The sequence below is a fragment of the Procambarus clarkii genome, chromosome 38 (genome assembly GCF_040958095.1).
Source record: "Procambarus clarkii isolate CNS0578487 chromosome 38, FALCON_Pclarkii_2.0, whole genome shotgun sequence".
NCBI lineage: Eukaryota > Metazoa > Arthropoda > Malacostraca > Decapoda > Cambaridae > Procambarus > Procambarus clarkii.
Window position 1 is genome coordinate 20,674,309 of NC_091187.1, and position 228,537 is coordinate 20,902,845.

Genomic DNA, 228,537 nt, shown 5'->3' on the forward strand with positions numbered 1-228,537 from the left:
TTTTTTTGTTTTATTTTTTTTCAGTGATATTCTTGTGCTGGCCTTAAGCCTCTGGCTGGCCCACTAAGTGTTACTTGTTTCTGTTTTATTAGGCATTTTACTTTTGAGTATTTATGACTCGTATGGTCGCTTCAGTAAGATTTTGCCCCTGATACAGCTGATGTCAAAGAATCTGCCTTTACAGGAGAAGTTTGGTATAACCTTGGATTGTCGATAAGCAGTCTGAGAGCAGTAGTACACCAAGAATTTCAATATAATCTTGTAGATCTGAGGCAAAGTGAAATCGACACCAGTAATTCCATCTATCATCATACTATCATGCAAGAGGAGCCACACATCTATGAATCATCCAATAAAAGGAGCAGACTTCTAGATGTTACTACTGCTCGGCTTAGACTCGGTTACAAGTATCTCTGGGAATTAAATTATTCGCGCACCTTCCGTCACTATGTGATGGAGTGCGAAAAGATACGGTAATTCAGAGACAATTCTATAACCAAAGTTTCAAAGATGTCAATATTTTCATTCAAAATGATCTGCTACCAGAAATCGTAGCCAAATATCCCCAGTTTGCTAACTGTAGGTAGTAACTAAGTGATTGTAACCTATCCACCGCTGCCCACTGGATGGGGTTGGGGTGTGTGTACTCACCTAGTTGTGTTTGCGGGGGTTGAGCTCTGACTCTTTGGTCCCGCCTCTCAACGTGTGGGTGCAGGACAAACATATCAATTGTGACATTAGCTCTCCACACAGTTGCTTTATTTAGAAACTACTTGTGGTGCCCATTGTGCCCATTGATGATGTGAAGATGTGCATTGATTTTTGTAACTAGCTCATCAAGACTGTAACTTGCTTAGCTAAATGAATTGTGGGGTTCAGTCCCTGAGCCCATTATGAGCCTCTAACCTTTTCCACTGCCGTCCTCAAGATGGGTATGGGGTGCATAATAAATTAACTAAACTAACCCCTGAAGGATTCGAACCCGGTCAGTCAGGGTCTGATGAGCTGAATGGACAGGGCTTGGGCGTCGTATTCCTAATGGCCCGGGTGCGATTCCCAGCGGAGGCGGAAACATTTTTTTTTTATTTTTGACAGTTTCACCTAGCAGTAAATAGGTACCTGGGTGTTAGACAGCTGCTATGGGCTGCTTCCTGGGAATGTGTGTGTTTGTGTTTGAGAGAAATATATGTAGTAGATATATCATAGGAAAAATAGATTGGTTAGAAAGGCGGGGTCCAAGAGTTAACAGCTTGATTCTGCAGACACAGATGTAAAGACACACACACACACACATAAGAATAGGTTGTTAAACTACTATGTTTTGGGTCATTAAATGGTACATTCTTCATGGTCGCACAGGAATCCCATGTCAGTTTTATATGTATACTGACCTGCAAACTTTTCTGTGTATTGGCCTATGAAAGTGCAGAGTGTGAGATTGTTTATTAATAGTCTAAGCAGAGATGTTATGGTGGTGGAAGAGTGCGTAGTTGATATTCTTCACTCGCGTGTTACTGGTGATGTTGCACAGGGGATGTGTAACTCTTGGGTAGCTTAAGGCCGCGTGTTGCAATGCCCAGCCAGAGGAATATTTTTGTGTGCAGTTTGAACGCTCTCCTTTCTTCTAGTCTTGTAAGACAATTTATACGCAATATATATATTTATCTGTATCTCCTATGTACTGGAATGTGTGTGATAGGTTCCCGGCCATCGTGAAGGCGTAAGTCAAACATGACAACCGGGACTCGAGTCTGGTCTGCTTGGGGCTGTTACACCATGATGTCGGGACCATATGAAGGTAAGAGCAAGCCTCGCTGAAGCCAGTTGAAGAATGGACGGTATGGCTACAGGTTCGTGTCCAAGACTGGTGCTGGTGAGGAGGGGTGAGAGGATGTTGTCCATTGCAAGGGAGAGGATGTCGCCGAGGTGCTGGGAGAGAGAGGGCCCGGGAGCGTCGGCCATGCGGGGGCCATGCGGGCACAGGGCTGGTCGGTCAGGGGACGAACAGCTGCCTATCACAGCACGTCATTACTATTCTCTACCTCTACTTGACAACTCCTTCCCATACGTCACTTGTACAATGCTTAGGTGAACCTTAACAGACCATTGACTATATTTTATGGGTAATGTTTTCACATGTATTCTATCAATGTGCTATATTCTCGATTCGTTTAAAGGATTTCAGGGAATTTAAAATAGGAGTATCTGGCAGCTGTAGCCAGCTGGTATTGCGTGTTCTAGTATTGAACAGATAGGTCGTCTTCACGTACTGTACTTCTTCATGCTTAGTTATGGCTTGGCCGGTTTTGTTTAACTTGTTAGTGATGGATTGAAAGAATTTAGGGTTGTGAGAGTAGTTACAAAGTTTAAAAGGACTTGGGGATAACGAAAGCCAGCGGGCCACGCCGGTCATGGGGCCGAGCGCACCTTCCGCGACAAAGGATCGTCCCAAGCGACCTTGGTTAATTTTACAATGCTGAAGCATTTGATAAAGTACTTGGCTACCTTAAGTTAACCGCATTACTCCATATCAAATAGGCGATACGTGCGGCAAGTTTACTGGTGCTCGCGTTTATACAAAAAGAGTTCGCGAAAATTTTGTAACTTTAAACACAGCTGCAAGAGGACCACGTTTGTCCGTGTGTGGTGCAGACTGGTAATCTGGAATTGTACGATGCTTACATGTTTGTCACTCGTGTTTGTGGCTTCATACACGTTCCTGACTACACAAAGCCTGTATCATTACTTTGCAAGAGCCTATAGATAGCTCGGAAGCTATATCCATTCGCGATATTGCTTTGGTTTGTGTTAAGTGAATATAATGGTAGTGTGTGTTGGCGGGTGGGTGGAGGAAGGTGGGGGAGTGCGCATGCGCGTTGGGTGCGGCTGTGGCGGGAGATCAGCTGGGGTGCGAGGAGTTGTCGCGCGCCGGCTGGCCTCAACACAGTGGCGACCTGGGCTGCTCCCTCCTCCTCCATTACACTACCAGTGAGAGATATACACCTGTTTTAAAGGTAACATGGTGACAAATAAGGAAAGAGAAATAATCATTGATGCTATTCGGGTTCTGAGGTCACGACGCGTCAGCCGAGTGCTCGAAAAAATCGCCTGGTATGTGAGGCGTGAACATCTACTGTCGGAGTTGACGACGGAAGCGGTGCTAGATGAGCTGGTGGAAAGCGAGGACGTGCTGCGTGTGGAGTACAAGGGTGCGACTTCGTACCGGGTGGCAGCTTCCTGGTCCAAGGCTGCTCTGGTCCGCCGCCGGCCCACACGCACCAAGGTGAAATGTTATGAACAGTGAGTCAACATGTCGCGCCCTACGGATGGCTGTCGAGTCCTGCGGCCCCGGCGGAGCTAGCAAAGAACAAATCGAGGAGAAGCTGATGACCTGCGGCCAGAGCCGACTGGTCGACAAATTAGAAGTGCTACTTCACCGTGAAATTCGCGCGGGGACACTGCTACGGGTGGAAAACTACCCACCGGACCGCCACGCTTATTACTTACGTGGTTCCTGCGGATGCCCCGGCCCCGCCGCCCTCGCCACCCTCGCCTGTCCTCGAGGAGGACTATGCTGACGACACAGACGCTGCCGAGATGATGGAAGAGGCTGAAGAGGAGGAGCCTGCACAGGAGACACTGATGGCGCCAGTTAACTTCGTGGATGACATGAAGGAGGGAGTGGAGGAGGCGCTCCTGCCGTCGCCGTCGGTGAGGGAGCCCAACGCCCTCAAGCGTGGTCTGGCGGCCTCAAGCGTGGGCGGCGCGGGCGGCCGCCGCTTAAAGCTACGCCATCCCAACCAACTCATCTCGGGGCCGAGCACCGTCCCGGCGCAACAAGGTAATCATTGACTTGTGTGAGCATAGTTTAAACCTTTTAGACTATAAATATAGATGGCTATAATATCCCTTTATTTGATCCAAATTGAAGAGGTTCCCCCGGATGTATGGGTAGTAAAGTTAGTGATGGGGTTGAGCGTGACACCCTACTCGTCCATATGTCGCTGGTGCTCCAGGCAGCACTCGTCGCCAGTATAGTCGCAGCGTGTCTCGGGTTTCCTAATGTACATTGTGTGGTAGTTGCAGGGCAGCCGAGGCGAAGCCCCGCTCTACACTGGACTTTAAATGTCCGGAACAGACGTGTGTGACTAACTGACCCTTGCCATCACGACTGGCCAGAATATTTGGCTTCCGCAATGATATACGAGTTGTAAAATCTGGTCAGTAATGACGTAAAGCGGCTTAAAGTTTGGTGTTGAGCAAGGTGGGTGATGAGTGTGGGCGACCACAGCCTGCCAGTGTTGAGAATATCCCCCCCCCCCCCAGCCAGCTATTCTCCCCCAAGCCAGCCACAACACCAGTGCTGCCAACCCGTCCTCTCAACACTGGTGGCTCACTCAACTTGTTGACGCCACTGCCTCGCTTCCACCTCCTCGGACGCCTCTCATGTAAATTAATTGAACGCTTAAGCAACAAGTATATACACAGAGCTGCGAACCCGACAGTATTGCTTTCATTAAATTGGAACATAATTTTTTTTAACTTCAATAGAGCGCGTTCGACAGAAAAAAAGCTGCATGCACAGCCGTAGATTGATAAAGATTAAGCCACCCAAGAGGTGGCACGGGCATGAATAGCCCGTAAGCCTTACGGCATAGCCGTAAGCTTACTGCGAATTATATATGAGGCTTGTCAAAACTCGTTTGAATATGAACATGTTTAGTGACAAACATTAGTACAGTACATCTCGCACTTCCTATGTATAAAGAATTACTATAGATATCTTGTATACCTTAGAGACTAGAATCAATTTTGCTAGTGTTGCGTCCCATTTCTCAGATGCACATCCCCAGATGGCAGTGTTTTTAGTGCGCTTGAGAAAGTTGACAACCTGAATTAAGGCTAAGCTCGCGCATGCGCCCAAACGCCGAATACTTTAAAATGTGCGTTAGCCGGTCGCACGTAAGACGTATGAGTGTGAATACTAAGAGATGGCAGACACGGCACAAATATTATAAATATTTATATATTATTGGTTGTTAATGTGATGTACTTATGAATGCGACGTCCATCTGGTGAATCGTTTGGAGAAAGTACATGTGCTTCTTGGCGGTATACTTCACATACTTCGTCGAGGAGGAAATTTAAAATTACTTAAGTTTTCTGTCATATTCTTGATTGATTAGGTTCGTGTTTAATTTCGTGTATATAATATGGAAGGCATCATATCTGACTACACTATTAGGCGAGGTAATGAAATGTAATGATTAGATCAATATTTTTGGCGATACAATAGTGGAGATGGTAGGTGGTGACTGTGGTGGGGAGGGTGTGGTGGGAGCAACACACTCACAGCCTGTTCACGTGCCCAAAGTCAAGTGTGGCTGGCTCTTCTAGGTCAGACTAGAGACTGCTGCAACACTGATAATCTCACTGAATTGTTGCAGTGCAGCTTTTATACAATGTTGAGTAATAATCAGCTGTGGAATGACAGGTATTGTCCCATAGCACTGGTCTGTGTCCTCGGCTTACAACTAAGGGACCTGGGTTCAATTCACAGGCAGGGCAGAAACGGTTGGATACATTTACTTTCGCCTAGTGGGCCAGCCAAAGGCTTAAGGCCCGCATAAGAACATTTCTGAAAAAACTTAAGTCTGATGCCCCTGTTCACCTAGCAGTAAAATAGGTACCCAAGAGTTAGACAATTTAGATAATTTGTTGTGGGTTGCATCCCGGAGAGGTCAGTAGTTAGCCCTAGGTGGGACCTCGACCAGCCTAACTTAAGGCTTCCTGTCCCGACAGTGGGGAATTACATGTAAGGTGACATTCTTACAGTACTAGTAATGTCAGTTATAAACTCCGATGTGTTGGGTACTGGCATGATAGGTTAATTTTTCGGAAGCTCGTTCCTCAATATACTATATTGACGTAAAAATGCCTAACGTCAAGATACTGTGTACTATAAATCACAGCGGCTCTCAAAATTTACTGGCTGTTAGGGTTTGCAACTTATGGGTCCACGGTTAGGTTAGGGTTTGGGCAATTGTAGTATATCATTTAAGTAACATGACTACTCTAGAGGATAGAATGTGCGGACAGTTGTAGCCATTTAGCCTGGTACCATGTTATATGATAAGCGCTGCAGTTTTTTAATTGTCAGTATGCAATATGCTTTAATGTATAATGTGTACAATAGCCATCTTAATACAGTACTGTGGAGTTGTGGGTAGTAGTGGCAGAGACGGGTCTACTTTCTGAATTCCATTCATACCTTAAGTATTCGTTTAGCTAATAAATTAAATTGATAAACGACTAGGTACTAAATTTCATTACATACCTCAACAGGTTGTGCAAGTTTTTACAGGCTACAGTATTCATTGTGTGATATGATTAAATTTAGGTACTGGATCGAAGTGGGAAATTGGACGTGTTATATTCGTGTATTTCAAGGCATTCACTATCCAGCCCGTCCTCCTGAGGGTTTCCCAACGTCGTGAAATTGACGTACTAAAGTGCCTCTTAAAAGTCAATTCGCGAACCGCTGCCATTTTCTAGTACGATAACTTTTGGCCTTAGGTAGAGTATACGTCAAATATGCGACGCTCGATATTGGGAGGACGGGTTGCACTATCAGCGCTACGCCATCACTGGCTTGTGCTTGACGCTAGTGTTATCATGTAACCTAGTTAGATACATATATGCTAGAGTAACGCACTGGTGGCTGGCGTTATCCATTAAACTATTGATTTCGTATAAATTAAAATTAATTCAAAATGTTAAAATAAAAATATGTTAAATAAGGTAATATAAATTATTCACATACCTGTATATTATATTGAGAAGCCCTCCCATCTTCATATGGAGAATTTAAGGTCGTCTAACATCATTTTTTATAATTTATTTATACGCTTAGCATTTCAGTTCCAGGACATGAATAGGAACTCGCCGGCATTACAGTCCAGGATTTGCATAGGACTCGCTAGATATATATAGGATTCGTTAGCGTACGACAAATGGGCTGTGTTCTCATAGTTAAGAACAATATATATTCAATATAACGAAAACTAGGAATCTCACAGCCGTATTCAGTGTGAATAATAAGTATATACAGTAACACAGTATTCTGTATTCGTGTGAAGTGTTCTTAGGTTTTAAGGTCTATATTTTGCAATATGTAGCCTATCATAATGTTAGGCAAAACATTTGAATAGTCATATCAATGTCTCTACTTTGCTACTGATCGCTCTTTTCACATTATATAGATATATATGTTTGCTTATAATACTTGCCATACAAATCTTTTTTAGTATTATTACTATTATTTTGCAATTAACGTACAGTGTTCATATAATTTACAACGTTTTTGTAGCATAATGAAAACTGATTTTATAGTGGCACTTTTTGTTTTGTGTTTCAGGCTGTGATGATGGTAGGAGATACAGTATACGGAATCTTTGTAGTAAAGTTGTAGATAATAAATATTACTTAAGGCTTAACATAAGGACAGTTATTTAAGGGTCCCGTTAGTACAGTCGAGATCGTTTTCGACTCGCAATCTAGAATTCTGGGTTCGACTCCCAGACGGGACTAATTGTTTGGGAGCATTTTATATCACCTTATGCTCCTGTTCTACCTAGCAGTAAGTAGGAGTTAGTCGCTTGTAGGGTTGCATCCTGCTGGGGAGAGAAGGGGGGGGGTCAGTAGTTCGACCTTGGGGGAGAGGACGTTGATATTAAGCCTAACCCTGTATATATACACTGGACTGGCCTGTCCCTCGACACAATGATGAATTATGAAATTAGAATTATGTGAAAGTTTGCACAGTATTCCTTAAATCAAAATCTTATTACCTTAATTTATTTTCCTTTCATAGGACTATTATTAATGTTACGTTATTAATATAATTGTTGTTAATAGTAGGGACTATTTTTATATAATACAATTGTTATTAGATATCAAAACATCAGAGACCGACATTAGTTTAGTTGACTTCAAAATTTATATGCAATGGGACAATTGTTTTTTAAAGAATAGTTTCCTGTGGTGGTTTTTCAATTTTAAAAGCAGCCCAAAAATCATCTTAAGGTGTTTCCGAGGATCAGTGTGCCTGCGGCCCGGTCTCTGACCTGGCCTTGTCAACCTTGCTGTTAAACGCCACCCCTCGCAATCTGTCGTTAAATTGGCCCGGTAATTGGCCCAATCTGTCTCGGCTGATCAGGTATCCTTTGGAGGTGTTTATAAGATCATTGGTAACCTTGTTGCAACCATTGCAGTACAAATATGCCATGCTAGTAGTAAACAAGCTGTTAAGTGTATCTGCTGTATCTACACAGCTAGGGCTCTGCTGTAAGGGCGCTAGGGTTCTGCTGTAGTGGACCTAGTAGTGGCACTAGGGCTCTGTTGTAGTGGCACAAGGGTTCTGTAGTGGCACTAGGGCTCTGCTGTAGTGGTACAAGGTTTCTGCTGTAGAGTACCTGGAGTAGTGGCGGGGTCTGTACCAAGTCGACCCCCGGAGGGGCGAAGGGAAACCGTTTTTCTATGGTGATATCTTTTGGCAGTTATACTTTGCACACCGCTAGTTATGGGTGACTTTAACAAGTCATATTTCCTATTTATTTATTTATGTATAAAGGGGGTACCAACTCTGGTGCAATTGTAGGGACCCACAGCCTCAAAGAAGAGAACATAGAGCATTCAGATAAAAACTTGCCATTTAACTCTTGAATATGTATGAGTGTTCACTTCTCCTACCACCCTCTTTTTTGGTTGTACACTTTATTATACAAGGTTATACAGTTACATATATGATTGTTTACAAAAAATGAACATTAAGAGAACATAAGGGGAAGTTTGTTTCCTTGAGGCTGTAGATATATATATATATATATATATATATATATATATATATATATATATATATATATATATATATATATATATATATATATATATATATATTATATATATATATATATATATATATATATATATATATATATATATATATAATATATATATATATATATATATATATATATATATATATATATATATATATATATATATATATATAATATATATATATATTTTAATATATATATATATTTATATATATATATATATATATATATATATATATATATATATATATATATATATATTATAATACTATAAAAACAAGAAGACCGCCAACCTACTCATGAAGAACTCTCCAGGCACCAAACAGAACGCCTTAAAAGAGACCAACGTCTTCTATGCCTTCACATGCCCACTTGGGGGACTGTCAGCCCCAAAGATCACAGTATATAGGCAAGACAACAACGTATCTCTCTCTCTCTAGACGATTAACAATGCACTAGCAACAGGGCTCCATCAAGGAGGATATAATCTCCTCACACAACCAGACCATCACCAGAGACATCTTAACAAGTTACACTGAAATAATCGGCAGGTATAACGACAACAGAAGACTCGACATCAGCGAGGCCCTACACATCAAAAAGTCAAGACCAACAATCAACAACCAGTTAACATATAATTACATTCTAACAACTTCAAGACCCCGAGCCAACACAGAGACAGTAGAAGCAAGAACATAAGCTGCTTATGTTCATGAATTTATTTCCTTATTAATATCCATTATGTTTCATCCACTTGTTCATCTCAATCACGTCCTGCACGCATTGTCACCATACTTCCATCGTTACCGTGTCTCCGTCACCGTATCTCTACCTTTACTGTACAATCACTACCCCTCCACCGTACCTTCACCGTTACCGTGTCTCCAACGTCACTATACCTGGGCCTGGGGCCGGACAGCTGATGTGAACAGCGTTTCGGATTCGTAGTCCTGAGGTTTCGGGTTCGATCCCCGGTGGAGGCGGGAACAAATGGGCAGTTTCTTTCATCTTTATGCTCCTGTTCACCTAGCAGTAAATAGGTATCTGGGAGTTTGACAGCTGCTACGGGCTGCTTCCTGGGGGGGGGGGGTGTAACAGACAGGAGACCGTACTCGCACCGTCATCATGCCTCCACCGTCCCCGCACCGTCATCACGCCTCCACCGTCCCCGCACCGTCATCACGCCTCCACCGTCCCCGCACCGTCATCACGCCTCCACCGTCCCCGCACCGTCATCACGCCTCCACCGTCCCCGCACCGTCATCACGCCTCCACCGTCCCCGCACCGTCATCACGCCTCCACCGTACCCGCACCGTCATCACGCCTCCACCGTCCCCGCACCGTCATCACGCCTCCACCGTACCCGCACCGTCATCACGCCTCCACCGTCCCCGCACCGTCATCACGCCTCCACCGTACCCGCACCGTCATCACGCCTCCACCGTCCCCGCACCGTCATCACGCCTCCACCGTCCCCGCACCGTCATCACGCCTCCACCGTCCCCGCACCGTCATCACGCCTCCACCGTACCCGCACCGTCATCATGCCTCCACCGTACCCGCACCGTCATCATGCCTCCACCGTACCCGCACCGTCATCACGCCTCCACCGTCCCCGCACCGTCATCACGCCTCCACCGTCCCCGCACCGTCATCACGCCTCCACCGTCCCCGCACCGTCATCACGCCTCCACCGTACCCGCACCGTCATCACGCCTCCACCGTACCCGCACCGTCAATCACGCCTCCACCGTACCCGCACCGTCATCACGCCTCCACCGTCCCCGTCTCCGCTTCCGCTGTCACCTCTACCGTCATTCTACCTCCACCATCACCGTACTTCGACCGTCGCCATACTTCCTGTCACTATACTGCCACCTTACCTTCGTCACTGTACCTCCACCGTACCTGTCACTATACTATACACACATTTATCTGGAACCTTGAGGTAATGGTCCAGCCATTACTTGATTCACCGTTAATTTCACTGCTTACCACCTTGATGGTGAAAATTGTGTAACTAGGGGAGGGAATATGGTGCGATTTAGTAGAGGTAGTACTGGTGGTGATTGTGATGCAGATTGATGATGATGGTGAAGGTTGGTGGTGGTGGTGGGAGTAGTGGTGAAGGTTGGTGGTGGTGGTGGGAGTAGTGGTGAAGGTTGGTGGTGGTGGTGGTGGGAGTAGTGGTGAAGGTTGGTGGTGGTGGTGGGAGTAGTGGTGAAGGTTGGTGGTGGTGGTGGTGGGAGTAGTGGTGAAGGTTGGTGGTGGTGGAAGTAGTGGTGAAGGTTGGTGGTGGTGGTGGGAGTAGTGGTGAAGGTTGGTGGTGGTGGTGGTGGAAGTATTGGTGAAGGTTGGTGGTGGTGGTGGGAGTATTGGTGAAGGTTGGTGGTGGTGGGAGTAGTGGTGAAGGTTGGCGGTGGTGGGTGTAGTGGTGAAGGGTGGTGATGGGAGTAGTGGTGATAATATTTAATTTAGGTAATCATAGTTCAGTAGACTGAGGTTGGGGGCATCCAAAACTAGAAGTTTCACACATCAAAATAATGCCTTGTTATGGTGACGTTTCTCCGGGATGATGATGATGCTGATCTTTTGACCATCAAGATGCTGTGTTGTTCTCCCAGAAATGTCTCGACCCCCTGTCACCAACAGTGATGCATAGCACCTTGCACTGTTCTTCCTTATACCCAGTTATCTACACTTGTCAAGTTTTACACCTTTCTAATATCCACATAAATGCTGTACAGTATTTTGTTGGGGGGGAGGAAACCTATCTTTTAAAATGCAAAACTTAAAAATTATTGCTCCCAAACAATAAATTTAAACAATCTGGATATATATTGCATTTAAGCATTGTGGCTGCCAGCTTTGGGTATCTTGGGTATTGTATTATTTGGTATTATTATTTGGGTGTTGTATTGGGTGTTATTTGGGTATTGACATGAGCCTTCGGCTGAGTGGACAGAACACTGGACGCGTGATCCTGTGGTCCCAGGTTCAATCCCAGGCACCAGTGAGAAACAATGGGCAGAGTTTCTTTCACCCTGATGCCTCTGTTACCTAGCAGTAAATTGGTACCTGGGAGTTAGTCAGCTGTCACGGGCTGCTTCCTGGGGGGTGGAGGCCTGGTCAAGGACCAGGCCGCGGGGACACTAAGCCCCGAAATCATCTCAAGATAACCTCAAGGTAGATCTTGTTGTGGTGTCTGGTTAAAAGTATTGTGATGTCAGGTTATGGGGCAGATAGGCAGCTAGTGTTGGGTAGACATTATTGTTGATCATTTTTGGTTATTGTGCTAATGGTAAGAGGTGGTGGTGGAGTATAAGAAAGCTTCGCTCTTTGGTGGGATGTGAAGTTATGATCACTGCTAGCATTGCCTTGTGATGACCTATCACCACTTTATCCTTGCCAGTTTCCCATCTGTGCCAACTTCTTTGCAATTAAATGTTTCATAATAGAATTTAAAATCCATGTTTATCATTTAAACCAGCTTATATCAGTCATTTTATTTCATGGAAATGTAGGCCAGTAGAATGGTAAAAGTTGCTCAGTGTTGTCATGCTTATATAATACAGTATATGCAAAAAATTATTGAATGTTCAGTATGTTTCGGTAACTTATATGGTGTAGCCTAGACATGTAAAAGCACATGTGTGCATCTTAGCAGCACTGGCATTCCTGATATGATGATGGAGAGAGCCAGTCTGACATTGTTGTCAGTGCAGTCTTGTAATCTGGTATCCCTACTGGTTTCCATGCAATCTTTGGAAAATTCTTCTTTGTATTGACTGTCAGAAAATGTATAACCAGTTTAAACTTTAGGGGGGAAGGGTATGACTTAAAATAATACAGTGACAAGGAATAAGTATTACTGCACCCAACTTTCTATACATATATACTGTGATGCCAGGAAATGTTCCTAATAGTATCAGTTTGAATGTATAGTTGTAAGATTTTTATTAGCCATTTTATGGCATGTACAATAACTCAATTCCAGTGGAGAGACAACTTCCATGGAAAGTGAACACAGCATGTTGGCTCATGGATTGCACTATAAGTTTGCAGGGCGGTGTCCACCATTTTTTCATTTTCTCTGTTGTTTCTTGTACTGACATGATTCCATTTTTGGAATTTAAGATCTCAGTTTTCTTTTATTGCTTTTTCTTACTTTGTAATCTAAATTTCGTATTAAATGTTCATACTTCAGCTTGTTATTGGAGTACTGATATATTTGAAGAGCTCTGGTCAGTTTGTGATTTCATTCAATCCAACAGTGCAAGCAGTTCAGGTTATTTTATGCATTAATGGCTGGACAGTGGCAAGTGGCCAGAAATGGGCAACAGCAACTACTATTTTTCTGGAGGGAGACCCCGGTGTCTCCCTGAAGCTAACTCACCGAGATTGCCCCATGCAACTGGGTCACATCAGATGTGGGAGTTCAATTTGTCCTTCTGGGTACCAGAGCCAAAACCTGGCCTCTCTCACAAATGACAATGCACCACCAAACCAGGAACGCATCTAGAAAGTCAGCAAAGCTTTACAGACTTTTGGTGGGTTATCAATGACCAGGACCTCAAAATCTCCAAATAACTCTGCAAATGATTCATGCAAAACAAGAGAAGCATTCAAAATTAGCACAAAACTCAAGTACTGTATTGAATGCCACTATCGGTTCTTCCGCTGATGTCCTATGGACAATGTTCCAGCTCTTTTAGACGTGGTAAACTCCTCTGCTTTACGCTAAATGCCAGCCATCCTTGGATTTGTTACTTGAAGGACCATATGCTTTGTAGTTTGTTCTATATTTTTAAGTTTTTACATGACATGTGTGTTTTCTACCTGGCTTGTTGTGCTCCAGGCTACATGTGTTCAAATCTTCCCAGGGTACCTGCTATCATTGCCCCTGCACTGACACTTATCTTGTCTGGTGTGTTTGGAAGTTTACCCCTGAGAGGTCACGCCACCGGAGTGGAGAATGTTGTTTATGACTCATTATTCATGCGTCTTTGACTGTTTATGACTCATTATTCATGCGTCTTTGACTCCTCTGTTTGGCCCCTTTGCTGGGGGCTTGCGTGTTTGTTTAAAATGACATGCCTCAGATGCCAGTCATAGCCAACTTATTTTGACTGCACATGGCGTGTCTTCTGGCGAGCAGCTTCAATCACAAGTTGTCCTGCTTGGTTAATTGCCTTCAGGCCCTGACAATCCCTCCCACAGGTCTTTGGTATGGTTGGTTCAGCCCAACAAGCTCAAACTTACCATGTGTGAGTTTAAAGGGTGCTCATTGTCTTGGCTACTAGAAGATGGTCATTTGTTTTGCCTCCGCCATGATACATGTTGGGTCGGGGACACCTATGACCCGGGGTTCTGTGCAGTTTGTTCCCTCTGGGTTCCTGCATTGACTTATTCATCTTCCAATGTAGAAGCTTTGCAGGCAGTTGGTTTTTTGAGAGCTAGATTTGCTAGGGTTAAGCATTCATGGCATTATAATTGGTTGGATATCTAAACAGGAGAATGAGTTGGCCTCCTATGTATATGTTGAATCGTTTGGCTGCTCTTGGGTTGGGTTCCAGGTTCCATTCATTTCTTTGGTATCATCATATTTCCGGAAGTATCCATCTTTCCATATTTTTCCCTTGTTGGAATGTGCAAATTTGTTTCGGTACCTGCTGCAGAATTCAGGCCTACTTCCGTTGATGGATCCAGCCTCTTTTGAGTACAGGTCTGTCTCGGCTTATTGGTTGCAGTGTGAGGTTCCAGATTCATCTTGACTGGATGACATACCTCCCTCTTCCTTGAGGGCTTGGCAAGGGTTCTGTTGGACCTTGATCGGGGAAAGGTGTGTTCCATCTTTCAGGTCTTCTTGGGTAGTGCTTCTTTTGCTCCAGTCTGCTTGTTTGCTCTGGCACTCCCTAGGAATATAGGCAAGAAACTGCCTATATTGACTGGGCTCGTATTGTCTATGACCACAAGGCATGTTTGCACTTAATGACAATAATGTGGATTTGGGTCGTTATGGAGGGGTTCTCTGGGCAGCTGCATGAGGATGTGGCATCACTAGGCACTGCCTGGGAGTGGAGGCTCTGAACTCTGCAGCTCTTGCCTTGGCAACCTTGCCCAAGATGCTCACCCCACTCCTTCAGGAGGTGGTGGCAGCATTTTACTTACTCACCTAGTTGTGCTTGCAGGGGTTGAGCTTTGGCTCTTTGGTCCCACCTCTAAACTGTCAATCAACTGGTGTACCGATTCTGGAGCCTATTGGGCTCTCAAATCTACATTTGAAACTGTGTATGGAGTCTGCCTTTGCCACATCACTGCCTGATGCATTTTATTTATTAATTTCTTGTGACACTGAAAAAAAAAATTAATGTCTCTGTGGCTCGTTTGGGTACTAAGGTTCCACCTGTGTCCCCTTGTTCACGTTCCATCCGTGCTAAATAGTTTGTCTTTGTCCACCCTGTCAATTCCAATTCCAGTTGGATCACCTTGCATGTTGACAAGCCATGTTGGCCCATTCATTAAATTTGGCTTGGTCCCTTTCACCTTCCCTTTCATGCTTTCCTCCTTTCTGGAGCATGCAGTTTCATTACATTTAATGATGGGTTATTTAATAAAATGATGGAGGGAGGGTGTGGTGAACGGGAAGGAGAATTTGTATTGTAACATACGGTACATTTTCAGCCTTGTAGGTCTCCTGTTTAAAAGTTTTTTATATTTTAATTATTCTTTGCACATGTATTTTAGAATGCAAGTATTTAATAATATGTATTATTTATTTTGTAAAATATGTTTGAATAGGATATGGGGATACCCTTGTCAATCAGTTTCAAACAGTTGAACTACACTACATTTTTATATGAACTTCCGACAATCAAAATTTTCCCTAGTTATAGAGCACGCTCTTTCCAAAAATTTCGTCATTAGATACAAGTAGTACTGTACTGTACTGTACCTATACAGTAGTTGGATCTTGTGGTCCTAAAAAGTGTTCCTACTTTCAATCAAGTCGGATACTAAATTAGATTTAAAATATATTTTAACATCGACTCCTTTCCCAAATCCAGCCTAATCAAATTAGAAACTGAAATCATAGGGTAGCGTTACCAGTCTTCCTTTATATAACGTAGTACAGTATTCAGTTACTTGTAGCTAAGATCTCTTGTTCTCAGCATATAGCCTTGTTTTTATCAAACAATAAATTCCTACAGAACATAAACAAATCAGTATATCCCACGAATAAGTGTGAAACGCTATCAAATTGTGCATTGCGTAGAAGAGATCTATCAATAAGTAGATTAGTTAAATGGTTGATGTTAGATTCATAAAGTGCATAAATTATATTTTTGCTAACTACGTTCAAGAGTCAGTAGGTGACTTACCTGATACTGTATGGGGTAATGTAGGTGACCTGGCCTGGAATGAAGGTGTAAATCTACGAGTAGCGTGGCTAGTCAACAGTAAATCACATAAACAGTTTGTATTGTTTGTTAATTGTGTATATGGTCCGACCAGTCACAGAAGTGTAGACTACAGCACTTGCAATAGAACAAGTAAATTACATGGCAAAGGCTTAATTGCAGTGACTTTGATTGCAATGTGAATTGAATTGCAAAGGCTTGCATTGAACACTTTAACAATAGATATCATCGTGACATTGGCATATAAGTTTAGGGACTATGGTCAATATCATGTCTTGTTTTAAATTATTCTGCACCACAAGTTACTCAGAAATTAATTTGCCTAGTTGCCATTAGGACACCAATCATTGCTCTAGTACCCCTATAGTTACTTTGTAAGATATGCATGTGTTAGGTTACCAAACTATCCACCTTCATTGGAGTCAACCTCGTGTGGCCATCAGCTCCCAGTCAATTAAAATTATATATTGATGTTGATACTATATACAGAATGGTGACCAATTTCCAACACTATGAGCAGCAGGAAGGTAGAGACAGTACAAGATTTTGTACTGCAGGGGTTGCAGTACAAAATTTTATTTTGTATTTGCAGTACAAATACAGTAAGGTATTTTCCTTACTTTTGCATATAGAAAATTTATTTTAAATGGTTGGAAGTGAAGACTTACACCTAATTTGATTAAAAGCATTTTGTGATGTTGACCATTAGCCTAAACTTAACCTAGCCAAAACACAAAGGCCATTGAGCACTGTACTATGTGATTTGTTTATCGTGTGCATATAGGTCTACTATTTTATTACATTTTTATTTTCTGTGAATAGGCTTATGGTGACTGCTAAACCAGACATTAGTTGCAATTTAAATGTCAAGAAAAACAAGCAGTCAAACTTCCCAACACTAATATTTCTGGTCTGTCCCCCATGCAATATAACAAGTTCTGCAAGTAGAAATCTAAACATTTCACAATACAGTATCTGCTTAATATTTAGAAATCACTTACACTTCATTGTTTCCATGAGTTGAACCAGACCTCGAAAGTTTTCAGTTGCCATCATATGATTTTTGGTTAAGAAATAAGATAGGCTAAACCTTTAAACATTTCACCTTCAATTAATATCGCTGGGTCCCTATAAGTTCATAATAGTCTTACAAATCGATAGCTACAGTGTAAGAAACGATTTCTCAGATTATGTTTGCTTCTTCAGGGTGGTCACCAGGTGCAAGATGTGAATTTTCCAGATTGCGGGAATCAAGTACTGGCTACTGCCTTGCCGTGGGCAGATCTGGGGCCACCTTGCCATATACAGGTATAATGACGCTGTAATTTAATTATTCTATTTTACTTTGGATTTGACTAAATGTTATATTATTTATATTTGAAGAATTGTATAATACATTACCGTATTATACAGTAAGAGTAAAGTTTACAACAAACGAGTCAATTAAGGGATTTTCCTGCTCCCTTGTATAAAATATGGCAACTCTCGTTTTAATGGTGTATTGTTAGTTTACGTATTTGATTGTCATTGATAGCGGGTATGATTAAGCGTTGTGAGTAGGTATCAATGGTTGGGGGATACGTTGTGATTTCGTCATGATTCATTTCAATTTTTTTCTTTCTCAACGTTTCCATTCAATATCCCTTATTGTACTAACTAGAGACCCACAACACTTATCTGTGATCATAAAACTAACATTCTTTTCGTTATCGATAAGTTTAACACAATGAGAACTATTTTTGGGGTATCTGGTAGGGGATTCCTAATGGTCTTGTGCTTAATTTGTCTTCAGTTAGGTTTCCATTCATTATCTTGACCTCATCACCGTATTGATTTGAAACTTCAAAATGTTTAGGTCTGAGCAATACAAATTTTGCTACTATTGAATTTGAGTAATAATACAGTAAATGTCGTACATTGTAGTGTATTGTGTATCAAGACTGGTTTGGCGGATACTTATTGTGACCTTGTAAGAGATATCCTACCAGAACCCTTGAATGATTCAGCAGGAATACACGATCCTGCTTTTACTGAATGTTCAAATCAGTAGGATGCTCTTACACCCTCAGCACCCATCATAGATCCTACAAAAAAGCAGTCCAGCTGGGACCACCCACTAGAGGAAAAATTATCTGATGCCATGTTCAGCACCGCAGCATCAGATAAGGAGAAAGCCCGTCTCAAAGCAGTGTGTGTGTGTGTGTGTGTGTGTGTGTGTGTGTGTGTGTGTGTGTGTGTGTGTGTGTGTGTGTGTGTGTGTGTGTGTGTGTGTGTGTGTGTGTGCCCCCCCATGCAGGAGACTTCCTTCTGGCAGTACCCATCTCGGCAACAAGTACGCGTCTAGATCTGGAATCCCTTCGAGTAGCAGTGGCCCTCTGCCTTGATAAATACACTTGTATTCAGTGTGAATACAAGTGTATTTGTAACTGGGTGAAAGCAGACCAATATGGACTGCATGGGTTGCACTGCGGAAGCTCCAAGGGCTGGCATGCAAGGCACAACAAGGTTAATGACATCATCAAGAGGAGCCTTGTCTCCGCTCGATGCCCAGCAGGGAGAACCTCGCATCCTAGGGGAATAAAATCCGGATTACCCTGCACTTCTCCCAGATGGTATTGCAATATACCCCTGGAAAAGTACCAAACAGCTGGTGTGGGACTACACGTATGTATCCACCCTCACTGACACCTACACACACTTCGGTGCTGATCAAGCAAGAGGGGCGGCCAACCCCAGAGAAATAGCAAAATGAATCAAATATAGGTGACTGGAAGGTCAATACACCTTTGTTCCCATAAAGTCTGAGACTTATGACCCCTGGGGTAGGAGTGCCTTTGGATTTTTCAAGGAATTGGGTTCCAGGCTCATTGCCATCACCAGAGACCCAAGGGTTATCAGTTTCTTGTTTCAGCACCTCAGTGTGGCGATCCAGAGGGGTAACGCCTGCTGTGTCCTTGGTTCCTGTCTGGAAGCAAAGGAGCTTCAAGAGATCCAAAACCTTTAAACACTCATTGTATTAACTAATGTACATCTTGTAACCTTTAAATATCTAATAAAGATATATATATATATATATATATATATATATATATATATATATATATATATATATATATATATATATATATATATATATATATATATATATATATATATATATATATATATATATATATATATATATATATAATTATATATATATATATATATGTATGTATGTATGTATGTATGTATGTATGCCAAACACTTCAAATGCCCTCCAGAAACATTGAAACATGAAAGGTATCTAGTACTAACTTGTTAAAATAAATGTTAAAACATTATTTTTTCATAATCCAGTGCATGATTTTTATGAAAATCAGTTCTGTTTTGATGGTCAAATTTTAGAGATTATATTTTATTTATTTCTCTTTTTATTTTCATGCAGATTTACAGTTATTAAGCTGTAGGATGACATGGGTATACACCTAGAAAGGTGCAAATATGGGTAATACGATTAATATTTTGTCGAATGACTGCAACCAAAATCAGTCCACTTCTATTATCTAGACATCAAATCCAAATAGTGTTCCCAAACCCATTAAAAATGCCACCTACAGATACCAAACACCTCACACTGCCTTGTATATCAATATCAAATCTTAAGTCAGTGGTTCCCAAGGAACAAGCCATCAAACATAGGGGCTGGATTCATGGGCTCCAGACACAGCCCATGAAGGAGACCAAGAAATCACCAAATATGAAAATGTGATTCAATAGTACTGACAACTGCTAGTAATTCCAGTAATATCAGATCTTAACATTCACTGATTCTCAAGACAAGGTCCACGTGGCACTTTTGTCTAGGCACTCACTGAACTAAACATCCTAGAACCAGAAATGTTGCTATGGTATTGCCTAGTATTATGATATGAAGGGAAGTATAATACAGACAACAATGTTACAGTACAATGGTTACAATGGAGATATTCCTTTAACAATGGGGTGATATTGTATTTCTTTCCAGTCTAGATACAGTCACCAGGGTGTCCAGACTCTTGACACTTGACCTAATCTAGACACTTTTAGACTAATTTCGTGGATATTGCATATACAGTAGTGTCGATTTTAGTACAGTATCCTGTTTCTGTTCATATCTTAGGTTTTTTACAAAACTTGATACAGTTGTACAGTATGTGAACCTCCATTACTCTACCTGGAATTATGTATGAAATCTAGGGAATGTTCTTGTCAGATGGAAGAGTGGCAGCTACCACTTGAACCAGTGCAGGTTCAAGCAAAACCTAATGCTTGACCATACGTATGTAAATAATATTGACAGTATTAAATAAGGACTCTTGCAAGACAGTCTATACAGTTTGTGAAGCCATTACTAGAAAATATGAAGCACACAACTATATATTCTCCTTTACTACCACTATTTTGTCATCATCCACCACCACTCATCTCACCATCACCACTAGGGTGGCCATATAGGGTCTTATCCTATCTCTCCAGCTTATACCTCATCCCCAATTCTATTCAAATTCTTAATTTATACTCAGTATTCTAAACAAATCTATATCTAAGGTAAGCCAGGTAAAAGGAATAATTAGAATAAAGAAAAATATTCCTGTAAAATTTCTAAGTTTGTACAGTATTATTCAAAGTATTTTCAGCAGTACAGTATTGATGTATTTAAACACCTTTAAACATCTGAACACCTCTTAGCTGTTTCTTTTTAGGTATGCATCTTGAGGAACATACATACTACTGTACTTTATTGAGTGCATCTTTGTAGGTGCTTAGCCTGTCCTCAGGTGCGTTAGTTCATTAAGGAACTGAGTATACATAGTGCATTTTTTTTTAATTAAGATTAATAAGTCTTGTGGTCAACTGGCAAGTGAACCTTTGTCCTATATTCTCAACTTATAATTGTATAATATATGAAACTCAGGTTTTATAGTTGGCAATGTTTCTGTGGTGAACATTTTCTTTAATAAGCCATAACGAGAACATTTTCTGTAAATGTCACAGTAATAAGAATATGTTGCAGGCAAAAAATAAATTGGACTTTGGCTATCTTAGAAAGATTTTTGTGTTCAAATTGGATATAAAAATACAATTAATAAAAAAAAAATGACTAATAGAAAAAATACATTTATCTATAAAGTGACTAAACAATGTAATCTGTAGATGTAATACTGTACTTCGGTATTAATCCAAGTACAGTATGTACAGTCTATATTGAAGCATCTTTAGATGGTAAGTATAAACAGTATATATATATTGTAGCATCTTTGAATGGTAAAATTTATGGCATTCGTAAAGTGCTCAATCAACCGAGTGCCAGTGTTCAACCAGGTTATTATAATACCCATTTTGTAAAGAAATTTCATCGGTACAAACATGTATTCTATATTATGATAGATTATAAGACATTTTCCTTTGAACATTATTGCACAACATTCCTTTAATAACTTACAGCACTTGGTACTAACAGGTCCAAAATCCACATTGCATACCTTCAGCTTTGACCTTATATTGTGGGGACCACTGGGCATTTAAGACTTAATGTTACTATAAACGGTAGCTTAGTTAGTCTGTATTCTTTGGTGGTGGTTTCAGTGTTTAAGAATACTTCAAGATGCAGCTTCCCTTATGGCCAAGGACTGTCATTAGCCTTCCCTGTTGTTTGCTAGCACGTTTCTTGGGACCCATGTAGCATTAGGATATGGTATTAGTGTGCAGTGCAGCATAATGTTTTGGTGGGATTTAAAATTGATTTAGTTACTATACAGTACATACTTGGCTTTGCTTCATCAAACACGGGTGCACGAGCTCACATGGCTTCCATCATTGGCCACAGTAGTCTTCTGTTCATATGGTACCCTTCTAGGTGTCTAGCCCTCTATATTCTACAGTTTAAAGGCTGTGCATCCACTGCACATCCTAGGATAACCACATTTTTATTCCAACTTTTTAAAATCTTTCCTATTTAAACATATTACTGTAGTATATTTGAAGTATTGCTTCAAATATACTACAGTACATAGTATATTTGTATTATTACTGTAGACAATTTTACAATTTAGTTTGATGTAATGATGTAGGTGCTGGAGGTTTTATGTTACAGTCCGTGTCACAGAAAACTCAAAATCAGTGGCCACACCCTATTATTGTTTGTATTTAAGACATGTTGCTTACAGGGGTCCAAAGGATACTGCTCTCACTCAGCTGTAAAAAAATTTTTAGTTATGTACATTAGGTCATCGATGCATTTGTTTGAATGATGTGAATTTAGACTTGCACGATTTCGATTTTAATGCTAAGTTCTACTTGCATGAGGGTCAGTTTATTCCTACATAAGTTGGTGTGCAAGATTCATATATCCGAGACTTTATTTTTATTCAGTTCCCAGGTACCATGTGCAAGCCTTATGACTTGTCGCATCTAATTTGTTTTATGCTCTAATTTGCATTACTTTTTTGCACTAGTCACCTACCTAGTATTCTGCACATTATTATGTACTGTATTTGTGAACTGAAAATGGAGGAAATTCTGTACTGTACTTAGTCATAATGTTCAGTTAAATGTTTTGTTGGAGGTCTCAAGAATAAAAACCAATTTTTCTCATACAAAAGTTATGTTTGTTCTGTGAATTCACTTTGCATGAGGTTTTCCAGGAACACATCCCTTGAACAGATCCATGCCCCAATTGTGTATACTAATCTCAACAATGTTCCATCATCAAAGGTGGTAGTGAGCCGGATGGTGTGATTCCAGACAAAATACTCTTATTATTAGCATTGTGTTAATAATACCTTTGCTTCCTTGACAGAGAGCCAAGAAAGTGTTTGATCCAAGTGAGGGGGGACTTGCAGTAGTTGGACGCAAGAGAACTGTTTATCGGTGTGATGTGTGCTTCCAGACTGTCAATCAGCACAGTGTGCAAGAGGACCTGCTGGTGTGCCACCGGTGCTCAGCAAGAGGTAAGTCACACGACGGCCTAACTTAGCCAGAAATGGTACCAACATTTTGACTTTATAAAGCAGAGATAGTAATCATAACATCACTTGTAAGTTTACCAAAATGTTAACACACATGCATACAAATCTGATGCAAGTTCAGTAGTACAATATTTTGTTGTACTCGCATTATAATTTGCACCATTTCATACATTCGTGCATTCATTTTGTCTCAGCTCACCCAAGCTGCCTGGGATACAGCACCGAGTTAGCCGTGCGCAGTCGCCTGGCGCCATGGACTTGTATGGATTGCAAACATTGTGCCATCTGCAACATGGATCACAATATAGTAAGGAATTATGATTTATCATTTTTCATTTATATTAAAAGTAATTTTATTATTAAAATAGTTTGACTTGTTTGACAGGTATGTGTGTATTTGTGGAAAACTTCCACTTTTGAATAAATTAAGTTATTTTTCTTGGTTTCAGCAGTGCCCTGGAACATGTTAAACTTTACTGTTTTCTGTTCCTTATATGCAATATCTTTTGATTTCATTATCTATAGCAGTATAAAGATCAAAAGTAAAGCTATTTTTCCAAAGTACATAGAATATTACATTGCATTACCTATACCAGATTTATTTGCTATATATTTGTTATATATATTATAATTATAATAGGAAATAATAAGAAGTCTGAAAGTAAAGGAATTGGCAAAGTTTCAAACTGGAGCATTATCAAGTTGTGTGATGACAATAGTGTCCAGAACGGACAGGACTGTCGTCACTCCCTTTATTTTTACAGTTGTGGGTTGGACATCTAATTATCAGCTATGTTATTGTGACTTATTATCTGTATATATAGTACTAGAACATGAATAACAATTAGCACCTGAATATTACAGGGAACCCTAATATTCTGTGATGAATGTGACCGAGCCTATCACTTGACCTGCCACCAGCCACCACTGAATGAACAGCCCCAGGGGTCCTGGATATGCTATGCGTGCTCTCCTCAGTCCTCACAGAGTCGTAAGTGTCGGCTTAAACACCATTTGCAAGCATTTCTAGACATTTTGTATACATTAGTCTTGTGAAGTATTAAATACTTCAGGTTGCATTTATGTTTTGAGTTAGGAAATGCGAGTACAATAGAATTCAATTAATACTTGTAATGCTTTCAAAGTTTAGAATCTTTTTAATGTTTTGCATGTTTGTGTGCTCAAAATCATACTTTCATGCTGGGCTTTTTTAGAAGATAGGGCTGGGCTTTGTAAGATGGATGATACACCTGGGCTTTGAAAGAGTATATCCAAGCATGCAGGCAAGACTATTGACTAACACTTATTACAGAATCAGTTATAATTCAACGGAGTTGGGCATTATGGGGGATGATTTTGTAGAACAGAATTGATTAGTTGGGTGTATGCATGTCTGAGATGGTCCCACTATTAAAAGCCTTTTAGTGTTGACAAAATTATAAATTATGATTGCATCAGAAGAATAGGAGAATTATTTACACAATTATCCTTTGCAGCATATGACTGTTTACCTGGCCTGCCGACGCCCCGTGACTCTCCTGTACCTGACGATGAAAGCCGTGGCTCTAGTGGCTCGTGGGACAACAATATTTATGACCCAGAAATTCCAAATGTTACACACTGGACAGTGGAACAGATCATGGAGTACTTTGATAACAAAGGCTTCAAAATGGTCTCGGAAGTCTTCAAAGAACAGGTTAGTTGTATACACCATGTTTGGTTTAGCATTTAACGTAAAATGACAAAGAAAATGTAATAATTAATATATCTTGAGATATCTTTAGGTACAACTTTCACAGACTAACTGGATGGTTCACAGAAAATTAAAAAATAAAAGTAACATATTACTATTACATGTAATTACTGCACAAAATACAAGTATTTTGTGCAGTAGTTACATGGCACAAAATACTGCCAAGTAACTACTGCAAACAAATCACACTGAACAAGGGATTTACTCAAACGAGCCCAAAATTTTTTGACCGATTTACCACCACCAGGTGGCCTGGGCCCAGCTCCCGGCTCTCTATATATTGTTACACTTAATCTCATAATACCTTTACACACTAGTTTTGATGTGAAAGTAAACAAGATATGAGCAGCTATGTTTGATGCTATTGAAAGTAGATATGGAACTTTGTTTATTAGAGTTCTATATTCTGAACATTCAAACCTGTGTAATGAAGTATCCTTATTAATGTACTCAACTTTTGGTTATTCAGGACATTGATGGGACAGCCTTGCTCATGCTGACACGGTCTGACGTGTTGATGGGTCTCAACCTGAAGCTAGGTCCTGCTCTCAAGGTGTACAAGCAAGTGCGGATTCTCCAAACCAGACTCACAAATCCTCCCTTGCCTTGAAAGTTATTAATTCCTAGGGCTCCATAATACTCCCACATACATTCACACCATGTAAAACATTTTAACCATACAAAATGATTTTATTTCTCAATTTATATTTTTTATATCTTATATGTATTTAAGAACTTTGGTGAAACTTACATTTTAAGTGCAACTTTGTTGTATTTTTTTTCTTTTGAGGTTAATGTTGGATGTAGGTGGGTGTAGTAGCAGGTTTATGAAGTGAGTGCTGGGTTCATATGTAAGTTCCTCTTTTGTTTAGTTGATCTCTTCCTGTCAAATATTACATTATTTAATTTCTAACATTGCTCTTCTGTATTCTGTACTTCTCCAATTGTTTTTTATATAAATAAAAACAACTACAACATTACATAAATACAAATTATGGTTATTATGCTTTTATGAGAATTGTTCTACATTAATGGCAGCTTTTTGTGATACATTAAGTATTCCACCTAACAAAGTTTATCTGCTACACAACGTTGATCTTCGTAGCGAGGGGGATGTTTCTTTTCATGTTTTGTAATATGTTGGGTTAAGAATATAATTTCTGATCCTTTTATTTAAAGTGTATAAAGTGTAAATAGATCATCCTAGTTTAAGGTAAAAATATATCATTATTCTTGAATCTTCAGTAATGTAGAGAGAGAGAGAGAGTAATGTTTCACCATTACATGCTTCACCAACGCCGCTTACCTTCTCATTACTGCGTTGCCCTCCATTCAGTGTATGGTAGTTGTAGGCGAGACCTGCAAGATAAACATAGATGTGTTTTGAATTTTGTAAAAGTTTGATGTTACAGTTACAATGTAACTAAATTATTTTTGAATGTATAGTGCAGTTATTTAATATGTAAATATTTGTTGTTATTTGTTTTACAAAGCCTGTATGCTCGGAATTCATACAATGTGTTGAATTCGGTAATCATGAAATTAAACTTTTATAAGGAAACATGCATATTTTATTTAAACCCAATTACACATTATCATATGATACCCTAACCCAATTTCTCACATTCATTGGGAGGCATTAGTCCAAAGAAAAAAGGTGAGTAAAATGAGTAAAAAAATAAAAGTAAGTAAAATATTTAAAGTAAAAAATTTAATGTTACTGCTTTAAAATAATAAAACATTAAAATATCACTTGTCCATTCATTATATCACTGTAAATACAACATTCATCATCATCACAGATGAACAGACACCACCGCACTCTAGCAGTGATGCCGTATGTTACAAATGTTAATGATCTGTTCATATTTAATTTTGTACAAATAACTGCACCATATGTGTGTTTTTTTGGGGAATTTTTGTTTTATAATTTACAGTGTTTCCCTGTTGTTTGACGTGATTTATCTGAAACTAACTTATGGTTTGTGATGTAGCCTGATATATGTAGATGTAGCCCAACCATAATCATATGAAGTTGGAAGAAAATCAAGCAATATCTATCTTGCCTACTGGTGGTGCAATCATTGATTGCATTTTACTCAAAAGTATAATTGTATGTCCATAAAATTGAGTTTTGTAATTTATGAACCAATTTTCATGATTTTTACATATTCTTCATATACTATACTGTACATGAACTGTATAGTTCACCAATCTGGAAAGAACAAGATTTTAAATTTTGAATTATATATGGCTTCTCGTTTTCAAAAGGGCAGTTTTCGAGTACAATGATGGGTCTCTTTCAATAATTTATTTGCCAGCAACTAAACATTTTTATGTAATATCCTCTCAGAGTGTTGCTTGAGATTATTTGATTAGCTATATACCAGTACAATATTTTAAATATTGGTTAGAAATTTTATAACCTTGGAATTTTATAATGTAATCTTATAGATTAGATATTGTAAATAAAGTGTCATAAAAATTTAACAATTTGACGTTACCCAGAAGAATGAATGTGATTTGGACAAATCCCCTTCTTTTAGTATGTGTCGATCATCTGGTTCTCAGGGTTCCAGAGAATTGTTCAGTATTATTAGGAAGCACTACAGCCCAGCCCCAGTCCCACCTGAGATGTTGGTGTACTTGCATTACTCCCAGCCACCACTCCTGTCAGGGGTAGAGGAAAACGGGCAAAACACAAGTGGAGGAGCTTCACTGACGTATCCTGTGATCGGAACAGATCGGCTCTGATCTGTTCAACTCCCGTGCATCGATTAAGTAGGAGCGACGGTGTGGGCTCCAGTCGTCAAGATATTGATAGGAAATGTGTGTATGAGTGTGGATGTATGAGCCAATTCAACAGTAAGTACAGTTTGTTGTAATTATTTGCATACACTATTGACTCACATTTTTGTGAGGTGAGCTAAGATGATGTTTCTTGTCTAAGATCTGGTGTGGCCATTTCTAGCAAGGATCCCTGCGAGGTGAATGTATTTTCACACATGTCAGTTTTATGTGCATGCAAATAATTTCATGCACATCACTTTGAGCTCCAAATTGTCCTTTTCATTTGGCAGTTGGTGTTTAGGAGAACTTTATTGCTTAAGGTATTCATATTAGCAGTGTTTAAGATTAGATTGGGTTACGTTACCTGGGTATCATTGGCAAGAGACAATACTGTGTACAAATTTGCCTATGACACCTGTTAAAAACAATTATCCATTACCATGGGTATACATTTTCGTTTTATATTTATTAAATTAAATGTTAAGGCAGTGTTGTCAGGAAACCTTTTTTCTCCCTCATATTACAAACTTTTCCTATATCAGTCCCACAAACTGACCTTCCTCCTATATACTAGTCCTATCAAAATAAATTATTTTGATGAACTGTTTACTCTGCTCTCGCAGCACCACCAGGTTGAGGTAACAAATGACTTATGTCTGGTTGTTGGTCTAAGCATTTTATCTTGTTTATGGCTATTGTGAGCAGTTGGTATTCTTGCCCAGCTCAACTTTCACATCTTATCTGTTCAGGTTTAAAGTAATCTTGGATAGCTATATCTGAATTTACCTGAAGGCCACTAATACAAAGTGGCCTCGACGAGGACAGGAAGCTGCCAGCTTGTCAAAGGTTCCCCTATTTGCCCTGATGATCTTTTCCAGCTGTATTTTAAAACCCAGCAGAGTTTTGGCATTTATGGCTTCGGCAGGTAGGTGGTTCCACGAGTTTACAACCCTGTGGGTGAAAAAGCATCTTCTGTTTTCAGTCCTACATTGTCTATATTACATGTCAGATGTAACTGTACTCTGTCGTCTGTGGATGCACTCACACTCAAATTGTGCAAAAAGTTTGTTCCACACACCTATGTGCCTAAAAATTTGTACTGTATGTATCCCACAAAATTTTTTTTCATATACTGTATTTTGTATGTGGGAAATAAAAATTGATAAACTAAATTGCACTATGTACTGTGATTTGGATAAGCTTTCATATCAGTGACTCTGGGGGAAGTTGGATCTAGCCATTTATACCTGGCACATTTATTACATCTCTTGACTTTCAAGTTCTCAGTTCCCTTCCCTCCCCAGTATTACACAAGTTCAATATTACAATACTGTATTTATTATTCAATTTATATACAATATTTAACATACAGTATATACAATATTAGGCAAGAGGTCATGAGGTTCCTGCATGCTAAGTACAGTACATGGCCAAACTACTTCCAACTTGTATACATTATTATATAAGCTGGAGGTTTGGCCACGATACTGTACTTAGCTTGCAGGAACCCCATGAGCTGTTGCCCTATTTGTAGTAAATTTGGCCATAATAAATATGCTTGCAGGACCTTGAATTACATGAGTTGAATTCAGGAAAGGAGCTTTATCACACCCAAGGGGAAATACACAAATTTTGGATAGTGAACGAAAAACTAAGCATACCCAAATACACAGGAAGGAGGCCTCCATTAGAAATGATGTGGAGTACCATTCAAAAGACCGTCGGTGATGTGATGTAGCAAGAATTGTGGACGCACTAGGTTCTTTTTAATTAGAGGAAACAAGGAACACGTGCTTGAAAATAAAAATACAAGTCAGCCGCATAATACTAAAGAATTATTATAATTTGGAAAATATTTAATTATTTGTGTTTATTGGCACAATGTTCTATTCCATTATGACTTGACCCTGCCTGTCTAGAACTATTTAAGTTAGGAGAATTCTTAACCAAAACAGCCTAGTCTACTGTATGCAGAGATCTACAAGCATCACACTATACTGGGTTAGGTGTATTGAACATCTTGATAGTATATCAAAAACTTTATTCATTAAGATGAAAATTTAACAAACTTTGGAAGACATTATTTACAGAAGATATGATAAGGACAACGACCAAATTCAACATGGTTTGGAAGCCCAGGGTCAGGTATCATCCTTGCGTTTGGAGAGGTCAAGTGCATGTGGGAGGTGTGTGTGAATGCCAGGCAGGAAGGGAGGTATAAGGAACGGAAGGGCAGGGGGAGCAGATCGCAGAAGTGGTAATGAGGCCTGCATCCACGGCTGTTGGTGGTCACTGCCCTCCAGGACCCCTGACAACCACTGTGAAGGAAGGAAGAGTGGTGATACTGGAGGAGAGACCGGCCCAGCTAGGGAGAACGGAGGAGAAAAGCCTGCTAAAGAAGTGGTGTAGTGGAGGTGATGGGGTGGCGTCACTCCTAGGGGCAGCATCAGAGTAGAAGGCTTCACGGATACTGAATCATGGCACCTGCCAAGTCGGCCAGGCTGCCTCTCCAGCTCTCTGAAACAAGTAAAACCATAATGTTTTTAGTTAGAGAAGCAGCCCCCTGTCATGTCTGTGTGTCTGGGAACTAGTTACCAAATGTTTTATTATTTATTGGTTACTAAAGGTACCCATTTATGCCCTGGTCTCTCTTCTCCCCCCTTCCCCCTCCCCGTCCCTCCCATCTCCCCTTTCTCCCACTCCCCTTCTTCCAATCTCCCCTCCCTCCTTCCTCCTCCTTCTTCCCGTCTTCCCTATCTTCAACTGTCTCCCCCTTAACTCCTGTCCTCTCCTACCCCACATAAAGATCATATCTCTAAATTTATTTTCGTATTTATTTTTCTTTTGCATACAAATTCCTTGTTTTTACATATACTGTATTTCTTTTGAAAAAATAAACTTTTCTTTGGTCGTGGCTCTCATCACACACTGATGAATGCCAAGAGGAATGGTCACCTCTGCCCAAGGTAGATATATGATGTGTTCTATATTGTTCAAACCTTTTGAATATAGATCTACCATTTCACAATAAAAACAGGTAAAAGTTTTGTGTATTGTTAGGTTGTTAGTTTATTTGTTAGTTAGTTGTTGGTTTATGTATTATACACCTCATACCATCCTGTAAGCAGTAGTGGGAAAAGTTGGCATATCATAATAAAAGAGGCATATAATGAGTGTGTGAAATGAACTTTAAAATCCATTACTAAGCAAGTTTTATAATTAAGGGTGACAATTCTGATGATTGCCACAATTTGACGGCTAAGAACGAGGTTAAATTTTCTTTATAGGGAAACCATGCAAAATAAAAATGTTTTTGTTAATCCTTCACATTAATAATAATTATACCAAGCATGACAATGGTTGGTATACAGTATGTATATTAATGAAATTTTATATCAATTACCCACAGGGGTCTAATTAATTCCTATTGTAACACCTTTTATCTTGTGAGCAGTAGTACAAGGAACCGAAGCGGGACCAAAGAGCTGAAGCTCAAACCCCCCCCCCCCCAAGCACAACTAGGTAAGTACACGATGATGAGTATGGAGTGCATAATAAACTAGCTATAGCTGATGGCAACAATTAAACAGTGTATCCTCTCCCATAGTTCATGAAATTCAATGTGTGTGAACACTTAAATTTTTGGCTGCAATAAGTGAAAATCATTATTATTAAAGATAAATATGAAGATTGTATTTTCTGAGAAGGCCCCTCTTCAGTACCTCTCTGAACTTAAGTGCTTGTAATGCCAATCCTTAGCCAATTACAACAGGCCTTTGTGACCAAAATCTGACTCACAACAAGGCGAGGGAAGCTTGGGAATCAGAGATCAACCCAAACCTGAGTGAAACCAATTAAAAAGGATAAGTACAGCAAAATAAGTGAGCCCAAGGTAAACAAAGTAAACTCGGCGGCAACAATCAATTGGCCACCCCGCCACCTCACTCGCTTGCCTGGTGTTGTGCACACACACACCTCTCACTCCATCACCTGCTTCACAGTTTTAGGTAAGTGGTGCTGGCATTTCCTGGTAAACCTGTTATGGTAGGAGGCAATTGCTTTGCTATTATTTGTTTAAGCTTCACAATTAATTTTTATTCCACTCGCATATCGAGTGTCAAAGCTTTATATTTCACTATAAATGGGCCAGGGGGTTATCTTCCCTATGGTTAGCTTGTTTTCCCAAAGGTCACTGATGATATCTGCTGTGAGGGGTTGCGAGGCCGGTGGTTCCAGGGGTTGTTTGGGGTTCCTTGGCTGTGAGCATGGAGGTTTCCGAGTTAGGTGGCTGGAGGTTCCTAGGTTTAGTGCCTAGAGGCTGTGTGGAAACCCCCAAATACGTGTCTGGTTCCATCTCTTCTATGGGTTCACTACACGCGCACACATGTACAAACCAACACACACACACATACACAAGTAGTGGATGCCAAAACCGTCTGCTGTTTGAAAGTGTTGTATGGCAAAGATTACAAGGGAGATGGAACACACAAGCATAGCTCTCATTTTTTTGTTATACTGTATATATATAATATGGGTTCTTACCTTCTTGTAAAGCCACTAGCACACACAGTGTTTCGGGCAGGTCTTTAATCTTAATTTTTCCCCGAAATACGACCCGCGAAATTGTTTAACAACCAGGTACCCATTCATTACTGTGTGATCAGAGGCTACAGATAAGGATTGGCGCCCAATCAATCCTCCTCGGCCAGGATACTGATACTCCCTGGCCTCCCCGTCTCATACTGTAATTCACATAACTGATAATTGTATAAGAGTTCAACCACGACACGATAAGCTAGGAGAATAAAGTACTACATGGGACCACTGATACGTGGAAAGATAAACTAATGTAAACAGCAATGTAAACCCTGGAGAAGGAAAGGTACTGACTACCCAGCAGACTTAACCTGGTATTCACCTTCAGGAGTCATGCATGACTTCCTTAAGTTGCAAAGTCCTCCGAGAATGAGCGATTACTGTGTACTGACATTTCAGTTCCTGGTTCAAATAATAATAATAATATTTATTCAGGTAAAAGTACATAAATACAAAATGAGTTAGTGTTGGATTTCTAGATAGAGCTAGTATCTAAAGAATAGTATCTAGAGTATCTTAGATAGAGATAAAAAGTATCTTAGGCATAGCCATTAATAGTAAAGCCACTAGGAATTACCTGTTCAAAGATAGGACCAGGAGGTAATAGGCTGGTATACCGAAGGGTAAACTGCTGGGATATGAAATTCCTCTTAGGAATACCATGGGAAAGAAAAATCCGAGATAAAACAACACAGGACCTGAGAGACTCCTCACCCATAAGGCAGGAGGCAGGGACAAGTATGTCCTGAGGACAGGTAGCCTTGTCGAAAGAGAATAATGAAGGGTATAGATTAATCAATGGTTTAACCACGATTGTAAGGCAAAACAATAAAGTAACAATACAGAGGTATGAAAAGAGCAGGAATGAGTAATTCTCTACCTAAGAGAGAAGAGGAGCAGAGAGAGAACTTGAAAAACAACATAACAGATAAAGCAGAGACCCAACTTGAGCTGTTTCACAGCCGCATTAGCAGGAAAATAGTAAATGAGAATAAGGAGAATTCTAAACTACAGCCGCATTTCCATTCCATTATTAATGTAAATAAAGTACTGTACTCCATTGCTACTAGAGTTACTGCCACAACTGCTGACTCCATGTTGTGATAGTGTTGCCTGTAATCCAAGTGTCACATTTTTTGCATTCATTTACTATTTTCCATGAACGTTCTAACTTTAACTTATTTCTTCTTTAGTATAGTCTTAACACCCCCCTCACACCTTTTGTATTTTTTTTGTTTATGTATTCGCCTGGAACGCTTTGCGTAATAGTGGCTTCATAGATTGTGTAACTCCTGTTCCTACAACTTGTACATTACTCCTATGTCCTTTGTACACACGTTCTTTTGAATAAACATTGTATTGTATTATATTTTAAGTGAAACTGAGAATAATGAAGAAGTCATATACAATGGCAGAGATGTTTGTACTCAACTAGTTATGCTTGCGGGGGTTGAACTTTGACTTTTTGGTCCCGCCTCTCAATTTCCCTAGCTTTACAATAAAGCTAGAGAAGCTTTACAATAAAGCTAGAGAAGCTTTACAATAAAGCTAGAGAAGCTTTACAATAAAGCTAGAGAAGCTTTACAATAAAGCTAGAGAAGCTTTACAATAAAGCTAGGGAAGCTTTACAATAAAGCTAGAGAAGCTTTACAATAAAGCTAGAGAAGCTTTACAATAAAGCTAGAGAAGCTTTACAATAAAGCTAGAGAAGCTTTACAATAAAGCTAGGGAAGCTTTACAATAAAGCTAGGGAAGCTTTACAATAAAGCAAGGGAAGTTTTTGACACCCCTGACCTGAAGGGTGTCAAACAAAGTAGAACTGAAGGACTGTGACTACAAGAAATTCAGTAAGGAGGCACCTGCTAGAGCTGGACACGATGGCTAAGGCTGTGCAGCTTGAAACAATCTCGCCATGAATACTAAGAGTAGCCCTAAGCTAGTCACTTATTATGATATAAGCCGCCGGCTTCCTGTCCTCGTCGAGGTCACTAGTGTTAGTGGCTCTGTTAAACTCTGGTAAACAGGTATGACTAGGCAATATAAATCACGCAAGAGAAGGGAGGGTAGACTGAACATTTTTTAATTGTGGAGAAAGCCTTCAATACACCAACAAGAGACTAGTGCGCAAGTTTGAGAGGCAGGCAGGAGCGATAGGAAAGGTCTATAATGGATAAGCCAATATCTTAGTAACAGAATAAATGAGTCACAGTAAGGAGGACTTCAAAGTGCGGCCATAGCTTCCCCATAGTGCGGAAGCTCGGCCATGTGTCTACGAGAATGTATCAGTGACCCACAGTTGCTACTGTGTCCGCGTCTCTTATCCCCGGGATAAACATCTTTTTAGCGACCTTCTTGAAACTGTCAGTGAGTGGCAGCCTGCACTCGTCACCTCACCATGAGAGTGCTTCAAGGATTTTCTAACTCCTTCAAGCTGTCAGTGTGGCTTGTCTGTGACACGTTATCGCAGTGACAGATGGTATGTTATCTCCGAGGAGGCGCCAGCTCCTCGTCTGTCCGAAGCATACCGTTAGTCTTGCATGATAGCAGGTATCACAGATAACGAAAACAGTCAAAATTGGAGTGGTAATCGGAGCTTTGGTGAGTCTTGAAGAAATTGCATGTTACTGTCGAGGGTGACGAATGGATGCTAGTTTATCAAGGTGTCTGTGATGGTGTATGCTGTTGTGATTGGGGAAGTGTTGATTGATGAATGTGTGTGTGATTGGTGAAGTGTTGATTGATGAATGTGTGTGATTGGTGAAGTGTTGATTGATGAATGTGTGTGATTGGTGAAGTGTTGATTGATGAATGCGTCAACTTAACAAGCCGGGCGGCAGTTTGTCCCGTGGCAGGACAAGCTGCCACAGGGGTCAGGTAACATTACAAAAACAAGCCAATATAATCCCTCGACTACAAAAGTAGTTAGCTATTTATTAATGAATGATTGATGTAATTGTTTTGATTACAACGAAGTAATATGGTTGTTAAATACTAAATTGCGCTACTTTCAAGTCTGAAGAATGGTTATCCTGGTTTCTTTTAACAATTAACAAGGTTAATATTAACAGGTTTAACTGTGTATTAGCTTTTCTCTACAATATATCAATGTCAGATTTCTAGGCCATGATTGTTGCAAAAATCAATACTTTGTATAAAAATGCAAAGTCATAGTTTATCGATTGGTACCTGTTCTTCAATCTGTTAGTAAAATATTAGAGAAAGTAGCCAATGATAGCTTTGTTGATCAATTAAACACGCACAAGCAAATGTCGCATGACTTTCGAAAAAGAAGGAACAAAGAAATAGTGGTAAATGAAATTCTTTGAGGAAATTTTGAGTGGTTTTAGATCTCAGCAAACCTACCACAACTGAACTTGAAGTTGGATGTCCAAAGGGTTTGGAAAGGATGGGTGAGGAGGGATGGGGAGGTGAAATTCTGGAAGAGGATGTGTGTAGAGAGAGAGGAGGTTTGAAAGTTCGGTGGCCTGTCCACCATGGGTTGGCATAGATGTGGGTATTTTGGGTATGTGGTATGTAGGATTGTCAGTGTATTGGCTGGGGTGGCTAGTGTTTGTGGCTGGTGTTTGGTAACTGCCTTTCTTTATGTGAGCAGATCATCTGACTGTGCCTGTCGCGCAGTGCCACTACACGAGCTCCAGACATTAGGCAGCAAACACAGCAACTGGTGGGAGAGAGATACTTGGAGGACAAAAGACATTTCGTATCCGTCAATACTGTGATCCCAACCACTCTGATCTGTAACATTATCGTACCTCGGGTCTGCTCGTGGACCCGAGGTACTCTTCTGGATATAAATGATGTTTATAGACCCTTAAAAAGAACTTGAAAAGCGTCTAAAACCGTATTTTTGCTGACAACACAACCTCATGTACACAAGCAAAGTCTATGACAACCTTAATAACACGTTCAATACACAATTAGACAAACTTCACACATGATGTGTAGCCTACAGTCTTTGACTTCATATCAGCAAGACGTAGTGGATGACACAACACAAAGAGGGAACGTTGTCCTAGTCATAAAAGTATTTGTGTGTACGTCTGGTAACATACTACATGTGTAAAGGAAGAAATGTATATGTATATCATCCAGAATGTTTGGTAAAATACTTAATGTTTGTGATGTCATATATGAACATATATATATATATATATATATATATATATATATATATATATATATATATATATATATATATATATATATATATGAACACGTTGTACTGAACGGGGGTGAGAATAGCTTGAGTTACCTCATCCCTTTGTGTGTATTAATACCTCGATAAACCTTATTTGAATTTGAGAGGAAAAACTCCCTGTTTACCTAGTTGTTCTCAACTAGGTGAACCCGGGAAGCCTCATGTAAACATCTTACAAGCACAAACATTACAAGCGTACCCAGAGGCACATTTTTCCCACACACCACTAAACTGTAAATGTTAGTGTATACAGGAGTCTAAACATCCTTATATACTGGCCAGTCTTATATACAACATGAGATCAAATGGACGCCAATACTCACTTTTGCTTCGAAGTGTCCCGGAAACCTTTGGCGAAAGGATTGCTGTCTATTTTTAATCTTGTTATCTGTGAGATAAACATTGCAAAGTTTGAGTTAATGGTTAATTAAATATATATTAGTAAATCTTTCTCTCTTTTTCTTCTCTCTTTTTCTTCTCTCCCTGTCTTCCTCTCTCTCTGTCTGTTTCTCTCTCTCTTTCTCTGTCTGTCTCTCTCTCTCTTTCTCTGTTTCTCTCTCTCTTTCTCTGTCTGTCTCTCTCTTTATCTGTCTCTCTCTCTCTTTCTCTGTCTGTCTCTCTGTCTCTCTCTTTATCTGTCTCTCTCTCTCTTTCTCTGTCTCTCTCTTTATCTGTCTCTCTCTCTCTTTCTCTGTCTCTCTCTTTATCTGTCTCTCTTTCTCTGTCTGTCTGTCTGTCTGTCTGTCTGTCTGTCTGTCTGTCTGTCTGTCTGTCTGTCTGTCTGTCTGTCTGTCTGTCTGTCTGTCTGTCTCTCTCTCTCTCTCTCTCTCTCTCTCTCTCTCTCTCTCTCTCTCTCTCTCTCTCTCTCTCTCTCTCTCTCTCTCTCTCTCTCTCTCTCTCTCTCTCGCTCTCTCTCGCTCTCGTTGCAGGTATGTGTGAATACCTCGTGCCCAAAGCTCCCGAGGCAGCACCCACCTGCTGGTTCTGGTAGGCGGTGACAGTGATGAAGGTAGTCTCAGGGAAGGCGGCGTGGTGGGCGTGTCTCAGGTCTACCAGGCGCGGCAGGTCGCTCCAACACGCCCCCGCGCCCACCTCCTGCACCCACACCCGCGGTCGGTACTTCTGCATCGAGTGAAGGATTATCTGCAAGAGCAAAAGGTGCGCCTGTGGAGGAGTGCATGCGACCAGGGGTGTCAGGCGGGGTCCAAGAGCTAATAGCTCGAGTTTGCGGGACAATAGATTCGTCAGAATCTATTTACACGACTTGTGTGTTGTTTGGGGGGAGTTTTATCACGACTTTTAAGGAATAACGGATCCCAGAAATGGGGTGATGGGATTACACACACACACACACACACGCAGAGCGCTGGTGGCTGAGTGGACAGCGCGCTGGATACGTATTCATGTGGTCCGGGGTTCGATTCCCGGTGCCGGCGGAAACAGATAGGCAGTTTCTTTCACCCTGATGCCCCTATTACCTAGCAGTAAATGAGTACCTGGGAGTTAGACAGCTGTTACGGGCTGTTTCCCGTGTGTGTGTGGGGGGGGATTAGTTAGTAAAAAAACAAAATTACTAGTTAGTAACAGTTGATTGCCAGTTGGAAGGCGGGCCGAAAGAGCAGAGTTCAATCCCCGCAAGCACAACTAGGTGAATACACACACACACCTTGATAGTCTGAGTGGACAACGCTCGGAATTCGTAGTCCAAAGAGACTGGGTTCGATCCCCGGCGGAGGCGGAAGCAAGTGGGCAGAGTTTCTTTCACCCTGATGCACTGTTCACCTAGCAGTAAATAGGTACCTGGGAGTCAGACAGCTGTTACGGGCTGCTTCCTGGGGATGTGTGTGTGTGTATTAGAGATAAATATATGTAGTAGATATAATAGAGGAAAAATAGATTGGTTAGATAGAGGTCCAAGAGCTAATAGCTCGATCCTGCAGACACAAATAGTAAATAAATACACATACACACAAGGTGGTGGAGGCTAAAACCGTCAGTAGTATCAAAGCGTTATACGAGAAAGAGTACTGGAAGACGGGACACCACGAGCATAGCTCTCATCCTGTAACTACACTTAGGTAATTACTTGACTCCCACACCTCCACAATCACACATGACTTCCGTTAAGTTAGGTCAGGTCAGGTCTCCACTGCCACACCTGACTCCCACACCTCAAGAGTCCTACAAAAGGAAGTGTTATTCACAACAAAAACAACCCTATAATAACGAGATTTCACAGTATCATTATTTAAAAAAAGAGGCCATTTAGAGGACTGTCGGCATGTGCGGCCAAAGTCGCACTATCTGCCTTTATCAGTTAGTATCTGCCCCTTATCTGTCATCCTCACCGGCGGTGTCTCTCATCCTGCGTCGTCTGACATGACTGGGGAGGTCCCAGATAACACAACGGGCTGGTACTTATATGCTGCTCTTCTGAAAATTGTGGCCAAAACAATAGGGGTTCTCTTTTCCAGCTGATGTATGTTGATGAGGGGGCGAACCCCTACCCGACCCCCTGGGGGGAGAGGGGGAGGCATAGTGGTGGGTGTGGCACAGTTATATAGGAAAACATAGCATGGGGTAATGGGTATACATGGCTGATAATGGGCAGTGCTAATGGTTGTGGTGACTAGATAGGTGTCAGGGTTATTCTTCGAGTGGATGGGTTGTGGGAGCTGATAGTGGTGGGGAGCCGTGGTGATGTTGTGTGTGTGTGTGTGGGGGGGGGGGGGGCTTCGCACCTCACACACTCCATAAAAACACCATTGTCTCCCACATTGCTCACTGCAGAAGGACACCGCTAACCATAGCCCGTGCTTCTTGCCCCGCTCCTGTGCCAGGTAAGTTACGGGCTCACCATAGCCCGTGTTACTTGGAACTTGTTCCGAGTAGCTGAATCTATAACAATAACAACAACCCACAATGCTTCCTCCACCACCACTGTCACCCACACTGTGTGTGTGTGCATTCATCTCAGAGTTTGCAGATAACGTACAACAAATAAGGAACAATAAAACCGAGGCGGACTCTAGCAAATTGTAGGAAAGCTAAGAATGGGCAGACAACTGGCTGCAAGAATTCAATCCCAACACGTGTATGGTGTAAAAAAAAAAGAATTCCAGGAGGTATCTACAAAATAAGGAATCGTAGAGAGAAACATTCGGGAATTTATATAATTCCATCACTAACACCGGAGGTACACATGAATAGGATAACATTGGCAGCATAAGAGGCGCTGGCAATCATTACTTATTAAGGGGGGAATAGACAAGGCTGGACAAGTTGAGCCTCTTTATGTTGAGCAAAAAGCAGGACAAGAGAACATGTGTTGACTCTAGAAGCGTAGTTTAAGGAATGAGAGAAGATATTCGTGGCCCCGTACGGGTGGTTGACAAGTGGAATATCTTGAAAGAAGTTGTGGAAGCTACCTCCATCCACAACTTTCAGGCCAGATTTGACAAATAATTCGAACGCCAGAATAGTTAGGTTTTAAGACAATAGGGACAACATGGGTGGTGGGCTGGGCATGGGGAGCTAGCGCCTCACTTCCCCGTAGTCAGTGATAGGTGAGTGGAAAATACAGATAGGAAAGTATTACTGATAGAAAAATAGTACTCTCACTCGTATCCTCAACTCTGCAAAACCCACAGCAGCCGCCGCCACCACAACCCCCCCCCCAGCCCCCACCACAACCCCAACCCCCCACCACAATAACCCCACATGTTGCCACCTAGCAGTACAAGCAGTACAAGCTTTGACACTGTAAATGTTCACCAAGGATTTGATAAAGGTTCTGGATAATCATAATTGCTCTTGCTATCGTGTCAAGCAGATGCTCAATATCTTCACCGGCACAATAGATAACATTACTCCAAATTGTTTATATGATAGTATAGTGAATACTTGAGCGGGTGTTCTCAGTCACATCAAATACACCCCACACCATGGCCTGTGTGTGTGTGTGTGTGTGTGTGTGTGTGTGTGTGTGTGTGTGTGTGTGTGTGTGTGTGTGTGTGTGTGTGTGTGTGTGTGTGTGTGTGTGTGATTACCTAAGTGTAGTTACAGGATAAGAGCTACTCTCGTGGTGTCCCGTCTTCCCAGTACTCTTTTTCGTTTTAAGTGTATATTTACTAGAATCGAGCTATTAACTCTTGGACCCCGCCTTTCTAAGCAATTTTATTTTTCCTCTATTATGTCTACTACATATATTTCACTCTAACACACATACATCCTCAGCAAGAAGCCCATAGCAGCTGTCTAATTCCCAGGTACCTATTTACTACTAGGTAACAGGGGCATCAGAGTGAAAGAAACTCTGCCCATTTTTTAACGCCGCCGCCAAGAATCGAACCCCAGTCATGTCCAGCGTGCTGTCCATTCAGCCACCAGCGCCCTTAAAGTGAGGGAGGAGGCTGTTGTGTGAGGGAGACAGTGAGGGAGGAGGCTGTTGTTTGAGGGAGACAGTGAGGGTGGAGGCTGGTGTGTGAGAAAGACAGAAGCATCTTACACACCAGATAAGAGAGAGTTTTGATATGAGAATTATCGGGTGTGGAGCGGTCACCACCAGCGGCCTGAGAGTGTGAATCACATGGGGAGCGAGGTCTTCACTGTGCTGATACGCCCCTACACCTTCTGACCAGGAGGCCAGTCCTAATGATGGACGGTTGAGCTGTTTGGCGTCCTGGTAGAGAGGAGGCGCGAGGCCTTGCGCTACTCGTTGTTTGACTGCCAGAACAGGTACTTGAACTCTATATCAGATAAAGGTAATTGTCGCAGGTTGAGGCATTGGTTGGCTAGCCTTGGCGCCTGCTGGGTGACCCCTAGGGAGGGGGAGGGCGTCGAGGTCCTTAGTGCTCCTCTTGAGGCTATCTTGAGACGATTTCGAGGCTTAGGGTCTCTGCGGCCCAGTCCTCGACCGTAATGTATATATATATATTCACCAAAAAACTCTCACATCTCAACAAAGCCTACCTGCACCAGAGGATAGCTGAGGGTTCGCCATCTGCAACATGGTATCTTCAGGCAACCAAATTAGAAAGGTTAAATATCCCAAAAGGAATCCACAGGGAAATAGCAGTTAGGCTATATAGACTACGTCTAGGTTACAGATGTAACTGGGAGATTGGTGAACCCCGACAGAGAGAGTGCATCTTCTGCCAAACTGTCACAGAAAAGCCATTACTTCACTATCTTCTGGAATGTGAAGCAACCAATGACCTTAGAAGAGCTTTAAGAGTTCCTGAATCATGCAGTGGCCACCCTGAAGCCATCAACACAGCCACTCTCCTGGTCAACAAAGGTGTCCAGCAGCTGGACACCCTCATAAAGACAGTGAAGAAGTATCCTCCCCCGCGATAACAGCTTGATGGTTAAATGCAACCTCAGAATACTGAGAAAAAAAAATTGTACCACTTACGGGCTATTCATGCCCGTGCCACCTCTTGGGTGGCTTAATCTTTATCAATCAATCAATCAATGTTTTTATTACGGGCTCATCATCGCCTGTGCTACATGGACACTTCGTTCTGAATAGCTAAATCTAAAACAACAACATTGCAATGTTTTACGGGCTATTCATGCCCGTGCCACCTCTTGGGTGGCTTAATCTTCATCATTGTAATGTTATCCTTCTGAGGATGTATTGATTAATACGAACGTACTTGAGTTTTCTGCCTCATTTTTCCTTCATGGTCAGACACTGTCACATTATTCATCACGTGTTAATTTTTTCGTGATTTACACATATGTACATATATAGCAATAGTATTTTTATATCACAAGTGATTCAAGAATTGGCCCACAACACTCTCGATACCAGGCCGTTTACGTCTGCAGTGAGTCAGTTACACAGTTACTAGTCCTGATCTCACACCCAACCAACTAGACGGCAGCTTTACAGTCCTGTGCAAGCACCAAGTTTTCGATACTTGTCAAAGATTTCTGGTTGTACATAATTATGAATAAAGTACTTGCACATTTCTTGAACATCATTCATGGTGTTATCTCTGAATTAAGCGATTTTTTCCATTCAATTATATAATGATGCAAAGTATGTGGATAGTTTAGCTGAAGAGTTTACAATTTAGTCAAGTCTACATCAGCAGATGGTACACTCCCAGAGGTACTTGTAGCCGAGTCTAAGCCTAACAGTGGTAACATCTAGAAGTCTGCTAACCTTATTGGAGATTAGCAATAATCTATAATTATTATTTAGATTATATATTAATTATTAGAAACCGCATAGACGTGCGGTTCTTCCTGCATAATAGAATGATGACAGATGGAGTAACTGGAGTGAATTTCACTTTACCTCAAATCTATTAGATTTTGTTGCTTTTCCCGGGGTATTGCTGGCTTCAGGCTGCTCAAAGGCAGCCCAAGATGGTAATCGATTCCCTCTTTACGAGCAAATATTTGGTTAGCTCATTGGTTTTATCATACATTCAGAGACCAATATGGGAAGGAATCCACAGGAGACAAACTCTGACTCCATCATTGATTATTTCATTATGTCTGTGTCTAGCTTCAGAGACAATTTAATTAATTATCAGGGGGAACGGGCCAAGCCATTACAACTTTATAGCACTAGGAAGGGGTCAGGATAAGGATTTGGGATGGGACAGAGGAAAGGATTGGTGCCCAACCACCTTGTTGGTCCGGGATTGAACGCCGACTTACATGACGCTAGATCGTCGCTCTACCGTCCAGTCAAAGTGGGTGTGAGACAAGCACGTCATAGTTATGCCTTGGGGAGCTGAGGGCAGTCAAGGATGACAAGGAGTCACTTACAATTAACGTGTCAACTTTGGAGTCGTATACTCGTTCGAGTGCAAAGATTATGTCCAACAATTCTGTGTGAAGAGTGGAGGTCCCAGTTATTTATATGCATCCCACACTCATAAGACTAGGACCCTCTCTCCCGCTGTCATAACAACTGCACTATAGAACTGGCGCAAGGAGTCATCAGTGTAAATAATTTCGGAATGGGAGAGCAGAGCATCAATTTGGCTTAAGGCATTGATATAAGACATTAAGGCATTGTACTTTGCTGCTTGTCGAAGCAAGGGTTATTCTTTACTCAGCTTCTTGAGTGGGAAAGGATGCATGTATTAGCATTATCCATCTTGCCGAACTGACCTCTCTCTATCACCTAACTTATATCCTAACGTCCCCCCCTCACTGCCTACATTTTCTTTACGTAAATGATAATACCAAATGGTAACTGGAAGAGTCGGAAGACGAGAAGGGTTTGGGAGCAGATGTAACATAAACATTAACCCAGCAAGTATCTTCCCCAGTCCATTCACCAGTCTGTATGGGATCTCGAACCCTGGACTCCAAGTGTGTAAGGCCGGAGCTCTATAGAGCTATAGCCTGCAAGTATGTACAGCTTACGACCTCTATCGAGCTTTAACTACAAGTATCTGTTAATATAACAGCATCCGCAGACTACGCAAAATTAATAAGCATAGAGGAAGTATTTAGAAACCTTCAGCAATAATCATTCAGAGGATTATAGGCTCCTTTGGCCAGGTCAGTCATGAAACGGGAAGAACAAGCCTCGACATCCCAGCCTTGGGGAAGTTATCTTGAGGTTATCTTGAGATGATTTCGGGGCTTTTAGTGTCCCCGCGGCCCGGTCCTCGACCAGGCCTCCATCCCCAGGAAGCAGCCCGTGACAGCTGACTAACACCCAGGTACCTATTTTACTGCTAGGTAACAGGGGCATAGGGTGAAAGAAACTCTGCCCATTGTTTCTCGCCGGCGTCCGGGATCGAACCCAGGACCACAGGATCACAAGTCCAGTGTGCTGTCCGCTCGGCCGACCGGCTCCCTAGAGCACAAAAAGGATATTTAATGTCTTGAGATTAGCTACGAGACGAGTACCAGAGATAATACTGTGATAAGGTCAGAGTAAGAGAGCTCAAAATCACCACACTAGAGTATACAAGAAGCAGAAGTGAAATAATCACTGCGTATATGATATCGAGAGATATAAGGGATATAGATATATGATCTTTCCCGAATACGGGAAGGGTGGGGGGGAGGAGACGGTCCACAGACTGCAAGCAAGTGTTGATTGATTGATTGAAGAAGATTAAGCCACCCAAGAGGTGGCACGGGCATGAATAACCCGAAACAAATGACAGAGAAAGGAAAGGAAATACTCACGTTCAGTACAGGAGTGTTGGTGGGGGAGGGGGGGATGATGCACGGTGCGTGGGAAAGGATGATAACAGGAGTTGGCAGATAGTGACCCCGTCTGGGTGGAGCCTCACTGATAACCAGCCTGCACTGTGGCCAGTGGCCCCTTCACCCCCCCCCCCCCCCCAGTGTGGCCACCGTTTATCTTAACGCTTTAAAGAACACGATAACAGAGACCAACCCGCAACACCCCCTAATGGGGAAGAGGGCTCTGGCAACTGGCACTTAGCTACCACCACAGACTACCCCCTTACCTGGCCCTTAACTTCCCGCGTTTTGTTGTTGGTGAGCTTGAGTCTGTCGAAGGCGACGGCCGGGGCAGCCATCCAGTGGACGCCCGTGGCGGGCGAGTCTGGGTGGATGTAGGGTGGATGGTCACCCAGCGGCTCCCCGGTCCCTGCCACCATCCACCTGGAACTGTTTGACACACCGTCAATGTTGGCTGCTCATCCACCCTCACCCATATCATCATACACGTGATTATTCTTAGATTTTTATACACGAGAGGCTGTACCTGGACGAACTTGACCAGGAGGAGAAATGAAGATTATCCAGACTACCCACAGTAGTCTGGATAGGATTAGACTGACCTAGGGTGAACACCACAGTAATCCCGGATAGTCTGGATGGGGATAGGCTGACCTGGGATAGACATAGCGGTAGCGTCGAGTGTCGACGGCCACCATGTCGAGGAAGACCATGTAGTTCTTCTCCGGGTGGAGGCCTCCGAGTCTCACCTTCACCACGGGGAACATCCTCCTGTGGGTGGTAGATGGTGGTAGTTGTAGTGGTGGTGGAGGGTGGGGGTGATAGTGGTGGTGGAGGGTGGGGGAGGTAGTTGTGGTGGTGGAGGGTGGGGGGGTGAGGCCAGGTGAGGGGTATTCTATGGCACCCAGTGGTAGCTAAATTTGTCATGGATGTGATACCAACATCAATCCATATATCAGATGTCACCCTATCCCCCACTGGATTTTGAAGAAGCCACTTCACTCTGCACTAGGTCCTGATTCTTGGAACTTCATCAAGAACTGTAAAAAAGAACTATCGCGGGCCCTTCACATTCTTTGGAGACAGAGCATAGATACTGGCGTTATCCCTGACATACTAAAAACAGCAGAGATAGCACCACTTCATAAAAGAGGAAATAAGGCAGAGGCAAAAAATTACAGACCGATAGCACTAACATCACACGATCTAAAAATTCTTTGAAGCAGTGCCAAGAAGTAAGATCACAAAATACATGGACACAGCATCTCCATAACCCTGGACAACATGTTTTCAGAACAGGGCGCTCTTGCCTATCACAGTTGCTGGACCACTATGACATGGCCTTAGATGTCAGTGAAGACAAACAAAATGCTGATGTAATTTACACAGATTTCGCAAAAGCCTTCGACAAATGTGACCATGGTGTTTTTGCACACAAAATGCGTTCAAAGGGAATTATTGGAAAAATAGGCAGATGGATCTACAATTTTCTGACTAACAGAGCCTAATGTGTAATAGTCAACAAAATAAAATCCGATCCATCAACCGTGAAGAGCTCAATCCCCCATGGTACTGTGCTTGCTCCAGCACTTTTTCTCATCCTCATATCGGACATAGACAAGAACACAACCTATAGTACTGTATCTTCCTTTGCAGATGACACTAGGATTGTTAGAGTAGGCAACATAGAGGACACGGCAAACCTCCAATCAGATGTAGATCAAGTCTTTCTATGGGCTACAGAAAATAATATGGTGTCTAATGAAGATAAGTTCCAGCTCCTGCGCTACGGAAAAAATGAAAATATAAAAACGGAAACCACGTACAAAACTCAGGCAAATCATAACACAGAACGAAAAGGCAATGTAGAGGATTTGGGTGTACTCATGTCGGAAGACCTTACCTTTAAAGAACACAATAAAGTAGCCGTCACAACTGCAAGAAAAATGACAAGTTGGATAACAAGAACTTTTCACACTAGAGATGCTATACCGATGATGATACTTTTCAAGACACTAATGCTCTCTAGAGTGGAATACTGTTGCACAATGACAGCCCCTTTCAAAGCTGGAGAAATTGCAGACATCCTTTACTGCTAGAATCCACTCGGTAAAACCTCTAAACTACTGGGACTGGCTAAAATGCCTAAATCTGTATTCTCTTGAGCCCAGGCGGGAGAGGTACATAATAATTTACACGTGGAAAATAGTAGAGGGGCTGGTCCCAAACCTGCACACAGAAATAACACCACATGAGACCAGGAGGCATGGCAGGATGTGCAGAATACCCCCGTTGAAAAGCAAAGGTGCAACAGGTACTCTGAGAGAGAAGTCTATCAGCATCAGAGGCCCGAGACTGTTCAACACGTTTCCACTACACATAAAGGGCATAACTGGCCGACCCCTCAGTGTTCAAGAGAGAACTTGATAAGCACCACCAAATGATACCTGATAAACCAGGCTGTGACTCATACGTCAGGCTGCGAGCAGCTGCGTCCAACAGCCTGGTCGACCAGTCCAGCAACGAGGATGCCTGGTCGAGGACCAGGCCGCGGGGATGCTAAGCTCCGAAACCATTTCAAGGTAACCTCAAGGTAAGGTGGTAGGCGGTGGAAGTTGTGGTGAAAGGGGTGGGGGTGGGGGGGGGTTACCGGTGGTCATGGAGGGGGTTAGAAGTGGAATAGATGGAACATGATCACGACATATAAGATTCAATGGGGGACTTAAGTAGACAAAGTTCGGAGCAGCAGAACAAGGAGGCATAGACAGATACCATCTACACTACCCCACAGTGCTGTCAGAAACAACATCTTCGGTGTTAAGAGTTGTGAACATGTTAAATGAGACCTACACAGAAGTTGTGGATGTTATATGTGTGCAATTTGACATTGAAATTAGATTTTAACTTGACAGTTCCAACGCTAAGAATGTACAGGAAGGCTCGGTAGGAGCAGATATTCGACCCTGAAACTCATTTTAGTAAGCTGACCAAACCACACACTAGAAAGTGAAGGGACGACGACACATTCGATTTGAGAATGGTCCAGGACGGACCGGAACGTCGTCGTCCCTTCACTTTCTAGTGTGTGGTTTGGTCAACATATTTCAGCCACGTTATTGTGACTCCTCGCCTGCTCATCTTGGTATTATAGCTATATCTTTATATAGAACTTAGAATGTCTGTCTGTTTGTTCGAAGTTGGAGGCGTTGGGGCCAGTCATACCCAATTTTTAACAGTAATTACGTTTTTTTTTTTTTAGGGTAAGAGTGATGGGTAAATGGAATGAACTAAAGGAATGAACTCGGGTTGTAGAGGCAAACTCCATTCATAACTATAAAAATAGATATGATAGGGAAATGGATCAGGCGTCATATCATTTGACAAACAGCAGACATAAAAGCAGGGTCCAAGAGCTAATGCTTGATCCTGCCTGCAAGCAAAAATAAGTGAATGTATACACACACAAGTGTGTGTGTGTGTGTGTGTGTGTGTGTGTGTGTGTGTGTGTGTGTGTGTGTATTTAAGACTTGGTGGTAGACTTACCTGCCGTTCTTTGTAATAATCATCTCTGTGGAGAGGGAGTGGAACCTGGTCCAGAGATCGGGCTGCAGCAGCTCGATGCTCACCCCCGTCCGTCCCTTGCCCCTCCACCCAACGCTGCACGACCCAGACATCACCTACAAGGACACAAACACCTATAACATCTCAATTACTCCAATTACACAATATTTTCTATTAATTTTATCGATGCCAGCAACCCGTCCTCCTAAGAGACCGTCGCATTTTGACGTATACTTTTCCACAAGCCAAAAATTGTCGTACTACAAAATGTAAGCGGTTCGCGAAATTGACGTACTGTCCTGTTTTCTGTTTTGGGTTCTCTGGTAGGTTAGGATAAGGGCACTTCGGTACGTCAGTTTCTTGACGTTGGGAAACCTTAAGAGGACGGGCTGGATAAAGATGTAAATACTAATAACTTATACACAAACACATTCACAATCCAGACATTCACACGGACCTTATTTTCCACATTTTATTCTTAATTAAATATTTACCGAATACTATTTAATTAATAATTCATGTCAATGAATTATGATTTCAAGGGGTTACAATATGGTAAAACCCTCACCAGCACTACTTACTCATGGTACTCAACTCAAGCACTGACACGCATTGAACACTGTTCAATATCTTCTATGACACCACATACAACCCATCATACAACACAGGGAAGGCAACAGTACAGAAGTACGGCCCACGGTACGGCACCATTGTCACTTGCCTGCCAATCTGTGGCTGCTGTTGGCGACGCCGAAGGGAAAATATCCTCTCCGAAATGATGCTGGGGTATTTCCCCTGGTGGTCTGCCGCTAGTGTGACAGACTGGTGGAGCTGAGGTGGTGGGAGACAACAGTACTCTTAAGGCGCCTTCCCCAGGATTGCTAGGAGGGGGACCTGAACATCAAGGCAGATAATCGATGCTTTATATATATAATATATGCAATTGACGATCACAAAACACTGATCATTTTTATGCGGAAAATCCACAAAGAAATGTGAAAGGAAGTGAACGTTTCGGCCTGATTAAAGCCTTTGGCAACACACGACACTGTCAACACAGTCGTGTGTTGACAAAGGCTTTAATCAGGCCGAAACGTTCACTTCCTTTCACATTTCTCTGTGGATTTTCCGCATATATATATATATATATATATATATATATATATATATATATATATATATATATATATATATATATATATATATGCGGAATATATATATATATTATATATATATATTCTAACCTATATATATATATATATATATATATATATATATATATATATATTGTTTATATATATATATATATATATATATATATATATATATATATATATATATATATATATATATATATATATATATATATATATATATATATATAACTCCCTTCTACTCCCTTCCTTCCCTATATTAAAATATATATATATATATATATATATATATATATATATATATATATATATATATGTCGTACCTAGTAGCCAGAATGCACTTCTCGGCCTACTATGCAAGGCCCGATTTGCCTAATAAGCCAAGTTTTCCTGAATTATAATATTTTCTCTAATTTTTTTCTTATGAAATGATAAAGTTACCCATTTCATTATGTATAAAGTCAATTTTTTTTTATTGGAGTTAAAATTAACGTAGATATATGACCAAACCTAACCAACCCTACCTAACCTAACCTATCTTTATAGGTTAGGTTAGGTTAGGTGGCCGAAAAAGTTATGTTAGGTTAGGTTAGGTAGGTTAGGTAGTCGAAAAACAAGTAATTCATGAAAACTTAGCTTATTAGGCAAATTGGGCCTTGCATAGTAGGCTGAGTAGTGCGTTCTGGCTACTAGGTACGACATATATATATATATATATATATATATATATATATATATATATATATATATATATATATATATATATATATATATATATATATATATATTTTAATGTGTTATATGAATGTAGTCACGTAGCCTAATGTGAAGCAATGTAGAGTCAAGTAGCCTAATGTGACGGGCAGAAGGTATAGCAGCTACATGCATTCAAACTTTAGTATAGAAACAAATAATACACCAACATAACAAATGTCCTGCTAAAACTAATGAAAACAATACTGAAATATTGCATATTATCATAATTGACGAGAGAAAAGAAGACGTACTGGAGCAGTGTTCCACGTCGACGATCTGCTGCTCTTCCTCGCTGGTATATCCGTCATCGTGAGCACCCGTCACTTGAGACAGTTGGGTGTCACTTGTTGCTGCTGCTGTCTCGCCCGTCACTCTCTCTCCCCGTCTTGTCTCTCCTTCAGTCCTTGAGGAAGGCAGCGCTGGCTTCCGGCCCTCGTTCTCTGGTTCTTGGTGCATGGGGGAAGAGTTGGGCGACCCGCAATCTTCCGCCATGTGGACCATGGCGGTAGAGTCCTCGTGGTTCCTGCCAGGTGGCGCGCCGGGCCTGAGGTGCCCTGCTTCACTCACCAGCTGGGCTGACCTTCCCTGGCCAGCGTGCTGCTGCTGCTGCTGCTGATGCTGATGCTGCTGCTGCTGCCTCTGCTCCTGCTGGTGATGCTGCTGCTGATGCTGCTGATCTTGCTGATGCTGCTGCCTCTGCTGCTGCTGCTGCCCCTGCTGCTGCTGCCTGGCCTCTCTCTCCGGGGAACAGGTGAGCAGCGCCTCCACGCTGAAGGCCGCAGCTCGGGAACTTAACATTCGCTTCTGTTAAGGTAGTGTTATAAATACATTTTCATCCCAAACGGTAGTGAAAGATGCAACGTTCTTGGCATTATTATCTTACACATTCACCAATTAATTTTTGTGCTGCATTTAATTTTAATATAAAAGGCACGAAGAGAATATTAATTGTGTTGTTGATTTCCTTGAAATAAAGTTCATGTTGTTAAAGAAATAGAGCTTTACTGTGGTATTAAAACAAGGATTTAATACAAACTGAATTTTGTTTCTAATAAATCCTTGTTGGGGTCTCCTTAACTCATTATTTATTTGACCTTGATTCAAATGCTATATTAATGAGTGATGACGTTATATACAAGCCTCTTCAAGAATATTATATAATATGTATATATATATATATAAACATGCGTACCTTTTCGCGGTAATTTTGATTTCACTTAAATTATTGTCAAATACAGTCATGATATTTATGACAGTTCATAACAGTTTATTAAAGGTGCTCATAATTCAACATGAAGCATTTTGCCAGCCTCGACTGCAACTCTTGTTCATTATAATAAACAAGGCAAATCCTATATCACAGTATAATTATAGGAAAAAGCACGTATATAAATGAATCAATATTTTTCCAAGTAAATGAGAAATCTAATTTTTGTAAGGGTAATTTGTTCTTTCAAGTCACACATTTATACCACACATTTTCTAAATATATATAAGCATTATTGAAATACTTGTATATAAATTTTATCGCAAAATTCTAAGGATCATTCTACCCAGGGTTACATATTGTTGTCACAATAACATATTTTCCTCAGCACACTAGTATTTTTCGTCAGAGTTGGAGAACATGATGATTGTTTGTAGTATATATGTAGCCTCACTATCTGGCTCTACGTTATATGTAGCCTCACTATCTGCCTCTACATTATATGTAGCCTCACTATCTGCCTCTACATTATATGTAGCCTCACTATCTGGCTTGACATTACATGTAGCCTCACTATCTGCCTCTACATTATATGTAGCCTCACTATCTGCCTCTACGTTATATGTAGCCTCACTATCTGCCTCTACGTTATATGTAGCCTCACTATCTGTCTCTGCATTATATGTAGCCTGATAATATATGGGAGTAGGCTGAGTATATATGGGAGACGCTGGACCTACCACTCTCTTCCAGTGAAACGCTTGACCCACCTGTATGTCCAAGCGCCACCAGGAAGTAGTGCCCAGGCGCCACCAGGAAGTCGTGTCCAGGTGCTACCAGGAAGTCGTGCCCAGGCGCTACCAGGAAGTCGTGCCCAGGCGCTACCAGGAAGTCGTGTCCAGGCGCTACCAGGAAGTCGTGCCCAGGCGCTACCAGGAAGTCGTGTCCAGGTGCTACCAGGAAGTCGTGCCCAGGCGCTACCAGGAAGTCGTGCCCAGGCGCTACCAGGAAGTCGTGCCCAGGCGCTACCAGGAAGTCGTGCCCAGGCGCTACCAGGAAGTCGTGCCCAGGCGCTACCAGGAAGTCGTGCCCAGGCGCTACCAGGAAGTCGTGCCCAGGCGCCCTACCAGTCAGTCATGTTCGGGTGCTACCATGGACTACTATAAAGTCCTTCTGGGGCCCTTCCGGGAAGTTCTTCCAAGGGGTTACTAGAAAGTCCTACTCAGACGCTACCAGGAAGCCCTGCCCAGGCGCTTCCAGTGACTACCTGAAAGTGTTGCTGAAGCACTACCAGGAAGTCCTCTTGGGGCACTATCAGGAAGTCCTGCCCGGGCACTACCAGGCTTAACACTAGCTCTGCTAATCACCTAACAGCTCCCAGGAGGTAGCTCACCTGATAAGGCTTGTCACCACCCTCCAACCCTTTATTGTCTTATCGTGCCAGCTTCTTCACTGGCTGATGAGGAATCTAGACGACACCTGCCGCTGCTTATCACACGCCATCTCGATTGGTGTTTATTGTTATGGAACCCTTGATAATTAGGTGATGGAAAGCTTGTATTGTGGAAGGCTGTTGTTGGCGCCCTGGTTCACCCCTGTTATGGTTAGCTTATGTGAGTGTCATTGTACAGTCTGTACTCCTCCAAACTACTGTTGCACCGGGTGGGGTGTACTAGAAAGAAACTCATAAATCGCAAGGAGGTTCCTGGTTCGTTCTAGTTACTTACCTCTGGAGTAACGGAACCTCCTAACTGAGGCCTAGTGTACCCCTCTCCTTCTGACCTTCTCTAATTCCTCTTATGTGCTAGGCTGACTTCCTTTAATCCTTGCTCAGACGTCACACTTGTCATTTCAGGATGCCATTATTATTATTATCACTGTCATTCATCTCTAAATATCTCTCATCAACCTTCTAGTTAACAGAGGTATGGAAAAGCAAGACGACGTAAAAACTTATAAGATTTAATATAAATAAATATTGACATTTTGTGTAGCCTCTTGAAAACGCAAAGGTCCTTTCGTATGGGTACTAGTCAGCTTGCAGCCTAATTGACCTCCCAGAGAACTCAGTAGAGTGATTTTGTACCATCGTGGCAGAGTCGGTTAAGGTAGGCGTCTGACAATCAGAACGCGAGTTCAAGTCACTCTATATATAAATGGAGTTCAAATCACTCCATTTAGTTATATATATATAAGCCAAGATAGTGAGGCTACATATAATGTAGACCCAGATAGTGTGGCTACATATAATGTAGACCCAGATAGTGAGGCTACATATAATGTAGACCCAGATAGTGAGGCTACATATAATGTAGACCCAGATAGTGAGGCTACATATAATGTAGAGACAGATAGAGAGGCCACATATAACGTATACCCAGATAGTGAGGCTATATATAATGTAGATCCAGGCAGATAGTAAGGCTACATATAATGTAGACCCAGATTGTGAGGCTACATATAATGTAGACCCAGATAGTGAGACTACATATAATGTAGAGACAGATATTACAGACAATAAAAGAGTTGTTATTTATGATTGTTAGTATATACACGCCTAATTTAGAAACTGTACTTGTGGTCGATCTCGAGCCCATTGATGATGTGACGATATGTATTGAATTTTGTAACTAGCTCATCAAGATTTATTTATTTATTTGTTTATATTCAAGAAGGAACATTGGGTTTATTAGAGTACAGAGATTTGACGTTTTACATTCTTGTAAAGCCGTTTTACATTTGATAAAAAAAGTAGGTACATTAAGGATTGTAACTTGGTTAGCTACATGAATCTTGGGGTTCAATCCCTAAGCCCATTATGTGCCTCTGTAACCCTTTCCTCGACCGTCCACAGGATGGGTATAAGGTGCATAATAAATGAACTAAACTAAACACTACCTGCAGATAGCAAATGTAAATGTTTGTTAACGTTTGGATCCTGAACCGATTATGTGCCTCTGTAATCCTTTACACCGCCGCCCACGGGATGGGTATGGGGTGCATAATAAAGAAAGAAATTGAAATTGTTAACGTTTCCACCACAGCTCACTGGTTAAGGGGCGGCATGTGCAGGATAAACATATCAATTGTGACGCTAGCTTTCAACACATGTAATATAATTAATAATAATTCATTGTGTCGGGAGACAAGCAGACAGAGTGTATTCATACACGTTAGGCTTTTATCTCCCCCCCTCCCCCCACAAGGTCAAGGTAATTCGACCCCCCTCCACAAGGTCGAATTACTGACCTCGCCTAGTCAATCCTAGGCGAGGTCAGCCTAGTCAATCCTAATCAAGTTAGTTAGTTTAGTTCATTTGTTATGCACCCCATACCCATCTTGTGGGCGGTAGTGGAAAGGGTTACAGAGGCACATAATGGGTTCAGGGACTGAACCCCACAATTCATTTAGCTAAGCAAGTTACAATCTTGATGAGCTAGTTACAAAATTCATAATCAATCTAGTCAATCCTAGTCAATCCTTCCCGGCCAGGATACTATGGGCCAATAGGCCTTCTGCAGTAACCTTCATTCTTAGGATACTAACCCAGGCCAAAGCGCTCGTGAAGAACTGGGCGAGTGTTGTACCACTGCGCCACGGGTGTGGTTTGGTCATCCTAGATTATCAAGACTGTAACTTGCTTAAATAAATGAATTTTGGGTTTCAGTCCCTGAGCCCATTATGTGCCTCTGTAACCTTTTACACTACCGCCCACAAGATGGGTATGGGGTGCATAATATATGAACTAAACAAAAACACTACGCAGCTTATATATTAAAAAATAGGCTATAAATGTATAAGCTGTATTAAAACCCTGATTTATCTCATGAAACTAACCTTGAACAGTTCCTTGCTTCACCGTAACCACACAGGATATTGGAAAGAACTTTTTTAGTGTCAGAGTGGTTGACAAATGGAATGCATTAGGAAGTGATGTGGTGGAGGCTGACTCTATACACAGTTTCAAGTGTAGATATGATAGAGCCCAATAGGCTCAGGAATCTGTACACCTGTTGATTGACGGTTGAGAGGCGGGTCCAAAGAGCCAGAGCTCAACCCCCGCAAACACAACTAGGTGAATACAGGCCATTTAATTGATCTCAACCCAAGAGCAAATTCAAACACAATCATCATAAACTACCCAGTCTTTACACAAACAGTAAACTCTAATTTACTACAGTTTCTCCAAAAGTAGTGTAGACCAAAGAAAATGTAAACTGCTACTCGGGCCGCAACTGTTTGACGTCATAACAACATAATTATGAAGCAGGAGACGGTCTTGTAGACGATCTTGTAGACGGTCTTGAAGCAGTCATTGGAAGGACAAACCCTTCATGCAAACTGCACCTTCTATCAAGAAGAAGAAGGGCAGAAATAGTTCAAGAGAGATGTAAGTACACCGGAAGGTGCACCTCATTTCTCTGTGTGTATGTATATATATATAACAACCAAGAATTTACTCCACAATTACAGCCCCGCTCCTGTGCCAGGTATGTCCACTACGGGCTCACCATAGCCTATGCTACTTGCACCGCAGCTGTGCCAGGTAAGTCCACTACGGGCTCACTATAGCCCGTGCTACTTGCCACTCCTGTGCCAGGTAGGACTCTCCATAGCCCGTGCTACTTGAAACGTTTTGTTCGGTGTAACTGAATCTTAAACAATAACAGAGTTTACTTTAATGTTAGATTTTGTTCAGTACTGAATTATACATGCTGGGTGGTCAAGTAAGTTATTGCATTGTTGTTGAAAATTAATAGGGGGGAAACCTTCGACAAGCCGCTGACTTCCTGTCCTCGTCGAGGCCACTAGTGTTAGTGGCTCTCGGGGAAAACCCTCCAGAGGTTGGCACACTTGAACCCAACACAAGCCTTACAACTGTCATTATGGGAGGATAGACACATCACCTGGAGTTTACAGGTTTATTTATTGATTTATATATGAGTATACAGATGAGTATTGCAGATGACACAAAAATCAGTATGAAAATTACCTCGGCTGAGGACATTGAAAAACTTCAAGCTGATATTAATTAATAAAGTTTTCGACTGGGCATCAGAAAATAACATGATGTTTAACAGTGATAAATTCCAGGTACTCAGGTACGGTAAAAATGAGGACCTTAAACATAATACAGAGTACAAAACACAATCAAATGTACCCATAGTAGGAAAACAGCATGTAAAGGATTTGGGAATAATAATGTCTGACGACCTAACGTTTAAGGAGCATAACCAAGCAAATATTGTGACAGCCAGAAAAATGATAGGATGGATTACGAGAACTTTCAAATCCAGGGATCCCATCACAATGGTTGTACTCTTCAAGTCACTTGTGTTGTCCCGTCTTGAGTACTGCTCAGTACTCACTTTCCCCTTCAGAGCAGGAGAGATTGCTGAAATAGAGGGAATACAGAGAACATATACGGCACGCATAGACGCAATAAAGCACCTAAATTATTGGGATCGTCTCAAAGCCCTCCAAATGTACTCACTAGAAAGAAGACGAGAGAGATATCAAATAATATACACCTGAAGATACTGGAGGGCCAAGTACCAAATCTACACAGTAAAATAACAACGTACTGGAGTAAACGATATGGAAGAAAATGTAGAATAGAACCAGTGAAGAGCAGAGGTGCCATAGGCACAATCAGAGAACACTGTATAAACATCAGAGGTCCGCGGTTGTTCAACGTCCTCCCAGCAAGCATAAGAAATATTGCCGGAACAACCGTGGACATTTTCAAGAGGAAACTAGATTTATTCCTCCAAGGAGTGCCGGACCAACCGGGCTGTGGTGGGTATGTGGGCCTGCGGGCCGTTGCAAGCAACAGCCTGGTGGACCAAACTCTCACAAGTCAAGCCTGGCCTCGGGCCGGGCTTGGGGAGTAGAAGAACTCCCAGAACCCCATCAACCAGGTATCAACCAGGTATACAAAAAGGTACATTTGGTTTATGAGAGTACATAACATTGATGTTTTTACAATCTTCTAAAGTCACTAAAGCATAGTGCACGTGTCTAATTACAGTGACGGCTAGTAAAAAAAATTCTCACTGCAACTTCTATGTCTTAACAATATAATAACAATAATAATAATAATAATTGAGAAAATCCACTGGGACTATAGGTGGGGTGTGGACCTACGACCCCGGCATTGCCAGTCACGTACTCTACCACTAGACCACCACAGAATTGTATCGGTCACACAACCGGATTCCTACTGAAATCACAGAAAGTTTGGAGCCCCACTGAAGGACACTGAAGGTCCTAAATGGAAATGTACTGTACTGTATCTGACTGGAGATATGTGGTGAGTGAGGTACTGCAAGGATCATTTTGGGGCTAACCCTTTTTTTGTCATATAAATAAATGACATAGATGAGAATACAGTATAACAATCTACATCATCACATTTGCAGATGACACTAAGATTTATGATAAAGTGGGAAGTGACAATGAAATTAAGGCCTAACAAAGAAACCTACATGAATTCCAAAAGTACTTGGAAGATTGGCAAATGTTTTTTAATATCGAAAATACAATGCCTTGCATGTGGCGCATAACAGTGCTCAACACAACTACCAAATCAACACCCTTAAGTTTGCAACAGATTGATGAAGAAAAGTATCTTGGAACCAGAATCCTCCAATCACTGAAAGTTGCACTATAAGTGGGAGCTGCAGTAAAAAAAAAATAAAACCCAGCTCCTAGTAATAACCTTAAGAAATGTTAACAGGAAAATTAGGTGATCCATGCCCAGAATCATAAAAACTTTATACCATACTACCCTGAATGCAACATTTCATTCACCTTGGGCAGTAGGGGCCTTGAACACCTGACCCCTGGCATGGGAGACAGTCACTCTTTATCAACTGTCCTGCTGGGCAAGCCTTAAAAGGGAAGGATTCCAAGGCAACTAACTGCTACCCAATGGGACTAGTCTTCCCCGTGTATCACCTATTTCTCCTGTACTTGAGTGCAGCTTACCAATCTCCTGTTTCAATGATGGCTGGGGTCAGTATGTCGGATGTTCCATCTTGGTCTCGAAGTTGGCAGCTTAATCAGGTGTTAGCTTGCTGTTGCGTTTGTTCGATGTGCAGTGCTTCACCAGTGTTCAGTCTCCTGTTGTCATTGTATATCATTTATTTTAGTGATGTTTGTTACGATCCTGACAAACAACACTAAAATCTCTTGGCATGGGTATGTATGTCACTGTTAACATTGAAATATACGTGTGTCTAGTAGTGGCAGGCAGTATGAACAGCTGCTCGCCAGCTGACTTCACTTCCAGTAAAACTTCTGATGACATACTCTCTCCTACAGGCATTTTCAGAGACACTCGTGTACAAAACACCTGGATTATTCTATGGACAGAAGTGGTCAGATATGGTCTTCTACTAAATGCTGCCATCCAGAAGTGAAAGCTGCATCTAGGTGTAATGGCCAAAACTTATGAATCAGTCACATCTACATTTCTGACATTGTTGGATTCACAGAGCTGTCTTCAGAAAGAATGCCCATTCAGGTTTGACTATTGTATTTTGTTATGATGGATGTAAATTAAACAATTTGGCAATGAAGTTCTTATTTCAATCAAAATTACAAGAAAGTACAGTGGGTTATTCTTTTATATTTGTCTGTGTAAATGATCTATGTAAACATTGTTGTTTCTGAGATACCCATTCAATTACCAAGTGGAGCAGCCAAACCTTAAGAAGTATACTAGGCCTCTGAGAATTATGCTGACCTGCCTCCTATCATCTTATCCATCCTATCCAACCAGTCATTGGCCTATCCATCTGCATCAGCACCACAACCACTCCTGCTACTAATCCTATCCCCACCAAATCCCAATCCAAACCACCAGTGCCCTCATCCTTTCCATTTCCACTCTAAACCGCTTTGCCCGTAAACACATTTTCCTATCCCCCAACCTTCCCCACAAACTCCAATTCTAACTCCACCCCATTCCCACAAACCCTCTTTCCTGCCTTCTGCACCACTCCCACTCTTCCCCCGTCCTGCCATGTGCCCTCCTTCTCAACACTCTTGTACTTGTGCTTATGGGGTGTTTGAACTTTAGCTACTTGGTCCTGCCTCACAACCTAAGTTTTAAACAGACTATCTAAAATATGTTGTAACATTCTGTACTCTGCAGGGAGGTATTCCATTATTCTAAAGCACATTCATGGTTCCATTGAAAGTTTCAAACTCATCATTGTAGGAGTGTAAGGCATCTTGCCCTGAACTTCTTCATGACTGATTAGCAAAGCAAAATAGCTTTGTTTTTATTTATTTAAATGTTACAAATCACTAATCCTGTTGGGAAGTCCATTTAACAAATGGTTTAATTTAATGGATTCTGTAGGAATTAATGTGATATTATTATTATTATTATTATTATTTAATTGACTACATCTTTTACAAACCCTGAGATTACAGGAAGCATTGTTGTCTTGATAAGCTCTAGCATCTAAAACAATATTTTGTATCAGTATCCAGGTGCTGGTCTTTCTATAGTACTATATCTTTGTTATTGCCCAATAAATCTTTACAGTTTTGGGCAAAAATGGTACTGGTGCACCACTAATATTTTCCTGGCTTAACCCAGTAGACATAATGTGGTGTTTCTGGAGTCCCACCGTACTGAATGTTTCACATGATCATGTGGGTTTTGCACGAGTCTAACCGTGATACTCTATCTAGCTTCAGTGCTTACTAAGATGATATAGAGGGGGTTATGTGTATTTTCTTACTGCTTCAAATTTTTTTAATTCAAGCTTGCTTTTTATTATTTTTAATCCTTTGAGATATGCTAAATCTCACTCTAGTGAAAGCTACTGATATGTAATGTTAGGGGGTTCAAGGATTAAAATAATTAGAAATTGTATATGTAAAATTATTTAGAAATTACATTATATGCCAATATTACTAAGTGTGTCCCTATAGTGGAGGTACAGTACTGTTCATAGGCGACAGAGATACTACTGTACATTGTTTCATGTAAGAAAGTCTCCTTTCAAGGAAACGGTTCATATTTCTTTGTATTAGACACCAGTGAGTATTAATTACTTTGATTCACTAATTCATCTGTGTTTGAGGTATTAAGTGGAAAGCCTTGTTTTACTGATATATATTGTGGAATGTCTTAATATGTATGGAGCATATTGGCATGTATTCCTACAAGGACAAATGGAAGACACATTTTCATCTTTTACCTGATTTACCTGAGGGCCACTAACCTTAGTGGCCTCGACAAGTACAGGACCTTGTACCTTATTCATTTACACAAGGTACTTCCTATAACATGAACCTGTTCTACAAGATGTGTCTCCAGAATTGAACTACAGTACTGTATATGATATGTTATCTACAAGACTGAGAATATTGGTGGCCATAGTGGCCAGGGGGGTGCCTCAAAGAATCGGTAAGTAGAAATGGGGCTATATGTAAATACTGTATATTAAAGAAAAAAGTTGGTTGAGATCTTCTAAAGGAGGTTCTCGGCCACTTTTCTGTGAGGCACCATCTCGGCTCCTCACCCCACTACACAGTTGAGTGGGGTAAGCTAGTAATGAGATTTCTGTGCCAAGGTCTCTTGGATGTTTCATGTGCTAGAGCTATTATGGTTCACGCAAGAATTGTATCACAGGTCTGGTTCTCACTGACCTTGTCCTCAACCATGACATGTTAATTTTTTGGCAGTGGCGAGCTAACTCAAAAAACCACCAAAGTAACTAGCTTCTAGAGTAATAATAATAATAATAATAATAATAATTTTATTTGCAAGAAGGTACATTGGGTTGATGAGATTACCTAAGATTGGTATTTTTACATTCATACAAAGCCACTAACATGCATAGTGTTTCAGGCCGATTCATTATGATTCACACTTTGCATATTGATGTGTTTCGTGGAGTTCCATATGTTTGACTGTGGACAGGGTCACTTCCCAGTGAGCTGGTCATTTGGGGGATGCCCACAACAGTGTCTTCTTGTTGCCATTCTCTTGAGCTGGGTTGTATGTTTTTTCCCCTCTTTCAACATAAAATGGTTCTGTAGGAGTGCCATAGTCACAGTGGCATCAATGCCTTAAAATGTAACTGTCCAGTGATAGCAAAGTTTGATCACACATGTTTGGTAGGGCCAGAATGGCTTATTTAGAAAGGAACCTTTCAAAAGTTTGGTTATTTTTGTAATTTGTTGTTTATATATTTTAAAGATTATCTCCAAACCAAATTACTGCTGTGTTCAGACTCCGAACATCTGAAAAAATTGATTATTTAGTCTTGACTACAAAAACAAGCCACATCAGTTATATACTGTACCTTAATCTCTAGCCTTTTTCATTAAATATTGCTCAAAACTACAATTACACTAAACTACCAATTTTGGGAAGACTTAACATGTTTGTGTACCACATTTCATGACTGGTCTATGAGACTCCAGTGCCGTCTACCTTGGCAGGTAAGGACCACGCAGCAGAAATGGTTTCCATGGCTCCGGACCTACTCCAGTGGCTCCGGAGACCCTTCTCCTTCCTTCTGTGCCTGGAGAAAAGATCCAGATTAGGATGGGTGTACACTCTGGGCTGGTGTTGTTGGCATGAGTGGGGCAGGCACCAGGATGCCTTGGTACTGCCTATAGAATGGAGTCGACCGCACTACGTACGTAAGATAAGTTGGAATTCTTAGATTGAACAAATGAAAACTAATATTTGGTGACAAAATTAGTTATAAACAAAGTTGACTAATAAAATTGGGTTTTATTTTCATATGTATTTAATTATAGCCATGTTATTTAAATTCATGTTAAAACTACTTTGGAAAGATGCTACATATTTTCTCTTACACTTGCATAAGTGTATTGGATATAATTAAGGAAACTATATGTAATTTTTTTAGCTAGTTCTGATAAACTAATCTGAGAAGTATGCTGATAACTATTTAATAATTATATTTGTCATTGCTGATGTTATTTATTCTATTGTGCTTATTATTTCGGGAAGAGAAAGTATCATGCATGGATGGGAAGGGCCAGTATCCAGTGGATGGGAAGGGCCAGTATCCAGCATGGATGGGAAGGGCCAGTATCTTGCATGGATGGGAAGGGCCAGTATCCAGCATGGATGGGAAGGGCCAGTATCCAGTGTGGATGGGAAGGGCAAGTATAATGTGTGGATGGGAATGTAAAAATGCAGAGAAAAGATGTATTACAAGAATTAATAGATTAATAATTGCATCTACTATACACAAGTTTACTGTAACTCATAGAGACCTTGAGAAATATGAATGCAAGAACTTACTTTAAGAATGCAGCAAATATGCTGGGATAATTTTTAAAGATTTAACTGGTATCTTCAAGAAGTATTTTTTATGTATCATACAAATAACTAATTATTACGGTACTGTATAATGACAAAGTAAGCTTGCTAAAGGGGAAAAAATACAGTACTTTGTTTTCAGTGAGTACATAAGATACAATTGTGGTATCAACGCCTCTTCAACGCCTATCAACGTATTGATGATGCCTGCGTTGACCAGGAGGCTTGGTCAACGCAGGAGGCCTGGTTGACGACCGGGCCGTGGGAATGCTAAGCCCCAGAAGCACCTTAAGGTAAGGTGGTAAACTGCAGTTTTCATGGTTCACATATCTTATGAAATGAAAAATGAACTTGATCCTTTTGGAAGTTTCATTGTCAAGCAATATGGGAAAGATGAATATTAAGGTAAGTTGTTTTCTATTGCTACTGATCAATATATTTTACATTAATTTTGTGAGCTTCATACTAAAGCTAAATATAATTCATTGTGTCTGGGTACAGGCAGATATTGCTTATATACATGTTAGGCATATATTGAGGTCTCCCACAAGGTTGAACTACTGATCCTCCCCAGGATGCAACCCCACAACAATCTGACTGACTTCTGGATACCTATTTACTGATTGGTGAACAGGAGGAGGGGGGCAATAGGTGATAGGAAACACTCCCAACCATTTCTGCCCCGCCCAGGATTCCAACCCGGAATTCTCTATTGTGGACTGTACTACAGTAAAGTATTAGCACCCCTCTGTCAAGTTGTGGAAATCTTTCTGAATTGTGACTTAAAACTAAACGCTTACAATCTTTGCTAATGTAACATTATGGATTTATGAGATATTTCAAATATGAAGACTTCACTCTTATTTGTATTACTTTTTCCAAGGATGTTAGGGAAATGTGATGCAAATGAGATTGAAGTCTTCATATTTGAAAGCTCTAGTAACTCCATAATGTTGCATTAGCAAATTTGGTGAATATTTAGCATTGATTATAAATACAGTATATAAAATGTGTGTGTGTGTATACAGTGTATATATATATATATATATATATATATATATATATATATATATATATATATATATATATATATATATATATATATATATATGCACACCAATCTTTGCTAATGCAACATTATGGAGTTACTAGAGCTTTCAAATATGAAGACTTCAATCTCATTTGCATCACATTTCCCTAACATCCTTGGAAAAAGTAATACAAATAAGAGTGAAGTCTTCATATTTGAAATATCTCATATATATATATATATATATATATATATATATATATATATATATATATATATATATATATATATATATATATATATATATATATATATATATATCGTACCTAGTAGCCAGAACGCACTTCTCAGCCTATTATGCAATGCCCGATTTGCCTAATAAGCCGAGTAATTTTCTTTATTTTCAATAAATTGTTTCCAATTAGCTCATTGGAATTATTATTATTATATTATATTAGGAACATAATTTATTGACTTAGTTTTGTTAGTTTAGGTTAGGTTAAGATAGGTTAGGTTAGGTTAGGTAGGGTTGGTTAGGTTCGGTCATATATCTATGTTAGTTTTACCTCAAATTTAAATAAATTAACTTATACATAATGAAATGGATAGATTTATCATTTCATTAGAAAAGAAATTAGAAAAATATATAAATTCAGGAAAACTTGGCCTATTAGGCAAATCGGGTCTGGCATAGTAGTCCGAGTACGACGTTCTGGCTACTAGGTACAACATATATAAATACACACACAGTATGTATATTTTTGGTAACGGGTTTCATTTAGACATGTTTCATTGAATATCACTGCATATTCTGCATTGATTATTTTCTTGTTTAGGGCTTTTATCCCCCTTTAACTAGTGCTCACGAATCTTAATTGGAAGAGAACTGCTCCAGATGTCAATTTTGTTCTGGATTGAAGAAAAAATTTAACAAAACTATAATGTACAGTATTTAAGTACAGTACAGTCAGTCACGAGCGGTTGAGAATGTACGTACTGTAGGTTCACCTAGTTCTGCTTTGGGACTGTGAATATCCAGGACACCCACTAAATGTAGGAGGTTAATTCGGCCATGCTCAAGTTCAACCACATTGCTATAAGCTTCCAGAGTTGAAAGAACAACTCCTGATCCAGCACCACTGAACCTAACCAAGGGAGATTGGGGGGGAGGGGGGGGCAGACCAATCACACCGGAGACCCTGGGAAATAAGCCCACAAATTTTGGGACCAGGAACTGGCTGGCAAAATGGACCAAATGTCCCCCTGCTGTGCTGTCAGAGGGGGACATGGAAAAAAAACTGTCACAAAGACTTGCAAGCAGAACCACCCTAAATCAATATTTGACTGCAACATAAAGCAGAAGAGGAATCTGCTAAATGAAGTGAAAGGACCTTAGAATGTGACCAGCAGAGACCTACTCTGGCCAACAGCAGACGAGACCCCAACACTATTGACTCCTCTTAGCAGAAGAGCCAGAACCCCTCTGCAAAAGAACCCAACTGAGGGAATGATGCATGCAAGCAATATAATGGAGGTATTGTATTGCTTATTTAATAAAGATTTACCACCAAATAAGCTAACATAATCCTACCTGTCAGTCAATAATGTTACTCAGGTTTTGCCATTGGCCATATATTTTGCTAAGTTCATTGTTTTCTGTTAAGTTTAACCTCAAAATGTTATCAAATATTCGCCATGAATTGTTAATAGCTATTGTTAATTCGTATTACAGATCATGTAGCAAGATCCTTGCCACATTCATAATGCCCAGATTGTTAGTTGAACAACGCAATATTGAGCTCCTTGAGTGGCCTAACAAAGGCTGCAATATGAACCCCATGGAGAAAGCTGTGTTTCTGTGCCTGTGTGTGTCTGTGGGTCTGCCTCCCAGTCTCTCCATGTCTCCCTGTTTCCGTCTCTCCCTGCCTCCCTCTCCCTGTCTCCCTCCCTCTCCCTGTCTCCCTCCCTCCCTCCCTCCCCCCCTTCTCTCTCTCTCTCTCTCTCTCTCTCTCTCTCTCTCTCTCTCTCTCTCTCTCTATCTCTCTCTCTCTCTCTCTCTCTCTCTCTCTCTCTCTCTCTCTCTCTCTCTCTCTCTCTCTCTCTCTCTCTCTCTCTCTCTCTCTCTCTCTCTCTCATGTTTGCCTATTTTGATTTTGTTACATCATGTTTTCTCTTGCTGCATTTTGTTATCTCATGCTTTCTCTTGCTGCATTTTGTTATCTCATGCTTTCTCTTGCTGCATTTTGTTATCTCATGCTTTCTCTTGCTGCATTTTGTTATTTCATGCTTTCTCTTGCTGCATTTTGTTATCTCATGCTTTCTCTTGCTGCATTTTGTTATCTCATGCTTTCTCTTGCTGCATTTTGTTATCTCATGCTTTCTCTTGCTGCATTTTGTTATCTCATGCTTTCTCTTGCATTTTATTATGTCATGCTTTCTCTTGCTGCATTTAGGTACCTCATGCTTAATCTTGCTTCATCGTAAGTTAATCCCAACAAATACTAGAGACAATAGTGACAGTGAGGTTGTAAAAATGCAAGTTGTCAAGTCATATAATAAACACTGGATGCAATATCTCGGACTCTGAGACAAAAGTCTCTACTCACACTGTCCACGTCAGCCCACTGTCCACGTCAGCCCACTGGCCACGTCAGCCCACTGGCCACGTCAACACAGCATAATGCTTGCAGACAAACCTTTTGGTTTGGTTAGGATAGTATGTTTTTAAGCGACGATGTAATGTATATCTTTTTGGCCATTAGACCCTAGACGTGGTGTAATCCAGTGGGCATGATACCCTGGTGGTGTAGCCCAGTGGGCATGATACCCTGGTGGTGTAGCCCAGTGGGCATGATACCCAGGTGGTGTAGCCCAGTGGGCATGATACCCTGGTGGTGTAGCCCAGTGGGCATGATACCCTGGTGGTGTAGCCCAGTGGGCATGATACCCTGGTGGTGTAGCCCAGTGGGCATGGGGTAAGTGGGATAAGGTGCACGTCTGAGAGTACCTTGATCGCGGGTTCGAATAACCTCAGTGCTCCAATTGATTTTCTCATCGATATACTGAGAAAATTAAATTAAAAATATAGTTAGTGTGACTTCTTTGTGTATTTCACTTAATTATTTGCATCAGTTATAGTATAATGTTATACCACAACTATTGAAGATAACTTCTAGATGCTGTAAACTTGTATATGCTCAAGATAAATGAACAGTTTAGGGTCTATGCACCCCGCGGAGTCGAGCCTAATTATAGTTCACACCACACGGAGAAAGAATTAGCCACTTACGGGCTATTCATGCCCGTACCACCTCGTGGGTGGCTTAATGTTTATCAATCATTTATCAATCGGAGAAAGTCATTAGTCTTCAATAAGCTGTTACCTAAACTAGATGGTCACTCGTACCGGCCTTTTTGTAGAATTTTAAATGATGGATAATGTACATGAAATTTGTTTAGATACGTCAACGTTCGCATGGTGGAAGAGGCTAGCTGTGTATGTTTGCAACGAATCCCAGCAAACACTAGAAATAGTGAAATTAATGCATTAGCTAAACTAAAATGACACGAAAAGCTTGATGCTATACTGGGTTTAGCCGGAGATCGTGCAGGAAGGAGGCTGGAGCAGCAGCATTACACGAGAGATTGATTGTGTGTTGAGCTTAAGGCCAATTAAGAAAAAAGTTTGCGTGGCGGGTCGTCCACCGGTAGGAAGCCGGCGCGCTGCTCAGGTGAGACCGGCATTTGTGTATGCACGCCCCTGCTGTTTATGCACGCCCCCTGCTGTTTTTACACGCCCTAGCTGTTTATGTACGCCCTCTGCTGTTTTTTATATAATGCACGCCTGTGCGGGTCCCCCACCAACACGTGACATCCCCTGCATGAGTACATGTCTGGCCCCTGCACCGTGAACTAAACATATCATGTGTACACGGTGAGGTGCGCCCCGGCCACTTCTCAGTTTACATTGCAGTTTATACTTTACTCTTGGACTGTTCCCTCCCTCCCGTGGTTGGTAAGCCTTTAGCCCAGTGCCAAACTAAGCCCTAGCGCCGTGAAAATGAGCAATGGGGTGAACTATGTGAATCCCACAACAAAACTCGCCCACCCAGGATAGCGGCGAACGGCCTCCGGCGGCAACAAAAAAATCAAAGGGCCCCCAACGACACCCCACTCGGCCTTTATACCGCATAATGTCAAAATCCTGGACTACCTTTACGGGCTATTTATGCCCGTGCCACCTCTTGGGTGGCTTAATCTTCATCAGTCTGGACTAAGCGGCTCTATGAGCCACCAGCCCGGGATGGGGAGGGCCATGAGCCACCAGGCCATGATGGGGAGGGCCATGCACCACCAGGCCATGAGCCACCAGGTCATGATGGGGAGGGCCATGCGCCAACAGGCCATGAGCCACCAGGCCGGGATGGGGAGGGCCATGAGCCACCAGGCCATGATGGGGAGGGCCATGCGCCACCAGGCCATGATGGGGAGGGCCATGCGCCAACAGGCCATGATGGGGAGGGCCATGAGCCACCAGGCCGGGATGGGGAGGGCCATGAGCCACCAGGCCGGGATGGGGAGGGCCATGAGCCACCAGGCAGGGATGGGGGAGGGCCATGAGCCACCAGGCCGGGATGGGGAGAGCCATGAGCCACCAGGCCGGGATGGGGAGGGCCATGAGCCACCAGGCCGGGATGGGGAGGGCCATGAGCCACCAGGCCGGGATGGGGAGGGCCATGAGCCACCAGGCCGGGATGGGGAGGGCCATGAGCCACCAGGCCGGGATGGGGAGGGCCATGAGCCACCAGGCCGGGATGGGGAGGGCCATGAGCCACCAGGCCGGGATGGGGTGGGCGGGGAGCCACCCATCCTCCCCACCCTCGGGGTAGGGTGGTGTGGGCTGCCCAGTTGCATGTGTGGCGGCGCGGAGTCAGGTCAGCTTCAGCGCTCCTCCCGCCTACTGGAGCTGACTTAATGGCGGACGGCGTCACTCCGTCCTCGTGTGTCGCTGTTGACTGATCAAGTGTTTGTGTTTCCTCTTAACTTACCACTAAGGAATATATAAGGACGCGAGGGGAAATAATACTCGCGTATCTGGCTAGTGACATTTCAGCCCAAGTAGCCTTTGCGTCTCTTGTTGGGGCCAGAGACTTTAGTACATCGTAAGTGTGATCTTCCCTTCCGCATATGCGCTTAGTATCGCTTCACAAGTCTATTATACATTATAATTAAGTTTATTATACATTATAATAAGTTTATTATGCATTATAATGTACTTGTGCTGTCATGAATGTGCTAATACACAAAGAAATCACATTGAAGTGTGTCAATATATTGATTGATGAAGATTAAGCCATCCAAGAGGTGGCACGGGCATGAATAGCCCGTAAAGTGACGTTTTTTTTTTGGTTGGAGTGAAGGCAATGTATTAACATGCGCTTGTATATATATAATTGCCACATTTCTGGCAAGTTTTGGTGATGGGTGCTCAGTATGAAGCTGGCTTGATAAGCTTGAGCTGTAGACTTCCGTTAATATTTGGTGTGTATTTGTATACATTAAACCATGGAACATTATGTATACTGTTTGCACTTTACTTAAATGTAACAGGTGAGTTATCGATGAAAGCTTCAACTTTGCAAACTAATAATGTTTTATACTCTGTCGTTATTCATAACGCAACCCGCAATAGATAGGGAGAGAAAGATGGTTGGGTATAAGGAATAATACATTACGTGGTATCTAGAGGTTATCTTGAGATGATTTCGGGGCTTAGCGTCCCCGTGGCCCGGTCCTCGACCAGGCCTCCTTTTTGTTTCACACTTCCAGGATGAGCAGCCCGTAGCAGCTGTCTAACTCCCAGGTACCTATTTACTGCTAGGTGAACAGGGGTATCATGGATGAAAGAAACTTTGCCCATTTGTTTTCCGCCTCCACCGGGGATCGAACCCGGAACCTCAGGACTACGAATCTGAAGCGCTGTCCACTCAGCTGTTGGGCCCCCAGGCCCCCAATTAGGCCATACCTGTTAGGTAGCGTGTAGGTTTGGGCCCTGTTCTTGATAATTACTTGATGTTAAACTTGGTGCCAATGTATTTAATGGAATCTTGACCACAACTGAGGAGGGGTCGAAAGCAGTCCCCGCCCCTTTCCAGAGCGTCGACTTGTCCTTACATAGTTAACTGCAGAACTAGTGATTCCATTCTCCAACTTAAGATTTTCCATAGTGGAGTGAAGGATTCCAGCTGGGCTTGGAGACCTTCCCCCCCCCCCCCTTCCCCCCCAGGTCAACGACTGACCTACCTTACCTTGAGATGATTTCGGGGCTTAGCGTCTCCGCGGCCCGGTCTTCGACCAGGCCTCCTGGTTGCTGGACTGGCCAACCTACCAAAGACTGACCATGCATTTGGTACCTTCACAAGGATGCAAACAGTTTTCGAACTCTCGGGTACATATTTACTCTTGGGTGAATAGATGCATTAGGTGTAAGGAAACTTGGCCAAGTGTCAAGTGCGGGAATCAAACTCGGGACCACGTGATACGCACCTATGTACTGCTTGGTGACTGGGGCGTGTCCTTCTGTGCTCCAAGCACAGCTTTTTGAGTGTATTCATACTCGAACAAATCCACAAGGGCCGTGACGAGGGTTCGAACCTACGTCCAAGAGCATCCCAGACGCTGCCTTAATCGACTGAGCTACGCCATGGTAAAAGAATTTGTTCATTTGATGCATCACACTATTGTGATTTCTGTGTGTAATATTCATACTCTTTTTGGTGGCATGAATGTCATGATCCTACACGACATTGAGGCAAGGCTGCGTCAACACGGTCACCCATCCAATCACTGGTTAAATCCAATCGTCAGCTTAAACTAGCTGACCCTGAGGCGCACAGAGTTAATGACACACAGATTGAAATTGAAATTGAAATAAGTTTATTGAGGTAAAATACACTCAAAAGGATGAGGTAGCTCGAGCTATTCTCACCCCGTTCAGTACATCGTGTTAATATATACATAGACACACATCACAAACAATAAACGTATTACCGAACATTCTGAGAGATAAACATATACATTTCCTAACACAGATTGATGAAGATTAAGCCACCCAAACGGTGGCACGGGCATGAATATCCCTTAAGTGGTGGCCCTTTTGAGCCATTACCAGTATCAACTCTTGCTACTGGAGATCTGTGGAGGTGCGACTGCACCCTGCGTGACGGGAGATGTCTCCCCCGTCGACACACAGACATCACAATAACGTGATATATCAAATGATCAAACCCACAAGGGCCGTGATGAGGGTTCGAACCTACGCCCGGGATAATCCCAAACGCGCCTTAGTTAACTCTACCAGCACTTGGTGGGGGAGTCAATGACATTTATCAGCCTTGAGAATCATGCATGTTGAATGCAGATTTTGAATTAGCTGACTGTAGAATTAGTAGGTGACTGTGATATTAATGATTTCGTCCTCGAGGAATGTAAAAATGAGGTTGAGGTTATCTTGAGATGATTTCGGGGCTTTAGTTTCCCCGCGGCCCGGTCCTCGACCAAGGCCTCCACCCCCAGGAAGCAGCCCGTGACTGCTGACTAACACCCAGGTACCTATTTTACTGCTAGGTAACAGGGGCATAGGGTGAAAGAAACTCTGCCCATTGTTTCTCGCCGGCGCCCGGGATCGAACCCGGGACCACAGGATCACAAGTCCAGCGTGCTGTCCGCTCGGCCGACCGACTTCCCCTGGTGGTGGTGAGTGGTGGTACATGGTGTGAAGGTGAGCATGGTGAGGACACACACAAAGGGCACCTAGTGGCTGGTCGGGGTGCCGGTGGCCACTACCGCTCACTGTGACTGTCACCTGTTCTCCGCGCTTCTCTAAGTCTGCCTCATCCTGCACGCATGATCCCTTCTCACTCTTTCCTGGGAAAAGGTATCACACACACTGTCAGAGTAGTTAGTAAATGGAATGCATTAGTGATGTGGTGGAGGCTGACTCCATACACAGTTTCAAATGTAGATATGATAGAGCCCAGGAGACTCAGGAATCTGTACATCAGTTGATTGACAGTTGAGAGATGGGACCAAAGAGCCAAAACTCAATCCCCGCAAGCACAACTAGGTGAGTACACTCACTACAGCTCTTCCTCTAACAACTAGAACTAAGCTCCGTAATATATCAGACACTCCCCACATTAGTAGAGAAATGGCACTGAAAGGGCTCTGTGGTCTAGCGGTGAACGACCTTGATTCACAGTCGTAAGGGACCTGGGTGTTCAACCCGTTCTCGCACTTTCTTACAGTCAATATTGACTTATTAAATACGTGCATATGTGACATACTAAACATACTAGTTTACCTTGAAAAGTTTCATAGAAAACACCGACCTTACCTAACCTTAGTATGTTAAGATAAGCATCTTATTGCTTCGTAATAAGGTCGGTGTTTTCTATGAAGCTTTTGAAGGTAAACTAGTATTTTTAGTATGTCACATATGCACGTATATAGTAAGTCAATATTGACTATACGATAGTGCGAGAACGGGTTGGGGTGTTAGCGACCTGTTGTGGGCTCCAGTCTATGGTAGGCTTAGTAGTTAGCCTAATATGTAGATATATATATAATCGCACACATGACACTACACATACACACTTACTCGTCCCATGACAACACCCGGAGAGGAATGGCTGGGAACCACTCCATAGCTGTTGACCTCTGTTCACCCAGTAGTATTTGAGTAGCTGGAAGTACGCTGATTGGTTGGTGGTGTTCCGGGGAGAACTTGGAGGGTAAAGCCGGTTTGGGAGCCGGTCGGTCGAGCGGACAGCACACTGGACTTATGATCCTGTGGTCCCGGGTTCGATCCCGGACGCCGGCGAGAAACAATGGGAAGAGTTTCTTTCACCCTATGCCCCTGTTACCTAGCAGTAAAATAGGTACCTGGGTGTTAGTCAGCTGTCCCGGGCTGCTTCCTGGGAGTGGAGGCCTGGTCGAGGACCGGGCCGCGGGGACACTAAAAGCCCCGAAATCATCTCAAGATAACCTCAAGATAAAGTTGCAAACACGCATGGAAATATTTTCCACGTGAAAAAAAGTACCTACGGGCTCACCATAGCCCGTACTACTTGGAACTTTTTGTTCCAAGTAGCGAATCTTTAACAACAACAACAACATCCCACTTGAACTTAGTCGTGGTGCTACAACTAAACATCAACAGTGAACAAATCCACAAGGTCCAAGTAAGGGCAGTAGAACTTCTGGTTGCAATTCTTTTTACCATGTCGTAGCTCAGTCGATTAAGGCAGCGTCTAGGATGCTCTCGGACGTAGATTCGAATCATCGTCACGGCCCTTGTGGATTTGTTCATTTGATGCATCACGCTATTGTGATTTCTGTGTGTAAACATCAGTCATGTATGGACGCGTTATCCAGCATTTGAAGAATGGGGCTTGAATGTACTTGTCACAATGTGGTGTTGTCAGATTAAGGGTGAGAAGCAACACAAGCGATTTGGCATCTTGTTTGCTACGAGCCAAAACAGATTAGTCGAAGTGAAGTCTTAACTTTGGCGACCAAATGGGGGGCAATGGATGACTCATTTGGAAGGTTGCAGGCTACCAATCAGGAGAGAGCAGCATCTTTATTATTATTATTATTTTCTACCACAGACGTGGCCACACATTTACAATGCTAACCAGCATATATACATTTTCTTCTGTCCTCCATGAACAGTGTTAGAGATTTATCAAACATACAGTTCAGGGATTTATTGAACAATCAACCACACAAGGTGATTGTAGTGCTTTTAAAATGCTAGGCTAAGCTACGTACGTAAATACATAGATACACAGATTTATGTGTGCTACATAAAGTATTCGATGTGTGTTTTACATAGTGTCATTAATGTGTATTTTCAAAGGCGAAACGTAACTCTGATCAGCTTCCACATATACTTTATAAACATACATACACACACCTATACATACATACATATATACACATACATTTGTCGCTTTTACTCTGACAGGGTGAGAGTTGACAGAGAAACTAGTGTGCAATTAAGAACTTAACCACTGAAGGTGATTAAGATGCTTTTACAAGCTCAAGTTATATAGTTACATCACATACATTGTATAATTGATACATCATATGTTCAATCTAGGGTACAAGTCCAATATATCATCAAGTGGTGTTGCAGTACTCGTGTAGTAGTTACAGAATTCATCATACCTTAGCCCAGGAGGGCGAAAGTCAGTCAATAAGCAGCATCTTGTATGTTGGAAAATGCCACTCTCTAATTAACTTGGCATACTAAGGCCAGGAAAGGCCTTAGTATGACAAAAGTGATACATCTCCACGGTACACATACGTCCTGCTGCCCTCCTTCTGTTATCTTGAGAGGTTATCTTTAGATGATTTCGGGGCTTTTAGTGTCCCCGCGGCCCGGTCCTCGACCAGGCCTTCACCCCCAGGAAGCAGCCCGTGACAGCTGACTAACTCCCAGGTACCTATTTTACTGCTAGGTAATGCGTTATGGACAGATTGTGTTCACTATCATCTTCCTCGTATGTTATTCTGTTCTACAAGGGTCTCCAAGTCACTGTGAAGAATAACTCCGTAAATACCACTGAGAAAGCGGGTATCACACCCAAGATACCAGCACTGTTTGAACTTTAAAGTGTACGAATAATACGACTATCGTTACTTCTGGTTGGACTACCCCTCAAGTTGAGTCTTCCTGGAGAGTGGGTTCTCATTGTTGTTGTTATAGATTCAGCTACTCAGAACAAATTCCAAGTAGCACGGGCTATGGTGAGCCCGTAGCTTACCTGGCATAGGAGCGGGGCAAGTAGCACAGGCTATGGTGAGCCCGTAGTGGACTTACCTGGCATAGGAGCGGGGCAAGTAGCACAGGCTATGGTGAGCCCGTAGTGGACTTACCTGGCATAGGAGCGGGGCAAGTAGCACGGGGTATGGTGAGCCCGTAGTGGACTTACCTGGCATAGGAGCGGGGCAAGTAGCACGGGGTATGGTGAGCCCGTAGTGGACTTACCTGGCATAGGAGCGGGGCAAGTAGCACAGGCTATGGTGAGCCCATAGTGGACTTACCTGGCATAGGAGCGGGGCAAGTAGCACGGGGTATGGTGAGCCCGTAGTGGACTTACCTGGCATAGGAGCGGGGCAAGTAGCACGGGGTATGGTGAGCCCGTAGTGGACTTACCTGGCATAGGAGCGGGGCAAGTAGCACGGGCTATGGTGAGCCCATAGTGGACTTACCTGGCATAGGAGCGGGGCAAGTAGCACGGGGTATGGTGAGCCCGTAGTGGACTTACCTGGCATAGGAGCGGGGCAAGTAGCACAGGCTATGGTGAGCCCGTAGTGGACTTACCTGGCATAGGAGCGGTGCTGTGTGTGTGATGGTTCTCATTTGGAGTGTAGATTTTCTGCAAAGCCAAGGGTAGCACAAGGTCAGGGGGGGGGGGAAGACAAGGTACCAAGAGGTCAGGGGGAACGACTTGTTAAACCTGTAACTCGCGGGTGAACCACCATCTTGGAACGAGTTGGTACAAAACCCAACTGGCGGCAGGAAAGGTCGCCACCTGACCGCGGTATAATCTTTACCTGACCTCTCAATTCTGACCTTTACATGCACTCTGGGAAGGAATACATCAGGGAACAGGGCATTGCACATGCTGCCCTTTGATTGCCCTATTCATATAGCGGTTCTTGCTAGCTTGCCGCTCAAGTTAGCAAGCAACCAGTTTGAGCGGTAAGTCATGTGTGCGTGTACTCTATCCCAGCCAATATACTCATGTGTGTTCTCTATAACACACATACAGTAACACACACAACACAAAATGGAATGCATTAGGAAGTGATGTGGTGGAGGCTGACTCCATACACAGTTTCAAGTGTAGATATGATAGAGCCCAGCAGGCTCAGGAACCTGTACACCTGTTGATTGACGGTTGAGAGGCGGGACCAAAGAGCTAAAGCTCAACCCCCGCAAGCACAACTAGGTGAGGTGAGTACATACGGTAACAGCTGCTAGGGTTATCTTGAGATGATTTCGGGGCTTTAGTGTCCCCGCGGCCCGGTCCTCGACCAGGCCTCCACCCCCAGGAAGCAGCCCGTGACAGCTGACTAACTCCCAGGTACCTATTTACTGCTAGGTAACAGGGGCATTCAGGGTGAAAGAAACTTTGCCCATTTGTTTCTGCCTCGTGCGGGAATCGAACCCGCGTCACAGAATTACGAGTCCTGCGCGCTATCCACCAGGCTACAGGGGTAGCCACCATTATTCATAAACAAGTGATCCATTCATCTATGACTATCCGACAGTCGGTTGGCAGCGCTGGAGACCGCGACAAGTTCATCTGTGGATTCTCGTAAACTCTCATCTTTGTTTTTGTCTTCTAAAACATGTTGTGTACTTGACTTCCCTGTGACTAACCCACACCAGCAACACATGGGAGTGGAGGGGTTGAGTAGCAGTCTTCCGTGTCAGTTTGTTGCTCCCGTTGTTTATAATCCTGTTGCTCCCGTTGTTCATAATTCTGTTGCTCCCGTTGTTTATAACTCTGTTGCTCCCGTTGTTTATAACTCTGTTGTTCCCGTTGTTTATAACCCTGTTGCTCCCGTTCATAATTCTGTTGCTCCCGTTGTTTATAACTCTGTTGTTCCCGTTGTTTATAATCCTGTTGCTCCCGTTGTTTATAACCCTGTTGCTCCCGTTCATAATTCTGTTGCTCCCGTTGTTTATAACTCTGTTGCTCCCGTGCATAACCCTGTTGCTCCCGTGCATAACCCTGTTGCTCCCGTTCATAATACTGTTGCTCCCGTTGTTCGGGAGTAATAATTAATAACGGGAGCAATAATCCTGTTGCTCCCGTTCATAACCCTGTTGACTGTTCCCTCGCGATGAAGACATAAGTCGCCAGAGGCCGCGCAGGAAGAGAAGCGGCCGTCTCTTTAACATAGCTGAAAGACCCCATTTGTTGAGTGTGTGTAGTGATGCGAACCTCGAACCCTCCTTTTCTCCTAAAGCAACATTGCAGTGATAATAGTGCTCACTGAGACCACCTTCGGACTAATTTTAAATTTGATGGAAATCAGGTGAGTCCAACGACAGGTGCCCGATCTCATTATCTGTGCATCTGTCTCATTAAGGTGTTGTTTGTTGTTGTTATAGATTCAGCTACTCGGAACAAGTTCCAAGTAGCACGGGCTATGGTGAGCCCGTGGTGGACTTACCTGGCACAGGAACGGTCCTGAATATGTTGTGTGTGCATTAAGGTGTGTCTGGAGCACAGATAATGTGCACAGCGGCACCTGCAACTCTTCTTCCAGGTGACTTACGCTTGAGGGGGATGGTCATAGGTTATCTTGAGGTTATCTTGAAATGATTTCGGGGCTTTAGAGTCCCCGCGGCCCGGTCCTACCTTTGCGTAACTAATAAAAGGTTCAGTAGTAAGAGCGTATAAAGCATTATATGGAAAAATGGATTTAATATACACAAAAGTATTTGACACTTAAGTTACAGGCACAGTCAAGATGCAACCCGTTCTCGCACTTTCGTACAGTCAATATTGACTTATTAAATAAGTGATTCATTCATCTATGACTATCCGACAGTCGGTTGACAGCGCTGGAGACCACGACAAGTTCATCTGTGGATTCTCGTAAACTCTGATCTTTGTTTATTTATCAATATAAGTCAATATTGACTTATTAAATAAGTCAATATTGACTGTACGAAAGTGCGAGAACGGATTGCAAGATATCACCATGGTTGCTAGAAGAGGCAGCAGCAGCAGCAGCACGACGAAAACGTTTGAATCAAACGTTTTCTACGTTGATTTAACGTTGAATAGACGTGGTTTACCGAGCATGTGCTCAGTGGGGGTGGGAGAGTAGCACGGAGGGGGGGGGGGAGACAATGCATTAGGTACAGGGTGCGTCTGTCGGCCCTCAACAACCCTTAAGTGTTTATGAGAGGCTAAGTGGAATATTTTGCTTTTTCCTCAAGTGTAACATTAGACCAGAACACACTTTTCTTGGGGTGGGTGGTGGTGGCGTGTACAACAGAGGCACGTGGCGTGTACAACAGAGGCACGTGTTGTGTACAACAGAGGCACGTGTTGTGTTCAACAGAGGCACGTGTTGTGTACAACAGAGGCCCGTGTTGTGTACAACAGAGGCCCGTGTTGTGTACAACAGAGGCACGTGTTGTGTTCAACAGAGGCACGTGTTGTGTTCAACAGAGGCACGTGTTGTGTACAACAGAGGCCCGTGTTGTGTACAACAGAGGCCCGTGTTGTGTACAACAGAGGCCCGTGTTGTGTTCAACAGAGGCACGTGTTGTGTTCAACAGAGGCCCGTGTTGTGTACAACAGAGGCACGTGTTGTGTTCAACAGAGGCACGTGTTGTGTTCAACAGAGGCCCGTGTTGTGTACAACAGAGGCCCGTGTTGTGTTCAACAGAGGCACGTGTTGTGTTCAACAGAGGCACGTGTTGTGTACAACAGAGACGTACAACAGAGACACGTGTACAACAGAGATATATATACATGGTTAATTGAACAGCTCTGCGTATAACTGAGTATAATAATGGTGTATAATCATGATACATTCATGACTGATACAGGAATACTGACTGACGAGTGAGGCAAGTGTTGTGGAGGGGCACCCGTCGCCACTGCACACCCTTGCAAGTTGCCTCCCCCACGTCCCCCTAAGCAACTCCCCTCTCCAATTCCTCCCCAAGACGCACCCCAACACTGGTGGGGTATGAGTGGCCTGCCATACATGGGGCCCAGGCTGTGGTCAGTGTCACCATTAGCTGTTCCTGGACGTCCAGGTGCTCTCCCGCGCGCGGAGGGGTTCTCACGCGTCTAGCCGCACCTGCAGGCATTCTCGTACAGCTCAGCCGCACCTATACGAATCCACGTACAGCTGAGCCACAACAAACATTCATTAATCTTCCCAATTTAAACCCTGTGTGCTGATATTCCTCGTGTATATAGCACATAAACTTACCAGTTACAGCCAAATGCTGCACATAAAGGTATCAGTTCCAACAGGCAAATGGTGAGCTTGCCAGCAACAAAAGAATCACCCCCCCCCCCCTCCCTTACATGGGGGTCTGCCCAGCTGGATCTCAAGTTTGTTTATGGCACTGGCACTCAAAGAGGCCGTGACGTCACAGTGCCTGCGACGCACAGCGGCCATAACATCCGCGAGACGCCATCGCGCCAGGGGGTAAAAAAAAAGAGGTACAAGCCGGATAACCAGTTGGATTTAAAACCTGTTCCCGTGTGAATTTTGACGCCATGCAACACCATTTATGAACACCGCAGTTTCAGATCTTTATTTTCGTTAGCTTTTTGGTTTTGCAAGACTGTAAGAACACCAATGGTGTGTATACACACACACCCAGTGTTACGTTTTGTATATAAATCAGTAAATAGGTTGGTTTCGGTTTGGTTTAGATGATGTTGAGTTAGGGACAACCTCCCCCCCCCACCCGCCACGCCCTCGAGGGGTGAGCTAGGGACCCCCTCCCTCCAGGGGTGAGCTAGGGACCCCACCTTTCCCTTCAGGGGTGAGCTAGGGACCCCCGTCCCTTCAGGGGTGAGCTAGGGACCCCCGTCCCTCCAGGGGTGAGCTAGGGACCCCCGTCCCTCCAGGGGTGAGCTAGGGACCCCCGTCCCTCCAGGGGTGAGCTAGGGACCCCCGTCCCTCCAGGGGTGAGCTAGGGACCCCCGTCCCTCCAGGGGTGAGCTAGGGACCCCACCTTTCCCTCCAGGGGTGAGCTAGGGACCCCACCTTTCCCTTCAGGGGTGAGCTAGGGACCCCCGTCCCTCCAGGGGTGAGCTAGGGACCCCACCTTTCCCTTCAGGGGTGAGCTAGGGACCCCCGTCCCTCCAGGGGTGAGCTAGGGACCCCCGTCCCTCCAGGGGTGAGCTAGGGACCCCACCTTTCCCTCCAGGGGTGAGCTAAGGACCCCACCTTTCCCTCCAGGGGAGCCACTCTGGTCTTCCTCAGCTGGAAGCCTCGTGTAAACATTCCCGCCAACATTGTCACACCAATAAGGACATGAGACACGCAAAACTACGGTAAACAATGCCATTGAAACTAGTTAATACCTGATAAGTTTAATAATACAAAAATTCATTATATTAATACAAACATATCTGTATATAAATGTATAAATTTGAATAATATGGGCTTTTAAAGTATCATCTATGAGAAAAGCAACAGTAAATATGGATTATGTAACTATGGTCTAGGGAGCCAGAAACTTAAAATTATGGTTGGCTAGCCTGCTACAATTGTGTTCAAGTTCAAGTATGTTTATTGAGATAAGAAAGAAATACATCTCAAAGGGATAGAGTAGCTTAGGCTATTTCTACCCCCCCTACAATTGTGGTTTTGGAAGGGTTGAGGGCATAGGGATTTAGGATAGGACGGAGGGAAGGAATGGAGCCTAACCACTTGGACTGGACGGTATTGCTTAATCCCCGACCGTCCAAGTACCTGAGGGCCATTCCGTGCCTCCGTCCTATCCTAAATCCCCATCCCCCTTATCCCTCCCAAGTGCTGTATAGTCGTAATGGCTAAGTGCTTTTTCTTGATAATTTTATCTTACCTCGCCTGATCATGTGCTGCATTAAATGTCAAAACTTCTCGGATATGTTACGTAATATATACAGTAATGATGAAGACTAGGCAAAAGTTCACTGTTACTGCAGTGAGCCAGCCGGTGAAGCCTAGTTCACTGTTACTGCAGTGAGCCAGCCGGTGAAGCCTAGTTCACTGTTACTGCAGTGAGTCAGCCGGTGAAGCCTAGTTCACTGTTACTGCAGTGAGCCAGCCGGTGAAGGGATAGTTGATGAATTGATTGATGAAGATTAAGCCACCCAAGAGGTGGCACGGGCATGAATAGCCCGTAAGTGGTGGCCCTTTCGAGCCATTACCAGTATCAAAAGATGATACTGGAGATCTGTGGAGGCGCAACTGCACCCTGCGTGACGGGAGATGTCTCCCGGACCAAGTGGTGACCAAATGGTCAAGGGATAGTTCTATCACTGAGGCTAAAGAGGACAAGTCATAAGAAAATAAAACAGAATCAAATGAAACTGGTGAAATAAACCCATGCTCGACTCTAAGTCTATTCCATCCAGCAGTCGACCCCACAGACGCATTCATAAATTTTAACATTGTTCGTTCAAAACGGAAGTTTTCTCAAATATAAATTAATATTATAATATATTAGCATATTGTGTATATATAGGCATAGGATAGGTTAGGTGTTTAGGTTCTGTTGGCGATTATTTGTATTTGTAGTACGTGGGTGAAGCATTTATAGCGTTGTGATTCGAACAAAATTCGTCAGTGAAGCACTTGTTCCGGATATGTTCGAACGTCAGCAGTTGTGAGTCGTGTGTAAACCGCTTTTCATTCATAAACAGGGGGTTTGGCGGGTGCATGGAATCACTTTTGGATCTTTGTTTGGAGGACGGGCTGTTTACAGTGTTGTGGTTCGAACAATTCGTTAGTGAAACACTTGTCTCGGAAGTGTTCGTACGAAATCAGTTGAGTCGTGTGTAAACCGTTTTTCATTCATAAACAGGGGGTTTGGCGGGTGGATGGAATCACTTTTGGGTCTGTTTGGAGGACGGGCTGGATGAAATAGTTTCAGGCCTGCGGTGCAGTGTAGTCAAAGTTTAGGGGTTCAGGGTTCAATTCCCATGCTAAACCAAAACAAAAAAACAAAAATCGTTTGTGTGATGTTTCCTTTGACCAGATGCCGCTGTTCACCCAGCTATACCAAGGTACTCGAGAATTAAACAACTGGTGTGGGTCGCATCTTGGAGAATGTCAGGTGTTGGCGTAAGGGGACTTGGAAAAGCCTAATATTTCCCCCCGACCATGGAACACAAAACCCCAAAGGGTACTTGGCTACCTGGAGTAACAGGGAGAGAATCCAGATTCTGGATTCAGAATCCGGGAGAATCCAGATTCTGGAGGAGAATCCAACAGGGTAAACACCACTATCAGTGTTGTTGAATTTGGAGAAGCATGACCGAAAAATAACCTCATTAAGTAACTCCGAAGGAAAAGGTAAAGAATGATAAGCCAAATATTGAGAAAGAGACCAATTGACAGGTAAGGTGGAAGATGGAAGCATTTTCACAGTCGAGAGGTTGGGTAAGCGTGAGAGGCAAGGAGTATGCGTAACCTTAGTAGATCTCAAGCACAGAAACACTGTACTCAGAAATGCACAAATTCTGAAGCAACTGAATAGACAACAACATTTATATATAGCAAAGAACTAAGACAAGGAGCTAAAAATCGTACCTCGAACCATAAATACAAAGGTACAAATAATAAAAAAAAGAGTGCAGGTGATAACAAAGAAAACGAAATCCCTTACTCGGAGAGACACAACTAACCCTATATATCTCTCACCATTCACACATAAAATCACACTATCGTGGTATATATCGATGATAAAATCATCTGGGAGCCCCAGTGACTTTGTCTCGTATCTCGGACGACAAACCGGCACCAAACCAAAGGGTCAGCGTGCGGGGTAATAGTGTGTAGAATGCAAGAGCACGCTCTCAGCCTCTAGCAGCAGAGTGAGGATTTTGCAACATTTTAGTCACCTAGTTGTGCTTGCGGGGGTTGAGCTTCGGCTCTTTGGTCCCGCCTCTCAACTGTTAATCAATTGGTGTACAGGTTCTGAGCCTACTGGGCTCTATCATATCTACACTTGAAACTGTGTATGGAGTCAGCCTCCACCACATCACTGCCTAATGCATTCCACCTGTTAACTACTCTGACACTAACAAATTATGTGCACGTGCCAAGGTTAAGAACCCCGACGTCATTGGTATGAGCACAACGTGGACATGTGAATATATAATTGAAAGGGAATTCCAACTTGCAGAGGTGGAAGATGGAAGCGTTTTTCAGAGAGAACAGAACAACCTTTCTCTACCTTTCAGAGAGAACAGAACAAGAGCAGGTGGTGATGTGATACATATAAGAGGATCTAACTTCGACCAGCAATGAGGAATTAAACAACATGGGGATCTTCATCATCTTTATGGTGTCATATACTAGCTCAAGATGATAGCAAAGTGACAGTGGGAGTCAATTTGCTGCTGTGTCTGTTATAGGACAGACACAGCAGCTGAACCCCAAGCAGGCGATGAGTCACAATAACGTGGCTATATTATGTTGACCAGACCACACACTAGAAGGTGAAGGGACGACGACGTTTCGGTCCGTCCTGGACCATTCTCAAGTCGATCGACTTGAGAATGGTCCAGGACGGACCGAAACATCGTCGTCCCTTCACCTTCTAGTGTGTGGTCTGGTCAACAGCTGAACCCCAAGCTCTTATAATGAGGGATTTTAACCGCGAGACAATAAATTGGGTGATTCCAATATCACAATTGGAAGATCAGTTTCTGAACCTGGTACATGACTCCTTTCTCACACAGCATGTGACAGAACCCACCCACGGGAACAGCATTCTAAATCCTGTGCCAACATCAGAAGAAGGTATGATCGATCAAATCCAGGTAGGGAAGAAGCTCACCCCCTTCATGTGACCACCACATCCAAAGATGGAATAGTAGGCATCCATCAGTCTCAGGAGACTATGGTGTTGCGCTCTGGTTGTCGGTCTGGAGTTGTCTCTCCAGGGCACAATGCCAGGGTAGGTTGATATGGAGAAGCTGTTACCCAAGCAGCACATGCCGCCTCTCCACGGCACCGAAAGTCTATAACTGGAATACAATTATAGAATCCCATATAAAAGTTGATGATAATGACTTTGACTACCTTCGAGGAGTCTATGAGATACACAAAAGGGTATTTTAAGTGCAGTTACCCAGGAAATCTGACAAACCAAAAGACACAGAAAGAAAATTTGCTCCAAATGAAAGATCCCAAGTACCTTTGCACATATATAAAGAGTTAAACCAAGACACTTCAAAGTTGAGACCAACCAATCAGAATTCACAATAGAAAGATTAGACAACATCCACACAAATGTTTAAAGCAGATGAGAATAGATTAAGCGAAATAATCAGGAACATCCATTAAAACTGCTCTTCAGAAAATGTCTGGACGAATGAAGTGTCCACCTAGATTGGAAACAGGAAAATATCGCCCCTTCAGGAAACAGGAAAATATCGCCCCTTCAGGAAACAGGAAAATATCGTCTTCAAGAAACTCGCTAAAAGTTTTCAGTAGATAAATAAACCAAACAGTCTAACCTTTACATATCTGCAAGTTCACAGAGAATCCTAATGGAGGAAACTATTCCCCTGTTAGATGAACAATTTTATAAACGCGACACAACATGATTTTGTAAATAAAAAATCTTACAAAATTAATCTTGTCACATGTTTGGAAATTTTAATCAGCTTACTGACAAAAGACTTCCAGTTGATGTACACATGAACTTCTCCAAAGCTTGATGATCAAACCACACTTCAGAAGAAGGAGAAACGACAACGTTTCGGTTCATTCTGGACCATTAATCAAGTCACACACGACTTGATAATGGTCCAGAACGGACCGAAACGTCGTCGTTTCTCCATTAGCCAACCCTATTTGTAATACACATCAACGGTCGTTATGGTATCAACACCGTTGCTGGAGTGTGAAGTGGCGATTTCGGCGCCATCTATGGACCTGCACTCCAACTCCCAAGTATTAGGTGATACGCAGACAATTCCATCTGTTGGCGGTGGAGTGGCATTGGTGAAAGGCTCCTGTTTCATACCTCAGAAGGTGAGGTCGACGATGATGACTTCTGGCTGGGGGGGGGCATAATGATATCAATGCCATCTCTGTTGTGCAAGCAATTATAATTTCAGTTCCCCAGTGGAAGGGTGTTATTCTAAGGCCACCCAGTATACTGTCTGTCTAGCTAATAACATTTATGTTCACAGAAGTGACGTGAGGCGGCGATTGCGCTGAGGGCAGTTCACCTTGGGCAGTCCAGAACTCTTGACTTGGTCCTGTGAGAGGACAAAGTGGCCGCCGTCGGTAGTAGCAGTGAGTTAACTGCTGGATTTATACAGTGTTGTATGGATCCGGGATTTGGCCAAGAAGATTTACGGGCCGACAGCAGTGTGTCTGTTAAGAAGTGCTGCTAGTGTGTTGCTAGAGACTTCTGCCAGGGTGTTAGCTACCCCTGTATGAGGTTATTTGAGACCCCTGTCAGCGAGTTGCTGAAACCCTCTGCCAGTGAGTGTTTCTGGAGAGCGGATGTGGGTTATTGGCACATCGTGACTATACGATGTGCGGACTGGCTCATGTTGAAGTGAACTCACCGGTGATTGCCATATAGTGTGGACGACGTGTACCTGGACGTAGTGGACTTGCCAGGATTTGACGAACACTGCAGATCTATTGAGTGTCCTGGGTGAAAGCGACACAGTATAAATATGTGTAGTTATACTCTGATATATAATATATATTGGTGAAGGTGATAATATATTGGTGATGGTCTAAACGCGTACTGTTTATCCCCCCCCCCCCTTTATTCTTTGCACTACTACTTGCCACAGCCAGTTCTTGAAAACTTACCATCGACTTTGGGTAGGATGAAGAAGAAGAAGTTATAAGACACGTTAACAGAAAAAAAAACGGTAACTGGCCCAAACTGACCGTAAAAACGGCATATACAGGTGAGATCACAAACCACATCACCAGATTTGCAGGACACAAAAATCTATGGTAAAGTGGGAAGCAAAAATAATATTGAGGCCTTACATAGGGCTTCAAATTGCCTTACACGAAACGCTCAAACGCTTGGCAAATGCTTTTCAGTATTGAAAGGTGCAAGGCCTTGCATGTAGGGAATAACAATAATATACATCGCAAATATCATCTAAAGACGACCATATATATACCAGATTGATCAAGAAAATGACCTAGAAGTCATTGAATGTCGTCCAAGAATAGACCTCGCCGTCAAAATGACACATGTGTTTTGGAAGTTCATCAATGAGCGCCAAGCCCCTCACTGCAGGACCAGTAGAGGCCCACAGGACTAACACCACAAACATGGCGAAGCTCACCCTCATCCACACTTATAAATTTCTGAACAAATTGCTAGATATTCATCCAGACCACTTTTATTTTCAAGAGGAAACTAGATTTATTCCTCCAAGGAGTGTCGGACCAACCGGGCTGTGGTGGGTATGTGGGCCTGCGGGCCGCTCCAAGCAACAGCCTGGTGGACCAAACTCTCACAAGTCAAGCCTGGCCTCGGGCCGGGTTTGGGAGTAGAAGAACTCCCAGAACCCCATCAACTAGGTATATGTGGGCCTGCGGGCCGCTCCAAGCAACAGCCTGGTGGACCAAACTCTCACAAGTCGAGCCTGGCCTCGGGCCGGGCTTGGGGAGTAGAAGAACTCCCAGAACCCCATCAACCAGGTATCAACCAGGTATCAACCAGGTATCAACCAGGTATCAACTGTTACCTATCGTACGTTACGGCTCGTGATCCTACAGCAGCCAAACTTTAATAAGTCTAGGGATACGACACAACTGCTGTTCTCAATAGCGAATCACCAGTATAACCCCTTAATGGGTAATGAGCATAAAATAGAATCTTCATAGGACTGAAGAATAAAGATACTAAGTATAGATATATACTATTATATTAAATAAATCTCAAAAGCAAACAGATGATTATATGGTCACAATATATCACATTAAAAATATCACTGTAACTTCCAGACATTAAATCAGTACTAAGAATAATTATATGGCTAGAACAAAAGAATGACTTAACTCCAAGATGATATCTCCCTGGTTTCTGCTCAGCTACTGAACTACAATATGCGAGTCAAAAAACACATTGCCTTGCCCCGCGAATAAATTGCCAAAGTTACAATATTTATTATTTCAACAATGGAGCACTACATTGTGACAAGAGTAATCTTAAACTAACTTAATGAATAATTAGTACATATTGATATAGACAAACAAAGCAATTGTTTCTTTACATAGTAATTAAAATATGCATACAGAAAGAAATAATGGCATGCACACCCAGCAACGGACGATCCCACGACAATTTGCCAGATACAGTTCACTCAATTATTATTTCACTCTGTTACCCACTTATGATCACATATAAATCATTAGTTCCCGTGGGAAAACTGATCACACAAAGAAATAAACAATCATTCCCACGATACGCTGGGCCTAACGCCAACACTGTAACATGAATGTGCATTTGCATAGAACATATAAGTATAACAATATACATGCTTGTAATTTACATACAATTATAAATGTACATATTAATATATTCACTTACGTATCTTATAAGGGTACGTAACATCAACCAGGTATAAAAGATGAAATGTAACACAAGGGGCAACAGCTTCATGCTCAACAAGCCACAATATAAAACAATATTTGTTTTCACCCATAAATTTATATACTTATATAAATACCTATCCGGTGACCATTAGGCTGGACGGTAGAGCGACAGTTTCGCTTCATACAGGTCCGAGTTCAATCTCGGACCGTCCAAGTGGTTGGGCACCATCCCAAATCCTTATCCTGACCCCTTCCCAGTGTTATATAGTCCGAATGGCTTGGCGCTTTCACCCCTGATAGTCACCTTTCCTACCCGTCTAAGCCGCAAATGACAACAGTACTCTAATTCAAAATTATATTTGACAAAAAATTCTCGGAACATTGGGGGCATTAACAAGTCGCCGGCTTTCTGTCCCCCATCGAGGCCACTAGAGATGGTGCCCTCAGGTAAATTTAGATAAATAATGGCTGTAACTGTTTTGGACGTTGTAAGGAGCAAAACCAAACGAGCCAACAACGCTGCTTGTGGGAATGCTTGCTACACATTAACGGGGGTAAGCAGAGCCATGCGTTGGTTAATATATATTCATCGTACAGTCCTCGAGTTTCAAATGATAAATATTACTGTGTATGTATATGTTAAGGTTTCCAACCCTCACGGGCGCCGCCGCTCCGCAAGCTTCTCTTGCATTTATGTATTTTTTTAGTTTGTCTTATGAAGCAAATGATATGATATTTCTTATTTAAACGTTGAGTGTAGGCAAGACTCTGGCAGCTCTGGGGAGTGTAGGCAAGACTCTGGCAACTCTGGGGAGTGTAGGCAGGACTCTGGCAGCTCTGGGGAGTGTAGGCAGGACTCTGGCAGCTCTGGGGATTGTAGGCAGGACTCTGGCAGCTCTGGGGAGTGTAGGCAGGACTCTGGCAGCTCTGGGGAGTGTAGGCAGGACTCTGGCAGCTCTGGGGATTGTAGGCAGGACTCTGGCAGCTCTGGGGAGTGTAGGCAGGACTCTGGCAGCTCTGGGGAGTGTAGGCAGGACTCTGGCAGCTCTGGGGAGTGTAGGCAGGACTCTGGCAGCTCTGGGGAGTGTAGGCAGGACTCTGGCAGCTCTGGGGAGTGTAGGCAGGACTCTGGCAGCTCTGGGGAGTGTAGGCAGGACTCTGGCAGCTCTGGGGATTGTAGGCAGGACTCTGGCAGCTCTGGGGAGTGTAGGCAGGACTCTGGCAGCTCTGGGGATTGTAGGCAGGACTCTGGCAGCTCTGGGGATTGTAGGCAGGACTCTGGCAGCTCTGGGGAGTGTAGGCAGGACTCTGGCAGCTCTGGGGAGTGTAGGCAGGACTCTGGCAGCTCTGGGGAGTGTAGGCAGGACTCTGGCAGCTCTGGGGATTGTAGGCAGGACTCTGGCAGCTCTGGGGATTGTAGGCAGGACTCTGGCAGCTCTGGGGAGTGTAGGCAGGACTCTGGCAGCTCTGGGGAGTGTAGGCAGGACTCTGGCAGCTCTGGGGAGTGTAGGCAAAACTGGCAGCTCTGGGGAGTGTAGGCAGGACTCTGGCAGCTCTAGGGATTGTAGGCAGGACTCTGGCAGCTCTGGAGAGTGTAGGCAGGACTCTGGCAGCTCTGGGGATTGTAGGCAGGACTCTGGCAGCTCTGGGGAGTGTAGGCAGGACTCTGGCAGCTCTGGGGTTTGTAGGCAGGACTCTGGCAGCTCTGGGGAGTGTAGGCAGGACTCTGGCAGCTCTGGGGATTGTAGGCAGGACTCTGGCAGCTCTGGGGAGTGTAGGCAGGACTCTGGCAGCTCTGGGGATTGTAGGCAGGACTCTGGCAGCTCTGGGGAGTGTAGGCAGGACTCTGGCAGCTCTGGGGAGTGTAGGCAGGACTCTGGCAGCTCTGGGGAGTGTAGGCAGGACTCTGGCAGCTCTGGGGAGTGTAGGCAGGACTCTGGCAGCTCTGGGGAGTGTAGGCAGGACTCTGGCAGCTCTGGGGAGTGTAGGCAGGACTCTGGCAGCTCTGGGGAGTGTAGGCAGGACTCTGGCAGCTCTGGGGAGTGTAGGCAGGACTCTGGCAGCTCTGGGGAGTGTAGGCAGGACTCTGGCAGCTCTGGGGATTGTAGGCAGGACTCTGGCAGCTCTGGGGATTGTAGGCAGGACTCTGGCAGCTCTGGGGATTGTAGGCAGGACTCTGGCAGCTCTGGGGAGTGTAGGCAGGACTCTGGCAGCTCTGGGGAGTGTAGGCAGGACTCTGGCAGCTCTGGGGAGTGTAGGCAGGACTCTGGCAGCTCTGGGGATTGTAGGCAGGACTCTGGCAGCTCTGGGGATTGTAGGCAGGACTCTGGCAGCTCTGGGGATTGTAGGCAGGACTCTGGCAGCTCTGGGGAGTGTAGGCAGGACTCTGGCAGCTCTGGGGAGTGTAGGCAGGACTCTGGCAGCTCTGGGGAGTGTAGGCAAAACTGGCAGCTCTGGGGAGTGTAGGCAGGACTCTGGCAGCTCTGGGGATTGTAGGCAGGACTCTGGCAGCTCTGGGGAGTGTAGGCAGGACTCTGGCAGCTCTGGGGATTGTAGGCAGGACTCTGGCAGCTCTGGGGAGTGTAGGCAGGACTCTGGCAGCTCTGGGGATTGTAGGCAGGACTCTGGCAGCTCTGGGGAGTGTAGGCAGGACTCTGGCAGCTCTGGGGAGTGTAGGCAGGACTCTGGCAGCTCTGGGGAGTGTAGGCAGGACTCTGGCAGCTCTGGGGAGTGTAGGCAGGACTCTGGCAGCTCTGGGGAGTGTAGGCAAGACTGGCAGCTCTGGGGAGTGTAGGCAAGACTGGCAGCTCTGGGGAGTGTAGGCAAGACTGGCAGCTCTGGGGAGTGTAAGTGTTGAGAGTCTTCACTTCACCAATTGTACAGCACAGATTTGCTTCTCCGTGTCCACGTGATCAATGTCTGAAGGTCTCGTCGCTGGTAATACTTTGTCTCATCACGTGTCCTCGAAGTGGGCGTTTGGACATGCATGCCAGTACGCAGGAGCGAGGCGTCGTTTGTATGTTAAGAGTTCAGTGCTTGGTCGCTACAGAAAACTCGGTGCTTCTATATTCAAGGTGAAACATGTCTATTCCTGCTGCATATTTAAAAATAAAAAAACAATTAATTAGACCTATGATGGTATGCAAATTATATAGTTATACTGAAGCTTTATAATATAGTGGTAGTGGATGGATGGATGTAGGTGGGTGAGAGTGGGAGTGGGAGGGTGGATGTAGGTGGGTGAGAGGATAGTGGGAGTGGATGGGATGGCTGTAGGTGGTGGTGCTAAGCTCTGGGAAGGTCATTACATAGTGGTGTAGGAGGCAAGAGAGGCTAGGAACAGGCCGCTCACTAACTCCTGCTGGCCATAACATATTCAATATCCGACTAGTTTATATTATGAACATATTAAGTGGGAAGTGGATGTGTTAGTGGCCTTCACTGAGGAAGTCTCAGCTGTGGAGCCTTGCGTTTATAATTATATAGTGATAAAGGCTCAGCAAACCACCAATCTGGTGTAAATCAGGTTTTTCAATGGGCCACAGAAAATAATATAATGTTAACTTCAAGATATCTTGAGATGATTTCGGAGCTTTGCGTCCCCGCGGCCCGGTCGTCGACCAGGCCTCCTTTTTGTCACCCCCCCCCCCCCCAGGAAGCAGCCCGTAGCAGCTGTCTAACTCCCAAGTACCTATTTACTGCTAAGTGAAAGAAACTCTGCCCATTTGTTTCCGCCTCCGTCGGGGATCGAACCCGGAACCTCAGGACTACAAATCCCGAGCGCTGTCCACTCAGCTGTCAGGCCCCTGTAACAGGTACTGTTACTTTACTTGTCAGAATTCGCTTACTGCACTGATCATTATGCACTTGTAAAGTATATAACCATTGTGTTTTTAATAATAATAGGAATGAAGTAATAGTGATTAAGATCACCGGTGGAAACTCGGTGTTCGTTGAAAGTGGAGCACGACACAGTTACCTGGAAAGGTGTGCACAGTCAGCACATGTCAGCACATGTGTCAACACATCTGTCAGCAACTTCCAGTGTTATAACTTGTATAAATGGTGAACGCGAGGCAGGACAGAGCTATACACGGACTGAGGATATGACGTCACAAATCTGAGGATGATAGCCATGGTATTGCAACAGCAAATACTATAGTGACCATTCTCTTGAACTTACAAAACTACTTGCTTATTATCTCGTAAACATATTTAATATTTACATTTGTAAGTGCTTACGTTTTTTTCTTTTTGATTGTAGAGATCATTTTAGTGGGCTAGCTAAAGTAGATCATTTTAGTAGGCTTGTCAGAGATTGATTATTAGAACAAAACAATGAAATAAACAATTAAATAAGATGATATCTTGAATATAGCTCCTTACAGTGTGTAATTACCACCACCCTCTGACTTGTTCCAACCGTCTACCACTCTTTGTAAAGGAGAACTTTCTAATCTTTATTGACACTTATGTTTCCTTAACTTAAATGACCTATTGTTCTTCAAGTTGTAGGTTTCAAGAATTCCTCTTGTCAATTTTGTCGAGTTCTGTTACTATTTTGTACGTAGTAATCATATCGCTTCTAGCTTTGGTTATAATTTAGCCTCTCAAGTACCTCTTGTTTTCAATTACGGAAGCCATTTAGGTGCTTTTTCTTTGCACCTTTTCCAGTTTACTGATGAGCCTCTTGAGATACAACTGCTGCATATTCCAATTTCGGTCCCTCAAAAGTCGTGAACAATCTCGTTAATATTTCACCATCCATGTATATAAAAGCAGCTCTCATGTAGGAAAGCGTAGCCTATGTTCCTCGCATAATGTCCTTCATGCGGTCCTCTGCTGACAGTCTGCTATCACCAACCACACCTAAATCTCTTCTTTTTTTACAGAGTTCTTTAATGCTTTTCATATAATTTATAGCGTGTGTGTGTGTGTGTGTGAGAGAGAGAGAGAGAGAGAGAGAGAGAGAGAGAGAGAGAGAGAGAGAGAGAGAGAGAGAGAGAGAGAGAGAGAGAGAGAGAGAGAGACAGCTAGACAAGAACACGGATCTTGCGTGCAGTTGGTGGCCACTGAAGTTGTCCATTAGATACAATAATATAGCTGTCAATGTACAATAGCTGTCCTCCCATCTTCAAGTCTACCCCTCTTCCTTCATTTCTCTCCCTCTCTCTCTCTCTCTCTCTCTCTCTCTCTCTCTCTCTCTCTCTCTCTCTCTCTCTCTCTCTCTCTCTCTCTCTCTCTCTGGCCGGGCCCTGTGGGATGGTGATGTGACGCTGCTGGTCGCTGTATCCGTTACAGAATTGTCATACAAATATTAGCAGTAGTTATGGCAGTCAAATGTGGTTCTGCATTCCTCACAAAACTCTTAGTTTTAATGTACGAGTTTTTCATATGCATTATTAAACCATTTATATTTTCTGTGGCAGAATTAGAGGTCTGAGAGATTCAGAAAAAGAACCTGATGCTCTTGTTGTCTATACAACATATTCTCTCTGGTATGTTATATAACAGCAGCAGCAACAGTCAATGTTCCCAATGGATGACCTCTGTATCCGTTGCCTGCTTTTCATCTCACTTTGTGCATTGTCGAGTCAGTGAATATTTACCCTCTCGGGGTTGAAGCAGATGAACTGGAATGCTCAGTGTCCACTCGTCACCTGAACCAGGCAGACCCCCTAGCAGTGTGTTTGACTTATTCACGAGGCTAGCCGAGGTGTCCTTGCTTGTGGAGAACACGTGAAATATTTGTGGTGTGACCCAGAGCTCTGACCCAGCTCTTCTAAGGAACAACTCTTCCCTCTTACTCTAAACAACAAAATGACTGCAAAAAGAAAATACTGGCTACCTTGGCTGTAAGAAAGGAGCGACGTTTATCGAGAGGTAGGCTACTTGAAATTGAAATTGAAATAAGTTTATGGAGGTAAAATACACACAAAGAGATGAGGTAGCTCATGCTATTCTCACCCCGTTAGGCTACTTTGTATTGTGTAATTACATAATTATTGTTTTAGGTGCATCTTTACATAGAACAACGCTCGTCGTCATTTCATCTCGATACTTAAATTCCAAAAACATTAGAATATAAGGGAAAAGATTATTATATAAACACTTCAGGTACAGTTTCATCAGGCTTTCCACCAAGGTAAACATAGATGCAAGTGTGTGTTGTATAAAATATATCTGAGATGAATTCTAGAGTTTAGTTTTCAATCTTAAATGATGAAAGTGAAGACAAACAAACCATTCACATCCATAAAATTTGTTGTGTAATGAGCGGAGGATCAGAATAAATGTTTGAGAATTAGGAATGTTCTGTTATAAAAAACAAATCGAGATAATTCTTTAACATACTTTGCCTCTGAGGAAAGAAACCCATTATACAAAATAAACGAAACCCAACCTGTTCTCACGAGCATTCCCAACGTCAAGAAACTGCCGTACGAAAGTTCCCCTGTCCTAACCTACTATAGAGGACCCAAAACAGAACATTGTCAATTTCGAGACCCGCTACTATTGTCTAGTACGACAGTTTGGTAAAGTATGCCAAACAAAGGTATTTTCTATACCTTTGGTAAAGTATACGCCAAAATGCGACGTACTATTAGGAGGAAGAAAATGGGAGGAGGGGAACACCGCAAACGGCCTATGGTTCATACACTTCTGGAACAATTGCTTCGCTGACGAGTTTCGTTCGAACCACAACGCTGCAAATGCTTCACCCACGTACTACAAATACAAATAATCGCCAACAGAACTTAAACACCTAATCTAACCAGTGCCTAAATATGCTAATATATAATAATATTAATTTATATGTGAGAAAATTTATCGTTTGAATGAACAGAATGTTAAAATTGATGAATGCGTCTTTGGGGTCGACCGCTGGATGGATTCGACTTGGTTTGAGGACGTTGTTGAGTTGTAAGTCATGTATAAAGCATTTTTCCTTTATAAACAGATTACCAGCCCGTCCTCCAAAGAAAGATCCAAAAGTGATTCCATGCACCCGCCAAACCCGCTGTTTACGAATGGAAAAACGGTTTACACACGACTCACCACAACTGTTGACGTTCGAATACTTCCGGAACAAGTGCTTCACTGACGAATTTTGTTCGAACCACAAGGCTGTAAATGCTTCACCCACGTACTACAAATACAAATAATCACCAACAGAACCTAAACACCTAATCTAACCTAACCTATGCCTATATATGCACAATATGCTAATATATTATAATATTAATTTATATTTGAGAAAATTCCTGTTTTGAATGAACAGCATGTAAAAATTTATGACTGCGTCTGTGGGGTTGACCGCTGGATGTAATGGACTTGAGTCGAGGACGGGTTGCAGATTACGCAATCAATTTTCTTGAACAGCGCTTCGTTATCTTTCTATGTTCGAACTAAATGCCTCTACTTGTCTCTAATTGCTTCATCCTCGTGCATTAATTACAACTAATTGACTTTAGAACCAAAACATCTAACATCTTCTAGGCCTGACTATACACAAAACTATAACACATGTTATATTAATTTAATTTGAGTAAATAACGTTTTTGATTATACAGTAAAAATGACGAATGCGTCGTTGAGGTCGACCAGAGATTTGACATAGCTTGAGTACATTTCAATCTTTACATCTTCATAAAATGAATTACTCTATTCAAGGGCACTATTAGGAAAGGTATATGTTTATCTCTCAGAATGTTCGGTAATATGTTTATTGCTTGTGATGTGTGTTTATGTATGTATTAACACGATGTACTGAACGGGGTGAGAATAGCTTGAGCTACCTCATCCCTTTGTGTGTATTTTACCTAAATAAAATTATTTCAATTTCAATTTCAGGGCAATATTCAATATTATATTGTCATTCTAACCTGAATATTTTCAAGGGCATTGTCTCTTCGTGTTCGTATTGCTGACACAAGGCAAAGAAAGCACAATGGTGTGATATATCGATGAGATAATCATTTGGAGCAATGTGGTGCCTTGACCCAACGTTCTGCTGACTCTCAGACACTTGCCTTAACACGCTTAACAATCACCAGTTGAGAGGCAGGATCAAAGAGCCAAAGCTCAACCCCCGCAAGCACAATTAGGTGAGTTGACCAGACCACACACTAGAAGGTGAAGGGACGACGACGTTTCGGTCCGTCCTGGACAATTCTCAAGTCAAGTCAATCGACTTGAGAATGGTCCAGGACGGACCGGAACGTCGTCGTCCCTTCACCTTCTAGTGTGTGGTCTGGTCAACTTACTTTAACCACGTTATTGTGACTCATCGCCTGCACAATTAGATGAGTACTTGGCCACGGTTATCTTGAGATGATTTCGGGGCTTTAGTGTCCTCGCGGCCCGGTCCTCGACCAGGCCTCCACCCCTCAGGAAGCAGCCCGTAGCAGCTGTCTAACTCCCAGGTACCTATTTACTGCTAGGTAACAGGAGCATCAGGGTGAAAGAAACATTTTGCCCATTTGTCTCCGCCTCCACCGGGGATAGAACCCAGAACCTCAGGACTACGAATCCGAAGCGCTGTCCACCCAGCTGTCAGGCGCGGTAGGTCAAAAGTTACAGGGGCCTGAAAGATGAGTATACAGCGCTTAGGATTCGTAGTCCTGAGGTTCCGGGTTCGATCCCCGGTTGAGGCGGAAACAAATTAGCAGTTTCTTTCACCCTGATGCCCCTGTTACCTAGCAGGAAATACGTACCTGAGAGTTAGACAGCTGCTACGGGCTGCTTCTTGGGGATGTGTAACAAAAAGGAAGCCTGGTCAAGGACCGGGCCGCGGGGACGCTAAGCCCCGAAATCATCTCAAGATAGCCTCAAGAAGAAGCCCCAACCGGTGCCAAACCAGGTTTTTACAAATAACCTGCCTACACCCTGGCCTGTGGGTACTCACCTTCAACTCTCCTATAATGATCTCTCTCTGTGACTGTGCACCTTGCAGTATTTGCTGCACATCTATAATCGTATTTGGGAGACGATATTGTTCCCAGAAGACTGGCTCGAGGCAGTTGGTCTTCCCATTAGAAAACCAGGTATCCAAGGTCTTTTGCTTGGTTTCGCTGCATGCAGGTCGGCGTTCAATCCCCGACCGTCCAAGTGGTTGGGCACCATTCCTTCCCCCCCGTCCCATCCCAAATCCTTATTCTGATCCCTTCCAAGTGCTATGTAGTCGTAATGGCGCTTTTCTCTGATCATTCCCTTCTTCAAGATTTTTGCCCCACATCCTTCGAAAGACGTCTGCAAACTTTTTGAACGTATGGTCTAGCGTGGTTGTCGGAACATCGTCTGAATTTGGGTTTTGTGAGTGTTGGGAGCCCGCTATGTGCTTCCAACACCGCTGTGTTCAATTGAACTTTTGAGTATATTTCCTATATATGTTTTGCCGTGACTATGTGGCATGTTGCAGGATACATGCCTGGTGACCTGGTGCTGCGGTGACCTGGTGCTGCGGTGACCTGGTGCTGCGGTGACCTGGTGCTGCGGTGACCTGGTGCTGCGGTAGCCTGGTGCTGCGGTGACCTGGTGCTGCGGTGACCTGGTGCTGCGGTGACCTGGTGCTGCGGTAGCCTGGTGCTGTGGTGACCTGGTGCTGCGGTGACCTGGTGCTGCGGTAGCCTGGTGCTGTGGTGACCTGGTGCTGCGGTGACCTGGTGCTGCGGTGACCTGGTGCTGCGGTAGCCTGGTGCTGTGGTGACCTGGTGCTGCGGTGACCTGGTGCTGCGGTGACCTGGTGCTGCGGTGACCTGGTGCTGCGGTGACCTGGTGCTGCGGTGACCTGGTGCTGCAGTGACCTGGTGCTGCGGTAGCCTGGTGCTGCGGTGACCTGGTGCTGCGGTGACCTGGTGCTGCGGTGACCTGGTGCTGCGGTAGCCTGGTGCTGTGGTGACCTGGTGCTGCGGTGACCTGGTGCTGCGGTAGCCTGGTGCTGTGGTGACCTGGTGCTGCGGTGACCTGGTGCTGCAGTGACCTGGTGCTGCGGTAGCCTGGTGCTGTGGTGACCTGGTGCTGCGGTGACCTGGTGCTGCGGTGACCTGGTGCTGCGGTGACCTGGTGCTGCGGTGACCTGGTGCTGCGGTGACCTGGTGCTGCGGTGACCTGGTGCTGCGGTAGCCTGGTGCTGCGGTGACCTGGTGCTGCGGTGACCTGGTGCTGCGGTGACCTGGTGCTGCGGTAGCCTGGTGCTGCGGTAGCCTGGTGCTGCGGTGACCTGGTGCTGCGGTAGCCTGGTGCTGTGGTGACCTGGTGCTGCGGTGACCTGGTGCTGCGGTGACCTGGTGCTGCGGTAGCCTGGTGCTGTGGTGACCTGGTGCTGCGGTGACCTGGTGCTGCGGTGACCTGGTGCTGCGGTGACCTGGTGCTGCGGTGACCTGGTGCTGCGGTGACCTGGTGCTGCGGTGACCTGGTGCTGCGGTAGCCTGGTGCTGCGGTGACCTGGTGCTGCGGTGACCTGGTGCTGCGGTGACCTGGTGCTGCGGTAGCCTGGTGCTGCGGTGACCTGGTGCTGCGGTAGCCTGGTGCTGTGGTGACCTGGTGCTGCGGTGACCTGGTGCTGCGGTAGCCTGGTGCTGTGGTGACCTGGTGCTGCGGTGACCTGGTGCTGCGGTGACCTGGTGCTGCGGTAGCCTGGTGCTGTGGTGACCTGGTGCTGCGGTGACCTGGTGCTGCGGTGACCTGGTGCTGCGGTGACCTGGTGCTGCGGTGACCTGGTGCTGCGGTGACCTGGTGCTGCGGTGACCTGGTGCTGCGGTAGCCTGGTGCTGCGGTGACCTGGTGCTGCGGTGACCTGGTGCTGCGGTGACCTGGTGCTGCGGTGACCTGGTGCTGCGGTGACCTGGTGCTGCGGTGACCTGGTGTTGCGGTAGCCTGGTGCTGCGGTGACCTGGTGCTGCGGTGACCTGGTGCTGCGGTGACCTGGTGCTGCGGTGACCTGGTGCTGCGGTAGCCTGGTGCTGCGGTGACCTGCTGCTGCGGTGACCTGGTGCTGCGGTGACCTGCTGCTGCGGTGACCTGGTGCTGCGGTGACCTGGTGCTGCGGTGACCTGGTGCTGCGGTAGCCTGGTGCTGCGGTGACCTGGTGCTGCGGTGACCTGGTGCTGCGGTGACCTGGTGCTGCGGTGACCTGGTGCTGCGGTGACCTGGTGCTGCGGTGACCTGGTGCTGCGGTGACCTGGTGCTGCGGTAGCCTGGTGCTGCGGTGACCTGGTGCTGCGGTGACCTGCTGCTGCGGTGACCTGGTGCTGCGGTGACCTGGTGCTGCGGTGACCTGCTGCTGCGGTGACCTGGTGCTGCGGTGACCTGGTGCTGCGGTGACCTGGTGCTGCGGTGACCTGGTGCTGCGGTAGCCTGGTGCTGCGGTGACCTGGTGCTGCGGTGACCTGGTGCTGCGGTGACCTGGTGCTGCGGTGACCTGGTGCTGCGGTGACCTGGTGCTGCGGTGACCTGGTGCTGCGGTGACCTGGTGCTGCGGTGACCTGGTGCTGCGGTAGCCTGGTGCTGCGGTGACCTGGTGCTGCGGTGACCTGGTGCTGCGGTGACCTGGTGCTGCGGTGACCTGGTGCTGCGGTAGCCTGGTGCTGCGGTGACCTGGTGCTGCGGTGACCTGGTGCTGCGGTGACCTGGTGCTGCGGTGACCTGGTGCTGCGGTGACCTGGTGCTGCGGTGACCTGAAGCTGCGGTGACCTGGTGCTGCGGTGACCTGGTGCTGCGGTGACCTGGTGCTGCGGTAGCCTGGTGCTGCGGTGACCTGGTGCTGCGGTAGCCTGGTGCTGCGGTGACCTGGTGCTGCGGTGACCTGGTGCTGCGGTGACCTGGTGCTGCGGTGACCTGGTGCTGCGGTAGCCTGGTGCTGCGGTGACCTGGTGCTGCGGTGACCTGGTGCTGCGGTGACCTGGTGCTGCGGTGACCTGGTGCTGCGGTGACCTGGTGCTGCGGTGACCTGGTGCTGCGGTAGCCTGGTGCTGCGGTGACCTGGTGCTGCTGTAGCCTGGTGCTGCGGTGACCTGGTGCTGCGGTGACCTGGTGCTGCGGTGACCTGGTGCTGCGGTGAGAACCACAGCGCTACAAGGGAATAGAGAAGTAAGACCTATACCCCACCATTGGTGCGTGGCTTGCCTGGTGCTCTTCGTGTCTACAATAAGAGAGCACTCGTGTATAACAAGCAATCATTAGTGTATAACGGTGTGTGTGTGTGTGTGTGTGTGTGTGTGTGTGTGTGTGTGTGTGTGTGTGTGTGTGTGTGTGTGTGTGTGTGTGTGTGTGTGTGTGTGTAGCGTGAGGAGTCAGCTGTATGTTGGTGTCCCTTGTATACACCTGGATATCATACATGGCATAAATTTAAGATGGTATTATGGCCCATGAATGGTGGCATCTTACATTATTCTTCTCATTTATATGACGACAATAATTGAGATTAATTGAGACAAAATTAATTAAATTAATTTTATGATTATGTTTAGTTAATTTTTGCGTTATTTTGTTTTTTTTAAATTGGAAGTTCGTGGAGAAAGTGAATGTAATGAACAAATCCACAAGGGCCGTGACGAGGATTCGAACCTAAGTCCAGTAAGTCCAGTAGAACTTCTGGTTTCAACTCTTTTTTTTTTTTTACCATGTCGTAGCTCAGTCTATAAGGCAGTGTCTGGGAAGATCACGGACGTAGGTTCGAATCCTCGTCACGGCCCTTGTGGATTTGTTCACTGATGCATCACGCTATTGTGACTTCTGTGTGTAGTGAATGTAATCCTTTGTTCAGAGAGTTGTGGTGGTGCACTGGGGTGGTCGGTGGCGAAGCAGCGGTCGTCATGTTGGGGATCAACAAGGACTCCACTATATCCTCCAAGTTATCCGAGTACGACAACGTGCCCGTCCTCCCCGGCGACTACCACAACCACCACCACGACGACCTCGCCTGCTCCCCAACACACCAGGCCGGCTACCTCCTGGACGACCCTCCTCCCGTGCCTCCCCACCAGGTCCAGGCTCGCCAGGGTCGTCACTCCATCCCTAGAGACTACCACAAGGACTCTCCCTCCCCGCAGAAACCATTGCAGTTCCCGACAGAAGAAAATCAAAAGGGGAAGAAGCAGCATCATGGCGACCGACAACAGCAGACCTACAGCAGCCTGGACCAGCGGTTCGTTGTGCAGCATAAGAAGGGCGGCTCTGCCTCGGGGTTCATCACCTGTCCGCAGTCGCCAGGGTGAGTACGTTAACATTACTTTATCTCCATTGACGGTCATTATTACGTTACATTGAGCTATTTCACTCACCCCTTGGGGGGGGGGGAAGGGTCCTTCGTGGAATGCACAACACGTAATGGTCTACACACAGAGATCACACTAACGTGATGCATCAAATGAACAAGTGTAATGATGTAAGGGCGAAGAGGGAGAACGGCCTATTGACATAGCTCGGGTGCAGGGGGGAGTGAGGGTGCACCCTCACAAACTAAAAAAACCTATATATATATATATATATATAATGTGTGTGTGTGTGTGTAAATCACGAAAATTAACACGTGATGAAAATTGTGACAGTGTCAGACTACGAAGGAAGAATTGAAGCAGGAATTTCCTTAAGTACTTTCGTATTTAATGATACATCTTCAGAGGGATTTATTGATCCTTCTGAAGATGTAATATTAAATACGAAAGTACTTAAGGAAATTCCTGTTTCAATTCTTCCTTCGTAGTCTGACACTGTCACAGTTTTCATCACGTGTTAATTAATTTTCGTGATTTGCACACACACACACACACACACACACACACACACACACACACACACACACACACACACACACACACACACACTCACACACTCACACACTCACACACTCACACACTCACACACACACACACACACACACACACACACACACACACACACACACACACACACACCAAAGATGTCGAAGAAATATAAGAAAATTCTCTTTCGCAAACAGAGTGGTAGACGGTTGGAACAAGTTAGGGGAGAAGGTGGTGGAGGCCAAGACCGTCAGTAGTTTCAAAGCGTTATATGACAAAGAGTGCTGGGAAGACGGGACACCACGAGCGTAGCTCTCATCCTGTAACTACACTTAGGTAATTACACACACACACACACACCGTGGGGAGAGCCGTGACCAACAGACGGGTGTCGACAGTGGTGCTCGCGTCTTCACAACATACTCGTCACGAGAATAATTAACTCTCCATCACATTTACCATTACCCAGTAGGCTGCAATATCCCCGAACAACACTAATATAATGCCGAATTAACATTGCTTCACCACTGAACGAACACCGCTCCTGCATGGTGTGCCCACTGGGTATATACCAACAAATATATAAAAGTGTTGAAGACTATAGGAAAATAACTTCCTTCACGCTTACAACTGGCAGCTATATCCGTGAAACAGTTGGCGTCTGAGAGGTAAAACTGTCTTATCTTAAGTTCAATATAGCGTCTAACAAGGCAATTACAACTTCAGTACTCGTTCTAGTGACAGAACTTATTAGAAAGGAAACACAACATGAATATACGACAAGTATGATCATCATAATTATCTCCATGCAACAACCGAAGCCTATATATATGCATGAGTTATCAGTGACCTCGCCGAAGTTTCTCAATATTTAATCATATTCTGAATGATTCATTATTGTGAAGAAAATATTAAATTATATTTGTGTTTATTTACTTAGTTTTTTTTATTTTATCGTAAACGCTCCACATGGGTTAGTTCAATAGTTATGTGAGTTGAGTAAGAGGTTGAGTTTGTATGTAGTGGAGAAATCTTCATGTGGCCCAGAATGTGAAAGACACAGTATACTAGGCTGTTTATCTTGCCTCCGTGTTTAGTGCCAACTTGCAGCCTCTCGCACGGTATAAATAGATATTACCATTATGCACTAAAGCTAACACGTAGAAACTCTCACATTCACTCACGCAATTGTACATGCACTTTGGTTGTCACTCCCCATGGTGTACAGTAGGTCACTGGAGACGGGAGACCTACTAGAAATGTGGAAGAATGCGTATGCAATCCCAAAATACAAAAAGGGCGACAGGCAAGAGGCACTGAATTACAGGCCAGTGTCTCTAACTTATATGCCTTGCAAGGTGATGGTGAAGATTGTGAGGAAAAAACTAGTAGCACATCTGGAGAGAAGGGGACTTCGTGACACCACCAACATGGGTTAGGGGATGGTAAATCTTGCCTCACAGGTTTAATAGAATTTTACAAGCAGGTGACCAAGATTAAGCAAGAAAGAGGAGGGTGGGCAGACTTAATTTTATTGGACTGTCAGAAGGCCTTTGACACATTACCACATAAGAAGCTGGTGCATAAGTTGGAGAAACAGACTGGAGTAAGTGGTATGTGCTCCAGTGGATAAAGGAGTACCTAAGCAACAGGAGGCAGAGTTACTGTGAGGGATGAGACCTCAGAATGGCGTGATTTCACTAGCGGAGTCCCAAGGGGACCTGTACTTGGACCTATCCTGTTTCTGATATACATACATGATCATCCAGAAGGTACAGACTTATTACTCTCAGTATCTGCTGATAATTCTAAAATTATGAGAAGGATTAAGACAGAGGCCAGCATGAGGCTACAAGAATGCCTGGACAGACTGAAGGAATGGTCCAACAAGTGGTTAATAGAGTTTAACTCTAGCAAATGTAAAGTAATAATGAAAGGTGTAGGGAGCAGGTCAGATACAAGGTACTATTTGGGAAATGAAATCCTTCAAGACTCAGGGAGAAAGACCTGGGGGTTGATATCACACTGGACCTGTCCCCTGAATCCCATGTCAAGAGGCATCAAAGGCATATACACCAGGTGATTGACAGTTGAGAGACGGGACCAAAGAGGCAGAGCTCAACCCCCGCAAGCACAAGTAAGCGAATACAACTAGGTGAGCACACCCTCCCCCACAAACACAGTTTCAAATGGGGATTTGGTAGAGCCCAGTAGGCTCAAGAATCTGTACACCAGTTAATTGACGGTTGAGAGGCGGGACCAAAGAGCCAAAGCTCAACCCCCACAAGCACAACTAGGTGAGTAATAACAAGTGCAGATCTAGTTATTTAAGCCTTTCCGCCACCGCCCACGGGATGGGTATGGGGTCCACCACCGCCCACGGGATGGGTATGGGGTCCACCACCACCCACTGGATGGGTATGGGGTCCACCACCGCCCACGGGATGGGTATGGGGTCCACCACCGCCCACGGAATGGGTATGGGGTCCACCACCGCCCACGGGATGGGTATGGGGTCCACCACCGCCTACGAGATGGGTATGGGGTCCACCACCGCTCACGGGATGGGTATGGGGTCCACCACCGCCCACGGGATGGGTATGGGGTCCACCACCGCCCACGGGATGGATATGGGGTCCACCACCGCCCACGGGATGGGTATGGGGTCCACCACCGCCCACAGAATGGGTATGGGGTCCACCACCACCCACGGGATGGGTACGGGGTCCACCACCGCCCACGGGATGGGTATGGGGTCCACCACCACCCACGGGATGGGTACGGGATCCACCACCGCCCACGGGATGGGTATGGGGTCCACCACCACCCACGGGATGGGTACGGGATCCACCACCGCCCACGGGATGGGTATGGGGTCCACCACCACCCACGGGATGGGTACGGGATCCACCACCGCCCACGGGATGGGTATGGGGTCCACCACCACCCACTGGATGGGTATGGGGTCCACCACCGCCCACGGGATGGGTACGGGGTCCACCACCGCCCACGGGATGGGTACGGGATCCACCACCGCCCACGGGATGGGTATGGGGTCCACCACCACCCACTGGATGGGTATGGGGTCCACCACCGCCCACGGGATGGGTACGGGGTCCACCACCGCCCACGGGATGGGTACGGGGTCCACCACCGCCCACGGGATGGGTATGAGGTACATAAAAAAATTAATGAATTAGAATAAGACGAAAAATATCCTGAAAGGTTTATTTTAATATTATACGAAGTCTGGAGTGTTCAGTCCGTAGGTTTGTGTCCGCCAGACCGTGCGGCTGCATAAATGCAGGTCTACTTAAATGTTTATGTTTATGTAATAAGTGTTTCGCTACTTGCAACTTTTGGGCTAATTTAAAAGCAAGTTGGGCTAATCTGGGTTATTAATGTTAAGAAACTCAATGATGATATTGCTTTTATAATGTATTGTGTACAAATCACAGCCGCATCCAAGTACCTTTATTGAGACAAAAAAATACATCTCAAAGGGATGCAGTAGCTTAAGCTATTTCTACCCTCCTCTACTAGGGATGTAGTAGCTTAAGCTATTTCTACCCTCCTCTACTTCCAGTCCCTCAGGGGGCGAACAAATTTACTGAGTACAAAAATCACAAATCACAGTACAAGAATCACATTTACCATTGCAGGTTAATATAGTAAACACAGCATATAAGTGTTACACTCTTGGGGCAAAATGCTTGTATCGCCTAAGTATTTTTTATATCATACCATTATCACACATCCAAACAATTTGATGCGGGTACACTACTTATTTCCTTATTTCGAAAGTTATCAATAAGTTGACACTCTAATACATAATGTTCTAAGGTGTGGGCGTGTGGCATACTACATAATTTACACTCCTTATCTTTTTCACTGACATCAACACCGTATTGCCAGATATATTTGTATCCTAATCTTAATCTCATGTTAATTGAATCCTACCAAGTAGACTTTCCTCTACCATAGGTGAAGAACAAATTTGTATTTATTAATGCATAATTCTTAAATGTGTTACTACTGTCCACCATTGCCATTCTCTTAACTTTTTCTTCATCCTCTTGGATCATCTTGATTATTGTCTTTATTTGTTTCAAAGTTGTCTGACATACAACATCAACAAGAGGTTTTTCCGTGGCTCTCTTCGCTATCTCATCAACTGCCTCATTCAATAGTATTCCCACATATGAAGGGATCCACATGAATCTTACTTTATACCCAGTTTTTCTAATTTCTTAACATTCTATCTACACTCTTATCACAATATTCTGGTATACTGGGCGTCTGCTATTTAAAGACTCTAACGCTCATTTACTGTCAATAAAGAAGCAAGCATTTTTACCACATTTGACTACTTCCTGTAATCCTGCTAATACTCCTTGGAGTCCAGCCTGCGTTGAAGAGACATTGTCAGTTAAGCGGCGTCCAATAACAGTATCTACAGTGCCGATGTCAGTGTACTCCCTGATCAAGACTCCACATCCTGCCTTCCCATCCCTAGCTACTGACCCATCACACTATACATGTAGAGTGTTTTCTGTAGGTAATTTTTTAATTATACAATCATATGTTGCCCTCAGCTCTCCTATCTCATACATACTTTTTTCTTTTGCAAGGTTGTGTCTCAGTGAGAGGTTGTGTTAACCGGAGCTCCTGAGTGTTGTTATATTATCATAGCAATATGGAAGTTGTAGTTAAGGACCTGGTGACTCTAGTGGGAGCCCTGAGGACAGAGTTGGACTTTCTGCGGGAGGAGGTGCGTCAGCTTAAAGAACAACGAGAAGTAACGAAGGAGGAGACCAGCAGTAAAGGGACCTCGTCTTGGAGAGTTGTGAAAGACAGGGGCCTTAAGAAGACTTTGATAAAGCCGCCTTCAAGCGCCATAGCAACCTCTAATTCATTTGACGTTTTGGAGGACGAGTGCTGTGGAGAGACTGTGGATCGCGCAAAAGGGAAAGCAACGAAGAGAAAGGAAGCGCAGGCCCCTCAGAGGGTAAAGGAAGTACCTAAGCAAACATTAGTTGTGGGAGATTCCCAGATAAGGTATTTGGATAGAACGTTTTGTGCTAGAGATAGGGGGAACAGGTTAAGGGTTTGCTATCCCGGAGCTGGCATTGCTGATATTATAAACAACATGAATGATATTATGGCTGGTAATGGGAACAATCCCATTATTTGCATTAGCGTGGGAGGAAATGATGTTGGTCGAGTTAGGAGTGAGGAACTGATTCAGAGGTATAAAACAGCCATAGAGTTAGTTAAGAGCAAGGGAGGAATCCCGATCATATGTGGCATTCTTCCAAGAAAGGGAGTGGGAAATGAATGGATATCGAGGGCACTTGGTGTCAATTGCCGGCTGGAAAGATATTGCAAATCAAATGCAATATCTTTCATAGACAACTGGGAACACTTCTATGGAAGAAATGAAATGTATGCTCGTGATGGGGTGCATCTATCGAGAGCTGGGGTTGTTGCTGTTGCGAACTCGTTAGAAGTGGTTAGAGGTGTTTGTTTGGGTTTAAACTGTTAGTAGATAGAGGTATGGGAATTGATTTGGAGGAAGGAGGTAATAAAAGTATGTGTTTGTGGGAGAAAGGAATTGGCAAAACGACCAGGGAAAGAGAAGGTCCGCAAAATAACAATTCACTTAGGGTATATTACACTAACAGTAGAAGTCTAAGAAATAAAATTAACGAATTAAATGCTCTTGTCTGCACAGAAAAAATAGATATTATTGCACTTACCGAAACGTGGATGAATGTAGAAAATAGAGAACTATTAGCTGAATATCAAATATATGGATTTAAACTATTTCACACAGATAGATATATTAGACGAGGAGGTGGAGTAGCCATATATGTTAGGGACAATTTGAAATGTAGTCTCAAAGAGGGAATCAAAACAGAGCCACACACAGAAACTATTTGGATTGAATTAAACGAAAAAGCTAATAATATTATAATAGGAGTAATATATAGGCCACCAAATTTAGACAGAATGGAAGCAAAGCATCTATGGGATGAAATATCTAGAGCATCTAGATCTAACAGTATTTATGTCATGGGTGACTTTAATTTTAGCGGAATAAACTGGTTGAACAAAACAGGGAATAGTGAAGCAGAAGATTTTCTAGAATTAATTGACGATTGCTTTCTTACGCAACACATTAAGGAACCAACACGGGAAAATAATATTTTAGATTTAGTGTTAACTAACAGGGAAACGCAAATTAATGACATCGAAATAGGGAGTGAGCTAGGGAGCAGTGATCACAAAGAAATCAGATTTAGCATAGAATGGAATAGACCAGTAGGAGAAAATTCTGTTAAAGTGCCAGATTTTCGTAAAGCTGATTTTAATAGCCTAAGAAATTTTTTGGGTCAAATTGATTGGAAAGTCTTGGGTATGGGGTGTGGGCCGGTCTTGGAGCGAGACATGAACCCAGCGATAGGTGACTTAAATGGGGATTTCGATGTGGATTCAATATATAACTTATTTAAGAATATTCTAAACAAAGCACAGGAACGTAGTATACCATACAAATTGAATAGATCGAATACTAATGACCCAAAGTGGATAACAAAGAATTTGAAGAACCTTATAGGTAAAAAGAGAGCTTGGTACAAAAGGATTAAAAATGGGGAGGTCACTTTAGAACAGGAATTCGTACAACTGGTTAGAAATGTTAAAAAAGAGATAAGGAAAGCAAAAAGGAACTATGAAGTTCGCATAGCAGGGCAAGCAAAGACAAATCCTAAAGGGTTTTTTCAGTTATATCGTACTAAGACTAGGGAAAGGATAGGTCCATTAAAAACTGAGACAGGTCAAATAACAGATAGTGATGAAGAGATGAGTAGTATTTTTAATAAATATTTTGTATCTGTATTTACTAAAGAGGAACTTAACAATATGCCTTCAGCCGAACAAGTCTATGTGGGTGGGGACGAGGACAGGTTGACGAGTTTAACAGTTACCAGGGAGGATGTTCTTAAACAAATAGTAAAACTCAAACCAAACAAATCCCCAGGGCCGGATGAAGTGTTTGCCAGGGTGCTTAAAGAATGCAAAGAGGAGCTTTGTGACCCACTGTCAACCATATTTAATAAATCAATAGAGTCAGGCAGAGTGCCAGAGTTTTGGAAAGTTGCTAATGTGATACCAGTTTTTAAGAAAGGAGATAGATCACTTGCGTCTAACTATCGACCAATTAGCCTAACGTCTATTGTGGGAAAGTTACTCGAATCTATAATAGCAAATAAAATTCGTCTTCATCTTGAAAAACATAAATTAATAATTGAGTCGCAACATGGTTTTATAAATGGCCGTTCATGTTTAACAAATTTGTTATCTTTTTATTCTAGCATTGTTGAGGCAGTTGATAGTGGTAAGGATTGCGATGTTGTATACCTTGACTTTAGCAAAGCTTTTGATACAGTGCCACATGAAAGACTGATTAAAAAGATAGAGTCTCATGGTATTGGGGGTGCTATATTAAGCTGGATTAGGGCATGGCTATACCAAAGGAAACAGAGAGTTAGTATAAATGGAATCAAGTCAGAGTGGGAAAATGTTGTAAGTGGAGTGCCTCAAGGCTCTGTCCTGGGACCTCTGTTGTTTATAATATATATAAATGATTTAGATTCAGGTTTGAGTAGCAACATTTGCAAATTTGCCGATGATACGAAAATCGGTAGGGAAATTAATTCGGAGGAGGACTCACTATCACTTCAAGTTGATCTAGATAGGGTTTTGAAATGGTCAAAGGATTGGCAGATGCAGTTTAATGCTGATAAATGTAAAGTTCTGAGGTTAGGTAATGATGATAGAGTTACAAGATACGAGCTAGATGGTGTTGTGATTGCGAAGTCGGATTGCGAAAGGGATCTGGGAGTTATGATTAGTAAGAATTTAAAACAAAAGGATCAATGCATAAATGTTCGTAATAAGGCAAATCGGACACTTGGATTTATTAATCGCAGCGTTAGTAACAAGACACCTGGTGTGGTTCTCAAGCTATATCTTGCTCTAGTTAGGCCCCATTTAGATTATGCAGTTCAGTTTTGGTCGCCATATTATAGAATGGATATAAATTCACTTGAACGTGTCCAGCGTAGGATGACTAAGTTAATTCCCCAAATTAGAAATCTTTCATATGAAGAAAGATTAACAAAGCTTAAGTTGCATTCACTGGAAAGGCGAAGAGTTAGGGGTGACATGATAGAGGTTTACAAGTGGATGAATGGACATAACCGGGGGGATATTAATAGGGTATTAAAAGTATCAACACAGGACAGAACACGAAACAATGGGTATAAATTGGATAAGTTTAGATTTAGGAAAGACTTGGGTAAATACTGGTTCAGTAACAGGGTTGTTGATTTGTGGAACCAATTGCCGCGTAACATTGTGGAGGTGGGGTCCCTCGATTGTTTCAAGCACGGGTTGGACAAGTATATGAGTGGGATTGGGTGGTTATAGAATGGGAGCTGCCTCGTGTGGGCCAATAGGCCTTCTGCAGTTACCTTTGTTCTTATGTTCTTATGTTCTTAAGGGAAAAATTACCACATCTACACTACAATCTTTCCATGGTGGTGTGAATTGTCTCTTAGGCAAAGCAATACTCTCTGTAGTAACATCATACTTTATAACATTAGAACATAAGGTATTCATATATGCTCTCTTATTATATTTTACATACATTGTGCATTACTTCCCACCCTTTGAACTGAGAGGATTAATTCATTAGCTCCCTCACCTCTCATTAATCTAATGGCAGAGGCTACATTTGTCTCTGAAATTCTATCCCCAATACTCTTCAGTTTCAATTCCATCCTCATTATCTCAATCGGGGAGGGGGGGGGGTAAGAAATAGCCTAAGCTACTCTATCCCTTTGAGATGTATTTCTTTCTTATCTCGATAAACATACTTGAACTTGATCTCAATCATAGCATTTCTTGGGAATCCTAAGATAATTCTCATGGCTTCATTTTGCACCTTCTCCAACTTGCCCATCCTACCTTTATCAAAACAAGAAATGACTGGTGCAGCATAATCAATAAGAGATCTTACAGTACTAAAGTATATCATTCGTAGCACAGGGACTCCCACTCCCTTTCCACAGCATGCCAAGGCCTTCAGAGGTTGTAATCTCTTCCGACATTGACCCAACAGTCTGTTCATCTCAGCTTCCAAACTCTCATGGGTATATCCAACATATATGCCTAAATACTTATAAATTAACTATATTTTACCGTTTATTTTCAATATAATGGGCCTCCGACTTCTACATTCAAACTTAGTTTTGCCTTCATTAACCACTAGTCCCATATGGTGATACAGATTTCGGAAATTATCTAACACCGTTTGAACCTTTGAAATATCTTTGCCCTGAAACAAAATATCATCAGCATATATGATAGGAGTTACCCCATTTGAGTATCTCTCAGATGCTATCCTATTCATTAGTATATTAAACAGGGTGGGACTCAACACTCCTCCCTGAGGTATGCCAAGTTCAAAAGATCTCACATCTGACATACAACCTTGATACCACACCTAAGCCTTCCTTTCGTGAAGATAATCCACTATCCAGTGCAATAATCTCCCTTTAACACCAAGACCAGCTAGTTCATACAAGATAACCTTTTTGTTGGCTTTTTCAAAAGCTCCTTGTAAATCAATAAAAATTCTATAGTAATCATTATCATTAGCTAGACATTTAACAAGTAATCATTATTATTAGCTAAACATTTATTAATACAGTCAGAGGTACTTTTGCCTCTGAGGAACCCGAACAGATTACTAGACAGAGCCGCCTCCAGCAGCCTGATTGACTAGACCACTTACCGCAGGAGGCTTGGTCAGAGACCGGCCCCCTGGGGACGTTCATCCTAGGAACCTTTGAAAGAAAAAGTAACCGCAAGGCAAGGTAATCCTCCCCAGAGGCCAGAGATTTCCCAACCCTAATTGTCATGAATATTTAATTCCAAAAGCTAAAGCTGGTTCCACAGATCTTCATTAAGGAGAGAAAGTTTTTTAGAAATTTACAGATTGATAAAAGATGGGAAAGATCCCTTATAGTTAATTCCTTTGTCAGGAACACGATGGTTGGCAAAGAGGGGGTAGAAAGATAGAATAGATCCCTTCCCTTTGAGATGTATCTGGAGAAAGTTGACTTTGGTTACGAATTTTCAACACTTCTGGCAATTAACAGACAAAACAATTTTAAAAAGCCAGAAAATGATTCAAAATATTCAAGAAAGATGCATAATAAGAACATAAGAACATAAGAACAAAGGTAACTGCAGAAGGCCTATTGGCCCATACGAGGCAGCTCCTATTTATAACCACCCAATCCCACTCATATACTTGTCCAACCCGCGCTTGAAACAATCGAGGGACCCCACCTCCACAATGTTACGCGGCAATTGGTTCCACAAATCAACAACCCTGTTACTGAACCAGTATTTACCCAAGTCTTTCCTAAATCTAAACTTATCCAATTTATATCCATTGTTTCGTGTTCTGTCCTGTGTTGATACTTTTAATACCCTATTAATATCCCCCCGGTTATGTCCATTCATCCACTTGTAAACCTCTATCATGTCACCCCTAACTCTTCGCCTTTCCAGTGAATGCAACTTAAGCTTTGTTAATCTTTCTTCATATGAAAGATTTCTAATTTGGGGAATTAACTTAGTCATCCTACGCTGGACACGTTCAAGTGAATTTATATCCATTCTATAATATGGCGACCAAAACTGAACTGCATAATCTAAATGGGGCCTAACTAGAGCAAGATATAGCTTGAGAACCACACCAGGTGTCTTGTTACTAACGCTGCGATTAATAAATCCAAGTGTCCGATTTGCCTTATTACGAACATTTATGCATTGATCCTTTTGTTTTAAATTCTTACTAATCATAACTCCCAGATCCCTTTCGCAATCCGACTTCGCAATCACAACACCATCTAGCTCGTATCTTGTAACTCTATCATCATTACCTAACCTCAGAACTTTACATTTATCAGCATTAAACTGCATCTGCCAATCCTTTGACCATTTCAAAACCCTATCTAGATCAACTTGAAGTGATAGTGAGTCCTCCTCCGAATTAATTTCCCTACCGATTTTCGTATCATCGGCAAATTTGCAAATGTTGCTACTCAAACCTGAATCTAAATCATTTATATATATTATAAACAACAGAGGTCCCAGGACAGAGCCTTGAGGCACTCCACTTACAACAATTTCCCACTCTGACTTGATTCCATTTATACTAACTCTCTGTTTCCTTTGGTATAGCCATGCCCTAATCCAGCTTAATATAGCACCCCCAATACCATGAGACTCTATTTTTTTAATCAGTCTTTCATGTGGCACTGTATCAAAAGCTTTGCTAAAGTCAAGGTATACAACATCGCAATCCTTACCACTATCAACTGCCTCAACAATGCTAGAATAAAAAGATAACAAATTTGTTAAACATGAACGGCCATTTATAAAACCATGTTGCGACTCAATTATTAATTTATGTTTTTCAAGATGAAGACGAATTTTATTTGCTATTATAGATTCGAGTAACTTTCCCAGAATAGACGTTAGGCTAATTGGTCGATAGTTAGACGCAAGTGATCTATCTCCTTTCTTAAAAACTGGTATCACATTAGCAACTTTCCAAAACTCTGGCACTCTGCCTGACTCTATTGATTTATTAAATATGGTTGACAGTGGGTCACAAAGCTCCTCTTTGCATTCTTTAAGCACCCTAGCAAACACTTCATCCGGCCCTGGGGATTTGTTTGGTTTGAGTTTTACTATTTGTTTAAGAACATCCTCCCTGGTAACTGCTAAACTCGTCAACCTGTCCTCGTCCCCACCCACATAGACTTGTTCGGCTGAAGGCATATTGTTAAGTTCCTCTTTAGTAAATACAGATACAAAATATTTATTAAAAATACTACTCATCTCTTCATCACTATCTGTTATTTGACCTGTCTCAGTTTTTAATGGACCTATCCTTTCCCTAGTCTTAGTACGATATAACTGAAAAAACCCTTTAGGATTTGTCTTTGCTTGCCCTGCTATGCGAACTTCATAGTTCCTTTTTGCTTTCCTTATCTCTTTTTTAACATTTCTAACCAGTTGTACGAATTCCTGTTCTAAAGTGACCTCCCCATTTTTAATCCTTTTGTACCAAGCTCTCTTTTTACCTATAAGGTTCTTCAAATTCTTTGTTATCCACTTTGGGTCATTAGTATACGATCTATTCAATTTGTATGGTATACTACGTTCCTGTGCTTTGTTTAGAATATTCTTAAATAAGTTATATATTGAATCCACATCGAAATCCCCATTTAAGTCACCTATAATTTTGTAGTGAACGTTTGCAAATAGCTTCATTCTCGTATTCTAAGTAATGCTGAAACTTTCAAAAAAGTAAAAAACCTATCTAACCTAATATACCTTAGCCACACACGGCCACCATTTTCAAAACTTCCATTAATACCAGCTGACCAATCTAAGCTTAGTGAAATTGAAAGTCAGTTAACAGCCTACTGTTAACCATTGACTGGTCCAACATTTGTGAAGGACAAATTCCAACATCTGGATCATCATTTTGGACCAAGACAATAGTCAAGAACGCTGCTGGCGATCCCATGCTGAGTGACCTCGCTCAGTTTGCATTGAAACTATACAGCTTACCGATCAGTAATGCCCTGGTTGAACGGGTATTTTCGAGGGTAACGTCTGTGAAAACTAAACTGAGAAATCGAATGGAACTTGAGCTTTCGACATCAATCTTCAGAATCAAAACATATCTTAAAGAAAACGTTACTTGTTGCTCATCATTTAAACCACTCGTGTCAATGCTTAAATATGAGTCTGCAATATACAAGAACGAGGTTGTGGATGCAGACGAAGATGATCTTCTTGATAATCTTCAACTGTAAAGACGTGGAAGGTCTCTACACTCTTTATGCTTCATACAGTAAATATCTGTTAGTATTATCATATTTTTTAAATATATGTATATGCAGAGTTAATATTAATAAAACAATTAAAATTGAGAAGTGTACTCTATAAATCAAAATATATTACTTTGAAACCCGTATCAGTTAATAAACAAAAAATTGTGCTACTCTTGATGCAAATTCGCTACTTTCAGCAATTTGGATCTGGGAACCCTGAGAGGACGGGTATGGGGGGTACACCACTACCACTCACAGGATGGGTATGGGGTACACCACTACCACTCACAGGATGGGAATGGGGTACACCACTACCACTCACAGGATGGGTATGGGGTACACCACTACCACTCACAGGATGGGTATGGGGTACACCACTAGCACTCACAGGATGGGTATGGGGTACACCACTAGCACTCACAGGATGGGTATGGGGTACACCACTAGCACTCACAGGATGGGTATGGGGTACACCACTACCACTCACAGGATGGGTATGGGGGGTACACCACTACTCACGACTAGGATGGGTATTTGGGGGCATAATAAATTAATAAAACCATACTACCATTTTGAACTCACGGTCTGCATTTGTAGTTGAGGATAGAACTGCCATTTTTGACAGTTCATTTTCTACCAAGTGTGTAGCTTCTACAGAGACATTTTTCCGAGAGAGGGAGAGATGGCAGTAAAAATATGAGAAGAAAGAAGAGTTGACATATGACCCAAACTTCCACTACCCAATAATCGTACACGAGGCATACTAATTAACAAATAACTTCAACCAAATACCCCCAAGAGGACACACTGACATATTGGAGTAAAAGAAAGAGGTGTGGGCAGGTATTATAAGCCCGTATGAGTGTTAAAGAGAGCTATGAGGTAAATGGTAACAGGCAACAGGGTTTGACAATGAACCTGTTCTGCGGGTGGTGGCTGGCTGGCTGGTTGGCTGGCGAGTGAGGCTTCAGTCTGTGTGTGTCACTAGTGTGTGTGTGTGCTACACGCGACCTCTCCTCTACGGCTCTATATAACCCTAATATTTTGGGTTAATTATCTGAAACCACGTCAGGATGGGGTAAGTTAACACACGCTAATGTTAAGTTAGCTTTAGTGCGTTTGATTTTCGTTAAGTAAATTTATTCGTGACACTTATTTCGTATTTCGGGGGGCGGGGATTTAATTACATGGTTTACATGGGAATTGTGTAAATTTGTTGTTTAAACTAATATTTTGTATATATGCTTTCATTCAAGCCATATTTTCGTAGCATTTCGAAGGGTTAGTAGGCTTATGCTCGAGCTTTGTCTTAAATGTCAGCAGTTCATTTAAGTTTGTTTATTGTTCACTCCCCCCCCCCCCCTCATACCCATCCCGTGGGCGGTGGTGAAAAGGGTTAAAGAGGTGGAATAGGCTCAGGAACAAATATATAAACCATAACCAAGGGAAGTGTACCCATAATCATATTAACAAATTAACACGTAACCAGTGGCAGCTCCCACACATACGCTGGTCTCTTATGAATGCTTCAGTTCCGGCTATAAATCGTCAATCTCAACGAACTAGGATTTTTAAAGTACTCAACATAGTTTCAATTTTTTAGCAACAGTTGAAGAAGGAAAGGCAACTTTGGTAACTGCGTAAGTGAGGGTTAGATGTTAGGCAGTACTGCGTGGTAGCCTTTCCGCCTGAGGCTACCTTTGTTTCTTTAAAAGCATCCATCATGCTAAGTAACTACACCACCTGAATGACAAGTTGTGGAGCATATATGATGCTACGTAGGCTACGAGGCCACGTGTGGGGGCACGTGCTGGCGACCTGTGTACTCACCTATGTGTGCTTGCGGGGGTTGAGCTCTGGCTCTTTGGTCCAGACTCTCAACTGTCAGTCAACTGATGTATAGGTTCCTGAGCCTACTGGGCTCTATCATATCTACACTTGAAGCTGTGTATGGAGTCAGCCTCCACCACATTACTTCCTAATGCATTCCATTTGTCTACTACTCTGACATTGAAAAAATTCTTTCTAACGTCTCTATGGCTCATTTGGGCACTCATTTTCCATCTGTGTCCCCTAGTGCGTGTGCCCCTTGTGTTAAATAGTCTGTCTTTATCTATCCTATCAATTCCTCTGAGAATCTTTTATGTGGTGATCATGTCCCCCCTAACTCTTCTGTCTCCCAGTAACGTGAGGTTTAATTCCCGTAGTCTCTCCTCGTAGCTCATACCCCTCAGTTCGAGTATTAGTCTGGTGGCAAACCTTTGAACCTTTTCCAGCATAGTGTTATGCTTGACTAGATATGGTTCTTTCCTTGTGGCGACCTTTGTGTGTGTGTGGGGGGGGGGGCACGCACTGGCGCCCGGGGGCACCCTGAACTGGGCATCATTGACCAAGGTGTAATGATTGGGTAACAAAGACAGGCGGGTCGCCATGATAAAGAGTATCACACCTGCACCAATACTCCACCATTGCCTGCTGCCTTCACTGGTGGTCTTCCCGGAGAAGCACGACCTTATCTGCTGCGACATGCCCTTATACTATGGCTTTTTATTGACGCAAAGTTTAAAATGAGTGTGTAAAGTGAGTAGTAATCTTACACATAAGCTGGGAGGTTATTTGGTCCGCAGCCATCTTGGCTCTATCTCCGTCTTGGTTCCCTGCCATGCATAGCCAGATGGTCCTCTAACCAGGCAAGCTTTGTTGATTATCTGTCAACCACCTTAACCCCCCACGCCACCCCCATCTTCCCGCCTCACCACCCACCCATCTCCCCGCCTCACCACCCACCCATCTCCCCGCCACACCACCCACCCCCATATCCCCCCACAGCATCTCCCTGCCTCACCACCCACCTATATCCTCGCCACCCCACATAATCATTCTTCACAACACTATACCACCCTCTTAGAACCATATACATTCACGACGTATGTGTTCCAGTTTCTCAAACTGTAGCCACAATGTAGCGGAAGTTGTGGAGGTGAAGTGGCCTGCCATCATGCGGTGAGCGTCGACACCCGAGAGAAACGCACTACAACAGGTCACGCTTAAGTTACCTTGATAGACTGAGTAGACTGCTGTTGTTATAGATTCAGCTACTCGGAACAAGTTCCAAGTAGCACGGGTTATGGTGAGCCCGTAACTTACCTGGCGCAGGAGCGGGACAAGTAGCACAGGCTATGGCGAGCCCGTAGTGGACTTACCTGGCACAGGAACGGTGCCCATTAGTACTTCTAATGTATTCTACTGCCACTCAAAAGGTGGGGGTATGATAGGGATCAAAATAAAGTGGATACTTCCGTCATGTAAAGAACAAGAGAAAAGAAAGAGTCCAAGAGTTATAAGAGTGGGAAGGGACTCACAGCCGGTCCTTGAGAACGTTTTCCGCTGCTTTCTAAAAGGTTCATGTTATAAAGCAAGCACACTTTGAGAAACTCAATTGAAGTTCCGAAGCTCTGTTTCTTAGATTTATTGCAAACTGTTGGCCAAGATTAATCCATTTGCAAACTTTAAGCAAAGTCTCTTGTTCCTAACCACAGTCGTATTCACCTCTGGAGACCACAAGCTGTAGGACAAGGACACATCTCTACGTGAGAGTTTGAATTTAACAATCGCATTCAAGCCTTTTGCTAATTGTATTTGTATTAACAAATTCAGGTTTGTTTATATGCAAATATGGAAGAGCTTGGCATAAAATATCACTTGTCACAACGGCTACATTTTCACTACATGGACAGGATTTTCATTGTAGGATCTTCAGCGATGAATGACCATCTTCCCCACACTCTCCCAGGTTCGGAATTTCATGTGGGCTATGTTTACACTCTCGACAACTGTATATATATCCAAATTACAAAGCTCTATTAATTGTACATCTAAATTAAATATGATATCCAGAATGAAAGTCTGGGGGTTTCACGGCCCCCCGGGCAGACCCTGAGGTTCGGTTTTCTATTAACAAAATGACGGTTGTCATGGGAGACTATCATAAAAGCTGTGATCCTCGCTACCGGTATAAACCAAAAACGCCGCAAAAAGCAAATATGGCCCACGGTCTGGGACCCCCTATACTTGGAGCATATCTATAGAAAGGGTTTCGATAGTTCTACTCCCCGAGCCCCGTCAAATTTGCAAGTGTTGCCAAGTGAACTTTAAAAGGAAAACTTCGAACGTAGTTACTGAATACATAGATTGTGCCACAACCCAAATTTTACGGGACGGTAAACACAGCAGTACCTGTGTTTACCAGCTGGGTGGTGTTCGTGCTGTGTACGTGTACCCACCCCCTTGCTATCCACAACAGTCGCTAGCCTAGGCCACTGGTTCCACATCCTTATTCATCCGCCTGCGGCTATGCACCAGAAGCTAATCTCAGTTAAACAAATCCACAAGGGCCGTGACGAGGATTCGAACTTACGTCCGAGATCATCCCAGACGCTTGTTGATTTGGTCATTGATCCATCACGCTATTGTTATTTCTGTGTGTAATCTGTTACTTGGTAAAACAAAATTAATCTAGGCACTAGAAGGTTTTTGTTTTCTTGCATCACAGCTGATAAGTGTCTTTATATAGTCAAGTCCAAATTAACGATGGTATAGTTTTAGAGGACCAATTCGTGCGTGAAGTCAACAACATGAAGCGAAAAACAAGATCACTTATTAATTCCCGGTCATGTCTTCCTACTTAGGGTGTCACAAACTACAGCTTCCATGTTTGATTTTTTAGACAAGGTTTATATTTATATGGTAAGGTAAAGCATATGAAGTCATTTGGGTGTAAATGTAAAATTAGTTACGCAGAGTTGGTTGGTACAGTACCTGACAGAATTTGAAGTTAATTACACCAAAAAGTAATTAACTTTGTGTGTGTCTCAACTCCATGACACACACACACACACACACACACACACACACACACACACACACACACACACACACACACACACACACACACACACACACACACACACACACACAGCCGAGATGAAGTTGTTACTACTGAATATGGTACATTTAATAACGATCAATGCGGTGAAAATTGCAACGAGACGAGCAGCCTACGCCAGCCACGGTGAGGCAGCCTGGCCTAGAAGCGTGTACCTGTAGTGTGGGTTCCGGGAGACCTTCTACTACTCTAGCCAGGCACCGCCTGCCATCCATTTCCCTCCCGTTATGATAGCTGTCTCCCAGCCATAACTTGTCAAGGCTAGTGAAGGCGAGAGTGTCACAGTTCCTGATTGTCGTTTTTACTCCTGTCATTACTTATACTTTTCTGAGAGATTTATGATGGGGGGACAAAGAAACAATACCGATACTCTTAAATTAATATACGGGTTTACATAAAACACTGGGCGTAGACAAATGAAAACAAAATCAAAGGTCCAAATGATCTAGTCATTCCCTGACGATTCAATTTAGGGGGTAGGCAGAATACGGACAAGCCAGGCTTCTTGTTCTCTCACCTGATGTTCGTACCGTCATTGAGTAAATACTCACAGGCCTAGCCTTGCCTCAGGTCACTTGGTACCATGAAATGGTTTGCTTCTATGTATTAAAAACACTCATAAATGTGAACGGACGCGTGACTGGTTTAACCCATCACAGACTGGCTTCAAATGATCACAACACACTCATGTTTACATCATACAAAATAATCGAGGGATCCTAATGTTAACATTGTTAATACTAGCCTTGTTGTATGGACAAATATGAGCATTAGCTTGTACTGTTACAAATATTGTAGGCTGTGACCTGACCAACTGGTTTAGTATTATATGTTGTCTTGCATGTCCTTTAATTTTGTTTTCTAACTTTCTCCTATTGCATTTTCTGGATCTTCCGGTGGATATCAAGACCCAACAGCTCAAGGTGTTTCCTTCATTGTCAAACACTTCCTACGATAATGATTAGGGAATTAGCCTAGTAGTATCTTGCTCACGACAATTAGCACATACGTCAACCTGTCCTCTTAAAGAGAACGTCGTTTTGGCCGTTTACCCGTATGGCCGAATTTGGACGTAATTTGAAAACGAAAAAAATATGACAATAAATTTGGGATTTTTTTTTCAACAACAGTAAGTTAAGGGTCCTCTGATAGGTTAGGTGGGCAGGAAATTCTCATAAAGTTTCAAAACGTTATGAAAAACGTTAATTTAAAGTGTCCTCTTGTAACCTCTGCCCGGACGCCGGACGACTCAAATAGAAAACGGAACAGAACGTCACTTTTGTGAGTCGATTTCATTTCAAATTATGTCCAAATTTGGCCATATCGCGCATACCAGCCAAAAGTGACGTTATTTTTAAGAGGACGGGTTGCATACGTAGGGTAATACAAGTTATATCTATACATAATTCAATGGTGTTTAATTTATCTTAAGTAAAATATTTGTTAGAGGACTTAATACACGTTTTCTATATTTCGAACAAAATGCTTATCTAATATTACTCATTTGTGAAATACAAGTAAATCATATTTTAATATAAACGTAAGTCCTTGTGCGAGCGTGCAGATCATATCGACTCTGTACGTATGTACGTTACGGTATTCTAAGATAATACATGGACAACCCAAGCATAAATTGACGTGGGGCGTGGTGCGTCACGGATGGTGGAGGTCAGTTTCGCCTTCCTCCTGTACACTGTAGAGGGCTGGGGAAGGTGTTCGTACACGAAGCTTCAGGATCTGGGGCCAGATTCACGAAAGCACTTATGCAAGTACTTACGAACAGTACAACTTTGCTCAATCTTTGGCGGCTTTGTTTCATATTATTAAACAGTTAATGAGCTCGGAAACACCAGGAGGCTGTTTATAACAATAACAACAGATGAATGGGAAGTTTTCATGCTTGTAAACTGTTTAATAAATGTAACCAAAGCCGTCAAAGATTGAGGAAAGATGTACACGTTCGTAAGTGCTTTCGTGAATCTGGCCCCAGATCTAAGTTGGTGCTGCCATATTTTGCGGGAATTCCAACGCCATAACTGTTGTTCAGTGGTAAAAAAAAATCCAGTGTTTTAATGCCTGTCATGAAGCAGAATTAATAGTTTCAATAATTTGTTCAGAGAGGCAATTGGGGTTTATTAAGTAAGAGGATAGGTTGCATGGGTATCCATTTTTTTTCTACCATAGACACATTTACAATGCTAACCAGCATATATACATTTTCTTCTGTCCTACATGAACAGGGTGAGAGATTTGACAAACATACATCTTTTTTCAATCTTTGGTGGCTTTGTTTACAATTATTAAACAGTTAATGAGTTCCGAAGCACCAGGAGGCTGTTTATAACAATAATAACAGTTGAATAGGAAGTTTTCGTGCTTGTAAACTGTTTAATAAATGTAACCAAAGCCGTCAAAGATTGAGGAAAGATGTACACGTTCGTAAGTGCTTGCGTAAGTGTTTTCGTGAATCTGGCCCCCCTGTGGGAGTCAGTCTTAGGTTCATTGACCAGTAGATATCAGGGTCATGTGGGCACTAGCCATGGAAGTGGTGTCATCGCCGCTGGCGAGGAGGGTGTTGGCAACAGTGGCGGAGCATGACCAGACGCTGGTGAATGGTGGTGTAACCTTGATCATGCTCCGCCACGCACCGTCACTCGGTGACACCGTCAGCGCCCCGGGTTGTATGGCGGCGGTTGGTGCGGCGCCACGGTCGGTCACGGCCGGTCACGCCTCCAACAGTCACGCACACTCATCCCCCCTTCCTCAAGTCACCTCTGACCTATTTCCGCCCACACCAGGTTTAACACAACTACGGGCTCACCATAGCCCGTGCTACTTGGAACATTCACTATAACAACAACAAACTCCCGATAGATTCACTATAACAACAATAAACATTTAACACAATCTACCGCAGTGCTTCCCAACCATTTTTGGACCCGTGGCCCCTATTTTCCAATACACAAAAAGCCTGCGACCCCCCTGGCTGCCACATTTTCATAATTGAACAAAGTGATTTAATCAAAAATACTTATTACTTGGAAATTCTCGATAATTCAGATATACTAGTAGTTACAATTTAGGCCCCTCGACCCATTGGTTGGAAGCTACTTAATTCTAGGGCGACCAGGTGATATGAGGCGTATATAAATTAATCTTATCCTTCCTTAACCCTCCACATTGAAACTTTTTTTTTATAATTAGGCTACGTTGTGATTTTTATCTTTGATATAGGTAGACTATGGGAACTATGTCAGTTAGACTCATGCCTTAGTGGCTTTATTAAATATGCATTTTTGTAGTAACTAATTAACCACTATCATGCTCTGCGTATAGTTTTATTATAATTAGTATCGCTGGATACACGGGGGGCGAACAGTGAAGAATCTGTGCTCAATCGTCCCAACGCGGCCATGCACAGAACTCGGGGGGAAAAAATATATATATATATATATATATATATATATATATATATATATATATATATATATATATATATATGTCGTACCTAGTAGCCAGAACGCACTTCTCGGCCTACTATTCAAGGCACGATTTGCCTAATAAGCCAAGTTTTCCTGAATTAATATATTTTCTCTAATTTTTTTCTTATGAAATGATAAAGCTACCCATTTCATTATGTATGAGGTCAATTTTTTTTTATTGGAATTAAAATTAACGTAGATATATGACCGAACCTAACCAACCCTACCTAACCTAACCTAACCTATCTTTATAGGTTTGGTTAGGTTAGGTAGCGGAAAAAGATAGGTTAGGTTAGGTTAGGTAGGTTAGGTTGCCGAAAAACAATTCAGGAAAACTTGGCTTATTAGGCAAATCAGGCCTTGCATAGTAGGCTGAGAAGTGCGTTCTGGCTACTAGGTACGACATATATATATATATATATATATGTATATATATATATATATATATATATATATATATATATATATATATATATATATATATATATATATATATATATATATATATATATATATATATATATATATAATATATATTCTGACCGCTGCGTCTTAAGATCTGCGTATGTTACCTTACGTCAAGTCGTCGGGAATGTTCCGGAAAGTTTATAGATAAGAAAATACAGCCGGAAAGGATAGATTATTTTATGTTATTTCTACCTTCCTTCGGGGATGTTACATCCTCATTGTAAGTGAAGGTTATGCAAGGTGGGTAAAGGAAGTTATAAGAGGTGAAAATTAGTTTTTATGAAAAATAATGACACTAATTTTAATGTTAAGTAATGATGCTTTCAATGGCAGTTGACGAAGGCTAAATGGTGCATTCCAGGAAGTTTAGTTCAGGGCCGGAGGGTTCAAGGGCTCCTTTTGGCCCCCTTGTGCGTGCGTTTCTGGCCCCTTTGTGCGTGCGTTTCTGGTTCCTTGTGCGTGCGTTTCTGGCCCCCCTTGTGCGTGCGTTTCTGACCTTGTGCACGCGTGGTTCTGGCCTTCTTGCGTACGTGTGGTGTGGGACGCGTTCCCCGCTTGTGTCCGGGTAGAGTGAAGCGCTTTTCTTCCTACCCCACGTAAACGTGTAGGGTGCGGGCCACCCCGTGTAGGTGCGGGGTGCGGGCGACCTTAGATGGTGTGGGTAGAGAGGTGGCTGTGTGTACTTACGGTGACGGGGAAGTGTTTGTGACCAGTGGCCTTGTTTGTGAGGGAAGGTGGGCAGGGACATCTGTGCCAGGGGTGTGCCAGGGGTGTGCCAGGGGTGTGCCAAGAACAAGAACATAAGAATTAAGGAAACTGCAGAAGGATTATTATCCCATAGGAGGCAGTTTCTGTTTACACCCATTGTCCCAAACTGGTCTATATATGTACATGTTTAGCCTGTTACCTAGCAGTAAAATAGGTACCTGGGTGTTAGTCAGCTGTCACGGGCTGCTTCCTGGGGGTGGAGGCCTGGTCGAGGACCGGGCCGCGGGGACACTAAAAAAGCCCCGAAATCATCTCAAGATAACCTCAAGATAACGCTTGAAGCAGTTAAAGGATGCCAAGTCTTCTCCCTCGTCTTTAGTATATCTGGAAGAACCCTTTGTGGTTTGTTCTTTGCCTGCTTAGCTATATATGCAAGTCATAATTTCGTTTTCCATTTTTAATAGTTTTTTAACGTTTTTGATAGTATGATAAATTGTTCTAGGATATCCTTCTCTATTTTTTAAGCCTATTCTACATATATTTGAGAATTTCCAACGACCAAGATTTTCCTACATTTTCTGTTGAGAGTTGCTTCGTTGTCCTAGCGCCCGAATCCTTGTTCGAAGTCTTTTATCTCCACTGTCGCGGGAGCTGACCTGCTGCAGGGCAAAGCATGTGTTGAGAGGTTTTCACAAGAGGTACCAATGGCCCTCTTCATTGTCTGCCTTGTGTTTGGAGACAACCCAACTTGTTTACATCCGCCGTAGCCTCGTCCTGTTGTGATGAACCCGTGTGACGATACCTTAGTTCGTACATAGTGTGTGTCTTCCCAGGATGGACATCTGCAGACGATACCGTGGTTGGTACAGGGCGTATGTGTTCCCAGGATGAACATCTGCTGCTCCTCTTACAACATTAACGCCCTGCTGCTCTTATTGGCAATTTCCCGGCTCGAGGTTAGGTTGTGGCCCTTGCCACAGATGGTGGCAGCCCTGCTCTCGCCACAGATGGTGACCGCCCTGCCCTCACCACAGATGGTGACCGCCCTGCCCTCACCATTATCAACCCCATCGTTAGGTGTGGGGTCTCAACTGACCCCATACAATATAGTGTAGTCTGCGACCAGACTCGTGACAAACTTTCCCTGTGTTTCTGAGCGCCGATTCCTTCTTATTAACATCAGCAGGAATAGAGTTGAAAGTTTTAAAACTGGATGGTGTAGGCCTCCAGCGCTTCCTCATGTTTACAATATATGCACTGAAGTCCTTCTGGCTCCCCCACCCCCCGATCTGACCGACACTAACCTGTGCCATTTTGTCACCCCTTCTCAAGACCATATATTGTACATTATCATGTCCTCTTCTGCTCATCCTGTGTTGTGGTGTTGTCACCTTTGCCTCTCCCGAGGGCCCGCTGTGTTGTGGTGTTGTCACCTTTGCCCCTCCTGAGGGCCCGCTGTGTGTGGAGGCAGCAGTCTGGGTTGCTGGACTCTGAACGCCAACTCCGTACTCCGAAGAGAAAGTAACTTTCTCTTTTTTATGTGTGGGTTTAGCGTTAATTCCTTCTAGCCACGATAATATGACTTTCATCTTCCGAAACTTTCTCCAGCATGTATATTTAGTACATGGCAATATATATATATTTAGTACATGACAGTGAGTGCGTGGGAGGCTGGCACGCACTCATCTAGTTGTGCTTGCGGGGGGGGGGGGGTTTGAGCTCTGGCTCTTTGGACCCGCCTCTTAACTGTCGATCAACTTATTTTTTTCCACCCACACACACACATACACACACCCATCCAGGAAGCAGTCTAACTTCCAGGTAGTTATTTACTGCTAGTTGAACATGGGCATTAGGGTGAAAGAAACTCTGCCCATTTGTTTCCGCCTCCGCCGGGGATCGATCCCTGGACCCTAGACTACGACCCCCTGAACTCTGTCCACTCAGCTGCGAAGCTGTGTGTGTGTGTGTGTGTGTGTGTGTGTGTGTGTGTGTGTGTGTGTGTGTGTGTGTGTGTTTCACTACCTACCCTGGAGTCAATCATTGAGGCGGGTCAGTATATGCTGGTGTTTGAGCAAGATTAAGGAAGATAGCGACGCCGGCCACACTGCGAGTATTGGCTCACTTTATCAGCCCAAGTCTCTGTGAGAGGCAAAACAGGTGTGTTGTTGTTGTTATAGATTCAGCAACTGGGAACAAAAAGTTGCAAGTAGCACGGGCTATGGTGAGCCCGTAGTGGACTTACCTGGTACAGGAGCGTGGCTGTGACTGAGGTGTGCTGGTGCCGCTGTGTTTGGAAGAGCGACGGCCGTGAGGTGGACGACTTCCCAGGAGTCAACAAGTTCCATTAATTAATAATATGACCCTTAAACCTGTCCTCGGGTTGTGCTTGTTCAAACGGTGGTCGACCCTCAATATTAATGTTATTCTCAAACCTGTCTTGACGGCTAGGGGGGGCTAGATTCACGAAGCAGTTACGCAAGTACTTACGAACGTGTACATCTTTCCTCAATCTTTGACGGTTTTGTTTACATTTATTAAACAGTTTACAAGCATGAAAACGTCCCAATCAACTGTTGTTATAAACAGCCTCCTGGTGTTTCGGAGCTCATTAACTGTTTAATAATTGTAAACAAAACCGCCAAAGATTGAGAAAGATGTACAGGTTCGTAAGTCCTGTTTCGTAACTGCTTCGTGAATCTGGCCTCAGGCTCGTGCGGACGACCCCTAAGACACATTCGTCAATATTAACGTTCCTTGTATTTTAAATCTATATTTTCTCAAATATTAATTTGTTAGAATTTTGTCTAAAGTTATGCCTAAATTAGGTCAGATTAGTTGTTTAGGTTATATTAGTAGTAGTTTGTGTCGTCAGGCCAATGCTCTTTGATCCGCCAATTAGTCCAAAAAAATGCATTCACCAATATTTAACATATTGCACATTCAAAATTAGGGATTTTCTCAAATATAAATTAATATTCTACCTTAGCATATTGTGCATTTTCAAGCCTTATGTTAGGTGCTTAGGTTCTGTTGGCGATTATTTGTATTTGTAGTACGTGGGTGAAGCCTTTACAGCGTTGTGGTTCGAACAGAGGTCCCAGCATGTTGTTGTTGGTTAAGATTCAGCTACTCGAAACAAGTTCTAAGTAGCACGGGCTGTGGTGAGCCCGTAGTGGACTTACCTGGCACAGGAGCGGTGCAGTCTGCCCGTAATAACTGCCACATAGTAAAAGGATTGACGATTTAAATGCGAGCACAGCACGCATTATATCCCTTCACGATCAAAGATCACATTCACTCCAAAAAAATCTACCACTTGCGGGCTATTGGTCTGGCCCTAGCTTCGGTGCGGGGCGGACGTGTTGAATCGGCGCTCCAGCAGTTTGGTGTTGTTTGCCAGTTTCGGCCGGTTGGGGGCGGGTGTGTGTCTGCTCGCCTGTGCTGACGTGGCGTAACGATGGGGGTCCCTCTACCCCCAGTCGTCCGGGCTCAGTCTGTGGGACTAGAGTTCTCTGTGCGGGCTGGTTACCCGGAGATTGCCCTGGCTTGTGAAATGCTCTCTGTCCCTGTGTTTGCGATTTATGGGGTCGAGTTGGTAACGGCCCGTAGGGCCATTGTGAAGTTTGCCGAGGAGGCGGCGTATCGCGATTTTCTCCGGCGATACGAGGGGCGGACACTGCCCCTGCCGGATGGTGCGGGCACTGTCACCCTCTCGGATAGAAGTGGTGCACTTACTTACATCAGTGTGCATGGGGCTCCCTTGGAGTTTCCAGAGGCTCTGCTACGGCGGTATTTCGGGCGGTTTGGCGCAGTTGTTAGTGTGAGAGTGAACGTGGTGTCTTCTAGTCCTCTTAAGGGTGTGAGGTCTAACATTCGCACCCTGGGCATGAGACTCCGGGCGGATATTCCGTCCTCTGTGCGCCTTATGGGGTACAACGTTCGGGTGTTTTACGCCCGTCAGCCGCGGACGTGTTATCGTTGTGGTCTTTTGGGCCATCAGGCTGCTGCCTGTTCTGCGCCTCCTGTTGCACCAGTGAACCTCTTCAGTGAGGAGGATTTTCCGCCCCTTCCTGTGGGGGATGATTCGGTGGGTATGGACGTCTCTTCGGCTGAGGAGGTGCCCTCTGTAGCAGCTGTTGCTCCGCCTGTTGCGCCCCCTGTTGTTGCCGTATCTCTTCCAGAGGTTGGGTCCTCGCCTAGTGCTCCGGCTGATGTCCCTGCGCCTCTTCCGCCTGCCGTTTGCTCAGACCCCTCGTCTTCCAGTTCTTCCTCTGCTGTGTCTGTCCCGGTCCCTGCACCCTCGCCGTCTGTTCCGGCTGCGCTGGGAGATGAGGTGGATCCGGAATTCCCTCCTGTGCCTGGCCTGGTGCCCCGTGTGGTTGAGGAGGCTGCCGTGCTGCGGCGTGCGTCGGTTCGCTCGGTTGGTGCTGCGCGGGTCGCTGAGTCTGCCTCCGGGTCTGATGATGTGCGGCCCGAGCCTAAGCGTTCCCGGCGTTCTTCTGTGTGGGCTGATGTTGGCGAATTCGACGAGTGTCGTCCTTCCGTTGACGGTGGCGTGGCTCCGGATGTGGTGCACACTACGGTGGTGGCGGAGGTACACTTGCCTGAGGATGCCGGTGCCGGCGTTTCGGCCTCCACTTCTGGTCCGGTGTCCGAGGGTCCTGCTTCAGGTGCGTTGCCTGCGTCGGATGGCTCCGGTTCTTCGTGGGCGGTGGTTCCCCCTGCTGTAGTTGGTGGTGAGCGGGGTGGCCTGGTGGTGATGTTGAGAAAGGATGCTCGCTCTGGATGTTCTGTGGCCCCTTCCTCGTTACCCGTTTCCTCGGCAGCGGTCTTGCCGCCTCTTCCGTTTCCTGCAGTCCCTTCCGTGTCTCCTGCGGTATCCGTGGAAGTGCTATCGTCTCAGCGTCCGACACCTGCTCCGATGGCGACGGCGTGGCAGGCTCGGCGTCCCTCGTCCGCTTCTCCGGTGTCATCTGCTTCCTCGCAGGGCGTGGTTGGCGCTCCCCGGCCTCGTTATGCGACTTGCGTCAGTGACCTTAGGCATTGGCCGATGCCGCCAGATATAGTTGTTCCCGAGTTTATGATACCCGCTCGAGCGCGGGGGATCAAAAACCCTACCGACCTTGAAGATCTCGTCTGGGAAGCTTACAAGTCGAAATATCCTTGTGAGCTGTTCCCGGAGAAGTACGTTTCTTCCGATGTTCCTCGCAAGTGATTTCTCTGTATTTTGTGTTGCCTGGTTGTGGGGTGTGTATGTGTGTGGGTGGGGTGGGTATTGTTTCCCGGTTCCTGCGTGCTCCGGTTTGTTTTGTGTTTTTTTTTTTGTATGGCTCGTGGGGGGGTGTGCGGTTCCTATGCGTTTGTGTGTTCGGTTATGGATGTCGTGTGCGCTTGTTTGTCATATTGTGTGCCCTTCAGGCTGTTGGCGTGTGCTCTTTGTTATGTTTTGCCTTCCGTTTGTTATGGCGGATCTGTTTTCTTTATTGTTATTGTCCTTATTCTTGTATGTTTCTCGCCTCTCTGTATGTATTTGAGGTGTTAGCAGGCTTGCTTTGTGTGCATTTTGTCCTGGGGTTTTCCCTTATGTTTGTATTACACTGTGTTACTAATTGTGTATTGTTTGTATATGCATTTTTTTGTGGTCAGCCCTTCTGGCTGGTCTTCTATTGATTTGTTCCTTTGTCCTTGTACATATGTGTGCTTTGTACTTTTGTTCTATGTTATATTTGTTTTTCTTGTACATTATACGCATGCTTGCATGTAAAAATAAAAAAAAAAAAAAAAAAAAAACTTGCGGGCTATTCATGCCCGTGCCACCTCTTGGGGTGGCTTAAGCTTCATCAATCAAGCAGAAGTCGTCAGTGAAGCACTGTTCAAGAAGTGTTCAAGCGTCATGAGTTGAGTCGTGTGTAAAGTGTTTTTTTCATTCATGAACATAGTTTGGTAATTACCTAAGTGTAGTTACAGGATGAGAGCTACGCTCGTGGTGTCCCGTCTTCCCAGCACTCTTTGTCATATAACGCTTTGAAACTACTGGTGAGTGGGTTAACAAGCATTTCGCTTCTGTTGATGAGGACGGGCAGCTCTCAGGTGACAACTGGAGACGTCGAGGTTTGATGTCCGGAACAACAAATAATAGAGAACCTAAATTGATTGATTAATGAAGATTAAGCCAGCCACAAGACGTGGCACGGGCATGAATAGCCCGCAAGTGGTAGATGTTTGGTGGTGGAACATCTTGAAGTGTGCCCGGGCGGGGGGGAGCCTGGATACGAGGGATGTGTTTATACACACACACCCGTGTGGGGATGTGTAGAGAGCGGGGGTGAGGACAAGCGTGTGTGTGTGGAAGTAGAGGAGAATACCACCCCCGGTTATTTTTTTGTTTAAGTCATTTATTATGCCCCCCATACCCATCCTGTGATCGGCAGTGGAAGGGTTACAGAGGCACATAATGAGCTCAGGGACTGAACCCCACAATTCATTTAGCCAAACAAGTTACAGTCTTGATGAGTTAGTTAAAGAATTCACAGCACATAAACAATGGGCTCGAGACCCCCTACACTACTGGGTAAACATGCCCATCACGCTGATATTGTTGGTGTTGGGAGAGATGGTGTCGAGGACGGTGTAGCCTGCGGGTGGTGAAGGCTAGGAGGCCAGTGTGGCCAGGCAGGAGGCCCACCACACACAGCTAATTGTCCCCCGAGGCCACACTAGGTCTCCCTCCACCACCACCTCTCCTACACCCTCTACTCTACACCAGCCTCTCATCCCATGAAGGCTCCAAAAGGGCTCACATTTAGTGATTTAATCCCAGTCGTGGAGTGGGTGGTGGGCTGGGTCCCTTGACCCACCTGTTCTGAATGAGTGGTCAGTGTCCCTTAACCCCCAGTGATAAGTAGGGTGGGTGGGGGGGGGGGTTAGGGACGGTGACCCACCAGTGCTGGGTGGGCTGGGACTCCGACCCACCAGTGCTGGGTGGGCTGGGACTCCGACCCACCAGTGCTGGGTGGGCTGGGACTCCGACCCACCAGTGCTGGGTGGGCTGGGACTCCGACCCACCAGTGCTGGGTGGGCTGGGACTCCGACCCACCAGTGCTGGGTGGGCTGGGACTCCGACCCACCAGTGCTGGGTGGGCTGGGACTCCGACCCACCAGTGCTGGGGTGGTAAGGGTGGGCAGGGGTCCCTGACCCACCAATGCGGGGTTGTCACTGCGGGCAAGTATAGTGACCTCAGACCAGGCGAACAATACTACACTAAGATATCTTGCCTGGTATAAAACTTTTATCACATGGAACCACGATGCCAAAAATACGAAATGAAACCTCCATTTACCGTCCCTATGTGACTTCTTCAATGCTACCGCATTCCTGTTCAGCCTGTCCAGCCTCGCTTGGCGGCCAAATCCCACTTTCCCTCGCTTTCTGCCTCCCGCCTGGCCGCCCCACCCCACGGGGAGTAGGGTAGTAGGGGGCGGGGGAGAAGGTAAGATGATGAGGAAAGGTAGATGATGAAAGGTAGGGTCACTGCTTCCCTGTTATGGCTGGCGTCTCCCCCTTATAAACACAGAATATGTTGTTGTCATCTAATTGTGACGTTCTGTGTGTCAAGGGTATTGTGTATCTAATCAACGTGAAAGTGTTTTGCCGCGACGTGCGCATATGGTCTGGTAGTCCATTCTTGTATATTACAGAATCATATTTAAGAATCATCTTGAATCATGAAGCAGCCAGAATCATGGCTGTTTCAACTGATGGACCAACAAGTTTCGTAATTCTGTTATATATATATATGTTTTGAGTTTCAAAATTGGTGTCAACAGTTCTAGTTCCATTCGATCTCTCAGTTTAGTTCTCACAGATGTTACTCTCGAAAATACCCTTTCAACCAGGACTGATTGGTAAGCTGTATATTGTCAATGCCTACTCAGCGAGGTCACTCAGTCTGGTCTCTCCAGCAGCGTTCTTGACAGCAATTGAAATTGAAATTGAAATTGAAATAAGTTTATTGAGGTAAAATACACACAAAGGGATGAGGTAGCTCAAGCTATTCTCACCCCATTCAGTACAACGTGTTAATATATACATAGACACACATCACAAATAAACATATTACCAAACATTCTGAGAGGTAAACATATACATTTCCTCCTTCACAAGTAGTATGTTATCAGACGTACACACAAATACTTTTATGACCTAGGTATACTGTATAGACAATTTGCAAGAGACATGCAGATAATTCAACAAAATATTACAATCTTGGTGCAAAATTCTTATATCTCTCAAGAATATCATCAACCTTTCCGTTGTGACACATCCAGGCTATTTGTTCAGGAACAGTCCTTAACAGCAATTGTTTTGGTCTAAAATGACGATCCTGGTTTTAAAATTTGTCCCTTACGAATGATGGGACACAAACTAACATCAAATAATGACATCAAACTTTGCATGACGTCAGTAGTTGACAGTAGACATCATTGGGTCTCAATTTCACTAAGCATAGTGAAGCTAGATACATACACATAGTGAGCTAGAATTACTGGAAGTTGTGAAAATGGTGGCCGTTGTGGCCAAGGCGTGTGTGTGTGCGCGCGCTAGGTGGCTGGTTCTTCACCTGTGTGAAAGCTTCAGCATTACTAGGAATGCAATAAAGACGTTCTTTGCAAGCTCCTGCAAAAAAAAAATATATAGCATCTTTGTTGAAGAATTTTTATGTAATTTCAAACAACCTTATCATTGTGTTCATTGCTGTCTTCTTCTATGTGCTAGCCATATGCTGTATTGTGACTACCAATTTTTGTCAACTACCATTCAAGCTGTCATTGCAATCAATCTTATATTGTTTCTGCTGTATTATGCCTACCAATTTTTTTGTCAACTACCATTCAAGCTGTCATTGCAATCAATCTTAGCTACCTATGTGCTTTAATATACTGTACCTACAATTTTCTCTCATCTTTTTTTTTCATTTCATGTAATCTGTTATAATTTTTTGTCTATAATTTTGCAAGTATTTACCTCCTTAAAATTTTCTTAGATTAAGGACCTGCCCGAAACGCTGCGCGTGCTAGTGGCTTTACAAGACTGTAATTACCATATTTGTATCCTCACATTCTTTATGTACATTCTTGTATATGCATAAATAAATAAATAAATAAAGACTGAAGGTTTTCCTGGGTTATAGCATTGTTTTGTTTTAATGCGGACGTGTGTAGAAAGCTGGTAGCCCAAGTGTCCACTTTCTCCAGGGGAAGATAAATGGAATTGAAGTCCAAATTAACGTTGCATGATCAAGATGTAGACATTTGCCGAGACGAGGCATTAATGGCATTTAGGCATCTGGCAACACTGACAATGTTGTTGTTGCTTTAGATTCAGCTACTGGGAACAAAAAGTTCCAAGTAGCACCGGCTATGGTGAGCCCGTAGTGGACTTACCTGTCTCAGGAGCGGGGCTGTAACTCGTGAACACTGACAATGTTGTTTTAGATTTAGTTACTCAGAAGGAAATGTCCATGTAGCACGGGCTATAGTGAGCCCGTAATTGAGTTGGGTTATTCGCGATAACCTTGTTACTGTGATATTAGGGTCAAAGTTTTAAATGAAGGTGGGGTTTCCTCCTTTTTCCCTGTTTCTTTTCCCCTTCTGTTTTAGCGCACTAGTTTTAGTCTTGTTTTATGTGTGTGTGTGTGTGTACTCACCTAGTTGTACTCACCTAGTTGTGCTTGCGGGGGTTGAGCTCTGGCTCTTTGGTCCCGCCTCTCAACCGTCAATCAACAGGTGTACAGGTTCCTGAGCCTACTGGGCTCTATCATATCTACACTTGAAACTGTGTATGGAGTCAGCCTCCACCACATTGCTTCCTAATGCATTCCATTTGTCAACCACTCTGACACTAAAAAAGTTATTTCTAATATCTCTGTGGCTCATTTGGGTACTCGGTTTCCACCTGTGTCCCGTAGTGCGTGTGCCCCTTGTGTTAAATAGCCTGTCTTTATCAACCCTGTCGATCCCCTTGAGAATCTTGAATGTGGTGATCATGTCCCCCCTAACAATTCTGTCTTCCAACGAAGAGAGGTTCAATTCCCGTAGTCTCTCCTCGTAGCTCATACCTCTCAGCTCGGGTACTAGTCTGGTGGCAAACCTTTGAACCTTTTCCAGTTTAGTCTTATGCTTGACTAGATATGGACTCCATGCTGGAGCCGCATACTCCAGGATTGGTCTGACATATGTGGTATATAATGTTCTGAAAGATTCCTTACACAAGTTTCTAAAGGCCGTTCTTATGTTAGCCAACCTGGCATATGCTACTGATGTTATCCTCTTGATATGAGCTTCAGGGGACAGGTCTGGCGTGATATCAACCCCCAGGTCTTTCTCTCTCTCTGACTCTTGAAGTATTTCATCTCCCAAGTGATACCTTGTATCTGGTCTCCTGCTTCCTACCCCTATCTTCATTACATTACATTTGCTTGGGTTAAACTCTAACAGCCATTTGTTCGACCATTCCTGCAGCTTGTCCAGGTCTTCTTGAAGCCTCAAGCTGTCCTCCTCTGTCTTAATCCTTCTCATAATTTTGGCGTCGTCAGCAAACATTGAGAGGAATGAGTCTATACCCTCTGGGAGATCATTTACGTATATCAGAAACAGGATAGGTCCAAGTACAGAGCCCTGTGGGACTCCACTGCTGACTTCACGCCATTCTGAGGTCTCCTCCCTCACTATAACTCTCTGCTTCCTATTGCTTAGGTACTCCCTTATCCACTGGAGCGCCCTACCAGTTACTCCTGCCTGTTTCTCTAGCTTATGCATCAACCTTTTATGGGGTACTGTGTCAAAGGCTTTCCGACAGTCCAAAAAAATGCAGTCCGCCCATCCTTCTCTTTCTTGCTTAATCTTTGTCACCTGATCGTAGAATTCTATCAAGCCTGTAAGGCAAGATTTACCCTCCCTGAACCCATGTTGATGGGTTGTCACGAAGTCTCTTCTCTCCAGATGTGTTACTAGGTTTTTTCTCACAATCTTCTCCATCACCTTGCATGGTATACAAGTTAAGGACACTGGCCTGTAGTTCAGTGCCTCTTGTCTGTCACCCTTTTTAAATATTGGTACTACATTAGCAGTCTTCCATACTTCTGGTAGGTCTCCCGTTTCCAGTGACCTACTATACACTATGGAGAGTGGCAAGCAAAGTGCTCCTGCACACTCTTTCAATACCCATGGTGAGATTCCATCCGGCCCAACAGCTTTTCTCACATCCAGCTCCAATAGGTGCTTCTTGACCTCATCTCTTGTAATTTCGAACCTTTCCAAGGTCACCTGGTTTGCTGCCACCTCTCCTAGCGCCGTGACTTCTCCCTGTTCTATTGTAAAGACCTCCTGGAACCTTTTGTTGAGTTCTTCACACACCTCTTTGTCATTCTCTGTGTACCTGTCCTCGCCCACCCTAAGTTTCATCACCTGTTCCTTCACTGTTGTCTTCCTCCTGATGTGACTGTGTAGTAGCTTTGGTTCGGTCTTGGCTTTATTAGCTATATCATTTTCATACCTTTTCTCAGCTGCTCTTCTCACACTAACATACTCGTTCCTGGTTCTCTGGTATCTGTGTGTGTGTGTGTGTGTGTGTGTGTGTGTGTGTGTGTGTGTGTGTGTGTGTGTGTGTGTGTGTGTGTGTGTGTGTGTGTGTGTGTGTGTGTGTGTGTTGAGGCAAGGTTGGCCGAGGGTAGGGTTGCTACAAGTGGGTCAGGTCACCGGAATTGTGGCAGAGTAACTGGAGACAAAACACCGCAGGCACCAGGCGCCTGAGGCCCAAACACACTGTGGTAACGCCTTCTGGGCCACACACCCCCTCCCCCACCCCCATGGCTGGCTTAGTGCCCCCCCCCCCCCCACACACACACATACAGCAACCCGTCCTCGACTCAAGTCCATTACATTCAGCGGTCAACCCCACAGACGCATTCATAAATTTTAACATGCTGTTCATTCAAAACGGGAATTTTCTCAAGTATAAATTAATATTATAATATATTAGCATATTGTGTATATATAGGCATAGGATAGGTTAGGTTAGGTGTTTAGGTTCTGTTGGCGATTATTTGTATTTGTAGTACGTGGGTGAAGCATTTATAGCATTGTTGTGTGGAACTCTATCGAAAGGATTTGTTGGCAGTCCAGAATTATGCAATCTAATCCAGCCTACTGTCTTGTTTTGCGACTATCTAAAAATTTCAATAGATACAGTAGGCATGATTTTTCCTTCGCTGAAGCCATGTTGGTGCTTGCCTATGTATCTAATATTTAAGATCAAAGCTAGAGAGAGAGTGAAGAGGGTTTGTGCAGCTTCTTTTTAACATCCATGGCGATACATTGTCTAGTCTGGTAGCTTTGTCTAGTGATGCTAGGTGTCTCATTAGTGACTCTGCTGTCTCATTACTTCCTGTGCTGTGTGTCTCCTCTAGGGCTGCCTCCTCTCCTACCACTGAGAGCTGTTCCGGCTCAGTTGTCAACACTCAGTGGAGACTGCCATTTCGCTCCTCACATTTTTCCCTTGTCATTTCCTCTATGTTCTCCGCAATTATTTCGTCGTCTAGTCATTTGGTCATTCTGCGTGTGTGTGTGTGTGTGTGTGTGTGTGTGTGTGTGTGTGTGTGTGTGTGTGTGTGTGTGTGTGTGTGTGTGTGTGTGTGTGTGTGTGTGTGTGTGTGTGTACTCACCTAGTTTTGCTTTTAAGGTTTAGCTTTGTCTCTTTGGTCCCGCCTCTCAACCGTCAATATTAAACGTAGTATAATATTTCAACTTTTGTATATACACTGTCCCCCTGCACTGTGGACACGGGTACACACCACACCACTGTAGATGCCGGGGCATAGAGCCATGCCGGGTATCGGACATGCCAGGATGTATTATAATCGATTATGATAAACAAGCAGGAAGTGCCCGGGATGCCTGCGTCCTCCAGCTGGTGGTGGCTGGGGCTCTACCAGGGGTGGCCACCTGGCCCAGCTGGTTATGGGGCCGGTACCCACCCCCTCTTGTGGGGGAGGGCGTACCACTCGGCCCAGCTGGAGGTGGGCGGCAGGTGGCAAGAACGTCCAATCTTTCGCGCGCACGATTCCTGCCCAACACCACCACCACCACCACCATTATCACCATCACCACCACCACCATTATCACCATCACCACCACCACCATTATCACCATCACCACCACCACCACCACCATCATCACCACCACTATCCTCGCCACCATCATCCTGCAACATTGTATATTAAATAGAGATTTTGCCTACAGAAAATACATTAGTGTAGTTCATTTCCCACCCTTCGGACACTCAGGCTTCTAAAAACAACGTACTCCATACCATATATCAAGAAAAATGTATTAAAATAAATGTATTTAATAATTATTAATCATTCCTTCCCTTCCATTTTTTAATTTCTGCCCTGGCCGGATTTCTTCCTCTTAACAATTTCCAGCCCTTAAACTTTTAATGCCTCCTTTGGGTCCAAGAACCCCGTCTTTGTGGCAATTTAAATTAATACAGTTTCTCAGTCAATTTAAGTCACAGATGTTCTGTTATTAAAAGTCGGACCTTAACGCTCTTAAAGTCCAATGTAAGTGGACTCTAGCACTCTTGAAAGAGAGACGGAGGCTAGAGAGAGAGAGAGACGAAGGTCAGAAAGAGAGACGGAAGCAACAGGTAAAGAGGCTACAGGTTCCTCTCTTTCTAGCGTCAAGACACAACAATACCTGTACACACACACACACACACGCTCACCAGACCTAACAGACGTAGAGGCAGCCTGTAAGGGCGGCCGCAGGACTAGCCTAGTGGAAAATGAAGAGAGAAATTCTATTACCGGCGCCGCTAAGCCCGTTTTTAGATAGGCACGTGGGCTGTCTTTATTTTATACCAGTATTTGTGACATCCTATACCAGTACTTGTGACATTCTATACCAGTACTTGTGACATTCTATACCAGTACTTGTGACATTCTATACCAGTACCTGTGACTTCCTATACCAGTACTTGTGATATCTATACTTTGCTCCTTTTTTGGGTAAAATCGCCAGTCTCCGGACACAAAATTTATTGACCTTTTTAGGTTTGCTGGACAACGTAATGAATCAGTAAAGAGGACAATTTTTGTATAAAATAACACTAGAGACACTTGAATGGAGGTACATGTGTGTGAGTGAGTTGCTGTGAGGTGGTGTTGTCTTGTGTGAAGAGGTGAGTCAACATTAGTGGGAAAGCTCAGGCCGGGGTTCGAGGAGTAGAAGAACTCCCAGAACCCACTTCAGGTATGCTCCAGGTCAGCGATGGTTTCTCTTCGCATGTTAATGTTTCCGGCACGTTTATGGCGTTGTAAATTATGATTACCACAATGATTATTCCTCCTCCCATCCCCCCAGCTGCCACCATGACCTACCTTGCGATGAAGATGTCATGGTCTACAGAGAGAGAGAGAGAGAGAGAGAGAGAGAGAGAGAGAGAGAGAGAGAGAGAGAGATGGAGAGATGGAGAGATGGAGAGATGGAGAGATGGAGAGATTGAGAGATGGGGAGATGGAGATGGGAAGCATTAGTGAGAGTGTAAGGGAGAGGTACCCGGGCGAGACAGTGGAGGCGGCGGAACACAGTAGGGAGGGAGGGCTCAGTGGGCGTATCGTGTGACTAATACGGTACACGGTACTTGCTGTTTGTACCGGGGGAGGGGGGAGGGGTAAGGGCGGGACACGTTTCCGTTGGAAGGAACAATACTCACAATGTAACTGTGGTCGCGCGTCACCCACCTGTCTAGCTCTTGACCGCCCCCGCCCCGCTCTTGACTACTATGACACAGAGGGCGGAGCTCTCGCTCACCCAGAACTTACACTGGGGGGTCTACAGTAACGGGTAGATACAAGGAAATGGAACGGAGAAGAAAGATTCCTCCATAAACGCAGGGAAGCAGTCGATATATTTCTGTCCCAAAGGACGAGCACCACAGGCTGCGACCCAAGAGCTACCTACCTACCTTGTGTGGTAAGGCAACCGCAGAGAACCCAGAGGGAGGGGCCAGAGGGCAGGGATGACTCCGGATGAAGGGCAGCAGGAAATCTGTCCGTAAACGACATATCGGATAAAGCAGCACAAACCGACAACACAGAGTTACGGCCACATGGAAAACACTCAAAAAAAAAAAAGGATAACTTGGGCAAAACTTCGAAATTGTTCAGGTGACGAGGCTTTTCTAACGTCCAACCCGGCTTGGAAGCAGACCTTTGGATAATTACTTACCTCTAACGTCAGCATCAACGTCTTCTGCCTTCTCGTCCCAGTGATCTGTGTATCACACATAATCCATCGCATTCCACACTGCTCGACTCGCCTCCTCCCCGCCATTTTTCCTCGCTGCACAACACACTTTTACGTCTGAATTCCAACAGTCCTTGAGCCCTATTCTCTCTTGTTCATTCACCTTCCTTAACCCTCTCACACTTTCTAAGCACCAGCGTGAATTTCTTGGTCTTGCTGTCTCGCTGCTTAGACATTGAACGTCAGCACAGCACTTAGAACAGCAGACTTTGAACAATAAATTGACTACGTGCAAGTTACCAGTAATACGCTCTCTTAGAGATAATATTAGCCAGGCTTAGAAGAGCTGATACATAATAGTGTTATGTATGTATCTACTAATACATAGTGAGGCAGCACATGATTGGCAACAAAGTACAGACTGGACGTACTAACCTCACACATTATGGTGGGCTTCGAGGGTCAGTTAACGAATAAAACCTTCAGTATTATGACATAAAATGAATTATCCAGCAAGTCCTGGGAAACGCCACTGGCCCCTCAAACACCCTACTCAAGCCATACACACTAAACACAGAAGCAAACAAAATATACATGAAATATCTGCTTTAGAGAAAGGTAAAGAAAAGGGCCTAACTTGAAAGGGGAGAGCAGAAGACTAAATAGAATTAAGATGATTACAGAACTACTCAAGCAGCCACGAGTGTCCCCCATCACGGTGAAACCAAGGAGATAGCCTAAAGTTAAAACACTTACACCAGAATGTAGGGGGGGGGGGGTTACCCACATGCGCCCCCCACCCAGCCCTGGTCACCCACATGCCCCAGCCCCTGGTCTTACAGTTCACAGTAAGATCTAGTACAAATGTTTACCAAGCTCAGATCTGGGGAACTTGATACGCAAGATATCAATAAACTTGTGTGTTTGTTTAACATGTTTGTTTATACTTGGAGGGAAGGGAGCTTTGTGTGTACGCGGTGATAGTGTTTGTGGGTCATGATGGTGCCTGTGGGTTATGTTGATGGTGCTTGCGGGGGCATTTTGATGGTGCCTGTAGGGCCATTTTGATCGTGCCTGTGGGGACATTTTGATGGTGCTTGTGGGGACATTTTGATGGTGCTTGTTGAGAGAGCACAAACCTTGCAGTGTTAGGATCAATAACAAGATATTTACCACTGGGCAATAGCCACAAAATGTTTGTATTTTTTGTCTCGTTGTATTTGCCGCCGGGGGGGGGGGGGGCACCTCGTGACTTTGGGGAAAAGGGCATGTCATAGTTTGGGGACACATCATTACTTGGGATCTGTTGGCGAGGCATCTCATGACTTGTCGGGGGTGGTGATAGGAGCCCCACACCACCACCACCCACCCAAACACTCTTAGGATGAGTGACGCTGTCCAATACTGTCACTATGGCGGTGTGTTCACTCAAAGGATGAGTGACACCGCCCAAGCTCTCATTCCCGCCAAAATTTAAATTGCTAATAAAAAAAAAATTAAATTGCTATGATCTAGACCTACAAATAATGTCTTTATGAAGCTAGTGTCACACAACTTTGTGTCAACTACGAAAACGGAGAATAATTTTAAATCAAATAAATAGATAATGAAGTAATATTCAAATTTTAAGCATAAATTTTTTTTTGTAATAGTGGTTACCGCCACCTGCCAATGTTGCCACCCGCAGCTCCTCGTCTTAAAGCTGTTTCGGCAAGTGTGTGTGTGTGTATCCCATTTGATATATATTAAAAATAGTATCGTATAGATACAATATAATATATTTACGTGCGTTATTATGGGCTTCGTCTGTAATATATATCAAAATAAATCAAATTAGTGTTGTCTGGGTGGTTAGGAATGGCAACTAAAGAGAATTATTGTCACTGGCTGCAACATGATTCCTCAGTCTCATCTTTCAATCTTTTTTTTTAACACAGCAAGCACGCTTCTCCGCTTGGATCACCAACTCTTAAGTTCTTTTATCTATTAATATGTTTCATGGCCGCGTTGTTGATATATGGTCGTTGGGTATTGCATTTTTGCAATATTGCAAAGCATTTTTTTTCCTGCCATCCCACAATATAGTTTATTTTTGCTTCTTGCTCTAAACTGAATATTGTGTCATCTTCAAATTTAATGATGATGATGTTTGTGATGTTCTCATGCACAAGAAAAAGGGCTGGCCTCAAGACGCAATCTTGCGACATTTCAGTCTTCACATATTTCCAGACAGATTCATTTCCGTTCAGGATGGACCTTTGTTTTCTTTTGTTTTTAACCTTTTGTTTTATACATTCTTGTATTTTTCCTATTTTATTCCATTCCTTGGTGAAGCTGTAGTTTCTTTCCCCTGGCACCTAGGTGAAGTTGTAGTTCCTGTTACCCCTGACACCTAGGTGAAGCTGTAGTTTCTGTACCCCTGACACCTTGGTGAAGCTGTAGTTACCCCTGGCACCTTGGTGAAGCTGTAGTTACCCCTGGCACCTTGGTGAAGCTGTAGTTACCCCTGGCACCTTGGTGAAGCTGTAGTTCCTGTACCTCTGGCACCTTGGTGAAGCTGTAGTTCCTGTACCCCTGGCACCTTGGTGAAGCTGTAGTTCCTGTACCCCTGGCACCTTGGTGAAGCTGTAGTTTCTGTACCCCTGGCACCTTGGTGAAGCTGTAGTTCCTGTACCCCTGGCACCTTGGTGAAGCTGTAGTTCCTGTACCCCTGGCACCTTGGTGAAGCTGTAGTTCCTGTACCCCTGGCACCTTGGTGAAGCTGTTGTTCCTGTAACCTCTGGCACCTTGGCGAAGCTGTAACATCTCATTGTGGTTCAACATTCTCCCAGCGAGTATAAGAACTCCCAGAACCCCAATCATGTCTTGGGGTTCTGGGAGTTCTGTATGAGCAGAAGTTCTGGGAGTTCTGGGAGCAGGTATCAAGCAGGTGGCACTTGCTTGTTTAAGTAAACAAAACATGGCATCAAGGGCACTAGGTACGGAAGCTCCCCCACACTAACGAGTGGACGACCTTCAGCGTGATTGGTCAGTTGCATTTAGAGAGCGGTGGTGCGTGCACACGGCCGCTCCCAACGTTCCTTTCTGCCAATTCAAATTCAAATGTTTCAAATTGCCTTCGACTATTGCCTTAATAAACATTAGTTGTTTGTTATTGAGACATAATCCTAATTTCCAGAGGAATATATTCAATAGGAATTTGAGAGATTGTTTAATTATTGAAATTAATTTCGTGTTATTTTATTGAGTGAATTTCACCAGACTGTCGGTGTAGGTGACATATGTCAGGGGTCACTGGGGGTGTAGGTGACATATGTCAGGGGTCACTGGGGGTGTAGGTGGCATGTCAGGGGTCACTGGGGGTGTAGGTGACATATGCCAGGGGTCACTGGTGGTGTAGGTGACATACATGCCAGGGGTCACTGGTGGTGTAGGTGACATATGCCAGGGGTCACTGGGGGTGTAGGTGACATATGCCAGGGGTCACTGGGGGTGTAGGTGACATATGTCAGGGGTCACTGGAGGTGTAGGTGACATATGCCAGGGGTCACTGGGGGTGTAGGTGACATATGTCAGGGGTCACTGGGGGTGTAGGTGGCATGTCAGGGGTCACTGTCGGTGTAGGTGACATATGCCAGGGGTCACTGGAGGTGTAGGTGACATGCCAGGGGTCACTGGGGGTGTAGGTGACATATGTCAGGGGTCACTGGGGGTGTAGGTGACATATGTCAGGGGTCACTGGGGGTGTAGGTGACATATGTCAGGGGTCACTGGTGGTGTAGGTGACATATGTCAGGGGTCACTGGGGGTGTAGGTGACATGTCAGGGGTCACTGGAGGTGTAGGTGACATATGCCAGGGGTCACTGAGGGTGTAGGTGACATATGCCAGGGGTCACTGAGGGTGTAGGTGACATATGCCAGGGGTCACTGAGGGTGTAGGTGACATATGCCAGGGGTCAATGCCAGTCAATGAAGTAAAATCGAGTCCGAGCGCAGTTAAAAGCTCTGTACATCAAGGTACAGACCTTGCACCACTGCTGTTCCTTATTCTCATATCAGATATATACAAAACACAAGTCACAGCTTCGTGTCATCCTTTGCAGATGATACAAAAATCAGCATGAAAATTACCTCTGCTGAAGACATTGATAAACTACAAACAGATATTAATTTAACAAAGTTTTCGAGTGGCTAGCAGAAAATAACATGATGTTTAACGGTGATAAATTCCAGGTACTCAGATACGGCAAAAAATGAGGATCTTAAACATAATACAGGGTACAAAACACAATCGAATTTTCCCATAGTAGGAAAACAGCATGTTAAGGATTTGGGAATAATGATGTCTGACGAACTAACGTTTAGGGAGCATAACCAAGCAAGTATTGTGTCAGCCAGAAAAAATGATAGGATGGTGAAACTAGATTGTTTTCTTCAAGGAGTGCCGGACCAACCGGGCTGTGATGAGTATGTGGGCCTGCGGGCCGCTCCAAGCAACAGCCTGGTGGACCAAACTCTCACACGTCAAGCCTGGCCTCGGGCCGGGCTTGGGGAGTAGAAGAACTCCCAGAACCCCATCAACCAGGTCACTGGTGGTGTAGGTGACATATGCCAGGGGTCACTGTCGGTGTAGGTGACATATGCCTGGGGTCACTGGTGGTGTAGGTGACATATGCCAGGGGTCACTGGTGGTGTAGGTGACATATGCCAGGGGTCACTGGTGGTGTAGGTGACATATGCCAGGGGTCACTGTCGGTGTAGGTGACATATGCCAGGGGTCACTGGGGGTGTAGGTGACATATGCCAGGGGTCACTGGGGGTGTAGGTGACATATGCCAGGGGTCACTGTCGGTGTAGGTGACATATGCCAGGGGTCACTGTCGGTGTAGGTGACATATGCCAGGGGTCACTGGTGGTGTAGGTGACATATGCCAGGGGTCACTGTCGGTGTAGGTGACATATGCCAGGGGGTGTAGGTGACATATGCCTGGGGTCACTGGGGTTGTAGGTGACATATGCCAGGGGTCACTGTCGGTGTAGGTGACATATGCCAGAGGTCACTGGTGGTGTAGGTGACATATGCCAGGGGTCACTGGGGGTGTAGGTGACATATGCCAGGGGTCACTGTCGGTGTAGGTGACATATGCCAGAGGTCACTGTCGGTGTAGGTGACATATGCCAGGGGTCACTGGGGGTGTAGGTGACATATGCCAGGGGTCACTGTCGGTGTAGGTGACATATGCTAGAGGTCACTGGGGGTGTAGGTGACATATGCCAGGGGTCACTGGCATGTGACCCCACGTTATTTGTGACTCATTGTCTGCAATGGATACAAGTTGGCTAAGTTTAGATTTAGGAAAGACCTGGGTAAATACTGGTTCGATGACAGGGTTGTCAATTGGTGGAACCAATTACCGGATAGCATAAGATGTAGGATTTCTTGATTGTTTCGAGTGTAGGTTAGACATATATATGAATGAGTTTGGGTGGATGTGAATAGGAGCTGCCACATATGTACCAATAGGCCTTCTGCAATTTCAGTGATTTTTGTGTTCAACATTTTTTGCTTTGTTTAATAGTCGTATTTGAGCATTTCCATTATTTTATTCCTCCTTGTGTAGTGTTGCCTGTGTTCTCATTCCAACCTGGCCCTTTTTTACTGTATTACACACACAAATCACAATAGCATGATGCATCAAATGAACAAATCCACAAGGGCTGTGACGAGGATTCGAACGTGCGTCCGAGAGCATCCCAGATGCTGCCTTAATCGACTGAGCTACGACATGGTATAAGAATTGCAAATAGAAATTCTACTGAATTTACTTGGATCCTGCAGCCTCTCTGAGACACAAACCAGGATTTTACACAATTCCCCCCATGTCGTAGCTCAGTCGATTAAGGCAGCGTTTGGGATGCTCTCGGACGCAGGTTCAAATCCTCGTCACGTCCCTTGTGGATTTGTTCATTTGTTGCATCACGCTATTGTGATTTCTGTGTGTAATGAAGTAAGGGTGAAGAGGTAGAACGGCCTATTGACATAGCTGGAGTGCATGGGGGGAATTGTGTAAAATCCTGGTTTGTCTCTCGGAGAGGCTGCAGGATCCAAGTAAATTCAGTAGAATTTCTAGTTGCAATTCTTATACCATGTTGTAGCTCAGTCGATTAAGGCAGCGTCTGGGATGCTTTCGGACGGAGGGTCGAATCCTCGTCACGGCCCTTGTGGATTTGTTCTCTTTTACTGTATTTCAGGCAGACTGTATGCTTCAGCCGTAAACTGTTGTATTCCTTGTGTGGGAGTTTTACTACTTAACATGGTTTTCCATTGAATGTTTGCATGTTGTATGTTTATTTTTTCCCAGTCAATCTTCATATTATTAAAATTGAGTTTATTTAACAAACCCTCTTGTTTGATAATTTTTGGGGGGCACATTGCGACGATCATATTTAGAATATTTTTGTTCCCTGTTGACTCTGTTATCTGTTGGTTGAGCAAAATTTGTCGCAGAGCAGGTCAGAGAACAGTAGGTCTGGCCTGCGGCTGCTTATTTCCTGGTATAACTTTATTGTATGTTATTTGCTATCTTAGACTGGGCAGATTGAAGTCTCCAAGGAAGGTAATATCTGGTATGGGGTTTGACAGATTATATAGGCTATTCTCTCTTTTGAATTTTGGTCTGTGAATTCTTCAACTGTTGCACTTGGTGATTTGTATGTGAGAATAATAACTAGGTTTCTTTTAATAATTTTCACTCCAAGTATCTTTACCACTTCATTTGTAGAGTTTAGGAGCTCTAAGCATACAAGGTCCTCTCTAATATAGAAATCTACTCCTCCATATGATCTATTTACCCAATCACACTATATAAATTGCATCCTGATATCTAGATCTTGCTGGCCATTGATTACCCTATGTGGGGGTCTGTGAAAGCTCCAAATACAGTACTGTACAACATTTGCCTCTGTGACGAGTCTCTTTATGAAAGGTATTTATATAACATTTTTATAGCATTATATTATTATATTGTATGTGATGCATATTTTCTTACGTTACAGACGGGCACACCGTGACAGCTATGGTGGCGAGATGAGTACCTCATCGTCCTTGATATTCTACTGCCTGGTGTTCCTAGCCGAGATCCTCATGTTTGGCTTGCTGAGTCTGGTACTCTTCTGGGTCGTATATTACCGCGGTGGCTTCGCCTGGCGAGATGATGTCCCCAAAGAGTTCAACTACCATCCTGTCCTAATGATTTGTGGCTTTATATTCTTTATGGGTCATGGTGAGTAATGTACTGTATGTATTTTAAAGCAGATGCAGTTTAACTAAAGCTAATGGCTAAGGAATTGGTAATGACTAGGCACTGAAAGTATGTGGAAATAAATATTCCAAGCAATATACAGGACTTGGTTGCTCACTAAGGCAAGATCCTGTTGTCCCTAGGTTAGGCTGTGGGTACAGTCAGGGCAGGTCGACATTGTATACCGGAGCAGCGGGCAACTATCCAGACTGTCTCCCGCAGGTCATACAGTACTTGTGCTTGGGGCACACTGGAGATCATTCAGTGCAGTCCTGAATGTAGACAAAAGTATTTACAAGCACTTGATGCCTTTCCAGGTGCAACTTTGCATCAGGGGGCTGCCAAGTAGCATCCTAGCTTATTATATACTGAATGGCCCACAAAGTCATTACAGTTCCTCCTGCCATTAGGCAGCTCGACCAGACAGAAGATATCTTTGGTTAACAGGTCTGTTCAAGTTTTGAGACTGATATTGTTCCTAAAGTACTACTCCATTGGGGGAGCAAATTAGGGATGACAAGGAAAGGCCAATGCTAGGTCACTAGGACCAATACTGGCAGCAGTGTCTACAAGAAAAGGCAGAGGAAGAAACTCGACATTAACCTTAACCATGTAAAAACAATAAGAAGATAGGTGATGGATGGAACAAAAATAGCAAAACCCAATAGAGCCACAAACCCTCTGCCAAGGCATCATAACAAAAGGGACTGCACTTCCATGCAGAGGCAAAGAGTGCCAATGTATCACATGCACAACGTAAATATGCATTATAATTTATATGGAAAAAAGCTGTTGTCTAAACAGTTGAAATAAGAGCTATGAAGAACCAAATAGGAGCCAAATAGGAGCCATATAGGAGCCATGAGGAGCCAAATAGGAGCCATATAGGAGCCATGAGGAGCCAAATAGGAGCCATATAGGAGCCATGAGGAGCCAAATAGGAGCCATGAGGAGCCAAATAGGAGCCATGAGGAGGATTCGAACCCACTCACGTGCTTCTCCCAAGCTAGCGCCCTAGATTATAACTTTTCTTTTCTCTAGTTTCCTTGTTTATGCTTGGAAGGTGAGGTTAAGGTAATTATCAGGAGAAAGCACTAAGCCATTTCGACTATACAGCGTATAGTACTGTATAATACATGGAAGGAATAAGGGGATAAGGATTTTGGATAGGATAGAGACAAGGACCAACTACTTGGATGGTCGGGGATTGAACACTGACCTGCAAGAAGCTCTACTGCAGCTCTACCATCCAGTCCAATTGGTTGGACAGTATATACTGTACTTGGAAAGCTAGCTTAATTTCGGTTATGATCCTGGGAAATATATGCTTAAAGGTGACGTTGCAATATAATACAATCTCTCTTGCCATTTGATATGAACTATTACTGTACTTGAATTCAAACATTGTGCATGTATGTTCCTTTCGTGATTGTGTTTAATTACAAGTGTAATACTGTAATTGTATAATGTTGTAATTTTAATAAATTAAAAATCTTTATTTCTTGTTGTTTTTTTACAGCAATGCTGGTCTACCGTTTATTTCGATGCTGCAACAAATTAACAGCCAAGGTTCTACATACCTTCCTCCATTTGATGGCAGTTCCATGCATTGTTGTGGGCACCATTACAGTATTTGACTCTCACAACTTACGGACCCCTCCTATCCCAAATTTGTATTCTCTGCACTCCTGGCTGGGCGTGGTTACCATCGGACTCTTCGCGCTCCAGGTAACACACACGGTGAGACGGCCCCCTGCCTCGGCCCCTCCACATCACTGCCATCATCATTGACAGTAGATTTAAGATTGGTTCCAAGAATTGCTACACTACAGATTTAGATTTAAGATTGGTTCCAAGAACTACTACTCTAATTGGAGTGGGCTCCAATTCTGGGACGATAACGGTCTGGACTGCAAAAGCAAAGATGGGATTCCCCATCCAATACAGTAGCTAGTGCCTAAGAAATTGTACCACACAGGAATTATGGCTAAAATTAAGAACCAACAATGTCACGTTGCAGACCCAGAGATTAAAATGTAAACCCAACAGATGGAATTGCATTTACAGAAAGGATAATTATGGGCATATAACAACCACATAATTGGGTATGGACACCAAGTATTTACGTAATGTGTCAGGGTTACCATGTTTCTCTGTGGTTATGCATTTTGGGGGCATTCTACCATTCTGTTGAGTTTTTCTTTTGGCCTGGGTTGGTCTAGTACACTGGTTCCCAAACCGGGCGGGCTTTTTGCAATATGTAGGGGACCTTAGGGGGGCAGTGTACAGGTTATGGTACTCAAAGAAAGAAAATGAGAAAATAAAATTTGTTACTAAATTTTTTATTTTTTAAACCGAGTGTAGGAGGCCATTAATAAGAACGCCATATGAAAAAGGGGGTTAATGACGAGGAAGAGTTTGGAAACTAGTGATCTAGTATCTCCAGCCTCCTTTGCAAGGGTCAGATTCTGATCCTGGTCTCCAGTATGTACTAGACTTGTAAAAGCCTAATTGTGGTGCCTTAGGCTTGGAGGTAACCAGGTGGGTAGCTCGGGGAGCCATCAAAGTGACTCAAAAGAGGATTTTCATTACGTTCAGTGCTGGATTTTTGTGTTATAGTATACTGTTTATTATGCTAAAGGTTTTATAGATGCAGTATTGTCTTTATTAACCTTATTAAGAGTAGCATACCAACATATGGGGTTTGATGAACCTAGGCACCTTGGAGTTGTTCCAGGGCTTAGCGTCCCCGCTGCCTGGCCATCGACCAGGCCTCCTTGTTGCTGGACTGGTCAACCAGGCTGTTTGACGCGGCTGCTTGCAGCCTGACGTATGAATCACAGCCTAGTTGATCAAGTATAAAAAATATTGTACTGTACTGTATTGACACACTCTCTCTACTCCAAGGCAAATTGTTTATTGTGCATGCTGCTTGAATTCTGACTTAATGGCCTTGTACATTTTTTTGCAGGGAAATTTCTGCGCGAGCCCTAAGCCTCTGGCTGGCCCACTAAGTGTTGCTTGTTTCTGTTTTACTTAGGCAGAGTATGAGTATTTATGACTCGTATGGCCGCTTCAGTAAGATTTTGTCCTATGTGTGTATATCACGAAAATAAACACGTGATTAAGAATGTGACAATGTCAGACCACGGAGGAAAATGAAACAGGAATTTCCTTAAGTACTTTCGTATATTAAATACATCTTCAGAAGGAATGATTTTACAGATCGAGTGATGGGTATAAATAGGCAGGAGAGAGTGGTGAAGTGAGGTGAGGTATGTCCTATGTATTTAACAACTTCTGCTCTGTTGAATCTAAGTTGAAATCTTATTATGTTTGTAACTGTGCACTGTGTTAGATAATGTTCCAGCGGTCTGTTGGGCATTTCTCCACAGTGCTAACATAACCTTGTACAGTACTGTACTCTATTGATTGTAGTCTAGGCCAATGGCTACAAATCAGAGTATGGACCAATCTGATTTGTTCAAAACTGTGACTTCCAGAGAGTCAAATAAGTTTATGCAATGAATTCTATTATCTCTTCCTTATGTGAAATAGTTACAGTATAGTTATAAGGATGTACGAGAGATGTGGTATGAGCGAAAAGGCTCATACCACATCTTCAAGATGGTAATGAAATACAGTTTGATGCAATGGTTGAGGTTCAATGCACTTGAGTGGTGTGATGTGTTAGTAAGATGCCCGATTGCTTGCTTTCTTGCTCACACTGCCCTGCACTTTGGGCTATATTTTCACACAATAAAACTGAAAATATAATTTACCATTTAAATAAAAGCATAATGTTCATCACATGGCATTTCTTAGTGAACTGATGAGGCATGGTATCATAATTAAATGACTCCGACCCTTTTGACTTAACAGTATACAGTAATATATAATGTCTACTATAATAGTTATTCGCATATTCTTCAAGAATAGACCTTGAATATTTTATGAATTATTTGTAACAAGTGCATGTAATTTTATTACATCATTCATTCCTAGTTTAATGTATTAGTTAATCATCCCTAGGAGGCAGATTTCTTACTTAATTAATTATTATTAAATATAATTTTGTTCCACTAAATATTTATTGAATATGTAATGGTTTCAGCTGGTGGTTGGATTCTTCAGTTTCTGGTTGCTGCTCTGCTGTGAACAAGGAACAGCCAGATTCCGTTCTGGTCTGGTTCCAGTCCATGCTACTTTTGGGATCATCACATTTATGCTTGCGATTGCCACTGCTGTTACAGGATACACGGAAAAGGCCTTCTTCTCTCTAAGGTCAGTTGCAATTCAGAATTTCGTGTAAGTTATTTTAACTTTTACATTTGTTCAGGGGTTGAAACAATCAAAAGGTTATAGTGTGACCTCCTATTATTGAAATCCCTCTTTGGAATTCTTGGGTTAATTGGAAAAATATTTGGTTTTCCATCTCCATTTATTGGAACATGTCCAGTTAATAAGGAGTACTCCTTAATTGTGAGTGGTGAGTGGTTGTGTCTGTTCCCTCCAGAATTTTTGTGGCCCTGTAGATTACTCCTGCATTTGCAACCTTCCCCCTTTCCCCTGCTTTTGTGGAATGTTTTTAGGGGTTGAAGGCCTGTTCCTGGAAATCCTTCCCGTCTTCTCTTTCCAGTCTTCAGGCCCCAGGGAAGGTTTAAGTTTAGTCCCAGGCCCTACCTGTTCAGTGATAAGGGAGGGTCTCAGGATTTTGGGTTTGTCTTGAGGTCTGTGTTTGTCCTTTGTACCAATTTCTGTTCTTGTTTCTGTGCTTTATGGTTTGTTCCTCCTTAAGTGTATTTGAGTCTGGTACGTAGCTCAAATCTGAACAGTCTCTTCAGGTTTCTGCAGTCTTGTCTTTTTTTTTTTTAATTTTAATTATATATACAAGAGTTATTACATTCTTGTAAAGCCTCTAGCATGCACAGCGTTTCAGGCAAGTCCTTAATATTTATTTTCCCTAGAATACGATCCACCAAATTGTTTAACAACCAGGTACCAATTCACTACTGGATGAACAGAGACTTAGTTAAAGATTGGCGGCTAGTCAAACCTTCCTGGCCAGGATACAAACCCAGGCCAAATAACTCGTGAAGCACAGGTCGAGTGTCTTATCACTGCACCACAGGGTAGGCTCTTCTTCTGAATCCTATTCTACAGGGCTTGCTTTGGGTCTTGTACTTGCACCATAACTGTTTTATTGTTTATTGTTGCTGCCAGTAGACTATTTTTTGTTTATGTTCCCCATCATATGGACAGTGGTGCTCTTGGCTTATAATGGCACTAGCTGTCTACTTCAGTCCCTCATGTAATTACTTAAGTGTAGTTACAGGATGAGAGCTATGCTCGTGGTGTCCCGTCTTCCCAGCACTCTATGTTATATAACGCTTTGAAACTACTGACGGTGTGTGTCACTATATGCTTGTGTCCACCTGGGCTGCAGGTATACTTCCCAGGCTTGCCTAAGTTGCCTTTCCTTAAATCTCTACCTTCTTGGTTTTGTATACACACACGTTCTCAGCCTTCAGTGTTTTGTAGTTGTCCTTGAGTGTTCCCAGACCCTTGGGGTATCTAACCTCCTGATGTTCATGCTTATGGGTCCTGGTACCCCTGCTTGTACCCAGGGTTCCTTGGTGTGTAACCTGGCACCTGGCATGTTTTCCCTAACCTCCAGCTGGGAGGCCGGGAGTGTTCCTTGACTGTGGGTAACCTCGGGGTGTCCATTTAGTGAGGGGGGGTCAATTACATGTGTTTTGGTAATTACACAAAAGATTGTGTATATAATTACCTAAGTGTAATTACAAGATAACTATGCTCGTGGTGTCCTGCATTCCTGGTACTCTTTGTAATGTGGCACTTTGAAACTATGGACGGTTTTGGCATCCACCACTACCTCACTTAATTTGTTCCAACCCTCTACTACTCCCTCTGGAAAAGAGAACTTTCTAATATTTGTTGACACTTTTGTTTCCTTGGCTTAAGTGTACAAGTGCTTGCATGTAATTATAATTACCTAAATGTAGTTACAGGATGAGAGCTATGATTCTGGTATCCTGCTTTCCCTATAATCTTTGTTAAGTGTTACTTTGAACCTGCTAATGCTTAACACTTTAGCAGTCTGATGTTGCATTTTTTTATTTGTAATCATATCTCTTCTTTTCCATCTGTCTACTAGCTTTTTGCATGTTTAATGCCACAAGTCTTTTTCTTATAACTCTTGTACAGTATTTTAGGTCTGGAAACCTTTTGGTAGCACTCCTTTTCTCGTTTTCTTTATTGTTCATGTGCATATTTTTTTATTTTATATATATGAGTAAAATACAGCTGCTGCATACTCCAATTTCTCTCAAAAATGTTGCAAATAATTACTTTAGTACAGTATTTAAAGGGTATTTCGAAGTTTGCAAGTGTAGCGTAGGCTACTCAAAATGCCATTGATGTGATAGTTTAAACTCTGGTGATAGTTTATTATCCAAAATTACCTCTAGATCTCTTTTTCCGTTTGAATTTTTGTATAAAACTGTTATGTTGCTTGAAGCCAGTTTTCACGTATTACTCATGAGTAAATTAAATTATCATTACATAGCATACATATGTGTAATTATGTAAGTGTACAGTAGTTACAGAATAAGAGCAATGCTCACGGTATTCCATCTTCCCGGAACTCTGTCATATGATGCTTTGAAACAACTGATGGTTTTGGCATCCACCGTCTTCTCACTTATCTTGCAAACGATGAGTCACAATAACGTGGCTGAAGATATGATGACCAAACCACACACCAGAAGAGGAAAAAACGACGACTTTTTGGTCCATCCTGGACCATTATCAAGTTGTATATTTCTCACTTATCTTGTTCTGTCTACCACTCTGTTTGCAAAAGAGAACGTTCTAAATTTTTTGGCACATTTGTTTCCTTAGCTTGAATTGTTAGTCTAATGATTTTGTTGGTGTACCTTTATGTACCATTTCACCAGATTCTCGATCCCTATAACCTTGTGATAAATTCTTTGTTTTTGTTCCCATTGAGATAGAAGTTTTACTTCATCAAGGTTTAGTTTTGGCATTCCTCTGTCTTCTTTTGAGAGGTCTCATCTTGGTTACCAAAGTTTCCTATGCTCCTACTGTATTTCCTATTCCTATTAATGGAATTTCCTGGCATTCCTAAGCACTTCTGTCATTTGTTTCACTCCATAAAATGTCCGTCACTCTTAAAGGGCAATTGTTTTATATTTGCCAATCCTCCTAAAATCACTGATATTTTCCTTTATTGTGAGGCCTTTCCCTAAACTACAATTTTCTCAATGTTTTGTTCCTCTTCTGCTGCTCTGTCTATCCTAGATGTTATTTCCTTTTCTAAGCACCCAAAAATGATTATAGATTTGCTCCTATCTGCCATGTTTCAGTTACCAACATTTACTGTTTATAACCAGTTCTTCTGTAATTGCTTATCTAATGTCTGCTTTTTGTAGCTCATTTTTGTTTTTAATTCAAAACATACGTTTTGAATAATGAGATTTCTCTGTGTATCAAAACATTCGTCTTTGATTGTTTCTTTCTCTTTTACAACTTGTGTGTGTGTGTTTGAGTGATTGAATAATTAAGCGTAGTTACAGGATCAGGGCTATTCTCATGGTGTCTTGTCTTTCCTATAATCTTTGTCACATGACACTTTGAAACTGATGATTGATTATTTTGGCATCCACTACCACCACACTTATATTGTTCCAACTTTAAAATTTTGTTCGCAAAAGAGAATTATTGTGTGTTTTTTCCACGCCTTCATTTCTTTAGCTTGACTCAATGGACTTTAGTTCTTGAAGTTGCAGGTTTAAAAAATTCCTGCTTGTCAATTTTCTCAAGTTTATTGATGCACTTCTTGAGATATGGATACCGTACAATTGCTACATTTTTTAAATTTGGTCTCACAAATACAGGTATTGTGAACAATTTCTTTAGTATTTCTTCATCCATGTGCAAGGCAATTTTGAAGTTTAAAGCATAGCATAAATGCCTCTCACAGTGCCCCTTGTGGTTTCCTGGTGACAGTTTACTATCCAGGGCTACTCTTAGACCTCTTCCATTGACATAGTTCTTTAATATCTTTTCACATAATGTGTAGGTTGTGTGGGTGCATGTATCTGTGCACGCATGCATGAATGAACGAATGCACGTACTCATGAGTGTTAACTTGAATATAACTTTGACATTGCCAAGGTTCATTAAAACTCAATAGCTATTTTTATGTAGAATTTTGTAGATTGTTTCCTTAAGTAAGATGGTTATCCACATAGATAATGGTTTATTTATGTTTTTACTTATCCCTTTCTCTTCAGCCATCCTTTGACTTATTCTCCAGTCTCTTGACAACCAGAGGCAGCAGCGGTACAGTAAGAAAGGATTATATATCGTAATAGCTCATTAGACCATCATTTTTCCTTCCCCCATTACAGTGCAGACTACTCTAAGATGGTGGATGAGGCATGGGTGATCAACGCTCAGGCTGCCACTCTAGCAGGGTTGGCCATATTGATGGGCTTCCTACTGTACTCCTCACGATATGCACGAAGCAGCCATCCAGTGGCTATTATTGATCCGCCTTCCAACTCACATTACGTTATGACTCAGAAAACATATTACTATAGAGAACATGAATAGAGTCAATTATGACATGACTTAGTCTGTAGTTTTCTATATACTGTACTAACTATACTGATACTGTTCTTGAATGGAGAAAATTAACATTAAATTAAAATTTTCATTATTATTCAAGAGTAGTAAGAGTTTTTACATTATCCCCATTTATCAGATTTTTAGTATAATAAATTATATATTAGAACTCTTCATCTGTGACTTGAAGTAGAGGAGCATTTGGCATGTACATTTTTTAACTGCATACTCTAGTTCATATATGTTACATGTGGATTTGTACTATTAGATCTTGATGTGGATACTACCAAAATTTGGATGCATTATTCATAAATCACTGGTCATCATAGTCTTGATTTAGTTTTTCTTAATTATTTCTTTTGGTTGCCCCCGCGATATGAATGGTGGATGTGTCCCCTGGACAGGTCATGACAATCAGGAAGCTGATATTCTTGGTAATGGTGCCAAATGGAACTGTTTAGGCAGTCTCTGCATTGTGATCAAACATTATTCCACAACTAAGTCAACTGTCTTACCAGGAAAGGTTGAGGGTCACTGGACTGACACCACTACAAACCACACGTGACAGAGATGATATAAAGTAATTTAAAATGCATATATAAATTTTAAGATTTGAATCTAGATGACTTTTTAAGTGTCAGTGTCAGTCATACAAGGAGGCTAAAGCATATAGCTTAACAAGACGCAATATAGAATCGATAATATTTTTTTTTTCATCCTGCTGGCTGCATATTCTGTGCCTTACATGTATGGTGTCTCGAACTCTTGGGCAGCTGTTCCTGATATTTGTTTATATTATTAAATCTGATGTTAGATTTAAATTCAGTTAGATGTGTGTTTGGAATTCTGTATATAGTTTTGTTACATTAGTGTCAGAGCCCTTGATCATAAACTTGGGAAATATATATTCTCTACAGGTGTCTTCTGCTTACTTTTTGGGATTTTTAACTACTGATCTCAATAGATTGCAGTCCACCAATTTTCTGGTTTGGTCTACAGTTAAATGAATTGCTGTGTACAGTAATTGGTTTATGTGGCCCTGTTCCTAGATTGCATGGCTTTTGCTGTGGGCACCAAAAGTTGCTGGAATTTCCGTTATGCATTCCTTCTTTTTGCTTTTTCTCCTGTTTTTTCCCAGATTGCAGAAGTTTGCTGATAGGGTGTTCCTTCTCACTCCTTGGTTGCTGGCTCAGTCTTGATATCTGGCACTTCTGCACTTAAAGCTCTTTGCTGATCACTGTACTGGACTTTTTGAATCTTGTTTATGACCATCTGCATGGGTAGTAGGTGGCAGGCCTTATTTTATCTTGGTTCTGGTTGTCTTTTCTTTCTTGGCCTTTTGTCAACTGTCATTTGATGCCTAATACTGTTGCCTCGTATCATTTGGCTTTGGTGAAGCCTTTCTCATTGGCATTTGATGTCAGTGTTGTTGTTCCCATTTCACAAGTTATCTCTTCCTTTCTTTCACCTCTGGTCTGCTAATTCTCTTCCTGAGCCTTCTTGGTTTCTGGATCAGTGCTGGTTTTTCTTCCTCTGCTTTCTTTATCCCCTTTGGGCCAAGTTTTTTTCTAGGCGAGTGGGTGGGTGGCCAGGGGAACCACAAAGTGACCCACCAGAAAGAGGCATTTTATTATGTTTAATGCTGGATTTTTGGTCAGTCTGCTAAAATTCCAGTTTCAGCCCTCTCGGAGCCTTCCCTGTTTGAGATTGGCATGGGAACAATTGCTCTGCCACCCTTGAGATTGTTATGGAACACTTTCTCTGCCACCCTTCTTGAGGTTATCTTGAGATGATTTCAGGGCTTAGCGTCCCCGCGGCCCGGTCCTCGAGATTGTTATGGAACTCTGTCACTCTTCTTGCTTCAAGTAACCGTCCTACTATTGACTACCCATCCGAGTTTTGTAACTCGGAAGCCTTGCATGTCCCACCATTGTCGGTGAGTTCTCCCTTGATTTTTGTGTTTAATTTTCTTTTAAGTTTTGTGTGATGCTTACCTTAGGGAGCATCAGAATACAATAAATACTGTAGCTCTGAAATATTTATTGCTTTCAATACTTTTTAAAAGAATCTTTCTGAGCAATGCCATATCGTTGCACCAATTACTCTTCCCTCATTTCCCTTCTTCTGTTTACATTCATTGGCAGTCTGTTGTGTGTGTCTTGGGAAGAACAGGATAAGCTGGTGTGAGTCAAGGTGGACTATGTTGTGGTGATGACAATGACATCTAGTGGTGGCTGGGGAGTATTAGGTTACCAAGCAGATGTTATATGTTAGATGAAGACCTCATTTTGTGCTTAGATTTGATTAAAAGAAAGACCTTTTACACAATTTGGAACTGTTCTGAAATCCACATCTTGTCAGGTCAGTCTGGGCTGGCTTGGCCATTTCTCTAGTGATATTTTTAGCACCTTAATGACCTACAAGGACAGCTAAAAAGTTCCTTATGTCGTTGATGCTGTGAATGTCGCCTTCCTGACCTGTCACAATCATTGCACAGAGAGCAAAACACCACAGCACCTTAGTAGGCAATAGACTGTCATTGCTCAGAAAAATGCTTTTCATATTCAATAAAAGCCATTTATTTTTTGACAAAGTAATTGTTTTGTGTATATATATATGTGAAGTTAAAGTCACTTTGTGGATAATCTGTAAAAGATTAGCATGGAATGTTAAATACAGATTCTTGTACCATATTTAGCAAATTATGACTTTTTATTTTTTAAATGAAAACTACATAAAATCTATAAGATTTCGTTAATGCAAATAATACTTTAATAGAACAAAATTCAATTGTCTCAATATATTTAATGTTTATTGTGCAAGAATATGACTAAATTGCCATTTTCTTTGCCATCCAACTTCTTACTATTTCCTTGTGTAATACCAATTTGAAATACTGTATCAAAAAAGTATAGATAAAATTTCCATGATCATCATTACCCCATTTTCCTACTTGGTATAATAACTCAGTCTAACAACTCTAGAGGAGATAGTGAAAGAGAGAGAGACTGAGAGAGAGCTAGGGCAAGGGAGAGCGAGACCAATAGAGAGAGAGACCGATAGAGAGAGACGATACAGAGAGAGAGAGAGACCGAGAGAGAGAGAGAGAGAGAGAGAGACTGAGAGAGATCGAGAGTGAGAGAGACACTGAGAGTGAGAGAGAGACCGAGAGTGGGAGAGAGGCCAAGAGTGAGAGAGACCGAGAGTGAGAGAGAGACCGAGAGTGAGAGAGACTGAGAGAGCAAGAGATAGAAAGAAAGAAGGAGAGAAATACAAAGAGAGAGATACACACAGACACAGAAAGACGAAGATAGAGACAGAGAAAGACCGAGAGAGAGACCATAGGTCATATGAAGGCACCATACACATATTTTCCCACAATATTTTGTATGCTATATAGTATATCCAAAAAATACAGTTATGCATAAGTACTGACAAGAAAAGAGTTACAATGATGAAAATGCTTTCATTTATTAACACTTCCTGTATTAAGACATTTTCAAGCAGTATGCTATAGACAGAGACGAAGGGGAGAGGATATTTACTGTACAGTATATACAGTTTATATATAGTATATACACACACAGGACACAGCACATAGGCAGATTAAACTTCATGAATTGATACAGACGACTGTGAGAGGTGACGTTGATGTCACCAGCACATAACACAACTTTCACGCCTTTTTATATCTCTCTCTCCCATCTTGCCAATTGGGAAGCTATCTAATATATATAATCTTTGGCTAATATATATATATATATATATATATATATAATAAAATTCACTGCTTTTATTACAAGAAGATTGAATTACATAATATTCAGTAATAAATTTACATCCAGTAGTTGTTAGTGAATTAATCTAGTAAATTGAATGGTGTGAAACACTCAAAAGAAGATCCAAATCATTGGAATCTTGACCTGTCGCTATGCTATATTTTGTTCTTTTATTCTCTGGTCAAGGTGTTTGTCAATCTGTCCCACAAAGATTTTATTTCATGATTTACAAGAGATTTCTAAACACCCAGTATAGTTACTAGGTGCATTTTTAATTAAAGATTTTTTTATGATATCACTCTTCCTAAATACCATATAGGTATTAAAAATTTAGAGTAATTTAGGAATTTTAAGTTTTCATGAAATGGTAGAATTAGTTTTCTTTATATTGTGTGTATTTGTTATTTTTCAAACTGAAGAATGTATTTTAAGCAATTTAAAAAATCTTTTCAGTTAAATTTTTAAAGTAATTTTAGGTGTAGGCTATGCTGGAGGTGCACCAATGTCAATATTTTGACTGTTACTGCTTTATTAACCAACACCGATACTCCAATACAGCGCATGCACTGGAACAGATGGCACTTGTAAATGCCAAGACTGTACTCTAGTTTAACTCAAGTTTAAAATTCAGCTGGAAAATTGACTTACAGACAATTGGGGTCGAATTTTCATAAGTAATTGGTTTCCTGTCCCCATTGAGGCCACTAAAGATGGTGGTGCTCGGGTCAATTTGCGTAAATGCAAACCATTTTATATTTTTAAGTCATGTCTCCATCTATCCTCCTCTCTTCTTCGAGTGTTGTTTCTTTGTCTAACCCTCAACATTTTGTCTACAAAGAGGCAGTTCAGAATTGTGACTGCCACTTGATGTTTGTTAATTAATTAAATTTGTAAGCAATATTAATGCCAGTCCCTTTTTGATCACTGGTATGTCATGTGTGGTAAGTACCCTGTGCATTATTACTAATAACCTACATGGCTTATTACTGCTTGCTTGTTAATTTGAGAAATATTACGGCACTTGGCTTACGTTGGGAGGGTTATCTTGAGAGGTTATCTTGAGATGATTTCGGGGCTTTTAGTGTCCCCGCGGCCCAGTCCTCGACCAGGCCTCCACCCCCAGGAAGCAGCCCGTAACAGCTGACTAACACCCAGGGTACCTATTTTACTGCTAGGTAACAGGGGCATAGGGTGAAAGAAACTCTGCCCATTGTTTCTCACCGGCGCCTGGGATCGAACCCAGGACCACAGGATCACAAGTCCAGCGTGCTGTCCGCTCGGCCGACCGGCTCCCTTATTACTAAGGGAGTTAATACGAATTACCAGTGGATCTGGAAGGGAGGGCGGGATATTATTACAAGGCATTACAGTCATTCCAAAGGGTAGTGCCAAATAATTTTTATTCAGTCATTTCCAAATTTAAATTTGTATAAGAAAATGCAATGGATTTTTGCAGCAGTTTTGGTGTGTAAGTGGTGCATATATCTTCACTCAGGTGGAAGGGTAGGGTTGGTGAGTTGGGGTGGGGACTCCAACAGGATAAAAGTGTGACAGCCACCCACCCACCTCCATGGCAATGACAGCCACCCACCCACTTCCATGGCAATGACAGCCACCCACCAACCCCCATGGCAATGACAGATCTGATAAGGCCCATTGAGAGCTTGGGCTGTATAGGATTCCTGTATCTGCCCGACCTTACCTGTCTGTCTTTCTGCATGCATGCTGACCTACCTTCTCCATGCATGCTGAACTGCCTTCTTGCATGCATGCTGACCTCCCTTCTCCATGCATGCTGACCTACCTTCTTGCATGCATGCTGACCTCCCTTCTCCATGAATGCTGACCTATCTTCTTGCATGCATGCTGACCTGCCTCCCCTCCATACATGCTGACCTGCCTCCCTACTTGTATGCTGACCTGTCTTCCTACTTGTATGCTGACCTGTCTTCCTACTTGTATGCTGACCTGTCTTCCTACTTGTGTGCTGACCTGTCTTCCTACTTGTATGCTGACCTGTCTTCCTACTTGTATGCTGACCTGTCTTCCTACTTGTATGCTGACCTGTCTTCCTACTTGTATGCTGACCTGTCTTCCTACTTGTGTGCTGACCTGCCTCCCTACTTGTATGCTGACCTGCCTCCCTACTTGTGTGCTGACCTGCCTCCCTACTTGTGTGCTGACCTGCCTCCCTACATGTGTGCCAACCTTGCTGACCTACCTGCCTGCTGATTTGCCAGTCTGCTTATTCATCAGCCTGCCTGCCTAGCTAGCTAGCCAAGATAGAGACCTGAGCAGGCTATTCCTTCTAGCACTCATGTGGCCGGTTTAGTCGTAGGTTTGTGCCCATCTGGCTCGTTGTGCCCATCTCTTCCTGAGGCACCACCTCTTCCAGAAAATTGTCGGCATGACCTATCTAGATGGTTCAAGGCTTTCTGCCACTCTCTTTGCAATTGGAGTTTTTAGGCTTTGTGCACTTCAATCTGTATGGGAGTTGGATGGCAAACTTCTTCATTTTGCATTTACACATTTCCTGAAGACAGCAGTGGCTTTGGGGCCTTCCACTTCTGTCTCATCAGTGTCTGTTCACCATGTTGGTTAATGTTGCTGGAATTTCAGGTGACTTGGACTTGGATTCCACTAGATTGGTGGTGTTCAATCACATCATGGTTAGGGGGGGTGGGTTTTAACTGCAGCAGTAATCATTTGCCTCCTTCCCTCTAGGTACCTGATTTTCTAAAAGCACTTGCTAGTTTTATAGTGCTTATGCTTTCCGATTGTTTTTTGTCTAAATTTTTGGTTGGATATCTGATACACAAATTCCCCTTGCCTCATAGAGCCAAATTGTTGTGGCTTCTGGTAGACTCGGGTGGATTCTAGAGCCCTGTTGCGTCTCCCTAAGGCTTGGCTGGACCAGCACTTAGCTCAGGAAGCTACTTAAGGCCAACCAGAAAAGTGTATTTCATTACTTTCAATGCTAGATTTTTCATCCCTCTGCTCCCACATAAAATATTTTTAACCATTAAAATTAGTGCATGCATATTTATCGAAGTCAATTTATTTTATATAAGACATATAAATGGTAGGCCTACACATCTGAAAAAAAAAGTATTTGTAAATTGAAACCTAAATACTATACTGTAATAATAATAATACACAGTAATCACACTAACATGACTGTATCAATGAGAAAATCTGTAGGAGCCGTGATGAGGATTCGAACCTATGTGTGCGTGGGAACACCCACCACATAGGTTCGAATCCTCATCACGGCTCCTATGGATTTTCTCACAATAATAATATTAATGAGTGTAAAAAAAGATGCAACTAGATTGAAATTGTCTTGGTAAATATCTGTAGACTGGTGTCTAAGATCCAGTCAAAGCTGTATAATAGTATTTAAGCAGGAAGTTTCCATTAAGGTATTACAGTATATTAAATTAATAAACTTTATGTATACAGTATAAATTAATAATTAATATTGAGGTACTTATGTTGTCTTTCTCTGATTTCTTGAGATTTCTTGAGCTTATTTTCTTATACTATTCTTTAATGAATTAACCTTTGAATGAGATGCATGATAATTTTTCATATAAATGGGAATATGTTCTTGCCATTTCAGTTAAGCATTGCTTTAATATCTTGATATTCTATTATTAAATTTCCACTGCCTTTGGAGATGAGGTGCAAGCAGTATTCTGGACTGAAAACTAATAATCCTTGTAAATACCTTATTCATGCAGTTCTGTTTCAGACTTTCTATGAATGCTGCTATGCTAATTATCCTCTGTCATGTGTTCTAACTGGTGGCTGCATGGGTTTCTTTTTTATATTACACTATCAAATAATACCATAACCTCTGCTGGCGCATGTTTCGGGGCGACGGTATTAACTCCCGCATTGCCATGACACACAGGGATCCCGAGACCAAGGAAATAACATATTCGAGGATGGAAAATGAGGCCATTATCATCAACACTCAGGCTGCTGCTTTAGCCGCTTTGGGCATCTTGGTGCCTGTTATGGTCGCTCTGCGCCCATTTAGGAGGAGATGGAGTGACCGTCTGACCGAGCATCTATGAACCGAGAACTCTCCCGACATCATGCAGACAGATCTTTAAAAGGACAGAAAAATGTGAATAATGTACAGTATAGGAAATATATTTAGATGTTTTGCAATTAGGGATTCACTATCCCTATTTGAAAATTTAAATTCTTAAGATAGGATACTACTGTACTTCTGCAATTTACTCTATAAAAAGGGACTTTTAATTTTTAAAACTATAAGAATAGAAGTGTATATACCACTGGTGCTCAGCTGTCAATCTAAGAGAGACGTGTTCTCTAAAGTAGCATTGATATGCAAAGGCATTTTAATTTCACATGGTTATAATTTATAACTAAGCCAGCCATGGGAAAACTTATAAATTTATCCATTTTTAAATCAATATTGTAATTTATATAATTGCCAATTTTTACATGAAATTATTTGTTTAAAATAAGTGATCTGTATGTATTAGATGTGCAAATGTAACATATTTATGATATAATTTTTTTTGCAGTGAATTTTATTCAGATGTAAAATTTTGAATACTTTGAATACTCAGAAATTCAGATAATGAATCTACTGGAGGATATGAAATATTATTAAGGTGACAATTTAAGACCAATGTTGATGTTCATGGGACCAGGTTCTTTTTGAGTTAGACTATTGTTGTAAAGTGGCATGACAGTGAATTGAGCTGTAGGGTGAAAATTGGGAAGAGATAATGGAAGAGGTAATATGGTTTAAATATGCAGGCGATGAGTCACAATAACGTGGCTAAAGTATGTTGACCAGACCACACACTAGAAGGAAAGGGACGACGACATTTCAGTCCGTCCTGGACCATTCTCAAGTCAACTCTCAATCGACTTGAGAATGGTCCAGGAGGGACCGAAACGTCGTCGTCCCTTCACCTTCTAGTGTGTGGTCTGGTCAACATGGTTTAAATACTCAATTACAGTGACGTTCTTTGTAAGAGGACAGGTTGATGCGAGAGTGGAGATACTAGATCACCACATTACCAAAAGAAACCCACCAGAAAGGTAGAGAGAGCACACGCAATAAAAAGCAACTGTTTGTTCAACATTTGCAACCCTGGTCTGAACTATGTACATACACACTTGCTGTCCGGGACCAATTTCTAGTTACTTCCTACACCCTCCTAAGGGTTACTTCCTAAGTTAATTTCTACACCCTCACCACCAGATTAGTAATTACTGTATTGTTGTATTTATATCTTTTGGAAACATATACTGTAGCCTAGTTTTAGGCTGTTATGACCATAATTTCTATTAAAACACTGGATTTATAAAATAAAAATAAAATAAAGAAAATTTAATTTTTTTTTACTAGAAATTTAAGAAATGAAATGTGTGTTGGCTTCATTCCATCACGTAGTAGGGATAGTCAAAAAAGGGTTTTGCAGCCAAAGGGTTAACAAGAAAAGATGTGTAAATGTGAAATAAAAGGATCATATGAAATAGGCAGACAAATAATATCTTGAAAGGATAGCGTGGAATAATATTTTACCGAAATTGTTTCGGGGAAAGGGTCAGAAAGAGTGATAGGTTTATAGCCTCCTGGAGAAACGTTTTGCAGGGGGTCCCCGATATTCAAACACCCGACTTACCAACATCAGTACTTATGAACTGCTTCCAAAGTCCCTGTTTTCACATAAGGATCAGCTATATGAACCAGCTCCATTGTTCTAGTAATACAGAGTACGCTATTTTTACGACTGTATGATTATGTGGCTGTGTGGGGTGGTAATGTCCATACATCTGAGGGTGCCATTGTGGCTGACCCACACTGCCCTGATCAGCAGTATTTTCATGCAGTGTGTGAACCTACTGAACATTTTGTGGACTATTTCAGACATTTATCAAGGAAAATACAATTAATAATAGCTGATTAGAAGAAAGTGTGTTGATGATGCACCAGTACCAAGGAAAAGGTAACCCAATACCATAGAAAGGAAGCTATAAATAATGAATTAACTCTTGAAAAAAGAGAAATGCAAACATGTATCATCTGGGTTCAGAGGCTTGAATGTGAGAAAAAATGGCGAAAGTGAGATCTTTCTACGGTCAAGTTCTGTTGATAGATACCTATTATGTAACAGGTTGAACTTTAGATTTTGCTCAGAAACTTTGTCAATAGAGTGGGAAATAGGTGTAATGGTATCTCCTTAAGTTTGGTTCATAAGGGGGTTTGGAGATGTCATTGTATTAACAAAAACAAGACTCAAATTTTACCAATCTACAGTAGCCAATGACTCCCCCCCCTCCTCCCTACCCCACCCTATATCACTACATACTGCCTGTTTCATTGCCAATAAGACCTTTTCACTCTTCAACAAGAGTGAAGAGATAAACAAACAAGACAACTTCTTCATTCAAGGTAAATAAAATATACAATTTTGTATATTATTTTGTCAAAACATTTTTTATGTAGATTGATGGTATGCAGTTGCATCCCCCATTTATAGCATGGCACCTATGAGAAATAGGGTCCCAAGTTTTGAAGAGCCAATTTACGAACACATTTTCCAAATGCATCCCGTTTCCAAGTTGGGAACTGCATGTACTATGATAGATCAATGTATCAAAAGAAAAGTCTGCTCTTCTTTAAAAAGTTTTTTTCTGATAACCTCAAACCGCTTGGGCTTGAGGTTATCAGAAAAATCATTTGGCTCTTAACAAATCATGAGCTCTTACTGGAGGTCAAAACAAGAATATGGCCACCGCAGTAGAGGCACGGGGAGTCTGGAAATAAAAGATCATGACAGAACTGAAGGAAAAAACACCAGAAAGGTAACGTGCACCAAAACAAGCAACTGTAGGGAACCACACTCACAGTGTTGATGGTATTGTGTACTCATTTCTTGATCAGGTTTCATGTGTTCCATTTCCTTGGGCAGAGTGGATGGTCATCAATGTGTTCTTCTGTGGGTTTGGTGAGCTGCTCGGTAATTCGCAGGTGACCGCCACCATTCCAGCATGGAACTGGTGTTTGCCTTGTTCCTGTTACTGGTTCGTGAGGCACCAAGAGTGGCCATTTTCATCAGAGCTGGAGTCAGTTGGATTGTCATTATCCCTTCCCTGATGTTGATGTTTCTCTCTACGGAACTTTGCATTTGGGTTTTTGATCAGGTGTTTGGTAAACATGTGGTCTTTCCTATGCTGTCACATGTTCTCCATTCTTGTCAGACAGCCAGTGTGAGGTGGCATTGGGGTGTTTTTTGTCTTTCCTGTCTCTTTGTCATTCTGTCATTAAAGATGGTTCTGGTTATCCTGACCTTTCTTGCAAAGGTTTTAGTGGACCATTGTTTGATGCCTTTTCCATCACCTCTTTCATTCATCTTCAGTGAAGCATCTTTTGTTGCCTTTCGATATCAATGTCTCTTCCATTTTGGAAGTACAGTAGTCTCTGACTTTCTTTTATCTCAAGAAAATTCATTCTCCTCATTCTCGTCCGGTGTCTTGCTGGTCACAAATGAATTTGTGGGTTTCCAGAAGGGCCCTTTGGAGGTTTGAGACATGGTTGCTCCAGTTGGTGGGTCATCATGTTCACTGTCCTGCGGTGGTGTGCCAACTGTGGGCTCCAGTGGTTGCTTCATTTGTTCATCCAGTGTACTTGGTCCCCATGTTCCAGGGGCCCGGTTGTCTCTGAGGTCAAGAGGGCCACATTTGTTTGGCATTGTTTCTCCTCAGGCTCTTAATGTCCATGCTTTTATGGTGCTGTCTGCCTGTTTTGTATTATGTCATCAGGCTCATGGGTTCTGGGGGTCTCACAGGGTTTTGGACATTGTTCCTGGTTTATGATCATTGGTGGTGCTGGGTATGCATGGCAATAAGTTGGTGCATGTTCCATCCGGGAGGTACGGTAATTACCAAGAGAAAGCACTAAACCATTATGACTGTATAACACTTGGAAGGGATGTGAGGATAAGGATTTAGGGGTAGGATGAAAGAAAGAAAAAGCTGCCCAACCACTTGGACAGTCGGGGATTGAATACCAACCTGCAAGAAGCGAGACTGTCACTTTACCACAGGTCAAAATGGTTGCATCTGGGCTTTTCATTTTGCCTCCCTCCCATGGTTAGCTGTTCTATTCATTCTCCATGGGGAAGTTAGCTTGGGGAGTCACCAAGGAAAACCCTCCCAGAATTCATGTGATGAATGTAAAGATTCACCACTTTCATGGGATGGGGGAGGGGGGGGAAGGAAACATTGCTCCCCATTCCCACACTTCACACTTTTTCCTTGGTATTCGGGAGTTGTTGTTTAGGCAGCGTGTGTGAATGACTGAGGTGGCTGGCCAGGACCCTTGAGGTTACTAGGACTACCATCTGGTGACAAGTGAGAGTTGCTAACTAGTGGCTATACCTAATCAACAAGTGTATACATAGATCACATCAAGGTTACAAATGTTTTCCATGCAGTTGCTTGTGTTTGTGCACACACACACAACTTTTCTGGTGGCTTTTCCTTTGGTTCTGTGGTGATCTTGCATCTCCAAATTTCCCTTGCCTCTATTGAGGGGGTCAGATTCTAGTTCTGGTCTCCAGTAGGTGCTCATGATTCATTAAAAGCCTGGTATGAGTACCCAAGGTTTGGAGGTTACCAGATGGGTAGCTTGGCTAGCCACCGAGGGACCCGCCTTCAGAGGTGTGCTTCAAAACCTTGAATACTGGATGTTTTTAGTATCACCAAAGATGGTGGTCATTGTTAATTAGTAACGTTATAGCTTTTATTAAGCTTTTGCACTGTTATGTCTGAGTTTTATCACTCAGTTGCTCCATAAGATAATTTTCAATAAGAACTGTAACCTTGTCAGGTAGCTTGACATTATTGTACTAGTGCTGCTGGGAATGTTAAGCAATCCCTGTATGATCATGGTGGTACTGGAGAAGGTTACCACATGGCTGAAATGCATGCATCAAAGGAGCAAATAAACTCCATGCCCATTTTTGGCATCACAAAGACCACCGAGTATTCTAGCTGACAACCAGTTTGTCTGCCATATACACAACATGTTCATCCCAAGAAGCCTCTTCATAGAACTCCAAAGGTAGACACCAGATAGAGGACATCGGGTAACTAGGGGAGGCACACATGAATAATAAGTCATAGTGCCTGTAATGGTTCGAAATAGGCTCGGTCAGAAAAGTGTATGCTGTATTACCCATTTTAAACTCACAGCATATTTGCATACACTCACAGCATATTTGCAGAGTAATCTCACTTGGTTGCTCTCTAAAGCAAGACATGCCTTTAGAAGTAACATGATGACATAAAAATGAGGGGTAATGGTAACCTGTATTGAAGTGGTGATTAAAGTAAATAAATAAATATTTATTTAGGTAAAAGTACTGTACATACATACATACTGAGTTACAAACAGAATGTTGGATTTCTAGATAGAGCTAGTACATACTTTGCCTAAAGCCACTAATACGCACAGCGTTTCGGGGAAGATGTGGAGAAAAAAACTTAAAACTAAAACTAAAGGATGGTGCAAGATAGTGAGAACCCACAATACAAGTCCTCTCAGTGACCAGGGGATTCGTAGGCATTAGCTCTGGTTAAAGCTAGTGGGAGGACAGTCTACCAATACCCACAAATTGATGACACAAGAGGGTAATCTTGGTAAACATAACAGTGAAGGTGTGATAAGTTTAGAATCCTCTGGGCCCTGATTTTGGTGTAACTTGTGGCTGAAAAGGAGGAGGAGGGTTTGTAAAGGTTTTGGAGTTTGATTTGCACCCCTTTAGAAAGGTCATTTCAGCTGGTATTCTAGTGTTTTCCCCTAGTACCATCATGACCTTACATGGACCACTTGAAAAACTGTGTTGTGCTGGTGCAAAAACATCACCCTCCCTGCTGTGTGTGACAGGGCCAACCAACCCAGATAGTATAATCTTATATTAGGGAGAAACTGACTCGCTCAGAAAGGCACTTTTTATATACGTTGTCTATATTTTTCTCTCTGCATACCGTTGCATTAAGTATATTTTCTAATAAATATTGCTTTAAGGTTTCATGTATAATAGATTATATTTATAAACACATGATATATTTTATCTAAACGTTTGAAACTGAGAATGCTGAAGGTAAATAAATATTCTTTTGCTGTACTGTACATAGGCAACCTTCATAAATTAGTGAATATTGTTTTCTGGTGAATCTGGATTGTTTTTCATATCTTCCAGATCCACAAATGTAGTGACACTAAACCTCAAAGGATTAACACACCATGTTAATATATTGTGGTATTTTTATAAATGATAATTTGTATTTTCAGCAGCTGAGTTACCCATATACAGTAGAACTGTAGTTATAATTTTGTTGTACTACAGTGGAAAATACATACTGATTGGACATGAAGATAACCAAACAAAAATGCAAAAAAGAAATACATGGCAAGTAAGACATTTTGTGAAAGATAGGATTTGTATGATGGTCATCTAAGTCCACTACAGGCTCACCATAGCCCATGCTACCTGGAACTTTTCTTCCGAGTAGCTGAATCTAAAACAACAACAACAGATGGTGATCTTGAAATATGTATCATTAGTTTTTGTAGCTACCAGTTCATACAAATAATTATGTATCTATACTGCTAACATGTAGCCAACTATACTTTGTTAGATTCAGAATTTGAATCGAGGAATTATCTGCATACTGTACTATAAATACACCACAAAAAATGACTGTTGGTCTTGAAAATAGCAAATAGATAGAAAGGGCTACCACAACAACATTGAATGACTACATGTCCAGACATTAGGCTCAGGGCCTCTATTATAATGATAATATATTCTGTAGTACCAAAAATGTAAGCTAGGTTTAAAGTTTTCTTACTTAGAGCAAGCATTGGTAAACTCTGATTTTCTGATTTAATCAATGGCAAACATGGAGACAAAAGAATTATAATTTTTAAGAACATCTTTCTTGTAAGATTTTTGCTTGATAAAATTTTCCTTTATTATCTAATATATAATGATGTAAAAATTGTTTACAAACAAATTAAACAAATGTTTTATTTATATTTTTATTCATACCTAACATTTTATATATTTGTTTCATTTGTATTTGAGAAAGAAATATATTTGAAGAATTCTTACAGAAAAATAATTTAGACTGTAGGAAGGTATCTCCTTCAAGCCTCCAGTATCAGTTAAGATTAATAAAGGTGTTAACTGAAATATCTACACTGTAATTATCCAATTATGTCTGTACTGAACAGGTTCATGCAAGTGAACCCCATGTGTATGAGACCGAACCTCTATCGACTGGGCTATGAGTAGTCTTAATAAGGAATGTTTTATGAGGCTTTGGCCTCACAAGCGTGGGATCCACGGTTCGAGACTCCTACAGCCCACGTGAATAATGGAATGTTTATTTCCACGGAAGTGTAGAACACAAGTTTATATTACATGGGCATGGATCACTAATTCCTCTGAGCTTCAGTAGTAGTCAGGGAAAGTGTGAAAATTCTAGTTTGGCAGCAGGATGCTGCTTCTGGAAACTTTCCCTATTAAGACTACTCATAGCCCAGTTGATAGTTTCGGACTCACACACGTAGGGTCCACGGTTTGAGACTCTTAGAGCCCAGGTGAGTGGAATGGAATTGAACACGAGCAATATTACAATTATTAATTTTCATATGAATATTTTTCATACTACTGTACATAAATGTGTTGTACCATTAAGGGATGAAGAAATGCTAATTCACTTAGTTTTTGCATTTTATTTAACATTTCATCAATGTGACCTCTTCAGGAGTATGCATGTTTTAAGGGAAATAGGAGGATACTAGAACATGTAACAAATCAACAAACCAATGGATGACAACTCTTACAACTAAGTGCATCCTTTGCAGATGTCAATCCACCATTGGAAAGAGTTCAGTTATGAACGTCAGGTCACTCTTATTCTCGGGTTATGATTGTTACTACTGAGTCAGATGAAGTGGTTAATCGTTGGTAAATCTGAGGTCTATCTACCCTTTAGACTAACAAGAGGGCTTCAAACAGCTGTTGTTTAATATCAAAACAATACGAGAGTTTATCGATGAAGTAGGTCACAAATATTAATGCCTTCAAATGTGCGGCTCCGTCATTTACCACTGAGTGCAATGATAGTAGCGTTTTAATTATTGAGTGACGATTTGGGATAGTGTTGTTGATTAGCAAGTGATGCTTCATACCTCCTTCCTGTAAATTGTGTCAGGTGCCTACTCCGAGTGTTAGTACAATATCTACTGTCAATTAGATATTGTACAATAAAGCTCAATTAGATATTGTACAATACTGCTCAATTAGATATTGTACAATACTGCTCAATTAGATATTGTACAATACTGCTTGCATTGTATTAGTTAGTACAATACAGTACTGTATCTATATGATGGAAATTGCAGTCTCCAGAGTTATATTTATAGTATGTTTATTAACTACATTAGTGCAATTCTGTTCGCAATGATGGTAGTTAAAAACACCGAAATCATTGCATGCACCAGCTGTGACCATAGGAGGTTAAGCACACTTGAAGACAATGAATATTTACACGATGGCATGCATAAAACAGACTATTAATACCGTTGCACTGTACAGGTAATACTATTCAGTGATCTGAGACACTTCTTGCAAAAGGGGGTTACCATTCCATAGTTATGTCCTACTTATGAAGGTGAAAAAAGTCACTTTTATCATTGTAATGTCTAGTGACAGGTCATTAGTGGGAACTCCCATAACTGGGCCCTACTCAAGAGGAGTGAAATGTGAAGAGGTGCACTTTTTTTTCAATTATCCCATGGGTGCAGCCCTATTTTTTTCCTATACTTCAATCTTCCTGAATGTAGACATGGGGAGATGGGTTTCCCCATAATTCGCTTCCACCTGGGATTCCAACTCAGGGTAACTGACGTATGAGGCATTGCTGATACCCGAGGAACCATCATCCAAGTAGACATGAGTGAGGTTCCTCCTGCTCCACCTGCAACACACAGCGTCAAGTCAATATCGTTACATCTTTAACCCCAGAAGTGCACAATTCTCTCAGACCATGGACACACTATGTGCATTTTTTAATGTATTAATAAATACTCTATTTTGTTTATTTGAAAATGCAAGTTAAAAAAATATAAAACATTTAAAATATATGTTTTCTCGTACTGGACAACCTCTTGGGCTGGACAGTAGAGCCACGGTCTCGCTTCATGCAGGTTGGCGTTCAATCCCCAACTGTTCAAGTGGTTGGGCACCATTCCTTCCCCCCATCCCATCTCAAATTCTTACCCTGACACCTTCCCAGTACTATATAGTCATACTGGCTTGGTGCTTTCCCCCTTGATAGTTCAAATGAAAAAATTCTAACACTCGCACACATCCCCAGGAAGCAGCCCATAGCAGCTGTCTAACTCCCAGGTACCTATCGACTGCTAGGTTTGGACCTGACAGCACTTCAAATTCGTAGTCCTGAGGTTCCCGGTTCGATCCCCAGTGGAGGTGGAAACAAATGGGTAGAGTTCCTTTCACCCTGATGCCCCTGCTACCTAGCAGTAAATAGGTACCTGGGAGTTACGCAGCTGCTACGGGCTGTTTCCTGAGTGTGTGTAACAAAAAGGAGGCCTGGTCGAGCCGTCTTTGCATCCCCCAGGTCGTGGGGACGCAAAGCCCCGGAATCATTTCATGACAGGTGAACAGGGCATTAGGGTTTAAGAAACTGCCTATTTGTTTCCGTCTGCTGGGAATTGAATCCGGGCCATTAGGACTACGACCCCCAAGCACTGTCCACTCAGCCGCGAGACCCCGTAGGCATGATTTGGCAGTGTTATGATTGGTTAAAATGAGTACACTTCTATGTGCTACTGGTGGAGTCAGGTTTCCACTACAATGTAGTCACCATCGTAGCGCTGATGGTGGCCTGAGATCGACAGCTTGAGCAAAGCCAGGGGGTAGATATTGTGGGGTACTGCAAGGGTCCAACCTTTTTTGTCATACACATCAATCACATAGATGAGAATATTACAAACCACATAATGAAATTTGCAGATCATACTAAAATTTATAATAAAGTGGGAAGCATAATTGAGATTGAGGCTTTACAAAGAGATCTCCATGAACGCCACAAATGGTCAGTAGACTGTAATTACTTTTTAATATAAAAAATAAAAGACCTTGCATGTGGGACATCATAATCCACATCACAACTACCAAATTAATAAATTCTGCATTCCTTTCCTGAGCATCTGCATCTTTATCCTGTACTCTGCTAATCCCCTAATTCATTCTCTCCACCTGCTTCAAACATTTGTGTAGGTATTGTGGGATGTCTAAATACTCTCTCACTGATGTAAAGTATTCATTCTGAGTCTTTGCTTCCCTTTGTATCGTCTATTATAAATTGGTTAGTTTTTTCTGTTAACGATCCTACCGAGTCCTTTGTTCTAGTTTTGTTTATATATCTACAGATATGGAATATACTGTGCTGTATATATATTATAACCAGTGATTTTCATTTGTTTATTATCCCTTGTCCGGTGGATGAGACACTTGAGTGGTGACCCCAGATTCCACACCAGTGCAGATGTGCATTATCAAGTCGATCATGACAATGGTTCAGGACGGACTTCCGATTATCACAATCGGAATGATCACAATCGACTTGACTATGGTCCAGGACGGACTGAAACGTCGTCGTCTCTTCACTTTCTAGTGTGTGGTTTGGTCAACATTTTTTTCCACTCCAGTGTTTCCCCAGACAAACTATGGTGTAAGTGTTCAGTCTAGCAGCTTATCTTGACCCAGAATCATGGTTGGCACAGGCGGAGGCCTTTTTCGACGACTATAAGGTAACTGTCGACAAAGTGCAGCATGCACATAGGTTGGTAACATTGACACCCTTCAGGTGAGAACTGTGGCCGTGACACCGCTATTCGCCACCTGAAGACCGCTTCATTTGCTGCACATTAAGGTATGTTCAAACCACTAGCGTGCTCTGCTCTTCGCAGTGACAACTATTGCAGCCTCAAGGATCTCACACCATCCCAATTGTTCCAGTAAAATGCAAGTCTGGTTATAATACATATCCCAATAGTATAGTTGGATTTGTACCCGGGGCTCAATCAGGAATTTGGGGTTCGAATCCTAGCAATAAGGTGAGGAGGGAGAGAGGAAGTGGGGTCAGAGGCACAGGCACCGCCCGAAGCCCTCTCTAGTATTCTATATTTTTCAACAAATTTACGTAAACTCAATGAGGGCGTAAAAGCGCGCGAGATCTCGTACTGAAATGGTCGTAAGCTGTCGGGTACGGGAAAGTCGGTTACCTTCCGTCAGCTGCTCTGCCGTTTTCTCTAATTTCCGGGAATGCTGTTAGGGGGAAGAGGGCTGAAGCCATTGAAAATGAAACTGAAATAAGTTTATTGAGGTAAAATACACACAAAGGGATGAGGTAGTTCAAGCTATTCTCACCCCGTTCAATACATCGTGTTAATACCTACATATACACACATCACAAACATTAAACATATTATCAAACATTCTAAGAGATAAACATATACATTTCCTTCTGAAACCATTACAATATCAAGGTTTACTATGTATAATGTAACACCAAGGCTCACGCATGGCAAATTTTTTTAATACAAAACTATATGTGTACTTACTTTTCGTGAGAGATGTAGAGAACAGTGGATCGTGTGCAGAGATGAGAGGTGGAGGAGGTGAGGAGGAGGGTAGCTCCAGCACCCACCACCACCACAGCAAAGATGCTCACCCAAGCCACCACAGTCAACCATGACCTCTGAAGGATACACACAACTCATTTTACCTCCATCATAGTGGTGTGCGAATGTACACACACGGTTGTTGTTGTTAAAAATTTAGCTACTCAGGACGATGTGTCCATGTAGCACAGGCTATGGCGAGCCCGTAATACACACATGGTAGCCTATAAGCTGTCTACAACCACAGAGCAAAGTGATGAAACCATCTTATATTTTTAATTATTTTATTACATACACAGAATATGTTCAATTGTGTTCACTATAATTATGATTAATAAACAAATTAAGTGTATTTTAATAGTCAGTAATAATAATAATAATATTCATATTTTGTTTATAAAAAATTACTGGTGGAGTAAAGTACAATTTTTATCGGAATTGACTTGTGAGCCGCCATCTTCAGTAGCTTCGACGGGAACAGGAAGCAGGCGGCTTGTCAAAGGTATCCCCCATTGATCTGGAAGATTTTTCCAACTAGCTTTTGTAATAACTTTGCATTTACGGTTTCGGCGGGTAGGCTGTTCCATGGCTTTGTAACCCCATGGGTGAAAGAGCATTTGTTTTCTGTCCCACATTTTGGCTTGCTGAGCTTGAAGTCGTTACCTCTTGCATGCCTAGGAGCCTCCAACCACCGTGTGGTTGATTGATACAGATTAAGCCACCCAAGAGGTGGCACGGGCATGAATAGCCCGTAAAACGACCGTTTATTGTGGTTGACAATTTATATAACTGTGGCGTGGATCACCTAATTCACGGGAGACATCTCCCGTCACGCAGGGTGCAGTCGCACCTCCACAGATCTCCAGTATCATTTATTGATACTGGTAATGGCTCAGAAAGGCCTCCACTTACGGGCTATTCATGACCGTGCCACCTTTTGGGTTGGTTTTGCTCAAGCGGCAACCCAGGGAAGGTTTAACGTTCCAGATGTTAGGAACGTTTTAAGACGTTATTCTTAGCATTAACGTATGTTGTAGAATTAAGGTCACGTAAGATTAGGTTCGTAATGTTAAGAGCCGATGCTCATTTGTATATAAGGTATATAATGTTTATATTGATTTATAAAAAAAAAAAAACTTTAAAATACTGAACAATTTGGAAGATGTCTATCCGGACAATTTCTTCAAAAGGTGAGATGTAACACGAGCAAGTAGCAACGGGTTCAAGCTCAACAAGCCACAAAGTATGAGAGCAAATAGATGCTTTTTCACCTATAGGACTGTAAACTCGTGGAACCGCCTACCCGCTGAAGCCGTAAGCGCCAAAACTCTGCTGGGTTTTAAAATCCAGCTGGAAAAGATCATTAGGGCAAATGGGGGGACGTCCACCGGACCCGCCTGCTTCCTGTCCTCATCGAGGCCACTAATGTTGGTGGCCCTCAGTTAAATTCAAGTACATATTCATGGCACCTAGGGGCCTGACGGCTGAGTGGACAGCGCTTGGGAATCGTAGTCTTCAGGTTCCGGGTTCGATCCCTGGCGGAGGCGGAAACGAATGGACAGATTCTCTTTCACCCTGATGCCCCCTGTTCACCTAGCAGAAAATAGGTACTTGCGGAGTTAAACAACTGCTACGGGCGGCTTCCTGTGGATGTGTGTGTGTGTGTGTGTGTGTGTGTGTGTGTGTGTGTGTGTGTGTGTGTGTGTGTGTGTGTGTGTGTGTGTGTGTGTGTGTGTGTGTGTGTGTGTGTGTGTGTGTGTGTGTGTGTGCGCGCGCGCATGTGTGTAAGAGGAATATATGTAGTAGACATAATAGAGTACCTATTTACTGTTAGATGAACAGGCGCACCAGGGTGAAAGAAACTCCATTTGTTTCTTCCTTTGCCGGGGGTCGAACCTGGGCCTTTAGAACTACAACCCCAGTGCTATCCACTCAGCCGCGAGGCCCCTATTGTCTATGTACGTACTTACGTACGCATGCGTACGTGCGTACGTACGGGATTTGTGTCTATTCCTTAAAAAAAACAGATGGAATTCGTACCTTTGCGTGAGCGATGTTGATGTCAACAATCCTGGTGGTATTTTTCACTTCCTCTGAGACTACCAGGGCGGTTGCCATTACATCTAGTATGTGGTCCCCAGGAGCTTGCCGGAGCAGCCCGGGGTCGCTGGCACCCGCCGTCACCAGACCATCTAGAGTATCTGCCTCCTGATGCAGGTGGGCGGCATGCAGGTGGTCCATTGCTCCAGCTGCCACCTCCTCCACCAGCTTCTCAATACTGCCGAGGGTAGCACTCACTCGCTGCCACCAACTGTTGTTGTGTGTTGATGAGGTACTCATCACTCTCCAGATCTCCGTGGAGTTCAAGACATCTGGAACCTCCGTGGCTCCTGAAGCCTCCGTGGTTCCTGAAACCCCCGTGGCTCCTGAAACCTCCGTGGCTCCTGAAACCCCAGTGGCTCCTGAAACCTCCGTGGCTCCTGAAACCCCAGTGGCTCCTGAAACCCCAGTGGCTCCTGAAACCCCCGTGGCTCCTGAAACCTCCGAGACTCCTGAAACCTCCGTGATGCCTATCTCTGTTGCTCCAAGGACTTCCGTTGTTACTGTGACATCGATGCTAGCACGAGGAATCAGAACGTCTTCTGGATACAAACTTCTTTTGACGCGCCTTCCGGCGCTTGGTATTAAAGTGCCCCCATCACCAGGTCCATCATCCATCAGTTTCCTGATAGTGCCGAACTCTTCTGTCATTCCCCAGTTGGTCTTGAGCGGGAAGACCTCTCGTCGCTTTCTTTTGTTTTTGTTTAAGTCAGATCCCAACGATTCGTTGGCGGTTTTATCTTCGGCAAGTTCTTCATTCTTAGCAGAGGTTGTGGGGGTATGGGTGCTAGTTCCTGATAGTGTGGTGGTAAGTGGAGTGATGGTTGTGGATGGTGAAGTAATAGTGGTTGGTATCATTACGGTGGTTGATGATGCAGGGGTAGTGGTAGATGATGCCAATGTGGTAACAGATGGCGTGGTGGTAGTGATCTTCATGTTGGTGGTGGTTGGTGTGGTTGTAGTGTTTGATGTGGTGGTGGTGGTGGTGGTGGAGAGAGTGGTTGGTGAGATGGTGGTTCGTGTGGGGGTGGTTGCGTTTGGTGAGTTAATGGTGATTTGTGTGGTGTTTAGTGAAGTATTGGTTGGTGTAGTGATGGAGCTTGGTGATGTGACGTTTGGTCCGGTATCGGTTAATGGTGACATGGTATCACTTTGTGCTGAGGCGATAGTGGTAGGCATGCTGGTGGTGAATGTTTCTGCTCCTGGAATGGTGGTTAGTAAAGTGGTAGTGATTGGAAGGGTAATTACAGTTGGTTTTGTAAAAATGGACGTGGCAATTGGGGTTGTGATGGTTGAAGATGCAATGGTGGTCGTGTTGGGTGATGCTGTTGCAGAGGTTGTGGTTGGTGTAGTGGCGATGGTGGTCGTATTAGTTTCTACAGTAGTGATGGTTAGTTTGGTACTGGTGTCTAAGGTGTGTGGTATTGTGGTTGTGTTGCTAGGTAGCGTTGTGGTGTTGACAACTATTGTGACAGTTATGGAGGGTGATATGGTAGTTGGTGAGGTAGTATTCGTGGTGGTTGATTGGGTTCTAGCAACAGTGGTTGGCGTGCTGGTGGTTGGAGGAGTGGTGGTGTTAATGGCTGCCAGAGTTGTGGTTGGGATATTGATGCTGGGTTTTGGTGTGGTGTGGGTGGTGGTAGGTGTGGTAGTGTTAATGGTACTTTGTGGGGTGGTGGTGGTAGTACTTGGTGGGGTGGTGGTGGTGGTAGTACTTGGTGGGGTGGTGGTGGTGGTGGTTGATGGTATGGTGGTACTTGATGGAGTGGTGGTGGTAGTGGTTGATGCTCGGATGGTAGTGGTGGGTGATGGTATGAAGGTACTTAGTGGGGTGGTGGTGGTGGTTGATGGTGGGGTGGTAGTGATGGATGATGGTATGGTGGTACTTAGTGGGGTGGTGGTGGTGGTTGATGCTGGGGTGGTAGTGGTGGATGATGGTGGGGTGGTGGTGGTAGTGGTTGATGCTGTGGTATGGGTTAATGAATCTATTGGAATGTTTACAACAATCGTGGCTGGTTTGATAGGAATTGTAGTTATTGACACATTAATGGTTGTGGCTGGTGAAGCATTAATAATGGTGGTTGATGTGGTAGAAATGGTGGTAGATACTGCAGAAGTAACGTTATTGGTAGACCCTAATGCACCAGATATAGTGGTAGTTGGTGTGGTAGTTACTGCAGTAGAAGCATTAATGGCTGGTGTGGTAGTTGTGGTGATTGTCGTATTAGCTACTGTAGCAGTTGAAGGTGTGCCAGCAGTGGTGGTTGTAATTGTGGTTATTGGTGGTGTGGTTGATGTGGTTGTTGGTCTGGAAGTAGCGGTTAGTGAGGAGGCGTGTGATGTGGTATTAGTTATGGTTGGTGGCATTGTGGTAGTGGTGATTGGTGTGGTGGTCGTGGTGATTGGTGTGGTGGTAGTGGTGATTGGTGTGGTGGTAGTGGTGATTGGTGTGGTGGTAGTGGTGATTGGTGTGGTGATTGGTGTGGTGGTAGTGGTGATTGGTGTGGTGATTGGTGTGGTGGTAGTGGTGATTGGTGTGGTGGTAGTGGTGATTGGTGTGGTGGTAGTGGTGATTGGTGTGGTGGTAGTGGTGATTGGTGTGGTGGTAGTGGTGATTGGTGTGGTGGTAGTGGTGATTGGTATGGTGGCAATGGTGATTGGTGTGGTGGTAATGGTGATTGGTGTGGTGGTAGTGGTGATTGGTGTGGTGGTAGTGGTGATTGGTGTGGTGGTAGTGGTGATTGGTGTGGTGGTAGTGGTGATTGGTGTGGTGGTAGTGGTGATTGGTGTGGGGGTAGTGGTGATTGGTGTGGTGGTATTGGTGATTGGTGTGGTGGTGATTGGTGTTGTGGTAGTGGTGATTGGTGTTGTGGTAGTGGTGATTGGTGTGGTGGTAGTGGTGATTGGTGTGGTGGTAGTGGTGATTGGTGTGGTGGTAGTGGTGATTGGTGTGGTGGTAGTGGTGATTGGTGTGGTGGTAGTGGTGATTGGTGTGGTGGTGATTGGTGTTGTGGTAGTGGTGATTGGTGTGGTGGTAGTGGTGATTGGTGTGGTGGTAGTGGTGATTGGTGTGGTGGTAGTGGTGATTGGTGTGGTGGTAGTGGTGATTGGCTTTGTGGTAGTAGTGATTGATGTTGTGGTAGTGGTGATTGGTGTGGTGGTAGTGGTGATTGGCTTTGTGGTAGTAGTGATTGATGTTGTGGTAGTGGTGATTGGTGTGGTGGCAATGGTGATTGGTGTTGTGGTAGTAGTGATTGGTGTTGTGGTAGTGGTGATTGGTGTTGTGGTAGTGGTGATTGGTGTGGTGGTAGTGGCGATTGGTGTGGTGGTTGTGGTGATTGGTATTGTGGTTGTGGTGATTGGTGTGGTGGTAGTGGTGATTGGTGTGGTGGTAGTGGTGATTGGTTTGGTGGTAGTGGTGATTGGTGTGGTGGTAGTGGTGATTGGTGTGGTGGTAGTGGTGATTGGTGTGGTGGTAGTGGTGATTGGTGTGGTGGTAGTGGTGATTGGTGTGGTGGTAGTGGTGATTGGTGTGGTGGTAGTGGGGATTGGTGTGGTGGTAGTGGTGATTGGTGTGGTGGTAGTGGTGATTGGTGTTGTGGTAGTGGTGATTGGTGTTATGGTGATTGGTGTTGTGGTGATTGGTGTTGTGGTAGTGGTGGTAGTGGTGATTGGTGTTGTGGTAGTGGTGATTGGTGTTGTGGTAGTGGTGATTGGTGTTGTGGTAGTGGTGATTGGTGTGGTAGTAGTGGTGATTGGTGTTGTGGTGGTGATGATTGGTGTTGTGGTAGTGATGATTGGTGTAGTGGTAGTGGTGATTGGTGTAGTGGTAGTGGTGATTGGTGTAGTGGTAGTGGCGATTGGTGTAGTGGTAGTGGTGATTGGTGTAGTGGTAGTGATGATTGGTATGGTGGAAGTGATTGATGTGGTGATTGGTGTAGTGGTAGTGGTGGTTGGTGTGGTGGAAGTGGTGGTTGGTGTGGTGGAAGTGGTGGTTGGTGTGGTGGAAGTGGTGGTTGGTGTGGTGGAAGTGGTGGCTGGTGTGGTGGAAGTGGTGATTGGTATGGTGGTAATGATGATTGGTATAGTGGTAGTGATGATTGGTGTGGTGGTAGTGATGATTGGTGTGGTGGTAGTGGTGATTGGTGTTGTGGTAGTGATGAATGGTGTTGTGGAAGTGGTGATTGGTGTTGTGGTAGTGATGATTGGTGTGGTGGTAGTGGTGACTGGTGTGGTGGTAGAGGTGATTGGTGTGGTGGTAGAGGTGATTGGTGTGGTGGTAGTGGTGATTGGTGTGGTGGTAGAGGTGATTGGTGTGGTGGTAGAGGTGATTGGTGTGGTGGTAGTGGTGATTGGTGTGGTGGTAGTGGTGATTGGTGTGGTGGTAGTGGTGATTGGTGTGGTGGTGATTGGTGTTGTGGTAGTGGTGATTGGTGTTGTGGTAGTGGTGATTGGTGTTGTGGTAGTGGTGATTGGTATGGTGGTAGTGGTGATTGGTGTGGTGGTAGTGGTGATTGGTGTGGTGGTAGTGGTGATTGGTGTGGTGGTGATTGGTGTTGTGGTAGTGGTGATTGGTGTGGTGGTAGTGGTGATTTGTGTGGTGGAAGTGGTGACTGATGTGGTGGTAGTGATGACTGGTGTGGTGGTAGTGATGTTAATGGGTGTGGTGATGGTGATGGGTGCAGTCGTTGAGATGGTGATGTTGGTGGTGGCGCTAGTGGGCTTAGTAATGGGCAATGTGGTGGTGCTGGTAGTTGTGGTGGTAGTTGTGGTGGTAGGTGTGGTGGTGGGTATGTGAGAGGTGAGGAGGGAGGTAAGGTTGGTGAGAGAGAGGGAGACGTGGTGGAGGGCCTTGATAACTTCCTCCATGGAGTGCAGATCTCCTCCAGCTCCAGCTGTGGGAAGATAAACACATCTTGGGAATAAGAAATACCTAATTAACATCATATAGCAAAACTTAACTCTCATTTCTTCATCATTTTAAAAGCACCGAATCACCTTCTGTGGTTGATTGTTCAATAAACCCCTGAACTATATGTTTAACACATCTCTCACCCTGTCCATGGAGGACAGAAGAAAATGTATATATGCTGGTTAGCATTGTAAATGTCTGGCCACGTCTGTGGTAGAAAATAATAAAACAAAAATTCCTCATCCTAAATTATTCATTTCCTCATCCTAAATTATGTCATTTTAAGTGTGTTATTTGGGAGCATTAAAGTAATATAACGGATGTTATTAACTTAAAGGTTTTAGCATGTAATTTGTAATCAAGTTAATTGAAGTTACATTAATGTTAAATACAAACTGTTTTGAACTTCGCTGAGCAAGAATATTCCTTCATCCTGGTTCATTAGCCTTTCCAAATAATAATTTATTATAAAACGATTTATAGTAAATTTTGTATGAACCAAGAACCTCGTTGCAATAGCAATTATATCAACAGTATTTGGTATGGTAAGTGTATAGTTACTGTGTGTGTGGTAACTGTGTATAGTTACTGTGTTACCACGTGTGTGGTAACATAGAGCGAGTCTCGTTTTCTGTTGCAAGGGCAGACCCAACAACAGACCCGCCCCATGTAACACGATCTTGTCTACCCAGCCTGCCATGGTTCCCTGATCACCAACACCTTGTCCAGTAATGAAAGGTGCTAGTATTATCCTGATACTCTTAAGTGCCTCGCAACACACCATTATGTTATTAGTGCGAGACTAAATAACTAGCTAATCTCCATACAGCTCCACTTCAATTTGTCACTAATTGACTAAAAATACAGAGGTATCTGCGATTCAAAATCAGCTATTCAAGCACTTGAAAAAAAAACATACAAAAATAGATACAAGGAATGTCATAACATCAATTATAAGCACCATAAATTATATATATATGTATTTTTTATAAAAAGAAGGTACATTTTGTTTATGAGAGTACATAGCAGTGATGTTTTAAACTAACACGCATGGCGTTTCGGGCAGGTCCCTAATCTAACAGATAATATTAAGTAGGTAATTTGTAGCAAAAATTAAAAAAGTTAACAGGTACATTGTAAGAGAATTTTATGCAGAGAGCAAGAGTTTCAGAATCTGACTAGACCTCAATCTCACGTTTTTCTTTAATTTCATGGATGACTAACTATCCCGTGAGATAGGGGACATTATATGAACTTAAGAGCTGTTTCTTGAACTATAGCCAGGTATCCCTCGTATAAAATAGCAACACAGCTGTGTACCTAAGCTTGTTAATGAAGTAGACAAAATTGGTGACTCTAGCCAAAGTAATTCGAAGCCAACCAATCAGATCCTACAATGGTTGCAACAGCAGAGTCTCTTTTAAGAGTGGGGAAATGCAGGAAGATGCAGCAGCAATATCCGTGGCCTGAGCAGACCTAGATGTAATGGCGTCCAGTACAGGAGTAGTGGCGCAGAATGAGGCTTGCTGCTTGAAAAAGGTGTGTGTGTGTGTGTGTGTGTGTGTGTGTGTGTGTGTGTGTGTGTGTGTGTGTGTGTGTGTGTGTGTGTGTGTGTGTGTGTGTGTGTGTGTGTGTGTGTGTGTGTGTGTGTGTGTGTGTGTGTGTGTGTGTGTGTGTGTGTGTGTGTGTTTACTAGTTGCGTGTTTACTAGTTGCGTTTTTACGGGGGTTGAGCTTTGCTCTTTCGGCCCGCCTCTCAACTGTCAATCAACTGTTTACTAACTACTATTTTTATTTTTATTTTTTTTTTCACACCACACACACACACACACCCCAGGAAGCAGCCCGTTACAGCTGACTAACTCCCAGGTACCTATTTACTGCTAGGTAACAGGGGCATTCAGGGTGAAAGAAACTTTGCCCATTTGTTTCTGCCTCGTGCGGGAATCGAACCCGCGCCACAGAATTACGAATCCTGCGCGCTATCCACCAGGCTACGAGGCCCCTTGTGTGTGTGTGTGTGTGTGTGTGTGTGTGTGTGTGTGTGTGTGTGTGTGTGTGTGTGTGTGTGTGTGTGTGTGTGTGTGTGTGTGTGTGTGTGTGTGTGTGTGTGTGTGTGTGTGTGTGTGTGTGTGTGTGTGTGTGTGTGTGTGTGTGTGTGTGTGCGTGTGTGTGGCCGCCACCGCCACAAGCCAGGCCAATCAGGGCCACGTATCTCCTAAGTGATAAAATGAGGACAAGTCTGTCATTGATCATACTTATCATAGTCTCTTGAGGGAGATAGATGTGAGCAAAGTTCCTCTCCACTTATAGTTCTACAATGGCCTGCCGTAGGGGACGGAGTGAATTAATTACTGTAGGAATTAATTAGTGTAATTACCTTTCTCATTGATGGATGAAGATTAGGCCTCTCAGAGGTGGCACAGTCAACTCTCTCGTCACAATGATATAGTTGAAAATGATCTACAAGAACATTTTCTAGGGAGAAGTTTGTCTCGCAGATATATCTTGGAATGGGTTGGGAGGCCGTCTCCCACAATCTTGTACAGATCTGGTACAGATCTGCGTCACAGAGTTTACAACTGGAGTGTTCACTGTTGGGGGAGTCATTACCTCCTATAAGTAACGTTGTTGTTGTTTAAGATTTGCTATTTGGAACAAAAAGTTCCAAGTAGCACGGGCTATGGTGAGCCCGTTGTGGACTTACCTGGCTGTAACTTGAAATAAGTAACGATATCTCAATCTAATGATGACAATTACAATGTCATTCTGGTGGATGTTGTCTGCGTATGTAGTACTCGGCTCTAAACTAGTGTTTTTTGCCCTTTGAGTCCTTTTTTGTCCTAATTTCTTGAAATGGTGTTGTTTTGACAATAGATATTGGGATACCTGGGTCATGTTCAGTTTCATGAGTATTACATGCAGTTTTAGCTGTCTTGTCTGTATCAAATTGTAGCACAACACCTTTGTGAGGTGGTAGTGATACAAAGGAGATTCTGAAACTCTTGCTTTCTACATAAGTTATTTACAATTAATGTTGAAACAACCCTAGTATTTATTTATGATGGGCTTTCAAATGCATGAAGAGTTGACTTTGAATCACATAAAATTGCTCCTGTATTTTTCAGTGTTAGTACTAGTTGTGCTTGCGGAGGGGGGGGGGGGGGGGTTGAGCTCTGCCTCTTTGGTCCCGCCTCTCAACTGTCAATCAACAGGTGTAATTATGGAGTGTGTACCCACCTGAGACCAGCAGAGGACTGCGCCAACCACTTAATAACAGGAGTAAGACGGATAACACGCGGGTCGTTCTCAGCATCTTCACTCGGAAACTTCTTATTGCGCCAAAGTTAAATCGACGACTACTAACGATCTTCCAGCAAAGGAAGGTTGAAGCACTTATCACTTGATAGATAGATTACTAGTGAATAAGATCATTACATACTCCTTCCTGGCGACACAGAGTGATGGATGTATAACTGGAGCGTCGTGGAGCTACATGAGGCAGAGCTCACACACAGGCCGTAGTAACTGGAGCCTCTCTCTCACGAGAGCCATTCCACATAACTTGGTTCAATGGATTTGTTAGTGTAAGGCTTTAGGAGCTAGGGTGAGTTGCAGGCTTCCCGGACGCAGGCCTAGAGGATTAGTGAGCTGGAGTTAGCATCGCTGCGGCCGACAATACCCCCAGCTCGTCTAACGCGGGAGGCGGTGTAGGTGTCAACTAGCGGACCTGGCATGTGTACCGCCCGACACTACCATCCCCACCTCTCTACTCCCCTTGATGTGTTTGCAGAACGAGCTTTAGCTCCTAGGCTCGGCCATATAGTCGCCTATAGTATAGTGGAAATGGTAACCAACTATTCAGACAAAGGACATCCAGTAAATGTTGGATATATGAACTTTGGCCGAAACGCTGTGTGTATTAGTGGCTTTAGGCATTGTATGTACTACTGCCACAAGAGCGGGGCAAGTAGCACGGGTTATGGTGAGCCCGTAGTGGATTTACTTGGCACAGGAGCGGGGCAAGTAGCACGGGTTATGGTGAGCCCGTAGTGGATTTACTTGGCACAGGAGCGGGGCAAGTAGCACGGGTTATGGTGAGCCCGTAGTGGTCTTACCTGCCACAGGAGCGGGGCTGTATGGTACACCCCTATCTTGATCATTATATCCAAGCATGGAGACCTCACCTTCGGAAGGGCATATCTGCTTTGCAGAGGCACATCTCCTATGCCAGGAGAGTCCACTACGGGCTTACCATAACCCGTGCTACTTGGAACTTTGTGTTCCGAGTAGGTGAATCTAAAACAAACAACGCTTTGCAGAAAGTTCATCACAGAAAATTCCTCCCAGAACTAAGTGAACTCTCATACCAGGAATGGTTGAGGGCCACAGGACTGTAGCGAGTATAAACAATATACTCACTACCGGAGTTTATGGTTGGTGCTACATAGCCTTCCCGGTTTGGTGCCTTCTATTGATAATTACTTACTTACTTACCGGACTAACAACACTGTAAATCAGACATGACACGGCAGATATCATCATGACCTTGAATATACTGAACAAGTTGGATGATATTAATCCCGACCACTTCTTTAAAAAGCAAAATGTAACACATACAAAGGGCAACAGCTTCAAGCTCAACAAACTCCAGTGTAGGATAGAAAACAAATGCGTTTTCGCATATTAGGTGAGTACATTAAGGTTATAAGTACATAACCATTGTAGTCCTACAATGTACATAACCATTCTCAGTCCTACATATTGTAGGACTGAGAATAGGAGATGCTTTTTCACCCACAGGGTTATAAACCCATGGAACCGCCTACTCGACGAAGCCGTAAAAATCAAAACTCTGTTAACTTTTAATGTACAACTGGAAAAGATTACCATGCCAAATGGGGACCTTCGACAAGCCACCGGCTTCCTGTCCCAATTGAGGCCACTAGTGTTAGTAGCTCTCAGGTAAACTCAGGTAAACCCATGGAACCACATACCCGACGAAGCTGTAAATGGCAAGAATTACTTCAACTCAAAATCCAATTGAGAAAACTATTCTGAAATAATAGGGGACATTTGACAACCTGCCAGCTTCCTGTCCCAGTCGAGGCCACTAGAGATGGCGGCCCTCAGGTAAATATTTATCTAAAGCAGTCTGACCAATGCCATTCCTGACCTTAAACGCTTCCTAGAATGTTGTAAAAGAACCCATGGGCACCACACTGGAAACAAGTACCTATTTGATATTCCAAGAATGCGACTTAACCAAACTAGAAATGCTCTACAAATCAAGGGACCCAGAATGTGGAGTGACCTTCCCTATCACGTCAAAGACTATCCCTCTCTCAACCAGTTTAAGAGAAAAACCAAATACTACATATTAAACTCCATGTAACATACCTTACCCCCTGAATGTCAACCTATGTCTTACTATTTTCAAACAATATTAATTATTGACCAACTTGCATAACTGCTGATATATAAACTTAAAAAAAATTGTAGTCTTCTGTTTATTTAGTTAAAATTACTTCTGCGGTTCTGTTTCTATTTCTGCTCTTCCATCTATCATTTAGTTATTATAATTTATTTTATATATATTTTTTTTCAATTCAATTTATGCTCTTGTTCTCAATTAGTTTTAAGTTTTAGTCTAAGTGTTTTCCCCAAATCTTGCCCGAAACGCTGTGCGTATTAATGGCTTTAGGCATAGTATGTACTATCTAAACTAGCTCTATCTAAAAATCCAACATTATGTTTGTAACTCATTTTGAATAAGGGAGGAAGTTATGAGAAAGTGCCAAGCCATCACGACTATACAGCACTTGGAAGGGATCACAATAAGGATTTAGGATGGGACGGAGGGAAAGAAATGGTGCCCAACCACTTGGACGGTCGGGGATTGAACGCCGACCTGTATGAAGCGAGACCGTCGCTCTACCGTCCAGCCCAAGTGGTTGAACTCATTTTGAATGAGTTTTTACCTGAATAAACATTATTATTACTATTATTATTATTACATTATTATTATTATACAGTATTACAATTTTTATTCAAAATATATAGTCTTAAACATACCATCCCAATCGTATGCTTATAAGTACATTAATTAAACATAGGCGCTATGTCCTCGTCGCGGCCACTAGATTGTTAGTGACCCCTCAGGTAAATTCAGGTAAATAATTATTATTATTAATGATAAGATTGGTGCAGGGAGAATAGAGTAGTGGAGCGTAGGAGAGCGTCTTAAACATACCATCCCAATCGTATGCATGTAAGTACATTAAACATAGGCGCTATGTCCTCGTCGTGGGCCCCTAAAATGTTAGTGGCCCCTCAGGTAAATTCAGGTAAATAATTAGTATTATTAATAATTATAAGATTAGTGCAGGAAGAGTAGAATAGTGGAGCGTAGGAGCGCGGCGCACCGGGCTGTAAGCGACGTGTTGACACTTCTCCCTTGGCTGCTGCTGCTGCTGCTGCACCTTATCCAGGCTTGCCACAACTCCAAAATCAACAACTTAACTTGCTGGTGAGCAGTCTTATCTACTCGTCTAGTCGTCTTCCTTAGCAGTAAAACAAGTAGAATGTTGTCTGCCGGGGCACTATATGGGTCTGGAAGTTTGGATTTGACTGAACTAAAAATCAGTCGCGAAATTGGCAAGTTTTCCTCGAGAAACTTTGTCGTAGTCTGAGAAAAGTTTCCTTTGTTGAGGTGGTTGGTGGGTATTATCGTCTCGGGGCGCAGCTGCTTGTACAGTATACTAGCAGTTCCGTACCTACTGCTTAGTTGCCCAAAAGTGACTAGATTTGTTTAGACTGAGCATACTAATCTCCTTAAGTTCAAGGTAAACAATCTGTTGCGTCATGATTTTTTTAACTGAAGAGTGAAAACAATCTCGACTGATCTATATATTTTTTCGTTTAAGATTTGTGTGCGAAATATATATAAACAATATAAAGGCACTATTTTCATGAAATTTCACATATTGTAATTGTCATAATTTTGTATAATTATTACTTTTTTTTGTCTTCTATAGAACCAAGGTGTTTTGAGTGTTTTTTTTATTATCAAAATTAGGCATACACAGCTGTGTGCTGCTACCCTATTCTGTATGAGATATTACACACTGTAGATAAAAAAACTAGCAATAGGTTCAACTAACATTCACATCTCACAGGATGGTTAGTCATGCATGGAATTAGGGGAGATAATACCTGCCTTAATACATAAACAGACTAGCTCTGACTAATCAGCTGGCTATAAGTTCCTCTAATATTCCCATCTCACAGGAAGGTTAGTCATACATGGAATCAGTGAAGAAAATACCAGCCTTGTTACAAAACACATCAATGCTGACTAAAAATCTGGTTAGAACAGAAAATGTAAAGCTATTAGCCCCCACTAGCAAAATCTGGGTTCAACATAATATATTTCAGTATTACTAAGTGTATGAAGTAATTACAGAGCTCAAAGTACCTCATACCATTAGGTATGAAGTCACTTATAACAGGGCAATCACAGATATAGTGTTGGAGAGTATGTTCCAGCTCGTGTTCACATAGTTTACAATTGGAATGTTCACCATTGAGGGATTCATTACCTACAGCCACCTGCCATAGTTATTGATATCCCAGCCTAATTCTGGCAATTACAATGTCACACTGTCTAGTGGATGTTTTATGCGGCCCGTATATATAATTCTCCCTTCTAAACATGTCATAGCTCTTTATACTTGTGCTTTCTGGCCTGTGTGTGTCAGTGACTGTTCTTCTGTTTTCCCTATTGAGAGTGGTAGTGAAGGGAGGAGGGGAGTGGGGTGGTCATAAATTAATGGAAGCTTGCATAAAGCATCAAGATGGACCAATTAAGGTGATGACCTGACCTGCGTTGCTTGATAACTTTACACCCATGACAGTAACATACAACAAAGTGTTTATGGTTGGTGTTGCTAATTATACCCCCCCCCCTCTCTCTCTCTCTCTCCCTACTTCTCCCTTTCCCTCCTCCCCTCTCTTTCCTCCCCTCCCCCTCTCTTTCTCCTTCTCTCCTCACCCCCCTCTCTCTCCCTCCCTTTTTCTCTTTCTCTCCCTCTCTTGCCCTGCCTCTTTCATCACCCCTCTCCTCATTCTCTATTTTCCCCCATCTCTTTCTCCCTATCTCTTTCTCTTCCTATCTCTTTCTGCCCATCTCTCTCTCTCTCTCCTTATCTCTTTCTCCCCATCCCTCTCTCTCTCTCCTTATCTCTTTCTCCCCATCCCTCTCCCTATCTCTTTCTTCCCCTTCTCTCTCTCCCCTTCTTCCCCCCCCCTCCTCTCTCCTCTCTTTTTCTCCTTCTCTCTCTCCCCCCCTCCTCTCTCCTCTCCCTCTTTCTCCCCCCCCCTCTCTCTCCTCCTCTCTCTCCCCCTCTCCTCCCTCCCCTCTTTCTCTTCCCCCCTCTCTCCCACCCTCTTTCTTCCACACTCCTCCTTGTTTCTTCATCCCTCTCTTTCTTTCCTCGTCAATCTTTCTATCCTTCTATCTCCCCCACCCTCTTTTCCACTCTTCCCCCTCCTCCTCCTCTCTCCCCTCCCTTTCTCTCCCAGTCTCTTTTGCCACCCCCCCCCCTGCTCTCTCTCTCTCTCTTCCTCTTTTCCTTCTTTACTCTTCTCTTCTGTCTTTCTCCCCAAAGAAAATAGTGCTGAAAAAATGTATTTAAGTTCTTTTGGGAGCAGAGTTTTAAACAGTTGGAATAATTTAGATGAGATGGTGTTGGAAATCAAAACTATTGGAAGCTTCAAAACATCACATGACAAAGATTATAGGGTAGACGGGACACCACTAACATACCTTCATCAAGTTACTCCTTGTGAGTAATTATACAGAAATGCTAACTGTGCAGTGTAAGCCTAGCATAAAGCACGGTTTATTGTACGTCAACTTATATTAGTTGTACGCTGTATCCGTCATGATTCTCCCTTCTTCCCTCAGCTCCCTGCTTGCGGAGGATAGCTACAATGAAATTAGTGTTAACTCTAACACTCATCCGCACTCTGTTAGTGCATGCCAGGTCAGTGAACGTTTTATTTGAACAATGTTTATACTGTAATTTCTTTCTGGAAATATTTACAGTATTGGTATCCATAGTAATTTTTTGCTATAGACATTTCTTGTTTTCTGTTATCTTGTTATACTGTTTCTTAAAGAAGCTTCATTGTATGTATTTAAAAACAACATTTAGTTTAGGTATTATCTTAAAAATATGGTTACCTAACTTGTGGTGATTCTGAGGATCAATTTCCCCACGGCCCAGGAACCAATCAGGAGTACCTGATTGGAATGGAGTACCAATCAGGAACCAGGCTTCCTGATTGGTACTCCAGTCAATCAGGCTGCTAAAATACTGCAGCTTGTAGTTTGCCATGTGAATCACTTCCTGGTTGATCAGATATCATTTTGTTTATCAAGTTCTCTTTTGAACATTGTGAGTTATGTCCATTTTGAATAGAGGGAGTGTGTTGACAAATCTTGGGCCCTTAATGTTAGATTATTGTATCTTAGTGTACCCAATGGTTCCTTAATATACAGTATATTAATTTTCTAGGAGGTTGTTTGTTGTTTTTGTTAAAGATTCGCTACCTGGAACAAAGTTCCAAGTAGCACAGGCTATGGTGAGCCCGTATTTTAGGAGGGCTCCTATAGTAGCTTCCCAGACGTAGCTCTGGTTGTTACATTAACTGCATGCACTATGCATTCTGCATCCTATTTGTCGACTTCCAAGAGCTAGGACCAGAATCTGGCTTACTCTATGAGGTAAGGGGAGTTAAGGGATTGGAGATTTGACCCAAAATAGAGAAAAAGCCCAACAGAAAGCATAGGCGATTACTTTACAAATATTAGGCACTCGTAGCCTGGTGGAGGGGCCTCGTAGCCTGGTGGATAGCGCGCAGGACTCGTAATTCTGTGGCGCGGGTTCGATTCCCGCACGAGGCAGAAACAAATGGGCAAAGTTTCTTTCACCCTGAATGCCCCTGTTACCTAGCAGTAAATAGGTACCTGGGAGTTAGTCAGCTGTCACGGGCTGCTTCCTGGGGGTGGAGGCCTGGTCGAGGACCGGGCCGCGGGGACACTAAAAAGCCCCGAAATCATCTCAAGATAACCCAAAAGTAAACACACAATTGATTATTTACCCTAATAAATACCCTAAAGGCACCATAAACATGCAATTGATTATTTACCCTAATATATACCCTAAAGGCACCCTAAAGTAAACAAGCAATTGATTATTTACCCTAATAAATACTCTAAAGGCACCCTAAAGTAAACAAGAAATTGATTATTTACCCTAATAAATACCCTAAAGGCACCCTAAAGTAAACACGCAATTGATTATTTACCCTAATAAATACCCTAAAGGCACCCTAAAGTAAACACGCAATTGATTATTTACCCTAATAAATACCCTAAAGGCACCCTAATAAATGTTGCCTTGGGGTAAATACCCTAATTGTAATGCACTTGACCAACATCACATGGCAGCCTAGGTCATGTGCCGTCTCGGCAAGTCTGCCAACTCATTCTTCCACTTGGTACACTTCTGCAGCTATAGGTTCAACAAATGCTGCACGCTGTAACAGTTGTTGAGGTTACTTGTGTGGAAACTTGTAGGGGGACCTAACCTACGACACTGTCCCAGGAAGGTGAGGTGAGAAAGTTTAGAGTTTGCAGAGAAATTAGAGTTCATAGCTATAAATAATTACGGTATTATCATTTAGTCTCATTTAAATTTAACTTCAATTTAATCGTGTGTGTATCGGGTGTCTAAACCAGTTGGTCATTGTTGCCTTCTCAGAGCCTCGTGGAGCACTCAGTGGGACGTCCTAATATTCACACAGCAGTGGCCAATAACTAGCTGCATTAGCCACTTAATACAAAACCCCGATGGAGCATGCAATCTTTTCCCCAATATGACTTCTTGGACAATTCATGGAATATGGTAAGTACAGTACTGTATTGTCAGCATTTTGTAATTCTGCTTAATGCTGAAATTTGTGTTTACTATTTATGGATTTTTTTTCTCTACGTGCATCTATTAGTACTAATAAATGATCAAACTCACTGTAGCAAGAAAAATGACTTGCTACATAATACTGTGTAGCATTGACTTGTTTCTCAATGCCATGTAATACAGTATTAAGAAAATAATCAGCTTTTAATTAAAAATGTACTCGTCTATTTCAGCATCTAAAGTATGTGACTTTGCCTAACTCTTAATGTGTGGCATTGTATTTTTATGCTGCTTCCCATTGCAAAAAATATTATCATATAATATGAAGTAATATCAGAAATAATATACAGTATAAAGCAATCAAGAAAAATAGAAAACAAAGTCATTCTCAGAAGTAGGTTTTGATGAAGTTAACACATTCATTTGAGCACGTGCTTATACAGTATGTTATAATAAATGTACAGTGTTATATACAGGTATATCTAATACTGATAATAACTAAAATACTGTACAGTGGAACCTTGATTTACGAATGCCCTATATTACGAATTTTTCGGTATATGAGGTCAATTTCCTTGTAAAATATGACTCGGTGTATGACGTTTGTCTCAGAATATGAGTTTGCTGATAGGTACATGTATGGGTCAAGCACGTGAGTTCTGCTGGTCACAGGGTGAGGCACGCTCAGTTTACCAGTGTATCCCGCCTAGTGATGACCGTGCTTGAATTTTTTGTGAAGAATTTCATTGTTTTTCTGCATTTTGGTTTCTGAACTTAAAAGTTCTTATATATCACACAATGAGTCCCAAGAAAGTCAGTGGTAAAGTTCAACCTAAGAATATACAGTAGTGAGGATGATGGTAGAGGAAAAACAAGAGATCATTCATAAACATGAAGATGGTATGGGGGGTTGTTGATCTAGCTAGGCAGTACAATAAATCTCTAATAAAACTACTACTTAAGAAAATGTGTGCAGCATGGGAATAACTGCAAAGTTTTGCTGAAATAACTCGCCCAGATAAAGCTGTAGCAGGCTATTGCATTAACCTTTTTAATGACAATGTGATGTCTCTCCCATGACCTATGGTGGCATGGGAGTGGTATTAATTACTCATTGGAGCTAAGCAAGTGTGAACATACTTTGAATCAGGGGGTTTTGTTTGTTGTTCAAGTAGTTACAGTACTTATATTGGTGAGTCCTAATCTTCCTGGTGATTTTTCCTGTGGTACTGTAGTGATCATATATCTGTGGACTTTCTTATGTCTATTCAAGAGACCTAGATTTTGGCTCTGGTTTCTGGTAGGCCCACATGATTTGTGCCTGGTGGGTACCCTTAGGTTGGGAAGGATCGAGGTGGGTAGCTCACAGACACTGAGGAAACCACCAGTAAGAGGCATTTCAATAAATTCAACCATTTATTTTGCCCCATGGTAGACACCCTGCCCATTTGTTTGATTCATATAGACTGAGGGTATGAGACAGATGTGGCAAAAGCAGGAGACAATTTAACAGGGTCACATACAAGATGTGTTACCAAATAAATATGCAAAGACCAATTAAATAGGATGTCATGCATACCAACTACATAAGAGTACTCATATAAATACAGGTGTAGTGAACAGTATTCTGCCAGAAGTCTATGTTAATTTATGATGATGCCCACAGGTCCAGTTTGACCATCCATGTCCTTTCATTAACCTTTTATTACTTTTTGTTTATTCATTTAGATAAATATTGTTTTTATAATTTATATTACACTCCATAGGCCCACCAAGCTTGGAACCATTGGTCCAAATTTTTGTAACAATTCGTGGCATTTCCAAGAGGCAGAGATTATTCAGCTCGAGCCCTACTTAATTAAGTACTGGGGCAATATATTTGCTGAAGACCCCCAGACATCTCTTTGGAAGCACGAGTGGGTGAAACACGGCACGTGTGCAGCCGAGCTTCCTGCCCTCAGTTCGGAAAAAAAATATTTTGAAAAAGGTAAAGTTTTCAGGAATTTGAATATTTAAATTGAATACAGTACAGTATTACTTTTAATAAATGCCGACATAATGCAATTGTATTAATGTATGCTAATACTGTATACGTTTTGCAAAGCTTTCATTTGGCTGCATTTCTCAAATCCACTACTGTATTTTGTTTTAATCTTTGAATATTCTATTAATTTTTTTTTACCCTCCTTGGAAAGTACCTCTTAGCTGTTGACCAAACTACACTAGAAAGTGAAGGGACGACGACGTTACGATCCGTCCTGGACCATTCTCAAGTCGATTATGGACTTGTGTGGGGTTTGGTCAACATATTTCAGCCACATTATTGTGACTCCTCGTCTGTCTCTTAGTGGATCTAATTATTTATTAATAAACCTACTTTTCCAGCTAGGTGTTCTATAACAACTGTATAATGTATTACTAATTTTTATGTTACATAAATGAGAATTAAAATGAACCTAAATAATAAAGTTCCCTCATTAGCTAAATTACCAGTGAAAATAGTGTTTAATTATGTTACTGCTCTTCCTAATGTATTTTTCTTCCACAAAGTACTGTAGCTACTTGTATGAACATTGATGTGAGCCTAGATCATTACGGCTAACATGTTCTTATATGCAGTCTCAATCTTCCACAAATTTTTGTTATATGTTACATCAGCAAGGTACCAAGGGAAGCACAATCACATGCACCAGACCAGTTTTCTTTATTTAATTAACACTGCCTGGCCCAGCAGGCCACCCGCAGCTCACCGCAAGGTAGGCCGGGCGTTGCCGGTGAGCACACAACCCAATGTTAAACTCTCATTCTCAATGTTTATACTTACTAATAAGAATAAGCAAAAATTAATGGATGAAAGCATTGACGTCATGCCCTGAACTGCGTGTATTGTTTTGATGACTGCAATAATCATCATCAGGACGTCAAAGCGTTAAGTATAGTGGTGAAAGTAAGTGATAGAAGGCTGGTCCCAATCAGAAAAAAGGAGAATGGGAATAGGGTGCAGAGAGGAAAGCAAATATTGGATAAGGGAGAATACAATTTGAATTGGAAAAGTGAGAGTTGAAAAGGATAAATTTTTGGTGGAAGTGAAAATGGTAAAAAATTCTATTACCTGGATACAGACACACACACACACACACACACAAAAAAAAAAAAAGGCACAAAGACGAGTTTAAATATTGAAGGGTTGATAGAAAAAAAAACACGAAAATGTTGTGACTAAGAAGAATCCCACGTGGCAATTATACACACAAGCAAATTGTATCCAAATCAAAACATGGCATTAGCAATTGTAGCTAATCAATAAAATATGCAGATTGACAATTCCTTAAGCATTACACAAGAAAAAATTAGCAAAGGCAATATTTATTTGACGGCCACTATCTAGTGACCTCAATGAGGGATTGCTGGTGACTAGTCAAAGATCCCCCCCAACCCCCATTTGTCTTTATGATTTTGTTGAGCTGGATTTTGATATACAGCAGTGTTTTGGTATTTACGGCTTCGGCGGGTACAGTTCCACGGGTTTATAACCCTGTGGGTGAAAGAAAAGCATCACCTGTTTTCTGTCCTGCACTGACTTGTTGAGTTTCAAACCCTTGCACCTTGTTCGGGTTACATCTGACCTTTTTGAAGAGGTGGTCTGGATCAATATCCACCAAACTGTTCAGTATTTTAAATTTCAGCGAGATCAGCTCTGTCATTCATGTCTGGTTTACAGTGTTGTTAGTCCTGTGGCCCTGTAAATGATTTTTGTCAGCCGGAGTTTTTGGTAGATAATGTACATAATTAAGCATGTTGAAGATTAATGCACTTAAATATTCTAATTTTTTATTAGGAAAGGAAAATGAAGGTTTAACAAGCAAGATCCCAGTCATAGAAGCATGTTATTAAGTGAGAGCAAGTAGTCATTGCCCTGATGAGTAGGCCAATAAAACAGGAGGGTCAAATATAGGAATTTAGTGAAGGAAAACGAGTTGGATGGTTAAAGGGAAATTCCCAGAGAAGGGAAACAATGAAATTGAAAAGACTGTTGAATAGGTCAAGTTTAAGCTATCCCATATGAAAGGTTAGGTAAGGACATCCAAGAGAAGGACTTCTGATCAAAGCAGATAATTCCTTTTGTTTTGTTAGGGACAAGAGGCCTGTGTATATATACTTTAAGCATGTATCAAAGTCCTTCCCTAGGCAGACACTATTGACCTTTCCCAGGATACATCCCCACAAAAAAAGTTCTTACTCCTGGATAACTGTTTACCTAGGTAACCAGAGGCATTAGGTGAAAGGAAAAATGCTCAACTATTTCTCCCACCTGGGAATCGAACCCGGGATCCCTGATTACCTGCTTGATGGGGTTCTGGGAGTTCTTCTACTCCCCAAGCCTTTAGGCTTGATTTGTGAGAGTGTGGTCCAATAGGCTGTTGCTTTGAGCAGCCCGCAGGCCCGCATATCAAACACAGCCCAGTTGAAATTAGTGTTAACGGTCCAGGATGGACCGAAACGTCGTCGTCCCTTCATTTTCTAGTGTGTGGTTTGGTCAACTTAATTAATATTAAGTGCTAGATTTTTGTTGTTATTGGAAACAACACTAGTACCTATGATGTAATCTGGCAGCCACTTTCCACAAATGGCCATTTACATCTTTCTAGTAACGTCTTTCTAGTCTGTCTTTCTAGTAACTCGGCCTTATTATCTGTGTTAGGGAAGTTGTCATTACCCTTGTCTGAGCTACTGTATCCCACTCTTGCCACATAACTTTGCTTCAACTCCAAATAATGATACAGCATATCAGAAGAGAAGTCAGTGAAATTGTTTGTGTAGTGAGTGATCACAAGAAAACACAGTCACATAGGGCTGAATGAAACACAAAAACAGACACACACAAACACAGAAAAAAGAAACACAACAACAGAATGAAACACAGAAAACACATAGGACTGAATGTCTTAGAAAAAAGTATCATTTATGATTTAAACAAAGATTATGCACAGTGAGCATAACATCCTTAACCTCACTTGGCAGTAACATGCATACAATACACAAACTACCATTCCTATTCTAAGGATAATGCAAGCATCTCCAAAGTGTCTTCTTTCACCAGTACGTATTATGATTCCTTTTTTTCATCTTGCAGGTCTCGAGTGGGTTACCCAGTATGACTATGTAGCTGTCTTAGGCAAGCATAACATTTATCCGCATGACATCAATACCTATAGTCGTGATGATATCAACAGTGCCATCGCTGACATGTTTGGAGTTGATCCAGCCATTGATTGCATTTATAACAAGGTAATATATTCTCATTATATTTTTATGTTTTTGCACAGCAGAATCTCTTAACTAAAATTAAAAAAAAAAAAAGAATGGTTCCTGAAGCCTTGCTGAATGGTTCTTTTACAGTACGAGAGAAACTTTTCCATACTTCCTTTATGGCAATAGCCAGTCATCCCTCACTCAGCCAAGCAAAGCCCCTAACTACTGTACAGCCCAACAGCAGCAAGAACAACTAATCATAAGATAGAAAATGGAAACGGACCACTGCACAACAAATTATGGAGCCGACAAAAATACATCTGAAATGGAATAGAAGGGAATGAACTTCCTCTCCAAGGAATGGGGGAACTTGAGAAACTCAGGACTAAGGAATACAGGCCACAGTAATGAGCACAAAACGTAAGAAAGGACACAGCCGGCCACCAGCACCAGGGCAGGCATAAAGGTCAGACTCGCACCCCCAAACCGGGCAAGATGCAAAGACTGAAAAACAGCAGGATGAGACCAAACCAGAAAACAAGATCCAGAAATTCACCCACAGGGTTGTGGAGGAAGAGCAGAGTTTTAACGACGATAGATGGCCAAAGACAACTATGGATGATTAGTCTGTCATGTATGTACATGACAGTACAGTAATATGTACATGATGGTAACAATCATGTATGTAATAGGCTCACCAGATGTAAATTGTTCAGTTTAGAAACTGTTGTGATCCAGTTCTTGAACCAATTGTGCTATAAAAGACTATTGATATATATATACAGTATAGACTAAAATATTTACCTAGCCTATCAAGACTGTAATTTGTTTAGCTAAGTGAACTTTGGGGGTTCAATCCCTGAGCTCATTTTGTGCCTCTGTAACCTTTTCCAGCTACTGCTCTCAATGATGGGAATGGAGGTGGTCATAAATGAACTAAATCAAAACCCAGGGATTGTTGGAATAGAAGTTCAACCAAGTCCATCAACAACTGTAGTCAGAGCCACCTCTAAAGATGGTGGTCTAAAGATGAAGGCTTTTACCACAAGCCTTCCATCCATTGAAGTCAGCACACATCCGGCCAGAAGCCACTTTAAGGAGCGAACCAATGGTGAAGGCTGAGAAACTGAGCAAACAGAAGTGGCATAGAAACACTATAAGGAAAAGGAGCGAACTTAACACAAATGGGCAAAGCTAACCATTAAACTTTGTCCACCTAGAACAATTGGGATTTCCATCACCCTGCTGCCCAAGCCCAAAATGGGACATAAAATGCAAACTAGAAGCCTGGTCCTAAAGCACAGCCACTGCTTGGAAAACTGCCAAATGACATTATGGCTTAGAAAAAAATGCAAATTTAAAGGCGACAAACATTGCTCACCCGAGTGTAATGGCTCCCACCACTAATAGCAATTTCAGAACTGAAGGCAGAGGAAGCCATGCCCACCTGATACCTATTGACCCCCCTCACTTACGTATATCACATTTACAAGTGGCAAGAGTGGGTTTTAATGTGAAAACTGAGTGCCTAACTCTCAACAGACCAATAATTATGACAGGCTCATGGTACATACCTTGGTGATTCAAACACTAATCCCTGAACATAATAGTCATTCAGTCAAGGAACGAAAACCCGGGACGATAACAGTCAACTCGTATGATCCAAATGCACCCTCGGTCAAAGCATCACGTGCAACAGCCATGCAAGCACATGATTAGGGGACTTGCTCCTCATCAACAGGTCCCTCTTGTACACTCTGGAAGTAGGACAGCTGAGACAAGGCTGCTTTTGAAGAAGGAAAGCCTAGGAGAGAAAACCATTCTAATTAGGCCATCAGGATAATCTTAACACAACTGGAGTGAACACACTCACTCTCCATCAGGATGCCTGGTAAAGGGGCAGAAACCCATGTAAGTCATGGAAGCAACCTCTTTTGAGTGCTGTCTTGACATGGAGCTCTCTTTTGCTCCTCTCTTCTGCCTACTGCAGTGGTGCACAAGAGTAAAGCACCCTGTGGTTTTACCACCATGCTTTTTCTGCGAATATAGACTCTTATATTCCCCATTTTCCATTTACGATTGTTTATCAGGCCCTTGAGCCAGCCTAGCAGCTGTGACTCCTAAGGGGCAACACACTTGAATGGTGGTGGAATAGGGTTAAACAGAAGCCAAGTGAGGCCCAACTATCACTTGGCTAGTATGTCTGGCAGGCCTAGTCAAACTTATGTCAAAAGGGCATTGAAGAGTTAGTATCCATATCAGTCCCTGGGTTACCGGTCAAACTCCTTCACTGGTTACCTATGTATCCATGAGAAAATGTATCCTTGAGAGACCTATGTATCCTTTCTCTTTGTTACCTCACCCCGGGATTGCCTGCATGTTTGTACCTTTCCTCGTTGAGCCCTGTTATAGGTGGGGTGCAGGGAAGGGAAGTCTCTAATTTTTGCTTGCAGTAGGAGTCAGGGTTTTATTTCTTGGTATTACAGCAAGATAATATTCTTGATGGTTGCTTGAGTTAGACTTGCCACTGTCTCCATATCTTGTTGCGTGTCAGAACAACTTAGTTAGATTTCAGTCAAGATGTGGATGAGAGTATCAAGAACCTGGTGGCTGATATAAGTCCTAATTGGATTAAATTTCAACTGACTATGGGATGATCTGAGGCTCATATGCGGAAAGGAGCATTTCATTAGGCTCAACTCACTCTCTCTTTAAGCACTTGGCTAAGCAAGTTAGGCTACTGCTTTTTAGTCAATTATGAAATTAAAAGATTTGTTTATTGGAAGCTACCCAATTTATATGTTATGTACGTTTAATATGCATTTAAAATACCCAATTATTGTATGAGAGTTAATAGTTGAGTTACTTTTAAGTTTATGTTTAACAAGTTACTTATAAGACGAGGGAAGTGAACAACTGTTGATGAAGCTTTGAGGATGCCAGGAACATTTATGGAGACAGACTTGGTGTGAAATTCCACATAAATGATCTCTGCTTTCATCATTCCTTTGCTTTCAGAAAACCAAGCAACACGAACTGTCACAAATCAAGTTATGTTTTGATCGCTCATTACACATAGTCAATTGTGATGGCATCATTGGCTATGAAGAAAATGTAATTGGAAACTGTCCTAAGAAAGGAATTATATACCCCTCATCTGTGAGGTAAGTAGATAAGCAAAGAAATTCAATTAAACTTTTATTATATCTATAATTAAACATTTATTATATAAAATATATGTACAATATTGCAATTTTATTTTCAGCATATATGCCACTGACTGTAAAATACATAGTGATAAGGTACAGTGCACCTTTTTAAATTTATCCTCAAGTGATTTATGTTTGTATATAATTTTGAACGAATACCCATAACTTACAAGACTGTATTCTATCTTGTATATTTTACTGGATGGAGTACCCCAGGTACACGTCCTTTCCTTCTTCCACTCTCCCTCAAACCCCACCCTCTTCTCCTCTCCCCCAATCCCCTCCTCTCTTCTCTCCCAATTCCTCCTCCTCTCTTCTACTCCAATTCCTCCTCCTCTCTTCTCCTCTCCCGCAATTCCCCTTCTCTTATCCTCTCTGCCTCTCTTCCCAACATTCCCCCATTTTTCTCTTCACTGTTGCCCAATCTTTGCCCTTTTCTAATTCCCTTTCTCCCACTTCCTCCCCTCCCCCCCCCTTGTCCACCAACACCCGCCTTTAGAAAGCTTGAGGTACCTCATACCAGCACGTCTGAAAGGTGTAATGACTAGCTAGACATCAATAATGCAGTGTGAGTGATCATGACCCATCTTCTTGATGGTACATGCAGTTTGCAGGCAGGGTTTATCCTTCCAATGACTACAAAAGTACAAATGTTGAGAGATATGTCAGTGTTGAGAAAGACAAGGTTTTAAAAGTGTTGTCTTGTGCTGTAGATAGAGGAGCGGCGACTAAACAAAGGTGTGTGTGTTAGAGGGAGACTTGTTGCACTGTATGGTAGGATGTTGTGTTTATAGCATCAGCTGATCATTGGTGCTGTGGCGAGGCAGTTATTTGCTGTGTTTGGCTGTTGGTGGAACCAGGTACAAATGTGGCACAGGTCAAGTGTGGCCCAATTTGTTGGTTGGATGTAAACATCAAAACTACAAAAAACATAATCCCTGATTTTATTTCAAACTATGAAAATCACAGGGGTTGACTATTGATGGTAATATTTCTTAGTGTGGCGCTGTGACTGACCATGACTGGCCTATGACATTCTCATACCCTAATGATTTATCTTGGAAAAGTTGGGCGAGGCTAGCCCCCAAACATTTGGCCTCAAACCTCGGACAGACTTGGCCGAACAAATAGACAGACATTCTCATTTATGCAGTTTTCAAGTTCATGCTATTTCTGCAAAATGGTGTTGCAGATTTCTATGCATACTTGTACTTGATGGGTTGTGTGTTAGGTTCTCTCCAGGAGTCCTCTTGGCACATCTCCCTTCTGTTCTCTACCAAGTTTTTATCTTATCCTTGAGGAAGAAGCAGGTTTCACTGATTTTGGTAGCAACAGGTGTGTGTCTCAGCTGCTCAGCCAGGTTGTTCGTGCTGTAATCTGTAGTCCCAGTTCCATCTTTGGACAACATTCCAGGAGTTCCTGTCCTAGTTATGGTTTTGTTCTGAGCTGGGCACTGATGCATGCACTACAGGCTTTTTTTTCAGTGCCAATATCTGGAAACTACCCTATCTATGCTATTATCATTATATAATAACAGCTGCTGTATTCTCTTGTGCTGTCAATGTCAGATTGTCCAACACCATTTTGTGCATGCCTTAATTACCATTTGTTCAATGACAGGTTATGGTTTTGTTGTACTTTGCAAGTCCAATTTCATACTACTGTAGCCTAAAATATTTCAATGAAGTTTAACCTTTCAAATGTGCATGTCAAATAGGGTTGACTATACCATATCTGACCCTACTGTGCAAGTCAAATAAAGATGATTTAGAGTACAGCATAAGATTTTAAAAGTCCTGCCTGTACACACACACACAGGGCTCACATTTCTTTCCTCAGACCACCAGTAAACAGATGCCATCTTGGAAAATATCATGGGCACCCTTGCAGTGTGTGTGTGTGAGGGCCTCGTTATTGAGACCTCATTATTGAGAGACCATGGGTAGCGCATGCTGCAGTAGCTCGCAGCACTCCCAAGCAGGTTGTGTCCACAGCATAACTTAATATCGACAAAATAAATACAGTAACAACAATTATTTTGCATTGATAGTGTTAAAGAAGATTGTGACTGTGATAAAGACTAGGTGCAAGGTTGAGACATCAGTGATCACAATGTGGGTTATGATTTCCACAGTGGGAGGCAAACATTCACAGCACACAACTGAGGTTTCGTGCATTTATGCTTCATGAAACGTGACCTCATGTTCCCTTATAAAATATAATTGTGGAAAATTATTCTTATTCATTATTTATTGACATCAGGGTTTGAGAAAGGATGAGGTGACAGATCAAATGAATAAAAAAGTATAAGATAGAACAAGAGAAGAAGCCTTCTCAAGGATTAAAGGCATATCAAAGTAAGATAAAATATAATTGGTGATGTATGTAAATACAGTGCAGTACTTAAAGTATTTTGCATGTGTTCAGATGGGATGAGAATTCAGTATTGTATGCTCTTCTCAGTAAACAATACATAAATAAATTGTGAACTTCATTTAAATAAATCACATTATTGCCAATGAATTTAAATATCTACTCAATACACTACAGATGTTTTTTGTTTTCCCTATGACTAGGACTGGGGGAAAGGAATACAGTTACTCTCGGAAGTTGGCCGACCTGCGAATACAACGCTGGGAAGAGGCGCAAGCCACATGCGTTTCATGGCTGTGTCATGCTCTAATGATGGTCTATTCTCTCATGTGGATTACTCTCTGAACTCATGAAGTCAAACATTGCGGATGGCCTTGTATTTTAACTTTTAGCTATGACTTTTTTTTTAATAACTTTTAGCACATCCATAGTTTGTAAAGTACAACTTTATTTTGTATTTTAAAATATTTAATATGCAACAATATTGTTAATTTCTGTAAATTATGTAATTGTTTAAAATTTAAAAAAAATTGTATTTTGTATTAGATTATATTTGTATTGACTGTGTTCATACCTCAGGTTGAAATACTGTACCAGTTTGTCCATGCTAGTGTCAGCTGCTTAATACAATTTACTGGTTAGTTGATCAAATTTTGTATGGATACTAATTAAGTATTGTAAACACTTTAAAGGATAGAACGGATGCAATTACTGTGTATTCAAGTCTTAATTTAATAGTCTTGTATTATAAATTATTTTTGAAGGATTGCAGCTTGACTTTTTAACAAAGAGTTTGGTATATTGTTAACAATGCTGTATATAATTGTAGTCATTAGTGTAAGTTTATAAGGCATCTAAACACTCATAATACAAAATTGTAGCATTCATTTTGCTCAATATCACGATCTGTGATGATTCAATAGGCCTAGTCTATTACATAATTGCTACCAGTTTCTTCCTCACTTTATTTGGAGTGAACATTTATTTCTCTTTCTCTTACAGGGTATCTCCTTCATTACAGATTTTGAGTTTCTTTATTTTTGTATCCATTAATCCCTAACTTGGGGGGAGTAGTGTGTGTGTGTGTGTGTTTCCTGTGACACTTCCCCCTTGTTTCTCTAATATGGGGTACTTTCACAGGATGTTTCTAAAACTTGCTCATGGTTCCCAAATATGGGAGACGTAAATGAAGTGTCCTGTGATACACTTTCCCCAAGGTTTTTGTGTCTTTGGCCTGTTCACACTCCTGCACCCCATGTGTTGTTCTGACACATTTTCTCAACCTCGACATTGCCTTGTTAGCAAATGTATTTGATCTGTTTTCTTATTTTATACATTTCCCTTACTTGTTCCTTCATTTTTTTTCATTTCATTCTTTCTTTCACGTTATTGTGGGCTTTTTAAAGGAGTTACTCAACATTGTTCCTCAAATGGCAACTGCTCAAGTTATTTACCAGATGTTTAAAAATGTTGCCACATATACCTGGGCAAGGTTCTGTTTATCATCCTCTAAGAGGAGTTCTCAGGATGATTAATATATATATCACAGTATATATATATATATATATATATATATATATCACACACACACAAAACTAACAGGGAAGAGTTCCTGAGGCCTGGAACTTCAAGAACAAGAGGACATAGATTTAAACTAAGTAAACAAAGCTGTCGAAGGAATACAAGAAAAATCACTTTCGCAAACAGAGTGGTAAATGGTTGGAACAAGTTAGGTGAGAAGGTAGGTGGTGGAGGCCAAGACTGTCAGTAATTTCAAAGCATTATATGACAGTGCTGGGAAGACGGGACACCACGAGCGTAGCTCTCATCCTGTAACTACACTTAAGTAATTACTTACATCGCCATAAACACAATCATCAGATTCATCACACCAGTTAATAGTTAGAAAGGGAAGCAAGGAGTTTTGGCTTGCTCTTGGCATACACAACTAAGTGAATAAATACACACACTCATGCATGTGCTGTATTAACCAAAACGTTTTTGTATTAATCAGATAAACACAAATTTCATCACACCACTGTTTGTATTTCATCATATTACATCATCATATATACAATGTGCCACATAGCAGCCTGTGTGAATATATTTTAATGGCCAAGCTGAAATCTGTTTTTAACATAAATTATTATTGTGCAATACTGGCGCAATACAGAGCCAAAAATGTTATAAAAAAAAGTTGTAAATACGTGTATTACTGTAATTATTTTCCTAGATGTCAGAGGAATGATATGTTTATTAGGCACAGCATTTTCTTTTAATAAAGTCATGATTTCTTCAATTTGAATTTTGGACTGCATATGGTATGTAGATAGTTGCTGTTATAATCCCAGCGTGTATATAATGTCTTCTTGTATATTTGATTTTCTGTTCAGTTGGTCCTCATCCTGCGCACTTTTTCACACACGTGTATTTGTGTTTTTATCATCAAGATTTAAACTGCATATGGGGTGAGATCACCTCTGCATGAGGTTCCTGCAACAAAAGTTGTTGCTTTGGTCAGCAACATCTAAATATCAGACTTTTTAACACTGCCACTCTTCAGAAATCTTTGTTGTCTTGTATCTGACAGTATTTTTGTTTGTCACATTTTACATGTAAGTTCTTGTATCATGTCATCTGTCATGTTACTTGCATAGCATTATGTTCTGTATTTGTGACCGGAAAGTGACGAGTATTTAATAATATTTTCAGATTGGTGTTTTATTGAGAATTTACCTGACTTTACCTCAAGGCCACACCATCTCTAGTGGCCTCGACAGGGAGAGGAAGTCGACAGCTTGTCAGAGGTACCCACAATGCTCGTGAAAGATGGGAAACAGTAGATTTTTGGACCTCTCTATAATGGATTCCAGTAAACAATAGACTTAAATTTCTCCATTGGATTTCTTTCCTAAAATTCAGATGTTTAACAAATTCAGATTTTGGAGGAGTATGCAATGAAATTCAGTTTATCACAAAAAGTAATTTCCATCAAATCTCATTTTTTTTTCTGTATAAGCTTACTTTTCTGGGGAATGAGGGTGCCTCTTGTGGCTCCCTGAAGCTATTTTGCCGAGATGGCTTCCAACTATTTTTTTTTATTTATGTATACAAGAATTGTTACGTTCTTGTACAGCCACTAACAGCATTGCATTTCGGACAAGTCCTTAATCCTATGTTCCCCGGAATACAATCCGCCAAATCGTTTAACAACCAGTTACCCATTTTACTGTTGGGTTATACAGAGGCTACAGTTAAGGATTGACGCCCAGTAAATCCTCCCCGGCCAGGATACGAACCCAGGACAAAGCGCTCACGAAATGCCAGTCTTATCACTACACCATGGAAACATACAACTATAAGGTACATCAGCTGCAGCATTGTTTGACCTACCGAGGACCATCTGGCTCTGCCTTACCACTAATTAGGTAAGAGGTACTGTAATTTTTTTATTATTATAATATATATGGTGCTATATAGTCCCCCTGGTTTGCTGCTGCCTTTTGATAATCGCTACTTTTTTATTTGTAAATATTCAAAATAATGCACTTATATTTGATATACATATATACATTAAAAAAATGTACCTATATACTGTATGTGTATTTATTGTACTGTATAGTATTAATGTCCAAAAATAAGAAATTTTGAAAAAATTTGGATTTCATGCAAATCCAAATTAGGTCTAAAACTATGTTGTTCACCAATCTGAATTATGGAGGTGCACTTGCATATCCTTAATTATTTGATAGCTAGTGCTAGCATTGCTCTATGCAAATTCACCTTGCATAAGATACACTACTGTCTTCCTGAATTTACCAGAGGGCCGCTATATATTTAACGACCTTGATGGGGACAGCAAGCCGCTGGCTTGTCAAAGGTCTTCCGTAATTAGTTGGTCAATTATATTACAAAATTTTACAAGGGGCTTCTGTGTAGTTTACACAGAAGCCCCTTGTAACCCCGAGTATCTTTGTGGATAGCAGTAAATCAATAATGGTATAATTAATTTTAATTATGCAATTTAAATAGTTATCCATTAAAATCGTCCCCTTTCCCCTGTCCCAAGGCTGGTGAGGTTTCAAGTTCAAGTAAGTTTATTGAGACAAGAACAAAAAATACATCTCAAAGGGATAGAGTAACTTAGGCTATTTCTACCCCCCCCCCCCCCCCCCCCCTCCAAGTGAGGTTCCAGTATTGACTCAACGTTCAAAACGTTTACTCAACGTTACGGGCGCATCTGCCCGCCACGGGATATTTATCTAAAACGTTTTCTGCTGGAAGTCTTAATTAATAATAATTGTGGTTGTTTGGGGGAGTATACATATATGTTGGGAGACCTGAGTGTATAAACAACTGTTGCCGCCCAAGAGAGAGTAGTTAATAGATGGAATGCATTAGGCAGTGATGTGGAGGCTGACTCCATACACAGTTTCAAATGTAGATATGATAGAGCCCAGTAGGCTCAGGAACCTGTACACCTGTTGATTGACGGTTGAGAGGCGGGACCAAAGAGCCAGAGCTTAACCCCCGTAAGTACAATATCATAAACAGTTTAATTTATTAAAAACAAAATAACTAATGGAAACTTACCAGACGACGCTGCCAGGAAGGTTGCCATACACTGCCGGTGTCCCCTCGTCTACCCTCTTTATCACTAATCACCATTATAATATCTACGTTTTTAGAGGGCGAGGTGTACTAAGAGAGCCACAGGCTCCATCTTAGTCACTTAATAATTGTAAATGCACAATAGCTACGAGATCAAGGGAATATTAATTAACTATGACGGGAATAGGATAACTCCAGAGCTTGCCCTTGCAAATTCATTTTAATTAAGTAGTATAACTTAACGACTTCAAATGCCATTCCTTTATTTAATGACAAAGCACTAGGCATAATTCCGATGACATGACACTCGCGAGTAATGAAGTTGTTTATATAAACATGTGACGTTAGACAAGAGGGAAGGTTCCCAGGAGCACCGACCCAGCAACACTGAGGCTGGCCAGGCCGCCTCCCTCCCATCCGTCCCGACCCCAACACACACGTCCAGGACAAGTTCATGGAGCGTGTCAACCCTTGGCCACCTGTCCTCGGTATACCGTAGTACTCTGTCACGTAATGCTCATAAATTTAAATTTAAATTTTGCCCCGAGGGGCGAGTTTATTGGGCAGCGCCACTCATCTTGTGAGTGGACACACCGCCATAGCAGCATGTACAACACTCCCCAATAGGAAGAAAACCCGCTGGGTTGTTCATCCTGTCACTTGTACCCAGACACAACTGGGACTTGCTTAACTGTCTCAAGTGAACAGCTCCTCAAACAAGAAGATTAACATCTATCAACCCTTAAAAGCTTACGCCTGTCCTCGGTATACCATAGTACTGTCACGTAATGCTCATAGTACCTATGCTGATAATGTTTACAGTTTCCTGTGGTAGATTTACAGTTATTAGCTGTCACCAGGCACCAACCCTCCTTCCTCCCGTCCCATAGTACCCGTCCCATTTGGGTATTAGGTTTCCACCTGTGTTCCCTTGTTTGTGTCCCACCCGTGTTAAACAGTTTATCGTTATCTACCCTGTCAATTCCCCTGAGAATTTTGTATGTGGTGATCATGTCTCCCCTAACTCTTCTGTCCTCCAGTGATGTGAGGTTCAGTTCCAGTAACCTTTCCTCATAGCTCATACCTCTCAGCTCGTGGACTAGCCTAGTGGCATACCTCTAAACCTTTTCTAACTTCAGTTTGTGTTTGACTAGATGTAGACTCCATGCTGGAGCCCATATTCCAGTATTGGTTTGACATATGAAGTATACAAGGTTCTGAATGATTCCTTACACAAGTTTCTGAAGAAATTTGCGTAATATTTTCCATCTTATTCGAATCTCATGGATCAGCTACATCCTATTGAAGGCTCGTAGTTTAGTTTTGAGAAACCTTGGTTGAGTCCACAAGTACTCTGCACCCCACCCTCAAACAGCCGATGGGTATTGGGTAATATGTGCCCAATATGTAATATGCGTTTATGCCCGAAACGCTTTGCGTAATAGTGGCTTTAGGCATTGTATGTACTAGCTCTACCTATAAGTTAAACAATCCTTGTAAATATTTATTGTATGTATGTACCTTACCTAAATAAAATTGTATTGTATTGTTGTATGTGAAAAAAATTATTAATTAATAATTACCAAAGCAATCAATTTATTATACAGTTCGTGATTCCTGGGAATGGTCAGTAATTCGGCCTTTTGTGGAATACAGAGCACAGAGGACGGCACGGAGACCTTGTGGTACAGAGCACAGCGGACGGCACGGAGACCTTGTGGTACAGAGCACAGAGGACGGCACGGAGACCTTGTGGTACAGAGCACAGAGGACGGCACGGAGACCTTGTGGTACAGAGCACAGCGGACGGCACGGAGACCTTGTGGTACAGAGCACAGAGGACGGCACGGAGACCTTGTGGTACAGAGCACAGAGGACGGCACGGAGACCTTGTGGTACAGAGCACAGAGGACGGCACGGAGACCTTGTGGTACAGAGCACAGAGGACGGCACGGAGACCTTGTGATACAGAGCACAGAGGTCTCCTCGTGCTCTGAAGTCGACTTTCAGATAACAGAGGACGTATAGCGAGCTGAGTGTGGGTCACTCTCAGTCCTGAGTGTGTAGGACTGAGCACAGAGGACGTGTAGCGAGTACAAACAATGTACTCACCCCAATTTCTCATTATCTTAATGGGTAACTAATTAGCACTAATTACAGAAGCTATAATCTTTTCCCTAATTACAGGTAACAATTATTCCATCCATCTTATTGGAGGAAGTTGAGGTGTAGTCACCAAATATAAGCATGCGATATGCGAATAGCCAACAGTACAATTTCCACGGTGATTCAGATAACTTCATTTCAGACGCTTATAACCCCATCTCTTCAACCTCAAGAATGTAGTACTTGGCGTGTACAGTTCTAATCGACCCCAAGACACTACAGCTTCGACACAAAGCAGACTACGACCGCGTCGAGCTACAATGCTCTCGCTCCCCATCGAGTTTAGACACTCCCGATTCCCCATCGAGCCGCCACGCTCTCCCGCATAGAGCTCCGCGACTCCGGCCTCGCTCAACTCTCTGCTCTGCTCCACGCTCCGTCTGAACGTCTACGACAATGCCAGTAATCGACTACTCTAATCAAGACTACTAAATAGATATGAAACTCTCTAAACACTGTGTATCTAATCTACCCAACAACGTAACATAATCGTACGTTACAGACGGCACGGAGACCTTGTGGAAATGAGCACAAGAGTGCTCCAAATTTATCTAAATCATTTCCTCGTAAGGAGGAAATTGATTATCATCTCTGATTGCCTCTGAGCAACCTGGGGGCAGCAATAAACCGTGAAAATAAAGAAAATCTAGTTGACTTGAGGCAAAGTTAAATAATTAATAATAATTATTATTGCTAAAATTATTAATAAGGATCTATAGTTCACCTATTGTGTACATAGCTACCACCTATGGCTCCTTATTTTAGTATTTTGGATGATTTTAAGGCTTAATAATTTTTTTTTTTGAGATATATACAGTTGTTACATTCTTGTACAGCCACTAGTACGCGTAGCGTTTCGGGCAGGTCCCTGGAATACGATCCCCTGCCGCGAAGAATCGTTTTTTCATCCAAGTACACATTTTACTGTTGAGTTAAACAGAGGCTACAGTTAAGGAATTGCGCCCAGTAAATCCTCCCCGGTCAGGATACGAACCCATGACATAGCGCTCGCGGAACGCCGGGCGAGTGTCTTACCACTACACCACGGAGACTCAAAATTTAGGTTGTAGTGAAGTTGTCAGCGAAGTCTCCATTTTGTGTCAACTAATGTTTCAACCCATGATTTAAATCACTATCCTACAGTGCATCCTGTTAGAGATTAGCACTTAGGAGAAATCTTGGTGCTTCTCAGTAAATTATAATAAGCTCTCATAAATTAATACATATAATAATAAATAATAAGGCTTTTGCTGAACAATATTATTTACAATAGTTGAGGCCTTGAAAATCATAAGCGAAAATGAAAGAAAATGAATTGTAGGAACGTCCATAGAAAACGATGTGACCTTTAAATGTGTATAGGATACACTACTGCAAACAGGATAGATTTAAAGTCTGAAAATGTTTATGGGGTCCACTACCACCCAAAAGGATAGGTATGGGGTACTTATAATGGCATACCTATGGCACTTATAATAGCATATGTATGGTACTTATAATTGCATATGAGTGATACTTATAAAGGCAAACGTATGGTACTTATAAAGGCATACGTATGGTACATATATTTGCATGTTTATGGAACTTATAATGGCATGTGTATGGTACATAAAACGGCATACCTATGACACTTATAATGGCATATGTATAATACTTATAATTGCATATAAATGATACTTATAAAGGCATATGTATGGTAATTATTAAGGTATATGTATGGTACTTATAATGGCATACGTATGGTACTTATAAAGGCATATGTATGGAACTTATAATCAATACGTATGGTACATATTAGATCATATAACTGAAAACTCACACCCCAGAAGTGACTCGAACCCATACTGCCAGGAGCAACGCAACTGGTGTGTACAGGACACCTTAATCCACTCGACCATCACGACCGGACAAATATACATATGCGGATATGTTGCATATAGTCCTGGGGACCTATATGCAACATATAGTTCTATATATTGGACCTATATGACCAACATATAGTTCTATATGACTATATATGACATATGACAACATATGTTATATGACTATATGACAACAACATAAAGTCCTATAAGAACATATAGTCTGGTATAGTCCTATATGCGGATAGTTGCATATAGTCCTAGGGACCATTCAGGCTTGTTCGCATTAGATCATATGTGTGGTACTTAAAAGATCATATGTATGGTACTTATATGGGCATGTATATGGTACTTATAAGGTCATTTGTATGTTACTTTCATTGTTATAAGTATGGTAACCTGCTAACGTTTCCCAACATCAAGAAAACGGCGACTTTAAAGTGTTCTCTCCTAACCTACTATGAGGACCCAACTCCTAACCTACCAGAGGACGTAAAACAGAAAACGGGACAGTACGTCACTTTCGCCAGCCGCTTCCATTTTCTGCCAAACAGCCCAGTCGACGGGGAAGAATCCCAGCCCGGGCGAAATCTTCATTTTTCTCAAAACTCAAAATCAAAACCAGCCATAGAATCGTTTTGAAAATGTTACCATTGTGTTTACCGCAATAATTTATATTTCTTTCTGTTAAGTCTTTCTTTACTAATTTTCAATATCAAGGCTTTAACAGCCATATTAACTGAGATACAGCCAACTCAAATATCAAACTTATCATCGTGTTTTCTCAACATATTACTAAGGAAAATGAGTTGAAAGACATGTAATAATAATTATAATGAGCTAAATAAAAAATGGGTATTAAAAATAAAGTCATTTTAATAATCTTTATTTACTTTGAGATTATTTCGAATGATATTTATATGGGTATATATATGGTACTTATAATGGCATACGTTTGGTACTTATAAAGGCATGAGTATGGTACTTATAATGGCATATGTATGGAACTTATAATGGCATATGTATGGTACTTATAATGGCATATGTATGGTACTTATAAAGACTTGATGGTACTTATAATGACATGTATGGTACTGATAATGGCATGTGTATGGTATTTATAATGGCATATGTATGGTACTTATAATGACATATGTATGGTGCTTATAAAGACATATGTATGGTGCTTATATAGGCATGTGTATGGTACTTATAACGGAATAGGTTTGATACTTATATGGGCATATCTATGGAACTTACATAAGCATATGTATGTTATTTACACGTGAATATATATGGTACTTACATGATCATACGTATGGTACTTATATGGGCATGGGTATGGTACTTATATGGGCATATGTATGGTACTTATAAGATCATATGTATGGTACTTATGAGGTCATATGTATGGTACTTATAAGGTCATCTGTATGGTACTTATAACGTCATATGTATGGTACTTATAAGGACATTTGATTGGTACTTACAAGGTCATATGTATGGTACTTATAAGGACATTTGTATGCTACTTATAAGGTCATATGTATGGTGCTTATAAGGTCATGTATGGTATATATAAGGTCATATGTATGGTACTTTTAAGGTCATATGTATAGTACACATAAGGTCATATGTATGGTACTTTTAAGGTCATATGTAAGGTACATATAAGTTCATATGTAAAGTACATATAAGGCCATATGTATGGTACTTATAAGGTCCTATGTATGGTACTTATAAGGTTATATGTATTGTACTTATAAGATCATATGTAGGTACTCATAAGGTCATATGTAAGTTACATATAAGGTCATATGTATGGTACTTATAATGGCATATGTATGGTACTTATAATGACATGATGATACAAATAATGACATATGAATGGTACTGATAACTGCATGTGTATGGTACTTATAATGGCATATGTATGGTACTTATAAAGGCATATGTTTAGTACTTATAATGGCCTATGTATGGTACTTATATTGACATGTATGTTACTTATAATAGCATATGCATGGTATTTATAATGGCATAGGTATGATACTTATATTGGCATATCTATGGAACTTACATAAGCACATGTATGTTACCTACACGTGAATATCTATGGCACTTACATGAGCATATGTTTGGTACTTACTTTGGCATGGGTATGGTACTTATATGGGCATGTGTATGGTACTTATAAGGTCATATGTATGGTATATATAAGGTCATATTTAAGGTACTTATAAGGTCATATATATGGTACTTATAAGGTCATATGTATTGTACTTATAAGGTAATATGTATTGTACTTATAAGGTCATATGTATTGTACTTATAAGGTCATATGTATGGTACTTATAAGGTCATATGTATGGTACTTATAAGGTCATATGTATGATTCTTATAAGGTCATACAAGGTACATATAAGGTCATATGTATGGTACTTATAAGGTCATATGTATGGTACATATAAGGTCATATTTAAGGTACTTATAAGGTCATAATTATGGTACTTATAAGGTCATATATATATGGTACTTATAAGGTCATATGTATGGTACTTATCTTGAGGTTATCTTGAGATGATTTCGGGGCTTAGTGTCCCCGCGGCCCGGTCCTCGACCAGGCCTCCACCCCTAGGAAGCAGCCCGTGACAGCTGACTAACTCCCAGGTATCTATTTACTGCTAGGTAACAGGGGCATCAGGGATGAGAGAAACATTTTGCCCATTTGTCTCCGCCTCCACTGGGGATCGAACCCGGAGCCTCAGGACTACGAATCCAAAGCGCTGTCCACCCAGCTGTCAGGCGCTTATAAGGACATATATGGTATATATAAGGTCATATGTATGGTACTTATAAGGTCATATGTAAGGTACATATAAGGTCATATGTATGGTAAGCTCTTAACGTTTCCCAACGTCAAGAAAACGGTGACTTTAATGTGCCCTCTCCTAACCTACCAGAGGACGTAAAACAGAAAACGGGACAGTACGTCACTTTCGCCAGCCGCTTCCATTTTCTGCCAAACAGCCCAGTCGACAGGGAAGAATCCCAGCCCGGGCGAAATCTTCATTTTTCTCAAAACTCAAAATCAAAACCAGCCATAGAATCGTTTTGAAAATGTTACCATTGTGTTTACCGCAATAATTTATATTTCTTTCTGTTAAGTCTTTCTTTACTAATTTTCAATATCAAGGCTTTAACAGCCATATTAACTGAGATACAGCCAACTCAAATATCAAACTTATCATCGTGTTTTCTCAACATATTACTAAGGAAAATGAGTTGAAAGACATGTAATAATAATTATAATGAGCTAAATAAAAAATGGGTATTAAAAATAAAGTCATTTTAATAATCTTTATTTACTTTGAGATTATTTCGAATGATATTTATATGGGTATATATATGGTACTTATAATGACATACGTTTGGTACTTATAAAGGCATGAGTATGGTACTTATAATGGCATATGTATGGAACTTATAATGGCATATGTATGGTACTTATAATGGCATATGTATGGTACTTATAAAGACTTGATGGTACTTATAATGACATGTATGGTACTGATAATGGCATGTGTATGGTATTTATAATGGCATATGTATGGTACTTATAATGACATATGTATGGTGCTTATAAAGACATGTATGGTGCTTATATAGGCATGTGTATGGTACTTATAACGGAATAGGTTTGATACTTATATGGGCATATCTATGGAACTTACATAAGCATATGTATGTTATTTACACGTGAATATATATGGTACTTACATGATCATACGTATGGTACTTATATGGGCATGGGTATGGTACTTATATGGGCATATGTATGGTACTTATAAGATCATATGTATGGTACTTATGAGGTCATATGTATGGTACTTATAAGGTCATCTGTATGGTACTTATAACGTCATATGTATGGTACTTATAAGGACATTTGATTGGTACTTACAAGGTCATATGTATGGTACTTATAAGGACATTTGTATGCTACTTATAAGGTCATATGTATGGTGCTTATAAGGTCATGTATGGTATATATAAGGTCATATGTATGGTACTTTTAAGGTCATATGTATAGTACACATAAGGTCATATGTATGGTACTTTTAAGGTCATATGTAAGGTACATATAAGTTCATATGTAAAGTACATATAAGGCCATATGTATGGTACTTATAAGGTCCTATGTATGGTACTTATAAGGTTATATGTATTGTACTTATAAGATCATATGTAGGTACTCATAAGGTCATATGTAAGTTACATATAAGGTCATATGTATGGTACTTATAATGGCATATGTATGGTACTTATAATGACATGATGATACAAATAATGACATATGAATGGTACTGATAACTGCATGTGTATGGTACTTATAATGGCATATGTATGGTACTTATAAAGGCATATGTTTAGTACTTATAATGGCCTATGTATGGTACTTATATTGACATGTATGTTACTTATAATAGCATATGCATGGTATTTATAATGGCATAGGTATGATACTTATATTGGCATATCTATGGAACTTACATAAGCACATGTATGTTACCTACACGTGAATATCTATGGCACTTACATGAGCATATGTTTGGTACTTACTTTGGCATGGGTATGGTACTTATATGGGCATGTGTATGGTACTTGTAAGGTCATATGTATGGTATATATAAGGTCATATTTAAGGTACTTATAAGGTCATATATATGGTACTTATAAGGTCATATGTATTGTACTTATAAGGTAATATGTATTGTACTTATAAGGTCATATGTATTGTACTTATAAGGTCATATGTATGGTACTTATAAGGTCATATGTATGGTACTTATAAGGTCATATGTATGATTCTTATAAGGTCATACAAGGTACATATAAGGTCATATGTATGGTACTTATAAGGTCATATGTATGGTACATATAAGGTCATATTTAAGGTACTTATAAGGTCATAATTATGGTACTTATAAGGTCATATATATATGGTACTTATAAGGTCATATGTATGGTACTTATCTTGAGGTTATCTTGAGATGATTTCGGGGCTTAGTGTCCCCGCGGCCCGGTCCTCGACCAGGCCTCCACCCCTAGGAAGCAGCCCGTGACAGCTGACTAACTCCCAGGTATCTATTTACTGCTAGGTAACAGGGGCATCAGGGATGAGAGAAACATTTTGCCCATTTGTCTCCGCCTCCACTGGGGATCGAACCCGGAGCCTCAGGACTACGAATCCAAAGCGCTGTCCACCCAGCTGTCAGGCGCTTATAAGGACATATATGGTATATATAAGGTCATATGTATGGTACTTATAAGGTCATATGTAAGGTACATATAAGGTCATATGTATGGTAAGCTCTTAACGTTTCCCAACGTCAAGAAAACGGTGACTTTAATGTGCCCTCTCCTAACCTACCAGAGGACGTAAAACAGAAAACGGGACAGTACGTCACTTTCGCCAGCCGCTTCCATTTTCTGCCAAACAGCCCAGTCGACGGGGAAGAATCCCAGCCCGGGCGAAATCTTCATTTTTCTCAAAACTCAAAATCAAAACCAGCCATAGAATCGTTTTGAAAATGTTACCATTGTGTTTACCGCAATAATTTATATTTCTTTCTGTTAAGTCTTTCTTTACTAATTTTCAATATCAAGGCTTTAACAGCCATATTAACTGAGATACAGCCAACTCAAATATCAAACTTATCATCGTGTTTTCTCAACATATTACTAAGGAAAATGAGTTGAAAGACATGTAATAATAATTATAATGAGCTAAATAAAAAATGGGTATTAAAAATAAAGTCATTTTAATAATCTTTATTTACTTTGAGATTATTTCGAATGATATTTATATGGGTATATATATGGTACTTATAATGACATACGTTTGGTACTTATAAAGGCATGAGTATGGTACTTATAATGGCATATGTATGGAACTTATAATGGCATATGTATGGTACTTATAATGGCATATGTATGGTACTTATAAAGACTTGATGGTACTTATAATGACATGTATGGTACTGATAATGGCATGTGTATGGTATTTATAATGGCATATGTATGGTACTTATAATGACATATGTATGGTGCTTATAAAGACATGTATGGTGCTTATATAGGCATGTGTATGGTACTTATAACGGAATAGGTTTGATACTTATATGGGCATATCTATGGAACTTACATAAGCATATGTATGTTATTTACACGTGAATATATATGGTACTTACATGATCATACGTATGGTACTTATATGGGCATGGGTATGGTACTTATATGGGCATATGTATGGTACTTATAAGATCATATGTATGGTACTTATGAGGTCATATGTATGGTACTTATAAGGTCATCTGTATGGTACTTATAACGTCATATGTATGGTACTTATAAGGACATTTGATTGGTACTTACAAGGTCATATGTATGGTACTTATAAGGACATTTGTATGCTACTTATAAGGTCATATGTATGGTGCTTATAAGGTCATGTATGGTATATATAAGGTCATATGTATGGTACTTTTAAGGTCATATGTATAGTACACATAAGGTCATATGTATGGTACTTTTAAGGTCATATGTAAGGTACATATAAGTTCATATGTAAAGTACATATAAGGCCATATGTATGGTACTTATAAGGTCCTATGTATGGTACTTATAAGGTTATATGTATTGTACTTATAAGATCATATGTAGGTACTCATAAGGTCATATGTAAGTTACATATAAGGTCATATGTATGGTACTTATAATGGCATATGTATGGTACTTATAATGACATGATGATACAAATAATGACATATGAATGGTACTGATAACTGCATGTGTATGGTACTTATAATGGCATATGTATGGTACTTATAAAGGCATATGTTTAGTACTTATAATGGCCTATGTATGGTACTTATATTGACATGTATGTTACTTATAATAGCATATGCATGGTATTTATAATGGCATAGGTATGATACTTATATTGGCATATCTATGGAACTTACATAAGCACATGTATGTTACCTACACGTGAATATCTATGGCACTTACATGAGCATATGTTTGGTACTTACTTTGGCATGGGTATGGTACTTATATGGGCATGTGTATGGTACTTGTAAGGTCATATGTATGGTATATATAAGGTCATATTTAAGGTACTTATAAGGTCATATATATGGTACTTATAAGGTCATATGTATTGTACTTATAAGGTAATATGTATTGTACTTATAAGGTCATATGTATTGTACTTATAAGGTCATATGTATGGTACTTATAAGGTCATATGTATGGTACTTATAAGGTCATATGTATGATTCTTATAAGGTCATACAAGGTACATATAAGGTCATATGTATGGTACTTATAAGGTCATATGTATGGTACATATAAGGTCATATTTAAGGTACTTATAAGGTCATAATTATGGTACTTATAAGGTCATATATATATGGTACTTATAAGGTCATATGTATGGTACTTATCTTGAGGTTATCTTGAGATGATTTCGGGGCTTAGTGTCCCCGCGGCCCGGTCCTCGACCAGGCCTCCACCCCTAGGAAGCAGCCCGTGACAGCTGACTAACTCCCAGGTATCTATTTACTGCTAGGTAACAGGGGCATCAGGGATGAGAGAAACATTTTGCCCATTTGTCTCCGCCTCCACTGGGGATCGAACCCGGAGCCTCAGGACTACGAATCCAAAGCGCTGTCCACCCAGCTGTCAGGCGCTTATAAGGACATATATGGTATATATAAGGTCATATGTATGGTACTTATAAGGTCATATGTAAGGTACATATAAGGTCATATGTATGGTAAGCTCTTAACGTTTCACAACGTCAAGAAAACGGTGACTTTAATGTGCCCTCTCCTAACCTACCAGAGGACGTAAAACAGAAAACGGGACAGTACGTCACTTTCGCCAGCCGCTTCCATTTTCTGCCAAACAGCCCAGTCGACGGGGAAGAATCCCAGCCCGGGCGAAATCTTCATTTTTCTCAAAACTCAAAATCAAAACCAGCCATAGAATCGTTTTGAAAATGTTACCATTGTGTTTACCGCAATAATTTATATTTCTTTCTGTTAAGTCTTTCTTTACTAATTTTCAATATCAAGGCTTTAACAGCCATATTTACTGAGATACAGCCAACTCAAATATCAAACTTATCATCGTGTTTTCTCAACATATTACTAAGGAAAATGAGTTGAAAGACATGTAATTATAACTATAATGAGCTAAATAAAAAATGGGTACTAAAAATAAAGTAATTTTAATAATCTTTATTTACTTAGAGATTATTTTGAATAATATTTATATGGGTATATATTTGGTACTTATAATGGCATACGATTAGTACTTATAAAGGCATGGGTATGGTACTATAATGTCATATGTATGGTACTTATAATGGCATATGTATGGTACTTATAAAGACTTGATGGTACTTATAATGGCATATGTATGGTACTTATAAAGACTTGATGGTACTTATAATGACATATGTATGATACTGATACTGGCATGTGTATGGTACTTATAATGGCATATGTATGGTACTTATAAAGGTATGTTTGGTACTTATAATGGCCTATGCATGGTACTTATAATGACATAAGTATGTTACTTATAATGGCATATGTATGGTATTTATAAAGGCATATGTTTGGTACTTACAATGACATATGGACATATGTAAGATACTTATATACGCATATATATGGTACTTATAATGACATATGTATGTTACTTATAACGACATATGTTTGGTACTTATAATGACAAATGTATGGTGCTTATAAAGGCATATGTATGGTACTTATAACGGCATAGGTATGATACTTATATGGGCATATCTATGGTACTTACATGAGCATATGTATATTACTTACACGTGAATATCTATGGTAATTACATGAGCATATGTATGGTACTTGCATGGGTATGGTACTTATATGGGCATGTGTATGGTACTTATAAGATCATATGTACGGTACATATAAGGTCATATGTGTGGTACTTATAAGGTCATATGTATGGTACCTATAATGTCATATGTATGGTACTTTTAAGGTCATATGAATAGTACTTATAAGGTCATATGTATGGTACTTATAAGGTCATATGCATTAATATTATATAATAATAATAATAATAATAATTTATTATTTATTATTATAAAATAAACAAGTCCCCCACTCTGAGCGCGTTTTATTCCAACCGCAGAAAAACAACTGCCTGGTGGCAACACTGAGGATCAGCTGACGACATAAACACAACAACACCGCCCTTCGGTGCGGCAAGTCTCCCTCATACACACACGTCCGATCCCATGATCGTCGTCGCCCCTAAATCAACACAACATCATACACACACCTCTGTTTTAGTTGCCGCTTCTGTATCTAGAGCATATGGCAACAAGCCCCTTTGAAACTCCTAATCATCCTCAACATAAACGCGTCTCCCAACAACTGTACTGGTGCAAATGAGCCACAGAGACGTTAGAAAGATTTTTTTCAGTGTCAAAGTAGTAGACAACTGGGATGCATTAGGCAGTGATGTGGTGGAGGCTGACTCCATGCACAGCTTTAAGTGTAGATGTGATAGAGCCCAGTAGGCTCAGGAACCTGTACATTAGTTGATTGACGGTTGACAGGCGGGACCAAAGAGCCAGAGCTCAACCACCTCAAGCACAACTCTGTAAGTACTGGTGAAGTCATCGGGAGGACAAACTCTTCATGCAAACTGCACCTACTATCAAGAAGAAGAAGAAACACAGACCATCCCGGGTGGGCACAGTCGTCGTCGCCCCTAAATCAACAATAACACAGACCATCCCTCTCCCACGCAGCCTCGGTATCAATATGCCTTTCTTGAGGCATATAAAACATTTACGATTATTTTCATATTTACGTGAAATAAACATTGTTCTGAGAGAGAGAGTTTTGCTCCGTCGATCGATCTGTGCGGGGTCAGAGCTCGGCGATTATAAAAATACATATATCTTCGCCTTAATTTAAAATATGCCCATGATATGGTTTTTAAAATGACACATATTTCTATCTTTCTTGTGACATATAAAACTTTTACGTTTATCAACGTATCTGCATGGAAAAAATTAAAACATCAAAGCAGAAACTTTACATAAAATACAGTCAAACCACACTATTAAAAGAAAAAGCAATATGAAAAATTTATGAGTAATCTTACTTTTAAAAAACACAACAAAACAGTTGTGTTTTCTTGCAGTGTCACAACTGCAAGAAAATGGACAGGTTGGATAACAAGATCCTTCCAAGCAAGAGATGCCACCCCAGTGATGATACTTTTTAAGACATTAGTGCTCCCTAGAGTGGAATATTGTTGCTCACTAATGGCCCCAGTCAAAGCCTGAGATATTGATTACCTGGAGAGCCTGCAAGATTCTTTACCATTAGATTCCACTAAATAAAACGTCTAAATTATTGGGACTGCCTAAAATTTTTAAATCTGTAATCCTTAGAGTGCAGGCTGGAGATATGTATAATTTACACTTGGAAAGTATTAGATGGACTGGTTCCAAATCGTCACACAGAAATTAGACCACATGATAAAGAAAATCTGATAAAGAAAGAGATGTAGGGGTGGTTCTAGATAAAAAAAACTGTCACCAGAGGCTCACATAAATTACATTGTGCGAGGAGCCTATGCTAGCCTGTTAACTTCAGAATTGGTTTTAAATACATGGATGGAGAAATACTAAAGAAATTGTTCACGACTTTTGTTAAACCAAAGCTGGAATATGCAGCAGTTGTTTGGTGCCCATATCTTAAGAAGCACATCAACAAACTGGAAAAGGTTCAAAGACATGCCATTAAGTGGCTCCCAGAACTGAAGGACTAGAACTACAAGGAAAGGTTAGAGGCATTAAATATGAAAAACTATAAGATAGAAGAAATATAAAATTGTGATCACAACGTACAAAATAGTGACGGGAATCGATAAAATTGATAGGGAAGAATTCCCGAGACCTGGAACTTCAAGAACAAGAGGTCAAAGAGTTAAACTAACTAAACAAAGCAGCCAAAGAAATATAAGAAAATTCACTTTTGCAAACAGTGTGGTAGACGATTGGAACAAGTTAGGTGAGCAGGTGGTGAAGGCCAAAACCGTCAGTAATTTCAAAGCATTATATGACAAAGAGTGCTGGGAAGATGGGACACCATGAGCGTTGCTCTCATCCTGTAACTACACTTAGGTAATTACATGATACCAGAAGGCATGACGGGATGTGCAAAATATCTCCAATTAAGAGCAGAGGTTCAATGGGCATGCTGAGTGAGATCTAGATCAACATCAAAGGCCCAAGATTTTTCAACACTTTCCCTACATTATGAGGCATAACTGGCCGACCTCTTGCATAGTTCAAAAGAGAACTCGACAAGCACCTTCAAAGGATACCTAATTCATCAGGCTGTTTGATGTGGCTGCTCACAGCCTGATATATGAGTCACAGCCTGGTTAATCAGGCTGTGACTTTAAATATTCTCTAAAAGTAGAAGATACTTTCTTTAAAGGTGCTTGTTGAGTTCTCTTTTGAACACTGAGAGAGGTCAGCCAGTTATGCCCCAGTATGTGTTGGGGAGTGTGCAATAATGTCTTGGGCCTTTAATGTTGCTGTTGAGTTGTATCTCAAGCGTGCCAATTGTACCTCTGCTCTTCAGTAGGGCTATGTTGCATATCCTGCCATGCCTTCTGGTCTTATTTCTATGTGCAGATTTGGAACCAGTCCTTCTAATATTTTTCAAGTGTAGATTATTATGTATCTCTCCTGCCTGTGCTCTACACAATACACATTTAAAAATTTTAGGTGGTCCCAATAATTTAGATGTTTTATTGAGTGGATTCTAGCAGTAAAGGATCTTTGCACATTCTCCAGGTCTGCAATTCTCCAGCTTTGAATGAGGCTGTTAGTGTGCACAAATATTCCACTCTAGAGAGCACTAGTGTCTAAAAAGTATCATTGGTGTGGCATCTCTGTTTGGAAGGTTCTTGTTATCCAACCTGTTATTTTTTTTGCAGTTGTGACGGCAACTTTGTTGTGTTGTTTTACAGTAAGGTTGTCCCACATGGTTACTCCTAAATGTTCTAGATTGCTTTTTCTTTCAGTAGTGTGGTTTGACTGTGTTTTATGTGAAATTCTACTTTGATGTTTTCATTTTTTCCATAGTGCAGTACGTAGTTGGAACTTATTAAACATCATGGTATTTTCTGTTGCCCATTGAAAAACTTGATTAACACCAGATTGGAGGTTTGCTGTGTCCTCTATGTTGTCTAGTCTCATGAAAATTCTGGTGTCATCTGCAAATTTTGATACAGTACTATAGTTTGTATCCTTGTCTGTCTGATATTAGGATAAGGAAAAGTACCAAAGGAAATATGGTACCCTGGGGGAACTGAGCTTTTCACAGTGGGGGATTCAGATTTTACTTTGCTGACTACTACACTCTGGGGTCTGTTTGTTAGGAAGTTGGCTTCAAGTTCTCTACAGCTAAGACCTGTGCAGGTATTTATATCTTTCAACCTTTACTCAGAAGCATTCATCCCCCTTTGTCGCTCTATGGTAATCCTCTGCTGTATAAAGAATCTGCTAAACTTTTGGAGTTAATCTTTGACACTTTTGGTTGCCCCATTCAACTTTCTGAGTTGAATACTCCAGAGCCCTTAACATCCCATACTTCCTGGGGAGCTGATAGATGCATGCTCCTCCCTTAGCATTCCTCTCTCATGCTGTCTAAACTCGATTATGGCTGTCCCACTTACTCGTCTGCCTCTTCTTTGACTCTTCATCAGCTTGATACTCTGCACCATTCTGGGTTACGCCTCAGCTCTGATGCCTTTCATTTGTCTTCTAACCTGAACCTTTATGTTGAAACTGGCATCCTGTCTCTACAGGATCATCGTAATTGTTACTGTCTTTGCTACCTTGTGCAGTCCCTATAACATCCTCACTCTCGCTTATGTTGTGAAATGCCTTTTCCTTGCATACTATTCTTCACACTCCAGCTCTATTGCTGTCTACACAGATGGGTCTAAGTCTGCCGATGGTGTAGGCTACTCCATTTTCTTTCCTGACCACACCTATATGTGTTGCCTGTTCCCAGAGCATGGCATCTTCATGGCAGAACTTTATGCCATTTTCTATGCTTTTCATCAGTTGATTTCTCACTCAACATTCCTTTGTCATTGAACTCAAGTCTCGCAGTGTACTCATGGATCTGAAGTCATTTAATCCTATACATCCTGTGGTAGTTGAAATTTAACATGATTGTCTTAAATCTGCTAGAGATAAGACACAACCAAAATTTTGATGGGTTCCCAGCCATATTGGCATTTCTTTAAATGAACATGAGAATGCTGCCGCTAAGGAGGCTATCCGCACTTGTCCTATTTCTCGCAGAGGTGTTCCTTATTCCAATTTCTACCCAGTCACTCATTCCTCAATCTGTGCCCATTGGCAAGGTGGTTGATCTTCTGTTACTGGTAACAAACTGCATGCTCTTAAGGGTAACCTGCCCCAGTGACCTTCCTCCCACTGTAACTGACAGTGGGAAATAGCTTTGGTATGTATTGACCATATATGTTTGTTTAACTCATGGGCCTTAATGGAGCATCACCCTTTTCCTTGTCTGAACTCCAATGTTCCTCTTACAGTTGTACATCTCCTTGTTGAATGTCCCAATTTTGAGAACGTTCATGTGTAGCTTCCCGACTGTCCTTCGATAGAATCTTTGGTGAATTCAATCCCTTTGATATCGTTCGCCTTATGTCCATTTGTTTTCGTATTGCATCCTTAGTGATATTTAATGTCTTTTGAATATCCTACAACTTTGATAGTGCTACAGTCTCCCCCAGCTTGGTGCCTTCTTTTGATAATTAATTAATTAACACCCCCCTCCCCTCCAATATCAATTGCTGTTTCTACCAGATATGGTCTTGGATACTTTTTTGTCCTAAGTTTCTATTCAAGTAAAAAAAGTTAGGAAAGAAAATCTTTCAGTAATGGAGTAGCACTGTATAAAGTCATGCTAAGGGGAGAACACATGGCAGGCATGCCCAGTCTGCATGGCATGCAGGCATTATTTCACAAAGTAACTTGAGGTTCTATTTGACTTGAATTCATTTGAGTTTCTTGTTGACAGAAATTTCAGTAACTTGAATTTTTCTTGAAGTAACAAAGTCAAGCACTCGAACTTGAATTTATTCAGGTTTCTCATTCCATATGACCCTTTAACCTGAATCCCCCATTCGAGTTAAAAGGTAAAAAAAAACTTGAACGTGAATTTATATGAATTACTCAAAGATTCAATTTACCAAGCTTTTACAGTAGTCTGTTAAACTGAGAAAATGCTCTTTAATCTAAAATGTGTGTTAATAAAAGCAAAATTGTGATAAAATCAAAGTGTGGTACAGTATTTAGGTATTAATGGTATATTCTCGAAAACAGAATTTTGTCTACACCATGACTGAAAACTCCTCCTTTTTTTGCTTTTCAATTAATTTTGGTTGTGACCTAAATATACTTACCCAAGTAAAAGGCATTTGACAAGTTGCGTCTTTTTCAACTTAAAATGCAACAGTACTTTTAGGACAGTTTAGCAAAGTTTTAAATGTATAATTCAAGCCTTTTTCAATTTCCCTATTCTTTTCTTTTACAGGTCATTGTTACATAAGAAGAATAATGGTTGCATTGTCAACACCCAGTCAAGTATCATAAAGCTCATTTAAATAACATAAATGTGCGTGTCACCAGTGTCATACTATACTGCATCAACACAAGATTTTAAATGCTCATCTCAACATCTTGAGGGCCACCTACAAAATTGTAAATGCTCATCTCAACATCTTGAGTGCTACCTGAACATCTAAAGTAGTCCATAGTAGTGAGTTTACTATGATTATTGTAATATTTTGATGTGCATCAGTGGTCACAAATTTATCAATAAAACAGCTTGTAAACCATGAGCAGTTTGTGGCAAAGAAAAGCCATTCCAATGTTGTGTGCTCAATATTTTTTGTAATAAAATATCTTTGTAACTGCATAATAAAGGAAATGTATCAATATTCAGTGTCCTGAAGACCTAAAAACAAAAATTTCCTTAATAAATTCACATTTGAGGTTGTATGAAAAATGTCAATATTAAAAAGAACTTTTTGCAAACATTATTGTAAAAATATTGTAGTGAAAATTAGTTCTTTAGTAAGTAGAGGAAATTAGAACAGTATGGCTGTTTCATGAATTATTTTTTCTGTTTTAAGTATCATATGTTTTGTGAACAAAATATTAATAAATATTTTAGTACACACATAAAGAGAAACCATATTGATATTTAAAATCTAAAGTAAATTTATATCTATTGTACCCATTAATAGCTTCAGAATTCACTACTTCAGCAACCCAGTCACTGTCTAGTGAAGTAAATGATTTAAAAAACCCTCCAATAATGCTTAGAGTTCATAGAGAAGAAAAACCGTACGAGTGTCTAATGTGTTCAAAAAACTTCAAGCGAAAAGATTATTTAGTAGCGCACATGAGAAGTCACACACAAGAGAAACGACATCAGTGTTCTGAGTGCATGAAAGACTTTACCACAAAATCAAATCTTGGAAAGCACCTGAGAGTTCATACAGGAGAGAAGCCATTTCAATGTCCAGTGTGTTTAAAAGATTTTTCAAGAAAAGATCATCTAGTAGCACACTTGCGTGTTCATACAGGAGAAAAGCCGTACGAGTGTCCAGAGTGTTTAAAATATTTTAAACGAAAAGATTACCTAGTAGCACACATGAGAATTCATACAGGAGAGAAACCACATCATTGTACTGAGTGCACAAAGGACTTTACCACAAAATCAGATCTTGTAAAGCACATGAAAGTTCATTCAGGAGAGAAGCTATATGAGTGCCCAGACTGTCTAAAAGATTTCTCACGAAAAAATCATTTAGTAGCACACATGCGAATTCATACAGGAGAGAAGCCTCACAAGTGTTCTGAGTGTCTAAAAGTGTTTTCACGAAAAGATCACTTAATAATCCACATGAGAGCTCATTCAGGTGAGAAATCATTTCAATGTTCAGAGTGCCAAAAAGGCTGTATTACAAAATCAGATCTAATAAAACATATAAGGGTTCATACAGGAGAGCAACCATATCAATGTTCTGTGTGTCTGAGAGGCTTTAAAACCAGTTCTAATCTGGTAAAGCATAAGAGAACTCATACAGGATACCATATCATTGTTTGAAGTGCCTAAACCTTAAAATTGATATGCCATATATATACTGTATATATATTTCAGTGGGACTTCACTCTCAAATTTCTGTATAAGCCAAACAGTTCATGTTTAGTGAAGCAAATGTGTGTGTTCTATAAGGATTGTTCACCTAAGCTGCTGTCAAGCCAGCCTGTCATGATGTATCCATGTTAATGCTAATCTAAGTGGAAACTAAGTAAGTAAATAATTATCAAAAGAATGCACCAAACCGGGAAGGCTATGTAGCACCATCAAATGTGCGGAATAATCAGAGGGTGCTAAATATCAT

The 228,537-nt window shown here is 42.2% G+C and overlaps 5 protein-coding genes across 11 annotated transcripts; 3 read left to right on the forward strand and 2 right to left on the reverse strand.

Moving 5' to 3' along the window:
* Positions 1-2,780: 2,780 nt before the first annotated feature.
* LOC123771919 (sterile alpha motif domain-containing protein 1) lies at positions 2,781-26,625 on the forward strand. Its single transcript, XM_045764722.2, is given in 10 exon segments — positions 2,781-3,286; positions 3,288-3,473; positions 3,475-3,739; positions 3,742-3,783; positions 3,786-3,841; positions 23,143-23,293; positions 23,506-23,618; positions 24,176-24,302; positions 24,808-25,007; positions 25,534-26,625. Coding segments are annotated over 10 exon segments (1,548 nt in total). The 5' UTR covers positions 2,781-3,019; the 3' UTR covers positions 25,675-26,625.
* A 3,253-nt stretch (positions 26,626-29,878) lies between these two features.
* On the reverse strand, positions 29,879-52,969 carry LOC123771918 (T-box transcription factor TBX22). Its single transcript, XM_045764718.2, has 9 exons — positions 52,311-52,969; positions 50,585-51,137; positions 49,145-49,317; positions 48,406-48,539; positions 45,517-45,633; positions 45,129-45,291; positions 37,645-37,812; positions 36,993-37,057; positions 29,879-30,371 (listed from the first exon to the last, which is right to left on the reverse strand). Exons 2-9 carry the CDS (start codon positions 51,129-51,131, stop codon positions 29,996-29,998), a joined length of 1,743 nt encoding a protein of 580 aa, XP_045620674.2. The 5' UTR covers positions 51,132-51,137; positions 52,311-52,969; the 3' UTR covers positions 29,879-29,995.
* A 2,804-nt stretch (positions 52,970-55,773) lies between these two features.
* On the forward strand, positions 55,774-169,779 carry LOC123771917 (lysosomal membrane ascorbate-dependent ferrireductase CYB561A3). Of its 6 annotated transcripts, none has more exons than XM_069337866.1 (9): positions 55,774-55,930; positions 58,867-59,068; positions 62,011-62,210; positions 63,009-63,159; positions 100,033-100,479; positions 145,991-146,217; positions 147,755-147,975; positions 150,350-150,519; positions 162,604-169,779. In XM_069337866.1, the coding sequence occupies exons 4-9, from the start codon at positions 63,134-63,136 to the stop codon at positions 162,767-162,769; spliced, it is 1,257 nt and encodes a 418-aa protein (XP_069193967.1). In that variant the 5' UTR covers positions 55,774-55,930; positions 58,867-59,068; positions 62,011-62,210; positions 63,009-63,133; the 3' UTR covers positions 162,770-169,779. The 6 variants fall into 6 exon arrangements, with proteins under 6 accessions (XP_069193967.1, XP_069193964.1, XP_069193965.1 ...); XM_069337863.1 differs by lacking the exon at positions 162,604-169,779 and adding an exon at positions 154,692-157,831; XM_069337864.1 differs by lacking the exons at positions 55,774-55,930; positions 162,604-169,779 and adding exons at positions 56,013-56,030; positions 154,692-157,831.
* Positions 169,775-208,406, reverse strand: LOC123771916 (mucin-2). The gene is made up of 4 exons (XM_045764711.2): positions 207,890-208,406; positions 176,506-181,460; positions 174,406-174,542; positions 169,775-171,734 (listed from the first exon to the last, which is right to left on the reverse strand). The coding sequence occupies exons 1-4, from the start codon at positions 207,915-207,917 to the stop codon at positions 171,575-171,577; spliced, it is 5,280 nt and encodes a 1,759-aa protein (XP_045620667.2). The 5' UTR covers positions 207,918-208,406; the 3' UTR covers positions 169,775-171,574.
* On the forward strand, positions 187,878-206,007 carry RNaseX25 (Ribonuclease X25). Of its 2 annotated transcripts, none has more exons than XM_045764709.2 (7): positions 187,878-188,005; positions 190,445-190,523; positions 192,306-192,449; positions 194,228-194,448; positions 197,596-197,750; positions 200,733-200,878; positions 203,500-206,007. In XM_045764709.2, the coding sequence occupies exons 2-7, from the start codon at positions 190,471-190,473 to the stop codon at positions 203,639-203,641; spliced, it is 861 nt and encodes a 286-aa protein (XP_045620665.2). In that variant the 5' UTR covers positions 187,878-188,005; positions 190,445-190,470; the 3' UTR covers positions 203,642-206,007. The 2 variants fall into 2 exon arrangements, with proteins under 2 accessions (XP_045620665.2, XP_045620666.2); XM_045764710.2 differs by lacking the exon at positions 187,878-188,005 and adding an exon at positions 188,165-188,321.
* Positions 208,407-228,537: the final 20,131 nt, after the last annotated feature.

Coding starts and splice junctions, on each gene's coding strand:
- LOC123771918 (XM_045764718.2), bottom strand. CDS start 51,131: ATGTTAAGTTCCCGAGCTGCGGCCTTCAGCGTGGAGGCGCTGCTCACC. Junction 45,292..45,516: donor TACCGCTATGTCTATCCCAG/GTCAGCCTATCC, acceptor TGTGTCAAACAG/TTCCAGGTGGATGGTGGCAG. Junction 30,372..36,992: donor CGGGACACTTCGAAGCAAAA/GTGAGTATTGGC, acceptor TACTTGTTTCAG/AGAGCTGGAGAGGCAGCCTG.
- LOC123771917 (XM_069337863.1), top strand. CDS start 63,134: ATGCTAAGCCCCAGAAGCACCTTAAG. Junction 147,976..150,349: donor CGCTCCAGGTAACACACACG/GTGAGACGGCCC, acceptor TAATGGTTTCAG/CTGGTGGTTGGATTCTTCAG. Junction 150,520..154,691: donor AAGGCCTTCTTCTCTCTAAG/GTCAGTTGCAAT, acceptor CCCCCATTACAG/TGCAGACTACTCTAAGATGG.
- RNaseX25 (XM_045764709.2), top strand. CDS start 190,471: ATGAAATTAGTGTTAACTCTAACACTCATCCGCACTCTGTTAGTGCAT. Junction 190,524..192,305: donor ACTCTGTTAGTGCATGCCAG/GTCAGTGAACGT, acceptor TTGCCTTCTCAG/AGCCTCGTGGAGCACTCAGT. Junction 192,450..194,227: donor TGGACAATTCATGGAATATG/GTAAGTACAGTA, acceptor TACACTCCATAG/GCCCACCAAGCTTGGAACCA.
- LOC123771916 (XM_045764711.2), bottom strand. CDS start 207,917: ATGGCAACCTTCCTGGCAGCGTCGTCTG. Junction 181,461..207,889: donor CTTCCTGGCAGCGTCGTCTG/GTAAGTTTCCAT, acceptor ATCTTCCCACAG/CTGGAGCTGGAGGAGATCTG. Junction 171,735..174,405: donor CTCTACATCTCTCACGAAAA/GTAAGTACACAT, acceptor TGTGTGTTGCAG/GTGGAGCAGGAGGAACCTCA.